The sequence below is a fragment of the Oculina patagonica genome, chromosome 6, assembly GCF_052425735.1.
Source record: "Oculina patagonica isolate OP01 chromosome 6, crgOcupat, whole genome shotgun sequence".
Taxonomy (NCBI): Eukaryota; Metazoa; Cnidaria; class Anthozoa; order Scleractinia; family Oculinidae; genus Oculina; species Oculina patagonica.
In genome coordinates, this window is record NC_135763.1 from 457,917 (window position 1) to 735,984 (window position 278,068).

The 278,068-nt window shown below is 38.5% G+C and overlaps 21 protein-coding genes, 2 long non-coding RNA genes and 5 pseudogenes across 30 annotated transcripts; 7 read left to right on the forward strand and 21 right to left on the reverse strand.

Moving 5' to 3' along the window:
* The first annotated feature begins 17,215 nt into the window (after positions 1-17,215).
* On the forward strand, positions 17,216-20,952 carry LOC144658616 (uncharacterized; annotated as a pseudogene). Its single transcript, XR_013571748.1, has 2 exons — positions 17,216-17,632; positions 20,514-20,952. The product of XR_013571748.1 is annotated as an uncharacterized LOC144658616 (transcript).
* Positions 20,953-23,211: 2,259 nt separating this feature from the next.
* On the reverse strand, positions 23,212-24,565 carry LOC144657641 (uncharacterized). Its single transcript, XR_013571590.1, has 4 exons — positions 24,443-24,565; positions 24,098-24,216; positions 23,813-23,950; positions 23,212-23,340 (listed from the first exon to the last, which is right to left on the reverse strand). It is a non-coding gene; the product is annotated as an uncharacterized LOC144657641 (long non-coding RNA).
* Positions 24,566-34,696: 10,131 nt separating this feature from the next.
* On the forward strand, positions 34,697-35,417 carry LOC144655931 (small cysteine-rich protein 1 pseudogene; annotated as a pseudogene). The gene is made up of 3 exons (XR_013571223.1): positions 34,697-34,797; positions 35,024-35,142; positions 35,290-35,417. The product of XR_013571223.1 is annotated as a small cysteine-rich protein 1 pseudogene (transcript).
* Positions 35,418-43,837: 8,420 nt separating this feature from the next.
* Positions 43,838-45,184, forward strand: LOC144656874 (small cysteine-rich protein 1-like). The gene is made up of 3 exons (XM_078517120.1): positions 43,838-43,958; positions 44,185-44,303; positions 44,451-45,184. Exons 2-3 carry the CDS (start codon positions 44,192-44,194, stop codon positions 44,579-44,581), a joined length of 243 nt encoding a protein of 80 aa, XP_078373246.1. The 5' UTR covers positions 43,838-43,958; positions 44,185-44,191; the 3' UTR covers positions 44,582-45,184.
* Positions 45,185-46,129: 945 nt separating this feature from the next.
* On the reverse strand, positions 46,130-58,801 carry LOC144658578 (uncharacterized). Of its 2 annotated transcripts, XM_078519022.1 has the most exons (14): positions 58,611-58,801; positions 58,428-58,498; positions 57,246-57,379; positions 56,382-56,497; positions 55,965-56,070; positions 55,590-55,647; positions 52,076-52,155; positions 51,765-51,829; positions 50,621-50,702; positions 49,976-50,149; positions 49,667-49,710; positions 49,368-49,627; positions 48,494-48,537; positions 46,130-47,474 (listed from the first exon to the last, which is right to left on the reverse strand). In XM_078519022.1, the coding sequence occupies exons 1-14, from the start codon at positions 58,667-58,669 to the stop codon at positions 47,391-47,393; spliced, it is 1,377 nt and encodes a 458-aa protein (XP_078375148.1). In that variant the 5' UTR covers positions 58,670-58,801; the 3' UTR covers positions 46,130-47,390. The 2 variants fall into 2 exon arrangements, with proteins under 2 accessions (XP_078375148.1, XP_078375147.1); XM_078519021.1 differs by having other exon boundaries at positions 46,140-47,474; positions 49,368-49,710; positions 58,611-58,799.
* A 147-nt stretch (positions 58,802-58,948) lies between these two features.
* Positions 58,949-71,164, forward strand: LOC144658556 (trifunctional purine biosynthetic protein adenosine-3-like). The gene is made up of 12 exons (XM_078518992.1): positions 58,949-59,542; positions 61,218-61,286; positions 61,489-61,614; positions 61,892-62,057; positions 63,905-64,098; positions 64,781-64,992; positions 65,336-65,546; positions 66,107-66,308; positions 66,752-67,111; positions 68,110-68,699; positions 69,391-69,648; positions 70,628-71,164. Exons 1-12 carry the CDS (start codon positions 59,006-59,008, stop codon positions 70,811-70,813), a joined length of 3,111 nt encoding a protein of 1,036 aa, XP_078375118.1. The 5' UTR covers positions 58,949-59,005; the 3' UTR covers positions 70,814-71,164.
* A 2,375-nt stretch (positions 71,165-73,539) lies between these two features.
* On the reverse strand, positions 73,540-77,140 carry LOC144658432 (BTB and MATH domain-containing protein 36-like). 2 transcript variants are annotated; one of them, XM_078518831.1, is made up of 4 exons: positions 76,776-77,140; positions 76,615-76,694; positions 75,030-75,293; positions 73,540-74,310 (listed from the first exon to the last, which is right to left on the reverse strand). In XM_078518831.1, exons 2-4 carry the CDS (start codon positions 76,682-76,684, stop codon positions 73,727-73,729), a joined length of 918 nt encoding a protein of 305 aa, XP_078374957.1. In that variant the 5' UTR covers positions 76,685-76,694; positions 76,776-77,140; the 3' UTR covers positions 73,540-73,726. The 2 variants fall into 2 exon arrangements, with proteins under 2 accessions (XP_078374957.1, XP_078374958.1); XM_078518832.1 differs by having other exon boundaries at positions 75,030-75,287; positions 76,615-77,140.
* A 5,029-nt stretch (positions 77,141-82,169) lies between these two features.
* On the reverse strand, positions 82,170-90,648 carry LOC144656574 (NAD(P)H oxidoreductase RTN4IP1, mitochondrial-like). The gene is made up of 8 exons (XM_078516793.1): positions 90,066-90,648; positions 87,460-87,528; positions 87,197-87,321; positions 86,588-86,636; positions 84,807-84,943; positions 84,225-84,411; positions 83,387-83,479; positions 82,170-82,754 (listed from the first exon to the last, which is right to left on the reverse strand). Exons 1-8 carry the CDS (start codon positions 90,510-90,512, stop codon positions 82,614-82,616), a joined length of 1,248 nt encoding a protein of 415 aa, XP_078372919.1. The 5' UTR covers positions 90,513-90,648; the 3' UTR covers positions 82,170-82,613.
* Positions 90,649-91,278: 630 nt separating this feature from the next.
* On the reverse strand, positions 91,279-105,330 carry LOC144658564 (zinc finger MYND domain-containing protein 11-like). The gene is made up of 11 exons (XM_078519007.1): positions 104,949-105,330; positions 101,766-101,942; positions 101,193-101,282; positions 100,724-100,816; positions 98,320-98,407; positions 97,761-97,816; positions 97,555-97,632; positions 96,515-96,574; positions 95,687-95,751; positions 95,310-95,454; positions 91,279-95,184 (listed from the first exon to the last, which is right to left on the reverse strand). The coding sequence occupies exons 1-11, from the start codon at positions 105,231-105,233 to the stop codon at positions 94,411-94,413; spliced, it is 1,911 nt and encodes a 636-aa protein (XP_078375133.1). The 5' UTR covers positions 105,234-105,330; the 3' UTR covers positions 91,279-94,410.
* Positions 105,331-106,936: 1,606 nt separating this feature from the next.
* Positions 106,937-112,263, reverse strand: LOC144658618 (akirin-2-like). Its single transcript, XM_078519078.1, has 4 exons — positions 111,801-112,263; positions 109,546-109,788; positions 107,963-108,034; positions 106,937-107,430 (listed from the first exon to the last, which is right to left on the reverse strand). The coding sequence occupies exons 1-4, from the start codon at positions 111,967-111,969 to the stop codon at positions 107,420-107,422; spliced, it is 495 nt and encodes a 164-aa protein (XP_078375204.1). The 5' UTR covers positions 111,970-112,263; the 3' UTR covers positions 106,937-107,419.
* A 1,588-nt stretch (positions 112,264-113,851) lies between these two features.
* On the reverse strand, positions 113,852-118,198 carry LOC144658585 (mitochondrial genome maintenance exonuclease 1-like). Its single transcript, XM_078519029.1, has 4 exons — positions 118,015-118,198; positions 116,926-117,261; positions 115,526-115,843; positions 113,852-114,966 (listed from the first exon to the last, which is right to left on the reverse strand). The coding sequence occupies exons 1-4, from the start codon at positions 118,105-118,107 to the stop codon at positions 114,520-114,522; spliced, it is 1,194 nt and encodes a 397-aa protein (XP_078375155.1). The 5' UTR covers positions 118,108-118,198; the 3' UTR covers positions 113,852-114,519.
* An 11-nt stretch (positions 118,199-118,209) lies between these two features.
* LOC144658615 (uncharacterized) lies at positions 118,210-123,245 on the forward strand. The gene is made up of 4 exons (XM_078519076.1): positions 118,210-118,403; positions 120,281-120,444; positions 121,156-121,237; positions 121,883-123,245. Exons 1-4 carry the CDS (start codon positions 118,233-118,235, stop codon positions 122,108-122,110), a joined length of 645 nt encoding a protein of 214 aa, XP_078375202.1. The 5' UTR covers positions 118,210-118,232; the 3' UTR covers positions 122,111-123,245.
* LOC144658594 (S-adenosylmethionine decarboxylase proenzyme-like) lies at positions 123,038-132,332 on the reverse strand. 2 transcript variants are annotated; one of them, XM_078519042.1, is made up of 13 exons: positions 132,013-132,332; positions 130,182-130,268; positions 129,429-129,555; positions 128,983-129,057; positions 128,435-128,462; positions 128,151-128,196; positions 127,348-127,410; positions 126,949-127,027; positions 126,508-126,597; positions 125,770-125,835; positions 124,974-125,048; positions 124,615-124,695; positions 123,038-124,183 (listed from the first exon to the last, which is right to left on the reverse strand). In XM_078519042.1, the coding sequence occupies exons 1-13, from the start codon at positions 132,126-132,128 to the stop codon at positions 124,037-124,039; spliced, it is 1,080 nt and encodes a 359-aa protein (XP_078375168.1). In that variant the 5' UTR covers positions 132,129-132,332; the 3' UTR covers positions 123,038-124,036. The 2 variants fall into 2 exon arrangements, with proteins under 2 accessions (XP_078375168.1, XP_078375169.1); XM_078519043.1 differs by lacking the exon at positions 125,770-125,835 and having other exon boundaries at positions 132,013-132,328.
* A 1,331-nt stretch (positions 132,333-133,663) lies between these two features.
* Positions 133,664-136,457, reverse strand: LOC144656240 (prostaglandin E2 receptor EP2 subtype-like). The gene is given in 5 exon segments (XM_078516480.1): positions 133,664-134,193; positions 134,196-134,322; positions 134,835-135,335; positions 135,677-136,241; positions 136,336-136,457. Coding segments are annotated over 4 exon segments (1,143 nt in total). The 5' UTR covers positions 135,977-136,241; positions 136,336-136,457; the 3' UTR covers positions 133,664-133,978.
* Positions 136,458-138,544: 2,087 nt separating this feature from the next.
* On the reverse strand, positions 138,545-142,493 carry LOC144656798 (monocarboxylate transporter 10-like; annotated as a pseudogene). Its single transcript, XR_013571391.1, has 3 exons — positions 142,004-142,493; positions 140,964-141,526; positions 138,545-140,012 (listed from the first exon to the last, which is right to left on the reverse strand). The product of XR_013571391.1 is annotated as a monocarboxylate transporter 10-like (transcript).
* A 2,159-nt stretch (positions 142,494-144,652) lies between these two features.
* LOC144657430 (peroxisomal membrane protein PEX16-like) lies at positions 144,653-146,807 on the reverse strand. Its single transcript, XM_078517775.1, has one exon. It carries the CDS (start codon positions 146,800-146,802, stop codon positions 145,672-145,674), a length of 1,131 nt encoding a protein of 376 aa, XP_078373901.1. The 5' UTR covers positions 146,803-146,807; the 3' UTR covers positions 144,653-145,671.
* A 6,539-nt stretch (positions 146,808-153,346) lies between these two features.
* LOC144656506 (uncharacterized) lies at positions 153,347-153,843 on the forward strand. The gene is made up of 3 exons (XR_013571314.1): positions 153,347-153,500; positions 153,588-153,687; positions 153,789-153,843. It is a non-coding gene; the product is annotated as an uncharacterized LOC144656506 (long non-coding RNA).
* Positions 153,844-167,066: 13,223 nt separating this feature from the next.
* On the reverse strand, positions 167,067-169,712 carry LOC144656507 (vitrin-like). The gene is made up of 3 exons (XM_078516727.1): positions 169,326-169,712; positions 167,988-168,147; positions 167,067-167,193 (listed from the first exon to the last, which is right to left on the reverse strand). The coding sequence occupies exons 1-3, from the start codon at positions 169,710-169,712 to the stop codon at positions 167,159-167,161; spliced, it is 582 nt and encodes a 193-aa protein (XP_078372853.1). The 3' UTR covers positions 167,067-167,158.
* A 12,207-nt stretch (positions 169,713-181,919) lies between these two features.
* Positions 181,920-184,886, reverse strand: LOC144656508 (uncharacterized). Its single transcript, XM_078516729.1, has 3 exons — positions 184,479-184,886; positions 182,647-182,988; positions 181,920-182,396 (listed from the first exon to the last, which is right to left on the reverse strand). Exons 1-3 carry the CDS (start codon positions 184,884-184,886, stop codon positions 181,920-181,922), a joined length of 1,227 nt encoding a protein of 408 aa, XP_078372855.1.
* Positions 184,887-186,184: 1,298 nt separating this feature from the next.
* Positions 186,185-189,381, reverse strand: LOC144658716 (uncharacterized; annotated as a pseudogene).
* Positions 189,382-192,428: 3,047 nt separating this feature from the next.
* Positions 192,429-196,765, reverse strand: LOC144656919 (uncharacterized). The gene is made up of 3 exons (XM_078517178.1): positions 196,436-196,765; positions 194,911-195,255; positions 192,429-193,959 (listed from the first exon to the last, which is right to left on the reverse strand). The coding sequence occupies exons 1-3, from the start codon at positions 196,763-196,765 to the stop codon at positions 193,483-193,485; spliced, it is 1,152 nt and encodes a 383-aa protein (XP_078373304.1). The 3' UTR covers positions 192,429-193,482.
* Positions 196,766-200,201: 3,436 nt separating this feature from the next.
* On the reverse strand, positions 200,202-222,053 carry LOC144658587 (uncharacterized). The gene is made up of 4 exons (XM_078519031.1): positions 222,002-222,053; positions 213,202-213,501; positions 202,229-202,564; positions 200,202-201,891 (listed from the first exon to the last, which is right to left on the reverse strand). Exons 1-4 carry the CDS (start codon positions 222,041-222,043, stop codon positions 201,400-201,402), a joined length of 1,170 nt encoding a protein of 389 aa, XP_078375157.1. The 5' UTR covers positions 222,044-222,053; the 3' UTR covers positions 200,202-201,399.
* Positions 209,094-210,215, forward strand: LOC144656228 (uncharacterized; annotated as a pseudogene).
* LOC144658586 (uncharacterized) lies at positions 221,151-244,390 on the reverse strand. The gene is made up of 3 exons (XM_078519030.1): positions 243,935-244,390; positions 239,955-240,299; positions 221,151-222,308 (listed from the first exon to the last, which is right to left on the reverse strand). The coding sequence occupies exons 1-3, from the start codon at positions 244,274-244,276 to the stop codon at positions 221,823-221,825; spliced, it is 1,173 nt and encodes a 390-aa protein (XP_078375156.1). The 5' UTR covers positions 244,277-244,390; the 3' UTR covers positions 221,151-221,822.
* Positions 244,391-246,825: 2,435 nt separating this feature from the next.
* Positions 246,826-251,028, reverse strand: LOC144658584 (uncharacterized). The gene is made up of 3 exons (XM_078519028.1): positions 250,646-251,028; positions 249,296-249,643; positions 246,826-247,836 (listed from the first exon to the last, which is right to left on the reverse strand). The coding sequence occupies exons 1-3, from the start codon at positions 250,985-250,987 to the stop codon at positions 247,330-247,332; spliced, it is 1,197 nt and encodes a 398-aa protein (XP_078375154.1). The 5' UTR covers positions 250,988-251,028; the 3' UTR covers positions 246,826-247,329.
* Positions 251,029-257,524: 6,496 nt separating this feature from the next.
* On the reverse strand, positions 257,525-260,547 carry LOC144658766 (uncharacterized). Its single transcript, XM_078519233.1, has 3 exons — positions 260,145-260,547; positions 258,546-258,890; positions 257,525-258,010 (listed from the first exon to the last, which is right to left on the reverse strand). The coding sequence occupies exons 1-3, from the start codon at positions 260,487-260,489 to the stop codon at positions 257,525-257,527; spliced, it is 1,176 nt and encodes a 391-aa protein (XP_078375359.1). The 5' UTR covers positions 260,490-260,547.
* Positions 260,548-265,088: 4,541 nt separating this feature from the next.
* Positions 265,089-269,740, reverse strand: LOC144656348 (uncharacterized). The gene is made up of 3 exons (XM_078516576.1): positions 269,332-269,740; positions 265,902-266,246; positions 265,089-265,626 (listed from the first exon to the last, which is right to left on the reverse strand). Exons 1-3 carry the CDS (start codon positions 269,659-269,661, stop codon positions 265,138-265,140), a joined length of 1,164 nt encoding a protein of 387 aa, XP_078372702.1. The 5' UTR covers positions 269,662-269,740; the 3' UTR covers positions 265,089-265,137.
* Positions 269,741-271,258: 1,518 nt separating this feature from the next.
* Positions 271,259-275,011, reverse strand: LOC144656347 (uncharacterized). Of its 2 annotated transcripts, none has more exons than XM_078516575.1 (3): positions 274,530-275,011; positions 273,199-273,534; positions 271,259-272,604 (listed from the first exon to the last, which is right to left on the reverse strand). In XM_078516575.1, the coding sequence occupies exons 1-3, from the start codon at positions 274,887-274,889 to the stop codon at positions 272,119-272,121; spliced, it is 1,182 nt and encodes a 393-aa protein (XP_078372701.1). In that variant the 5' UTR covers positions 274,890-275,011; the 3' UTR covers positions 271,259-272,118. The 2 variants fall into 2 exon arrangements, with proteins under 2 accessions (XP_078372701.1, XP_078372700.1); XM_078516574.1 differs by having other exon boundaries at positions 273,199-273,537.
* Between the last annotated feature and the right edge of the window lie 3,057 nt (positions 275,012-278,068).

A 278,068-nucleotide genomic window follows, 5' to 3' on the forward strand; every position in this document is an offset into this window, starting at 1 on the left:
TTATAAATTGAAACCATCATGTCATTAAGTAATAATGCAATCTCGACAACGTTCTAGATATTATATTATGCACACTAATACAGCTCATGCAAGCCCTGTGACTTACACAAACACAGTCGGACTGAGTGCTACTTAAGTAACTGCTTCGTGGTTTCTGCTGTACTGAACCCTGCCTTTCAAGGCAAAGCGCCCGATTTTAAGCTTCTCAAGCTTCTCAATGTTCTTGTTTTACTGGTAAATGCACATGTCCCGTGTTGGCGTTTTAGAATCGTTTTGGTGTTTTCGTGTGGACGGGTGAAAACGATTTGGAAGCGGTACGTGGACGCGAGTTTGAAAATGGAGGAAAAAAACTGTTTTCAAACGAACACTGATACGTGTGGACGGGACCTCAATTGAGGGTCTCAATGGGGTGGAAGCTTTTACGGGTTAATGGTTAAAATTTTGGCTTTGTTACTGCTAACGGTTAATTTATTCCATTACGGTTAACCAAAGTTGAAAATTAATTTCCATTATTGACAAACATATTTCGGGTTTTTGGACCATTCTGGGACGATGAAGTGATCGAGTCTGTTTTGTTTATAATTACTGACCGATTTTTTATGGTAAATATATTTTACGGCTAACGGTTAAAATTTTCCAATTTTTACGAATAACGGCTAAATTTTTGGCCGTTTTACGACTAACGATTAACCCCATTGAGACCCTCTCAATAATCCTTGTCATTTGCTAACTGTCTCTCCAGCTCTGGCCCTGTAGAAGACTAGTTGACTAGTCGAAATATCGGCCAAATAAATTGTCCAACACAAGTGTCGTCGTACTAGCCGTGCATTTAAAATTACTGTTTTATACACCTCGAGTGAGTTCTAGTACATGCATCTCCAAGTTACGTGAGATCCGACAACAATTGTGCCATAGTCTTCCTAACGTTGTGTGGCTCTCTGCATTTAATCGTCCCACATGTCTGAAAAGCTGGGGTAGCTTTGTTTTGTTGTATCAGGGGAGGGCGCAACTGATAACAATGGAAAATCAATTAACACTTAATGACTGATCCCGAGCAAAACAGTTAATTTTGTTTCCCGAGAATCTCCATGTTTTCCACGGCGGAGCTGAGGGAAAACAAAATGAACTGGTTTCCTGAGGGACCACTCGTCATTAAGTGATTTTAATGCAAATTAGCCGCGTTGTGTGCCAGTGGGCAAACATAAAATTTATGCGTACCGTTTCTGGGATAGTCGTCTCGACTAAATAGTGAAGTATCTACGCCAAAATCACATTTGAGAGCCAAGTTATGAAAAAGTGGTTTCATAGGTTAGTTTGAAATAGTTACTTGATGACTTGAACTGTTAACTACGCAAGCCGTTTTCTCTTTATAAAAGCACCACAATTGCATAAAACTTAGACTATTTTAACCGACCATATTAAAACCAAAGTATGGCTATGAAAAAATCATCAGACACAATAAGAAACCATCTAAATTTGTGGATTAAACTTGTTTGCTCCCTCAGGAATCAAATGCTCAATTTGCATTATTATGGTGGAAACAAACATGGTGGATATCGTGAATAAGGCCAATTCACAGAAAGCTACGACGACCACCCCCTCTTTTTTGGTTAGAGCTTCCCTTCCCTCCTCCCCCCCCCCCCCCCAGAAGACTACGAAGATGCGGCCCAGCGAAGCGTGTAAGCTACGTTTTCCATCCATTTCATTTTGTCTGCAAGACGATCAAACCGAAAACAAGTTTTGTAGATAACACAGAGTCGTGTTTACATTTTAAGCTTTGAACTCGTATCAAACTGGTAGACCAATAAAAGATAATGTTTATTGTAATTTCTCCTGCTAAGATCTGGTTACGCGCTTTTTTCGACGTTTTTGCTTGTTTACAAGCTGATGAGTCCTTACAAGGACGAAACAGCTGTCCATGGCTGCCACTCCACGGGTTATAGGCTGTGCGCATGCGTATAGGTCTTGGCCAGGCCGTGGAGATGTGTCGTGTGACCATTGCATTCAGTGGTTTATCGTAGAATAGGGGTTATGTGAACAAAATTTGGAACCACATATTTGTAAACTCTCAAGGGACTTTTTTAATTTCTCAAGGGACTGTTTTAATTTCTCAAGGGATTACTTTCCACTGTGGGTGATCACTTGCGATCTCGTGAAAAAAACGTGACTTGTCACATTTACAAACGTTATATAACAATTTTAAAAGTGACATGTCAGCTTTCTTATCTCAAGGCACGTGTGTCTGAAAGGCGATCTATAAAAAGCGTCGCACAAACAATGGATTGCGTAACTAAAACACGAATAAATAATCACTAGCACTTACATCGGTTTAAAAATAGGGCCCTAATGGGTCCGTGTGTTCTGCTGGCATAACGTATCAACATTGATAACTGTCTTCGGTTTTTCGGCTTACACCAAGATAATTCGTCACGCAAGTTATTATGACATTTGAAACCTTTAAAAGTCGTAACCCTTGTGCATGCAAAGCAACATGACAGCTACCGCTGCGTACGTCACAAACCACAATAAGGTATCTTTTAGCGCGTATAAATAGCAAACGTGCCAACTGAAAACAGTCCAATATTTTTTTCTGTCGGTAGCTCGTTATACATTTACTCCTACGTATACAGGATGGATCTGTGGTTATTTTTTTATTTCACGTTAGCTAACAGGCGGTGACGGTTTAGTTTTTTCACTCCACGGAAAAAAAGGCTGATCGCGTATTCGTCGTCGTGAGCGACCACTGCGTACGTCACGAGCCACAACTCTGAAAGCAGCTGAAACCCGTCGTACACACACGTACTAATATAGCGGGACAGAGAGCTCTTAGCAGGAGCCTGGGCTCCCCATTTTTACGCTCTTTTGTTACAAACTGTATTTACACGCACTTTTTTTATATCATAAACCGAGAATTTTTTTGATTTTTGTTTATTTTTATGATGTAGACTAGTTGATTGTTAAGATAGCAAATTTAACTGATAGATATACCTTTTTACTAAGTCTACAAATAGGAAAGTATCTGCTATCTATTGTTACATACTTTCTATTGTTACCGCTTTCTATTGTTACGGACTTCCATTGTTACATCTTTCTATTGTTCTAGACATTCCATTCCCTCCTTCGATAGCAATATGTTCTGCTTGGCATTATGCCATCTGGCATAATAGCAGCAGAACACAAAAATTACAAACGTCAAAAATAAACCATACCAAAAAACTCGCTCTTTTCAAAGATATTATTGAAGTTAAAACAAATGCAAGAGATGGGGGCTTCTTTTAGCTTAGGAGCGGTTAAAAATTAGGCCAAATTTGGTCGCTTCATGCAAGCGCAACTCTATTTCGTCATCAGCCTAGGTCGTTAGGGACGTGACCTCGCGTTGACAGGGAATGACAGCAATGTTGCATGAATCGGCTTTACAACATGCGATCGTATCTACGCAGTTCGAGTGGAATTTCAGTGAAAGACAGCAAAATTCTTTCGTATTTCATCTTCAAATATAATTCGAAAGCATTCACTGTATATATGGCTTTTGTTTAATCCTGGGTCTTGATATCCGACCCTCGCAGAGCCTAGACCGCCAAAACGCAGCTTGCATTTGAGTGTAATGATTTGTTTACGCCGCAATTTTTACCGAATGGTAATGAGGTTATGTTATGGGCCGCATTTTCTCACTCGAACACTCACTCACTCACTCGATTCTGATATCAAACCGCAATTAATTTATCATTAAACGAGAAACGTGCTGATGGAAAGGTCTTTTAAACGCATTCAGCACATGTCAATCAGAAACAAATTATTCTTCAACCTCGTTCCAGTGTCTCTCTCTTTCAGGGAAGTAAATTGAATTTCACAAAACAAATCGAAAGAGGATCACTTACACTTATCCTCTGGTGATAAAAGAGAAAAGAATTCGCTCAACGAAGCCTCAGAGCATAGGCTAACAATGACCCATTCACGTAAGAAAACATTCAAAGACGCGTTTTAGTAAACACAACATTCATGCTCGTTTTTGTTTCGCGTCACATCATCTTTGTGTCACGTCATCCGTTCTTCATCTTTTTGAGTCGTGCAGAAACGCGCATCTTTCTCTCAAATTTTATTCGCTGCTTAAAATAACGCTATACGTGCTGGCAGAAAAGTAAACATATTCACAAAACAAATTTACTTAATGCTTAAAAGGATCAAAGGTTACACTTAAATATTTTTGTGATGAAATAGAATTCGCGCTACGAAGCCTGAGAGCACGAACCATCAATGATGCAATTCCCATGGAAAAATAAAACATTCACAGGGAAATAAAGTGATATTGTGTTACATTATTGAACGCTTATTTGAAGAAAAAAAGCTATCAATGACCCATTCACGCAAGAAAACACTCGAAGGCAAATTAAGTGAGATTGTGACATTACTGACAGCACCTATGAACTACATATAGTTACGCTTAAACTGTTATAGAAAATTATTATTGCATGTGACGTGATTTTATAAACGTTTCAGCTCACTGGAAAAACACGAGTTGCGTAGCACGTTTCTGTTTCGTGTTACGTCACCTCGTGTCACGTCATCCGTTTTTCATCTTTTTGAGGCGAGCAGATCTCAAATTTCATCGGCTGTTCAAAAAATAACAACGCTTGTCGCTGCCTAGCCTCCCACGCAGTCGTTCTTAGGGGCGATTGTGTTACACACCATGTAACGCAATCGCGTGGAGGAGTGTAACGCGATCACCCCTAAGAACGACTGCGTGGGAGGCTAGTCGCTGCCCAGTATGTATATTATATATGTGCTGACAGAAGAGTAATTGAACACACAATTTATCGCATCTAAGACAGTAATCAAAGGGCACTTAGAGCCAGCTCATTCTTCTGCCTTTTTCGGGGGGGAGGGGGGGGGTAGGGTTTGGGAGTGGTGGTGGGTAATGAAAATGTACTGGTACAGTCCACTTAAGTCAAGTACAGTCCCCTGTAAAGTCAAAATGAGATACGCATGTGAAAAGAAATGAAATCACAATTTCACAACTTCTAAAAATGGTGCAACGTGAATCAAGTTGCCGAGCTGTTTAGACCTTAGGGACCCTAAACGTATTTTCACGTATTTTAACACGTGCTGACACAAGCGATCAAGTCCATTGAGGCAGCCGGAAGTAATTTTACATGGCCCCATTCCCCGCTACGTAAAAGTCCACAAGCAGTTATTTAAAAAAGAAATAGTATTTCGTTTACGGATCGCGGTACGATAAGCATAATAAAGATATAAATGATAAGAAGAGATGATCCTAGGTCGAGAATCAGTATTACGCGGGGAGGAATTGCGAAACAGTCAAATTTTTTGCATGCATACACATTCCTTTACCCTTCCGTGCCAGAAAACACGAGACATCCGAAGACATCCAGTCTTGTTTGCTCTTCTTAGCGCTATTATTGATGGAAAATGTACAAAGTCAACAACAACATAGACAGAAAAGCTAGAATATTTACATAACAATTAAACACGGAAAGGGCTTTCACAATATTTTTCACCAATACATCGTTTTAATCGATCTTAGAAGGATCGCAGTCGTTTGGTATTTCTATTGTGTAATTTTACTGCAAAGCTCTTCGTCTGGACAATGTGTTTACGAGCTTTCTTCTGGTTGGATAGTGTCTAAATAGTTCACATCTTCTACGAAGCTCAGATACACATGTGAAAAGAAATGAAATAAATATTTTTAACCGTTTTAAATTACTGAATTGCGTTTTGAATAACCTTTCTGTCAGCACGCATCTACCGGGCAGTGACAATCATTATTCATAGATTGAGCAGCGAATGAAATTTGAGAGAAAGATGCTCACGAACACGTCGTGTAAAACGGATGACGTGAGTCACGGGAAATGAGATGACGTGACAGAAGACAAAAACGTGCTGCTCGGATGTCGTGTTTTTATCAGTGAGCTTTATAAACGTTTATTTAGAACACGTCATAGGGCACGCGTAACTCCATAGTAAAAGTTAAAAATAAGTTCCATGAAGAAATCTTGGTGTGATATCTCTAGATTTTTACCGACCAAATTAAATGTAGATGTGGATGTAGAATCTCAACAATAGGAGAGGGGTAGCGTATTAAATTTACTTCCGGCTGCCTGGCGGAACTTCTTTCCGTGTAACAGCGCACGTTAAAATGAACCTTGATTACGTGTGTCAGCACATGATAAAATAAACCCAGAGGTTGTCAACATTTCGACTTTGTGAATAACATTTCCCTTTTTAAAAGTTCCGAAATGTGATTTGATGTTAATTTATTTGTTACACTATACAATGATTTCATTTCTTTTCACATTTGCATCTGAGCTTCACTGAAGTTATTTTTGGCGTTACCAAGGGGGCAGGGGTAGCATATAAAATTACTTCCGTTCTACAACTTCCGTCCACACATTTTTTGTACACGCAGACTTCCGTCAACATCTGTATCACTTCCGTCCACACAATTTTTGTACACGCAGACTTCCGTCAACATCTGTATCACTTCCGTCCACACAATTTTTGTACACGCAGACTTCCGTCAACATCTGTATCCCTTCTGTCCACACAGTTTTTGTACACGCACACTTCCGTCAACATCTGTATCACTTCCGTCCACACAATTTTTGTACACGCACACTTCCGTCAACATCTGTATCACTTCCGTCCACACAATTTTTGTACACGCAGACTTCCGTCAACATCTGTATCACTCTATTACTCATTCTGGAGAATGAGCTAAAAACCATATTCAAAGGTTACAATTTATTTTGGTGGTGAAAAATAGAATTTGCGCTTCGAAGCCGGAGAGCACAAAGCATCAGTGACCCATTGACACAACTCACATGAAAAAAAAAAGCATTTAAAGGCAAATGAAGTAAGACCGTTACATTCTTGAACGCTTATTTGAAAAACAAAGCGAAGGATGCCACTTCATCGAATTACCATGAGGTTGCTCGAAGAGCCTTTGATTAAAATATATGCGCAATGTTTTCTCCGACAGTAGTCGGAAATATCCATATTTTTTTCGTGCTTTTTCGTGGAGCAATCGTAACGATACGGCCTTGAACACATTGAACAGCGGTCTACCTATAACAATTCAAATATGGCGTCGCAAAAACAAAGCGTCAAACGCATATTTTGCTGTTTCATTTGCTAATTTCACTGCCGTAATCGACTGCCTCGAAAGGTCCTTGCAATTTTAAAGTATAGAATTGTCAGATCTCGGTGAAACTTGCACTGTTTATTTGTGTAATGTTAAGGAATATGTGTATAAATACCCGGCGCGGACGAGCCATTTTTGACAAAATTATATGGCTGCATTTCCTCCGCGAAGATAGGAAATTGTTAAACTAAACTACAAAGAAACTGTAATGATAAGTTCGAAGAACAATGCACAGGATAAACCTTCGACTCATACTTCATTCAAAAACGTCGATATCTCGAAGAGACTTTGATTATTTGTAGCTGCCATTTTACACGGACAGCTGATACAAGGTCTGAAACCGAGAAATCTTCTTAGGATGTCGTTGCGAAATTTTCCGACAGCAATTGTCTGCCCGTAGTGGGGACTTTTGACCGTTTCAGTTAAATTTCTTCCAAACGCTTATTGAAGCTTACTGAATTTTCTGACCATCAACAAGTACCCACCCTGTGGTGTGCATTTGAACAGAAAATCCCAGCTAGGTTCAAATGCCCTTCTTGCGCCGGTTGGCCCGAAAAATCCGCCTTTAGATATGATCTGTTAGTTGAATCTACGCTGAGTTAGGGCTGCAACAATACATTTTTTTTTCAAGATACGATACATATCTTGATGAAAGCGCCACGATACGATACAACTTTATGTGTTTTTGTGCATCGACACACAAGACTGTGTCAGCTGACAGCTAACGCACACATTTGTCCAGCCATCTTGAAAAATACGTGAACGGAAGTATGCACTGAAGCGACACGAAGCAAGGATGGAACTTTCTTGTTCCTTTGTTTAACAAATCGCTACACAAGGGCTTGGACTTGGGTAAGGAAACATAAAAGACAATTATTTCTGAATGTTTATGAAAAATATTGAAATATCGATATTCGTATTGTGACAAAGATATCGCCGTTCACCGGTGTATCGTTGCAGCACTACCGGAGTATGGATTTTTTCACATTTTTGGGAAAAAACCTTCAAAATCTTGAAATCAAGAATCGATCGAGATTTACATTCTCCCAAAGAAACGGGAGCGTTGTAACTTGAGTTCTAAAATCGCTTATCACGCGTGCATCCGGCCACGCAGGCTATGCGTGCCCCGGTTCAGACATGTGTAGCCCCCGGGGTGTAGCCACGAGAGACGCTTTACGTAGTTAATTTGACATGTCAATTTAACTTATTGTATTCCATGCTACTACTTGTTTTTTTTTTGTTTGTTTTTTTTGTCAGGCGTTTTATATTTGTGCAAAGATACACGTGCGATTTTGAGCGCGCTCTCTGGCGACGAATGCGATATTTTCCAAACATACGATGATCGCTTCACATAATTGTGCAAGCCGAAACAGAGCATACTAAACAGTTCCTTTTTCAAATTTAAACTCACCTCCATCAGGCAAGTGATTGATGGTGCGGTATATTGTTAAGCGTAACAGGAGGGTTGTATTTACTGTTCATTTGTTTTCTCTGACATGAGGCGACTGAGAGCATTGTTAACTACTCGATCCCGATAAATGGTTCTGTACTCTCAGCATTTTGCCATAGCGGCCCAACAGTTCTGGTCGGGGGCTGAAAAGGGACAATGGAATAAGAATAAGAGGATTTTTGTTGTAAAATGATGGAATAATGGTCCTGGATTTCGGGAATAACGGAAGCAGTATTTCGTTAGGAATAATCAGCGCCGACATTTCTCTGGAATCAGAAGGAAAAAGTGGAAATTTGAGAGCAGGAATAATGGAATGATGGACACTACATTATTCCTCTTCAGTCCCCGATTCAGAGTGGAACGAGACGCTGAAGGCAGAGTTTAAAAACGGAAATGGTTATGAAGCCCGGCAAAATCCTTTGTTCTACGTTTTTGCTCGCTTTTGTGGCCTAAACCGTGCACAAATCACAATAAGCTGTGTGTCCGAGCAACCCGGACGGTTACGGAATTCAACCAAAGTGCGCGAGTGCAAAACAAAACATTGTGCACGGTCGTGTACCTTCCAACATAAACCTTGGTATCTTTGTTTGTTTCTTTCTAGTTTGCCAAGCTTTATAACCACTTCCCTCTATTAACCGAACTAAGCTGCAGGTAAATAACACGGGAGTCTAGCTAGTGTTTAAATCCGCACCACTCGATCAGACGTTAAACATAGCTTCAGTGGGTCACTGACTAAGCTCAGGAAAAGATAACAAAAGTAAATAGATAAAAACAAGTTCACGTGTCACGGAATTCACCTTCAGTTTCCTCTTTAGAATATTGTTCACTCGACTGCAATTGCAAGGTAACTTTGTTTCAGTTGAATACTGAAAACCTCCGTACTTTCGAAGTTAGCCAGTTAATGCTTGAAAGCAACTGAAGTCGTTGATCGATGACGGCAAACTGAATTTCAGATTATGCAGACCATCTTATGTATTAATTGGTATGGAAATAACCCACAGACTAATATGGCTGCGGTCACATCTACAACGTAACCAAAGTTTAACTATAGTTAGTCTCAAGTTACGTGACGTAATACCTAACTATAGTTAGTGCTTTCGGTCGTCTTTGCGGTCACACCAATGCAGTTAACTACACTGAGTTAGTTCTGATTAGCTTTTGAATAACTCCGAATTTAAATTAGTTCATGACAGCCCTTGTTGTTGATCTGTGTCTAATTATTCCTTTTTTTTTTTTTTATTTTTGCACGGCATTTCGGCGTTTAAGAAAAATAAAATGAAGTAAGGATGCCAAAAGCCGAAGAATTCAAGCTTTATTTTTGCTAACAATATGTAGTTTCTTGGCATGTTTTTTAATCTTTTTTTCCTTCCCTTCACGCTTTGTTTTACATATTTACGTTCATCTCGCACGTGCGAAAAGAATTGTCGAATTCTAAGTGTTTTTTCGTTTGTAAACTTAAGACTAACCCATGAACCTTGCTTGGGTAGAACTATACTTAGTCTGTATTGTTTTGGATCAGCGAGGCGTAAATTTTCTAACTATAGTTAGGGTGAAAAGAGAAGCGGTCACATTACCGAAATAGCTAACTATAGTTAACGCCCTCTTAACTATACTGGTTAGCAGTCAAGATGTGACTGCAGCCAATATGATACAAATAATACAATTGTGGTAAGGTAATTATGTAAATGTATCAAATAAGGACAACTCTCTCTTTTTTCAGTCGCGTTTGTCCATGATAACCATGATAACAGTTCTACTCGGTTGTGGCAAAGTATTTTTTAACTCTTTAAAGTCGTTGTGCTTGTGTCATAATGTTTTTGCTGGGTTGTTTTGTTGTGTTGTTTACACTGTCTGGTGACACAAAACATCAACCTCAGGCATTTTTTGCATTTGCGTGACCCTGCCGTTATCGTTATGTCGCTTGAGTGAACTAGGCCTTCCTTGCTTTTGAAATAAAAATCATATCGAGCAGAATGAAATTCACAGATTGCAATGTTGGAAAAAGATCAAATTAAACGTCACATCCTCGTTTTCTTTCTATTAAGGGAGGGGATAGGGAGGGGGGAGAACGTGGTGGTAACCGGGACAACTCTTAATACGGGCATAATTATGCACACAACGACTTCTTTTAAAAGCATCATTTCGAGTACACAGCGATGACGTTTACACTTCAAGCCCTCAGAACAAACAAATTCTCAGACTTAAGAGACTAAAATGGCGAAAAAAACTCAGAGTTGCAAATTACAAACGATTCTTCAATTGAATGTTCTTATGTTTCTTCAGTAGCAAGCAGTTTTTACCGAAACCGGGATCTGGGTGGCGCATTTATCTGCTGAAAGATAGACGGAGGTGGAGATTCAAAGAGTCGGAAATATTTGAAGAACGCAGTGCGCAGACTAGATGACAATAGTGGCATTGTCTCGAATTTAAGTTGTGCTCTGTTTCCATATGTTCGGTCGAGTGATTTGCCATGTCTTTGTTATCAAGAGTGGAGTGAATCAATTTGACGTTCATGTGAGTTGTTTCATCCGCGCTTTTCCATATGTTCGGTCAAGTGTTAATCAGTGCCATGCCTTTGTGAATCAATTTGGCGTGCATGTGAGTTGTTTGCATCTGTGCCTTTCCATGTGTTCGGTCAAGTGATTCGCCATGTCTTTGTTATCAAGAGTGGAGTGAATCCATTTTGCGTGCATAATAAACTTTTCAACAATATTCTTGATTTGTTTCAAGGGGTGTGGTGGGCCATACACCGAACCGGGGAAGAAATGACCCCCAAATTACCGAGGAATTTGCGTTTCTAGCTGTCTAGGTAAATTATTTTGTTCAATTCTAAACCAAAGACTTCTAGAACATATTAACCCGCTGAACATCCTTCACAAATCTCAAATCGGATTTTTACCGAATAACCGAACTGCAGACCATGTTCTTACTTTGCGAACATTGATAGATAAGTACGCCAATTGTCACCATAAAAAGGTAAACGCCTGTTTTGTCGATTTCAGGAAAGCTTTCGACTCGGTATGGCACGATTGGCTCCTTTATAATGTTGGAGGAAATTTTTATAACTTAATCAAAAGCCTCTACTATAATTCTACCGGTTCTATAAGGATTGGCAATAACCAAACGTGACCTTTTCAATACGCAAGAGGTGTACGGCAAGGCTGCATTCTGAGTCCACTTCTGTTTAACCTATATATTAACGACTTGCCTTAAGTTTCTCTTTCGACAATATTCTATCTGATCCATTTTTTTTACCCAATGTACCCAAATTAAACTCTCTTTTATATGCAGATGACTTTATTATACTATCAGGACACATGGCTGCAAAATTGTCTTAATACCTTAGCTCAGTACTGTACATCGTGGATGTTACAGATCAATCCTAAGAAAACTAAAATAATGTTTTTTTCAAAAACGCGCGAAAAATATGACTGTAACTTTTATAGGTCGTGAAGTATGATCGTCCGGGTGAGAGTAGTTCTGAGAAGAACTGTTGTTGGTGACTGACGTTTCGACAACCTGAGCGGAAGTCATCTTCAGAGTCAAGGTCACTTGACTCTGAAGATGACTTCCGATCAGGTTGTCGAAACGTCAGTCACCAACAACAGTTCTTCTCAGAACTACTCTCACCCGGACGATCATACTTCACGACCTACTGATACTCCTGGGTTCAAACCATTTACTATGTAACTTTTATATTTAACAAAAAAGAAGCCTAAGCTCCAAAAGTATTTACAGCTATAAAATCTCCAATATCTCATTTGAAAAGGCACAAAATATGCTTTCTAGGAAAAATATAAACTCCTTCATGCATACTTAAAACGTTTCAAAAAAAAATTTTGAATCACAAAAAATCAGTAAAAATAAGTCACAAAATTTTGGCAAAACTGAAATAGTGCAAAAACGCTCCACTGGGTAAATTTTAAGGTCCAAGTAATCATTTTCCGTGTTCTAAGACAAAATTGCTCCCGAAAACCGGATGAAAAAATTTCAAACAGGGAATTAATTATTATTTTTTTTCCTTACGTAAACAAAAGGATCGCATTTCAGTTTCCATGGCAACGACTTATCAGAGCTCAAGTTACGTGCGGCTATCCACGTCTGCATAATCCCTTCAAAACGAGTGATTATCAAAGAAATTGAGCTTTACATTCCCAAACTCGACAAAGGACAAGTTGTTTATGATAAAGGCGAGTTTCTAAACATAAAAAACGGCGATCCGAATAGCTTTTTGTCGCATTTTGCAGAACATGTGCTTAAATCGCGAACAGACACAAACATGTGCGAAGCAAAATAAAAGATCATTAACCTCAATTTTTCGCTTCGAATTTCAAGCTAACTGTCCAAATAACTTTGTTTGAGACTTGAAAAACCTTCTGTATCAACTTCCTCCTCAAAAACCATCTTCACCGGCTTTTAAAGCTGTTTTAACTTCATTCCACTTCGACCGCCATGATGGAATTTTTAAACAAAAACGTGTCACGCTTGGAAAAATTGGTCATGTAAGGCACATTCAAGTGTCGGCCCAAAATCGCTCTGTAATTGGCTAATCATATCAGCTTCCTGTTCTCCAAATTTGGAGGAAAACGGAAGTAAGGCAAATTTTCAAGGAATTTTTCGCGCTACTGGTCCAAAAGGACCGGTAAATGGCCGTGCGTGACAAGAAAGAGAATAGACCACACTTTCTAGGGCTTTTAATACTGGCGTAATAAAGCCACGCGGGATGTTGGGAGAACACGAGAAAAGCTTGTAAATCGCGAGCCGGCAGGCGAGTGATTTACAAGCTTTTCGAGTGTTCTCCCAACATCTCAAGTGGCTTTATTACGCCAGTAAAGCCCAAGAAAGTGTGGTTTATTGCTTTTATGAAATAACTATAGGAATCGTCCTTCAAAGAAACAGGAATCTATTTTATCTAGTTCATCGAATGACGCGGTAAACCAATTACAGCGGCCGAAAGAATGATAAATCACAGGTTCAGCTCCACACACAAAATCAACAAAAACGTTTAAAAGTTCTTTTAAAGCTACGAAAGTGATAAGAAAGGAAAAGAAAAATACAAACTGTCATGGTATAAAATGTATTCAACGCTTTTAAAGTTCTTTGAGGTGGAAATCTAGCAAATTGTGGTGGGAGTCATTCACCGGGAAAGTAAAAGCACGGTAAAAGACTGCACGGAAACTTTGCAAGTTTACAAACTTCACAGACTGACGAAGGTATTGAGAATAAAGGTTAGTTCCACAAGCACTTCTTTAGAAATTTGTTCTGAATTTATTTATTCCGTATTCTTTTGTTTTCGCCGAATAACGGACTTGAGATAAAGCACTGAAAGCACGTAAAACTGAAAATATAATTTAAGCGCGTACAAGAACTTAGTGTGAGGTTCTGCCATCAAAATAATTCTAGTTCATCGCGACAAATTCGATCTGTTTTATTTCCTTTTAAATAACATTTCCGAGTTAATGTTGAATGTAACCATATCCATATTTTTCCAGTCCAGTGAAAGCGGACCTGTTTATTCTGTTACTTCTCACCCAGTCAGTGTTTGTCTCTGCGTTTTGTTTTTTTCTCTAGTGCCTTTGCTCAACTGTTGTGGGCGGGAAAACTCAATTTTGTGATCCACTCTCAGTAAATTTTCATGATCATTTACGAGAATCATAAATCCTCCGTTTTAACTATCAGATAGACCAAACGAGAATGCATTAAACTAAGTTTAATTCTTCGTCCTTATGCGTAATCGAGCGTAGTGCGGCCATGTCGGGACAGAAGCGGGACTTTACCGGTACAATAGTACATAGGTTGTAATGCGCAGTTGAAAATTTTTAAATTGATAATTGTGCAATATAAGTTAATTATTTATTATTATTATTATTATTATTATTATTATTATTATTATTATTATTATTATTATTATTATTATTATAATTAGGTTTTTGACCAATCAGAGCGCGCGTAGTATCTGAGTTATTTTATAAACTCTGATAAAACATAGGTTTTTAGCCAATCAGAGCGCGCGTAGACTCCTATCTATATTATAATGGCTAAGAAAAGATTGACACTGTTCAGAATTATACTTATCTAGTGACACAAATTTCTTCATCTGGAAATTTCACACTGTCGCTGGAACACTTGAGAGAAAAGGCTCTTCATGCTCTTTTTGCTTAAAGACGGCATGTTGACTTCAGCAGTTTAAAACCCTATCTTGCTTGCAAAATTTTGACACGATGATTTCACCCATTTTGACTTATAATAGCGAAGCCTGGGGTGTCTTTGCTAAATCAGATTTCAAGTCTTGGGACACTTCACCAATTGAAAAAAGTCACTTACAATTTTGCAAACGCTACTTACAAGTTAATAACAAGGCATCTAATATTGCATGACGGGCTGAAATTAGGCTCTTACCGATAGTGCTAGCACTTTTTTTGGCATTATTTGGCTTCGCGAGCATTTTTTTTTTTTTACATTTTATCCCAAAAAGCACTGCTAGCATTATTTTGGATTTTCGACTGACTATTTGTCTAATTTTGTGTAAAAAAGCACAATCGGACTTTATTTATGGCGTCCAAAGTTGCATTATGCCCTCATTTTAGTCAAAGGAGCCGAGGAGGCCTGGGGAATAGGTTTGATACGTCAGTGATTGCCTTCTAGAAACCCAGTCCATCACACTCGTTCCAAGATGACGTCATCCACGTTGTCATCGAGGAACAATGGAAGTCAGCCAGCCAAGGCAGAGATAGCTCGAGAGCGTATTCTGACATCAAACATTGATCGTTACATTTTATTGTTGAAAAATGTTACTGAAAATCTAAAAAAAGGAATTTTCTAAGATAAAAAAAATTGGAAAAAAGTGAGCATTTTTTTAAAAAATAGCATTATTTTAGCATTTTTTGGCAAAAAAACGAGCACTTCTTTTAACATTTAATGCTTTTTTACGAGCACTTTCGGTAAGAGCCTAGCTGAAATGGGTCGATTCCGTTTATAACCTTTGATATAAAAAACGAATTCTTAAGTACAAAAGTAGTTATCTTCAAAATAAAGATCAAAACTCCCTCGCGGTGCAATCACTGATAATGTCAATAGATCTTCTTTGTAATGGTAAAAATAGTTTCTATTCCAATCTTATAAAGTTCCTCAATTATTATGACATTTCCTTTAACTTTTATCATGACACTTTAGATGACACTAAGATAACGTACCTTGTAGATCAAATGAAAAAGAAATAGGATTTTATAATACCCCTTATAACACGAAAATTACCAAGGGAAAAGCCCTGGGAACGAGGTTGTGGTGGCGCCCACTACTCCAAAAAAGAGCAATAAATTTTAGTGATTCTTTTTCATCCGTCGCCTTGAAATTGTGCTTTACAAAAGATCATTTAAACGACAAAACAAGAGAATAGATATTCGACAAACAATTCGAACTTCCGCGAGACTTTTTATACGATCCATTTTCAATGAACTAATCTAAAACAAAAATCAGAAAAAGCAACTTAAAAATAAAGGTGAATTTGTGCTCATACAGGAGGAAAACCTCGCAAACAACCGCGCGTTAGAATCGGTATGATAACATCTCCAGCTGTTAATTTACTAGACACGCAATTCGCATGCAATTATGTAATGTTTAATAAATGAGCAGCAGTGTTTTATCAAGTTTTAAACACGAGGCGCAGCCGAGTGTTTTAGAGTTGATAAAACACGAACTGCGAATTTATTAAACGGCTTAAAAATCTTCTGATGTAGATCAACTCATTCTTGCACTAATATTTAGATTTGGGGTTATTTTGGCCTAGAAAATTAGACGTAAAGTTAAGCCGTGTCATTATCAGATATAAAGACACTCATTAAACATTAATTTCTTTTGTATTTTCTTTATGAATTATTAATGAGTTTTTTAATGCGCAGGGAAGAGCCGAGATGTTTGTATTGTTCTTGAAGAGACAATCAATCAATCAATCAAATGTATTTACCCTCGGAGCTGACGAGGGCTCACTAGGCCCCTAGCAAAACATATGCTACTGAGCGTCATAGGCCGTTTTACGGATACGGCATTTTGCCCCCTTCGCATCCTATAATGCTTATTAAAATGATTTATTCTTTTATTGTGATAATTCCGCAATTACCATAATAAAAGAAAAAATATATATTATAGGATGCGAAGGGGGCAAAGTCAATATCCGTAAAACGGCCTATGTAACCACATGCACCTTATGTTGATATTAGTTTAGAATCATCCTCAGTCATATTACTGAATTTTTTTCAGTGGCCAGGATTCACAGTGTCTCATTTCATTTATTTGTATTATGTTGATTTCTTGAACCATTTAAGAAACATTGATGCTTTATAAAATTATACCTGATTGAAGAAACGTTGTCCTTTTGAAATCTCTGTTTTGAAAACATATAAAACACGCATGGACAGAGAAAAAAAGAGGAAGTCCTGGCTTATAAAACGTCGCGAAGTTCTACACGTTTTTAATTCCTAAGTGTCAGTTTTCCATATTCTTTGTCAGTGTTAAGTACTTTAAATTGATATGCCCCTCTCTTCGTTAAAAACTTAAATAATTTAAAATAATTTATTCCACGTCATAAATAAAAAAACCTAGCTGATCACCTCAAAGTCGTTACATTTATTGGAACAAACTTTGTGAACGGTTTGATCAAGAGAAGAAAATATGCAGTCGTACAATAGAGATAACCATTTCAGCTACTTTCAGTGTTGCTGTCACCCCAGACCTACACCGCACAGTTATCTACAGACTGTACGAACCGGCTCAGTTTCAAACACAAGTGCCGATTAACGAGCCATTTAAATCGCCCTTCTCCATCGAGTCACTCCTTGGAGGCGAGCCAAGCCAAGGGTTGGTGACGTTTAGCAGCCTTCCCGCCAATAAGGACAGCCCTAGTACTGTTGCCGTTAAACTGAAATATCTAAAAGAGCGAAGACGAAGCAACAAAACATTTGTGCCATACAGCTCGCAAGAAACATCAGTGGCAAGTACTGCAACAGAACAGCAGACATCGCATCACGGTGAGTCGCATTGATCGTTTCGTTACGTTATTTTTAAGTGGCTTTCTGATACTTTTATAGATAAAACAAAAAATCACTATTATGCGCGCGGGAATAATTTTTTACAAAAATATATCTTTGGTAAAAATGTATCCAAATTTATAATTTATCCGGCAATTGTTTATGCTAGTTTTTAATTTAGTGCATCTACTCCGTGTTGGTTTAAGGCCTACAAGTGCTTTCAAAATTCCAGCACTATACATACCATCAAGAATATAAAGGTTTTTCTTAATCCTTAGAAAATGACATATTAGATATTAAATTTTTGTTAGTCGCACTCTTGACTTCACAACAAGCCCAGAATATCTTATCATCGCTGTTATTTAGGCCCATACCATTCATGTTAGATAATTACCATCATATTTTTTAGTAATGTCAGAAATTAAACAAAGTTTGCGGGATCGATATAGGATTCGCATTTGCTTCAACTGAAATTATGAGATGGGAAACAACAGGACCGATCTTCAAGGAATTATCTAGCTATAATCACTCTCCGAAAGTGGTGCGGATCAAATCCGTTCGGGCATCAGGGGACAGGCATGCCGCGAATATTTAAAATCAATTTGGTCTAGTCAGCTGAATCATAGAATATAGTCAACTGTAAAGATCACGGGTTTTTTACAGAAAATTGCTGGGTGACGCTAAAGAAGAGAGAGAAATATACCAATTGCCGCTACGTGTCTTTAATAAAACAAAACTAAGTTCAATTGTGGAATGGCTATTTGGTTGCCCCTTTCACAACGCGGTGAAAGGCGAGAAACTTAACGAAATAAAATGGTTACGCCGTTTGTAGGTAACTTGGTAGGAAAAAGTTGTCTCGTTCCAGATTCCAAAATGTCTTTAACTGCGGAACTGATACAAAGTAGCAAACAAACAACATAAAGTTGTGTAGATACAGGTAGCGTGTTATACAATCAGGCAAAATATATTGTCACTTACAGAAACGACACAAAGAGAAAGTAAATTGTGTCTTACAAGCGGGAACCTACATGTAGCTTTACAGCCTTTTGTTTTTACAACATTTTTAGTTCAAACTCAGCTTAACTACCACGAAAACAGTTTAACTTCACACACAATAAGCAAAATAATAATGTTTGATGGTGGATTGTTTTTATTCAAACAAATTTGATAATCACATCAAGGGCCGATTCGCACTAGCGAACAAGTTTAAAATGTCCTGACATTTTTGACAAAAAAATTGTCGCGACAAGTTGTCAGAGACATCGTAAAGAGAACAAAAGGTAAAAAATATAGTACAATAGCTTTGCACGTGCTACTGGCATCCCTGTACATTTTCATCAGCGCGGCCGTCTTGAGAAAACATCAAATATACCGGATCACGAGGTGATTAAAATTTCAAAACAGTTCGCACTTGAAGTGGCGTGTTCTCATGCAGTCAAAAGAATGAGTCGCCTCAAGATAACCTTTTCTTTTCTCGCCCTTACATTGGGACAAACACTTCACATACAAACATGCTTTGCCTATAACTGGATTGGAACCACGTGGCAAGGCGGCCATGTTGGTGGTCAAAACAATAAAACATTTTTTCGCAGAATTTGCATGAAAAAAGGTCATTTCCCAGCGGAGGGAAACGCTTTGTCATAGTCTAGCTTAGATCTCGATAATAACAATATATATACTTTCAAAGGCAAATTTCTATTGAGACAAAAGCGGCGAAATTTTAACTGGCAAACACCTGTTCTTGAAGAACAAATAGGTACTAGACAGTGTGTGAAATTGTACAGCATTTTCTTGAGAAAAATAATTAAATTCTTACTGAAAAGAGGCACATTTTCATTAGTGATTAGCAATGAAACGCACCGAAAAAGAGTATTTATCAAAATTATACGGGTCAATACAGAAATGTATTGCTGTTTAAATTATTCAATATTGGGAGTATTTTTTAATTATTTAACGTTATTAAAGATGACGTTTCTTTTGACCGGACAACGCGATCTGCTCCTGATTGTCAACTTGAAATTCTAAATGTTCTTTTGTTCCTCCCATCACAGGCTTACCATTCTATGTTTGTGAGGTCACAGCATGCCCATATTTAAGCTTAATATTTAAGCTTTCTAAAATCGGCTTTTACGACTCGTATTTGTAACAAAATAAAATAGAAATATTTTTGCATTGTTTAAGTTTGTTTTTATGCCGTTTTCTTGGCGATTTGTAGCGCGCGAGAGCAGTTCTAGGAGTTTAAGTTTTCGACTCGTGTATATAATACAGATATTTACACAAGGCAGGCAACTTCGACAAAGACGAATCGGATACCGCCTTTGGAATGCAGCCGAAAACACATTTTTTTCTCAACTAAGTTTCATCGGAGATCTCGCACCTCCAAAGAACAGTCTTCGAACTATAGTCTGGCCTAATTCAGTAATGCTGAACGCTAATGACCGCGAAACACTTCTTTAAAATATTCGACCGTTATTGTACTCTTATCTACTTGATAATGAACTCAAGATGAGTTCGAAACGTCGTGGCTTATTTTCGCTAATTTTTATACTTAATTGTACGTCGAAATGTTCTCTCATTAGACCTTGAAAATCATCGATATCTAGAGTTTTGCTTCATTTATCTGATAATTCTCTTCCCACCTTAACCAAAAGAACAGCTAGTGATTCGGTGTTTTGATTGCTGGGGTGCTGCAATTGCAGTTACTAGTTACATTTTTGGCGATTTCTCAGTTATCAGTAAAAATTTCAGGAACTTTCTCAGCTATCAGTTAAAAAAACGCATCATTTCTCCATCTCAGCTATAATTTAAACCCCATCCATAGCCCCTTTAAATTATGACCATTCTACAGATCTGAATTCAGTCTTTCTAATTGCTTTTCTAGATGATAAACCCGCGGATTACACTCCAAAGGAAGACGCTGGCTTTGTGTGCAATCACTTCAAGTATAAGCGACCCCGCACCATGTTCACCTTGACTCAACTGCAGAGAATGGAGCGAGAATTTGTGCGCCGCCAGTACATCAAGGGTAGTCAGCGACTGAAGTTGGCTGAGGAACTTCAGCTTAGCGAGACGCAAGTTCGAGTTTGGTTCCAAAACAGGAGGATAAAATGGCGCAAAGAGATGATTAAATGGCAGCCTTTCTATGGATATTAGGTTACGAGAAAGAGGGAAGCCAGCTTCGGACGGACGAGAATCTGTTGGAACATTTCGCATAAAGTAAAACGGCTGTTTTCATAGTGATTAATCAGTGAGCTTAGGCGTGCTAAGGTGTATCGGTAACTTTGCAAAACGTAAGGGGTTTATAGCCTTGTCTAAGGCGGCTTGACAAATAGGACTTAGTTTAGAACTCACCTTTTGCAGCACAATAAGAAAAAAATACAATAAAACATGAAAGTACTGCTTTATAGCTCCCATTTGAATGCTGATACAATAGAGTTTGATGCCTGACAAACTTAAAAGTTAGAACCACCTTGTACAGGATAATAACCCGGCAGTACTACATGCAATTACTGCTCAATAGCTTTCTATTGAATAATCACACAGAATGAAAATTGTGATTTACGTGAAATTAAAGGTGGTTAAATCGGAATTAAAGTTGGTTATCCAACTTTAAACCATCAATTAAATGTTGTGAAAGGTGGTTAAACCGACCTTTATGCTACCGCGTGTAAATGTGATTTAAAGTTGGTATAAAGGAGCATCTTTATCTGCTTTTGATTAAATTCCAATTTTACGCCAACTTTACATGATTTACATCGAAACTATATTTTCACTGGAGCTTGCGATGTGTCCTGCTAGTTTTGAAACGTGGACGGTTTAGCTGAGGATGAATATCGCCGGTTTCGGCCGCCCAAAAATGTGCAAGAAAAGTCCTTGCTTACACAGTCAAAGCATAGTGGACAAGTGAGCCGTTGAGGTTTTGAGACTGATCGAACTTGACAAACAGCGCGCGAGAAAAAATCCCTTTAAGCTTCTTTACTTGACCTGGGAAGTGTGTTCAAGGATTATGATGTTCACCGCTTGCAAAGTCTTGAAGAGAAGTTGGAGGACCTGAATGGTCTGTCTATAAAATATTGGCTTATGAATTGCACTAGCACTGTAAACGTAAATTTTAGAGTGATTCTACTTAAATAATAACCCGTGAAACAGAAGCTTGTCGGTGTTTGTGTCATTAATACTTAAATTAGGATAACCCTGCATCACAAGGGTTTGACGTTTTATCAAACTCTAGAGTTTGATATTTCATCAAACTATCGTGGAAAGGCCTCTGTCCAGTGCTTCATCGGTTTTTCAAACCACACGAACCTGACCAAATTGGCGTATCCTGATTGGCTTGTCAATTCATGAATTATTAATGAGTTTGAGAATGTAATTTATAAACCTTTTTTCCATTGTAAAACTTATGGCTTCCTTTAAAAGTGTTTTCAGCTGTGAGATCTGGAAATAAGCAATTTTGCCGAAACGAACTATTTCAGTCGCGGAATCGTTCGCACTTTAGCGGCCCGAGCTCACATAATGATTTGGCTCACTTGCCTAATTAAAACTAAGCTTACCAGCTCAAGTTGACACCTCGGAGTTTACGACAATTCGTTTCGATAGAACTTTTAAGGTAAAATTTGTGCCACTATAGCTTTCATCTGAGCGAACTATTTCTTTTATTCCCTGCAACTGGAAACACCTATTTTTCGCATATGAATTGCCTGTATTTGTGTGAAAAGCAATTAACTTTATTAGCTACTTGGTAACCCTAACACACAGATATATACGCTCTCATGCGACACGCTTGTAAGACGCTCATAGCTAAAGATCTACGCAACAAACAGTAAAACCGAAGCTCTTGGACACGTCCTCTGCATTTAAAATCTGTCTTGCTACATAGTTCTCATTTTTTAATTATCTCAGGTTGATGAGTCTCGCCAAAGCCCTGGAATTATCTTATAGTGAAAGAACAAGTAGAGCTCTTCTTTTGATAGAAAGTGTCCAAACGACTCTGTGCAGTTTTGTTAGCGACCACGAGGAGTGTTTATACCAGCTGATTTCGGGTTTGAAAGTTGCAAAATTTTTTACTCCGACCACGCAAACCGATTTTCTTATTTCTCCCAAAACAAAAGGGCTTTTGGTGGGAACAAGCTACATCAGGTTTCATTCCTACCTAACAGTTATATATGGGGGAAAAGGAAAGAAATCGATTTCTCAAATTCTGCTCGGTTTCCCTGATTTAAACTTACTCAGTCTGAAATTGCTATGCTAATGTATTTGCTCTAGCTGACGCACAAATAGCGGAAAAGTGCAGCCAGACTATTTCCCATCTAAAATGAAATGATCCCCAAAACTTTATTGAAAGAAACTGAGAAATCGTGGCATATGTTAATCTGCCTTTTCGCATTTTTATCGCATTACACATCACATCAAAAAATTTTAGCACGACTTTTACATGATGTTCTACAGCCATCGAATTTAGGCTTTTGGTCGGAAAATCAATCACCCGAGGTCCCCACTGGGTCTCTTCGATTGTCTTTTCTTTCCAATTCTCGCATATATTTTTTTCTTCTCGTATAATAAAAGGATAGAGACAAACATTTCTGGATGATTCAACCTTTATTTGTCCTAATGCTTACATTACACCCACTTTTATAATGTTTCCCTTAATTTTTAATTTTATTTCAAAACTAAGGCTGCCATCATTGCCGCCATCACTAGGGGCCCAGCTGGCGTTAACTGAAAAAGAAAAAGAAAACTTGTTATTACCCAAAGAATATTGTACTAAATTGCTACCTATCAGTGCGGAGTACCGGAGAGAAGTGAAGCGATGCCACTAGCAGCATTATTTGTTATTGGACACTATATTTTATCAGTGTTTGCGTTCATGTAATCATATACACCTTTTCTATTTTCAGTGAGAATGCCACTAACTACGCTTTTCTACTGCCACTTTTGCATTTTTGTCAGGTATGAGAAAAACATTATATTTATAATATTTAATTGAAAGTGAAAGAAAAGCCACACGGGGTTCTAATGTTTCGAACATTTAGCGAACTTGTATAGTTCTGTACGTATCTGCAATCATGTCTCCGCCTGTTATCTATTATTGTCGGCCTGAAAAATATGACGCTTTTTGATGATACTAAAAATTATACTGACGTGTCGGGGGTACAATTATGATGTGTTCGATAAATTCACTTACTCATGAGCGACGACAGCAGCATATATTTGGAGGTACTCCGCATCCGTGTTGAGGGTTGGTGTCAAACCCACAAAATCGAGTTCCACTTGGACAACGGCCATAATGACAACTCCCATGCTCATGATGACAGTTAACTGAAAACCATAATAAGATTGTTTAGCATGTTTTACAGTTAGCCATGCCCAAACGCAACATCAGATGCGATTTTATGTGAGATGAACAGAAGTCAATAAAACAATCTAAAATACTGTCAAGATTCCTCAATGTAAAATCACACTCACATGTATACCGCTTGTCCTCCTCTGACTCCTCTAGGAAATCTTGGGGTGCACCCTGCACGGTAATGGTCCCCAACATAATCACCAACAGACACAAATAAAATTTGCAATCCATAGTTTAACTGAAACAGAAAAACAGTCGGTGTGTTTATGGAATCAATAAAAGTTGTAGAGCTCTGCTATAGATTGAACGTATTGGTTTGACTTACGAAAGAAAAACAAATTGTTAAAATTCTCACGATTTCACTCTTAAGAACCTATCCCAGGCTCATTTTAGTCGGGCTTCATTCAAAGGTTTCTGTATATAACTTAAAACACCGAAGCAATTGGATCATCTGATATTCTTACCTTTTCCTTGAAACTTGGAACTTGTGACAGATCAGCGCGATGGGAAATACTTTCTTCAAGTACTGACTAACTCTGTAAGAGACGCTTACATTTATACCCTGTAGGTCTCGTATAATTTATGCATTTGCTTGAGATGGCTGTCTTTTGCAATACGTGCACGTTAAAAGCATTCCAATACGTTAATGTGGTTACATTGACTACCAAACCATTAACTGTCTGGCGTGCTTTAATTTTCTAACGTCCCTCAGGCATAGTGCGTGCTTTTTATTTTCTAACGTCCCCCAGGCATAGTGCGTATTTCAATTTTCTAACGTCCCCCAGGCATAGTGCGTATTTTAATTTCCTAACGTCCCTCAGGCATAGTGCGTGCTTTTTATTTTCTAACGTCCCCCAGGCATAGTGCGTATTTCAATTTTCTAACGTCCCCCAGGCATAGTGCGTATTTTAATTTTCTAACGTCCCCCAGGCATAGTGCGTATTTTAATTTTCTAACGTCCCCCAGGCATAGTGCGTATTTCAATTTTCTAACGTCCCCCAGGCATAGTGCGTATTTTAATTTTCTAACTTTTCTAACTTTAATTTTCATCTTGTGCAGTTATTAACACGTAATTGCTTAAGTTGATAAGTTTATTTTTGGATCGTTTCTGGCGCCACGAGTGTCTTGGAAAAGTATTTTATTAGTAATTATCAGACAGTTATCAATAAGTGGATCGTTAACAACCTCCTTAACAACTCTTTAAATTGTTTCTGAAAGGTTTCCGACATTTACACGAAAATTACTTTTGTGTGGAAACTATTTTTATCTTAAGTAGTTTTGAGCACACGTTATTGGTGTACCGAAAATGATAGTCATACAAACTGCTTTTGATCGAAATGAGCTTCTTTTAGTTCAGATGTAACAAAGCATTCAAAGGGAATCAAAAGACACCTTGTCAGATATTCTTTTTTGAAATATTCAATGCTTCTTATATTTTGAACTGGAAGTTAGCATCTCGAGTCTGTTCCTATGAAATATCCGTTGTCAAACGAGTATTACTTTTATTAACTTGAACTTGCTCCGGATTTCAAAGAACAACTTCAGGATGGTCTCTGAGGAAATATTTGCTTCAGTAGCAGACTTAAGGTTTTATAGATGTATATACTTTGATTTCCATAAAACCATACATTATATTTGCGAGGAAAGTTCTTGAGACACTGTTGCAAAATCGTTCAGAGACTGGGAATTGTCTTTTCGAGGTTTTCGTGATCGCTCGCCGCTAGTGAATTTCTCGTTCACTTTCTGCAGTTATGAAAGAAATAATAAAAATTCTTTTATCCAATTGAGTAGTGAGAAAGTTCAAAGCCATGAGGACCTTTCCCACTCTTTTTCCATTCCCATTTTAATTTTGGTTGGAATTTTAAAATGAACAATTCGACTGCCGGAAAGGAAGTGACATAAATGCGCAAGAATTGATTATATTGAAAAAATGATAAAACAGTTTTCAAAAGCTCTTGGCGTAAACATCGTCGCTGGTTATACTCGAAACAAGTCAAGAAATCGCGAGCGGAGAGATTCAAGGCTTTTAGATTAGATTCATCATTCGGTTTCTCGAAATTTGTTCCCCTCGTGACGGGAAAACGGTCATCAAACACCATATTAAACATGTGCCGATGAGCTAAGTCGCTGCTAATGAAATCAACTGCTTGAAAAATCGTTTATTACTGTTAGAGTGTAAGAAGGAGAATTCCAAAATAGCTTGAGTGAGCATTAAACCAGGACAGCTAAACACTAAAAGGAAGTTTTAGAGGATTGCACATTGAAAAGTGAATGGCCTTGCTAATCAGTCTTTATACAGTAAGAGAAGTTATAAAGGACGAAGGTCTGGATATTGATTATCCGATAAAGCCCATCAAAATGGCGGAATTGCTGTAAAAAATCCGTACGGATGCGTGGATTAAAGAACCATTTGACAGCCTTTTAATAGTGCAGCGCGCAACCTATTCTGGGGTTAAACCAAAACGAAGATCCTACAAAACTGTTCAAGGATTCAGTAATCAGATCCGGAATATCAGTTAGGAGTTAAGTCTTGTGGAAATTTCTATGTGAAGACAGATCTTCGTTTTGCTAAAAAGCATCAGTTAATACGTGATCAAGAGACTGGAGTAGTCAGATGTAGACATATTTGAATCACCTGTTGCCAGACTGAGGTTATGCAACTGAGGATATGCAACTGGTGAAAATAACTTTCTTTCTTTCTTTTTAGCGGTATAACTTTCAATCTGACTTCTATAAAATAGATCTCAAAACAGATGATTGTAACAGCCATCATTTGTTTGAAACAGTTGGCATCAAAAGCACACAAATTTTGGTTTAGAGCGAGGGCGAATCTGCCTATCTCGGCTCGAAGCAGTTTAAATTGGCCGATTTATGCCTTCAACATTACATTGTGTTGAATATATCGGTGGACTTTGAATAAAATTGCTGTGTTCTATTTTTACTAGGTTGATGATATTTGCATCGCCGGCATCATTTATAATATCTTTATAAACAACATAGGAAAACCATACATTTGATCTGAATAACTCAAAATAATGAGCGATGTTAAGGTCTGGAACCCTTGTATGATTAATATGTTAAAAAATAGCTGTTTGTAATTGTTTTGAATACGAACGTTTTGTTTTAATAAATTCATGTCGCTGATGTCCTTTTAATTGATCTCCTTTTAAAGTTTTTAAATGGCACAGTCTTATGAAGGAGATGTTTTTAAACACTGAAAACTATCCCAATTTTTTTTACCGGTACCTTGTGTTAAACACTGTAAACGATAGTGACGGCCTAAAGAAGATAAATTTCATCGTTGATCTGTTGATATTACTATTTAGTTCAGTAATTGGTCATAACAGTTTTTCAATTGTTAATAACTTTCTTAACAACTCTTTTGGAAGACGTTGTTTTTAAAAGGTTTCCGACATTTACATGTAAATTGTTTTAGCGTCAAAACTATTTTTATCCGTGTTGAGTAGTTATGAGCATGTTATTGTATAAGCTGATTTGTTTTTAAGAGGTTCCTAGCGCCTTGATAAAAGGTTAAGACAGTTATCAATAATTGGATGGTTAACAGCCTTCTTAATCACGCTTTGAATTGTTTTTGAAAGATTTCCTTCATTGACATGTAAATTGTTTTACCGTCGAAACTATTTTTATCTTAGTTATGAGCACATGTTAATTGTTCTCTTGAAAATAATGTTTTCAAAGGGCCTTTGAAATATACCTTTCCATTTCTTTTTTATTCCATGCTGTTAATATGCAGCCTTTTTCTGTTGATAGGTTTTCGTCATTAAAATGTACAATTAACTGAACGCACACAATGTAGGAAACGCTTTTAGTCTGAAGAGAGTAAAATGAAAGGCCGAGAATGGGATTCATGTGTCGTTTTCAAATTTTTTAAACTTCCACTGATCCTAATAAGCTGTTCTCAGTGTCGACTGGTTATAGATATCGATGACATGAGGTCTTCAAGGACATTTCTTTGTGGATACAGATCATCGTTCTAGAAATAAAGCGTTTTTTATTATGTGTTTCTTGATGGATGAAGCTCCCTGTGGTCCTGTTATAACAAACTTATAGAAGAGGGATTTATCAAAGCTAGTCAGATGTAAAGCTCAATTGGATCACCTATCGAGAGATGTAAAGAAATAATTAAGCTAACGATAGGGGAGGGTAAACTAGGCGGAATTCTAACAGTGATGAAATATGTTTTCATTTTATTCACAAACGAAAGATGCTGGGGCCATTTAAATTATGGAAAACATGAAAATGTCGAAACAGGTGAAGATGAAGACGGCCCAGATGAAACAGCTGCCATCAGCCACAAAGTATGATTTAGAGACGGTGAATATGTTTTTTGTAAGTCTTGAATACGCCATAAGTTGGTTCTCGCACTGTAGGGCAATAACCCCGGAGTGACTAAGCGTTAATGCGTAAATAAATGTTACAGTCCTTGTTTATGACTACCTTTAGATGATGTAGCAGTGTCGGTCTGGGAGACACCCGATCCAAATGCGTGACTACTTTTTATTTCATATTACCTTTTGTGATTCGTTTTCCGCGTTAGAATTTTACTGAAAGTTTCTCTGTCATGGAAATTCTATGTCAAGACAGATGTTTTTTTTCGCGAGAAATTTAAAGCATCAGTTAAAAGGTGATCAAGGGATTGGAGTAGTCAGATGTATATACCTGTTGTCAGAATCGAAGCGCACGTACTTATAGCGGGAGATATATATGTGACTGGTGAAAATAGTTTTTCTTTTTGGCGGTATATCTTTCAATCTGCATCAGTCTTGTCATGTTGTTCAAAAGGTCTCGAAACAGATGATTGTAAAAGCCATTATTTGTTTGAAATAACTGCCATCAAAAGCACACAAAGTTTGGTTTAGAGAGCGAAGGCGAATTTGCCTATCTCGAAGTGGTTAAATTGGCCTATTTATGCTGTGAAACGTTGTTTTCAATACATTGGTGGACCTTGAATAAAACTGCTGCCTTTTATTTTTACTAGGTTTGTGATATTTGCATCGCCGGCAACATTTATATCATCTTTATAACTAATTTAGGAAAAAGTACATTCGTTCTGAATAACTGCATGAAAATGATGAGCGCTATTATGAAATTAAGTGGGCTGGAACCCTTGTATGATTAGTATGTTTAAAAATAGCTATTTGTAATTACAGTGGAACCCCGATATAACGATATGCCAAGGGGGTAGTAAAACTATATCGTTATATCGAGGAATCGTTATATCGGGGTTCCGTCCCATACATTTTACTATTGCCGGGACATAACATATTCGGCGTTATATCGGGAATATCGTTATATCGAAGATCGTTATATCGGGGTTCCACTGTATTTTGACTAAGAACGCTTTGTTATAATAAACATTCCTGTCGCCGGTGTCTCTTTGGTTTATCTCCTTTTGAACACAGTTTTATTAAGGAGATTGTTTTCAAAGACTGAAAGCTATGCCAATTTATTTTACCGGTACCTTGTTTTAAACACTGTAAACGATACTGACGGGCTAAAGAAGATACATTTGATTGTTGATCTGTTGATATTTCTATTATGGAAGACATGACAATTCACGAATACATTTCGCCCAGGTTCTTTTTGAGATATTTAATGTTTTTCATATTTTAGAACTGGAAGGTAGCATCTCGAGCCTGTTCCTATGAAATACCTGTTGTCAAACGATATTACTTTTGAACTTGCTCCGGAATTCAAAGAACAACTTTAGGATGGTGTACAAGAAAATATTTGCTTCAATAACAAACTTAACATTTTATAGATGTATATACTTTGATTTTCTATGAAATCATACATTATATTTGGAAGGAAAGTTCTTGAGACATTGTTGCAAAATTGTTCAGAGACTGGGAATTGTCTTTCCGAGGCTTCATGATCGTTCCCCGCTAGTGAATTTCTCGTTCACTTTCCGCAGTTATGAAAGAAAATGATAAAAATGATTTTATCTAAGTGGTGAGCGAGCTTCTCCCATCACGAAACAGATAATAATAAAAACGCTTTATTTCTGGTGGTTGATCTGTATCAACAAAGAAATGTCCGTGTAGACCTCATGTCATCGATATCTATAACCAGTCGGCACTGAGAACAGCTTATTAGGATCAGTGGAGGTTTAAAAAATTTCAAAACGACACATGACACCCATTTTCGACCTCTCATTTTATTCTCTACAGACTAAAAAGCGTTTCCTAATAATAATAAAGAAATCGAAAGGTTTATTTTAAAGGCCCTTTGAAAACATTATTTTCAAGAGAACAATAACATGTGCTCATAAGTACTCAAAATAAAAATAGTTTCGATGCTAAAATAATTTTCATGTTAATGTCGGAAACCTTTCAAAAACAATTCATAGCGTGATTAAGATGGTTGTTAACCATCAAATTATTGATAACTGTCTTAAAATGATTAATAAAACCTTTAATCAAGGCGCTAATGGCGCTAGGAACCTCTTAAAAACAAATCAGCTTATACAATAATAACATGCTCATAACTACTCAACACGGATACAAATAGTTTTGACGCTAAAACAATTTACATGTAAATGTCGGAAACCTTTTAAAAACAACGTCTTCCAAAAGAGTTGTTAAGAAAGTTATTAACAATTGAAAAACTGTTATGACCAATTACTGAACTAAATAGTAATATCAACAGATCAACGATGAAATTTATCTTCTTTAGGCCGTCACTATCGTTTACAGTGTTTAACACAAGGTACCGGTAAAAAAAAATTGGGATAGTTTTCAGTGTTTAAAAACATCTCCTTCATAAGACTGTGCCATTTAAAAACTTTAAAAGGAGATCAATAAAAAGGACATCAGCGACATGAATTTATTAAAACAAAACGTTCGTAGTCAAAACAATTACAAACAGCTATTTTTTAACATATTAATCATACAAGGGCTCCAGACCTTAACATCGCTGATTATTTTGAGTTATTCAGATCAAATGTATGGTTTTCCTATGTTGTTTATAAAGATATTATAAATGATGCCGGCGATGCAAATATCATAAACCTTGTTAGCCTGCGTAGCAAGCGGCATTTTTGGGTTATAAAGCACGTACAAGCAAGCGGCGAAGCCGCGACAACGAGCGGCGCAGCCGCGAGTGGCTTATGGAGCACTCGCGGCTGCTCCGCTCGTTGTCGCGGCTTCGCCGCTTGCTTGGACGCGCTTTAAAACGCGCTTTAAAACCCCAAAATACCGCCAGCTACGCAGGCTACAACCTAGTAAAAATATATATTCAACACAATGTAATGTTGAAGGCATAAATCGGCCAATTTAAACTGCTTCGAGATAGGCAGATTCGCCCTCGCTCTAAACCAAAATTTGTGTGCTTTTGATGCCAACTGTTTCAAACAAATGATGGCTGTTACAACCATCTGTTTTGAGATCTATTTTATAGAAGTCAGATTGAAAGTTATACCGCTAAAAAGAAAGAAAGAAAGTTATTTTCACCAGTTGGATATCCTCAGTTGCATATCCTCAAATGTGTCTACATCTGACTACTCCAGTCTCTTGATCACGTATTAACTGATGCTTTTTAGCAAAACGAAGATCTGTCTTGACATAGAAATTTCCACAAGACTTAACTTCTAACTGATATTCCGGATCAGTATTACTGAATCCTTGAACAGTTTTGTAGGATCTTCGTTTTGGTTTAACCCCAGAATAAGTTGCGCGCTGCACTATTAAAAGGCTGCCAACTGGTTCTTTAATCCACGCATCCGTACGGATTTTTCACAGCAATTCCGCCATCTTGATGGGCTTTATGGGATAATCAATATCCAGACCTTCGTCCTTTATAACTTCTCTTACTGTATAAAGACTGATTAGCAAGGCCATTCACTTTTCAATGTGCAATCCTCTAAAACTTCCTTTTAGTGTTTAGTTGTCCTGGTTTAATGCTCACTCGAGCTATTTTGGAATTCTCCTTCTTTCACTCTAACAGTAATAAACGATTTTTCAAGCAGTTGATTTCATTATTATAATCGTTGTGATTAAAGTTCTTTCACAGCGACTTAGCTCATCGGCACATGTTTAATATCGTGTTTAATGACCGTTTTCCCGTCACGAGGGGAACAAATTTCGAGAAAATTAACCGAATGATGAATCTAATCTAAAAGCCTTGAATCTCGACAAATTCGTTTTCACTACTTTTCCGCTCGCGATTTCTTGACTTGTTTCGAGTATAACCAGCGACGATGTTTTCGCCAAGTGCTTTTGTAAACTGTTTTATCATTTTTTCAATATAATCAATTCTTGCGCATTTATGTCACTTCCTTTCCCGCAGTCGAATTGTTCATTTTAAAATTCCAACCAAAATTGAAATGGGAATGGAAAAAGAGTGGGAAAGGTCCTCATGGCTTTGAACTTTCTCACTACTCACTTCAAGGATAAAAGATTTTTTATTATTTCTTTCATAACTGCAGAAAGTGAACGAGAAATTCACTAGCGGCAAGCGATCACGAAAACCTCGAAAAGACAATTCCCAGTCTCTGGACGATTTTTCAACAGTGTCTAAAGAACTTTCCTCGCAAATGTTATGTATGGTTTTATGGAAAATCAAAGTATATACATCTATAAAACGTTAAGTCTGCTACTGAAGCAAATATTTCCTCAGAGACCATCCTGAAGTTGTTCTTTGAATTCCGGAGCAAGTTCAAGTTAATAGAAGTAATACTCGTTTGACAACGGATATTTCATAGGAACAGACTCGAGATGCTACCTGCCAGTTCAAAATATAAGAAGCATTGAATATTTCAAAAAAGAAACTTCATCAAAGTGTATTCGTTAATAAAAAGGAAAAAACCCTTTTAACCAGTCCGTGAATTCCGTCTAATCGAAATGTTTAAGTCTAGACCAACCCAACACATTCATCCTCCAATTCCAAGTCAATATTTATCAAAACCCTTTATTTCTAAACTGAACATCCGTGATAATGTAACGCACAGGTATCTTAAATATATCATACTGAGAACGTTAAAAGAATTCTGCCAAGTCTGATACCGTCCCCTTACCTGAGCACAAGCATTTGTTTGGCAACAGCTGACACAAATAATGGGTTTTTAAAATATCTGACTAGGTGTCTTTTGATTCCCTTTGAATGCTTTGTTACATCTGAACTAAAAGAAGTTCTTCGGCTGCCAAGTGCACGATCAACTATCAGAATGTTTATTTCTAAAAACGATGTATCAGCATAAAGAGGCCTACGCCACTGACACCTTAAATCATTGTTAAACTGAAAAGAGCTTATTAGAATAAAAGTAGATTGGCAAAATTTTTAGGGTAAAATTTCAAAACGTCACAGTTAGCCTTGCAATTTTCCTTCAAATATTTGTTACATGGCGACCATTTTTAGAACAATTCTAATAACCAAAACAAATCAACAGAGAAAGACTACATGCTAAAAACATGAAATGAAATACAAATCGAAAGAATCATCTCGATCAAAAGCAGTTTGTATGACTATTATTTTCGGTAAACCAATAACGTGTGCTCAAAACTACTTAAGATAAAAATAGTTTCGACACAAAAGTAATTTTCGTGTAAATGTCGGAAACCTTTCAGAAACAATTTAAAGAGTTGTTAAGGAGGTTGTTAACGATCCACTTATTGATAACTGTCTGATAATTACTAATAAAAAAACTTTTCTAAGACACTCGTGGCGCCAGAAACCATTCATAAATAAACTTATCAACTTAAGCAATTACGTGTTAATAACTGCACAAGATGAAAACAGTTTCCACGCTAAAATAATTTACGTGTAAATTAGGACGAAAACTTGTTAAATACAACGCATCTAAAACAAGTCGTTAAGAAAGTTATAAACAAACCAAAATTTATTGCTTAAAAATTAATAATAACTTTTTCTTTTTTTTTCAATTAATATTAACATTGCCAAAAAGAAAAAGAGCAACAGTTTTGAATTAACCGAAAAAAATATTTTCAATTACTGGTGATGATTGTAATAAAGCCGAGAGAATGGAAAAAACTTCTCAAAGATCTGTTTTAAGATGAACTGAAAATACGCACTATGCCTTGGGGAATTTAGAAAATTAAAATACGCACTATGCCTGGGGGACGTTAGAAAATAAAAAGCACGCACTATGCCTGGGCGAACGAGGAGGAAAAAAGACTAGGGGTTAGAAATTAAAATATATGCTGGGGGGTTAGAAAATTAAAATACGCACTATGCCTGGGGGACGTTAGAAAATAAAAAGCACGCACTATGCCGGGGGTACGCACTATGCCTGGGGGACGTTAGAAAATAAAAAGCACGCACTATGCCTGGGGGACGTTAGAAAATTAAAATACGCACTATGCCTGGGGGAAGTTAGAAAATTAAAATACGCACTATGCCTGGGGGACGTTAGAAAATAAAAAGCACGCACTATGCCTGGGGGACGTTAGAAAATTAAAATACGCACTATGCCTGGGGGACGTTAGAAAATAACGACTGGGGGAGTTAGAAAATTAAAATACGCACTATGCCTGGGGGAAGTTAGAAAATTAAAATACGCACTATGCCTGGGGGACGTTAGAAAATTTAAATACGCACTATGCCTGGGGGACGTTAGAAAATTAAAGCACGCCAGACAGGTAATGGTTTGGTAGTCAATGTAACCACATTAACGTATTGGAATGCACGTATTGCAAAAGACAGCCATCTCAAGCAAACGCATAAATTATACGAGACCTACACGGGGTATAAATGTAAGCGTCTCTTACAGAGTTAGTCAGTGCTTGAAGAAAGTATTTCCCATCGCGCTGATCTGTCACAAGTTCCAAGTTTCAAGGAAAAGGTAAGAATATCAAATGATCCAATTGCTTCGGTGTTTTAAGTTATATACAGAAACCTTTGAATGAAGCCCGACTAAAATGAGCCTGGGATAGGTTCTTAAGAGTGAAATCGTGAGAATTTTAACAATTTGTTTTTCTTTCGTAAGTCAAACCAATACGTTCAATCTATAGCAGAGCTCTAAACCTTTTATTGATTCCATAAACACACCGACTGTTTTTCTGTTTCAGTTAAACTATGGATTGCAAATTTTATTTGTGTCTGTTGGTGATTATGTTGGGGACCATTACCGTGCAGGGTGCACCCCAAGATTTCCTAGAGGAGTCAGAGGAGGACAAGCGGTATACAGGTGAGTGTGATTTTACATTGAGGAATCTTGACAGTATTTTAGATTGTTTTAGTGACTTCTGTTCATCTCACATAAAATCGCATCTGATGTTGCGTTTGGGCATGGCTAACTGTAAAACATGCTAAACAATCTTATTATGGTTTTCAGTTAACTGTCATCATGAGCATGGGAGTTGTCATTATGGCCATTGTCCAAGAGGAACTCGATTTTGTGGGTATGACACCAACCCTCAACACGGATGCGGAGTACCTCCAAATATGATGCTGCTGTCGTAGCTGAGTAAGTGAATTTATCGAACACATCATAATTGTACCCCCGACACGTCAGTATAATTTTCAGTATCATCAAAAAGCGGCATATTTTTCAGGCCGACAATAATGGATAACAGGCGGAGACATGATTGCAGATACGTACAGAACTATACAAGTTCGCTAAATGTTTGAAACATTATAACCCTGTGTAGCTTAGAAAATCGAGCGCCGGGGGACGAGATGCCGCCAGACAGGTAATGTCTAGCTTTTCTTTCACTTTCAATTAAATGTTATAAATATACTGTTTTTCTCATACCTGACAAAAATGCAAAAATGCAAAAGTGGCAGAAGCGTAGTTTAAGTGGCATTCTCGCTGAAAATAGAAAAGGTGTATATGATTACATGAACGCAAACACTGATAAAATATAGTGTCCAATAATAAATAATGCTGCTAGTGGCATCGCTTCACTTCTGGTCGGTACTCCGCACTGATAGGTAGCAACTTAGTACAATATTCCCTGGGTAATAACAAGTTTTCTTTTTCTTTTTCAGTCACTTACGCCAGCTGTGCCCCTAGTGATGGCGGCAATGATGACAGCCTTAGCTTTGAAGTAAAATTAAAAATTAAGGGAAACATTATAAAAGTGGGTGTAATGTAAGCATTAGGACAAATAAAGGCTGAATCATCCAGAAATGCTTGTCTCTATCCTTTTATTATACTAGAAGAAAAGATATATATGCGAGAATTGGACAGAAAAGACAATCGAAGAGACCCAGTGGGGACCTCGGGTGATCGATTTTCCGACCAAACGCGTAAATTCGGTGGCTGTAAAACATCATGTGAAAGTCGTGCTAAAATGTTTTTGATGTGTAATTTTTTTTATGTGTAATGTGATAAATATGCGAGAAGACGGATTAACGAGAAGACGGATTAACTCAGGGAGCGCGGAGGGGGGAGGGGCTGGTAGGGCTATAGCCCTACCACTTTTTTTGGTTGGGTTGATATTTTAGCTCTCTGAAAAGGATAATGTAATATAAAGCTATAGGCAAGCCTTAAAGCGGAGCTCCACATTTATTTTTAAAAAAATGACCAAATGGAAAAAATCTAAACCTTGCCCACACGGAATCTATCCAATTTGCGTTCAGAAATAAAAAACATCATGAAATTTTCTGTTATAAAATCAGGCTCAGCAATTCAGTAGAGGTTGTTAGCTTGCACCAAGGGCCTCTCTCTTTCTTCAGCGGACTTGATCTATGTAGCGCTTAGCTTCGTATTAACACAATCATTTGCTAAAGTTATTGTATTCTTGATGATGACAGCCGCAGATTCAACAGCAATCAACAGAAACAAGCAAACTGGACTTGCACAAGGAATATTATTCGCAATTATTTCGGGTCTCCTCGTAAACAATTTTTGTTTTCCACAATTTCACGGACTGTTGAGGACATCGTGGGAGAAAGAAAGTTCTCTGTCGCTCTTTTTACTCGCGGTTTCATTCAGCCTACACAGTAAATTAAACATCGCACAACAAATTTTCCCGCGTTTTCATATCATCACTTCGTTTAGATCTAACTGAAACGTCCACATCATCCAGTCGATAGAAAATAACGTCAATTGCTCGTTTTACGGTTACGAAAAATGCAACCAGAGAAAATTAAAATTGAACGAGAGAACGAGAGCCACAATTTTTTTGCGTCAATTTTGTAATTCCCTTTCTTTTCTTTAGCCACGGGCGGGAAACCTCCTCGTCCCTAGGACTAATCCGTGCCTACGTATGGGGTGGCGGCAACCCCCAAAATTTCTCGGCTCGATGGATAACCATTTGCTTACTTATGGATGCTCCGCTCGCGCGCGCCTTTGGCGCGCGTAGGAGCTTATCTATGAAATTTTACATGATAAATGGCGGAAAAGTGACCCCTAATGATTGCTTGTCTTAGCCAGCTTTTTAGCCCTACCACTTCAAAATCGTCTCCGCGGTCCCTGTAAAATAACATATCCCGCAGCTTTCTGATGTCTGGGTTTCTTTCAATAAAGTTTTGGGGAGCATTTGCCTGTCAGATGGGAAATAGTCTGACTGACTGAAGTATTTGCTTCAATAACGTCCCTTCCGGAATTCAAAGAACAACTTTAGGATGGTGTACAAGAAAATATTTGCTTCAATAACAAACTTAACATTTTATAGATGTATATACTTTGATTTTCTATAAAATCATACATTATATTTGGAAGGAAAGTTCTTGAGGCATTGTTGCAAAATTGTTCAGAGACTGGGAATTGTCTTTCCGAGGTTTCATGATCGTTCCCCGCTAGTGAATTTCTCGTTCACTTTCCGCAGCTATGAAAGAAAATGATAAAAATGATTTTATCTAAGTGGTGAGCGAGCTTCTCCCATCAAGAAACAGATAATAATAAAAACGTTTTATTCCTGGAACGTTGATCTGTATCAACAAAGAAATGTCCGTGTAGACCTCATGTCATCGATATCTATAACCAGTCGGCACTGAGAACAGCTTATTAGGATCAGTGGAAGTTTAAAAAATTTCAAAACGACACATGACACCCATTTTCGACTTCTCATTTTATTCTCTACAGACTAAAAAGCGTTTCCTAATAATAATAAAGAAATCGAAAGGTTTATTTTAAAGGCCCTTTGAAAACATTATTTACAAGAGAACAATAACATGTGCTCATAAGTACTGCTTTTAAAATATTCTAATATACTCTATCACCTCTATTTGCATTTAAACTTAACTCGATCGTTATTTTACTCATATCTACTTGATAATGAACTCAAGATGAGTTCGAAACGTCGTGGCTTATTTTCGCTTATTTTTATCGTCAATTGTATATCGAAATGTTCTCTCATTAAAGCGTTCTTAGTCAAAATAATTACAAATAGCTATTTTAAACATACTAATCATACAAGGGTTCCAGCCCACTTAATTTCATAACAGCGCTCATCATTTTCATGCAGTTATTCAGAACGAATGTACTTTTTCCTAAATTAGTTATAAAGATGATATAAATGTTGCCGGCGATGCAAATATCATAAACCTAGTAAAAATAAAAGGCAGCAGTTTTATTCAAGGTCCACCAATGTATTGAAAACAACGTTTCACAGCATAAATAGGCCAATTTAACCACTTCGAGATAGGCAAATTCGCCTTCGCTCTCTAAACCAAACTTTGTGTGCTTTTGATGGCAGTTATTTCAAACAAATAATGGCTTTTACAATCATCTGTTTCGAGACCTTTTTAACAACATGACAAGACTGATGCAGATTGAAAGATATACCACCAAAAAGAAAAAAAGAAAAACTATTTTCACCAGTCACATATATATCTCCCGCTATAAGTACGTGCGCTTCGATTCTGACAACAGGTGTATACACACTGACTACTCCAATCCCTTGATCACCTTTTAACTGATGCTTTATCGCGAAAAAAAAACATCTGTCTTGACATAGAATTTCCATGACAGAGAAAATTTCAGTAAAATTCTAACGCGGAAAACGAATCACAAAAGGTAATATGAAATAAAAAAGTAGTCACGCATTTGGATCGGGTGTCTCCCAGACCGACACTGCTACATCATCTAAAGGTAGTCATAAACAAGGACTGTAACATTTATTTACGCATTAACGCTTAGTCACTCCGGGGTTATTGCCCTACAGTGCGAGAACCAACTTATGGCGTATTCAAGACTTACAAAAAACATATTCACCGTCTCTAAATCATACTTTGTGGCTGATGGCAGCTGTTTCATCTGGGCCGTCTTCATCTTCACCTGTTTCGACATTTTCATGTTTTCCATAATTTAAATGGCCCCAGCAGCTTTCGTTTGTGAATAAAATGAAAACATATTTCATCACTGTTAGAATTCCGCCTAGTTTATCCTCTCCTATCGTTAGCTTAATTATTTCTTTGCATCTCTCGATAGTTGATCCAATTGAGCTTTACATCTGACTAGCTTTGATAAATCCCTCTTCTATAAGTTTGGTATAACAGGACCACAGGGAGCTTCATCCATCAAGAAACACATAATAAAAAACGCTTTATTTCTAGAACGATGATCTGTATCCACAAAGAAATGTCCTTGAAGACCTCATGTCATCGATATCTATAACCAGTCGACACTGAGAACAGCTTATTAGGATCAGTGGAAGTTTAAAAAATTTGAAAACGACACATGAATCCCATTCTCGGCCTTTCATTTTACTCTCTTCAAACTAAAAGCGTTTCCTACATTGTGTGCGTTCAGTTAATTGTACATTTTAATGACGAAAACCTATCAACAGAAAAAGGCTGCATATTAACAGCATGGAATAAAAAAGAAATGGAAAGGTTTATTTCAAAGGCCCTTTGAAAACATTATTTTCAAGAGAAAAATTAACATGTGCTCATAACTAAGATAAAAATAGTTTCGACGGTAAAACAATTTACATGTCAATGAAGGAAATCTATCAAAAACAATTCAAGGCTGTTAACCATCCAATTATTGATAGCTGTCTTAACCTTTTATCAAGGCGCTAGAAACCTCTTAAAAACAACTCAGCTTATAAAATAACATGCTCATAACTACTCAACACGGATAAAAATAGTTTTGACGCTAAAACAATTTACATGTAAATGTTGGAAACCTTTTAAAAACAACGTCTTCCAAAAGAGTTGTTAAGAAAGTTATTAACAATTGAAAAACTGTTATGACCAATTACTGAACTAAATAGTAATATCAACAGATCAACAATGAAATTTATCTTCTTTAGGCCGTCACTATCGTTTACAATGTTTACCACAAGGTACCGGTAAAAAAAAAATTGGGATAGTTTTCAGTGTTTAAAAACATCTCCTTCATAAGACTGTGCCGTTTAAAAGGAGATCAATAAAAAGGACATCAGCGACATGAATTTATTAAAACAAAACGTTCGTAGTTAAAACAATTACAAACAGCTATTTTTAACATCATGATTAATCATACAAGGGTTCCAGACCTTAACATCGCCGTTTATTTTTCAGATCAAATGTATGGTTTTCCTATGTTGTTTATAAAGATATTATAAATGATGCCGGCGATGCAAATATCATCAACCTAGTTAGCCTGCGTAGCTGGCGGCATTTTTGGGTTATAAATCGCGTACAAGCAAGCGGCGAAGCCGCGACAACGAGCGGCGCAGCCGCGAGTGGCTTGGGGAGCACTCGCGGCTGCTCCGCTCGTTGTCGCGGCTTCGCCGCTTGCTTGGACGCGCTTTAAAACCCCAAAATACCGCCAGCTACGCAGGCTACAACCTAGTAAAAATAAAACACAGCAATTTTATTCAAAGTCCACCGATATATTAAACACAATGTAATGTTGAAGGCATAAATCGGCCAATTTAAACTGCTTCGAGATAGGCAGATTCGCCCTCGCTCTAAACCAAAATTTGTGTGCTTTTGATGCCAACTGTTTCAAACAAATGATGGCTGTTACAACCATCTGTTTTGAGATGTATTTTATAGAAGTCAGATTGAAAGTTATACCGCTAAAAAGAAAGAAAGAAAGTTATTTTCACCAGTTGGATATCCTCAGTTGCATATCCTCAAATGTGTCTACATCTGACTACTCCAGTCTCTTGATCACGTATTAACTGATGCTTTTTAGCAAAACGAAGATCTGTCTTGACATAGAAATTTCCACAAGACTTAACTTCTAACTGATATTCCGGATCAGTATTACTGAATCCGAGAACAGTTTTGTAGGATCTTCGTTTTGGTTTAACCCCAGAATAAGTTGCGCGCTGCCGCACTATTAAAAGGCTGCCAACTGGTTCTTTAATCCACGCATCCGTACGGATTTTTCACAGCAATTCCGCCATCTTGATGGGCTTTATCGGATAATCAATATCCAGACCTTCGTCCTTTATAACTTCTCTTACTGCATAAAGACTGATTAGCAAGGCCATTCACTTTTCAATATGCAATCCTCTAAAACTTCCTTTTAGTGTTTAGTGATCCTGGTTTAATGCTCACTCAAGCTATTTTGGAATTCTCCTTCTTTCACTCTAACAGTAATAAACGATTTTTCAAGCAGTTGATTTCATTATTATAATCGTTGTGATTTAAGTTCTTTCACAGCGACTTAGCTCATCGGCACATGTTTAATATGTTGTTTAATGACCGTTTTCCCGTCACGAGGGGAACAAATTTCGAGAAACCGAATGATGAATCTAATCTAAAAGCCTTGAATCTCGACAAATTCGTTTTCACTACTTTTCCGCTCGCGATTTCTTGACTTGTTTCGAGTATAACCAGCGACGATGTTTACGCCAAGAGCTTTTGAAAACTGTTTTATCATTTTTTCAATATAATCAATTCTTGCGCATTTATTTCACTTCCTTTCCCGCAGTCGAATTGTTCATTTTAAAATTCCAACCAACTTTCTCACTACTCACTTGGATAAAAGATTTTTTATTATTTCTTTCATAACTGCAGAAAGTGAACGAGAAATTCACTAGCGGCAAGCGATCACGAAAACCTCGAAAAGACAATTCCCAGTCTCTGGACGATTTTTCAACAGTGTCTAAAGAACTTTCCTCGCAAATGTTATGTATGGTTTTATGGAAAATCAAAGTATATACATCTATAAAACGTTAAGTCTGCTACTGAAGCAAATATTTCCTCAGAGACCATCCTGAAGTTGTTCTTTCAAATCCGGACCAAGTTCAAGTTAATAGAAGTAATACTCGTTTGACAACGGATATTTCATAGGAACAGACTCGAGATGCTACCTGCCAGTTCAAAATATAAGAAGCTAGCATTGAATATTTCAAAAAAGAAACTTCATCAAAGTGTATTCGTTAATAAAAAGGAAAAAACCCTTTTAACCAGTCCGTGAATTCCGTCTAATCGAAATGTTTAAGTCTAGACCAACCCAACACATTCATCCTCCAAGTCAATATTTATCAAAACCCTTTATTTCTAAACTGAACATCCGTGATAATGTAACGCACAGGTATCTTAAATATATTATACCTGAGAACGTTAAAAGAATTCTGCCAAGTCTGATACCGTCCCCTTACCTGAGCACAAGCATTTGTTTGGCAAGCGCTGACACAAATAATGGGTTTTTAAAATATCTGACTAGGTGTCTTTTGATTCCCTTTGAATGCTTTGTTACATCTGAACTAAAAGAAGTTCTTCGGCTGCCAAGTGCACGATCAACTATCAGAATGTTTATTTCTAAAAACGATGTATCAGCATAAAGAGGCCTATGCCACTGACACCTTAAATCATTGTTAAACTGAAAAGAGCTTATTAGAATAACAGTAGCTTGGCAAAACTTTTAGGGTAAAATTTCAAAACGTCACAGTTAGCCTTGCAATTTTCCTTCAAATATTTGTTACATGGCGACCATTTTTAGAACAATTCTAATAACCAAAACAAATCAACAGAGAAAGACTACATGCTAAAAACATGAAATGAAATACAAATCGAAAGAATCATCTCGATCAAAAGCAGTTTGTATGACTATTATTTTCGGTAAACCAATAACGTGTGCTCAAAACTACTTAAGATAAAAATAGTTTCGACACAAAAGTAATTTTCGTGTAAATGTCGGAAACCTTTCAGAAACAATTTAAAGAGTTGTTAAGGAGGTTGTTAACGATCCACTTATTGATAACTGTCTCATAATTACTAATAAAAAAACTTTTCTAAGACACTCGTGGCGCCAGAAACCATTCATAAATAAACTTATCAACTTAAGCAATTACGTGTTAATAACTGCACAAGATGAAAACAGTTTCCACGCTAAAATAATTTACGTGTAAATTAGGACGAAAACTTGTTAAATACAATGCATTTAAAACAAGTCGTTAAGAAAGTTATAAATGAACCAAAATTTATTGCTTAAAAATTAATAATAACTTTTTCTTTTTTTTTTCAATTAATATTAACATTGCCAAAAGAAAAAGAGCAACAGTTTTGAATTAACCGAAAAAAATATTTTCAATTACTGGTGATGATTGTAAAAAAGCCGAGAGAATGGAAAAAACTTCTCAAAGATCTGTTTTAAGATGAACTGAAAATACGCACTATGCCTGGGGGAAGTTAGAAAATTAAAATACGCACTATGCCTGGGGAACGTTAGAAAATAAAAAGCACGCACTATGCCTGGGGGAAGTTAGAAAATTAAAATACGCACTATGCCTGGGGGACGTTAGAAAATTAAAATACGCACTATGTCTGGGGGACGTTAGAAAATTAAAATACGCACTATGCCAGGGGGAAGTTAGAAAATTAAAATACGCACTATGCCTGGGGGACGTTAGAAAATTAAAATACGCACTATGCCTGGGGGACGTTAGAAAATTAAAGCACGCCAGACAGGTAATGGTTTGGTAGTCAATGTAACCACATTAACGTATTGGAATGCACGTATTGCAAAAGACAGCCATCTCAAGCAAACGCATAAATTATACGAGACCTACAGGGTATAAATGTAAGCGTCTCTTACAGAGTTAGTCAGTGCTTGAAGAAAGTATTTCCCATCGCGCTGATCTGTCACAAGTTCCAAGTTTCAAGGAAAAGGTAAGAATATCAAATGATCCAATTGCTTCGGTGTTTTAAGTTATATACAGAAACCTTTGAATGAAGCCCGACTAAAATGAGCCTGGGATAGGTTCTTAAGAGTGAAATCGTGAGAATTTTAACAATTTGTTTTTCTTTCGTAAGTCAAACCAATACGTTCAATCTATAGCAGAGCTCTACAACTTTTATTGATTCCATAAACACACCGACTGTTTTTCTGTTGCAGTTAAACTATGGATTGCAAATTTTATTTGTGTCTGTTGGTGATTATGTTGGGGACCATTACCGTGCAGGGTGCACCCCAAGATTTCCTAGAGGAGTCAGAGGAGGACAAGCGGTATACAGGTGAGTGTGATTTTACATTGAGGAATCTTCACAGTATTTTAGATTGTTTTAGTGACTTCTGTTCATCTCACATAAAATCGCATCTGATGTTGCGTTTGGGCATGGCTAACTGTAAAACATGCTAAACAATCTTATTATGGTTTTCAGTTAACTGTCATCATGAGCATGGGAGTTGTCATTATGGCCGTTGTCCAAGTGGAACTCGATTTTGTGGGTATGACACCAACCCTCAACACGGATGCGGAGTACCTCCAAATATGTGCTGCTGTCGTCGCTGAGTAAGTGAATTTATCGAACACATCATAATTGTACCCCCGACACGTCAGTATAATTTTCAGTATCATCAAAAAGCGGCATATTTTTCAGGCCGACAATAATGGATAACAGGCGGAGACATGATTGCAGATACGTACAGAACTATACAAGTTCGCTAAATGTTTGAAACATTATAACCCTGTGTAGCTTTTCTTTCACTTTCAATTAAATGTTATAAATATACTGTTTTTCTCATACCTGACAAAAATGCAAAAGTGGCAGAAGCGTAGTTAGTGGCATTCTCGCTGAAAATAGAAAAGGTGTATATGATAATATGAACGCAAACACTGATAAAATATAGTGTCTAATAATAAATAATGCTGCTAGTGGCATCGCTTCACTTCTGTTCGGTACTCCGCACTGATAGGTAGCAACTTAGTACAATATTCCCTGGGTAATAACAAGTTTTCTTTTTCTTTTTCAGTCACTTACGCCAGCTGGGCCCCTAGTGATGGCGGCAATGATGACAGCCTTAGCTTTGAAATAAAATTAAAAATTAAGGGAAACATTATAAAAGTGGGTGTAATGTAAGCATTAGGACAAATAAAGGCTGAATCATCCAGAAATGTTTGTCTCTATCCTTTTATTATACTAGAAGAAAAGATATATATGCGAAAATTGGACAGAAAAGACAATCGAAGAGACCCAGTGGGGACCTCGGGTGATCGATTTTCCGACCAAACGCGTAAATTCGGTGGCTGTAAAACATCATGTGAAAGTCGTGCTAAAATGTTTTTGATGTGTAATTTTTTTTATGTGTAATGTGATAAATATGCGAGAAGACGGATTAAGTTAACATATGCCGCAGCTTTCTGATTTCTGGGTTCAATAAATTTTTGGGGAGCATTTGCCTGTCAGATGGGAAATAGTCTGACTGCACTTTCCCGCTATTTGTGCGTCAGCTAGAGCAAATACATTAGCATAGCAACTTCAGACTGAGTAAATTTAAACCAGGGAAAACCGAGCAGAAGTTGATAAATCGATTTCTTTCCTTTTTTCCCACATATAACTGTTATGTAGGAAAGAAATCTGATGTAGTTTGTTCCCAACAAAAGCCCTTAGTTTGGAAGAAATAAGAAAATCGGTTTTGCGTGGTCGGAGTAAAATATTTGCCAACTTTCAAACCCGAAATCAGCTATTATAAACACTCCTTGCGGTCGCTAACAAAGCCGCACAAGACATATGATCACTTTCTATCAACAGAAGAGCTCTACTTGTTCTTTCACTATAAGATAATTCCAGGGCTTTAGCGAGACTCATCAACTTGAGATAATTAAAAAATGAAGAGTACTAAGTACGTATCAAGACAGATTTTGAATTCAGAGGACGAGTCCAAGAGCTTCGGTTTCACTGTTTATTACGGTAGATCTTCAAATTTGCAAAACGGGAAATACACTGCATGAAAGTAAAAGTGGTTGTTTCTGTAGATACCGGAGCACAGTATACGTCATTGAGCTAAGCATGAATTAATTCTGTGAAAGTGCATAATTAGGGTAAATTATTATAATTGGAAATTTAAAGCCTAGGTCCACAAACTTCAGGTCCTCAAGTCCACAGGTCCACAGGTTCACAGGTTGTATTGCAAGGATAAATAAAGGCCCTGGAAACAACCCTATGCTTATTAGTTTTAATATTTTATTTAAAGTAGCTAGACAACACCTTTGTTGATTCTATAAATAAATTTAATATTGTATTTACGTATTTACATTTTAATAGTAAAGGGAAAATAATTAGACTGTATGCTTTTTTGATACTTTATGTGAACATGCTAAAACAATTACTGCCATTGCCACGTAATTTCTATTAAATGTCCGTTCTTTTCTAAAAAGCTTGCTAAAACCTAACGAATAAGTTTGTACCACGCTGACCATGGTACAGTGTCCATACATAGTGCAGTTCCAGAAAATATCCAAACCCACTACAAGAAGGATAATTGGAAATTCCAATGGGAGGTAGGAAAGATCTATCAGTTTTTAGGTAAACTATGAAGCTCAACTTGAATTTCCAGAGGGGTGTAGCGGGCGGGGGCCGGGCAGGGGGGGGGGAGGGGCAGAATCAAACCAAAAACCTTCTGTCTGATATGCATGGATATTTTCTGGAACAACACAGTTTTGATAAATTTTGATAAACTTTGTGACACTTTTATACGTGAATAGGAATCTCAAACAGGGCTCATCAGACCCACTGATGACTCTTTGTCCAGCAAGAGTCATATTGCTTGGTTTTCTCATAAACATTCAGATACATTATGTTAAGTTTCCTTCAAGAAAACTCTAAAACCTTGAACCGTTAAGCCCTAAAAGTCAGATTGACAACTAATTTCTTCTTTTATATAACAATAAAAAAATCAAACATTAAGATGATGACTTTAAGAAACTTATTACCATCAAAGAGGTTCTTTTTTATGTGTAGTCCCAGAAAATATCTATACCCACCACATGGAAGGTCATTGGAAATTCCAAGGGGGTGGGGGTGGGGGGTCTCAAAAGGCAAAATTTTTAAAGGTAAGTATGGGGGTTAACTGGAATTTCTCGAGGGGTGGGGGAATTCAAACCAAAAATCTTCCATGGAGGGGTATGGATATTTTCTGGAACAACACAATACAATTTTTTATCAAATTCTCCCAGCTAGTACTAACAAATGCTGTCCAGTAGACAGAATATGTTTTATGTTTGATAACAAGGCTTAATGATCTGATTTCATTAAGAGCTGTGTCTGTAGCTGGGAATATAATGGATCACTTTTGTTCTACTAATAATAATTATCATTTTGCTATGTTACGACATCACAATCTTCACTATTGGGCCTATTTCTTGTCCAAGGTGTCCCTCGTATAGGTGGCAGAGAGTTGGCTTCCTAGAGTAAACAAAAACAAGCATGTCGTTAGAAGTTACCCTATCAAACATATTGATCAAGACTGTAAGCAGCCAGTTTACAAGACAATATCTCAAAACTACTGCTCTTCATTACGTTTTCAGTCCCATTTTGAATTTCAGTAGAAATTTGAATAACAAGGTAGTTATCATTTACTTATTTGCTTGGGGTGTAGGTTATTTGGTTTATGCAAGCCATTTGTAAGCATTCGGTTAGTAGCAGATTAGCACAATTCACAGTCTTTCTACATGTAAACTATTGAATTAGAGAATGAGGATAACTCTCCTCAGCTTTTGATTGGATAGAAGTGAACACAAAAGAATGTGAATTCATTAAAAGCTGTCACACTTTTAGGTGTCTTTGCTGTCAAGCCTATGTTCGCCTGGTATTTTTCACATGCCATTTTTCCCACTGCTCTGCAACTGAATGCCTGGAACAGGTCACATCAGTGCAGAGTTGTAGCCCCGGGGGGGGGGGGATTCCCATATGAAACGGACGGGGATGCTCGTCGGAAATTTTGAAAAGAACCCCTAAAAGAGACCAATCTGGGTGTGGCTCAAGCCTTTCTTGACCCCTAAAAGATACCAAAAAACTAAGAATGGAGTTTATATTTGTATATTTCTTCGTGTGTAACCCTAAACGAGACCATTATGGCTAAAAATATTGGCGTTTTGGGCGTTTTTTCCCGGAACACCCTAAGCGAGACCAAAAGTCCAAAATTTACACCCCTAAGCGAGACGACGAGCATCCCAGTCACTTTCATATGCGAGTCCCCCCCCCCCCCGGGGTTGTAGCGTCAGAGGAGTAGCTGCAGTACTTCTACTTTTTTCATTTGGCAGCTCCAGTAGTCAGGTGTTGACCAGACTTGATTTACTTGATAAAACAATCCAGTAAAATTACTAGTGTAAGACGTTGCCTGGCTTGAAGTCTTATTAAACCCATTCTTGCATTTTCTATTTCACGGGTGAAAAGACACTAGTAACAGAGTTTCTTAGACATACCTCATCACGTTCTGGTATTGATGGCGATGCAAAAGCTCTGCTTCCTGAAGGAGAAGATGAAATATACATGTAAGTAAATTAAGAGAACATCTACCAAATAAACTATATAGTGGATAGGTAACATTTTTTTTTGCCGAAGTATTTTACATCCCATGGATGTTCTAGCAAGGTCTTTTGATACAGATTTTAGCAGGTAAATTTTAGCCACACCAATTATTAATCAGCATCTTACAGAGGATTTCACAAAACTTTTGATGAATGGGTTCCAAAGTTTGTTCGGAACTTTCAAAGTTATCAGGGATGTAGCTAATTTCTGTTGGCAGCTCTTTTTCTTAAGTCTTTTTTAATTTGTTTTCATGTGATATTTCAGCAGGATTTTAGTTCTCTTTCAGCCGGTGAAATTAGCTGGCAGACGGCCCTTAGCCACAACCCTGGAAGTTGGCGACGAACTTGGCAATTTGTTACTCAGTGAAGAGAATTACAAACCGATCACCAAGAGAAAAGTTGTTGTCATCTTTAAATACTTTCTCTCAGTTAATACATAACTATATAAGAGGTGTGTAGAGAACATGTATACAGCAACCCTCCAAGTTTACTTTTTTCCTTAGTGGCCATTTGGCCACCAACTTCTCAAGCTTTGGTCACCAGTGAAAAATTTTTAATTAGTCACCAAATTAAGCTGATACTTTCAATTATTCCTCTCAATTTTAGTCACCAGTCTGGCGACCTTGGTTCAAATTAAGTTGCCAACTCCAAAATTTTAGTTGCCATGGCGACTAAAATGGTCTTAACTTGGCGGGTTCTACAGTAAGGAGAATTTGTACAGTGTATTCAACAGACTGCAGAACTTTTTAATAAATGGCAAAAACAGTACCTGGCAGGCGTGGTGGTCCCAATGGCTCTAGTCTTCTTGGAGATACACCACTGCTTCCTGGAAATCCATTTAATGTACCAGGCGGAGTGTCCCATGCGTTGAGTGGAGGTAACTCATAATCATCAGCCTCCATGGGGGCTGTTTTATTTTGTCTTCTCTTTTTCTTTTTCTTCTTCTTCTTCACTTCATCAGATGTGGCATTTTCATTTATTGGTGAACCTTCATTCAGATCATTGCCACTTCCTTGTTGACCATTTTCTGTAGTTTCATCATGACTTTTTGTTCTACGTTCCATAAAGTGTGTTTCTACAGGACTAAGGTTATCAGGAGTCTCATCTTCAACCTGTTCACAAAACACAATGGAACTTACTACATGTAGCTGCACTTTATCATTACTTTCTATTAACAATATATAATAATCTATGAACTTTACTTTTTCTACAAATAGCGGACAAAGCATGTACCTGAGTTAACTGTTGCTCATAGAAAACAACAGCAAGTATCTTCCTTTTTCACATTTTCCATCTATTATTGTTATTATTTTTATATCATATCTTACTGAAAGAAACCTGGAAAATCTAGTGCATTTATTAATTATTAAAACTTACTCTTGTGTTTTCTTGTATTTCCTCATCCCCTTCATGTTTTGGTTTCTTCTTTTTCTTTTTTTTCTTTATCTTCTCTGGTACATCAGGCTCAGGACTAGTTTCTCTTTCCTTTTTCTTTTTCCTAGGTGAGGTTTGTGGTTCTGGGGTATCCCTGTCTTTCTTTTTCTTTTTATCCTAATTTCAGTGAAGCAAAAATTAAATCAGACATATAAAACTTATCCAGAGCTCAGAGAGTATACAGCTTAAACTTTGAACAAATGTCGGACATATCTTGAAGTTCATTTCAGAAAACCCTCCAAGTAAAGACCACTTTAGTTGCCATGGCGACTAAAATTTTGGAACTTGCGACTAAATTGGAACCGAAGTTGCCAAACTGGCGACTAAAATTGAGAAGAAAGAATTGAAAGCATGAGCTTAATTTTGCAACTAAAATTTTTCACTGGCAACCAAACTTGAGCAGTTGGTGGCCAAATGGCCACTAAGGAAAAAAATAAACTTGGAGGGTTGTCAGAGCTAATAATTGATAAGTCTTGTTTACTGCTGGAGTCAAGGGATAAATATCATGTAAGTAAGAACATATTAACTTTATCGAACACTGAAAATAAACCATTCTATGCTCCTGGATACCACTACATTAATTTTTACCTTGCTGACGACGACGCCGTCATCTGATTCTTCCACCTGCTGCTGTTTTGCTCTCTCTGCAGCTTCCTTTTCAGCTTTTTCCCTGGCCACAAAAAGGGATTCAAATGTTAATCAATGAAATTTAATGACATACTCAAATCAAAACTATGACTTGTGTCTTGCAGAAATTAAGTCTAATTTCACAGGTCTTGCAAAATTGTGACACTGCAACTCGCGAGTCTTGATTTCTTTTGCAAGGCTCCGAAAGTCTCAGGCTTGCTAAAAAAATGTTAGTCTCACCGTCTTCCAAAGTATCCAATTTACTATTTGCCACCCTGGACCTTACAGTCAACGCGCTTCACGCATGAATGCTCGGCGACGTAAGGTTCCAATATTCACGTGAACATTTCATGATTCAATTGATTGACATGCCTTCACCGCAAGATTGAAAGATAAAGATCACGTTTCGAATAATCAAATCATTCATTTGTAGACTATTTGTAAATTTTGCGCGGAAGCGACCAGATGAACGTCGGAAATTCTAGCAAAGATAAAGAGCAATGACCTCGCTCTTGCGTTTGTCGAACGAACAGCAGCTTTTCTAAGCAAAACGCTCAAAGAAATTAGACCGACATCGTCTCCGAAGTAGGAGAATTGTTGCCTCAAATTTTGTTTGTTCGAATGGGAATTCCAGTAAGCACCATCCAAGAGGAGAAACTGCATCTTCAAAAGTGTGTTGTAGAAGAAGAGAGCAGCACAGATTTAGTTGTCGATTCAAGTGCACAATAGCTTGGAAAAGACATTCATCGAACGAGCGCATAACTGCGTGAATGCGGCGGTGACACAGTCGCTCATTACATGTAATTTGTTCCTGGGCGAAAAAAAAAAAAAAAAACAGCACACAGCCGAAATTATTTTTAAAAAAATTATCAATTGCCATAACGTCAGATGTCTTATTTTCATTTTTACCATGGGCTTTTAAATACTTTCAATTTGATTTACAATTGTTTGATTGAAGTTTCGAAGAATGATTTCATTAACTGAAAATGAAATCGGTGAATGAAATATTTTATGAATGTTTGAAGTTGTGCGTTCATGCGTGAAGCGCGTTGACTGTAATTAATGTAAACGATGAAAGGGCGTCAGAATCTCATCACACCCTTACCTTGCTTCTCTAGCTATTCTAACTCGTTCTTTTTTACGTTCTCTCTCTTCATCCTGTGCTTTTTTCTAAGACAAGGAAGGGAAAAAAGGATCATGAATATGCAATTATCAAATTCAGCGCAGTCCCTTTTACAAAATAAAAAAAGCTACAAAAAAGTACATCAGCATTCTTTATATTATGTGACTGCAGAAAAAAATTATTGCTATGTAGCTGTAGTCTTTCTTTAGTTGTGTTAATTCCTTTTTGTTAATTAAATTATTTATAATTATCATTGGGTTTTTTTATCAGTTTAAAAAGAAAATTTTGTTCACCTGTTCTGTCATATCTTTCTCCACTCTTCTTGAAAGATTAACATGATCATTGGAAATTTCAGATAGAAGCCAACGGAAGCCTGAAGAGCACACAATGCAATTAAAGTAAAAAAGATGGTTTTGACAAATTCAAGCTTTGGGTACTTAGAAACATGTCCAGAGACAAATTATTAGAAATCTTTTCTTCCTCTGATCTGTTGATGACAAATACTCTTACATATATTATTGAATTGTTCAATGACTACATATACCTTGGAACACGGAAATCACTTCGAAGCATTGCTTCAGACAATGTGAAGACAGCTGATGACATATTACACCACGTTAGATTGCTTGCGGTTAGCATACTATTCGCGACAGTCCCTTTCACGCTCGCTAATAAGAGATGGAGATATGCGACCGCGCTTTAGTGAGTAGGAAGCAGAAATGGAAAGGGTGAGGGAGGGTGGGAAAAGAAAAAGCACGGTAGCATAGGGAGGCAAGCGCGAAAGGAATAAACAACAGGTCTCGGCCACAACAGCCAGGATTCTTACGCGAACTGGGCCGAAATGAGATGCAGGGCTCTTATTTATACTCGCTCTTGTAAGGGACTGGCGCGAATAGCGTACTATTCGCGACAGTCCCTTTCACGCTCGCTAATAAGAGATGGAGATATGCTCCCGCGCTCAGAAGTCTGCGCATTACATGGCCCAAAACCAGATGACCCAAGACATCGCCAATACTCAAACCCAAAGACCCAAAACTCAAACCAGAAAAATCCTTCCCAGCAACCCATAACTGAAGACGAAAGGCTAGCAAGACACTAACCAATCTAGCTGACAAGGTCTTAACTACTAGGTTCCAGGGGCTAAAGTTCGCTATCCACGGCCTAAGGCTGAGCACTTTTTCACACAAACAAAGCATACAACAACTGAGGCTAGACTGCCTTCCCTTGGGTGGCAGAACTTGAAGTACTGAAAATCCAGGATAAATAAGATGGCACAGGACAAAAAGATTTGGCGCTGGAAATACGCGAGAGAACCCACCCAAGGGATAGCAGCCTGAGCGTCAGTAATCCGACTAGGGCATTAGACACCCTTTCAGGCTACCATGGGAAGAAAAGGAAAAGAAAAATGGCCCGGGACAGGACGCGCAGTTATCTAAGCAAAAGTTCGCTATCCCCGGCCTAAAGCCGAGCACTTTTCCACAAAGACAAATCATAAAGCAACTGAGGACAGACTGCCTTCCCTTGGGCGGCAGAACTAGAGATACAGAAAATCCAGGATAAATGTACATGGCATAGGACAAAAATATTTGGCGCTGGAAATGCACGAGAGAACCCACCCAAGGGATGGCAGCCTGAGCGTCAGTAATCCGACTAGGGCATTAGACACCCTTTCAGGCTACCATGGGAAGAAAAGGAAAAGAAAAATGGCCTGGGACAATAGGGCAGTAAAATCGAAACGTGTAAAAACAGTGAACTTTGCTGTCAAGAAAACCCAAACAGATATGCCAAAGCAAAACATGAAAAAAAATTAAAAGATGGGCGCCTAGGGAATAGCACTACCCAAACACGAAATTTGAAAGGCAAAGTATGCATAACAAAACATCAAAAAGCAATACAGCCAAATAAAAGCACTTCACAAAACCCGTTGTTTGTGAGGCAAACAACACAAAACATAAGTTTCACCGGAAGGAACGAAACAAACCAGAGTACAAATTAAAGGGAAACTAAAGGAGTGGAAAGCACTATGCAAACCCGAAGTTTGCACGGCAAAGTACGCAACAAAAAACCTCACAGTTACAAGTACAAATAAAGCATAAAAGCGTACAATTCCACAGGGGCCAAGGAAAGCACAGCACAAAGCCGGTGTTTCCGAGGCGAAGCACGCTGACTAAACAAATTAAAGCCGTGCAAAGGCGAAGCACACTAACATAACAAATATTCGTGTGCAAAAGGAAGCACTGCACAAACCCGATGTTTGCGAGGCAAAGCACACTAACAACAAATAAACGTGTGCAAAAGGAAAGCACTGCACAAACCCGATGTTTGCGAGGCGAAGCACACCAACATAACAGATAAACGAGTGCAAACGGAAAGCACTACACAAACCCGATGTTTGCGAGGCGAAGCACACTAACATAACAAATATTCGTGTACAAAAGGAAAGCACTGCACAAACCCGATGTTTGCGAGGCGAAGCACACCAACATAACAGATAAACGTGTGCAAACGGAAAGCACTGCACAAACCCGATGTTTGCGAGGCGAAGCACACCAACATAACAGATAAACGTGTGCAAAAATGAAGGAAAGCACTGCACAAACCCGAAGTGTGCGAGGCGAAGCACACTAACAACAAATAAACGTGTGCAAAAGGAAAGCACTGCACAAACCCGATGTTTGCGAGGCGAAGCACACTAACATAACAAAATAAACGTGTGCAAATGGAAAGCACTGCACAAACCCGATGTTTGCGAGGCGAAGCACACTGACATAACAAATAAACTGAATAAACGTGTGCAAAATGTGTTGGAAGCCGACCGACGGGAAAAGCACTTCACAAACCCGGAGTTTGCTAGGCGAAGCACGCATAAAATAAACATTAACAACAGTGCAAGCGTGCAAAGTTTAAACGAGGGAACCGAGGAAAAAGCGCTACACAAACGAGAGCTAACTAGGGAACACGTGGTATTAAAAAACAAAACAAAACAAAAACAAGCCAGTATTAAAATGACAAAAACAGATAAATACACGACGCTAATTTACCAGATAGTGCCGGACTTGGGACTGGATAGCTGCAGAAGTGTAAAGGCGTCGAAGAAGAGCTTGAAAGACATTGGCCAAAACAGAGTTTAACATTTGCTTTTACAACACATCAGGTAACAGAAGCGAAGGATTCTTACGCGAACTGGGCCGAAATGAGATGCAGGGCTCTTATTTATACTCGCTCTTGTAAGGGACTGGCGCGAATAGCTCTTATAATGGGGTTGGGATTTCTATCCAAAAAAATCACGGTCCTGGCAGCTGGTCGTCGGTGGCATAGTGGGGATGAATCCCGCTTGGTAAACCGACGACCCGGGTTCGATTCTTGGTGTTAACTTTTTTTTAACTTAAAAAAAAGGTTAAGTGTGATGATTACTTCATGTATGAAAAAACAAGAAATCTCACATGGTCAGAAGCAATGCTTGGTAATGCTTTCCTTGGAACACAACAAAAATACAAAGATGGCAGCTTATGTAGAAAATAAGGATATTTCCATTATCATTGTGGTATAAATGACAAGAGAGGGGTAGAAAGCGAAACATTAATTTTTAAACTACTGTTTGTGGACATGTACATTGTAAAAGTACAGTACAGTACAGTATTTTCCCTTTTAAAAACTACTTTTTTTACAAAATGTAATTTTTTTTAAAAATCACTTTGTACATTGTACATTTTGGTGATTAATTTATTTTTTACCTTTCATATCCAGGGACGTGCAAAATCGCTATTGCAGTAACTTTGTACATTGTATAATAAATTATATTTTTACCTTTCTTTATTTGTCTGTCTACTTTATTTCCTTTACCAAGGACTGCTGTACAGCAAAACTGGCAAAGAATTAGAAAATAAGAATTTTGGTCAACTTTGTTACATGACATGTGTACTTGTACATTAACAGTAGTAGAAGATGCAGCCTCAATTTATAACTACAACTGTCAAAATCACATATGACAGACTGACTTATTTCTTTAGGCTCCTCGTGGAGCAAAGGGCGCCAACAATGCTTTGCCACCGAACTCAGCTATTTGCTGCTGCCTTCTCACATACAGTACCGGTACTGCAGTATATATATTATACTATAATAGGCAATGTTCTTAACTTTGCATAGTCCTGGTCACGTTTTATGGAATAACTTTATGCTTACCACTTGGCATGGACATTTGTATCTTTCAGTAAGTGTGTGTAGTTCAAGCTGTCTGTGTAATTCATCTTCATTTAAAGCTCCCTCGTTGTCCTGTTTATTACCAAGGCTTTAATTAAGGGAAAAAAAAGATTTTTAATTTTAATATTTTATAAATTATACAATAGTCATGTATGTCAGCAAATTATGCTACATGTACATGAATTGCACAGAATATTCAGAGATGAAAATGCCACAAAAAGAAGGAATGGAAAGGTTGTGATGTTCCAAATGACGATGGAAAAGTAGAAAAACTGACCTGAAAATTTTAGGTTAACAGGAAAAAAGTACATGCAACAGGTTGACCACTTTGGTACATGTATGTCAAAAAATGGTAAATAAACACAATTAAATGTTTACCAATCTAAACAGAATGCTTACATGAGTAAAGGTTTTCCTGCCACACGAGGTTGCATTACTGTTTCATGAAGAGCTTTCTTACATTCCTCTAGCCTGTCTGTATCACTGGCATCCACAACAAACACTATCCCAAATGACTGGAAAAATGAAACAAAACAATCAAAAGACATTAAAAGTTTGTTGATAACCCACCAAAAACGATAAAATCCCCTCATAATCCAGGAATTCCCATTCCTATGAGGCAGATGACCTGTAGCACAATTTGTCAACCTCAAGCCCAAGTCACAATTAAATGAAAGCCAACAATGAGTCACCCTGGTTGTGTGTTTCGTTTGCTAACTGTCAAACTGTCAGTTTTAATCTTGTTCTTCGAATGTTGAATTCATGTCCTTAATGTAACTTAAATTAATTACCACTTTTAGAACAGTTTGTGCTTTTGCCAGCTTAGTTTAATTTCCTACTGAGCTGTTGTTATTGAGTAGAGAATTAAAGTTGACTGTTTTCTGTTATTACACCCACTTACAGTGTTACATGCATATAGCTATCTTTCTACATCCATTTTTCAATATCATCTTTAAACGTGCTGTTTGAAATGAGCCAACCTAAACTGATGTTTACTGGTGATGGTTTCAGGCAAATGAGCCCACAAGTTCAGAAGGTCATGCTAGTGGGCTAGTGATTGACGGATTGTTTAGCACATCAAAAGATGGATGCCGATAGAAAGCCGCTATGCACGTTACAATTGAAAGCAGGTGAAAATTTAAGTTTTTGTACAGTACATACGTGATACATGCACAGCTCTAAGCTACATATACAAACTAAATTATAATTACAAAAATATTAACTTGTTTCTTTTGTAAAAATAGCTAAATGGATGATTCTAACCTCTGCATAGTAATTTTTCCAAATTGAACGAATTCTTGCTCCACCTCCGACATCAAAAAGTGTAACATTAAATCTGTACAGTGAGAAGGATGAATTTAAAAATCCAACTGTTGGAGTAATTCCATCAGTAGAATCTGTGAAAGGAAAGCAGAATTGATATAAATTCTTCAAATCTGATTGGTTATCTGCTGTTTCCCAGGTAAAAGAAGTCTACATTCGAGCCTAGTGACTCATCAGACTGGACCTTACCCCGGTTTCCTGTCCCTAGCACAGAGTGGAGTATTCCTACTCCCCCCTACTCCCCAACATTAAATCTGCTGTTACACAAAGCAACAACCTCATTACAGAGTGTGTTGGAAAGCACTGGCATTCAGCCTACCGGTATGTTACATCAGTCATGGAAAGGAATAAAAAATTAACAAGTGTAAAATTGAAGGCATGCAGGGATAGGAATACAATTGAATCCCAATAAATCAAACCCTCAAATTAGAGCTCGAACCTTTTTCAATAACAATTTCCCCTCCAGGTCTTTTTCTTACTTATTTTACCCTCAACAACTTGAATGCCCAAAAACTTGAATGAACCTTTTTTGATTTCCCTTTAAGGTTCGAGTTATGAACAGTAATGAACAGTTGTTTTTTATGCGTTTTTTGCCTAAAAACGTATTTCGATCAACACTGCCGTGGCTCGTTTCAAAACGTTTTTTTTTTTATTCCTCTTATAAGCCCTCCCGGATTTAAGCTCCTCCGCTTATAAGCCCACACAAAACCCATTACGAAGTTGTATAAGCCCAGGGCTTATAACCAGAATTTTACAGTATATGACCACCATCACTTTATCCCTGTTTAACTTACACTAGTGTATGTCAATCTATCATTTACCAAACTTCATTTAAAATTTTAATCACAGGGAAACATGTTCAAACCGTGCTCACTAAATTCGTGACTTGTCCCAAACGACCTTGAACAGTAAACTCGTCGTCAAATTTCACTCCATGGCTAGCTTACAACTGTCTAAAATTGTTTGCATGAGAATATTATGTTGTTTGAACAACATAGCTTATGAGCGTTTTTAGGTATTGTCAGTAAGTCTTATCAGGAAGAACATAGCAATCATGGCAACTACAGCTACAGCTTAATTTTTTTAATTTTACTTTTAATAATAAATTTCAATTTTACAAACCTCCCGTTAGATCAGCTACCGTTGACGTTTTTCCAGCATTATCCAATCCAACCATTAAAAGAGTAACTTTCCTGTAAACAATACAGAATAGCATATCTCAGGTTAAATCGTACGTCGAAAACGTTTCAACTAAAACTTCGACATCCAAATGTACACAGATCATACGAAACACTCTCGACCTACTTCGACGGTTCTCTTCTTCTTTTCACCCAGGTAAAACAATTTGCCATAAGACTAATCATTACTAGCAAGATATCTGCCTTCAAACTGCACCTATATAACAAGATGAACAGCAACTGAATTTATACAACACAGAATATCCATCAATTTCGACCTCATTTTGCCATTTTGTCCTTTTATCAAGAGTGATCACGTGACTATTGATTGCAGCAGTACTGTTTCCTTGACAACGGACTCGGGAGCAATACATGCACAGCGGCACACATCGCGGGCTGAGTAGGTACTTCATATATGATAATTATAATGTACCCTGATAGTGTTCAACCACGTGGTCTGCAAGAGCGCGCCATTTTGAGTCAAAAATTATTTTTATTGGGAAAAACTGACACCAACCCGCCATGGGAGACAAAGTTTTAATCATCGGCGGAGGAGGAAGAGAACATGCTATTGCGTGGAAGCTCGCTCAGTCGAATCATGTTGGAAAAATACTCGTTGCACCAGGTAACGCGGGAACTGCTTGTCTTCAGAAAACACAGAATGTTCCTTCTTCGATACTCAACCACAACAAGAACGAAAGCGTTGTCAAATACTGTGTAGACAACAAGGTAGATTTTGTTATAATTGGACCCGAAGCGCCGCTTGCAAATGGCTTGGGAGACTGTCTCAGAGAGAAAAATATTCCGTGTTTTGGACCAAGTCGCAGTGCCGCCCGGATCGAGTCCAGCAAACAATTTGCCAAAGAGTTTATGCAGCGACACAATATTCCCACGGCACGCTGGAAGGCTTTCACAGACGCAGAGGAAGCGTGTAAACATATTGAATCATCTGATTATGAAGCATTGGTGGTTAAAGCAAGTGGTTTGGCGGCCGGCAAGGGAGTTGTTGTGGCCGACTGCAAAGAAGAGGCCATCAAAGCTGTCAAAGATATGTTAGAGGTGAACCATACTCAGGGGTAGCATGAGGGAGGGGTGGGGGTAATTAGTTAATTACATGCATGTATCATAGTGGTCATTGACTGCCAAGTACCGAAAGTGGACAACATTAGTGGTTGGCCACTTGTTATGTGGCACAGGGGTTCAATCTCATCCCCAGAGGCCGGGATCCTTCTATCGAGACCTCTGGGCTATTCTGAAAGCCCGCCACAAAGGGGTATAAATCTGATTGGCTGTTGAAAAACTTGTTCGTTTCACCACAATCTCCAGTGCACATGCCCAATCAAACCGATACCAGGATTTCCTGGTTCCAGTTTTGGATTCATCAAGAGCAGTTGAGTTTCCCGACCGCTGGTCAACAGGAACGCAGGCTCTGGGAACGAGATTACACAGGGGTTGTGCACATGTGATGGTTTTCACCAACACTGTATACGACCATACAGACTGCTAAATACAATTTCTTGATTTTTAATATTGTTACAGGCAAAATCACCTTTAGATCATTTTTCAAAGTAGGTTATTTTTTATTTTTTTAACACTAGGTTTAATTGTTTTAAGGTGATTCCACTGAAATAGAAGGAGAATTAAAAATTTTCTGAAACTTGGTCCAGGTTACAATTATGTTATGAGCATTAAACAAATGAAATAAAAAATGGGGGTCACCGCGCTAGTTTTTGTGTAAAATGGATGGGCATTTTAGTAAATATACGACCCGCGAGATATATGTTAGGAACCCTTAGCTAGTAATCCAAATGGGGATTGCTATTGTTTCCAGAAAAAAAAAACATTTTGCATTAAAGAACTAGTCTAGTTCAACAAAAAGGACTTTTATCTTATATTAAAAACTATTCTTATTGTACAGGAATTAAGATAATGAAAGAAATTTAAGATTTTGCTCCGTGCGCACGTTAACGGCACTACCTAAAAACGTGTTTTTTACGGCATTAAAATTAAAATATCTCAATGTAGAATTTTAAACTTTTTTTTTTAAATCGCGATATATTGTAGACAACAGTTTGACATTTAAATTAATGCATTAAAAAATGGGGGTCACCATGCTCGTTCAAGAGAAAACGACCATTTATTTCCCCTACCGAGCTTAGCCTGAAGGGAATCTCGTAGTGTTCTGTGTGCGCGCGCTAAATGATGCGAAAACTTATGCGCAGAAAGGATGCGCAATGCAATACCGTGGAATCACCTTAACCTAGTCTATTTTTTATAAAAGGTTAATTAGTAGAAAATAAAAATGAAAACACCTCCCCTACCTCGCTGTCTCTGACCCCCTCCCCCTTCACCATCCTTACTTACCCTCCCCTACCATCTGCTATTATCTCCCCAAGAAGTATCATATATCAAATTCTTTTTTTTCCTTCCTTCTACTAAACTGCACTTCGGATTTGAACTATTCCTTGGGCCCCCGGGCATGAATCCAATCCAATCTTTTACACTAATTATAACCCTAAATTTTATCTAGATTGAAAAAAGTAACCTAGGTTGAAAAAATTAACCTGAATTTAAATTTAACCTGTAACAGTTACATTATGTAACAGCCTGTAGTAAATGCAAAGGCAGGGGGTTTACATTAATCTAAACACAATGTTGTTATTAATCTCTGCTTTTTTGCGTACATGTTTAAGTTGTTAAGTTGTACCAGTGAATAAAAATATCTGTTTCTTAGGACAAGATTTTTGGTGAGGCAGGAGCAACAATAGTAGTGGAGGAAAAAATAGAAGGAGAAGAAGTTTCTGTAAGTATTAGTTTGATTTCCCTTTGGTGATTAACATCGTTTGCAATATCTTTCAAGATGTGATAAATATCATTTACATAAATAGTTTTAGACAGCAGGTTATGGCTCAGTAGTTTTACATTTAGAATTAATCCCTCGTTTGGTACATTACCAAAGATGACTGAATTATTATATAAGGGTTTTATTTGTTGTGTGTTTTCAGGTGCTTTGTTTCACTGATGGTAAGACAGTTGCAGTTATGCCTCCTGCCCAAGATCACAAGCGTTTGTTAGACAATGATCAGGGTCCAAACACAGGAGGAATGGGTGCATATGCACCTTGCCCCCAGGTAACGGTTGTGTTTCAACATTATAGTGACTAACTGTAGTCAGTTACAGCATTAGCACACATTAATTATGGAAAATTCATTGATGGTCATACTGACACCCAGCAACATTTAATTTGTGATGAGTTCTCTTGCAAGCTGGAAATTTCTTAAGCTTGTTGGGCAAGTAAAATATATAATTATGTTTTAACTTGTTTCAAGGTAAAGTGAATCTTACTTAATTTTCTGGTGTATCAGAGGAAAGTTCTATTTATTTTTTTTCCTTTTGACCCTGAATTAGGTCCCTCAGAAGCTCAAAGAGGAAATTTCCAGAGATGTTCTCCAAAAAGCAGTAGATGGCTTGAGGGAAGAGGGTTGTCAGTTTGTAGGAGTTCTGTTTGCAGGGATGATGTTAACGACCAATGGACCCAGGGTCCTGGAGTTCAACTGTCGGTTTGGTGATCCAGGCAAGACTAAAGTTGATGAGTTTATTTTGATTTACCAGCTAAAACTACAGTGCTTTATTAAGCACAGAACTTATGATGTTTATACTCAGTTCCAAATAAGCTGTGCATCTAATAATTTAAATAATCCTCTTCATTCCTAAGTGGAACATAGGTCCTCAACTTGTGCCTATTTTTGTGCCCTTTGCCTCATTTTATGTTAAGTCCCCACAATATACTAATGTGAAAGTTTTCCAGAATTGTGGGGAAAAATTTCTGTAAGAGGAGTTTCCAAGTTTATTTGATTTCGCGCACAATTTTTTGTCCTTAAACTAGTAAAACTAATTGCAAGTCATTGTGAAGATGTAGGTTACGACCAGTCAGTGTTAATAATAGTCCTTCACTGATCAGACATGATAACTCTTTCTGAAGAATTTTGTTAATCTAACGATGAAGTGATGTGAACTGGTTACCTTAAGATAGCCATGATTAGATGTACAATCTGCATGAATGCTACTGGGCACGAAGTAGTCAGTGTTAATACATGTAGTTAGACCTTCTCTGATCAGACATGACAACTCTTTCTGGACCTGGTATGGTTTTATTCCAGTAATCAGTAAAATTACATTTGTAAAAGTACTTGTTATCACATGCTATTGTGAAATTCCCCTGATCACAAAAGTACTCTCATGTACCTCAAGCTGTCCTGCACACCCCTCCCCCCCCCCCCCACCTCCCCCACCAGCCTTCCTTCGTGGTTTTGAACTGCATAATTTAGTTGAGAATAACTGGTGCAGTCATAGTTAGTCCTAGTGCTTCACTGATCAGACATGAAAACTCTTTCTGGAGAATTTTGTTAATCTAATGATGAAGTGATGTGAACTGGTTACCTTAAGATAGCCAGGTTACATTACTAGCTTGACTAGATGTACAATCTGCAAGGATAATGCGTCACTGATAAAAGTACAGGTGTAGACTATAGGCAGTCAGTGTTAACATTTGGTCCTTCACTAGTTAGACATGATAACTCTTCCTGGAGAATTTTGTTTATCTAATGATGGAGTCATGTTAACTGGCTTCTTTAAGATAGCCAGCTTACATTACTAGCATGATTAGATGTACAATCTGCAAGAATGCTTCGTGGTTTTGAACTGCATAATTTAGTTGAAAATAACTGATGCAGTCCATTAATAGTTAGTCCTAGCGCTTCACTGATCAGACATGATAACTCTTTCTGGAGAACTTTGTTAATCTAATGATGAAGTGAAGTGAACTGGTTACCTTAAGATAGCCATGATTAGATGTACAATCTGCATGAATGCTTTTACATTACTAGCTTGATTAGATGTACAATCTGCAAGGATGCTGTTTTACTGATTAGAGTACAGATGTAGGCTATAAGCAGTCAGTGTTAATACTTAGTCTTTCACTGATTAGATGATAACTAATAATATAATAACATTAATTTAACCTCAGGTTGACCTCATGCCTAGCAAAAGTATGCTAATCTGCCGAGCCTTAACAGCAGTGTACCTTGCAGATTTTAGTCCAAAATTAATGTAGTGGTGTTGACTTTTGGGATGACCATTTTATTCATCCCTCGCAAGTTCTTGACATTGTCTCTGATGCAAACAACTCTTTCTGGAGAATTTCGTTAATCTAATGATGAAGTGATGTGAAGTGGTTACCTTTAGATAGCCAGCTTACATTACTACATGTAGCATGTTTAGACATACAATCTGCAAGCCATTTAAATTTCAAATAGAATTGCTATGTCATTCTAATTTGTCTCTAATGTGTAAGTCTATTCAAACTAGTCAGTTAATCACTAGCTGTTATATAAATTAATAGTACAATGGCTTCTTGTTTAGAGACACAAGTAATTATGCCGCTCCTAAAGAGTGATCTCTACGCAACGCTAATGGAGTGTGTCAATGGTGAGCTCAGCCTGTCTCTACCCTTGTGGCATACTGATCGGTTTGCTGTGGGTGTGGTTGCGGCAAGCGGTGGGTATCCAGGTGCCGTGAAGAAAGGGTGTGTCATTCAGGGATTGAAAGACTTGGAGGTGTGTTTTGGTTTTAAAGTTTCAAACATGGTTAGCGTTGGTTAATCAGGCTTGGAAAACTACCTACATACCATTATATAGGAGAACCCCAGTAACTCGAACTCGAAGAACTTCAACACCCCACTAACTTGAGCTAACTTCCATTTCCCTTTGATTTGAACCCACTTATCAGTCATTTTTACTTGGTTAACACGAACTCGGATAACTCAAAAAGCTCCGCTAACTTGAACTGAATTTTGTTTCCCTTGGTCAAAACTTGGGTCAAATTTACCCTGTTAATTTGAATTCTTGCAACTTGCCACGGATGCCCATTGGTTAGAGCAAGGAACAGATCACATATTTGACAGCCATTTTCCACTCTTATCATAAGAATTTAGGATTGTGTTAGAGTTTCTGACAAGATAAGTTTAATTTGCACTGTACTCTATACTGAGATGTATTAACTTGGCAAACTAAATATTCAATCCACCCCAATAACTAGAAACCCCGCTTACTTGAACTTTTTTGTTTTTCTTCAGTGTTCGAGTTACCGGGGTTCTACTGTATTTTTTAAATCTAATTATTAGCTTGAAATTTGTTTGTACATTCTTTTGTGTCAGATGTGATGTTATTAAAAGTAAATAATTGCTCATAATGTATGGTATTGTAGTTTAGCCTCACTTCTTACTTACAATTTACAAAGGATGTAGATAATGTGGAGGTGTTTCATGCTGGGACAGCTGCAATAAAGAATGGTGAAGAAACGACAGTGGTAACATCAGGTGGCAGGGTGATGGCAGTTGTTGGACTGGCACAAGAAGTTAATGATGCTCAGAAAACAGCTTATGAAAGTATTCAGAAGATTAGCTTTGACGGAATTCAGTACAGAAATGACATTGCATCCAGAGCTTGCAGGTATGTTCAGGGATTGAAAAAAGTCCCATCCAGTCATCTGGCACCAGTAGATTTTGTGGCTGCGCATGAAAAAAAATGTCAAAGCTTGCGCTATTCTCGTCTTGCGCTTTTCTCGTCTTATTAATCCATTTAGGGCATATTTTGTATTTACTTCAACATCTCATTGGTTACTAGCAAATGATGCAGTCCCCATGCAACTTTGATTCCTTTGTTTTGTTAGGCTGCAGGTTGCTTAATCGTTAGACTATGAACACGGCCTCAGTGTCTGGCAGGCTTATTTAATTGGTTGTTATGGTCAGTTCTGTAAGTGACTTGAACATTGCAATGTCATTCTCTCGAACAGACCTAAAAGCTTGACGTATTCTGATGCTGGAGTGGATATAGATGCCGGTAACTTACTGGTTAATGCCATCAAGCCATTGGCTGCGTCCACTGCTCGCAAGGGTTGTACCGCAGACCTTGGTGGGTTTGGAGGCTTCTTTGATCTCAAGGCTGCTGGATTCACAGATCCTTTGCTTGTCAGTGGTACAGATGGAGTGGGAACAAAACTCAAGGTAAGCTGGCATTAATTTTAAAGTAACACTGCGAAAGAATTAGCGCATGGTTTTCATTCAAGGGTGACAACATACACCTATACATGTCGGTGTGTATTAAAAAACCTAATAAAGTGTTCTTATCATGCATGCAAAACGATACATTATAGCGTCAAGGAGCCCAAAAGCGTGCCAAAAGTTTCTTAAGCTAGGCACACACTAGGGGACTTTTTTAGGGAACTAGTCGCAGGGACTTATCCCTTAGTGTGTACACACTAGAAAATTGGCCGATTTGTGGGACTATTGGTCCCTGCAACTAGTCCCAGAAATCAAACCAGCTTAATTTATGGGACTAGTTGCAGGGACCAAAAATGTGGTCCCTGCGACTAGAATTTTGATGCAAAAAGCGAGTACACACTAGGGGACTGGTCCTCGAAGCAAGTCCCTGCAACAAGTCGCTGCGACTAATCCACCAAAACAAACTCCCACCAAATTTTAACCACATGCATCACATTTGCGTGAAATTTACTCCATGTGAAATAAAAATTCATCAGAGTATGTGTGTGTTGTGTTGATTGCAGATTGCGCAGGATGTTGGAATGCATAGTTCAGTGGGTATTGATCTTGTTGCGATGTGTGTGAATGACATTCTTGCTCATGGCGCCGAGCCGTTATACTTCCTGGACTACTTTGCTACTGGAAGGCTGGATGTGGGTGTCGCCAAGCTGGTGATTCGTGGCATAGCACAGGGCTGTTCACAAGCTGGATGTGCTCTTTTAGGAGGTTAATATTTTAAAATAATGTTCATATGAAAGTGACTCTGAAGCAACTGTTCGCTGACTGGGCAGAATAATGCAAAGGATTTTTTCTGCTCAATCAGGAGCCAGGGCAAGCATTTGCAGAGCGATAGGAAAGGTCTGGAGAGACTTGTTTCCAAGGGGCTTCTTCTTGAAAACTTCATCGCTATGATTTACTGTCCCTGGGTCTCCAAGGATGCACCTCTCTCCACCTAGGTGTACAAATGGGTACCAGCCAATTTATGTAAGCCCATGGGCCTACATGTATTTGGGAAGGTCATTTTTTTTTTTAAAAAAAAAAAAGGTTTTTGGCACCTGAGATTGGGAGGGGAGAAGCTTATTTTTGGTAGGCCTATTTTCAAAATTTTGCAGTACTTTTTTTGGAAGATTTCCTCCTCCCATTTTAATGTTGTGGTGCTTTTATCTTAGGTGAGACAGCAGAAATGCCAGGGATGTACTCATCTGGTGAATACGACATTGCTGGATTTGCTGTTGGTGCTGTTGAGCGAAACAAAGTTCTTCCCCAAACACAGAGTATAAGTGCAGATGATGTTATCATTGGTTTAGCTTCTTCTGGCATTCATAGTAATGGTTTTAGTTTGGTGAGGAAAATCATGGACAACTCTGGATTAAGTTACAGTTCACCCAGTCCATTTAGCACAACTGAACCTGGGTTACAGTCTGTTACTAAACTGGGTGAAGCTCTTCTTACACCGACCAGGATTTATTGCAGTACTGTCCTTCCACTGATGCGCAATGGAAAGGTTAAGGCCTTTGCACATATAACAGGTTTGTTTTCTGTTCAAATTGTTAGTGAAACTCACTCAACCATTGACAATTACGTAATATTTTAATTACAGATTTTGTTCCTAATGATAATAATAATAAAAGCATTAATTTATACACAATGTACTACAATTAAATAAAATTATAAATAATGAAAGTATTTATATAGTGCCGAAATCCACTAATTGTCCATGGAGCTTTACAAAAATATTAATAAAATGATGTTAAAAAGTTAAAAACTCTAAAAATTTACAAAAAACGGATATTAACAAAATAATATACCGGTAGTATTAATTGGAACAAATCTGTAGGAACAAAATCTGTAATTAATATTATACAAAGTAGAATAAAAAAATGAGATGACTTTCTGTTGGTTTTCCACTCACTCCTCAACAAAAACACACTCACTATCTTTGCATCCTTTGCAGATGGAGAGCTAATGCTTCAAAGATGGTGGTAAAGGGGGAGGGGGGTATAGATCATGTTTCACAGAAAATAAAACAACCCTTTCACAATTCACGAAAAAAAATACAATATTAGCATTTCACGCTTCCCGGAAAATAAAAGAGAATGTTTTGGAAAATCACAGTTCACAGCTACTATGGAAATCAGGTTTCACGCTGAAAAAATAGCCATTTCACATTTCACGGGAGATAAAGAAGGGGCCGATCATGGGTCACGAAAATACCCTTTTTTACCCTATTCAAACATAAGTTTACCTTTCCAACTTCCCTGGTGAGGTGTCAACTTTATGGTGACAACTACCGGTAAGTGCACTGTCTTCCTCGCCCAAAACTAAGTTCTTTTTTGATTCATCCTCAAGCAATTGGAAGGCCATTGATGAAAAAACTATCAATGTTCAAATCTCAGCCAATTAAATATTTGAGAACATGAGAATATTACTTTTTGGAGAGGTTGTTCCCAGCAACTGATCAAATCCTGCTGTCCAAACTATTTATTGCTGTGGCATCACGGCATGATTGTTTTGTATTTCTTTTCAGGGGGAGGTCTGACTGAGAACATTCCACGTGTCCTCCCCACTGGTGTGGGTGTGTCGCTAGATGCCAGCTCGTGGGCTATGCCTCCAGTGTTTGGTTGGATATTTGGCCAGGGAAATGTTCCCACACAGGAGATGGCTAGGACATTTAACTGTGGTATCGGTGCAGTACTTATTGTAGCAAAAGACATAGCGGCCTCAGTTATGGAGCATTTCAAAGCAACTGAAGAGCAGGCATGGGTTATAGGAAAAGTCACTGAATCCACGGAAAATGACATTAGAGTGGTTGTTAGAAATCTTGAGGAAATACTTTGCAAATCTGCAGCAAAAGCAGACATCAAACAACAGGATAGCACAACCAGAGCAGTCAACGGACCTGTTAAAAGGCCAAAACTAAGCAATGGACAAACAGAACAACACAAAGGTCAAGAAATGAAAGTGGGTGTTCTTATATCGGGCTCAGGAACAAACTTACAGGCACTGATTGATCATAGCTTAAGGCAGGACAGCAGTGCTAAGATTGTACTGGTCATTTCTAATGTACCTGGAGTTCAAGGCTTGACAAGGGCTGAGATGGCTGGTATACCAACTAAAGTAAGTGTCTGACTATCTTTGAGGGATGCCGCAGTTTTTTGTTGTGCCATCTGTAGTATAACAAAACATGTAAATGTGCTAGCTTTTCATGAGATTGGGTAATAAGTTTGTTTGTTTTTTCTTAATGTACTTGTTTGCTCAGCCTGTTTCGTACCTAAGTTTTCATTTTGCCACATCCTCCAATATCTCTCGGTCGGATTAAACAGATGCAAAAAAATCGGCCCTTTTTCAGGTCAATATTTATCGTACTTTTAACCTGTACTAAGCGAATTTGATGAAGATCTGTGATAGAGATATGTTGAGACTTCTTGGCTGAAATGTTTTTTTTTATCTCTCTCGAAAATTTGTGGGGGTTGTTCAGGGCTGCAAATAACACTCGGTCATCGGACATTGGCCGACTAAAATTTGCTCATGTCCGACGAAATCCCAAGTGTGGTCGGACATGACAATTTTTTGATCGTAAATCATTTTACGGCAACAATGAATAAAATTCAACCTTTTGTTTTTGGTGATGTCCGACCACAATTTTGTTTTGTCTGACCAAGATGGTGTCTTAGTAGGACATATGTCCTTTCAAGTGAAAAAAATTATTTGCAGCCCTGGTTGTTGCATTCCAGCTCATAGGTGGCACACCAATCTCCAAATAAACTATTTAAATGATAAATGATTTTGTTTTTTCACTTTCTTTCAGGTAATTAAGCACAAGGAATTCAAGAGCCGTTTAGATTTTGATATGGCTGTGCATGCGGCATTGGAAGAGGCTGGAGTGGAGTTGGTTTGTCTGGCAGGATTTATGAGAATTGTAACAGCTGAGTTTGTTCGCAAGTGGCGTGGCCGACTGCTGAATATCCACCCTTCTTTGCTGCCATCCTTTAAGGGTATGCATGCCCACAAACTTGTGCTAGAGGCTGGTGTTTGTATATCAGGCTGCACTGTCCATTTTGTTGAGGTAAGTTTATGTGTAAATCAGGACAGAAGACCAGGCTTTTGAGTGCTAGTCTGGGGAAAGTAATGTAGGAATATTGTCAATAATAGTCGCTATATGAAAACAGCTCTACACTCTTTTTTTTTATAAGAATACAGTCTTTCCGACCCAGGCTGAATATTCTTATTTTTCTGCCGATTTTAGGCTAAAATATTCTTATGAACATTCTTAGAAAATACCGTTTCACATTTCCGTTTTAGGAAGTATTGGGTAATCAATTACAAGTGTTTGGTGTCCAGAATTGTCTCGTGTTACATTGTGCACATGAACGATTACTTTTCGTTGCAGCCTGGCCGTTTTGGCTTTAAACATAGCATTCCTCACAGAGATAAAGTGACGGAAACGATAATACAGTACCTGATTTTGTTTCAACTAAAAGCTATATTCTTTTCAAAATCTCAGCCTCGGGTTTATTCTTAAAAATTCGCAAATTTCAGCCTCGATATTATAAACTAGATTCTTATAAAATAAAAAGAGTGTCAGTCACAAATTAGCAACGACAGGAAATATTGAAGCTGAAACTTTTTTTTCACTGCCTTCTCTCCTTAAGGCCTGACACTGGCGCTACATCGTATGCAGTGGTAAATTGCATTGTGTCCAACTCTAAAAACCAAACAACATGAGCTTGTTTTCTTTTTAAACATTTCTTTTCCAAGAGCAAACACACTTCCACTTACAGTGTTGGTTACCATTATCATTTTGGTTGCCCAACTTCTAGCATCACAACTCGTTTGTGCGGTCAAAAATATTGCAGCGCTCAGCCACATTGAGTAAAAAATATTGTGTGCAATGTTATTGTGTCCCGGCCTTTAGTTTACTGTTAGATCTGACAATTTTCTTTTCTTGATGAATTTTAAATATTCTCATCACCAATCTTGTTACAATGTATGAATATTGTCATGAGAATTTAGGTTTTGATCAGTAGGTTCTGTTCGTTCAACAGGAAGAGGTTGATGCTGGAGCAATAGTGACCCAGGAAGCAGTTCCTGTGCTGAACGGAGACACAGTAGAAACACTTCAAGAACGAGTGAAATGCGCCGAACACAGAGCTTATCCACGAGCCATGGAACTACTGGCAAGCGGCCGAATAAAACTGAATGACGACAACAAAGTACAGTGGATGTGGTAGCAATGATACACTGCTTTAAAGATGACTACAGGATTGTGTGGGTGTGGTAGCCATGTACATGGACTACATTTGATCAGAAGATCTGATATAACTTAATTAAAAGCTTGAGGCGCTATAAGCTTTGCAACATCGCTAGTCTGGTTCTACATAACCTGCGATCAGGTGTTCTTTTTTCTTTTTTTTGCAGTGACTTTTCTCCCGCCGCCAAAAAAACAACGCGCCTGATCGCAGGTCAGTTTGTACATGGAAGATATACAAAGTAAAAGTTAAATAGCAATGCTGAACACTGCTTGCAGTTATAAACTGTTACTTTTGTTAGAAAACTGATATTAAAAATATATCGTTACTAAACAGGCTGTATCTTGGATTTTGTTTTACAATAAGTGTAATACCACAGCAAGTGTCTGATCCAGGGATACTCGAAAGAGGGGAGGGATGGTGGGGGCTTAAAAGAGGGTGGGCCTTTTCTCACCCCATTAAGACTGGGGCATGGCTGCTGCCCTCAAAACACCTTGAGTCAGTAGGTTGTACAAAAGATGTCAAAAACGACTAACAACAACGGGACCTTAGTAATGTAATATTTTCAAGTAAGCAAGTAAGAATATCCCCAGCTTCCCTGAATTGGCAAATGAAAGCACCTTTTAAAAATAATAAAGGATGACTGGAGTAGCCACACCCTATTACGGTCACACGCACAAAGTCAAAGTTAGGCAAGTGCGACATTTCGGGGTGGGGGTACTTGGAAAAGTTTGGATTGGGGGGCTTTGCTGGGTTCTAGGAAACCAAAAATAGCTGAAATGTGCTACCCCATCTTACATGTAATCTAACTCAGACCAGAAATGGAGAGCATGTTTTTATTTTTAAATTTTCTCCACAATACTACATTATCCGCTGTTTGTTTTCGCACATTTCAAAACTACTTGATTTAGGTTAGCGGAAAGATGTAAATTTGAATGAATGAACTCTACTTACAGTGCGACGCGCCTTACCGTGTCCACCCAACAAACTTTTTTACAAGTGTCTTCGTAATATTATTATTTGTTCAACGAACACGATTCCTTGCAAAGTTGAATACGATCAAATACATACTTTATACATTGTATTTATCAACAAAACGCAGTAAAAACGTAAGATATTACAATATGACACTTGTAAAAAAGTTTGTTGGGTGGCCACGGTAAGGCGCGTCGCACTGTAACACAAAATTCAAACAGTTAACCACTGATTTACATTGAAGCTGTGCAAATGAAGTAAAATGTTCAGTAAAATATGTACAATGTATAATAAGGTAACATATCTAGTAAGGTATCTTGCCGTTCTTCTCTTGAAAGGCAATCTCGTATCCAGAGTCTGCCAGCTCATGGTCATCGGTAGGTCGCTTACCGCTGACTGAGAAGCGGGCAAACTCTGGGCTCGAGGGGCACGAGATTGCTTGAAAGTGAGGGACGAAATCAACAAAATAAGAGGCGAAGCAGCAGGAGATTATACGGTAAGGATAAATTTTACAACAATATCTCTTGCTAACCTAACACAGCTAGTAAGCACATGGTCCCCCATGGAAAAGCCATACTGCGTAATATTTTCCAATGAAGAAGTAACGGGAACCTCTAAGGAAGGGTCGGGAACCGGGGGCAAAAGGTATAAGGGAAAGCAGGAAGTTCAGACAACACTACCCCCACCTCCTCCCCCATTGAATATATCGAGCATCTGTCGGCTGTTGAGACTGAGGCGGACAACGAACAATGTGGCCCGGGTTCGATTCCAGGACCCGGCGTCATATGTGGGTAGGCTCTTACCGAAAGTGCTCGTAAAAAAAGCATTAAATGCTAAAAGAAGTGCTCGTTTTTTGCCAAAAAAAAGGGCTCAAATAATGCTAATTTTTTTAAAAAGTGCTCGAGAGTAACATAATAATGCTCACTTTTTTCCGATTTTTTTAAACATAGAATATATTACATTTTTCAGATTTTCAGTTAAATTTTTCAACAATAAAATGTAACGATCAATGTTTGATGTCAGAGTACTAGCTATCTCTGCCTTGGCTGGCTGACTTCCATTGTTCCTCGATGACAACGTGGATGACGTCATCTTGGAACAGACCCTGGGAACGAGGTTGGGTTTCTAGAAGGCAACCACTGACGTATCAAACCTATTCCCTAGGCATCCACGGCTCCTTTGACTAAAATGAGGGCTAATGCATCTTTGGACGCCATAAATAAAGTCAGATTGTGCTTTTTAACACAAAATTAGACAAATAGTCAGTCGAAAATCCAAAATAATGCTAGCAGTGCTTTTTGGGATAAAATGTAAAAAAAAAATGCTCGCGAAGCCAAATAATGCCAAAAAAAGTGCTAGCACTTTCGGTAAGAGCCTATATGTGGGTTGACATGGTTGAGTTGGTTGTCGGTTCTTATCCGCTGCTCTGAGGTTTTTTCCGGGTTCTACGGTTTTCCTCCCTCTACAAAAGACCCAACCCTTCCAAATTCCAATTTAATTGAGAATACACAGGCTCTCAAGTTTCAAGCTTTAAATGCTACCCAAGAGAACTTGAGGCCCGAAAGGACCGAACAATAATTAACTGATACACACAACAGTAAAAAGAACCGTTCAGTGCAAACAGAACGAACAAACCAAACAAATTGGAAGTTTTTGATGTACCCCTCCCAGATATCTTGTCTTACTTTTGGGTAAGACCCCCCCCCCCCCCCATAAAGAAACGTACTGGAAAAAATCGTGACCCCCCTCAGAATCACCATGCCCCCTCTTGGCAAATTATGAACCCTCCCTAAGGAAACCAACGAACACAAGGAAAACTTAATCGCATTGACGTTACAACATGGCGGCTCCTACCATTTTTGCACGTAACTGGAAGAAAATATATCCAAAATGGCGGAAACGAAGACGAGCTGTTTTTGATCAATTTTTAAATCTACCCAAACCACGATTTTCGGCTTGTTTACCTGTGATCAACTTAAAGAATTCCTGTATTGAAGACTGCTCAGACCACCACCCAGGTGTGTTTTGCATTATTGTAGCTAGCATTTCCTTACAAATGCTACATTCTTCCAGGATGCACTCATCAATGGACGATCTAAATCTCCCCCTGCCGGTGTCGAAATGTTGAGGACACCACTTCATGGGCCATTTTGCTTCATGCCACATTTTAAGACAATGATCCACCATTCCAATAAATTCAGGATACAGCTTGTTGAGAAACTTTTCTAACCGTTCAATTCTACGAGAGAGCATCATTTCCACGGTTTCTTTGTCAAGATTTTGTTCTTTCGAAGCTTTCAGTATAGACTTAAGTTCCATTTCCCTGACTAGGTTGTAACAGCTCTCTTGTATATTTTCCAGTGTGTACAAGCTTGCTAGCCTCAGAATCTTCATGACATTCCCTTCCGTTTTCAGTTGATTCTCAAGGAACTTGACGCAGGAGTCAAAGATGACCTTTACCTGGTACTCGTCACTTAACTTCAGGAGGTGTTCCACGCTTTCCACTGGAAAGAACGAACAGTCAACAACTCGCCTTAAAGTGCAAATAAAAATGTAATACCGGGAGAGCTTATCATCTTATTGTTAAAGTGACACGAGCAAAGAGTGTCAGTTAATTTAGATTTAAAAGTGATTACAATTTTTTCATCATAGTCTGCAAGGAGCAATGTGAGAACGAAAGATCAATACAAAATTAGTCCAGAGCAATGATTAATTGGTTATAAATACTGTAAAATTCCGGTTATAAGCCCCCCTCCCCCGGTTATAGGCCCATCTACTTGAAAACAAAAAAATACATCCGATTATAAGCCCCTCGGATATAAGCCCCCTCTGCTGGATGACAGTACTGAACAAGGCTAAATGTTACTTTATTATGCGTTTTAACTTTTAAGTTAAAAAAAAACCTATTTCGATCAATCACTCCCGTGGCTCGTTTGGCACGTTTTTTTTTCCCTCCCTTATATAAGCCCCTCCGTTTATAAGCCCATCCAAAACTCGTTACGAAGTTGTATAAGCCCAGGGCTCATAACCGGATTCTATGGTATACTAATTACTACAATAAAAATCAATATTGGAACGGAGGGCTAGAACTCGAAAATCGAAATTACGCTTAACCTTCAAGTCAAGAAACGGTTGCCATGGCAACTTCAAAAACCGTGGAGAAACAGTTGACCAATCAAAATAGTCAAGAGATTTTAATTTTCTGAGTTTGCGGTATACTCACAAGTTATTTCTTGTCGCTCCACATGGATATAAAGCTGTTTAATAAAGTCCAATATTTCACTGGCATTTTTGTCAGGCAGTGGAATCTCATTGTTGGTTGCTTCTTTAAATTCAGATTTGAACATGGCCTTGAACATTGGTGAATTCATACTCAGTATCAGACGATGAACATGAAACTTCTCATTCTCCACCACAAGAATCACGTCACTATCTTCCCACGGCTCAGCAAAGCGATGATTTACTTCCTCTTCTTCCAACTCTTCATCTAATAATTATAAAGAAAAAAGCAAGTCTGTGCTTTAAAGCTGATTTCCAGTCCGTACTGCGCAGACTCGGGGTTTGTTTACGTTTTTGTTTTGAATTCGTTGAAACGTTACACTTCGGTGACAGCATACATGACGTTTTTTAGTCCGCCATTACAGTTCGTTTCGTTCAAGAGTTTCCGATGAGCTGAAACGTCGGTTTGAAATAGCGTCAAGGTTCTTCTACTCGTTATATTTGTTCTGCAAGGATATCTGGCGTTAATAATGAAGAAAAAGGTAAGTTTGTCGCGGAATTTTTAGTTTTGCTTGTAAACATTCCCTTCGTGTGGGCTCACATAAACATTGCAGCCGAGATTGCGCAGTACGGACTGGAATTCATCTTTAAGGTGAACCCAAAATTCGAAATTAGCCAATCAAAAGACTTGTCTACTAGTATTAGCTTCTACTGTCTACTGTCCTGATTTCCTCCACCTCAGAGCCGATTTCAAGTCACTGACCTGAGGATGTCGATCTCCGGATGCTAGACTTTCTAAAAGTCGTTCGCTTCTCGTTTCCGGTTTGGTGCTAGTAGACCCCGATGCTCTCGCGCTTCGCGCTCTGCGAGCTCGACCATTCTCGTCCCCATAGCCCTTTCGTTTCTCTTAGCCGGCTGAGCCTTGGCACGAGGAAACGAAGAGCTCTGGGTACACAGAATTTCCAGTCCTAATTCTAGGACTTCCGGTCTTCATGTATGCAGTCATGACGTTTCAAAAGAATGTATTAGAGAGTCGTTTGGTTTTCGACTTCCGTTTAGGAATTCTTTGTTCCAAACAGCCAATCAAAAAAATTCGAATTAATTCAAAAATTTTATGTCCCCAGAGCCCTCCGTTTTCTCGTGCCAAGCCGGCTAAGAGAAACGAAAAGGCTATGGGGACGAGAATGGAGCTCAACTTGGCAGGCAGGTCTATCCTGGTTACTTGGTAAATACCTAATTGTACCGCATGCTCCTGCTGCCTATCAGGCTCCATGAGGCTCAGCTGGTCTCGCCATGATGATTTTGGCTCGACCAAATTAGAGCATAGCTCTCTCGTGAAAGAACAGATTGCTTGTCGGACACTAACTTGACATTCTAGTTTGAATAAAGGACATGCTTGGTTTTAAAAACATTAACTTTACTTGCAATTTATTGATCAGTCCCACGATCTTTGAGTCGAAACTCGCACGATTAAGGAACAAAGACTTTCTGTATTTAAGCAAAGTGAATAATCACAAGGCTCTGTATTAACTTTCCACTCACACTGAAGTAAAGATCGCTGTATAAGTACTAAAAGTCGTAAAACTCACCAGTTATTTCCGCGTCGGTTGAATCTTCTTCGTTATTTGTTTTCTCGCTGGTGAGAGCGATACATGCCATCTTAGGGTTGCTGTTTGCAATGCAAAAGCAGTGCTTTGTTATAATAATATCACTGATCGTTGAGGATAATCGATTGCTACTATGCACTCACTCAGTGCTAGCGTCAACCACAGAAACACGAGATGGAATTGAAAGCGATCTAATTTACTGCTCTAATCTACTTTATATAAATAAACAGTCAACGTCGTAAGCTAATTCCGAGAAACTGGTCGCGATCTAGTTAAGAGTAATATGCTTTATTATATGGCTACAATAGTACGCGCGCTCTGATTGGCTGCTGAGCGGGCATTATTTTCTTGTAATGACCGGGCATTATAAAAAATTTTCTCGGCTCGGCGGTTTTTACATGTTTTTTTGAGTTGTGAGTAAAAGTTACTAGCGCAATTGCGAGAACGACAATAAATACCGACAAAATGTAACTATCTTTTCAACAACTGAAAGAAAAATATTAGCATACCGATACTTCTTTAATATGAGCGACGAAGAGAGCCACTGAGAGCAAGAGCGAGTTTCACCTCGGTGTTTTTTTAGATATTTCAGTTTAGAATAGCGCTAAAAGGCCATATAATAAATAACTTATTAACCTCGTCCGTTCGGTCATTACAGGGGAATCTCAGACCTCGGCCTTGATGTATTGACCTCGCTATCGCTCGGTCAATACATCAAGGCTTCGGTCTGAGATTCCCCTGTAATGACCTCACTCTCGGTTAATAAGTAGTATTTATTATATGACTAGCTCCGTGAGCGGTCATGATGAAACGAATCCCGTGCTCTGATTGGCTACCCGAGCGGTCAAGATGGAGCCATCTTGACCGCTCGGGATCGCCCGCTGTGTTCCCGCAAGCGAAAAAACTTTTCAGTTCTGTCGACGCTTTTAAAAAAAGCTTTTCCGTCGTAAACTTTAGCTATGGAACCATTTTCCGAAACAACACAAATATTTTCTGCCTGTTTCTAGCGAAAGACAGTCTGATTACAAAGAAATAGGTCTTCAAGCGAACGAGAACAAACTAATTAAACAACAAATGTTAACGAGTTTCGTGAATTTTATTTGCCACAACAACCAGCTATAAATACAAAAATTAAAACGCAAAGCGACTTGAAGACATGACATAGGTTTTGTTCAGCGGAAAAGGAAGAGAAGTCAGTGACATACCTGAAGAATAAAGAATTCGGCAAACTTGTCGATGTCGTTTGCGATTGTAAATCTTGATGCAGAAAGCGGACGGCACGGCGAACCAGGCACTCAGTAAGCTTTCAAAACATCTTTTCATTGAAGCCTCTAACGCTCACGTCGAATAAGGTCGGGTTGAACAATTAAATCAATGATGTAGGAAAGTTCAGGCTTTTTCCGTGAATTTATAAGTCCCAAACGCTCTCAACATCGCAATTTCAATATTCAGAATATTCAACTCGTGTCAACGTGACGGCCACCCTGCGAGCAGAGCCTCTTTTAACTTCCCTACGGTTGAGATTTGGGAAGTAGAAAGAGGCTCTGCGTGAATCGTGTCATTTCTTTGAAGTCGCCACAGCCCCAAAGTTTGAGCTGGTCAGTCCAGATTAAACCGGTTTTTGCCGCGCGGGCATTAATTTTTGGAAACACTGATGGCCAAGACGGAGCCCACAGTACGCTCTCGAAAGCACTAGAGCTGACGATTGCTCTCGCCATCTGCTACCGTTTGTGCGCGCGTGCAACTTATGGATCATTTAAGATCTCGTGTTTTTCGCAAACCAAGAAGAAATTTCACGGTTTAAATCGCACATCTCTACCATAAAGACACTAATACAACCTTAAGCGGTGCTTGACGTGTTTTTACTGAGGTAACGCAGACGCTTTTTGAAGAAAAGAACTTGTAAAACAAACACTTTGTTCAAATGAAAAAAAATGTAAATACTACGCTGTAGTCAAAAAAACTATTCCCGACGTTTCGGCAATGCTGCCTTCTTCAGGGGGACAAAACTATTACACTTTGTTCACACTGTCGTGTACGATCCGACACGCCATTCCGCGCGCGCATACTAGGATTAAGTGGTCCTCGCGCAAGCTTCGAGCAAGCTAAACGCGCAAGCATCGTCGCAAGCATCGCGTAAATCTCGCGCATGCTCAACAAAGATTTTACACGATTCTTGCAGAGCCCCTTTCTTCTCAAGTATATCAGTGGAAAAAGAAAAGGCTCTGCTCGCAGGGTGCGTGACGGCAGGTTAGCACCACTAAAGCGCCAGCAGCGAGCAAATACTCTGCAGAACGTCCAATAATCAAAAGCTGGCGGCCAGATGGAATGGACATTCTTGTTTTAAGGCTTCAAACTCAATTCGCAATTTTAGCCATTTCAATATCCTTTTGACGGTTAAAAAGAGTTGAATTTCGCTGTTGTCGCGTCGTTTTACTTCGTCTCGATTCATTCAAGAATTTGACAGTCACTCATTAAACTTTTAAACCAATGAAAGCGTGCGCCATTGAATGTGCATGCAACTGGCTTCCTTTTCAGTACTCGAAGGAAGTCATATAATAAATCCTTTATTGACCAAGCTTGTTCGGTCAAGAAGGCAGGATATTGGCCTCGTTCTTTTTTTGCGCGTTTATGAACCTCGACTTCGTCTCGGTCCATAAACGCGCAAAAAAGAACTTGGCCAATATCCTGCCATCTTGACCTCACGCTTGGTCAATAACCCATATATATATGCGTTCTGCTCCACCAATTTTGGCCGAGGGCGGCTCCTTCAATAATTTTTACTGATCGGGCGGTATGATTGGTCTAACTTCAGAGGTCATGATGGCTCCATGCGCTCTTGACCGCGCGAAGAATGGGTACGAAAGGGCGAGCTTGAACTGTGCCGGCAAATCAAAACAAACATGGCGGCTTCACGCGAGCGTGAAGTTTTCGGCGAGAAAACGCGAGACTTGCTTCCTGTCAATGAAACAACACCCGTGCTTTCCTGTGTGTATCAGATAAAAGAGTTTACAACACCCTAAAAAGGTGTTTACAACGTCCGCGGTGCTTCTGGCCGCTTTTGTAAAGTTCGTACGATCGAAAGTAAGTTAATAAAAGAGAAAATAAAGAATAGTCTCCGCGATTGTGAGATACTTCGAGCAGAATTTCAGCGATTCTGCTACATAAAGGATTAAGGTATGTCTCTAACTAACCTTTGGGTTAACAGATATTCGCACAAAAATCGACATAAACGGGGAACGCTCATCTTTACACATCAACTCGTATGGTTCGAAAGTTCGCGCATGCTCAAATAGCGATCTTGGACAATTTCTATTCTGATGACGTAATTGTTATTCGGGCGAAAATAGAAAATTTCCCCTGGTATTTACTAGAGTTTCCTTCGGTGAAATTCCTTAAAATTTGGCATAGATGTGATACCTTTTTAACTGCCCTTTTTGCCGTTTTTTTAAAAAAATTTGTAAGCCAGTTTTTTTGCTTAGTCAAAAAAACACAAAATAATCAAAAACGCAAAAACGACCTGGACAACCCCTACTTTTTTTGTTTTTAAAAGTTACTTCTCATCAGTTTCAATCCATTGGGAGAATATCAAATATTTTCACGGAAGAAAATTAAAGAAATTGAAGATCAAAGCCATAAAAACACCAAAAATAGGACTTTTTGAGTAGATGTAGCTAAAAAACAAAGGCCGTTATTTTAAAAAAGAATAATGCACATCATATTTTAGTCTGCTTTTAATATTTCGGCAGCTTTTATGTATCTAGTTTAAAAAATAACGCGAAAATGATCTCTTGATGGATATCACTTGTGCGCGCGCCGTAATATCTCAAAACCCTATGGAGCCACCTTAAGCGATGACGTTATCGCTTAATTATCGGTTCTGTTTTTCTGTTCTTCTGTTGCGATCGATTGAACAGAAATCAAGTTCAACTCGAGAAGAAATCGCCGCGTATAAAAGCAAAATACTCCAGGGAAGTTAAGAAAAGGAACGATACAAAGCATAAACGAAAGAGACAAATAATATTTAAAGAGTTCTATATTTTGATCTCTAAATTTTTTTAATAAAGAAAGGGCCAGTGTAAATTAGACACCGTTTGACCTTGTTCGCGTGTATAGTATATCGTATGCTAGTTTGTTCAATCGCTTAGATTGCTTCTTATGTCAAAGATGTAAGCTGTTAGTGTTTCGCTTACCCCCACCACTCCCGTGTATTGTTACAACATTGTTTCTTGTGCCAGTTCTCTTCATTCCGCAGTTGGATAACTTAATTTAACACACAAGTTGTCAGCTTCTTTTATCAAGTTTAGTTTTTGACTTATTTCCTGAAAGTTATTAAAGACTCCCTTGTGCAATTGTGCAGCGCGCTTGCTTCTACATGCATTGCGTGCCGTGGGAAGGAGCAGGAAGGGGGTCGGGTATCAATTTTTGAGCCCTCGAAAAGGGGTGGGTTATGAAATTTTGATCTGCACATAAGGGGTGGGTCATCTTATTTATACACTAACTTTGTTATAGTTTTAAGAAAACCCTCAGTGGTATTTATCAGTATAAATTGATAAATTTTCTTTGATGTCAGCAGTTTTAGATGTACAGTTGAATCCCGCTAACTCGAACTTTTTTCGATTCCCCATCAGGTCGTTTTCTTACTAATTTTACCCTCGATAACTCGAACTCCCGATATCTCGAACCTTTTTCGATTTCCCTTGAAGGTTCGAGTTATCGGGATTCGACTTTATTACTAGCGATTTAAGAAGGCCCAAAAATAAAAATTTCCCGGGGAAGCATGCCACAGGACCCCTCCTCCCTAGTCCCTTTAGTTCAGTGGTTTGTGATCATAACATCGGTTTTGCCCGTCTCTCTCCAGCATGCACAGATTCACTCTGAGCTTTAGGCTTTAAATTCACCAGTTTATTCTTTTCTAAAAAATATTGCAAACATTGTTTTGTATTGCACATAAATGGTACAATATACAGAGGTTGTAGTGATCTTGGATCATTGATCCTGATCCGAATCATCCCAAAGGAATGCACCCTATGCTAATACTGAAAATGTTAAAAGGCATCCAAGCTGTGCTAGCAGTTTTCTGAGTTTTAAATCAGCCAAGAATAAAATACTTTCATATACACGATAAAAAAGGGGGGAAGGGCCGTAAGGTAATGGGACTCAGCGCCACTCTGCTGGAGACTAGATTGCTTCGCACAGTTTAAGGGACGGACCATTATTTTCTTGGAGGGGGGGATGAAAAAGTTTCCTCTGCAACCTTTTTTTTTGTTAATGCACCTCTGCAAATATATTTTTTTCGAAATTCTTACTATTTTTTGTTATACATATCGTGTTTGCAAATAATTTATTTTGTCTTTCCAGGCCCTGCAAACAATTTTTTTTAATATTTTTCACCCCCCCCCCCCCCTCCAAAAAAATAATGGTCCGTCCCTAAACGAGGATTTTGTGTCATGTCCGGCTGCAACGCAGGCTATTGGAGTGGCACTGACCTTAAAACGCCCGAGAAAAATGCTAATAAACAGAAAGGGACGATATCATCATGTCCAGCATTTTTTATTGAAAAATAGCACTTTACACAGACTTTTTTCTTGCAAACCGATTGAAGCCTCAAGAAAACAAGAAATGAGAGATTCGAGACAGATTCCTAGATACACAAACACAAAATTGAAAAACTATGGCAATTTTTATGGGATAAGTTCCTGCAAAAATGTCATTTATTACATTATAACACGGTGTGATAATGTTGTAAACGACATTTTCGCACATCTTCGAGAAAGGATTCTTTCACTTTTTAGTGACCATTACACCCTGTGACACTTCGACTTGCTACAATAGGCTTCAGAACGGGTTTGTAAATATAAATCATCTTCATATTTTTTTCCTTCTGCTTGTTCGGTTTTCATTCCAAGCAGACCATGGTACTTGTTTGTCGAATAACTCCTGATAGAGAGTAACATGACAGCATCTAAGTGCAACGGCCGTCAAACTGAATGTTCCTTTTTGGCAGATTCTTCAAGAATCATACTGATTACTATTTTTCCTCTGGCATGGCCACTCTCAAGTTTAGCATAAGCTTCATTAGTCTTGGAGAAAGGAAACACTTCTTGAACTACAGGTTTTATCTGGAATTCAAAGAAAAAAAGGAGGTAAATCATACATTATGATCTAACACTCTTACTTTCTTCCCCCTGCATTCACTGTCACAGCTGCATTCAGTCACCCAGTCAGCTTCCTAACTTTATCCCCAACTCGGTTCCTCACTCAAAAGTTAGTTATATGTTATTATTTTTTAGTAGATTCTTCTAGAACCATACTGATCACTATTATATATTTCTTTGTTTTGTTTTTACCTTTGCAGATTTTGGTAACTGATTCATAAACTCATGGAACAAATTTATAAGTAATATATCAAACACAAGAGACAGTTTTCGTCAGGATATCCAAACAACGAGAATACAGTTGAAAATACAATGTGCAGTGGAGCATTTTTGACGAAATTCGAGGTGTTTGGTAAGCCGATGAAACACTGTCTCGAGTGATTGACATAAATTATCTCCTCAATCAAAACAAAAAGTAAGAAGTAAACAGAGAAATAAAATCGTAAAAATTTATGCTTATTAAGACCAGGTCTCCAAACCTCTGTTAGGGTTATGATTTTTTTTGTTTCAAACTGATGAATGATTAATGATTTTGAGAAGCACTGATCAAACAGATATCAAGATTGTCAATGCTTGACAACAGTGTTATTACATACCTTCCCAGACTGACAGAGAGATCGGATGTGATCTAGGGCTGCACCGTTAGGGCTAAAGAAACCCCACAAAACCAAACTTCCACCACACAAAGCCTGCAGACAAAAATAAAAGCAGTCATTAACAGATAACCTGGTACAGCAGTGAGCAAAACATCACAATGCTGAGGTGAAACTGTCAACTGGTATTATTTATTGTATAATAATTGGGGTGCTAAAGAGGAATAATGGAAAAAGAATAAAGAAAAATTTTGCAGTGAAATAATTAAATTATAGCCCTGGTTTTTAGGACTAATTGAAGCAATGTTTATTAGACAAGATTTAGATGTGGTGTAACATGCGGTCATTGATGTAAATTCCACTTTATATCTAGTAAGTTTCATTAATTAAATAATTAAGCTATGCTAGTGGACCCCGAGGCAGAACCCAGCAAGATTGTCTTGCAATCTATCCTGGATCATTTAGTCATTCTTTATTCAATTTGCAGTAGCATTTCCACAGAGTGGCTCTTCATCTAGTTCCAGATGGAATTGGAATATAGAAGAGTTTGTTTTTTTCAATGAGAACTAACAAGAAACTCAACCTTCTTATAATGTTGGGTATGGAAGTCAAACGGGCCACACTGATGATGATGATGATGATGATTACTATGACAACGACAACGATGATGATAACTTCATTTGAAAAGTGCCATTAGTAAAAGTAGCAGTTTCCTTCTAAGTGACAACATAGTGACTATACAATAAAAAAAATAACAACAATTGAAATCGTCTGTCAGATACACCCCTTTTTCTTTACAGCTTGAATACATAATAAGTACTATTTAAACACCGTACTATACCTCTTGAAAAGCAGTTGAAGTAAAGCTTTGTCCAGCAGACAGCAGTCCAAGACTTGCACCCAGCTTGTCAGTGTTACTAAGAACAGGCGGTGCAAGTGTTACAAACATAGAACCTTTCCATTTGGATAACAGCCTGGCATATGTCTCCCCAATATCTCCTCCAAATGGATCAAGGATAACGTCAAAACTGAAAACAAAACAAAAACAATATTAAGTCACTTTATTTAGGTGTCAATGTTCAATGTATTTAGCACTGCTGTGCTAATTGAGGACACTGTATTAGTAAATAGAGAAACAAATACTATAAATCGAACAGAAACTTGTTAAAAATCTCAGCTGGCAGGAGGCTGACCAGTTGGCTATTAACAAAGCATGCAGGATTTGAATTCGGGACCACCGAAGACAAATCCATCAAGTGGTGCGGAGGAAGATTTGAACCCGGGACCTAACCACTAGCCCATGCTGCCTCCTTAAATATCTATCTTGAAATGTACAAGCCAATGATATGGGTGAAAAAATAATGTCAAATCAATTCAATTAGAGTCTGTCTTGCTACAAAACCCAGAGATTCAAAACTCCTACCCTCCAGATGTTGCCAGTTCTTCCATTGCACTAGCAGCACTGTAATCTACCACAAGGTCTGCTCCAAGACCAGCAACAAGATCTACAGCATCAGCTGAACATGTACTCCCAACGTAAGCTCCCCAGGCCTTCAGTAACTAATGAAATGTTATAATATAAACAAGTCAACTATGCAGTTACTGTGTTTGAGCTTGCAAAGTATTCCTACTTTAACAAATTATTCCAAGCTGATAAGACTACTGCTTTGGTGTGGAAGAGTAGCTGGAGTGTCTTGATGCTCGCAGGTTGTGATTCAAGCATGCCAGATAGGTGAAGAGGGGGAGTTGGGGGGGGGGGGGGGGATTGAGAAACATAAGGAACATTAGCACTACTTTAGCTGGAAGCATTAGTATACCATACCAAAGAAACCATTAAGCCATGTTTTGTAAGATAGGGCAATGTATACTACAGGAAAAACAGAGACTGAGGTTAAACAGGGCATGTGACACTAGTATTGATCACTCCCAGGGGGTGATGCATGTTCCCCTGATCCCTTTAAATCCCAAATTCAAATTCAAGTTCAATTATTCCCAAGATTTTTCATTGGAGTTCCCATTAATATTAGTAAGAGATATCTCTTGTTCCCTCAGAAGAGTCCAAAAATATCTATTGCTTGCTGGAAATAATTATTATTGATCATCAGTGTTCCCTCGTTCCCCAAGACTGCTGGAAGAGCCTCAAAAGAAGAAATCTTTGGGTAGAAGTCATAGAGCAAGACATCTCAGAACTGTTAAAAGATCTCATTTCAATACTGTTCAAGTTTTTTTAAATTACCGGTACTAATGAGTGTTCACTATACATTTAGACTGGAGGATATGAATATAAAACTCTGCAACTTCTAGTAAAAATATTTAGTACCAGAAACAACATCAAGGATAGGTGTTATTTAATTGCTATACTATTAAGCAAAATGCCACAAAAATGTGGGGAAAAAAGAAGGGCAGGAACAGTCTGACCAGCTTTGTTTTACATGGCTCATGATTATGGCGTTACATTCAGAGAAAGATCACTATCTTAGCACAGGTCACATTATCTCTTATCCACAAGATCACTGTTAGTTAAAAATTAAAGGTCATCACAAGGTGCGAGGCAGCGAGGCATGTGATCCATTCCGGTTAGCCTAAATGCCCGGGGGGGGGGGGGGGGTTACTCCCATATGTGGCCTATATAGGTATGTGCCGCCCGATAGGGTATGGTTTTTGAGGTTCTGGGTCCTTAAATAGGGCACCATTTTTGCTCTTTTTGGCAATGTGTTTCCAGTGTGATCCTTAGATAGGGTACCTAAATTCTGTTAGCTAAAATAAACGCCCAGCTAAACGAAAAAAAGATATCTTAAAACTGAATTTTCTGTTCAGGTATTAGAAAAGCGATTTTATAAAGATTTGTGTCTTAATTGCCGTGCGCGGTTAGCCGTTATTTGGGTCGTCACGGAACCCTTCTCCTACCCTTGAATAGGGTGTCATTTTTCGGTTTTGGGCCTTAAAAAGGGTATCAATTTTCGCTTACTTTATCCTTAAATAGGGTCAGGGTTCAAGAAACTTGGCGGCACACCCCTATCCAAAATTTATGGGAGTACCCCCCCCCCCCCCTGGGCCTAAATGGCACTCTGGTTGGCCTAAATAGCACTCCAGTTAGCCTTCAGTTAGCTAAGCTTGCAGTTAGCCTTTTTATTTGGAGTAGGGATTTCTGCCTCGCACACCTTGCTGCCTCGCACATTTGTAAGACTCTTATAATAATAATACCTGGATGGCAAAGCTTCCAATCCCACCAGAACCACCTAAAACAAGAACACTGTGAAGAAAAACAAACAACAACAGGCACATGAGAACAAGGGTAAAGATCTGAAGTGCTTACCATTTAGCCACAAAAAAATACAGGAAATCTTTGATCACAAAACAAAAACTGGTACTGTCAATTCTTTCTAAGATGGACACTGTTGGGACCGGCCCCAACTGTTTGTCTTAGAGAGGTGTCCGTTAAGAAGGAGTTGACTGTCATTTCAAATTAATATGGGGATCATTTTAAGATATTGTGGAGCTGACCTCCTCATGCATGAGGTACTTCACGAGGTACTCTTTCTCCATTTGGAATGCAATGTCAAAAATTTCTTAAATACCCAGGTCTGTACATTTTTCCCACTTTCAGCCATGTTCGCGGATAACTGGGTTGGCAACTTCATTGGTAAGTGCCAAACGTCTTTTGGTTGCATGACTGAATTTGAAAAGAACCTTATCATTATTCAGAGTTACTCCAGTGAGTCAGGTTCTTTTGGCAAATGGTAAACAGTCTTGGTAAAAGCGAAAACTGAAAAAACTGTATCCTAAACAACCCTTTCTGTGTGATGTACTTACCGTTTGTCATGACAGCGATTAGGTTTAAGGCCTGCTCTACTAACAAGAGCTGTCCAAACTGTACATGCTACATATGGAAGAGATGCCGCTTCAGAATGCATCCAATTGGAAGGCTTGATAGATATCTACTGTGTGACAGTTAATAGTTATTTTAATATTCTAAAGGATTAACATGGTAAGACTACATTAAAAAAGGTGTTTTTATTTAAAGTTTTCTCATTTATTTTATGAAGGTAGCTAGAGTAAATGAATTCACAATTTACCTCATCTTGGCTTGCAGCTACAAATTCTCCATGTGTTCCTCCAGCAATTACACTTGGAGTCCCCCACACCTAAACAGGCCAGAAAAAAATTTACAAATTATTAATATTAAAGATAACAAATTACATGGTCATTGATTTGTAAGTGTTCTCCCTCCTTAGTAAGATTTCAATATACCCCCTTCCCCTGGGAGAGGGAGAACTTCCATAATTATTATGTACAAGCACAGGCAGACCACCCTATGTGTTCGTGGTTAAATTGTTCACTTAAGACGAACAATAGAAATATGTTGAAATCTATGAGAGTTACGAATAAAGCTCTGAATAAAGCTCTGAAAATTACATTTATAAATGAACCTCTTTCGAAATATTTCAATAAAGTTGAATTAAATGTTAATCTGTTCATGTGTGGTGTTTCTTTCGCGATCTGGGCCGTATTAAGCGTTTTTTTTGTATTCGCTTTTTTCACGATCCCATAATACATCTTGTTTTATTTAAATAACCCCCCAAAATTTTTGCATAAGCATTGTTTTACATTTCTCTGGGGACGATTGCACGTCACTGTAAATCCCAAGAGAAATTGAAAACAATGCTTATGCAAAAATTTTGGGGGGTAAACAAGATGTATTATGGGAACGGTGAAAACAGCGAATGTGAGTTTTGAATTATACGAGCCATTACGAGCCAGTCGAAACTGGAATACTGAGCGAGTTTCTCAGAAAGTCACGAACGTAAATAGATGGAAAACGGAAAAGCGAGCATGAATTCTTCTTTCTCGGTGCCTTCTACGAAGTGTCAAAACTCCCGTGCCGGGCCGGGTTGGGGTTTGGATGTGCAACGATCGCAAGGCGTTGATTGGCTGATTTTAAATGAGCCACATGCTTGGAATTCCTTTGGTCACGCTGTCTGCTACAGATCATGTTGAGAAACCTTCATGGAGGACTTAAGCTTCGCTTTTCTCTGGGAAAATTGGACGGAGGAAGCCCAGACTTGGCCACGATATGGAAAAACATGTATTTGATCACAGGCCGGAGAAAAAAAGGTGAGAATTTTTAAACTTTAGCGTTAATTCCCGATTGAAGTGGAGGAGGTCGCCGCTGGCGGCCGCTCAGTTGCCTACCTTGTCTCCTTTTCTCTTATTACCGACCACCGGCCGAACGTAACATACGAAAAAAACGCTTAATACGGCCCAGATCGCGAAAAAACACCACACATATATGAACAGATTAACATTTAATTCACCTTTATTGAAATATTTCGAAAGAGGTTCATTTATAAATGTAGTTTTCAGAGCTTTATTCAGAGCTTTATTCGTAACTCTCATAGATTTCAACATATTTCTATTGTTCGTCTTAAGTGAACAATTACCTGGTATTAACCACGAACACATAGGGTGGTCTGCCTGTGGTACAAGGGATGGGGGTACTTATCAGAAAATTTGAATCCCTAAAGAAAAGCAATCTGGGCATGGCATGAGCACTTTCTGACCTCTAAAAGATACCATTTTCATGCTTGATCATTTGAGACTGCCAATACAGTACAAGAGTGTTTTTAGCTCTAAACAAGTACATATATAATGGCTACAAATATGGATGTTCGGTCCTGAACAGCCTAATTGTAAGCAGAATCCATAATTTACAGCCCTTGGTGAGATACTCTGCCTCCTTTCAGTGCCAAAGTATTAAATTGACAAGGGTTTGACAGCACTTATCTGCCCATGTTGTTGACTTTCGACCATTTTAGTGCACTTTCTAAAATTTTCAGACATATAGGACTCTTTTGGCCATCCATAATTGCTCCAAGCGCAATCCCGTTCCCGTTCCCGTTCCCAGAGGCTCTAGGCTAATCCAAAACCGGAACTAGGAAATCCTGGTTCCGGTTTGATTGTGTGTGTGCACTGGAGATTGTGGTGAAACGAAAAAGTTTTCAACAGCCAATCAGATTCTGTAGTCTTTGTGGCAGGCTTTCAGATTAGCCCAGAGGTCCCGCTCTGGCAGAGACCAGAAGGATCACGGCCTCTGGGGATGAGATGGCAAGAAGGGCATTTGAAAAGAAAATCTCAGCTGGTTCAAATCCCTTCCCTGTGCCTGACCTCCTGGCCCTTTCCCCTTCCTCCAAGTTCTCTGGCTTAACACTGATAGGTGCATATGATGTGGTTTAAAAAATTTATCTTTGGTTTAAAATTTTTTACACGTCTTATTTTTCTTCTCCATTGTTTCAGATTATGTTAATAAATATGAAACAAAAAAAATCAAATTGGTTTGAAAAATTGTAAACCAAAGACAAGCTTAAATAAATTTAAAACACAACACATAGGGCCATTCCATTTTTTATCCCCCAGCCCCTTCAAGATGAAAGTTTCGAAAGTGGCTCTGAAAGTCATTTCTGAGGGGGTAGCCCTGTCGGCATTCTTTGATCTTTCAAATATTTCTGAAGGGGTTAGGAAAAAGGTGGCTTTTTTCTTAAGGGGTTATGAAAAATCGGATTATTAATGAAGGGGGGTTTAATGTCGGCACTTTGATATTTTTTTCTTAGGGGTAAATTTTGACTTACCTCATCAATAGGGGGGGGGGGGGTGGATATAAAATGGAATGCCCATATTACCTCACCTGATCCCCTTGTTTAAATCTTCTTGCCAGCCGTCCTGTTTTCACCACTTCACCTGAGAAATCCCTCCCTAAAATAAGTGGAAACTCGTTCACCTTTTCCAGCTTACGCCACAAATTTAACAGAGTTTGTCCGTAACCGCTTCTCATTCTGAAGTCAAGTGGATTAACAGATGCCGCGTGAACTCGAACTAAAATATCTGTTGCCTTTCTAAGCCTTGGCAAAGGCTGTCTGCTAAGGTTCAATACGTCGTTCGAGCCATATTCATTAATGCTCCATGCCTCCATTGAATGCGCAGTAGAAAGTGAACGTGAAAACGTTTTTGACTGAGATCTCCATAACGCTGGTTTCCAAGAACAAAATCCAGCAAGCTGCAGTGCACATTTAGAATTTAAGCTCAGACCAAAACATCTTCTGCAGGATGTCTGGTAGACACACTTGAGGAACATCTTTCGTCGTCCCCGTTAGCTAATACCGCATGTATACTGTCTTTTGTATACTGTCTTTGTAATGACGAGTATGAGAAAAGTTTGCCGCTCTAAAACTGGCGAAAACGATTCCTAACAAGCACCAACGTCCGCCATCTTTAATGTGGTTCGCTAGACACCAGTCCCTCCAGCGTGACCTTGTGGAGAGCGTTCCGGGAGGACTCGGGAAGCGAAAAATGGGACGGGGCGGGACGGGTGGTAGGAGGTAATTATTTAGGCAAGCGAGACGGGGAGCACGGGGGGGGGGGGGGGGGGGGGTGGGTATATATTGATTTACATTAGAGTGACAAAAACGTTAAACACTTTCAATGAGAAAGTAGAGAAAATAGTTGTCATTTGAAGGTTTGTTTTTGCTTACATGTAAAACAGGTCTTTAAATTTATTGAGTGACGAGTTCCCCTCGGCTTAGCCTGCAGAACTGGCAGCTTATTTTTCCCTTTTCTGCAGGCTAAGTCACCCCCCTTAAACCTCGCAAAAAAATGAACAGTCATTAAATCAGAGAAACTGAGTGCTCGCGGGCCGATTATTGCTCCTGTTTTCATAAAACACTACGACGTAGTCCTAATCCTGCAAGCACTCCATTCTCTTCCGAAACGCGAATATGTTAAGTGACGTCACAGAGACGAACCGCCGCGCCGCACCCCACCCTGACTGCTGTAAAAAGCCATTTATTAGGCACCCTAATACCCCCTTTCTGTAGGCTATAATCAATCTGTAACAAATAATGTAAATTTGTTGACTAACTTTATTTATTGCAAACAAAAACCACTCGTATGTATTACCTGCTACTTGCTGGTTTGGCAATGAATTCGTGTTACTATGATGCAAAAGAGCGGAAAACTGTACAATAAACCTATCAGAACTGGTAGCAGAAGTAACAGAGCGGGAATACGTATAACTACCAATCGGAGGCAAGTACGGGAAAAAGTGCACCGGCGACAAAACGCGGGAAAAGTCATATTTTAGAATATTTGGCCAAGTCACGAGTGTGCTTTGCGAGGGGCCTGATTGGCCGAAGAGGGCAGCAACATTGTTCTGATTGGTGTAAGCAAAACAAGCGTGTATGACGTTGAATATCGAAAGACTAAAAGATATAAAGAGCCAAGCCAAACGCGGAAGTAGCGGTTCTAACGAAACGTGCCTTCATACTACTATTAATAAATACTACTTATAAATACTAAGATTTCAAAACTAGCAATTAAGCAAACTTTTTCACTGGGTCAAGCATTATGCATAAGTTAAATTCGATTTAAAATTAATCCCTAGCAAAAAAATTATCACTTGTATCCTAAACTCCATACGTTACATGTTTTCCAAATACCCTTATTCGGCTCGATCAGAGTAACCTGAGCCCGCAATTCTCGTAAGCTCAGTAACAGACGAATATGACACGACAGCGTTCCGACAGTCCTTCGTTTTCGATCGTCAGACACGAGTCACGTCCTTGAACGCAGGCGTGGTATATTTCGCTCTGTTCTGAGTTACGGTATAACTATAGCTAATTTGAATTGACATTCTGGTGTGCAAAAACTTACAATCAATTCTTTTGATAACAAAGAATACAAATGAACAGAAAATGACATCAGAGGTTCTAAGTGATTTTCAATCTTCTACTTTTCAAGATTATTCGCATTACTTAACTAGACTTATTTTAAAAAGAAAACTTTAATTGTGGCCTAATGTTGAATCAGCAAGTCTCGAATAAGGTTGCACGCTAAGTGCGGGCCATCTGACAAGTCAATATGCCACTGTTTAATGTTGTAAGTAAAGCCATAGCAAAATTGACTAACCATAATTATCAAGAAACCCTATAATGTTAATTCAGCATCCTGTGACTAAATGAAAATACAACCTCTGATGTCCCGGACACCCGATATGTTAAAACGCTGCACATAAGCTATACAAAACCATTGACTCACATAACATGACAGCTTTTTTTTTACACTTGCTCGTTAAGTTTCCGATTACGTTCTCAACTCTTGCAACCCTTAAAGTGATGGGTGTCTATTTTTTCCTAAAAAATATCAATGCAGGTCACGCAAATAAAGTTGCTGTTCAAAAAAGGGAAAATTGATCTATCTATTTATTCTCGCAGCTGAACTGACACTGTAAAACATGTCTGTTGACCTGCAAGAAAAATTTGCTCTTAACATTGATCACGACTTAGTACTTTAACAACTGTACAATTTGGATGGATAGAAAACAAATGCTATCTAAAGCGTCAAACCTCTGATAATAACCTTAAAAATATCGCACTTGTATTGAAACTTGTATCAAAACTAGCTACGTTTACCTTAATCGTTTGCAGCCCTATTCCAGCTTGACATTAAATTTTGGCACAATTTTATAGCACAAACTGTTTGGTATATTTACACATATCTCTGCTTTCGATAGGATCATAAAAATAGATATTTTGGGTGTACAACGATTTCGTACAAAACGTAAGCTCTTGAGTTTTATCGGTTGCAAAAATGTTTAAAGGATAAACGCAGAACCCTTTCGCTCTTTTGATAAACGAGGTTGAAGCTATAATTAAATTGGAACTGAAATCCTGTGCTAAATTTCTATCGCGTTGCATGGAAACTATTTTTTAAATCGACAATTAATTCACGTCAAAACTGACACACACTTGCACCCATAGCATAACACTGCCGCCTGCCATTATGAAGGGCAGAGAATTTTATGGGCTTGCAAACAATTTATATACATTCCTAGTTAAAAAAAAAGGAAAACAAAACCTTAAAAAAAACTAAGACCTTTCTCAGCATAGGGACCATTTGTAGAAAACGTTCACCTAATTTTCTGTTTGGGTCTTCATAAGTATTGTTATTTGCAAGCTCAACTTAAACAAGTTAACCAGCCGAGAAAGTTTTCCTTGTCTGAGAAACCGAAACAGCGTACACTTGCCGATTGGAATTCTTCTGCAAAAGATGTTAAACAAAGGGAAAATCGCGAAGCTTTGCCAATGACAAGCGACATCTGTTTGTTTGAACAGCAAGGTAATGAAAAACCTAAGAAACAAACAAACAAAAACAAAGCAAAACAAAACAAAAATGTACATGTTAGCTATATGTTACACCTGGAAGTCGGAATTTATGAAGCCATTTTCCAATGACTAAAAAAATCCCAGCAAGCATAAATGAGCATCTAATTCGATAAATTAACTTTAACCTACATTTGCTACACTCTTTATGACTAACATGAACGTAAAGGCCCAAAACGACTCTAGTGCAGCCTTGATATAACGAACGAAAACCATGTCTAAACCTCTGTTCAATTAATTAGAAGCAAAACTCCGAAAAAAACCCCCACAAAACTTCACTTATTTTGACCAGTTTTCACTTTTAAAGAATATTAGAACTGCCCCCAACAAACAACAAGTCGACTTGTTCGATGTCTCGAGTATGGTGTGAGTTTTTTCCCTACGAACAGTATTCCAATAATCGTATTTTAAATGGAATTTACAGTGAGCCTATGTAAAGTTTTCTTCGCATCCGTTATTTGGTCGTCACGGTTGGGAGGCATTGCGTGACGACCGGAGACAAAGGGCCTCCACAGACTGGAGGCCCTTTGATGCCAAGCAAGTTTGTTCGTTATATCAGGGTTGCACTGAGTTTTCTCGTTATATATCCCGCCCATACATAAACATAATCAAATTAACTTCGCAACTTAAGTCAGTATGATCGGGGATCTCGGAGTACAAGATACGGAATAAACACTGTACAAACAAACTTTGTTACATCACCGTTATCACAAATATAGCGATTCATTGCAGTTCCCAGACTACCCGCGCGCATTACCATGGTAACGTCTTACGCAAATTTACTGAGACGGCAATCCCCCGAAACTGACTGTGACGTCATGAACGCGTCATAGGTCCATCTCTTTTGCAGTTACACGGGACCCTCATGCAATGGAACCTGTGTGTGCACCAGTGCGTCTTTTGACACTCCAAAGTACAATAACTTGTGTTCCAACAACACGGATAAAATGCCTCAGCCCGACAATTTGCACACCACTGTTTCTTCTTGGCCAGGCTAACTGCTTCCTGCACTGACTTCTCAGCCTCCTCTTTAGCCATCTGCAGCGCTTTTTGAGTATGTCTTTCTCTGTCCTGTTTGCATTTTTCCACCGCTTTCTTCACTGCTTCGTCAGTGATTCGTTCTCGCTCCAGCCTTTCCTTGTTCACAGCTCTCTTCACGGCCTGTTGAATGTCACGCTCTCGGTTCTTTTGCGAATCTCGCGTAACTTTCTCGATGAGTTCTTTTTTCTCTTGGCGCTCCCGTTCAAGCGCGTCCTGTAACATTTTAATAACATTGGACTGGTCTCTTGTCGTGGACAGGTCAATAGTTGCGGCACTACTGCTGCAGTTCTCAGACGTTTCCTTTTGTTCACTGACAGACTTGTCACGCAACACTCGTTGGTCTTGTTCCTCTTTCTTTCGTTTTTCTCCTTCGACCAGCTCTTTGGCGCGTTCTCGCTCACACTTCAGATCTGCCTTCAGCGAATTAATCTCCTCTTCTTGTTGAAGAACCTGTTCCTCTAACTGCTTAATCTTTTCTTTATCTTCTTCATTTAACAGCGCATCAGTCTGGGATTCTTTGTTATCGGTTTTAGGGGATGGCGCTGATTCCTGCAACAGACAGTCAAGTCAATTAAGGCTCCTGTGTTGGCTGATTTTACGTTTCACGGTACCGGCAGTGAGAAACCACGGCTCGGGAGCTCAAAAACAAAACAAAACAAAGAAGTACCAAATACCTGTGGCTTGGCATCAGGGTAAAGCAGGGCAAGCTGTCTCTGATATTCTTTCATCTCTTCATTTGCCTGGACCCATCTCTGGGAACGTTTCTTTACTTCCGGTTTGCTTGTGATTGGCATGACGTGTTTCCGGCCGACCCAGGCCCTGTGGGTAAACGTAAAACCAGACATTTCAGCATGATACGCGTGATACTACAGTTTTCTCTTGTTAAAACATGCACCCATCCTCTCCTCGACGTTTTCCTTAATTCCCCTTTCTTTCTGCTATATTAAGTCTCTATTCGAGCGAGAGCGTGATAAGGTTTTGCGTGATTCGGTATGTACGTGATATCGTACGTGCGTTATATCGTTAAAAAACGTTAAAGTCACGAATGTACCTTTGATGAGCAACTCCAAAGAATCGAACAAGAGCTTTTGTGTTATCTTCACTCCAGCTTAGCATCTGAAACAAAAGTCAAACGAATGCCTTAAATAACCACACTACACTTCCTTATTGGCTTAGATATTTCTAACTTTGTAAGGGACGGACCATTATTTTCTTGGAGGGGGGGGGGATGAAAAATTTTCCTCTGCAAACTTTTTTTTTTAGTTTATGCACCTCTGCAAACATTTTTTTTCGAAATTCTTACTATTTTTTGTTATACATATCGTGTTTGCAAACAATTTATTTTGTCTTTCCAGGCCCTGCAAACAATTTTTTTCAATATTTTTTATCCCCCCCCCCCCTCCAAAAAAATAATGGTCCGTCCCTAAGACAAGCGTTTTAGAGCTTTTTAGCTCCTTTGTATGGCACTCAGTCTAAGTTTTCTGTAAAATACAAAATCTGCTGTTCTAAACCACTGGCATGGTGGACTTGTGAAATGAAAGTATGAAAGCCCATAATTTTATATACAGCACCAACGGAATGGAACAAACATTAAAAAAAAATAAATCAAAACTATCCTTCTGATAGAAAGCATTAAAACTAGGACCTTTCCTCCATGTCAAATTAAATTTTGTTGCAATTGGTTTACCTTTTACCCTCAATTCCAGTGTTTGCAAGGCTCAAAATAATTAATTCAGAATGTTGACAATATGAAGGAACTAAAACTCCGCCTGCGTTCACACTTCACAGGACACCCACGAGGACACAGGCACACCAACAAATTAAAAAATCACACTGCAAACAAATAATACTTATAGCATGTTGTAATCAGTTAACTTACTTTAGCAGGCCATGGTGGTTCCCCTGTCATCTTTGCCCAGACAAGCTCGTGAGGAAAGTACTAAGTACAAAAAAATGCTACAATTAAACTTTCTTTTCAAAGTATGAGGATGTAATCGAATAAGAAGCGATTTTTTCAAAACATTTAACTATGAAAAACTGCAATATCACATTGGCAGCCCATGGGGACATAAGCCTCCTCAAAGATAGCCAATTTCACATTCTCCGAAAGTGCCAAAAGGAAATTTGATTTCCTCGTTTACGTAATCTTGTACATAAAGGAAAGGAATCCAAGCTTCAACACCCAGACTGACTCCATCCGTGCGAAACTTTTTGTTTTTACCTAGTATTTATACACTTTTCATCAACTTTCATTTTCACTTGATAATGACAATAGCTCAATGTCGAAACGTCGTCGTTTTTTAACAAAGTTTTCTACATATTTTATCGCAGCTTTTTATAGTTAGATGAACTAATCATAGTTAACATTATCCTGTTGTTATCTGCGGGACGCATCGAAACCAGTAGTAGATAATTTTTTTTTTTGTTGTGTGTGTGTGTGTGGGTAGAACTGGAATATCTAGCTAGGATACGAGATGAATATAAATTTTTTAATACAAGGTAGTTCACTAAATTTTTTAATACAAAGTAGTTGGGGGCAAGTGCAAAAAGCTGGCAAGCAAAAGAAAACAAGAGGGGGACACCTAAAAAGATAAGCGGTAGAAAATAATGAAACCTGAAGCCCTGAATAATGCACTTCCAGAGTTTGGATTGGCATAGCAGCCAATGGATCTTAGCCATTATACCACACACATAAAATTGCCTTACTTTAAAATTGGAAACAGCTGGCCTTATTCAGTTTTTGCATATGGTAAAAAATTTTTATTCCTGTTGTGCTTGTTGAATATGGGATGATTATAGGCAACGAGGCACTAAGCAACTCACAGGCTCACAGGTTAGATCTACCATCTTGTATCTTGTGCTGGTACAATAATAGTAATTGTTAACATACGTGTATACCATTTAAATGACAGTACTCACACATGGTTTGCAGAACCAATTTTTGGTTCGTGTATTGGACATCAAGTAACAATCAGGGCATCGGATCATTTCTTCAAGCTAAGAATTGGACGATAATAAAAACAATTAAAAATAATATTAATTTAGCAACATAATAAAACATTCTTAGTATTTAGCAACAAGTATTCCTTGTCAATAACTCAGCAAGAAATATTTTAATCACTAACCTCTCCATCACAATCCTCCATGATGGCTTCAGCAAGATCAGTCATCTCATCATCATCTGCAAGAAAATGATAAGAAAAGTCAAATTAGAAATCAAATGTTTTGTGTGGCTAGGTTGAAACTGAAAAGGGAAGTTGCCCGTCCGAAATAACGTTGCTTGAATGGAAACCAAATCAGAGGTTTTCTGACAGGTATCGGTAAATCACCTTCAAAATTAATATATTTAGCTGAGATGTAAGATCTTTAGATAAAGCAAGAAGTTATTGTGTACTTTGCTCACATTGTGCTATTTTTTGACGAATTATGCAGTTTTTGATAAATTAATTAAGCGATCCGATGCAATTTGAGATCGATTGTGCAAAACTAGTCGCCAATTTGGCGACCAATTTTCAGGACTTGGCCGCCAAAGTGAAAATTTTAGTCACATTGACGCCTGTATTAGGCGCAATTTTAAGCCTTGTGTTAGAATTTTAATACTAACAGTGATTGTGAAATAATTATTGGTCTATTGTTTGCTGATCATAAGCAAGGTTCTGTTGTTAATGTGCACACATTGAATACCTCCAAAATAAATGATTGCATTATGAAACATCCACTGTGACTCCTCTCTGAATTCTTTTGGGGACTTGTAGGTTTTCTTATCTACCAGCTGTGAAATAAAACATTGTGTCACAAAGCAACCTGATACACGAAACAGGTTTTGAAAATTAAAATGTTATTAAATAAACTATAATCAAATGTGAGGTTCAGTAACTGGACTCCAGATCAAATGATCTGAGTTCAAACGCTGGTCAGTTTCACTGTGTTCTTAGGCAACACTGCTCTTGCAATGTCTCTCTCCACCAAGGAGTGTAAATGGGGGGTGGGGGCAGCCCAGCGGGGGTACTCCGGCTTGTAAATGACGGGGATGATCGAATGGAGGCAAAATTCAGGACCCAAAAAAAATCCCTAAGTCTTCCGACATTACCCAAAAAAATCCCTGAACCAAAAATAACACCCGAAAAAAATCCCTGGTCAAATTACCCCTAAATTGCCAGGAGGTGCAATAAAATAACACAAAGAACGCTCGTTTCGCTTATTCATCATACCATAAATACGCCAAGGCCGCGCCAAGGCACTTTAGTTCGTTTTTAATACCCAAAAAATCCCCTATCTAAATCAAGATACCGTAAACACCCGCGTATAAGCCGCACCCGCAGATAAGCCGCACCCTGAGTTTAACAACTCAAATGTTGGAAAAAAAGTTTTTTGAAAGTAAATCAAAGAAAATCCAAAGTCTTGAGTCTTTAGGAAGTCTTCTTCATCGAACGTAAACTCAATGAACATTGAAACAGAAAATACTTCAGTCTTACCCACAATTTGAGCTCTTTAATAAAACGAAAACAAACTTTGACATATTATGGGTGATCTTTTTCTGGCATTTGTTGACAGGTATTTCTTCATTCAACGCAGTTTTTCCATAGATTTTTGTGTGACAACAACAAGAACTTGCGTTCGCCGAACGTTCGTAGCTTAGTAACCAGGCATTTGATTGGACGCAAAATATGGGACTAGGGCGAGAACGCAAAACAAGATGGCGATGGAGGCGTTTGGGTTTCGTGGCTATCATATTGACAAATTAAAGAGATTTGGGAGCCATCTATTGGAGATAAACTTGTTGCATAAAGAGAGTTTCGTAATCAGTTCAACAAATTTTTCATCAAAGTGCAAAATGAGAAAGAAACAATTGGCCATCTTACTCGTGAATACTCGTGGTATTTTCTCGCTCGTAAAAGTATCAATATAACTGTTAAAGTTATAGGCCATTGTCGACACTGCAAACAGTATAGGAGCTGTCAAACTTGCAAAAGCAATGACCGGTACTCTCTTGTAGTTTTATGTTATAATAATTTACATAATTTTCCATAAATTAGCATCAGTTAATGAAAATTAACGGCACCTTTTCCAAATGTCCCCGCAGATAAGCCGCACCCCCGCTTTCGAGCGAAAATGTTTGGAAAAAAGGTGCGGCTTATCTTCGGGTTTTTACGGTACCCCAAAAAATACTTGCCAAATTTTCCAACCCCAAAAAATCCCGGAATCGAAAAATTCAAACCCAAAAAAATCCTTCGATCATCCCCGTCATTAAAAAGCCAGAGTACCCCCCTGGGGGGGGGGGGAGGGGGCTTAGATAGACTGGAGTCCCTCCCAGGGGGACCCAGGGGGAGTATCAATGCTCCGAGTACAGCTTCATGTTACAGAAACCATCCTGAAGACAAGCTTGGCAGTGTGCCGGGCCACACACAGGCCCAGTGAATGCTTCACTTGGCAAAACGCAGTACAGTATGTACTACAGTGCAGGTCTGGTGTTATTCTCTATCTTAATTAACCAATCAGAAATGAAGTTCAGGGCCCAGTTGTTCGAAGGGTGGATAACGCTATCCGCCGGATAAATCGCTATCCAGTGGATAAATGCTAACAAAACAAACCACGCTATCCACTGGATAGTGATTTATCCGGTGAATAGCATTATCCACCCTTCAAACAACTGAGCCCAGGTCTCTGAAATGTGAATCTAAGATGCCTCTCTTAGGGGTTTAGAAGCCGATGCCTTTCTTCAGCAAGGCTTGAAAAAAAAGCTTGAATTCCAGCTTGCCCTAGGGACAAGCAGCTCTCAAATTTTTCTTGCCGCAGTCAGTTGCATGTTTGTCTAGCTAATACACAATTTTTTTTTATGATTCAGTCAGCTGATGACTTGCAAGTGCCTGGGCCCTTGCCCATCAGGTACCGTAAGTGAGTATGAAAAGTCACTTGCCCAGCAGGAAAATCCACTTGTCCCGGCTAAGTGAGCAGGACTTTTTTTGAGCCCTAATCTGGTGTCTATTTGCTGAAACTGAAACTTTCCTGGGAATAATCTTCCTCTAAAGGAGGAGAAATATAGATAATGACTAATCAAGGGTTGGGGCCAGCAGAAAGTGTTACACACCTTTTCTAATTTCTTAAGATCCATTGGTTTAAATATGAAGTCCTCATAATCTGGGTGTTCTTCCAGTGAAATTGGCTCCATGTATTCCTTGGCCTGAAGGAGAAGGACACTCATCTAAGTTGTTTAAAGTTTTACAGACATTTCGGTTTGCAGTATATTGCTGGCTAGAATAAAAAATTTAACAAAATCATGAAGTGAACAATTAAGTTTTGTTCTAACTATGTGCGTGAATAATGACCCTATCTTCAGGGAAATCAATTAAGCTTAATCTTTACGTTCATACTTTAAAGAAATATATACAAGCGAAAGTTGACACAGACACAGAGGTATAGAAACCCAAATGTCAGACCCAACGGGCACGCCCAACAGAACAAGCCCTGCCTTCTGGTCAAGCTGCTGAAAATAACTTAACATAACTTAATATTTTCTGTGGCTAAGGCAGCCCTGATTGTATGTATGTACAAAGTACCTTTTCTTTCATTCTTTCAAGTGTAAACTTGAGAAGTTTTACAAGTTGGTCAGGAGTCTTGTTTGACATTAGCGCAGGTAACTTCTGTGGCTATAAACACAATTAGCAATATGCTATCAGCAACAAAATAAAACGTAATTTGTAAAAGGCAATAATAATTATTAATTTCTCACAAGAACAAAAATCTTTCCTATATATAGATCTAGGTGCTTCAATGGATTATCTGACTGCCTGAAAACTAAGATCAGCTACCAGACAGATTATTCCTGTCGTATAATTTTGTCTAAAATACACAAATTTAAATTTAAACACATATTAATCTGTCTCGGACAGATATAATAATACCTGGTAATATAAATCAACTTTTAAAGGGTAAACACATGACAGTAAAAAACTGAAAAACCAGTGGCCCTCTGTATATATAATACATTTAAGAACTAAAAAATAATAGTTAAAATCTAAGAATCTAAAATTACAAATGTTAGTTAAAAATACGCTATATGACATTGGTATAAATCTACTAACTGCCTAACCAATTCTCCTGCACAAAATATAAAAAATATAACTTATTACCTGGCAAGATGGGCATTTCCATTTTCCATTAGTTACAGTACCAGAATGCGCACACTTTCTGTGAAATACGCGTGGGCAGTGATCACATGCAATAACTTCCCCTGCTTTATGACAATCCCAGCAATACCAATCATGAGTGTTTGATGTTAGCCTTTTCTTTTGTGCTTCTATTTCATCCTATTGAAGAAAAAATACAATTTTTATATAGAAGAACTGCTAAATCACCCGCAGGAAATGGGGTTTTCAAGGTGCAGGTAACTGGGAAAAAGAGGGAACAATTTGATGACATTAAACAAAAATTTTACATTTATATAAAAGGCACCAACTGGAGGAAACTACAAAGGAAGGGGTGCACACCAGGCATAAATGATACAGTGAGGAGGAAGTTTGGACCCCACACCCCCTCTACCCCCTACTTTCTTTCTACAAAATTATTTGAGGCCCTTCCATTTTATACACATTTATATACTAAGCACATTCTTTTCTTAGTTCTAAACACTGATTGAACTTAAACTGTTGAAAAACAGTGATTTTCTTAATATTAAAGGACTTTTTCGAAATGAGATTTTTTTTTTTTAAAAAATTTTTTTTTTTTTTTTTTTTTTTTTTTTTTTTTTTTTTTTTTTTTTTTTTTCTTTTTTTTTTAAAAAATTTTTTTAAATAATTTTAAAAAATGGAAAAATTTTTTTTTTTTTTTTTTTTTTTTTTTCTTTTTTTTTTTTATTAAATTTTTTTTTTTTTTTTTTTCGCCGCAGGCCTTTTTGTTTTTTTAAACAGTACTAGGGGCGGATGTGGAATAGTAAATGCGAGACTTTGCGAGACTGATATTTTTTCTGCAAGCCCGAGACCTTTTTTAGCCTTGCAAAAAAAAAATGAGACTCAGAGAAGGCGTCAAAGAAAAATTCAAGACGACAAGACCCCTTAAATTTGGTTAAAATTTTGTGAGACATTTTTTAAAGGACCATTCACCACCCCTAGTACTGTACTCTTGAGCAACACACTTTACTCTGCCAGTGCCAGTCTTATTACTCAGGAGTATAAATGGATTACTAACCGGAGTAAATTACCAGGAATTATTTCTGTCAGTAAATGGTTTGAACCAAGGAGTATCAGTAGACTAAGTTCATATCATGTGATTGCCCGGATGTGAATAGTCCTAAAAAGACTGTTTTGGCGACATGTTTCAACAACCTAAGAAGAGGAGTCAAGGAGATGAATTCTGCTCAGAATGCCAAAACATAAATCACCAAATAAAAGTCCTTTTCAGGACTTCTCTCATCTGATCGCTCACCAGAACTAATATGCCTATATGCATTACAAATTAATTATTACTAAGACAGATGACCTGACAAACGTGCAGGGAGTAACGATCAGTAACGACTAATAATTTCCCCATTAGGGAGCGTCAGAAGATCTTTTCAGTCAAGTCATTTTACATTGCAAATGCCTAAAAACATACTTGAACCTTTTAAGATAATAAACATTTCTTTTTCCCAGAAGACAGCAACACTCAAGACTTTTTTCTTACTCTATTACACAGTGCCAACGTCTCGAAAATAAATCAAACATTACATGAACAAAGTGATCATTTTATCGTGTAACGTGAAAAAAGTTCAATCATGCGGTACAGATATACCACTTGATAAATATTCAAGCCCCCCGCATTGTGTTGGCAGTAGACTTGAAGTCTGATAGGAAGTTAGGCTAAATTGGCAGTCACGGTGACGGTCTACCACAAAGAGTAGTATAGCATCTTCTACAGCAAATAGACTTAAGTTTTGTTTTTAAGGCTCCATAAGATTATTAAGGCAAAACCAAGATTAATCAGGGTGGCAGGTTAAAATCCAGCCAAACAACATTAATTTTATAATTTTAAAATCTTGAACTATTCTGAACGGGCACAAGGAAGTGCTGATTGTTGTAAAGAAGAAGTAAGTTTCATTTCTCCAATGCAAAGAAACCAGCTGAGAATTGGAAATATATCTTGTTCTTGATCACGACAATAAAAAGGTGAGAAATGTAAATGAATACGGTGCTGGTTGTTCTAAACAATACAAGTTTAACAAAGCCATTAATTGTTTCTTCATATTTTAAAATGATCAGAAAGCCAAACAAGTGCGGATTAGTGAATTTACTTAACATAACAAATGAACGTCGATCCTTTGTCAAATTTTACTCTTTCTTTTAGTAATACAAGCACTATATATTATAACACTGTAGAAATCATAAAAGGACTAGGCAAGAAGAATAATTATCTAAAATACCAATCTTTCAGTTTTGGTTTTATACATCAAACGTCTTCCGTTTCTGCTGGTTATTCAGAAGCTTAAAATATAACAAATTTATTACTAACTGTTCGATCATAAAGGAAAAATATGCAAATGAACCTAACAGCCGTAACGAATAAGCAAATTAAACCTGTGCATCCAAAATGAGCGAGCACAACACGCATTTGGCTATGTGATGTTATAAACCAAAACTGGGGAATGATTTTACCGCATATCACGCAAGCGAAACCTTCCATGTTTAGAAATGAACACGAACGCTCCTTGATTTTAGTTTAGCGATGCTTATAAAGTCATACACTTGCTAATTGAACGGCAAAAGGGTTAAGGTGACCACAAATACCAATAAATATTCATACAAAAGCTTCAATAACGTGGAATATAACAAAGCTCATCTGCATGATAGAACGGAAAGGAAAGCCGAATTCGCCGGAATCGCAAATACCAAATATCTCTTGCAACCAACTATTTTCTCGTTGGGGAGCAACTATTTACAACAACAAAAAGCTTGAATGTTACCAATACACATAAGAGCTCGATCAATGGAGTTTTTGTATTTTTTCGTGTTATGAATATTCTTGTTTTGTTAAAATCACAATTTGCATCGTCGGGTCAGGGTGAGTCGAAATCATTGAAGTGTATCTGCCTAAACAGAAATACTTCACCCTCCTAAAATAGCCATAAATACGTTCAGTTAAAGATTCTTACCATATCTTGCCTTTCCCTGTCGGCAAAATGAGTTAGAGATCGACCAAGTCGGCGAAACGCCCCCGCTTTAGTAAGCTTATAATACATAAACAATTAGAAGCCGTCTAAGAAGTCGCGGACATCACTTCCTGCGCCACTAGCGAGCGCGTGTTGTAAATCATGAAAATAATTCACAACCAAAACTACTCACATCATCTTCGCCGTCTTTCCGAAGAATCCTATAAGCGGTTTGAGGGATTCCTTTTGTACTTCCGTGACTAGAAAATGTAGTGACTTGAAGAATCAAGCCATCTTTAACCGCAAACTTTAACTGCTTCACTATCTCGGCTTTACTCCAATCAAATTCTTGTAGAACCGATCGCACAATCCTGCCTTCGTTCGGGCACTGTTTCTGAGCGGATATTTTTACGATGGCTTCCTTCAGCGCAAGAACGTAGAAAGGATCAGAGTGTCTTCTGACGGAAAACTTTGCCATCCCAAGCACACAGCCACTTTGTTTCCATACAATGTGTCATCGGGAAACACATAGGATTATGAATATTTCGCGGGCCCTCTCCCGTCAAATACGCATGCTTTTCGAAGCCTATCGAACTGCGCGAACGAATCCACGATCTCCTTCCGATGACGTAACGGAAAAACACCGGAAATTGAACTTGTGTTGTATTGAAACAGATCACGCAATTTTTAAAGGGAAACAAGATAACATCGGTCTTTTCTACGCGTTTTTCCTTTTTTCACGAAATCGAAGAAATAAGTTTATAATCTGAAATATATTTTTTGAATCTGCATTTAATTCTCAGAAACTAGAAGATAATAATATCTGCGCGAATCTTTTTTTTTTTTTTCGTTGCCGTAGAAACAAACTTCGAGTTGCCTTCAATGTGACCTTGTTTCGCAAGCGCTTCGTGAAACACGATGAATGATGACTCATTTTACTTCCTGTTCTTGGCTTTTAACACTTCCTGCCTACTGCATTGGTAAAGTGCCAGCAACAACCTACATCACACCGTAAAGTCCCGATTTGAAACCCAACGCTATACATTTTTTTTTGTGGTTTTGAGAGGTCAGTTATATGTGCTTCCATCAAACGGTAGAAAAGAATGTTATATTCAGTGATAAGTAAACCGCACTCACCATGGATTACGATACCAGACTGAGAAACGAACAACGGATACCCCGGGGTGGGTGGGGTCAAGGATGATGGGGAGGGGAAGTGATGAATTGTTTGGTAACGGCTTTAGATTTGAGAATAAAATTGATCATTGGATTCAACAGGCCAGCGTGTTTCTCTTGCTTCCGTAAAAGAATTCGACAGTGTTACTCTAATGTGTTTACAATTGAGGATGGACAGCCGATTTAACTTCCTGCTCTTTGTCATCGGCCGCTTATTTAGTTTGTGATCCAGATTTTCCGGTTCGATCATTGTCAAATTTGTGCACGTGCCTTCGTCTATAAGAAGGCAAAGCTTTGTTAACCTTCTTTCCTTTATACCGCGTAGAGTAATTTAGCAACAGAACGGCAACATTCGAAGACGGGAGAGCACGCGGAATAGACCGGAACCGACTCTATTTCGACTTCCGGTGTATTGCTACGTGCACAGGGCCCACCCGTGCACAGCATGATCAATGTAAACACACGGCCGTGTATAGCTCATTGTTTTTGGTTCAAAGCAGGGCTTTCTACATTTGCTTTGAGAAAAAAACAAAAATCACATGAGGGGTAAGGATGAATAAATTATTCCCGGAGTAAAGTATTGAAATTCATCCATTCAGACCATGCACGACGCCTTTCAATCGTTTATCAATATTATTTATATGTCAATTTCAGCAGTGCCCATTCCCCGAGCATTCAGGGGCATCTGTTGCCTAGTTTCTGTACGGCTTTTTTCCCAGGCCTTAACGGTATTACTGAAGTCACTACTCGTTATGGTGACGTATCCGGGACGAACGGCCGGGGGCCTCACTTTTTCGCTCGGACCACGTAACCCGAAACGAGTTGACCGCGACGAAAATAGAGGCCTAGGAACTAGGCAAGGGCATCTGCACACCTTTAATCCTGAGGGTGGACCATTTGAAATTTTATCACTGCTGAGTGCTCGGGTGCTGGGCATTTGCCTACTTCTGGGACAAGCTCTGGATATCTGGCCAAAACAGCTAGTAAAACAATAAAACACACACACACTGTAGAACAAATTTTATTTCCCTGTTGCTCCCTAACAGCTGATGCAATTTTATGTCAATAGACAACCAGACTAAGATTTGAGACTAAAATTTAAGATTAATAAACAAAGGAGATTTACAACTTAAACTAATCAGCTGGTCTTATTTACAAACGTATTTACATTAATAACAGTGAACACCAGAAGATTAGAGACAATAAATGGAAGAAAGAAAAATGTTGGCTAGATGGTATCATATTACATAAAGCAAAGGTTTTTCAGATTTGATATCTCATGCTACATATGTTGACTCTAATGTTATCATAAGAAGACTAGACAAGGTAAAAAAGAACGGAGGTCCTGACGATCATTTAGAAAACAGTCACTTGTTAATTGTTTATGATCAATAATGCAGCACCTCCATAAAAACCAGTGCTGGTTTGAAATGAGAAATAGTTGGAAGTGGACGATGATGATTCCTCTGAGCCAGCTCAGGAACAATTCTATGAAACATCTGAAAAAAAAAAGGCAGAAAACAAATCAATGAAACTAATATGAGTTGAGGTGAGGAAGTTGTCCAAATAATGATTAAAACTAAGCTGGAAATGATAAGGCATTGGACTGTACTATGAAAACTACACATCACTGCAATGTCCCAAACAGAAAAGACAGTTCCACACACTGTCAGGTTTACTTTGCACTTACATGCAACCAATTTCCTCGCTGACATTTTTTGAGCTCAATTACCAAATATTTAAAAGTTCTGAGTTCAATGTATGGCATTTGAAGTTGCCCCCTTTATGGAAGAATAGAAGGAATGAGTAATTTGGCAAACACTTCTACAACAGGGAGAGCATCGAAACAAATACTACTTCTATCTGTAGTCTATAAAACTGCAATTTAATTTCTGTTGAAATCCAATTTTGATGAACTGTTCTCAAAGAGAAATTTATATTAAACATCAGGCAGTCATTTGGCCATAAATTAAGAACACTATTTTGTTCTGCTTAACAGTAGGTTGTGTAGATTGTTGATTTTATGCTTACATGTTGGTGGTGTCTCATGAAATCTTCTCTGGACCTGATCATAGTTGAATTTTACAAATGCGTCATATTGTTCTAGGAAAAAACAACAAAAAAACATAATTGTAAATTATATAACTTTAATATTCTATTATACATTTTTCAAGTTATAGACAAACTAATCTAAAAAGACCCAGGAGTACATGTAAATTATTTCATGAAATTAAGTAAAGAAAATTAATACTTTTTTGTTCACAAGTGTAAGTTATGAACACAGGGCAAACTGTGTTAATATGTACAGCTCATATTTCTTTCAAACTGCAGTTGAATCCCTATAACTCGAACCTTCAAAGGAAATCTAAAAAGGTTCAAGATAAGGGGAGTTCAAGTTATCAAGGGTAAAGCTAATAAGAAAAAGACCTGGAGGGGTATCAAGAGAGGTTTGAGTTACTGAGGGTTTGGGTTATCGAGATTCAACTGTACTACAGTGTATGAGGGTTTCCAAAACTCTGTGGTGGCAAGAAAAGAAGGCTTTCTATCCCTTTTATAAAACAGAAATTATAGGCTTCTTTGTTTTCCACAGATGCAGAGTATGGTGAATGGAGTTCAACTAATCACAGTGTGCAGTATTAGAAACAAACTCGAATGTGTATGTAGGCATGGAGCATATTTTCACTGAGTTTTGTATTTATAAAGTTCATAGCATGTTGGTTATTCAGAAAAACAACAAAGATATCAAACATACATGCAGTAGTTTCATTTTATGCCTTTTAAGCTTTATCTTACTCAGCATATTTCATACTTTTGTGTATTTTAATACTACCAGAGTATTGCACATTTTTTAATGCAAATCAGGCCATCTGATTTCATTCACAGTAAGTATCCCAAAACTTTTATTGGTATATTGAACAGTGGGTTGTTATATGTGGTGGTACATTTCAATGCTCCAAACTTTTTATTTATTTATTTTTAAATTTCAGTTGATTTCAGTTTACTTTGGCCGCCCCCTTTGCGAAGTTCGTTGGGAAATTGGAAACTTTGTTAAGAAGTTGGCAATTACGTTTTGAGTTCACCAATCAAATTGCGAACTTCAATACAAAGTTCCCAACCTCGACCCGAATAAACTTCGCAAGTTTGCTAGTTGAGGAGAAACAAGACATGCTGCTCGGAAGTCATGGCGATCTGAACTCAATAATTTTAAAGGAAACAAGGTCGTGGTGGGAATATCCCAGCGACTCTTACAGCTCAAGTTGAAAAATACTTGTTTGAACAACTATACTGACATCAATAAAAACCTTACATGTCTAGTTTCTCCTCAACTACCAAACTTGGGAAGTTCAGTTGGCCGAAGTTGGGAACTTTGTATCAAAGTTCGCAACTTGATTTACAAACTTGCAACATAATTGGCAACTTCATAATGAAGTTTCCAATTTCCCAATGAGCTTTGCGAAGAGGGCAGCCAAAGTAAACTGAAATCAACTGTAAAGGACAACTGAAACTCCCATTAAAAGAAATTGAAAAGTATCAGTTCCTTTCTCAAAATACTGGAGAGAACACTGGTTTGCAGTTACAGAAACCTCTTTCATTAAGTAACCAAAGTCACGCACCTGCAAGTTTTTCTCTCAAGACCTTGTCATATTCCTCTGTTACTTGTGCTTCTCTTTCTTTTAGCATCCTTTCACAGATAAGGGTTACTTGTTTTAATGTGAAGAGGGGTTGATCTTTACGTGGAGGTGAAGATCCAGGTGAATACGAGGAGAAAGTGCTCATTTCTGGAGAGCTTGGTACTTTGAGATGCTTTCGTCTCTGTAGTCTTCTCCATTCTTGATGGATGTTGGCTGAAACTTGATCTAAAAAATAACAAAAATGTTAACATCTGCTTATAGTAGCAGTTAAATACTATCAAAATCACTAGAGTGGTAAAACCACCGTCACATGGACACTACTCATTCATCAGGAAAGCCAACAAGAAGCTTCAAGAAACTCTCTGCTGCAAAACAGCATGGAACCCTTAAACATAAAAAAAAACGCTCCTTTTCTTTAAGGTTGGATACATCTCATGAGCTTCCTGACCTTGTTGCCTTGATAGACTCATTTTTGTTTATACAAATTCTGGAAAAACAATGTTTACATGGCCATGCCATGAAGTGACCATTAAAAATCACATAATCGCCGACAAGACGCTCGCAAACACCAACTACGTGACAATATTTTTTCAATCATGCGACGAGAATTGTGCTGCTGCCAGTTCAAATTCCTAAAGGAGGTTTGCATATTTTGTCGTGTACAAACTGAAGTAAACAAAACTTGTCGCATAAAAGCTTGTCAAGATAAAATTGCTCTCGTGTAATTAGCTTTTTGCCAGGAGATGTCAAAACCTTTCTGGGAAGCAGTTTTTTAATTTTATAATGTGCAGTTCCAGAAAAAATCCATACCCATCCATGGAAGGTCATTGGAAATTTTAAGGAGGTGGGGGTTCTCAAAAGCCAAAACTTTTAAAGGAAAGTATGGAGATCAACTGGAATTTCCAGAGGTGTGGGGGATTCAAACCAAAAACCTTCCTTAGGAGGGGTACATGGATATTTTCTGGAACAACACAATCACGACATATTCAAAGTGATGGTAACACTCTGAAGTACAGTATAAATAGGTATTACAGAGAAAAAGACAAGCACATTGATTGTAATAGATAGCCAGTGATTCAACAATCGAGTTTGTTTCAATTTTACTTTCCAATTTTCAAACATTACATGTACCGTATATCACATTTATCCAACCCAAATAATGCTAGCTAAAAATATATGAGAAACAGAAGGCTCCTTTAAATGTTTTAACAATTGCTTGGACATAACACATCTTTAATTAAATAGAAAAGGGACTAATCAGCAACTGATTCATGTTGAAGATTTTCAACAGTTTTAAATATCAAGGTTTTCCATGGACGACCTTTGATGGCTTTTCCTAAACAATAAGTAGGCATTCTTTTTCTCATGAGACATACACGCTTTCTAAATTGTTAGTTAAAAATATTTCTGGCCTAATTTGCATTTCAATATGTATACAAGCAAAGGCTTTCAGCTGAAAGCAAACGGCCTTTTTGCACCATCAAACCACATGTTGTCTTTTGTCTGTAACGATCTTTTAAAGAAATATCGGAAGATGAACGCTTAAACCACGCTAGTCAAAGTCTGCTGACTTACAAAGAATGTTGTTCCTCCTACTATTTTCGTTTCAGTGATTACAAGAAATTTGTGAAATTTCTAAACGATGCTGCAACAATGTAGCAAAAAAATAGAAAAGCAATCTTGCCGGTTATCCAAGATCTATTTTCCTGGGTTTCATGCGTTTAAACTCATAAGGAAATTGGAGCCAATAAGTCGAACTCAGTAAGTTTCTCAAAAGCCCCTGAAGGAAATGTGCAACCTCACTTTTCATTATGGCGTCACTGTGACGATCTATCGATGTGGTTCTTCAATAAGTAAAATTTTCAATTTTGAAAAACGCTCAGATTAAAGAAAGAAAGACATTATTAGCCATCTACAGCTGCCTCTTATTTTAAAAGCGTTGGCAATTTTAAACAATGAAGTAGCTTGATATAAGCCAAGTCGAACGGGAGCTTGAGTCAAGAAACAAAGACTTCAAGACGAATGATTTCTCGCCCACGTATGTCTGTTCAAAAGAAACAGACGTAAGACAAACTACTGTAGTCAAAGATACTCTGCATCAGACAAAAGCTAACTCTTTTCAAAGCACAAAAAAGGATATTGTCAGAGAACTGCGTGCACTGAAAGTTAAACGAAGCTACCTACGTAGTTCAACAAAACCTAAAATTGAAGTGCTAAAATTAAAATTACACAATTACCTTGCGATAACCTTGGAGCAACACCACGAAAATGAGACTCGGTTGTGACTGAAGGAGGTGGTGTTGACGGTTTTAGAGGAATACATCTTCTTCTCTTTGGTGAAGGTTGGTGTTGAGGTGTGAGAAGAGGATCAAACTCGTAAGACCTCTTAAGAGTAGCACAAGCCATGTCGTTTACACTTGTAATTCGGCGAAAAATAAAGAAATAGACCACGTACAGGATAGATGAATAACTTGGCTCTTATTACAGCACCCAAGATTACTTCTACAGGTTCGATGCACTCAAGATGACTCGGATTTTTCTGCTAGAATCTTCTCAAAAGAACTCGATAACTAAAGATGGCGGCGATAGCAACTAAATTTGGCTGTGTTTTGAATTGTCGACAATCGACCAATCAACGTGAAGCAAATCCAAGCTCAAATGTTGCCTCGATTCCAATGTGCAAAGTGACATAACTCTGGGTAGGAGAGAGGGTCTATTTATTGTCGTCATAATCAAGTATCCCAGAAATCCTCAGTAGCGGAAGGAACGTCACAGAATCTCAGTTTAGACCCAGTTTCCACATAGTTGGTCCCCTCTACAAACTATGGTTTCCAATATCCACAATGATAAATCACCCGATTGTTTCACTTTTAATTTTCCTTTCTTTTATTACTTGCTTACCATCGATCTGTTATAAAATATATGAGTTATTGACCAAGCCTGTTTGGTCAAGTTCTTTTTTTTTTTGTGGACAGAGACGAAGTCGAGGTCCATAAACACCCCAAAAAAGAACGAGGCCAATATCCCGCCATCTTGACCGAACAAGCTTGTCATATGGGCAAATAATTTACTGATGGGCAAAAGGGACTGGATTATGAGACCGCGAGAACGAGTCCTGTTTGTGACCCTTAGCGGGAGCCTGCTTGCAGACTACGACAATAACAACAACTTTGGCCAACTTTTCGGGAAAATGGCAGGCAATCCCGAGCGGGCAGGATAGGCCATCTTGTTCGCTCGGTTTACCTCATTTTGAATCCTCGCGGAGCTAGCCTTGTAATAAAATAGATTCATAGGCGTACGAGTACGAGGCGGGGGCGAGGATGCCGAAAATTTTCGGGCAACAAGCCTAGAGAAAAAATGGAAAATAAGCCGACAAATCTCAACATTACGTTCAAAATGAATTACATCAACAGAAAAAGTATTGGAAATATACCGAACTTTGTGGTTCAAAAGTCCAAATTTCTCATTCATTTGCTTTTGTTCCCTCTCGCAAATTGCTATAATCATGTTCGAGTTTTCTGGCAAATTCTGCGTGGCCCCTCAGTTTGATTCAGTTGCAATCAGCTTGAGCCTTTGCGTGCGGTGAATCCAGCTGTGATGTTTTTGACTTAAATGTTAACTTCTCAGGGCTAGCTCAAAACTTTCAACGAAATGTCTTAACCCATGCATTCATCCCCTGAATGTTTCACACGCTTTTGTATAACTTTCAAGTGGGGGAAAAACAATATAAATTGGCTCAACCAGAATATTTTAATTTTTGTTGAACTAGAGGGAATGAATAAAAAAATTTCCGAAGAAAAAGGATTTAGCGCATTGTTGTTGTGCAGTGTCTAGTCCATCTTATATTCCTCTTTATTCGGCTTTCAACCCATGCCATTGTTTTTTTCGGACAATAAGGTCTCCACCCTCCCAGGTCCGAAGGTGCCCGTACGCCTATGAAAAGATTCCCGCTTGCAAGCCGGGTGGCATTACTGTTTTGCTGGCCACCATACATGGGCATGCATGAGGCCCTGCCAGGGTCAATTCCGACAAGCGACACGGCCCAGAAAGTAGCATTAAATAAATAGCGACAAACGACGACCCTTTTGGAAAATATTAAATTCCGACAAGGACAAGCAATTTTCCTTAAATTTAACTACTGACAACGACGGGAAGTGCGATAAAACAGCGTCATGATCACAGGACATTTTTATATTTAGACAAGGGTCGACTGGCGGAGAACGCACAGACATGTTATTATAATTATTTTCCCCCCATTTTGTGAAATTGACAAGGGCACCTCTACGCATAAATCTTTTATTGTAGCCGAATTAGCCAGCACCACGTGCTCATTTTCTGCATCACTGTTCTGGCACAAACCGTCTTAAATTAAGAATATTTGCCGTCGACCCGAAAAAAGAGAAGTCATATCAAAGTGCGTACTTTAGAATCAACTTCTTCAACGAATCAGCAACTTGAAGGATATTTAACATTACGGATTTGTAGGCGGTACTTGGAAAACTTGAACATGTTTTAATGATTCCATTATGATTTTATAATATACCCGTTTTTCAGTAAAACGTCCGACCCCAGCAATGTCAGGTTTGCTGGCATTCAAGCGGCAATTTTCCCACCAAAATAAATCACCGAGCTGGACTAAAGAGGTTTCTTTTTTCATTTGCTTCGCTTACTCACTTTTACAGCATCGCCGCTTTGCAGGAAAGAAAAACGTGAAAAACTTTTCACGTAGTAAAGTTGCTTAGAAGATTTGCTCTGACGAAGGGCAAGTAAAACAATCAGCCTTTTTTTATTTTACTGAAACAAAGGTTAACTTATCATGTTTGAGCATGTCAGGACTCGTAGTCAGTACAACGGTTTCTTTATAAAGAATTTCTTTGGTAAAAAAAAAAAATTCATTTTACAATGATAACGGATATCATGTTTAACAAATGTGTTCGAAACAGAACGTAAAAAAGGCTATTTATCTTTTCCTCTAAAACGTATACGCTGAAGAATATTCTTCCACAGTTTTTTCCAGGCTTTTGGAGATTTGACTGCTGCCAGCCAGGCATGCAAATTATAAAAGCGTTCCTTGGATGAAAGGTCTTCCTCCTCCCCCTCCAACACGTCTTCATCTTTTATGACTGTACCTAGCCGTGTCACAGGCACCCCAATGCTATTCACAGATTTTGCTTGAAGGGAGTCAGTCGCTTTTTCAAATCTGTGGCTTTCATACATTTCTTGTCCAGTTTCTTTTACTTTTTGCTCATCCTCAGTAATAGCACGTTCAGGGAACTTACTTCTGTATTGTTGAAGTCGTGTCAGCCATTCCTGCCAATACTTTTCACACAGTTCCTGTGACAGATGATGAACATCTGCCGGGTCGCCATTCTCATATGCAATAACTATCACTCCATTGCAAACCTACAAAATAATGACACAAAAAATCATTTCTGAACACAAAAGAAGCATCCACTGGGTCAAAAATCAGTTTAACAAGATACTGGTATTGCTAAGCTATGGAATTTTTTAAATATTCAATTACATTTGACTCAACTCTTTCAGTGTTCTGGGGCTGAGTGGTTAACAGGGTTCATACTCTTTAAAACTTTTGAATTTCCATAACTTTCCATGGCCTTTTCCATGACTTTCAAAGTTTTCCATGACCTAAATTTGACCATTTTTATAAGAAATTTTTAAAAATTATCTTGATTTGGGGTATGTTTTTACCTTTTTTCTCAAAATCGACCTGCTTATTTATTTTGTACCATCAATACTATTTTCCATGACTTTCCATGACCCACACTTACATTCCATGACTTTCCAGGTCTGGAAAATGAAATTCAAAAATTCCATGACTTTCCATGTTTTCCATGTTTTCCATGACCCATACGAACCCTAGGTTAAGGGTGCTTGTGTTGAGATAAACAAAGTTTCAAGATAATTTGCATCAGTATTAGAGTCAAAACAAAATGCATCAAACCTGAAATGGGTAGTTCTCATCAAAATTCACAGCACCAGCGTATGCGACAATTTGTTGAGGATATGAGTAGCAGTCCTTGAGGTTAGTTTTGTGTTTTGCAGAAGTTTTCCAGTCAATAACACTAAGCGCACCCTCATACTCTGCAATAAGGTCCAGCGTCCCTGCATATCCTAACAATGGATGCACCACGGCACTCTCAACTGCCACCACATTTGTAATGTCCTTTAACACGTGACTGACACTCTGCCAGTATCCTGAGTCACGTGCACCTTTCTCTATAAATGGCACTTCTTTGCTTTTAAAGTAGAGCTGAACACTCTGTTAAGAAAAAGGAAATGTTCTGAATTGCTTTTAGTTCAATGTAAATTCTCTTCCAGCTTTTCTTTGTTTTAGTCTCCTACTCCCTGGGGGTATAGTAGGCGCAGTGGCCTAATGTTTAGTGCACTGGACTCCAAAGTCTCCCTGTATAAAAAAAAATTGTGAGCACCCCCCCCCCTCCCCCTTCAAAGTTAGTATCATTGTCAATATTCTGTGCTAGTACTGTTGAGGCAATATTTTGCTCTTTAATAATTCAAGTATGGGTTATTCTTCCCCTTCCCAACTCGCATGGACTTTTAACAACAAACTCTTCCCTGTAGATGAAGGCATGGTAAGCTGATGACTGATGCATTTAGGGAGGGTGGCAAAAGGTTTCATATGTGTGTCACGTGAAAAGGGCAAAAATTAGCCAGTTATGCTTGAAAATAAGACAAAAATTAGGCCGTGATGTGTGAATTACATATACCGGTAGCTAGGAAAGACACATGATCCGTGAATTCTCCTGTTTTAAGTATGTGTAATTTGGTTAAAACTTTTATGTGAAACAAGATCACAATACCCCCTTTGCTAGCCTCTTTAGGAGGCCCAACTGAGTTAGCCTTGAAGTGAGACACTTTTCATATGCAGTATCACACATGTCAGTCTTACCACTCAGGTCAGACAATTTTTTTTGGTATACAAACAGTATCAGGGAAGTTTTGGGGAAAACACACAAATCCTAAGAAAACCTGCAATACCCGATTCCCTCTATAGTGCACGCCTGCAGGGAATCACGGTAGTTGTATTCATCAAACCATGCGCGAGACTCAGCAACGTGCATTGTTGCTGAGTCTCGCGCATGGTTTGATGAATACAACTACCGTGATTCCCTGCAGGCGCGCGCTATAGAGGGAATCAGCTTTTAACTGGCAACCCATACATGAGGATATAAAAGTTATGGAGATTCTTATAAGATTGTCATTAAATTCCTGACAGGTACTAAAATCTTACATACAAATTAAATGTCTTGAATGTACAATGTATTTTGATGGCATTGTATAAATTTACTATTAGTAACAGTACCCTAATATTAGCAAACTTACATGGTGAAATTGAGTTCCTCTCTTGAAAGTATTTTTTGTGTTCTTCTCAAACTGTTCCTTTCCTAACTCAGAAATCTGAGCCTTTTTCCAGTTCTTCAAAGCAAAATGTTCACTTGCAGGCTTGGTCTGACTGAGTATTGATGTTACACTGTGAAACTTGTCGAGGTAAATTCTTTCACCATATCGTTGTACTTTATTTGCACAGTGAATTGAGAGTGGAGACAGCAAGAGTGAGGACAGAGCTTTCTTGTCTAAAGTCTTGCTTTGGTTAAGAAATGGACAATAAGTCTCACTTTCAGCAACGTCTAAATGACCATCAACACTCTGTGAAATATTCTAAAACAAAAGTTATTTAGTTTAGTTTTAGCCTTCAAATAATAATTATAGCTAATTTATTTACTCATGGTTTTGTCAAGGGAGAGGGGGGGGGGGTAACCTCTCTTGCAGTCGTTTTTAGAGGCGATTGTGTCCAGGAGTGCACGGTCACCCCTAAAAACGACTGCATCTCTCCCCAGTCTCACTCTCAATTTTGACATTGGCTCCAGACCTTTTGTTCGAAGACCAAGTGCATTGGCAAAAACCATGACTGTTTTACAGTCTAACTCTCCTGGATACATCCTGAAGTTAGAAGTTTTGCTCAACCTAACCTCTTGGGGTAACTAAATAAATTCTATAAATTCAGCTATAAATTCGAAAGCGTATTCTCCCATAGAAACCTTTATAAATGAGAACCGTTGTAACACAACACCTCCATATGCTGCCGGTCAAGAGTCACGTTTTGCGTACGGTTACAAAAGAGAATTATGTTAATTATTTTAACTCCTCTAATTGTGAGCTTGGGCCGCCTGTGGTACAGCCAGATGTAGCTTGATGTATAAGTATATTTTACCCAAATTTCACCTACTATATCTATTGCTAAGAAGAAAACAATTATTAAGTCAATAAAGTCAATCCAGATTTTTTCAATATCTTCCCTTTAAGATAAATGCATCCATCAACCAATGAGGAACTGTCTACTAAAAGGACTGTCTCTACTGTAAAATTGCAAATCAAACAGAAATTGAGCTAAGTTAATATTATATATCTTACCTTTGTATTTGTTTTCAACAATAAACAACGACGATTCCAACGCAACAGCTTACCAATACAATCATAAGTTCTTTTGGTTTGAAATCGAGCCATCTAACACAGTCAAAATTGTCTATTACCGTGTTACGCTGTTTTGCTATTTTCTCCTGCGTGGTCCGCCATCTTTCTCTTTTTGAAGAAAGTTGCAAGAGACTGGGTCCAAGTAAATGTAAACAAATATGGCGGATGTGGACTACGTCTTCAAGGTTCTGGTACTTGGTGATAGTTCTGTTGGAAAATCAAGTCTTATTAAGAGATTTCACTCAAATGTTTTTGATCAAAGACTCCCCACGACTATAGGGGTTGACTTTTTCATCCACGACCTTGAAGTAGACGGGAAAAAGGTCAAGGTACTTAGCTAAATTGCTCAGTGCTAACTGCTAAGCTAACAATGATCATGCATGCATGCTTTGATTTGAATAATGACTTGATGTGCCTTAGAAAGTACGAGATACAAGGACATTTATTTGTTCTCATGCATGAAGCTCGATTATCACGATCAATTAAAACAATTCTGCAGGACTACCGGCCTTTTGCAGTGTCAGCATTCTAGTCATTCATTGATTAATTCACAGGCGGCCCAAGCTCACAAAAAAAAAAAAAAAAAAAAAAATTGCATAACTCGCTTAAAACGCCTCGGATCGGCCTGAGAACTGAGATAGCAACAGACATAACGACAGGACATTGAGGTAAGTTGATTTTATTGTCAAAATCTCATTATATTTAGCTATAAATTCGAAAGCGTATTCTCCCATACAAACCGTTGTAACACAACACCTCCATATGCTGCCGGTCGAGAGTCACGTTTCGCGTACGGTTACAAAAGACAATTATGTTAAATATTTTAACTCCTCTAATTGTGAGCTTGGGCCGCCTGTGCAGTCATATGCCAGACAATTCTGGCAAAACCGATTCCCTGCCCTCCCCTGGACTTTAGAGCAAATGCCTTGGGTTCAGGCATTTGCTTACCTTGCAGCACTTATAGCCAGCTCATTTTAGTTGGTTAGATATTATCAAACAAGACAAGAAATGTGTGCCCAACTTAAAGTTTTAAAGACATAGGGCATTTGATTAGCTTTATTTCTCTCTCTCCGCCCACCCCCTTCTCCTGAGTTCCCAAGGTTGCACTGTCTAGCTAAATGTTTTGAAAATTCTGCCAAAGCTATGACTTTGTACGTTAATTCATCTTGACCTTTGTTGTAAATAAAGGAAAAATTATTCTTGTCACAAGATCTGAAAAATTTTTAAGCGAAGCTTTCAACAGGGACCGCGGAGAGAGAGGGGCTAGGGGGGCTTTAGCCCCCCCACTTTTTTTCAGTAACAAGAAAAAATAATATATTATCTCTTGATATTATTAATTTAGTTTGTAACGGACGAAAGTAACAGCAAATACTATTACCAAAATAGACTCGCCTTCAACTTAGATACATAAAAAACAAGTAAATGCGGACAATTGTCTTTAAGGTTTTCAGTTATAATCGAAAAATGTTAGGCTACTACAGGATTATACCCTTTATAAAAAACTGGCTTTTAGAGGCGAGTGGACTTCTCGTGTAAAAAGGCGTGTTTTATCATTGGTCAGTTTCGATCCGAACAAATGGTTTAAGTTTATGCTAAAAGTAATTCATTTTCTAACAATGAAAGTGAAATTGTCTTTTCTGTTTTCATTCGTTCTGGTAACATCTAAGTTGCGGGTGCTTCAACATGGTCAGAGAGGTTCGTGTCTTGATGTAAGTCAGTGAGTAGTTATATCGAACGTTTTGTGGAGCAACGTCTCCTTATCGCAACGTTTTGTCGTTTTAAGCAATACTTTTACAAAAAAATTAAAGCGTATTTTCCGGTATCTAAGAGAAATTAAAATCCAAATTTTCCCGGAGGAGCATGCCCCCAGACCCCCCCCCCTAGTCGGCTCACGCTTCCGCGTTCGACTTTAAGCCCCCCCGCTCAAATTCTTCCTGCGCGGTCCCTGTTTCAACTGTATCACAGTCTTCATCAGCGATTAAAATGAGCTCACATTGTCACATGAATGCAAATTGGCGCTGTTTACCACCTTTTATTAAGTGATTAAACAATTTGCATTCACCTGACAATGCGAGCTCACTTTAATCGCTGGCGAAGACTGTGCAATACAGTCAAAAACTTGGCTTACAAATTTTTCAGACCTTGCGAGAAGCTATTATTATTATTTTTTCTGAGAAAGCTGTTTGTGGGATTTTGTTGTTGTCAGCTTCAACTGTGGGACACGGCTGGTGAGGAGAGATTCAGACAAAATGGTTTGACCAGTTCATATTACAGGGGTGCTCATGGTGCACTTGTGGTGTTCTCTCTGACGTCATGCAAATCATTTACAAGTGTGAAAAATCTCTGGTTAGAGGAATTTTACCGGAAGAGGTAAAGATTTTGTTGTTTATAGAAGGCAGTAAAACAGATCTTATTTTCTTTGCTTTTCTGATAATCACTAGACAGGTTATGTTTTTAAAAATAAAATATACATAACTTTTAAAAAAAATATTTGCCAGATTTTTTGCTGTTGTTGAATCCTGACATTCCTTGAATACTTCAACTTGTTAACAAACAATTGAAAATAAAAAATTGTGTTTCTCTAGGAAAGATTTTTGGTTTGCGATGGGGTATGAATTTTTTGGAGCCAGGCAAAGGCTGAACCATGTTTTGTGGCCAACCAATACTTTGATCAGGACCATTTTGAAGCAAAATTGTTGTTTGATGAGTATAGAAGTGTGATCTATGGAAATTAAATTGACGTGTTCTGTTTGCATTACATTCATTGGGTATCCTCATAATTTTTTTAATTTTTTGTTTGTGACATATTTATTAATTACAAAGATCAGCTTAGCTGAACTATAATAACTGCGGTAAGACATAGTAAAATATTAAAAAGCGATCTCTGGTTAAAAATATGATGAAAAACGAGCTTTCGACTACCAGTCTGTAGTCTTGGACAAGTAATGTCAAAGACTACAGACTGGTAGTTGAAAGCTCGTTTTTCCTCATATTTTTAACCAGAGATCGCTTTTTAATATTTTACTATAATAACTGCTTTCAGTATTATTTGACTTTTCTCAATTTTGTTACTCACATTAGTGGTTCAGATACAATTACCATTTTGGTTGGTAACAAATGTGACTTGGAAGATAAAAGAGAAGTAGATGAAGCTGATATAAGGGTAAGTATGCAAAACTAAGCCACAAACTCAAAAATCAATTGTTTATTAACTAATTCTGGCATACGCATCTTTAATCATGTTTAATATGAGAATAATAATTATTGGTGCATGGCGTGGTTTTATCAGTAGGGTATATTCCCGGGGGGGGGGTACTCCCTATAATGGCCTATACGGGGAGGCTCCGCCAGAAAGGGGTACCTTTTTCAGGCTCCAGGTATATAAAAGGGTAGGGATTTCACAAGTTTAGGTATATGAAAGGGTAGGGAAATCTGCCATAATGATATTTTAAAAGGCCTTTACATTAAATATTTCGAGCAGACGCAACTTTTGGCTGTATCGTCGTAATTTATTAAGCGCTACACAAGAAAACTTCCTATTTTAGGTTAATGTGATGTCGTGTAGGTATATGAAAGGGGTGCCTTTTGGCAATAAAAGGTATACAAAAGGGGTACCTTTTTTATCAAAATGGTATATAAAAGGGTAAGGGGTTAGATATCCGGGCGGAGCCTCCCCGTACAAAACTTTTTCGAGTACCCCCCCCCCCCCCGAGAGTATATTATACTGTCTTAATTAAGTTTATATTCATAACCATTAATCATGTTAAGAAAGGTGTTTACCACAGGCTTTTATTTGTTTTTTACCCAGGAATTTGCAGAATTAAATTCTATGTGTTGGTTAGAAACAAGTGCCAAGGACTGTACCAATGTACAAGAGGCTTTTGAAACAATGGCTTACAAACTATGCGAGAGTCATGAGCAGTATCTGTCATTTGAGTCAGAACGCAGCAGTGGCCCAGGCAGTTTTACCCTTCATGGTGCTTACGGCGTGCCAGAACAGTCTACTGGCAGCTATTGTAGTTGTAATGCAACGTGATAATTGCTAACTGTACATCATTTTCTTCAGTAAAGGCTGGTTTCTGCTAGCAGCAAGCAAAACTAAGAGTCAAAAAAGCCTCACTTGACATATGAACAAGCACAAATAATTAATAATGGTTGGTGACTTACACATACTTAAATTGCACATGCTTTAATTTATACTTTCTCCACGTCAACACTGTCATTGCTATCTTGAATGCTTACTAAAAGTATATGCTTGTGCTGTTAGTAAAAACCAGCCTTAATATTTGTTTGAATGCATAGTAAAAAATACCTTATGGAACATTACATCAACAAGTGAAACTTATTTATTGATTTTTTGATTTAATTAGTTAGTAGTCAGCAATAGTTTTGCACCAACTAGATAGGAAAGTGAAGTTTATGGGTAAATAGTTTTTTCATTTTTTTACAAAAAGCTCTCTTTGACAGACATACACTGATGAAAGTGTCTGATGACCATTTTAGATGTCCATCATAAAGAGAGTTTAGTTATGTAGTGTACAATGACAAGCCCTGGCTGCAGTGGACTAACATCTCATTTACAAGGGAGTAGAAAACTCCTAGTCACTTCATTGTCACTTAAAGCTTAGATAAGAAACTCCAGGTGTCTGTTAAGAGAGAGTTTACTGTAAACATCTGTTCTTTCATAAATTATCTAGTTGTTGGAGATTTTTTTCATTTCTACTAGAAAATGTATTAATGGATTTGTTGTGCACCCACCATGTTGGTAGACAGTGTTTTTTTGTAAACAAGCACATGGCAGCCACAACAATTGACAGGAATATTTATTGCAAAAAACATTTTTTTAATAGCATTAGATAACAATTTATCAAACTACTATCAGAAAAAAATTTAATTATGTGGACCACTCTTACAAATGACCAGTACTGGGGATTGATCAGAAATAATGACAATACTTGATGGATTAAATAAACATATCTTTATTGCTCACTGATAATATCATTTCATTTAATACAGCTAGGATGCTCAGTGAAGTAAGCTCATACAAGATGAACTCATGTACAACAAGAAATTTAAAATGGTTTTTAACTACACAGTATAGATCTCTTAAATATTGAAAGTTAACTACATTAAAAGGGAATTACATTATTGTCAGGCTTTGGTCACAACAATTGTCAATTTTTTAAATGCTTTTATCTACACGTTGTTATTCCTAATTCACCTGTTAATAATTGCAGCCATAACTAAAAAAATTGGGACCATTTTGCTTGACATCGGTACCAAACAGCACAAAATACTTCCTTGTGAGCTATTATAATGAGAATAATTTTGTCCGTTGCAATGGTCTTATGTCAGACAACAAGCAACAAACAAAATCAAAATAATGCTCTGAATGCCAGTCTCTAAATATTGGAGATTGACAGTAAGACTTTTACTATTAACACAATAAAGCTACTGCTTAATATTGTATTGACTACAAGGCTAACTACTACATGCCCCTTACACTTAAAAACTAACATAGAACAGGCACCTATAAACAGGTGCAAACTACCACAACTATATGCACTTTACAAATGACTTTCTGTATCCTAAAGCTCAATAAATTAGTCAATAACTTCGACCTCAACCAGAAACAAACCAAATATGACAAGAGCTGGTCTGAACTTGACAACAACTTAGTTGAAGCCAAATGTAAAATTATCATTATTTAGGAAAACTGAGTGTCTTAAAATATAACCATTCCCAAACTGGCAAAATTAAGTTGTTGCAAAAACTTAAAATATGTAATTCATAGTACTTCTCGTCTAAATGAACTTGTTGTGCTTTGGAAAAACATGAAACCTTCATAAAAACTATTAATAAATATATAGTCACAGATAGGTTGAACCAAACCACGAGCAATAAAACTGCAATCCATATGAATGTCAAAAAATCGTTAATGGATTTCTACACAACTCAATTGTCAGCATATCTTGTCATCTTTAATTTTCTCGTAGTGCCCGTAGGTCAGGTTGTACATCTTCATCTGTGATAACTGAAGATCATTCCGTCTGTAGCCAGCAATTGAACCCTCTTGAAAGGTCTTGTAAGAAAAACCACATGGTGCACCCTGGGTCAACACAAAACCACACTCACTGTAAGTTAATAGATCCCTCAATCCAAATGGTATTTACAAAATGCTGTAACAATGAGACTGAACTTCAAGCTAAAAATTAAATTATTTTTGTTTTAAATAATTCTCATCACAAGGTTTGACTGTATTTCACAGTTAAAAGCTTCATTTGCATAAATAGGCAGACCTCCTGACGAGAACTATTATTATTCAAATCGATCCAAAGTCAAGAATGAATGTACATTGCCCTATTTTTCTAACAGATTCCACTACTCTTGAGTAAAATTTTAAAAAATGGCAGTAAACACTCAAGGTGTACCTTCGAAAATAAATCCCGAATTCTACTCTGCAGTTTTCAGGTTATCATTCCATGTTTCTAGTAATTGTGGTTAATAACTTGTTGCACTGTTTGTAAAGTCAATACTGACCTCATTAGCAAACAAAGTCATGAGGAATCTTCCTGGCTTGAAAGCATCAAGAACTTTGCTGATTAGTTCTTTATAGCTAGTCTACAAGGAAAGACAACATTGTTTAAATAAAATTATGGTGAAAATTACTGTGTATAATAATTTTTTATCCAAGATACACCAAACAGAGCTATAACTTCCTTAAAACAAGTTCTCTACAAAGAATAAACCAACTAAGAAATTTTCTAAATTGCAGACAAAATATCTTCAATAATCCAAATACTAATACATTTTTTTTAATATTACCGTAGTTCGGATCTTTTCCACTGTCCTCATAAATTGTATTGATTAGGTTCCTAAATTTGTATCTTTTGACTTACCACTTTAACATTAGTTTCAAAACTGACATATGAACACTCTTCTTGCGGTGTTATGTGAATGCTGAAGTAACTGTCCTGTTGGAGAGATAAATTTACAAGAAGCAGTAAGTCTAGAAGCTGTGGCCTGATCATGGCTTGACTTCCCAATATTAACAATAATTATAATGATTTACTTTAAATAACAACTTTTTTGTTTTTGTTTTTTTAAATAACAACTTGAGTAGCCAGAGGTCTCTTAAATTGAGCGACTTGCTTGTTTGCAACATTGTAAATAGAGTTTACTTATTTATAAATGATTTAATCAAATTAATTCCTTTAATTTTCTAGAGAACTAGCTTTCAGTTAACCCACTGATGTCTGTGCGGGCTAAAGCTGGCCATCGCGAGCATTGGACTTTGTTCCACAAAATCATCTTTGCCCAAACAAGGCATCACATAAACCCAACTGAAAATCTACAGACGGAAAAGATCTTTCCAAATATCGGTACGCGTAAAAATGCTTAGAAATTTGAGTACAAAATTTGGAGAAAAATTTTCCTCTTCTACCCTTGGCTACTCCGTGGTGAAAATTTTCATTGATACTTTCACATGTCGAATATTTGAACTGAAAGCAAGCCCACATGTCCCAATATTTGACAGCATATACTTTGCCAGTCTCCCTCGCAGCCAGTTTTAGTGTCATCCCGCAATGTGGGGAGGAGCATTGCATGATGACACTAAAAACGGCTGCAAGGAGTCTAAAATGTTGCCTGTATAGTGACAAATATTCTACTTTAATTAAAAAAGACCCTGCTCACCCGGAGGTGTTCCGAGTCAGGGAACCACTCTGGAGTAGCGACGTTGTTGTTCTTTAAGGCCAAGATCTGTTTACATTCAGTAACAAATGTTATTGATCATGGTGTCATTTATTTTAAAAACAATTCAGGAATGTCAAGTGAATTCAGGACCTCAATTATTTAATCATATAGCTGCTAAGTACATATGATTAAGACAACCAAGAATACCAAACAGCAAAACAATTGAGAAAATTGTGGTTGTCAGACTAGAAAAAACTTTTATTTAGGGATGTGTTCCTTTAGGATAATCTGGATCAGGATCAGTGATCCAAGATCACTTGGTTTGTCGTGCATCAAAAAAACCAATGGATCCACTCTGGGCAAGGATCCATCGGCTCTTTGATGCATGATGATCCAAGTCATCTTTGATCATTGTTTCTTCTCCAGATCAGCCCAAAGGAATGAACCCTAAGCTCTGAAATTGGTGAGAAGTGCTAAAAATGTACCAGTAGCTGCCAGAAAAAATTGTCATGTAATTGGATTTTTGGTCCATGGTCACCATATCATTTGACACCCATAATAATATCATAAATAAATCAAAATTAGTCACTTAAGAAATGCTTGTCACCACTTTACCATTACACAGTCAAAGACCAAACTGAAACATTCTAGGTACTCTTTCACAATAGGGAGAACCTGAACTAATTAAAAAACCAGTCACCAGTATATGGCATGTACTTCATGTGATTAAGCACTTACATCCAGAAGTCCATTAGCTGAATAACCACAAGGATCAAACAAAGCTGCATCGATCAATGCCCCAGGAAGAAAATCACCTATGCCTGTTGCCTAGAAAAAATTAAATAAAAATAAAGAGTTTCTTTTATCAAATATAATTATGTAAATGGTCAAGTACTTACTAATTTTTCTTCAGACCTGTCAAAATATTAAAAAAACAATAATAACAATAATAATAAAAATAATATCTTTTATTTAGACACGATAAATTTACAGCATAGCTGATGTGGTCGTGCATAAGTTAACTAAAAAATAATCAAGACCATAGCTGGAAAATTCCACCGTGGGGAATAACTACAGAAGCTAATCTAGCTAGGAGGATGATATATGACATGAAAAAGAACCTTTTTTATTTTCAAAAATAAATAATAATATTGTTCACTTCTACAGGTAATTGCTTACTGTAGTCACTTCATCAGCATCAGAAAAGGCTGTTTTGTAGAACTTGTCCATAATTTCTCTATCAAGATCAAGCATCAAAATGTGTGCAGGTTAAGGATTCATAATAAGGTAAAAAGTGTTTCTTATACTTCTCTAGCAAGAGTGCTTTACACACGGAAATTGTGTTGGAATCTAAAGCTGATGAACAACTTCTTTCAGTGATTGTTTTTAACTCACTTCGTCTATCAAATACTGCAGTATTACATTGTGAAATATTTACTCAAGGAATTCTTTGAACCATGAACTTTACAGTTACGTATTCCGATAAAAGTCAGTTAACAACAATAAGCAGTACTCTTAGTAACGACATGGTTAAAAATGTTTGTTTCTATAAGTGACTTGTCTATGCTTCTAAAGGATATCTCCAATGTTTGATCTGGCTCAGTTACTCCTGGTAAAATATTGTGAAGAGTATATAGGTACCTAGAAAACAAAGTGACACATCACTGACGACATGACAAGGTGACAAATCAGTATGCTTCAAATAAATTACAAGTTTAAGTATATGAAAGGGTATGTAAATCCATCATTAAGGTTTTTAAAAGGGCCTTGAATTAAAATATTTCGAACAGACGCAATTTATGGCTGTACTATTTTAATTTATAAAGCGCAACATGAAAATGACAAGAAAACGTCCTGTTCTAAGTCTATGCCATATCTTTTAGGTATATGAAAGGGGTACCTTTTTTCAGTAAAAGGTATACGAAAGGGGTACAATTTCTGTGAAAATGGTATATAAAAGGGTAAGGGGTAAGAGCTTGGGGCGGAGCCTCCCCGTATAAAACTTTTTTGAGTGCCCCCCCCCCCCCGGGTGCCATGATGCATGTAGATAAGTATCCTAGTACCTATAATAAAACCCAAATAAAATCAAAGTTGTTTAAAAGAAAAACATAATCTGTTAAAGAAAAATGGAAAGCAACATCACAAAAATTCTCATAAAAGAATTTTGGAAAAGATGTGTGACCCTCCCCTTTTGGTGCTCACTTTCACTGATGCCCCCCCCTCCCTCTTAGGCCCCAGCCCTCTTTCTCTCTCCCCCCCCTCCCCTAAGAAAAAAAAGTACCTTACTCAATTTTTAGTTTTCTGTTAGTTCTTAATGCTAGGCATGCATTATTCGAATCAAAATCAGGACAAAGTGAGTTACTGTCTGTTGCCAAGCTTACCATGTGTCAGGACCATTCAACCGTCCAAGAGCATACCCTGCACCATCTAACACAATAAAGATGGATTTAAATTTAAATGCAAATTGAGCACTTGCTTGCTTATAGACTTGTTCAGTTAACAAACCAATCAATGCATAACTTGATATATATGCAAACCTTATTTTTATTACTCTCATTACACAACTGAAGAGATGTGATATTTAATTTAGGCTTAAGGTTATTTTCCATATCCTTACACCTTTCTAGACAGAACACAGCGACAATAAAATCAAAGAAACCCTTACCTGGAAATAACTGATCTAGCCATTGGACCTAAGAAAAAATGATAAAGATTCTAAAATCAGTTGAAAGCCGACCAAAAAACTATAATTTTATTATTGAATTGATATGCATAATACCAGTATGTTATTTTAACCTGCCATATACATTGTAAAAATAGTAAGAAATAATAATAATTATAATAAATTATAATAAAAGAAATACTGTCAATGTGTATTACATCCAAATCATTTTGAATGTTTTTTATATTTTTTTCAATTTATGGAGTAAAAATGTGAGAACTATTAATAATAAATTTAGAGAATTAAGCATATTAAACTAATTTTAAAGGAAATTCCATGTTTTGAAAAAAATGTTACTTTATCAGTTATCGTATGGCATAATGCAAACTTAGACAAAATTAAAAGTGCTATTATGACCAACAATTTCCTATAACAAATACCATCCTTCTTTATCCCGAGGACACTCATGAGCAAGGTATTTTGACAATGGTAGTCCTACAATTTATTTTTAGGAAGCTAGCTGAACTTTCTAATAAATAATTCTCACTGACCTCTTGTTGGAATGTTTGATGAGGTTCAGGCTGAAGGTTGGGTGCTTGGTAATTCATACGAGAGTAAAAGAAATCCTAGAAAGAAATGTAAACACAAAATTTGTAAAAACAAATGAATAAGTAACATTCATGTAGTACATAATTACACAATTGCAATAAAATATACAAAGAATGTAATTTTTTATTAGATGCTCCAACCAGTGATTCAACTGACAGTATTGTTATAGCTTAAAATAAATTTCAGGTTAAAATGTTTTCAAACTAATTTGAATTGCAGTTTTCTTTTGTTCTACATACCACAATCTTAAACAAAGGTAAATACTAATTGAACTAGTTTGAAATCATTTTGACTTAAAATGTGTTTTAAACTTAGTACATATGAACAATGCACCACCATTATTTTACCTTACGGTTTGTTCTTAAAGATTAAACAAATCCATCCATACCTGCACCTCCGTCAATCCACACTCGACCTTAGCCAGTTCCAACAGCGGCTTGATGCAATACAAGAGTGTTGTTTGGCCACAAGTCTTCAGGATAAGACGTTCTCGTGACACAAACATGCTGCTCTCACTGGAGAGTTAAAAATACAGTGTATTAAGTAAGTGTAGTGGCCCAACAGGCCAGAACTTATCTTGGTTTCTGTAGCATGAAGTGACTTAGAGGAGTATTTCTCAGGATTACTCCCAGCAATTAATTTGCTGGTGCCCATTCACACACCTGGGTGGAGAGAGGCACTATGAGAATAAAGTGTCTTGCCCACAAAGACAGTGCAGAGCCCCGGCCAGGGCTCAAACCCACACTACTTGATCCAGAGTCCAGCGCCGTAATCATTAGGCCACCATGCCTCCCAAAAATAGTGTTCAAAGTTGTTAACAATTTGTTAGAAAATTAAGTTGAAACAAACTGCAACTTGATTTGTCCAGGAGAATTTTCACAACAAATGATTATCCAAAATTTTGCAGTGAACATTAATACTTTTGCTCTTAGAGCCTTTGAAAACAAATTCAAATCAATATAGTACCAAACCATTACATCACATTACTGGTATGTTTTTTTTTACCCTCTGACCATACAAAACCAATTATTAATTTTAAAGTCATCTGTAAGTGAATACAAACTAAAATCTGGCTCTTTCCTGTGGAAAATTATACTGGTAAGAAATACTGCTTTTCCTGGCAATTTTTGTGACATTTTACCTGAGAAGGAATGCAATCATGTCATCATTCCTCTTTTCACTGATAATTGTACAGTTAACAAGCATTAAAAGCTCTGACCATTTCTCCCTGGAAATAAAACAATGAAAAAAATCAACAAGTGCATTTCTTAAAAAACTACATAATAATAACAAACTCACAGATAAGTCTACAATACATTTCAAGGGGTAATAGTTACATCTTGACATTTTCCTTTACAATGTGACCTTTGGTTGTGTAGCCATTTTATGTAAATATGGTTATGATGTATCTTTGTATTTTGATAACTTGAATTTATAAAAAAAGTAATGGAATGGAGACGCAAGTAGACAAGTTAAAAACTTGCGTCTCCATTAGATCGGGGCTTGCGTGCACTTGCGTTGATTGCAATCACTTGCGTTAAATTTGGTCATGATCAAATTTTCTGTACAAATTTTGACTCTTTAGCCCCCTAGGCCTCCCCCTAAGAATTTCCATTGACCTTCCTTGGGGTGGGTGTAGATATTTTCTGGAACTGCACAATACCAGATTCCAAGGGTAAAACTGAACTACAATGTAATATTTTTTTATTGTAGTTAAAGATTTACAGGGAATGAATGATATGGCAATGAACCAAGCACAATCGCATGTAGGTCCTACTAATTACGAGCGTTTTCTATTTAAAGTCAGTATTGCTTATTTCTTGTTATATCAATTCTGAGAATTTGGAATCCCCTAGTTAGTCATTTTCTTCTCTCTCATTACCTGTTAGTTTGAAAATAATGAAGATGAAATGTTCAACATGACACAAGCAAATTGGTGCAAAGAAAAATTCTGAGTCCGCAATGGGAGTCAAGCCCATGGCCTCCCAGATACCGGCTGGGCGCTCTAACCAACTGAGCTACAAGAGACTCGTGGTGAGCTGGGCTATTTACTAGGTTGATATGTGACACGCATTCTGCATACTGCTAGGATAGGCAATTAATGTCAAAATTACCAAGTGCGTACTGAGCTAAAAATTTAGCATCTTTATTATTTACTACACAGTTGATGATTTCGACATTGCTGATCCTAGCAGCATGCATGACGCATGTCATATATCAACCTGGTGAATGGCTCAGCTCACCACGAGTCTCTTGTAGCTCAGTTGGTGAGAGCGCCCAACCGCTATCTGGAGGCCATGGGTTTGATTTCTCTCCGGGACTCAGATTTTTTTTTTATTTAATACCGTGCTTAAAATTTACCATCTTTGTTATTTAATAGTTTGACAAATTATGTCTAAAAAGAAGGAGAGACAAGATATTGCTCATTTAATTTTATAACACCTGTCATACCACCCACTGACGCAAATACATGTCTTAGAATGCATAACAATGTGAAAGCTGCATTATATTGAGTTCATTTGCAGCAAAAATACAGTCCCTGTTGTCAAATTAAAAATATTACATCAGTCGCAGTGGTCACAACTGCCATTTATCAAACAATAAAAGCATCTAAACCACACCTCTGAGCTTAGGACTTGCAAGCTGTTGTAACCATGCAAACATGAAGTCTTATAAAAATATGAGGTACTTTTAAACCCAGCAAGGCAGGCATTACAACGTAGAACGAAAAAAAAAACTTTTAACATTTTTTACCACAAACCTTTCTGATTTCCTTAAGCTTACATTATGGGTTTCTGCTTACATGCAATGCAATTTCACGATTAACTAAGTACACGTATAAAGGCTTAAATTTTGTACACTAAAATCTTGGATTCTCGCATCTGTTCAGCATTGCCACAGCTGCTTGCCCAACCCAAGTAACTCATAGCAAAATAACAATCACAGAAAACACAAAACACGCTTTTGATTACCTTGGAATAGTTCTCAAATCACCGGATAATCCCGAAGCACTGTCAGCTCCCAAAACCGGTGTCCACCACACTTCCATGAGCTTTTCGGGTCCCTCGAAAAATCCCACGCTTTCCATTTCTCGAATACATGCGACAGATGACTTAGGCTATCAGGCATAAACAATTTGAAGTCTTAAAATTCGAACAAGGACGAAAGAAACACACAAAGTCCGTGACAACAACCTCTAGACAAGTTTTACAGTGAAAATTCAGTGAAGCAAACACGTGTATCCCAGACTCCTTTGGCTGAAGCTGGGCAAGGGAATAAACAACCAATCAGAGCACAGTACTTAGTCTCTTTGCAGCAGGTTGTTGGGCTCTTCAATCACGTTGCGTGACGACCCAGAAGGAGACACAGTGCTTAGATGAATGCAGAATAATCAATTCCTTTATCTCATACCGATACGGTCTTAAGGCCCGGCAAAACGAGGTAACATGTTTCCAGAAACATGCTGGGAACCTGTTTCCATAATTGTTTCCTCGTTTTGCTATGCTTACATGCCGCGCGGAAACACGAAATGTTTCTGCCCTGGAGCAGAAGCAAATTTTGGTGAATTTTGCTTCCTGGCAACAAAATTGACACTGGAAACAATGCTTCCCGTGTGGCAACGCCGGAAAACATTTGGGAAAACATGCACGCGCTACGGTTGTTTTTGGAAACGTGTTTCCTCGTTTAGCTAGGCCTTTAGTTAAGCTTACTCTTACCCATGTCCCCCCTTTAATGCCCTGGGACGGTCGCTCAAGGGCAAGGCGGGAGAAGGCTCAAGGGAGATGAGAGAGCGCTTATTGGAGACAGGGGCCAGTATAAGACTAGTATTTAGGACATTGCCTTTATTCTTTTTCCTTGTAGGGTGCTATTGGCTTTATTATTTTTCCTTTTCTAGCCTCATATTGGCTCCTGTCTCCCCCATTGTGCTAACGTCCCTTGGCTTGCACTTAACACTAAACCACTGGAATTTTTGCTGGGAACTGAAAGGGTGCATATTAAAAAACGCAAGCTGAGCATAACGGCATAAAACAAAAAAAATCAAACGGGCAAATTCTCGGAACGTGCTGTACTGAATATAAAATACAAAACAAGCAGATCAGCAGGGAAAGGAATTTAAAGGATAATTCGAAACAGTCCGCAAATCGGCCGGCGCATGATGTGTTGAAATATGACGAGCTCTTATTCAGGCCGTGGGAGGCTCGATGGCCTAATAATTAGCGCGCTGGACTCCGGATCGAACGGGCCGGGTTCGAGCCCTGCCTAGGGTCACTGTGCCTCTCTCCACACAGGTGTATAGATGAGTACCGCCGAAATAATGCTGGAGGGGTGGGGGGGGGGGGGTTGGTGGAGACCCTGCGATGGACTAGCATCCCATTTAGGGGGGAGTAGAAATATTCCTAGCCGCTTAATGCTATCGAAACCCGAAACCGGGATAAGCTCCGGCAGTATGGGTCACTTGGCTCGAGACTTCTAGGAGAAGGAACAGTTATCGGAGAGCTTTTGTGTTAGCCTTCCACGCAGTCGTTCTTAGGGGTGATCGTGTTAGGGCGCCCCTAAGAACGACTGCGTGGGAGGCTACTTTTGTGTAGGACGTACTTCTATTCTGAGGAAAGTTATTTTTGGAAGATAACGGTGAAACAGATTGTGTCATTTAGAAAACGTAAACAATATAATGAGGCAAAACAATATGAGGTACATATTCCGGCTCCTGAATGTAATGCAGTCACCATGTTAAAAATTTTACTCCTCTTTTTATCACAAAGTTGTATTATTTTATGTAAGCAGTAACTGAAAGGGTAAATAAAGGTGTCGTTATCGTTGTTGTTGTGCAACTTCGAGTATAATTTTAGATAATGTTATATAACACAAGAAGTCAGATTATGCAATTTCTTTGGGGTCAGTCAGTAAAACGTTTTTAAAATTTCATATTTCAACTTTTTAGCGTAGTACGGCAGGGTTTTCAACTCTCTCGATGTGAGACTGATCAGCTTCCATCACTGTTGTCTCTCCAAACTTTCCAAGTCCAAATCCTGACGTATTTCCTATCCGCTCTTCACCCTCTGCGCGTGAGACCTGTCTCTTAAGCTTCTTAGAAAAGCCAACATCACTGCCGAGGAATTCTGCCAGCTCAGTGATGGAGCGCTGTAAGTTTTTTTAAAGTTCTTTTTGAAAAGTACATAAGTGAATGGATCCAGGAAGAAACTGACAATAATGAGCCTTAGGGAGAGGTTGTCCAGTTTGTTGCTTGGATACGCTCGGAAAACATTACAAAAGAGACGAATCTGTAAAGGATAGTAAAGAGAATGCAAAATTACGACATGGGATTTTTACGAAATAATAAAAGGTAGACGGGATAAAGGTCGTGGTTTTATGCAATTTGAAGGAGTTCCGTTGGCTCATAAATTAGCCTGCGAATACAGCCGCCCTCGTCGCTCCCGCTACTACGTGAGGGCGGCTGTATTCGCAGGCTATCCATAAATATGACCAGAGGGCTTATTCTAACCGTGCTCATAGTAAATTTTCAATTTTCACCCTACATCAACCCCCTGACTAAGCAATTACGAAAACAACCAACCAATTCTTCCAATTCTGGAACTGCAGAGAGTTAAGGGTCCCTTCACAATGCTTGTCAATCTCGCACTCAAGTTTTCAGTTTCTTTGGGCAGGTAGAACATTTGGCTTCTCGTACTCAGATCTCGATCAGCAAAAACAAGAGTGGAATAAAAAAAATAAAATAATACTAATTATAAAAAAGTTGGATTTGGTAAAGAAAGATATGCCGACACGTCCTTACCGTGACTGGTAACCAAGTAACGAGAAAAACAATAGACACCAGGGCCACAAATTTTGCCATGCGCTCTTCTTGTCGAAAGGCAATTCTCCTCGCTCGGCGCCTGGCATTCATTTCTGACGGCAACACCGCTGACATGCGGCGTCTAATCCTTACCACAATGATAAACACAATGATATTTGATAAAGTCATGAGTGATGTGAGAAGTACACCACATGCGGCTATAGCCAGGATGTAAATTGTGTCTACGGGACTAGTGGGGAACCAATCAAACTGACAGAAAGATTTTGAGCTTTGATTGAACTGATATCGCCCGGCGCCAGCGAAGGGAAGTGCTGCCAGAACCAGACAAAATAACGTGAGAAATGCGCAAAATGTCCGTGTAAGGCAAGGAGAGGCGTGCTGTTTATAGAAGAAAGGTTTGTAAAGGGACAACACGCGATCTAAAGACATGAAGGTGACCACGCCGCCTGAAGACAACCCGAATGCTGTGGTGAAAAACGCCTGTCGAGGAAAAATAAAACAATGTTAACTTCATTCCTGACTTGAGGGCTTGTATAAAAAATCTTGCCGACTTAACAAATTAATTAATTAATTAATATGATATACGTTCCAAATAAAATTTTCAAATACAACCGCGAGTTCAAGCGAGTCCTCTGAGTAGCTCCTTGAGTATATTTTTTGTTGTTGATCAGTGTCATACAAAAACAAATAGTAGGCAGTATACAACTTACGCTGAGAGCATACGGCTCCTTCGAGAGTGCATGGAGCTAAAAAACTATCATTAAAAGACAAACTGGAAATAAAAAAATTGGAAATAATAATTCATAATTTAATTGACGGACCTGCAGGCTACATTGTGGAGAATCCGCCATCCACTCCGCGCCTTTTACAAAGCCTCGGAAAACAAGAATGGCAGTTGAAAACACTCCAATAAAATCCACCCACACTAAAGCACCTACGAAAACCCCCGGCGGATTTTTGCCGATGAAGAAGTCTCTTCCAAGAGCCAGTACAGCTAAGCTGCAGCCGATAAGAGCGCTTACAAGCAGAATGATTCCAATAATGAAGTTTGCTGCATCCTCATGTGTTTGCTCAGCTGATTCGTTAGTTGGAAGGCCTTGAGATGCGTTTGAAAAAGCCATTCGTTTTGTTGATTCTTTTTAAACCACAAATTAAAAAGCTAAGTAGTGCACTACTATACACTCTTGTGCTAGAGTTTCTTATAACTGCTGAAGGTACTTGAACGTTTTCTAAGTTGCTATTGTCTTCGTTTTCACGTGAGTTTCACTTCCTATGCGTACCGCTTGATGTTTTTTCTAGCTCTTCCTCACTCAACGAAGTTTACCGTCCATGCTCATTCTCGTGACATGTAAGTCCTTAAGGCTGTCTTCAATTTTTTTTTTTGATCTGCGTATAAATATACATATCAAGTCACGAAACAAAATTGAATAGTAGTAAACTGATAACTGATGCCAAAAAAACAATCCCAGCAAATACAGACCTTCTATAGGTAACACCACTTGTTTTGATTGTCGGGCTTGGCTTTATATACCGGCCTCGGCGGACTTATTGGAAGGCTTCATTCACACTTTAATGAAAGGTTGACGACCCAAAGGCCATGAAGGATATCTAACTTATTTTACTTTTAAAAGCAAATAAAAGTTCGGCACCTGTAAGAGCTGTTATTTCTTCATCCAATCATATCTTAGTTCCATTGTCATACAGTGATATAAGATATGATATAAGCTGATATCGGGTCTTCCGTTACGGCACAATAAAATGTTTCGCCAAATCAGCAAACAACATCTAAATACAGATCGACCGCCGCTTATATTTTCAGGGAAGGCATTTAGATGAAAAGTTGTTCTTGCAAAAAATTGTTTGAAAAGAGTTGTTTATATTGGACGTAAGCCCTTAGAAGAACAGGACCTTGCTAAAAAGAGCTTGTTATATAACCGATCGTGGTAAATTTAATACTACTATGACAGAAACAAACGGAACTCAGTTTGACTGACAGGCTTTGACAGTTCACTATCCATTATTATTTTGTGGTGAGTCAATATTTCGACTTAAAAATCGACACATGTCAGCAATAATAACATAAAACTTGTCGAATTGCATATTAAAATTATTAACTGTTACGAGAAAAAATAATCAGCTGCAATCCAGTCTTTAAATTAACTCAAAAGGGTTCCTTTTTTATGGTCTGCACTTTCATTAAATATATTTGTATAGAGGTATTCTCCATTTCAGGGTAATGGATTCGGTTAAATAATTGAAAAGGCACTTTTACGTTTTTCAAAAATCAAATGTTTTGGAAATGCAAAGTAAACAATTAAGAACACATTTAAAATAAGGTTTTGAATCCTTGATAAGAGAAAAGTTTACAAGGTTCTTTACTGAAATTTAAAAAAGCTTTTATTTATTGCTATCTTTTAGCTTTAATACAATCCCCTCAAACAAGCCACATGATAACTTTGTTCCTACAAACTGAGGCAAATTTTTAGCGTGTTTAAACTGACAGTTCACATGCAAATTCTCGTTTCAATTAGCAACTACAGCAAATTTAATTTACCCCCGTGCTCTTATTACCCTGGGTTCCAGAGGGTTTTTTTTTGCGGTGACAAAGAGCAGCGAAGCCGCGATCGTCGAGAGAGTGGCGAAACCGCGATCGATCGTGGCTTCGCCACTCTTTCGACGATCGCGGCTTCGCCGCTCTTTGTCACCGCAAAAAAAAAACAACAACCCTCTGGCACCCAGGGTATGCTCTTATTGACTATTGATAAAAAAACCCGCCATTTTGTTATCTATACTTAAAAATCTTTTCAAAATATTTTTTGTTGGAATTCAAATAGGGACACTGACTTAATTTCCGTTGGTCACTTTTAAGCTTTCGCCGTATGCTGTAAACAGTGTCGTCCGGGGATGGGGTGGGGTTTATGGGGGAGGAGGCAATCAGTAGAACACCACAAAGGTACGGATCTACTGTAGTTCAAGAATAAACGAGGAAGATTAAATAAACTTACTGATCCACAACACAGCACAGCCCTATCTCAAGTGCTCGCAACCCTTACAGTAGAATCTTGATTTCTCGAAACTCCCGAGTTCGTTTCCCTTGGATATTATTTCTTTGTAATTTTTACCCGCGATTTCTCGAAGCAATTTTTTTCCCCTGGAGGTTCGAAAAATCGGGATTATATTGTACTTCAATAAGCAAACATCAAACTCGTCCCAGACGCCTGCTTTCCTTCTGCCTGGTCAGCACCAGAAAGGCAGACCAGTCCGATGTTTTGAGTGCTCATTATTGATGAGTCTGCGCACAACGACCGGAAGTCCGTGAATCGCGTACTTTCAAATCAGACATGGCTAGAGTCCGCGTTCTTGGTGCTGACCTTGCCTAGTTCCTAGGCCTCTATTTTCGTCGCGGTCAACTCGTTTCGGGTCACGTGGGCCGTTCGTCCCGGATACGTCACCGAAACGAGTAGTGACGTCAGTAATACCGTGAAGGCCTGGGGAAAAAGCCGAACAGGAACTTGGCAAGTGCTGACCGATAGTTTATTTGAAAATGAGATCATCTTGTTGCACGACCAAGTGCAACAAGAAGCAAGTGATCAATTCGTCTATCCGCTTACCGTATTTTCTCGATTCAAAGCTGAGTCTCTAAGGTGGAGTTCAAAATAGGCCCCTCAGATATTTATTTACGGTATAATTTGAGCTGTAGGTATATTAGCAAGATTTATGTTTGTCAACTGTAATAGATAAAAACTCTTCTTAATGAAAACCGGGCTCGAATAAACTGCAGTAGTCAAATTAACACCGGGTTCACCAGGCTTTAAAGTTTGAAATAAACCCGGGAGCGTTTAATGGAGAAAATCAACAGTGTATTAAACTGTTGTCCAATGACGTAATCAAAATAACCCGAAAGAAAGAAGTACGATAGCTTAAGGTATTACTTGCAGCCCGCTAATTTTGACAATATTGCCCGTTTTTACATATGAACAGAGCAACATTTTCAATGTTCTTATGTTTTAAGTGTCATTTTTCGTTCGTTTAACTTAAATGGCAGAAAAAGGAATGAAGTGAGATCCCAGCTTACTTTCAAAAGGGTCAAACCTTAAGAGCTTCCAGTTATTACCTCTTATTACTTTGGAAGCCGTTATTTCCTTGACTTCTATACCATTCATGAATGTCAAGAAACTTATCTCACGAAACAGGACTGGTGTTCAAATAAGAGAGCAGCTGCCTTACAGAAATGGCCGTGTTAAATGACTCAATAACTTTTTCAAACGACATTGGAACCGAAAACTGACCAACGATCAAACTTTTAGCTTACGACTTGCAAACGATCAATCGGTGAACTGAAGATGTGTAACGGCCAAGATTGCTAGGATTTTGAGTGAAAACTTACAAATAAGCAAGTCTGCAGACTGAAAGCTAACAATGGCCAAAAATTCAAGAGTCTAATCGATCGGTCTCGTCATCAACATAAAGACAACTATTAAGTAGCCAAACGTTTAAATAACAACAAAAAAAATGATCTAACAAATGATGACAATTACATGGGTGATCTGCATCTTCCCACTGAGACCCTGTTTCCACATGGTTTCCCTATAAACAAGTTTCTTTTGACATAACTGCTTCCTTATTACAATCGGAACGTGTTAACAGCTGAAAAACCTCAGTTCGTTTGGAAAGCGACCGACTCTTGAACAATGGAACAATAAACAAAATACACGTGGAAACTATAGCGATTGCTCCTGCGCAGAAGAAAGCCACGTCATAACTGTTAGATGTGTCGTATATCCAGCCCGCGATCGAGGGACCAGCGGTCATAGGAAAAGCGCGGAAGCAGTACAATGAACCTAGGGCTGGCGCGAGTTTGATGTCTCCAACCAAGTCTTGAACAATTAATGGCAATGAGATCACAAAACATCCCTCCAGAAAACCGTACAGGAACGAGTAGGTTGCTAACCATTTATAATTGGTTGCTATGGGAACGAGTGTTGTTGAAACACTGATGGACAGCAGTGTTATCTGAAGTGCGGTTAGACGGTTGATTCCAGGCCGATCCATTAATTTGCCAAAAAGAGGACGTGCGGTCACTGAACCAAACGCCATAAAACTGACCAAAAATGCTGCTTTGAAGGAGTCTACACCGGAGTCTTTGGCAAGTCGAACCTGACATGTTGAAAAAAAGAACAGTATTGAAATGTTTGAGTCCAGTATAAAAGGGACAGAAAAGACGCTAAAAAGTAGACAAACACCGTAAAGAATTAATGCCACCGTCGCCACACCGCAAAAAAGTAGCACAAGTTCCAGCCAGTTGAACTTTGGACTGTGAAAAGACCTTCCCTTTGAAGGATAAGTACGCTTACTCAAGAATCCCTGGGTTCGACTGGGCACTCGCTTACTAACACTATTTATTACGATTTTTTGGAATGACAGAGAAACACCAAACGGAATGCTAGAGTGCGCAGAGGCATGTGAATGATCCAGATTTATTAAATAGTGAAACATGAATACTTGAAAGTTTGGAGACCAAATAAGAGAAAATAGGTAAAAAAGTACATTGATCTATACCGTATTTACTCGAATAAGCGCCGCCCCCGAATAAGCGCCGCCCTCGAATAAGCGCCGCATTTGGGACCAAAAAGTTAATAAGCGCCGCCCCCGAATAAGCGCCGCAGTACCGATGTGGCGCTTATTCGAGGAATTCCGTTAAACTAAAAAAACAGCACTACAAAGCAACTCTAAAGCAAACTTAGACATTTCTTTCCTTCAAAAACGATGTTTTGCAGTTCAGAGTGATTGTTTTACCGCACACCCATTAGTTTTCTATCCAGCATTCTAACGATATGTGGTTTTGTACATGTTGTGAAGGCCACGAACTTTGCCAGGACAGCTAGCGCCACTTTTCTCTTCAGCAATAGACGAATACTGACAATCAAAAGACGCTATTTTTAATCACTGTTAAAGATTACATTCTTTGAAACGTCCAAATTTTGATTAAGCGCCGCCCTCAAATAAGCGCCGCCCTCGAATAAGCGCCGCACTTGAAAGGCGAAAAATTTAATAAGCGCCGCGGCGCTTATTCGAGTAAATACGGTATCTAGTTTAAAGTCGGCTTACCAAATGGACATAAGGCACCAAGAACCCAGGCATAAACGCGCATATGGATACCACAAAAATCAGGTAGCCTTTGTTCTTGAAGATTGACCAATCAAAACTGGTTTTCTTGACGGTTTTTAAGTTGTCCAACTCAGACGGTGAAGGAATCAGTCTCAACACAAATCCACAGAACACTACTATAAGCTGTAGACCCGCTAAAACTTGAAAAGTTCTTGTCAATCCCATGTTGTTCAGAAGTTTCTGAGCAACTGGACTTAGAACAAGCGTACCAACAGGTGCTCCAAGGAATACGATCCCATTGGCTAAGCCGATTCGCGCCCGGAAAAATTCTGGAAGCAGAAACAAGGCGGAACAGTAACAAAGACAAGAACCAAATCCCCAGATTAGGCCATAAGTTAAATAAAGTGTGTAGATATTTGGTGCAAACGATGAAGAAAACATCCCAACAGCGCATGTGAATCCACCTAGCACAATGACGTTGGCGAATCCAAGCCGGTTACCAAGGACAGCGGGTACCATTCCAAACGCATCGCTTACACCAGCCGCTACAGCTGTCACCCAAGCTGAGGAGGAAAAAAGAATCGTTATGATTCAAGCTGATGTCCCGAAATGTATGTTTCAATAACTTATCAATTTAAAACTCGTATGAAATGTTGTTAATTTGGCTCATGAAAAGTTCGGCGTCTGAACCGGGCCTAGGGAGTCGACGCTGAAATTGTAGCCTGAGTTTCAGACGTCTTCCTCTGGTCGAGCGCGCTCTCTTATCGGGAACGCGCGACCAGAAGAAGACGACTGAAATACAGGCTACTGAAATTGAAATTAAATTGGTATTGGGGCGCCTAGCAGAATAGGGGCGCTTATTGACCTTCAGTTAGCAAACACACATAAAAAGCAACAAAGGGAACGTTTCGTCGGCAAGGAGGCGCTTTATATCGTAAGGAAGGCCATAAACATGATAGATCGGAAATAAACTGTATTTTAAGTTATAAGGTAGAAAAAAGAAAGAAAGAAAGAAAGGAAATAACGTTTTATTTTCTTACCAGTCTGGCTTCTATTCATCCAGTAATGCGGCGAATATTATTCCAGAGATGTTTCCTTGAGCAGCTACGATGCACTGGATTAGAAATCCAGCGCTACATACTATCCACGAATAATCTCCATCCAGGCGCGTTTTCTGTGTGAGGTTTTCAACATGATTTAAGCTTGTAATTTTGGCTTCTTTTCCATCTTCACGGTCATTTCTTTCAGCCATGTTGAATTGTTGTCGTCTCGATTGTCAGTCTTCTAGACATTAGAACCCACTAAAGGGTCGCACATTCAAGACATTCAAGCTCAAAAATGGCACGAAATGTAGTGACTGAATTCTCAAGAGATTTTTCTACAGATCACCGACCGTTTTCCGCTCCACTGGCGCGAAAAATTATGATGTTCTTCGTCCATATCACGGTACATAGTAGTTGACCTGAATATAAATTTTGTGGAGTCCTTTGTTAAGTACATGTGGTCTAGGATTGCGTGACATAATAAAATTCGATCACGCAAAGAGAACTATTTAGGTTATCTTTCTTTAACGTTTGCGAGATCTAGGTTCTTTGGAGATGAATTAAAGATGCAACGGTCATAAAGTTTTGGTTTTAAAGAGGAAAACAGTCAATCAAATGGTAATGTCAACTGGCTTGTAAACTACTATTAGGTATATCTCCTGGGGGGGGGGGGGGGCAGTTAACAGGCACTCGTCTTACCTTTTAGAAATCGCGCTTTGGTTCCATTTCAGATTTTATTATTTGCTAGAAACCTCAACAAGTAAATGCTATTAAAAATCTTTGGGGGACTCCCATAGAAAAGGGACATAAGCTGGTCAAAAATGTTTAAAAGAACCCTAGCCTTTGAAGTACCAGACAGTCCCCCTCCCCCAGGTAATTATCCCAAAGAATTATTCCAGCTTCTTTCCCACTGTTAAAATACTAGAGGGGGTCTTATTTTAGACAGGGGCTTATCAGTTTGGGTATGTAAAAAGACACGAAGTGGACTTTTTAATGTTTTAGTGCTGTTTGGCAAAACATTTTCACAAAATAGCAACAGTTAGTAAATGTTATGGATGAAAACCTTTAGAGGCATAAAGTTGCCTTCCAGACAGGGGTGGTTGGGGATGGGGGGGGGGGGGAGGGCTTAATAGATACAAAGTGTCAGAATTGATGAAAGTCAAAAATATTGTTGTTGTTTTTTTTGTGGAGTAAAACCATTTCATTCTGCAAGTGGACACCTTAAAAGAATAGTGATGTGCTCAATCACAAGAGATATTAATTTTATTATTAGATGTTATATCCAGTGACTGTTGGTTGTCACTTATGGGAGGTGTGCGGCCATATCTGGCATATGGCTATTAGCTACAACTGTATTTAAAATAAAAAAAGCGATTTTCAATTAAGTGTCATAAAACCAAAACCAAAGTAATCACTTCTGGCCAATTACAAAGGAGACAGACAATCCAGTGAACCAGTCAAAACTCAAAGCAAATACATTTTGCTGGCACCAAACGCAGGGAAATGTGCGCAAGTGAGTCACGATTGGTTTTGTTTTAACTTCCGATTGGTGAGAAAGGGAAGTTTTTTAAACCAATCATTAAGCAAAGTAATGCAAAACTAAAGCAAACACGAATTACATTCCGACACTCAAGTAAAAACCACTCTAAGTAGTAAGAGCAATCACATAATTACAAGTGAATTACAAGTCCCTAATTTATTACCTTACATAACAGCTGTTACATTACATATAATATGTTAAACAATCAAGCTAACAATAATGATATATATTGACAGCCCCTGTCAATCTGTGATTTTAAGGTAGCTAACCTAAAATTAGAATAAAACCAGTAGCAATTTCCACTGATTTATTTTACTTTTATACAGAGTCTGGCGAACATACTTTTACCTAAAGGCCATTTACCTGCATTTTGTTTGGAATACAAATGGTAGCCAGGAAGACATACTACTGCTTCAGTTTCTCTATTCTATCAATTTACCAGCAGCATATTTTATAACACATTATTTCTTAATATTTTTACACATTTATGCAACAAAATATATTTGTCAGGCAGTGAAAAACTAGTTTATCCCTATTAGTTCCCAATCAATTTTGAGCTGCTAATCTCCCCAATATACTGTGACACCCAAGATTTTTTCACCCCATTCATGGTGACTGAATAAGCCTCACATGGTACCTTTGGTTGTACATGTACCAACCACATGATGAACCTTTTTTACATCATGTTATTTGGTAGACTGTAGCTAAACTGATGAATATTGATCAAGCATTCCTCCCAAAATCACACAGACTTGCAAAGTTTTTCTCGTCCTCTTATCTTTATTATATAGAATGCAGTGCTTTAGCGAGTGGTAGCAATCGAGAAAATGGTATCCACACATGTGTGGATATGAATGGTATCCACACATGTGTGGATAGACCAATCATCTCGCAGTTTGCCACGTTCGCCGGTCGATAGTCAAAACATCTTCGGATCTCCTCGGCTCCGGCGCCGGGGGTCGCGGACCGACTTTGAATTCGGATCGGTGCCAAAAACATGTTTAGTTGTCTTATAATAAAAATTTATGTTGCTTGGATTTTTATCTTTCGTGTTTTGTGAGATATAGATTTGAACACTCGAAGATTTTCTATCTCCGCAACATGTAATATCCTCTATATCATTAATGCTATCAAAAGGGTTTTGATCATTTGAACTTTTTTAATAAAACTTTTTTGACTAACTGTTAATTAAAATCAGCTCATGAATGCTAGCCATGCTGACATTACATGTGCTAAAGTTCATAAGCGTACAAGTTTTTGCTGGGTGTCACAGTCCACAGAAAAGTTTACAGAGCCCAGAAGTTCTAAACTTTCCATAAAAACCTAGAGTTACTTCTCTTTATACACCTAATTGAAGAAACGTTGACCCGTGAAAAGCATAAACGATAAAGATGCGACCCCCAAATGTTCACTTGGAAAGCAGAAAAAGTTATCGTCTCCTGTGACAGAATTAACATAATAATAAGACAGGAATTGAGTAAATCATGCTTTCAAAGCTCTCAAAGAAAAAAATGCCTTGATTATAAATAAATTGAACATTACTAAGCTTACCAATGCTGTCTACCCAGAACCCCATTCGGTCTTATCGTTCATGGTTTGTGCTTTTCACGGGTCAACGTTTCTTCAATTGGGTATATAAATGTCACCAAATATAAGCAAGCATGTATTAGAATTTTAAGATCATTAGCATAAAGACGGAAATTAATTTGATAACACCATTTAAAGCAACATCTCCCAACTGATACATTTGTACCTAATTATAAATGTATGGAGTCCAGTAAAGGAGAATTTGGGCTTAAGGCAGATTTGCACATATTTATAACTTGTCAGCTTGATCAGTTGGCTCATTCGCACAAAATTTTTTTATCCACATACTGATTTTCATATCAAACGTGGGCCCAGTGATGCTGAAAAGTTAGCCTGTTCCAGGTGTTTGGTTAGTTGGGAAGCGCAAAAAACAGCGAGCGAAAAAAAAAAAAATAGGGGAGGGGGTTGCCTCGCCAATTTTTCACTCACGTTCCTCACGCCGCTTCCCAACTAACCAAACGCCTGAAACAGGCTACTGACAAGTTGAAGCATGAAAAACAACCTTTAAACAGTCTGTAAATCAAACCTCTGCAGAAGTCTAGGAACTCCAGTTGTAGAAATAAATCTTCTGCCAGGTTGGAAGGTAGTCGAGCAAAGGATTTAGCACAAAAGATAATCCTGGAACAGTATCGCTCATAAATTTCAGAAAACCAAGAATCCTTGTTTTGGAGTAGGTATCATAAAATGGAGACCTCAAAAGATAAAACAGAAGCAGAAGAGTTCTTCTTGACAGTTCAGATCTTTCCTCTTCATTTAAGTCACTTGAGTCACCCATAACAGCTAATGATGTAACATCAACTCCACAAGAAATCAACCAAGGTTTCCATGAGGCTTGGCCAAACATAAACATACTGGAGATGTGGAGCAGGGGTCTTGAGATGTACAGACTCTCAGCAAACAGTCTTCTGGATGAAAGTTCTGTTGGTTGAATTGCCCTTTTTGTTTTAGAGCAATCCTTTGGGAGCTTCCACGAACGCGAGGAGCCAGTTGGGGTCGCACTTAGAGACCTTACAACTCTTCCTGATCGAGCGCCTCTCCAAACTGACCCTGTGTGACCGTCGTCGGCTTGTTCGTTCTCTTCCACTGGTTCTGCTTCTTCTTGCTCTTGCCCACTTCCGGCTGTATCTTCACCTTCTTCGCGCTTTTCCAGGTTTGATCGGTCAAGGGGTGGAATGAGAGGCGTTCTCTGAATACCTGATTTATATTTGAAGAGCAGGACGAATCTCAAAGCTGCCTTTGCTATTTGCAAGATGACGACAATGATCCACTTGCCAGCTTCTCCCCACAGGCGACTCGCACCCAGCTCAATAAACACTTCTAAATATTCAACCACTGTTAGACATAACAAGATGCGGTATCGTTCGCAAGAATAAGTCACACCACAAATAAGCTTTCTTTTTCCTTCGCGAAATATGCCATCGTTTAACAGGGTAAGAAGCTGCGAGGCTGAAAACACCAGTTCAGACAAAGCTTCCGAAGCTCCGAACCGCCCAGGGAGAATGTACGACAACGCACGCAAAATCGATTCTATCTTCGAAACGGATTCCGGATTGTGTAGAACGAATTCTTGATACTTCTTCTGGAGAAGGATCGCGTGTGTTCTTCCTAGCGTCACCAATTCTTGCGATTTTTGGAGCAAATTTGAAAGAAAAACATTTCCGTCCGCCATTTTTAGTTTCGATTTTAGAGTCTCCTTCTGCGCATGACGAAAGCTTTACTCGCAAACCGTGTGGAATCCGGGAACGAATAGAGTAGTCTCTTCAGTTCGTAACCAATCTCGAGCCCAGAGTGTCTCCCGGCTCCGCGGTCCGTCAGCGGTTGGTCAGCAGTAGGGTCGCCGGTAGACACTAGTACTCTGGGAAACTGAAATGTATTGCTCTTTCTCTATTGGCCCTCGCAGAACAAAAGAAATCAACACGGAAGTCTGAAAATCTTCCCCGGAAGTAAACCAAACCGGAAACCCTGGAAAAACATTTGTTTGTTTTCCATGGTCAAATGTTCGGAAATATCAGCTTAATTTTGTAAAAACACCTAAGAAATCGTGATATGGTGCTACATAAATGAAGTATTTTCTAATTCTACCCTTCTCTTTGAACGTAAAAGATACCATGAATAAAAAACGGACTTCCTTTAAGCGTCGATGCTGAACGGAGATTTAAAACAACAAACGACGGCGTCACCAAGGACAAGGTCGATTGAAAACTCAATTTATAGTTGAATTACAAATCTCGCTAGAACTACTGTTTTCATTCAAATCTCCGTTCCAGTTGAAAAACTGAATATGACAGACAGTGCACGATTCAAAATAATAACTAATGACGCAGAATTTGAAGAAAAGCAATACGCATTACGCGTTGTTGTTTTGCTAAAGAAAAAGAATTGATCAAAAATTATAACACACGTGTGCACGTGCTGAGTCGCAAAAATGCTAATTACGCCTTTTCAATAGCGTTGACGTGTGTGCGTTATTAATATCACCGCCATTCGACGAGGAAAAATTAAAATTGTTTGCTCGAAAACATGCAACCTATCCTGAAAAGATGCGCTTTCAGCGAGAAGCCTTTCCAATATACAAAAGTCACCAAACAAAAATATGCGAAAGTCGCCAAACAATTTTTTTATGAACAGAACAATAGCTTGTACATGTCCGTGCGTTGTGCAATATGTAAATTTCTTAGCCGTCCTCTGCAAAACAACAACGGACACACGCACGCAGTCTTAACAGGCGGAATCCTGGAAGGCTAACAACACCTTTGATATGAAACAAATATAGAAGAATGCTCAAGAAAGAGACTAAAGGAAATCAAAACACCAGACGCTATTTTGTTAACTCTCTCTTTAGTTAACTCATAGTTAGTACTAACTATGGTTAACTGCAGGACGTTATTGGTTACTTTTGTTGCTTCAATAAACGCACGAGTTCCGCCGATACTGTGTTAGAAATACAGTAGTTCAACTCTCTCGATTTACTTCCGTTCTGGGAAATTTACTTCCGCTAAGAACTCCGAGCATGCGCAATAAAAACCGGAAGAACAAGGTTCTTCCTGAAATCGACCTGAAATTGATCTGATCCATTCCAGTTTCCCAGAGTTCATCCCATACCGCTGACCGACTGGATGAACTCTGGGCTCGAGATTGGTTCGTAAATTGAAAAAATTTAGCCTTTTGGCGCAAAAATATTACCCGCAATTTTTTTTAGCCACGATTTTTGAGTTTTTTTTTTCAAAAATAGCTCCTTAGTTGTCGCAGGGGATTATATAGTGTCCGGAGTGTGTATGTTTGTCACACCAACATGCAGGTTTGAGGTACTACCATTCAAATTGCAGTGTATAAGGGAGAAGTAATCTGACGCAGTTGTAACGAGCGGTTTGTTCGGAGGTTTTAGATTTGTAGGAGGCGGAATTGGCGAGTTGGGAAAAACCCTCGGCCGCGCCCGTTTTTAAAAGGTTTCAATATATAAATAGTTGCCAAAATTTTAACGGTCATACTTTTGAAAATGTATGTAGCGTAGCATACGAAACGTCAAGTTTATAAAAATGCGATTTTTCATAATGTTTATCACCGCTGTTTGTGTTATATTTTTAAAAGGTTTCAACGCTGCCCTCAGGCAGAGATTCCATGAGAAATTTTAGCTCAAAACGACATACGCTGATTCATAAAAAAGAAGCTCGCCTAGCTTAGAACTGGGCTGAAAGCTTAACCGCTAATAATATATAACTGGTTTTTGCATGAAACAGGCCTGAAAAGCACGGCACAGCCTTTGGAAAGGCCGGCCACGAGTCAGGCCAGTCACACATAAACATCCGAAATTTGCGTGAGCATAATTTAGTTGCATTGCATACGCAATATAATGTCAAATCCAAACCGCTAGATCGGGGTACGTTTTCTATGTCTGTTTATTAACTTTGACAAAATCGTCATGTCATTTATGAATTTCTCTCAGTACACTCTTTTTTTATTATAAGAATACAGTTTTTCCTACCCAGGTTGAATATTCTTATTTTTCTGCCGATTTTAGGCTGAAAATATTCTTATGAACATTCTTTGAAAATACCGTTTGATTTTCGTTTTAGCAAGTATTGGGTAATCAATTACAAGTGTTTGGTGTCCAGATCTGTATCGTGTTACATTGTACACATGTACCATTGCTTTTCGTTGCAGCCTGGCCGTTTTGGCTTTAAACAACCATTCCTCACAGATTTGTTTCAACAAAAAACTATATTCTTTTCAAAATCTCAGCCTCGGGTTTATTTTTAAAATATTCTTAAAAATTCGCAAATTTCAGCCTCGGTATTCTTATAAACTAGATTCTTATAAAATAAAAAGAGTGTAAACCCATTTACTACCAAGCCGCAGGCGAGGGTTGTATTTGAGCGAGAAAATCACAAGTCGTGATCTTTATCAAATGTAATTATACAGACACAGCCATTTTTTAAAATTCCCTTTATGAAACTACTAAAGGATAAAGATAGAAAGGAGTGAGGTGCATTTGCATTCATACTGGAATTCGAGGACAAAAAGAGACGTAAAACGAATACCGGTACATAAAGAAACCAAAGCAGCACCTGAAATACCTGTTACGGTAAATATGTGGCATTTTGCAATAATGAACAATTAATACCTTGCTGCACGTGGAAAATTTGCACATTTGATTATAATTCAAAATTAATGACGCGATTTTATTTATTCATGCGCATTTAGCCCACTTGCAATATTTTAAATTTCGCAACCGTCTTTTAATTTGCTTCAACTGAAACTTTTGAGCAAAGTTACATACAATTTGTTTACGTTTACCAACTTAGATAAACGGCTCTGCTTTTACAAGATGCTAGTAAATTGCCGATAAGAACGCCGCTTTTACGAACAATGCAAGCTCTTTGCCATGAGACTGGCACTTTGCTTGGCAGGTAAGCGAACGTTTAATTCTTTAACGGCGTAATTAATTTACACATGTAGTTTTCAGAATTGTCAGCACTTTAGCTTCTGAACTGTACCATTCCTAAGTGGTAGCCGACCAACTTTGGTGGAAAATCGGTGGAAAATAGACATATCACGCTTACTTTTTTCAGAAGATCTTTGGATACCCTTCTCAAATACAGTCGCCAAGTTAAAGTACGTGGCCACAGACAAGACAGGAAAGGCAATGTAAATGAAAATGCCCGGCTTATGGAGGTAACTTACGGGTTTCTTGGGTTACAAAAATCTGATCTTTTCTCTGAGATCATTTAAACAGCAATTATTTGATACTAGCCTGCGTAGCAAGCGCCGTATAGTTTCTAGCGCGCGTATGGCAGAAACGCGGAAGGCGCGAGAGGGTCACGCGAGGAAAAAAAATCGATTTTTCTTCGCGCGGCCTTCTCGCGATCGCGCACTCTTTTACTGAAACGCGTTAAAAACTACACAGACGCCTGCTACGCAGGCTAATTTGATACTTGAAAAAAATCCTTAAATTAGATGCTATTACTTCACGTCTCCCGGTAAATGAGTTTCGCGTACTTTGTCTTGTATTTTTTCTAACAGTATTCTACTTATCAGAACAATTGCGACAAGCCACGGCAATTAAAGGACTAAGACAAAAGTTAAATGCTTATACCAAAGTCAAAGAAAGGCAATTTGTGGAAAAATTAAAAATTTGTCGCGACTCTTTCCAATGAAAAGAAAACGGAGAGTTTAATTTGGAATGCAACAGGGATATTTGGGGCGAACTTTTCGGCGAAGTCGCCAGCTTTAAACCAAAAAAAATCTGATTTTCCCTCCATTTCACAAGAAAATTTTCAGTGTTATTTTATAAGAAAAATCGACCAAGTTTTCCATCGTCACACACTTATACACCGTGGAAATGTCACATAAACTGCCCAAAACTTGTCAGTGAAACAGCTCGCCAAACGGCTCGTGGTTCCACATGTTTTGACATCATTTGCATGGTCTATTGGTGTGTAGACCGTGGCAAAATGTGGTATTATTTGCTCGATACACGCCCCGAGGAGGGCCCGCTGCCATCAAATATAATCTGCACTGTAGAATAAAACAGCTGAGCCGTATTTAGACTGGGACTCTTCTCTACATCTATTACTTTTCTAGATCGCCTTGTTGTATTGATCTATACTCTTTATTTAAACACATTCCTAGATTCTGAGATATAATTCCCCAATCATGCGAGATAACTCCACATTCCGAGAGAGAAATCCGCAATACACAGAGAAAGAGAAAGAATTCTGCGATAAACCTCTTTCTGTTCTGGTTTAATTCCTTTTCTTTGCGCGCTTTTTTAAGTGTTAATCACAAAAATTTAGACCACGTGGGTTTAGGCTTTTATAGATTGTGCTAGCATAATTTTTGGCATAATTGGAGCTAAAAAGCATAATTTGTGAAACGAGCACTGCCACGGCATAATTAGCAATTTTTAGCACTTTTTGGAGCATAAATTCATAAAATGTAGTAAATATGGTGTACTTTCTACAGAAATAAATGAAATTTAGGTAGTTTGTTCTTGCAATGCGTGTTTTAGCTATACAATTGTGATTGTTAAGTCGTTGGAGGCATTTTACAAACGGTTTAGAGATGCGAGCAGCTAATTTGGACAGCTGACGGCCGTGATAAACTGCCATAAACACAAATAAATTTACAACAACAGTTTATTTAAAAAACTTCATAATTTGGTGTCGTTATTGCGCACCTCTATGTATAGAATCTACGTCATTTTGTGAGCATAATTTCGGAAATCAGAAGCATAATTTGGGAATTCTGGCATAATTTTTGCATAATTTGGCAAAATTTTGAGCACTGCTAGTAGCATAATATGCCACTTTTAGGAGCACACTCTATAAAAGCCTACGTGGGTTACACTAGTTTCAGTCCTTAGCTTAGTTACAACACAAGCCAAATTTTATCTTAATGCTCCATCTAGACTGTATTAAATTTTTATTTTTAGCCTATATGCAGTGCTGAATTAGTATATTCCAAAACGGATATTGTCATTGGGATACCAGTATGCTGACCATCAAGGGGTTCTCACTAAGCGCGTGTTATTTGAAAACCGCTGAAACACTAAGAATAAATAACCGCAAAATTCTTTCATGTTCTCCCAGATTTTATTAACATTCATGCTACATTTGTATTTTTGAAATCCCCAAACCCATTCCCTCAGCATATCCCATTGCTTCTGCTCCGTTTCTAGAAATCTGAATCAAGTCCTGAGCCGGATGAGCCTGAAAAGTACAAAAAACAAACAAACAAACAGTTTATCTCTTCAACAAGCCTCGGTGACAAGTCCTTTCGTGCGAACTACCATTTTTTGTCAAAAAAGCTAGGGACCATATTTAGTCCCTTCGACTTGTCTCTGGTTTGAATAAAAGGGGAATGTCCTAGAAAATTTTTCCATCAAAACTATGGCTGTCCATTTGCGTGAACTGTTCGTGCAAACAAGGTTGCATGAGGGGGTAATGGATAGCCATTCCGTCCTTCTCCCTAAATAAGCCTATAAACTAAACAATCTGCACAAACAGTGATTTAATTTTAATTAAACCGAGACAATTTTTAAATTCGTGTCAGTGACGCTACATACAGCTGCATGTACGCGTGCTTCGGCACTCCCATGTGTCAGCTTTTATGAACTGGCGTTATTAATCCTTGATTCGGGATTGATGGGAAAAAGTGGCCTGGGGACAAGGTTGTGACTTGGGTTGTCTTATCACTCTCCTCACCAGGGCCAAGATTGCATACAAGATTGTTGTGTTACCTTCACACGCGTCACGCAACACATCTGCAAGAATAGTGGAGAGAGAATGGAAATCATGAACCATAAACAGCCTCTCTTCTTTTCCTGACACAATACTCAGAAGTTTTTTTTTCTGAACTTTCTTTCCAACTCCAACTGCAAATATATCCACGGCCTTATTCTTGGAGAAAAAAGAATGGAAAGGAATGTTTGCTTCTACTACAAAGGATCCCCGTTTATTTTTACAGACTGTTACATAAAAAGAAGCACATTTTGAAGAAAATCAAACCTTCAAGTTAAACCTCAGATTACAACAGTAGCTGTTGAAGCAAATATCTCCGAGAAAAAGTGAGATAGAGAGAAAAAAATAAATGGATAAATAATAAAATAAATAAATACTAATAATAACGATGATAATAGAAAAATAAAACCATCTATAATATTACTAGACTGCTATCTACATAAGTTACAGTGACATTCATGTGCCAAAGAAGTTTGACGCATTTTATCTTAACACTCATTCAGAGACGTTATCGACCTCAAGTCCTCTGTGAGTCTGTTCCACATAGTTGCAGATGTATATCTGAACGAATGCAGTCCATATATGGGTATGTTAACGTATGGAATAACAAGCTTTCCTGATGATCCTCGTAAGTTCAGTATTTTTCATTTGACGTCTTAGTCCTCTTAATGTCATATATTCTATGATTCTGAATCTGTTTTGTACTTCGTTTTAGGCGCTCTCTCCTTACCCTGGGTGTTCAAACATATCTTACTCGAAATTTGGAGTACCTCGGGATTGTCCAGAGCAAAAGGAACTTTACGAGAAAGAAAAACGTACGAGAAAGTATCTTACTGGCCCTCCGACGCCGAAGATGTTCTTGAGAGATTACAAAAGTTTTAGATTTCTGATAAAATCAAACCTTGATGTTCCATAGGTTCAAATTTGATGAAAAACAACAACAACAACAACAAGAGAAATTTCAGTGCTAGTCTTTAATTGGGTTTCTACCTACGTAATGAGAAGAACCCAAATGCTCTTTCCTGCACGTAACACTTTACTTATCTAAATAAGAAACGTTCGAACCTTTAGTGGTTCCACAAAAGTCCCAAAGTCTTTGACTCGCGGCTGTCTTCCGTCAGTCATCAGAAACAAAACTTTTGCTGTGTTGTCTTTGTTTACTGTCTGAGTAAATAACTTCTCGTTGGCCTCCTGAAGAGCTAAGTCAATTCTAGTGCCCTTTTTCAGTCTTTCTTTTCCGAGTGTCCTGAGTGTCTCATTAACGTATTCAAGGTTTTGGTTGTCGCTGTGATCAAAGGCCAGGCGAAGTCTTGCTTTTCTGTTAAAGGTTATAAGACCAAGGCGGGCTGCACCTGACAGGTCAATATTACTAGCCAGAGCCAAGACAACCTTTATCAACTCAGTAAATTGTTGTCTTTTTAAGCTTTGAGAATCATCCAGTAAAATTGCCATATCGATAGCATTTGAGCATGGCGTCAGAGCTGTAAATTGGGAGTATACTAAGAAGTGTTTATATTCACACTACATCGAGTCAAACTATGATAAAATACCTTAAACAACCTTAACTCTGTTCGGCTTGGGCATTCGTGAGCAGGTGGGAAGAGGAAAGCGAGGAGGGAGGCAAAACTCCCCACCTATGTATCTGCAAATGTATTTTTTTTCTACCACTACCAATACCACCGCCTCCGCGATCGCCACTACTAAAGCCCCGGCTAAACGATTAAATATTTTCGTCCAACATCATATTGGAAGAGCATGTTTGACCGTTTAGCCGCCTCTCTCAGCATTGCATTTAAATGGTTTTCCATGTTTGATCTAGATCAAACATTTTCATCCAACATTTTTCTTCACGCGCAAATGTTACCCGAGGCTTAATACTTCTACTAATAATTCTACGCTACTTCTACATCGTGTTCATACTGTATCCCATTTCGTTTCACACGTGCATTCAAACTAGTGAATAGAACACATCCACGTACAATTTGAATGGATCTCTGAGTGAGTAATTGCTAAATGTTGCAGTGCTAGCCACGCACTGGGACATTCTAATCAAAGAAAAGCAGCAGCACTATTCAGCCCAATGATCAGCCACAAAGTAGACGTTCTTTCAAATGGCTTTGCCCTGAAATTTTTACTGGAAATGTAATTATTATATTTCTCAGAGATGCAAACATATAACTTACGGCAGGGTCCTAAATTGCAAGGCTCAATTTTCTCGGGTGCTCCAATGCAAGTCTTTCCTCCGTACTGTGGTGGGGGGTTCGTACAAGTTCTTGTGAATTTTTTCACTCCACATCCGCATGTTGTGCTACAGCTGTACGCCTCCCAGTCTTTGTACCCACCGTCGATTGCTGAATATGAATTGAAAAAGAAAAAAAAAAATAGTGAAGAGAAGCTCTACCTGAAGCGGTTCGACCTGTCACGCAACGCTTCTTAACACTCAAAAAAACATTGCGTGACGACCAACATAACTGCCACAAAGGAAAAGCGAAGATCAGCTGATTTGATAAAACCGTAGTATAGTCATTGCTGTGTCCGACCGTCCAAGACGGAATGTACGCATAATGAGACGATAGATACCGTTACAGAAGCGATGATTTGTGTACGTTTTGTAAAACTGAGTCAGAAACCTCAAATCATTTCTTTTATAACTGTTCCCACACTAGACAATTCTGGACAGATTTTGCATCATACTGGCACCTACTATCAAAACAGAAAATCCACCTCTCCCTAAAAGATGTTTTATTTAGAATATATACGGAAAAATGCCCTTTACTTGATCTATTAAATTACTTCATAATTATTGAAAAATTGTTCTTGTGGGACTGCAGAAGAAGTCAAACCCTTCTTAAAATCGAGGGGTTTAAAGCCAAATTTAAAATTAAGTATGAAATAGAAAGTAAAATCACAAAAAAAGAATATTTTAATAAAAAATGGATACTTAAACCTATATAATAGATATGTATTATTGTTATTATTTCAAATGTTACTATCCTTAAGGCCATCTTTGTGTGTGTAATAAGTTGAGAATTGTAATAGTGAAGTGTAATTATCATATTTATTAATTAACTTTATTTAATTTTTTTTTCATTATAATTTTTTTCCTTTTTCTAAAATGTATGTACCTTTACTGTGTAATTAATGTTCTTTTTTGTAATTGAAATAAAAAAATAAAAAAAGAAGAAAAGAGAATATCGTACAAATATCGTACAAAGAAATGCAACATGTGTTGCATGATGTTGGCGCATTTTTGCAATCAGTAAAACTTTTGAGCCAAATTAGGCCCTGTCCACATTAACCCAGGTAAATTTGAAAATGATACGCTTAATCGCATACAGCGCTTGCACAGAGCTATTGTTAAGCCTTTCGTTTTGACAGAGATCATGACTATTTGACGTCAGCTTTTTCCAAAAGTCCCGTTTTCGTCCGATTTCACCGTCCACACTTCATCACCTAGCCGGCGTTTTTAAATTTAGCCACTTTGGAAACGTTTTTTGAAAAAAAAAACCGTTTTCGGTGAGCGAAAAAGCTCATTGTCGACGGTTGGCCTATCCGGAGTAAAAAAGATGTGTTTTTAAGTTTACCTGGGTTAGCCTAACCCTAAGTCTTAACCCTCAGGCCAACACATCTTTTTTTCTGGTGATCGGTGAAGCGTGTCGCAACATGTTATTTTCGATGACACGGTTCACGCAACACAATCTCGTTCCCAAAGCCTGCGTTCCCCTTGACCAGCGGTCGGGAAACTCAACGGCTCTGGACGAATCCAAACCGGAACCAGGAAACCCTGGTTCCGGTTTCGATTGTGCGCGTGCGCCAGATATTGTGGTGAAACGAACAAGTTTTCAACAGCCAATCAGATTCAGACGCCTTTGTGGCGGCTTTTCAGAATAGCCCCGGCTCCTGACGCAGACCAGAAGGATCGCAGCCTCTGGGGACGAGATTGCGCGCAACATTGTAAGGTCTGAAAGTGTTAAATGATCATCGCTGTGAATTTCTAATTTAAGCAATTGGAATAAAGAAGCCTGAAAAAAAATTCAGGGCTTCAACGTTAAAGCCCTGAATTTTTTTTTTCAGGCTTCTTTATTCCAATTGCCTAAATTGGAAATTCACTGCGATGATCATTTATCACTTTCATATCCATCCGCAGTTCATATATGAATCATTTCATATACATTACATCATTGTAAGGTCTATACGTCAGTGCGTAATGAATGCTTATTAATGTTGGTTTCGTTATGGCTTCTGCGTAAATATCAATTCCAAATTCCCTTGCGGTATAAGTTTTATGCAATATTGCCCAACATGTTGTGATCGTTTGAAAACCCTCGGTCAAAATTGCGCAGCAATATTGGGCAATGTTGTGCCAACATGTTTGCACAGGCCTAAACGCATGACAATGTCCAACGTGGCCACACACGCCGCAACATTGAGGAGCAACCGCTCGCACGTTACACGTTGAGGACGAATGCTTACACTGCTTGAGTGAAAATAAATAAAATGAAAACGTGTAGAATCAACAATAAATAAAGGAATAAACATGTGGGCACAAAAAAGAACACTAAGGCCATCCCAATAAAATGTTTCGTTTCCCATTGCTTCGTCTCTTGTGATGGTGGGTCGGTCGGTCGGGCAAAAAAAAGAATAAACACTTGAAGGGTTTGGGTTCCAAACTATACTATGTAAGAAAGCCTGATTACAAAGTCAACTCTTTTCGTTCGTTATTCCTTATCAAATGTCTAAATAGTCTTTAATAACGTAGTGTCGATGCTTATTAAAGACAAAGACATTACATCATACCAATTGTTGTTAATAAAACAAGATCGCGTGCTTGTAAATTGAAGTACTTGCTTCTTTGACTAGTGAATCTGGAATTTACTTTTCTTTTATTTACTTTTCGAAAAAAATGGGTCGGTCGGGCGATGGGAAACGAAACATTTTATTGGGATGGCCTAAAGAAATCGGAACGACAGAACAATGTTATTACCTTGAACTATTTTGTAAACGTAATTGGTGTGTGCCACCCCGGCGCACGCCTCAGCATTGTCATCATCATGGCAGTTTTCAAAGTCCGTGTTTTTACATTGGTCGCTTTGCCCGTGCTGATATGGATCGAAATGGTCATTTGTGTCCATGCTGGTCCAGCATTCACCGTAAAATTGGATTGCGAAGAAAGCTTGACCGTTTTGGCGGGCGGCGTCTCCACAGCGGCAAACTAATCTAGAAACAAATGGTCAGTGATAGTTAATATTACTTTTATTGCTTCAAAGCTGTTGTTTGGATGTTGTGCGGTTTTCAAACGATTCAAACAGCATTTGCTTTTTATCAATAGCCTTTGATATTCAGTTTGCAAGTCAATGCAGTGGAAGATGAAGGCAAGAGAAGGGAATTTCGGGCAAATAACAGCATTAAATGATCGGCATTAAAAAATTTAAAACAATATTTTCAGGTGGCTAAAAAATCATGATGATTTGCAACTTAACTAAAATTGCCTTAATCCTTTCTTCAGCTTCTTTAATAGGTTATTTGTGAAAAGTTTTCTTATAAAATTGTATGTTCTGATTCCCAAAAAATAAGAACAGACTGGGGAAATGGATCACCAGCTACAAATGTACCATGGATTGGTCAACATTATCAGACGCTATTAGATCACCAAGATTATTAAGACCTATGCCCTGTGACATTTTTAAAAAGAAAATTAAGAACTTGTTATAGTGTAATAGCAAAATACTTTAGCTTTTTGTTGAACAAATGTTTAAAACATTATACTTGTAATTTTATCTTTTACCATTTTAACTTGATTTTTAACCTTGCAATTAATTTTATTTGAGGACGTCCCTAAAAACCACGTCATGTGACGAAAGCCTCTTCTTGAATTTTTTTTTATTTTTTTATTGGTCATTTCTTACTTGCCGAGACCTCATTAGACTTCGTCCAGGAAAGTCTGAGAAGATATTTCCATTCTGAAAGCGAAGGTGCTTTTCACACAGCCAATGGGCACGAACGATTAACAGAAATTTGTTTAAACAACCTTCCCTGACATTTTCCTTAGGGCCTGTTTACATGATTCCGGAATGACTTTCATTCCGGAACGAAACTCGTTCCGGAATGAAGTTTGTTCTGCATTTACATGACAGAGTCGACCGGTTCAACCAAAGGCATTTTCACGTGCGCGGTTTTCGCGCGAGATCAAAACAAGATGGTGCATGTTTCGCGCAAACATGTTTTTGTACCCATTAATGGCCGTATATGCAATTTTAACGAGTAATTTCACCATAGAGCTGCTTCATTGGGCTAAATAGTGAATGCTATTACGTTTTTTGCTCTGAATTCAAACTGTGGAGTCCGTATGTGGTTTCACGAGTTGTGATTTCATCTCGGAACGAAATTCGTTCTGGGTTTACATGATACCAGAATGAAATGTCATTCCAGAACGAAAGTTTCATTCCGGAATGAAAACCGGAATGAACTCATTCCGGAATGACTTTCATTCAGGAACGAGTTCATTCCATCCCCATACATTTCTCTGTATCTGTTTACATGATACCGAGACGAAAGTCAAGTCATTCCGGAATGAGTTCATTCCGGTTTTCATTCCGGAATGAAAGTTTCGTTCTGGAATGACATTTCATTCTGGTATCATGTAAACACAGAACGAATTTCGTTCCGAGATGAAGCCGAAACTCGCGAAACCGCATACGGACTCCACAATTTGAATTCAGAGCGAAAAACGTAAAAGCATTTACTGTTTAGCCCAAAGAAGCAGCTCTATGGTCAAATTACTCGTTAAAATTGCAGATGCGGCCATTAATGGGCACAAAAACATGTTTGCGCGAAACATGCGCCATCTTGTTTTGATCTCGCGCGAAAACCACGCACGTGAAAATGCCTTTGGTTGAACCGGTCGACTCTGTCATGTAAATGCAGAACGAACTTCATTCCGGAACGAAACTCGTTCCGGAATGAAAGTCATTCCGGAATCATGTAAACAGGCCCTTAGTTTGTTACATTGTTTCAATCCATTGTGATTTTAATAAATGTTTAAAAACATTTATTGTTTTATTTTACGATTTACCGCTTTACCAAAGAGCTGTTATTTAACATTATCGATATTTGTAAAAGGTTTTGGAAAGTGGAGTACAAGTAATAATTTCTAAAAGCAATGGAATTCTTTTGATTTTTGAAGAAGACCTAGAAGAAAAGAATTTTTCAAAAGTTTCACTGTTTATATACACTGAAAAGTTGTTATTATTGAAAAGTAATATATATTGCTATCTAAATTTATTGTTGTTTTTTCATTAAATTTTTTCTCTCTACAGCTTGGATGGTACAAATCAAACACTGACTTACTCTGGTAGATAGGTTTTCCACTGTTCCCAGTCAATCTTTTGACCACTGTATGTACTCTTGTACCCTTTGTCTCGATCTTGAAATAAAAGGTGTTTTAATCCCCTTCGCTCCGTTTTGTCATTGAAGCAACCAACTTTGACGTATTTTACTGAGCCATATTTCTCTGGGCAAGAGTTATCTGTAGAGAACATGAAATAGCAAGAAAACATTAAGAGCAATTTTCTTTAAAAATAATTCTTTAGTCTTTACATAAAAAGCCCAGGTCAAACGGTAACGCAAGTGGACGCAAGTAGTCGCAAGTTCAACTTGCGTACAGACTTGCATTCATGGCCTAACGGACACGCAAGTTTAGTCGCATGCAAGTGCACGCAAGTTTGCAAAAAGTCATTTAAAATTCTGCGAGGTGTAATTCAGTATGTGAAGTAAACTGCACAAAAATGCGTTGGCTTGCAATAGGTGGCTCTGAACGTTAAAAAAAATTGCGTTAACTTAACTGCAAATTTGATCTATCCAAAGTCAACGCAAGTCAACGCAAGTTGACGCAAATTTTCAACAAATGTCTACTTGCGTTGCCGTTTGGTCGGTGGCTGAAACTGGCAACCTAATTCGTAGTTATATGTTAAACACGAGAGACAGTGTTTCATCGGGATATCCAAACACCAAGGAGAGAGTTGAGAATACGACGCACAGCGGAGTATTTTTGACGAAATTCGAGGTGTTTGGATAGCCGATATTCAGAGTTTGAAGCAGCTAACGATAGCTGGCGACATTTCAAATTTCAAAGTTGGCCATACTTACAAGAACTATCCACCAAACAATCCGGCGACTGCAACAAGGGAAAGAAAAACCACCAATAGGAGCGCAGCAGCTCTCATTGTAAACCTAAGGTAGAAAAAAGGAAAATAAGTAAACAAGTTTGCATTAACAGACGATCGCAATAGTGCGAGTATCCCACAGGTAACCAAAGCGTACTATGAGAGTTTGTATGGATTTGAAATAAAGTTGAGAAAAATATCCCTTTTTACCGGTGAAAAGTTATAATGAAACTTTAAACCTTACCTGGTGTCACGTTTTTGTATTTCTAGTGCTTTAGAAAGTCATACGCGCGATACAAAAACGTGACACCAGGTAAGGTTTAAAGTTTCATTATAACTTTTCACCGGTAAAAAGAGATATTTTTCTCAACTTTTTTTCAAATCATACAAGCTTTTATAGTACATTCATACAAACTCTCATAGTACGCTTTGGTTACCTGTGAGTATCCCACACCGAAAAAACAGATAAACTGTGATATTGTTTTCGTTACCACATTTCATATCAAAATTAAACTGAATTTTAACACAAAACTCAATTTCACACTTCATACACCAGCCTGATAAGTATATCAATGAAATTAAAACCAAATAGATTAAAATATAGAATCATGTGTACCCGACGGAACGCTGTGAATTAACTCTTACAAATTTAAATTACCTGTTTGAGAATTAAGCAGACATTACCAACTGCTACTAATACGCTAGTCAATGCACGTAAAATTTAAATTAGAAATTTTTATTTCAAATTCCCATGGTAACTGGTTTTGCAATACAGTTTTCCGAGTTCTTTGTTTTCGTTTGTTCGCAGTTTGCGATAAAAAAATAAAAAAAATCAACTTCGTTTAACGAGGGTTGCACATAACGGTCTTTCGACTGACAAACCTGTGGCTCTCGGATTCCCGATCGAATTGGAATTTAAAAGTGTTGGTTTTTGTGGAGGGAGGAAAACCATAGAACCCGGAGAAAAACCCTCGGAGCAAGGACGGGAACCAACAACAAACTCAACCCACATATGTTGCCGGGTCTGAAATCGAACCCGGGCCACATTGGTGGGAGGCGATGGAGCGGGATCAAGCGGGATCAAGGTTTTGAGGGGCAAGACTCATACTGCCTCTCTTCACCCACGAGTATAAATGGATGCGACAATGTAAATGCTTGGGTAACCCTGCATGTAGGCTAGCATCCTATCCAGGGGAGAGTAGAAATATTCTTTGTCGCTTCATGCTGTGAAAACCGGAGATAATCTTCGTATAATGGACCACGAGGCTCGAACGCAGACCTTACTTTTAAAAAAAGGGGAGTTTAAAACACATTGTTTCTGTTCTTTAGCCTATTGGCAGGAATATTGTCACAACTTGCAACTTCTGAAGCTGCTGTTGATAGAGTTGTACTCTTTGCATTATGTAGTCAAGAAAAAGTTATTTAAAAACTGAGTAAATTCCAACGAAATACAACAAATGTGTAATATTTTCAGGAAAATATAAAGTTTTGGCTTTTCGGATTGAAAAACTGAGAGTCTTAATACGCATTAAAATCAATGAAGATACAAATCATACATCTGCCGCTTGATTCTCTTTCAAACTCCTGCCTTTTGCTAGTATTTACAAGCAAGAGTTGACGAAACAATCGATAAATTGCAATGTTACAGTGACGTAAAAAGAAAAGGAAAAAACTCTTTGGAGTTATGAACCGAGTGCACTTACCTGTTTATTTTCACAAAAGAACTTCAGACTTCTTGCTTCTTTTTGCTTCAACAAGTGAAAGACAAAGTGACTACTTTTGTTAAGTTCTCTCCCTTTAATATGCTTATATATTTACCTTTAAATTCACGTATCTTGTTGGGCTTAAATCACACACAACATTTAATTGCTGGAGAAGGTGGTACGATCTCACAACTTTTAGCTATTTATGTGGGAATTTGGCACGTTTCCCCACATGACGGATTTTCCACGCAAGGTTTACTCAAAATTATCTGCGACCAACCAACTGCAAAAAAAGCCCGGGGGGGGGGGTACTCCCTATAATGGCCTATACGGGGAGGCTCCGCCCGAAAGGGGTACCGTTTTCAGGCTTCAGGTATATAAAAGGGTAGGGATTTCACGAGTTTAAGTATATGAAAGGGTATGGAAATCTGTCATTTGGCTATTTAAAAGGGCCTTTAATTAAAATATTTCGAACAGACACAATTTATGGCTGCATTATTTTAATTTATTAAGCGTTACATAAAAATGACAAGAAAACGTCCTATTTTAAGTCCACGCCATGTCTCTTAGGTATATGAAAGGGGTACCTTTTATCAGTTAAAGGTATACGAAAGGGGTACAATTTCTGTCAAAAATGGTTTATAAAAGGGTAAGGGGTTAGAACTTGGGGCGGAGCTTCCCCGTATAAAACTTTTTTGAGTACTCCCCCCCCCCCTCCCCTGGAAAAAAAAGCTCCAAGGTTCGATTTAAAAGCAGCTATATGTACTTGTGCTTGCTTTATTTTTTATTTTCACGTTCAATCTTGGTGTAAATATTACAAGATAACGTACAAAGTGAACGCATCTTTCAGTAATGACAATTGTGTGGTTTTATTCAATCCAGGAACAATTACGCTGTCCGCCTTTCTGATTTATTTTCACACAATGTCTGATTTTGAAATTTGTCAACTGTTAATTAAACACTGTAACATGGGATAACGTTAATTTTTGAGTGACCTAATAGCTTTTCGTAAGCAATACTTAAATTAAGCCTGTTTAGCCTAATCTCTACCAGTTCAGAGAAGCAATTTAAAAAAAAAACATATGATGCATTTCTGAAAGCAAGGGGATATCTAACCTCTCATGTCCTTTTTCTACTCGTATTTCTATGGTATCGTTTCTATGGAGACTGAGGTCTTGCCTGAACATTTATTACACACCAAAGTTCTACAGTTATTTGTGTTCTCACCATAATTTACATGTAATTATAATTTGAAAAGGTGTTGACTACTGAACGTGATTTATTGATGAACCTTAACATATTTAATCATACGATATGATAACCTGAGTAACAATGACAATATAACACTGATAAAAAGAATTGTGTGCCAAAAGCACAGTGTTTTTTTTTTTCGTTGGTTTATTTGGTATCTGGACTTGCAATATTATCAGACCTACAATATATATTGGCATATATACTACTGCTACTGCCATAGGAAATACAGTATTTTATTCTTAACTTTCATAAAGGAGTTTACAACAAGTCAGTCAGTCAGTCAGTAAGTCAGTCAGTCAGCCAATAGCAATTACCATATCAAATAATAACATACCCTTTCTCAGAAAGAAAAGCATTCTGCATTAAGCTTGACTTAATGCAGAATTCCTTATTTAACCTTTTTGACGCTATGATCTCTCCAATTTTAACTTACAACAGCGAAATCTGTAGCCTTATGCTCCAGTTAGAGGAGCGAAGAGGATGAGTCAGTGAGAGTCAGCGAAATCTGGGGAGTATATACCAAACCTGATTTAAAGTCTTGGGATAGTTTACAGATTGAAAAAGCTCATCTCCAGTGCTGTAAACGTTACTTAGAAGTAAGCAGTAACGTATCGAATGTAGCTTGTAGAGCTGAGCTTGGAAGGTTTCCTCTTATAATAGCTATTAATCAAAAAATAATTAATTACACCTTATATCTCCACAATATATGTAAATGACTCTATTGTTAAACAAATCTTTTTAATGTCATTCGATCTTCATAACACCAGCAAAATGGTTTTTAGACTAATGTTATGAAGATGTCTGAATATTATAATTTGCCTGATTTTGATCCTACTTTTTTAACTGATGCTAAGATTAAACACTATGTATGTCTTATGCAACAAAAATATATTTTACACTGGCAACACACTATTCAAAACTCTAAGAAATTAGAATTCTATAACATTTTTAAGGACGAATATACGCCTTCCTGCTATTTAGATCTTACAAGAAAACTAAATAACAGGAAAGAATAAGTGAAACTTAGAATAGGTAATCATAAATTATTGATGGAACCTGGCAAATATGATCACAAATCGCAAGGGATAATAGACACTGCTCTACGTGTTAATCAAACCAAATTGAAGCCAAAATTCATTTTCTTTTCAAGCCACCAAAAACATTAATGAATTATGAATTATTTAATAAATACTCAACTTATAAAGTTCATTTTGAGATGCTTAACCTTACGAAAAAATCTTCTATCGAATGAAAGTAATGTAACACATACATAATTTTTTGTTCATTATATGATTATGATTGTTATAAGTTTCGCTTTAGTTAAGTTTTACGCTTTTCCAATACTGTATATTTACTTATAGTCATGCAAACAAAGCTTGTTGTTGTTGTTGTTGTACTTCACCGATGGTTCACTCTCACTTGGGTCTGATAAGGCCTGGATTGGCTACATTTTGAACATTACACTGAAGAAGGGCTCTGCCCGAAACGTCTGTAAATATTAATTTTTTGACACTTAAAAGAGCTTTTCCTCAAATTTCTTTACTATAATCCAAAGTGTCACGCATCATTGACTGTTTATTTCATTCTATTGGCTACAGATAGTTGGTTATGGACTTGTGGAAATTAATTGCTATAAAATATAAATTATTGGCGCTATAACAATTATGGTTTTGCATATGGACCTTTGAGTAAAATAGCCACCAGTAGGCCTTTCTCGATTATGCTAGTAAAACTGGCATTTAATGCTACTAGAAATTCTCGCATAAAGCCAAAAAAATGCTAAAATAATGCCTGATTTCCTTAAAAAATGCCACTTGAATTCCAAAAATGCTTTGTTTTATTTCAAACAAAACGTACAAACTCTCACATTATATGCTCATATCAACAACAGGTGATACTTAATAATTGTTTGTTTATAAAAAAAAATTAAAAAAAATTATTTACAAAAAAAATTAAAATAAAAAAAACACACACAAGTAACACAACACAAATACAACGCACAAACAGTCGAAACAGACAGAAAACAATCAAATTATGTAATCAAAATTGTGAAACTTTAGGATTATTTATCTTTCTGAGTTCTGAGTGCTGAAAATCTGGATCACAGTCATGAAAAATGACAGAAAATGCTAGCAATTCTTTTTTGAAGAAAAAACGAAAAAAAGTGCTCGTTTTCCCAAAAAATGCCGAAAAAAATGCTAGCATAATCGAGAAAGGCCTAGCCACCAGTCGGGGATTAGATGGAAAGGCTGGGATAATCTGCGACCAGCTTGCAGGTTGTTACCCTCCGGCGAAGCTTTCGCAAGCGAGCACTTCGGGAATTCGAAAAAGGGGTCGTAACTGTAGAAGTTAACGAGAATGAGCTCTTAAGCAACCACACATTGGAACCATAAAGACTGATCAACCTGAGTCTCAGGTCATATTGAACTTTTAATTCGAGCTTTTTACTTAAGAACCCGTACTATAATTCAGTGGCGGATCCATATTTTCAGGTAAGTGGGGGGCCGGTCATCCAGTCCCTGGAAAAAGAGGTGTGTGTGTGTGTGTGTGTGTGTGGGGGGGGGGGGGGGGGGGCGCTCGCGAAAATAATTGTTTATTTTTGTATCGATCTATACTCTTTATTTGAACACATTCCTAGATTCCGGAGATATGATTCCCCAATTGTACGAGATAACTCCACACTCCGAGAGAGAAATCCGCAAAACTTAGAGAAAGGGTGAGAAGTCCGCCATAGACATAGACCTCTTTCTGTTCTAGTTCAATTCATTTTCTTTGCGAGCGTTTTTTAAGTGTCATTCACGAAAATTTAGACCACGTGGGTTACACTAGTTTCAGTCCTTAGCTTAGTTACGACACAAGCCAAATGTTATCTTAATGCTCCATCTGAAATGTATTGAATTTGAGTTATAAGAATGATCACGCTAGCGTATTTGCAATACTGAATTAGTATATTCCAAAACCGATGCTGTCATTGGGTTGCCAGTATGCTAACCATCAAGGGGTTCTCACTGAGCGCGTGTTATTTGAAAACCGCTGAAACACTAAGAATAAATGACCACACAATTCTTTCATGTTCTCCCAAATTTAATCTACATGCAATCTACATTCGTATTTTTGTAATCCCCAAACCCATTCCCTCAGCATATCCCATCGCGTCTGCTCCATTTCTAGAAATCTGAATCAAGTCCTGAACCGGATGAGCCTGAAAAGTACGAAAAACAACAACAAACAAACAGAAAATCCTTGTGTTAGAAAACATGTAGTGTAGCAATACCTACGTGGGGATATTGACAGGCGGGTTTACCGACTACATGAAACTACAACACGGATCCATGAAATTTGGATTAAAATAGGGCCGTATAATTTGGTGCGATGACTTATTGTAAAGCGTTGGGTATGCCCCCCCCCCCCCCCCGCACTGCATAAAATTGAAAAATTGAGGTTCTTTGAGGTATGATTTTTGCTGCCTTTTCGACGTAAAGGTCGGTACACACCAAGGGACAAGGTCTTGCAGTTTATCTCTACAGCAAGCCTCGGGGACAACTCCTTCCGTGAGAACTACCATTTTTGTCAAAACATCTAGAAACCATATCTAGTCTCTTCGACTTGCCTCTGGTTTGAATTAAAGGGGCACGTACCCGCATGTACGCATGCTTCGGCACTCCCATGTGTCAGCTATTATTAACTGAATTTATTAATCCTAGTTTCGGGATTGATGGGAAAAGTGGCCTAGGGACAAGGTTGTGACTTGGGTAGTCTTATCAATCCCCTCACCAGGGCCAGGTTGTTCAAAAAGGGTGGATAACGCTATCCACCGGATAAATCGCTAATGATTGGATACATGTTTTAAAAAATACCACACTATCCGCCGTATAGTGATTTATGCGGTGGCAAGCGTTATCTACCCTTTGGAAAAATGCGACCAGGACGCCCTTATTCAGGATCTTCATTTGCACAAAAGAATCGGGGGTCCTGCATACAAGATTGTTGTGTTACCTTCACAAGCGTCACGCAACACATCTGCCAGGATAGTGGAGAGAGAATGGAAATCATGAACCATGAACAGCCTCTCTTTTCTTCCTGACACAATATTTAGAAGTTCGTCTTTCCGAACATCGGGTCCAATTCCAACTGCAAATATATCCACGTCCTTTTTCTAAAAAAAGGAATGGAAAGGAATGATTGCTTGTACTACAAAGGAACCCTCGTTTGTTGTTACAGACTGTTTATTGACCTCTACGTGCCTTTCGTTTGGAACTGAATCTGTTCTGTGAACCTTTTCAGGCGCACCTCTCTTTTCCTGCGTACCAACAGAGGTTTTCTTTCTCGAATACCCTGCGTAGCCGGCGTTCAAATTGGAAGGAAAATGGGACGGGAGGGTGAGAGGGTTCACGAGCGAGGCGCGAGGAGAGAGAGAGAGCTCAAACCTCCCTCCTCTATCCCCGTTGAACGCAGCCTATTTCTCACAAGGCAATACTTCGGGGTCACTCGGATTGAAAAAGAGACTTCACGAGACAGGAAAACGCGCAAAAAAGGCTCTGGCACTCAGGGCAGGCCTTTCTAGACCGTGCAATTTTTCAAGATGCTGCATGCACTTTATTTGGGAAGTTGACGATGATTTACCCTAAGTGTCTTACTTGTCCACAGACGCGGCACAGTTTCTTTAGAGATTACGAAAGTTTTAGATTTCCTGGCCAAATCAAACATTGATGTTCCCCAGGTTCAAATTTGATGAAAAACTTCACTTCACCAGAGCAGGCAAAAATTTAAGATCTCCAAAAACGGACGATCAAAACATTTCAGTAAAAACTAATCTCCCCTCCCTACGATCATCATCATCATCATCATCATCATCATCATCATCATCATCATCATTATTAAACCTATCAAAATTAAGAGTCTACCAGGGGTCGAGATGTTGCAAGGGAAAGCAAACAGTCCCGTTAATTACAGAGGAATGAAAAAAAAAAAACGATTATAGTGCCAGTCTTTAATTTTGCGCCTTCCGACGAAACGAGAAGAACCGGAATACTCTTTCCTGCACATAACAGTTTAATTATCTAGATGGAACAGTTTTCAATTGAGTGTAGTAAAGCCAAAACAAAGATAATTACTCTGGCCAATCACAAAGGACACAGACAATCCAGTGAGCCAATCAAAACTCGAAGCAAAGACATGTCGCAGACACGAAGAGCGAGAAAACGTGCGGGAGGTTTTACTTTTAATTGGGTAAAAAAAGTGGCGCGTGATTTTAAACCAATCCCTAAGCGTAGTAATGCAAAAGCAAATTGCACTCGACACTCAAGTGAAACCTGCTCGAAGACACGTTCAAACCTTTAGTGGTCCCACGAAAGACCCATATTCATTAACTTGCGGATGGGATTTTCCGTCCGTCAGCAGAACCAAAACTTTAGCTTTGTTATCTTCGTTTCCTGTTTGGGTGAATAACATGTTGTTGGCTTTCTTGAGCGCTAAGTCAATTCTAGTGTTCCACTTCCTATCACGTTTTTCTTTGTCAAGTGTCTTTTCAACGTATTCAAGGTTTTGCTTGTTGCTTTCATCAAAGGCCAGGCGAAGTCTTGCTTCACTGTTGAAGGTAATGAGACCAAGGCGGGCTGCACCTGAGAGGTCAATATTTCTGGCCAGAGCCAAGGCAAACTGCTTCAACTGTTTAAATTGTTGTTTATTTATGCTGCGAGAAGCATCCAGTAAAACTGCCATATCGATAGCATTTGAGCATGGCGTCGGAGCTGTAAATTAGAAGTACATCAAGAAACGTTTATTTTCACACTAGGACAAGTCAAACTAAAATTATTATTCTACCTGAGGAGAGAATGGAGAGGAGGTAGGCAGACAAGTCCCACCTGTGTACCTTGTGTCAATTATAACGTCGTCACTCCAAAATAACGCCATATAAATTTCAAAACGTCAACCATCTATCTTGGATTTCAAAAGTTTTCAAAATTGTAGAAGTGATGTGAAAAAAAAAATCAAAAAGTAAAAGGACGAGCAAAGAAAGAAAAAAATATACTCATGGTTTAAGAAAAAGATTTTGAAGCGAATGTGCAGTAAATAATAATTAGACACGGTGAGGATTAACGCTATAAGCTTGTGCGGCCGTGTATTCCCGATCGAATTGGAATTTGAAAGTGTTGGTTTTTGGGAGGGAGGAAAACCGGAGAATTACCCGAGAAGGACGAGAACCAACAACACACTCCTTCCACATACGACGCCGAGTTCGGGAATCGAACCCGGGCCACATTGGTGGGAGGCGAGTTATAGATTCCACGCCTCTCGTTTTTCGGGGGGGGGGGGGGGGGGGGGGGGGGAGGGGGGGCCCCCCCCCCCCCCCCCCTTCCAAAAAAAGGCGCTCTCACCACTGCGTCATCCCTGCTCCCGTTCGAACTTGCGACACTCGCGTAACTGCAAAATGTTGTACTGGAACATCCAAAACAAAGAAAGAGAACAGGAATGTTCAGCCCAATGATTAGCCAAAATAGACGTTCTTTCAAAATAAGAGTGCGATCGATTTCGAGATAACTATGCCCTGCAGGCCTCTTTAATGGAAATGTAATTATTTCACTTCTCAGCTACTAAGCATATAACTTTCGACATGGTCCTAAATTGCAAGGCTCAATTTTCTCGGGAGCTCCAATGCAAGGCTTTCCTCCGTACTGTGGTGGGGGGTTCGTACAAGTTCTGGTGAATTTTTTTACTCCACATCCGCATGTTGTACTGCAGCTTTGCGCCTCCCAGTTTGTGTAGCCACCGTCGATTGCTAAATATATACAGAAAAAAATTGTCAAGAGAAGCTCCATTTAATGTAATCCTCATCCGCTGTTCGGCTTGTTATGCAACGATACTAATACTGAAAAAAGAAACCTTGTGTGACAAATAGAACTGCTACAAAGGAGAAGCGAAGATCAGCTTGTTTGATAAAAAAAGTAGCATTGTTATTATTGTATTTTAAAGGTACGACCGTCCAAGGGAGACGTCCAAGAGAGAATGGATTCAGTTACTTTTTGTGGTGCTGCGCTCTATAGGAAAAAACAACTGTCTAAATGTACGCGCAAAATGGCGTAACCAAAAGTAGTACTAGTAATAATCATGGCGGAGTGGCCAGCTGAGTGCGTTCGAGTCAATTTTGTGTTATCCTCGCCTGATCTGCGCGCTTTACACGATTGACCTACACGCTTGGCGTGTGTCAAAATCACACATGATGAAATGGCACAACAACCGCCGAGATAACATACATACATACATATATATTTTATTGACTTTCCCACTAGAGGCTTTTCAAAGATAATGAAATAAATACAATAATAATTTAAAACTACTTAAAATTCTAAGATGATATTCATATTTAAAATTAATTTATTAAGATTAATAATTTATAAAATTTTTTTTTATTTTTTTTCTTTTTGGAGACTGAAAACAATTCGATAGATTTACAGTGTGGCACACATGCCGACGAGCTAACGCGGAAACAAACTCTTGGCAGTTTTTAACGGTTTGTAGGCGACTTTAACCTGTTGTTGTCTTAAAGATGTGACCAATCTTTTCGGAATGCCTTGAACATAAAGAAGTACCACGAAGACATTAGTTGGTATATCAGCTGGTGGTTTTGAGAGTGCCCGAGATTTTTTTTTGCCTTTTTAAATCGCGTGTAACAGCTTCGATATTTTAACTGATGAAGGCTAAGCACTAGCCGAAACGTCTTGTGAAATTAACATCGAAAAACACTCAGTGTCAAACCACAAAGAAACTATGTCATCACCTGTCATCTGGGTAAATATCGATCCCAGATTCCCTTGCGGTATAAGTTTTACGCAACACTGCCTCACATGTTGTGATCGTTTGAACACCCTCGGCCACCAACAATGTTGGGCAATGTTGGGCCAACATGTTGCGTTCGTTTGGACAGGCCTATACGCACGACAATGTCCAACGTGGCCACACGCTGCAACATTGAGGAGCAACCGATCTCGCGTTACACTGCTGAGGACGAACGCTTAAACTACTTGAGTGAAAATATATATCAGAAAAACGTGTAGAATCGACAAGGAATAAAAGAATAAACATGTGGGCACAAAAAAGAACACTAAACATAAGAACAATGTTATTACCTTGTAGCAATGTTAATGTTATTCTCTCGTTAATGTTAGTCTCTCGTAGCTCAGTTGGTTTCAGCGCCTAACCAGTATCTGGGAGGCCATGGGTTCAATTCCCGGTCGGGGACTCAGAATTTTTCTTTCTCCCATGCTCGTGTCATTGTTGAAAAATTCATTTTCATTACCTTGCACTATCTTGTAAACGTAATTGGTGTGAGCCACCCCGGAGCACGCTTCAGCATTGTCATCATCATGGCAGTTTTCAAAGTCCGTGTTTTCACATTGGTCGCTTTGCCCGTACTGATCGAAATGGTCATTTGCGTTCATGCTGGTCCAGCATTCACCGTAAAATTGGATTGCGAAGAAAGCTTGACCGTTTTGGCGGGTGGCGTCTCCACAGCGGCAAACTAATCTAGAAACAAATGGTCAGTGATAGCTGTTGTTTGGATGTTGTGCGGTTTTTAAATGATTCAAACAACATTTGTTTTTGATGAATAGCTTTTGATATTCAGTTTGCAAGTCAATGCAGTGGAAGATGAAGGCAAGAGAAAGGAATTTCGGGCTCAAGCAGCACCATCAAATGATCGACAGTTAAGAATTTTTAACAGTATTTTCTAAAACAGGGGGCTGAAAAATCATGATGATTTGCAACTTGACTAAAATAGACTTTCTCCTTTCTTTAAGAGGTTATTTGTGAAAATTTATCTTAAGTTAAAATTGTAAATAAAATTGTATGTTTTGATTGGTCATTTCCTACTTGCCGAGACCTCATTAGACTTCGTCCAGGAAAGTCTGAGAAGACATTTGCATTCTGAAAGCGAAGGTGCTTTTCACACAGCCAATGGGTATGAACGATAAATGATCTGTTTAACCAACTTTTCCTGCCCGTTCGAATCGCTTTTCGTTTACCTTAGTTTATTACATTGTTTTCAATCCATTGTGATTGAAATTTTATTGTTTTATTTTACGATTTATCGCTTTACCAACGAGCTTTAACGTCAAAAAGCGTCCGAAATAGCGAAAAAGAAGAATAAACTTTTTAAAGTTAATCGCCAACAACCCATGCCGTATACACTTAGTTGTAAAAATGTTGACCCGTGAAAAGCATGAACGATAAGACCGAATGGCATTCTGGATAGACAGCATTGGTAAGCTGAGCAATATTCCTTTTATTGATAATCAAGATATTTTCTTCTTTTGGGGCCTTAAGAGCATGATTTATGCAACCTGTCATATCATAATGTTTATTCTATCATAGTTATTTTTTCCGATTTCCCAGTAAACATTTGGGTCGCATCGTTCATGTTTATGCTTTTCACGGATCAACGTTTCTTCAATCAGTTATAGTTCAATCCATAGAAGAGCCCATAGGGAAGAGGGTCTCAATGGGATGGTGGCTTTTACGGTTAACGGTTAAAATTTGAGTTTTTTACGGCTAACGGTTAGTTTTTTTCCATTACGGTTAACAGAAGTTGAAAATTAGTTTCCATTGGTTTTGGAAGTTATAAATTAATTTCCATCATTAAAAAACATATTTTAGGTCTTAAGACCATTCTGGGACGATGAAGTAATCCATTCTGTTAAATGTTTAATTACTGGCCGATTTTTTTACGGTTAACATATTTTACGGCTAACGGTTTAAATTTTTGGCCTTTTACGGCTAACATTTAACCCCATTGAGCCCCTCAGGGAACGTTTCCGTTGATGCAGTCACCTTATTATTTCAGCCCGACCAAAAGCTCAGTCAGTCACTTTCTTATTTATAGAACCTTTTTAATTTTGCCACCCCGTTACACCAGCAGACTTTTGTGGCCCGTTAGTGACCTTATTAACGGGGTTCCACTTTATCTTTTACTCCACACTCTACAGCTGGGATGGTACAAATCAAACACTGACTTACTCTGGTAGATAGGTTTTCCACTGTTCCCAGTCAATCTTTTGACCACTGTATGTGCTCTTGTATCCTTTGTCTCGATCTTGAAATAAAAGATGCTTTAATCCCCTTCGCTCCGTTTTGTCATTGAAGCAACCAACTTTGACGTATTTTACTGAGCCATATTTCTCTGGGCAAGAGTTATCTGTAGAGAACATGAAATACCAAGAAAACATTAAGAGCAATTTTCTTTAAAACTGATTCCGTACTTATAAGGGTACGTACGGGTATAGAGCTTTTACTGTGTCTAAAACTGGCAACCTACTTGGAAGTTATATATCAAACACACATTGCCGACCCTTGGATATTAGCGACCTTCAGATTTGACTACGAGTACGAGATCGAGTACGAGTACAACTTTGGAATTTCGACACGATTGTATCCCCCAAACTATAACTCTTCCTTGTTGCTGACTAACACATAAATAAAAGTTAGGGATAAGATTGGGGAATTTAGTGATTACAGGAGGCACACGAATTTGGTTTGAAAACTCGTACTCGTACTCAATCTCGTACTCGTTTTCCAATCTGAAGGTCGCTAGTGTTTCAACCACGGGATATCCAAACACCAACAAGGGAGTTGAGAATACGACGCGCAGCGGAGTACTTTTGACGAAATTCGATGTGCTTGGATAGCCGATAAAATACTGTCTTGAGTGTTTGATGTATCTTCTCAATGGAAACAAAAATTATGGAGTAAACGGAGAAATAAAATCGCAAATTTCTATGCTAATTTAGACCGGGTATCCAAGTCTTCTTCACGGTTTTGATTTTTTTCGTTTTGACTTGATGAATTATTAATGAGTTTGAGAGGGAATTTCAATAAACCATGAAGAGACATCTCACGTGGTAAACCTTTACTCCAGCTGGAAGCTAAGTCAGATGAATCTTTACGAGATACACGATATTCAAAAGCCACAAAACGACAAAAATGACAGGAAAATATACTTGCGCTTTAGACTCCTGTGAAATATAAATGACCACTGATGTAATGTATATGAAATGATTCATATAAGAACTGCGGATGGATATGAATGTGATAAATGATCATCGCAGTGAATTTCCAATTTAAGCAATTGGAATAAAGAAGCCTGAAAAAAAAAAAAATTCAGGGCTTTCAAGCCCTGAATGTTTTTTTTTTCAGGCTTCTTTATTCCAATTGCTTAAATTGGAAATTCACTGCGATGATCATTTATCACATTCATAAATGACCACTGTTGTAAGTAACGCAGTTCGAGATTGTTACCATGGTTTCAACTGACAAAACAACTAAATGGATCTTGACACAGCTTCTTTAAAATTTAGATGCAAGACTCCGAAGAAACTCTATTTGTATTCAGAGTTTGAAACAGCCAACGATAGCTGGCGACCTTTCAAATTTCAAACTTGGTCATACTTAATGAATAAATTGTTCAACATGACACGAGCGTGGGACTCAGATTTTTCTTTGTCCCACGCTCGTGTCATGTTGAACAATTTCTTCATTATTTATCACCGAGCTTAAAATTTACCATCTTTATTATTTACTACAAACTTGATGATTTCGACATTGCTGATCCTAGCAGTATGCAGGACACGTGTCACATATCAACCTAGTAAATGGCTCAGCTCACAACGAGTCTCTCGTAGCTCAGTTGGTTAAGGTGGCTCCATAGGGTTTTGAGATATTACGGCGCGCGCACAAGTGATACCCATCAAGAGATCATTTTCGCGTTATTTTTTTAACTAGTTAAATAAAAGCTGCCGAAATATTAAAAACAAGGACTAAAATATGTTGTGCATTATTCTTTTTTAAAATAACGGCCTTTGTTTTTGAGCTACATCTACTCAAAAAGACCTATTTTTTGGTGTTTTTATGGCTTTGATCTTAAATTTCTTTAATTTTCTTCGGTGAAAATTTTTGAAATTCCCCCAACGGATTGAATCTGATGAGAAATAACTTTTAAAAACAAAAAAAGTAGGGGTTGTCCAGGTCGTTTTTGCGTTTTTGGTTATTTTGTGTTTTTTTGACTAAGCAAAAAAATTGGCTTATAAATTTTTTTAAAAAAACGGCAAAAAGGGCAGTTGAAAAGGTATAACATCTATGCCAAATTTTAAGGAATTTCACCGAAGGAAACTCTAGTAAATACAAGGGGAAAATTTCTATTTTCGCCCGAATAACAGTTACGTCATCAGAATAGAAATTGTCCAAGATCGCTATTTGAGCATGCGCGAACTTTTGAACCATACCAGTTGATGTGTAAAGACGAGCATTACCCGTTGTTGTCGGTTTTTGTGCGAATATCTGTTAACGCCAAGGTCAGTTAGAGACATACCTTAATCCTTTATATAGCAGAATCTCTGAAATTCTGCTGGAAGTATCTCACAATCGCGAAGACTATTCTTTATTTTCTCTTTTGCTTTCGATCGTACGAACTTCACAAAAGCGGCCAGAAGCACCGCGGACGTTGTAAACACCTTTTTAGGGTGTTGTAAACTATTTTATCTGCTCAACACAGGGAAGCACGGGTGTTGTTTCATTGGCAGGAAGCAAGTTTCGCGTTTTCTCGCCGAAAATTTCACGCTCGCGTGAAGCCGCCATGTTTGTTTTGATTTGCCGGCATTTCAAGCTCGCCCTTTCGTACCCATTCTTCGCGCGGTCAAGAAACCCTATGGAGCGCCCAACCGGTATCTGGGAGGCCATGGGTTCGATTCCCGTCGGGGGCTCAGATTTTTTCTTTGTCCCACGCTCGTGTCATGTAGAATAATTTCTTCATTATTTATCACCGAGCTTAAAATTTACCATCTTTATTATTTACTACAAACTTGGTCATACTTACAAGATTTATCCAACCAACAATCGACTGCAAGAATGGAAAGAAAAACCACCAAAAGGTGCACAACAGTTTTCATTATAAACCTAAGGTAGAAAGAAGAAAAATACGAAATGTTTCTGCGAATTGCCGTACTTCCTCCATGAGAGCTTCAATAATTATAGAAACGCACCACTAGTAAGGGAAGATGGGATATTTCAGGGTTTTTTGCCAAAAAAGCAACATTTTTATATAAAAAAAAGCTTGTTAGAATTCACCATTGACAAGGGAAAAGATGTTGCATTTGACATAATCGTTCAAAGGGGGCTAAATTATGGAAATACGGTAATTTTGTTAACTATGTTAACATTGTAAATGATGTCAATTGGTGCACATGACAGTTGCAAACATATGGTAACCTGAAATTCTTGTACGAAACTCCCCCAAAAGCACCGAGTAAAATGGTAAGGCTTCATCAAAAGCTGCTACCAACTTGTAGCGTTAAAGTGACTCGACATATACACAAGGTTCTCCCAGGGGTTTCAGGGAACAAGGGAAGAAAGCCATCTACTTTTTGGGAACATGGGAACAAAAAAAATAAAACTTGGAAAACCAAGAAATACTTTTAGGGAGCACGGGAACAGAAGAAATTTTTTTTTTGGAAACAAGGGAACATGGACCCTCCCCCCCCCCCCCCCCCCATGGGAGGCCCTCATACGTAGCCGCAGGCATTTTCCACAGTTACATACAGAACTTACCGTATTTTCTCGATTAAACGCCCCCGGCGTTTATTTCAAACTTGGCCCGATAGGGCCGGCGTTTATTTGAATTCAGGAGTTTTTTCAAGCCCTATGTTTCTAAGAAATAATTTTTATTCATTATTTTTGACAGCTATATAATTAGACGTTATTTTAAAAGCATATTAAACCTTTAATAATTGTTTAAGGGGTTTATTTTCAAATACAACTTGGAGACCCGGCGTTTATTCGGGGCCCGGCGTTTAATCGAGAAAATACGGTATCTCATTTCACCCTTTCGCCCTTTGAAAGCAAAATATTAAATTCAATGGAAATATTTAAAAAAAAAACGAAGTTTGAAGTGTCTGCCATCCAGCTTTTCTGGGTGCCCTCTGGCGCGATCTCGGTGAAGTTTCTATTTTGACTCAGGGTACCTTCAATGGGAATAAAAGGTACCCAAAGGGTACGTGTGTGGGATACAATGTTCACCTTTGGCTTCAACGATTTAAGTATCCATATGTCGCAAAACATTTATCCGTTTCAAGGTAACGCAACACATGACATTAATCTTAAAATGGACGCGACAGTTAGAAACGTCAGAATTAAAGCAATGCAGTAAGAACCGAAAAGAGATCGTGTAACAGTGTACTTAAGAGCAAGTTAAGAATGCCAAAAATCAGATTGTCAAGATTGTTGATGTCTAACGGACTTACAAGCCGATCGCAAAAGTGTGGGTATCCCACACAAAAACTGTGATATTGTTTTTTGTTACCACATTTCCTATCAAAATTAAACTGAATTTTAACACAAAACTTAATTTCACAATTCATACACCAGCCTGAAATTTGAACAAAATAGATTAAAATATATAATCATGTGTACCTGACGAAACGCTGTGAATTAACTTTTTCAAATTTAAATTACTTGCCTGGGAATTAAGCAGACATGATCAACTTCTACTAATACGCCACTGAATCCAATTAACGAAAATTAAAAATTAGGAATTTCTACTTCAAATTTTCCCTTAAAATTGAAAGATTTGGCTACAAAGACAATTTTCCGCGCTCTTTGTAGCCGTTTGTTAACGGTTTGCGATGTTTCCTGCACTTACTGTCCCAAGATATTTTGTGTTTAGTTAAATTGAGGCTTTTCACCGAGGGGCCTAAAGGCGATCGAGCGGGATCGAATCCTAGCCGGGGCCATTGTTTCGAAGGGCAAGACACTTTTCTCATACTGCCTCTCTTTAGCCAGGTGTATAAATGGATACCGGCAAATACCGTAAATACCATAGTTTGTTGAAGGTTACCGTAAATACCACCCTGAGTTTAACAACTCAAATTTTGGAAAAAGAAAAGTACTGCGGGTCTTTACGGTGAAATGCTGCGGGTAGCCCTGCAATGGACTATCATTCTATCCCGGGGGAGTAAAAATACTCCTAGTCGCTAACGTGCCACTAGGCTCGAACACAGAATTAACTTATATATAGAAAAGAGAAGTTTAAAACTACTACTACTTTTGTTCTCGAGCTTACAACGATTGGGGGGACTATTGTTACAACATGTAACTACTGAAGCTCCTGTTGTTAGAGTTGTACTCTTTGTACTATGTAGTCAAGAAAGAGTTATTTAAAAACTGAGTAAATTCCAACGAAATACAACAAATATGTAATATTTTCAGGAAAACAATTTTTGGCTTTTGAACGATTTGAACGATTATATTCTATTTCACCCTCTAAAGAACGTAGGAGTTGTTCGATTAATTGCAATGTTAAAACGTGAAAAAAGAAAAGACAAAAATCCCTAGAGATTAAAACCGAGTGCACTTACCCGTTCATTTCTTCCAAAAAAACTTCAGACAGTTTGCTTCCTTCAACAGGTGAAAGACAAAGTACCTACTTATTTAAAGCTCTCTCACTTTAATTTACCTATATATATATTCACATATCTTGTTGCGCTGAAATCACACACAGCATTTAATTCTGAACAAAGCAAATTAATAAAATTAAATGAAACCTTTTAATTAACAACTCACTAGAGAAAATGGTACGATCTCACAGCTTTTAAATATTCTTTTAAAAAAAGAATTTATTTATGTGGGAATTTGGCACGTTTCGCCACCTGATGGATTTTCCACGCAAGGTTTACTCAAAATTATCTGAGAGCAACCAACTGCAAAAAAAGCTTCAAATATGTGCTTACTTTATTTTTTATTTGTACAATCTTGGTGTAAATATTACAATATACCTTACAAAGTGAACGCTACTTTCAAATCTGAAAATTGTTGTTTTCCTCAATCCAAGAACAATAACGTTGTCCGCCTCAGTTTCTGATTTAAATTCACACCATAACTGATTTTTGAAATTTGTAAACTAATAATTAAACACTGTATGATGGGATAACTTTTAATATCCTATGTACAAACGTTATGAAAAGAATGAATTATTTTAAGTGACTTGATAGCTTTTCGTAAGCTATACTTTAATGTTCAAAGAAGCAATTTCAAAGAAAAATATGACACATTTCTGAAAGCGAGAGGATATCTATCCTCTCATGTGCTTGTTCTATTCGTATTTCTATGGTATGGAGACTGAGATCTTTATTAAACACCAAAGTTCGTCCATTTTCTTCAGTTGTCTGTGTTCTCACCATAAGTAATAAGCAATAATTTGAAAAGATATTGACTACCAACGTGATTTATCAAACCTTAACCTTTTTAATCATACGATATGATAAACGTGAGTAACAATGACAATATAACACGAATTATATGCCAAAAGCACAGTGTTTTTTTATTGGTATCTCGGCCTACAATATTACCAGACTTACAATATAAAATAGCATAAACTACTGCTACTGCGATGCAAGTAGCACCACTTCTTTCCCAGTTAACACTGATAACATAAGGACCTGTTTTGGCTGACTTGGAAAAATACAGGTTCTTATATGCGGGCTTTTACTGTATTATGTGTAATTAATAAAAGTTCTATTCTGTCAAAGCTTAATCATTCGATACAATACAAACAGCTAAATCTGTGCATTTACAACTTCATTCTGAGTAAAATATAACAGCAATCTGAAACTTCATTCACTGTTGCGTCGTTTCATCTTTCTATTTTTTTTTTTTTGGTCTTGTGAAAGTGCAGTTTATGTATAATAAATAAGAATCAGTTCTATAACCAAGATTGCTATTTAAGTCTCACACAGTCGACTGATTCAGGTAGTTGTATACGTAGCAATTACCGTAACAAATAACAACATAACTTTTTCAGAATGGAAACGCATACTGTACCAAGCTTGACTTACTTGACCGATGGTCCATGCACTCACACTTGCGGGTCTAATAAGGCCTGGATTAAATTTATTTCGACAAAATTAGCTACAGATACGTTGGTTATGGACTTCCGGAAATTAACTGCTACAAAATATAAATTATTGGCGCTATGGAACTTTGAGTAAAATAGCACCCAGTCGGGGGCCGGATTAGATAAAACATAATTAGAGAAGGGCTGGTATAATCTGAGACCAGCATGCAGGTTGTTATCGTCGCTAATATCAACTGGCTGCCTGGCTCCAGTCCACTAACCCCTATGGCTATTCCAGGCAGCCAATACTCTTACTTTATTTACTTTCCTCTCTGTAATAATATTTATGTAAGTTTAAGAGTGCATTACAGGTTGTTGTTGTTGCTGTCGAAACTTTCGCAAGCGAGCACCTCGGGAATTCGGTTGTAACTATCGAAATTAACGAGAATGAGCTTTCGTAAGCAATTAACCTGACACGCTGGAACAATTGAGACTGGTTGCTTAACAGAACTTTTAACATTTCTACCTGAGTCTCAGGGTGGCACCAACAGTGCAGCCGTAAATCATGACCTAGCGTCCAAAAAGTTTGATTTTAGAACCTTAATACCTTTTTATCATTTTTACCCATTTTAAATAATTAACTTTTAATTCGAGATCCTACTAAAGAACGCCCACTATTAGGCGGTTTACGGTAACGGCCATCAAGTAGTGCATGCTTTTTACATAAGTGTGTTGAAAAATGCGAATCAGAGTCTTTGCGTGGTCACTTGCGAGAGTTTAACAAATGAAAATGCCAGTTGAAGATTCCTAAGGGTGGTCGCAGTGTGGCCTGCGAACTGGCTTTCCGGGGTACTCGACCGGCGGGGCAAAACTGTAAGAGGATAGCTTTCCTTCTCGGCGCTTCGCGCTCGTTGCCTTTCCTCTCCAACTTACGACGTTCGTTGTTGAAGAAAGGTTGTGCGACGAGCCAAAAGAACGTTTGTGTAGGAGGTTAGCCACACCATGGCGCGGACAAAATCCACTGAGAAACATTATCCATTGGCGGGAAATCCTTGCTACTGTCCTCCGATCCAGAACTGAGTTGTAGAATCGGGATTGGAAGTACAGCGAAATGCAGGATTAACAGTGCCATAACCTCCAAAGTTGTCCTCGTTGCCAACTACATCGCCTTGGTTTCCATTGAATTCACAATAGCTTCTGCTACTGTCGGTATGCAAGGAGGCTATGCTTTTTAGATTCCACAGTGGTGCAGTGCATGAGACGCATTCATAACCACGGATGTTTATAATCTCGAACTGAAAGCATTGAGATATGATCGGTTCTTGGATGTTCCTTATGTCGAAATCTGCAAGCGAAGTTCGCATGTAGTCTCGGTACACAACACCGTCTGTGTCGTAGCGGCAAGTGGCTCGCCAGTGGGTGGACTGGTTCCCAAGCCATGCAAAGTGTGATGGACGGATCAAGTACGCCTGCCAGTTTGGCATCTCACCGCTAACTGCACCTGAATCAGTGTAGTCGGAAAAGACAACACCCTAGACCGGCATAAGAAAAAGAAATAGCGTTAAGTTAAAAAGCCAACATTGTTAACATTTCAACTTTGTTCGTTGTTCATTATCAATTATAGTGCATCCTTGACTTGCCAACGTTTATATTAAAGATTAAAAATCAAGATTTCGAACTAGGAGTGTAAAGTACAGCCCCAACATCACCTTATTAGATGAAGCATTTCTCTGTTACTCATCATTACCCTTTTTTAATGTCGTCCTTGTCAGCTATTTTTACCTTCATCAGGTCCTTGTTTGCAAGACTGAATGATTGAATCAAATTCCACGCGAAGCCAGGCTCTGAATCAAAATCACAGAACACTTTAAAGATTAGATTGCTGTCATCGATAACTCTGTACAATCCAGACTTGTTGACCCCAGCTGCTTTGTAGTCCTGACAACTTTTTAGCTGAATCTCGCAGTGTTTTCCAACAAACGGTGCTGGACATGAACAGTTGTACCGAACGCTCGCGGGCTCACAGATTTCATTGCAGGTTCCTCCATTGATACATGGATTGTTCTCACAGCAGCCATTGGTGCACGTGACTTCACCTACACATGGCGCCTTGCTTCTGTGAATCTGGTTGGAACGCAAAAAATAAAATCCTTTAGAGTTGTTAGAGTAGATTCAACGAAAGCCTATTTTGCGAGGAAGTCAAAGTACATGTATTATTCAAAAGTCAAGTAATAGTAATAATTATGCGTCAGCCGAGTTGGTGTTAAACATTAGACTTTCAAGAAGAAGAGCAAATTTCTCCTTGATTATGAAATGTTTAACTCTTTAGCATTCATCAGATTCAGAGCATTCACAAAAAAATTTGAAATAGCGATCATTTGACCGTTATTCTATGGGTACTCCACACGTACGGTATACGTATAATAGCTGTCTATTATCTGGCGCTCGAAGATGACTTTGGCACATATACTGGAATACTAGGACAAGCCCCAGAAGACTCATGGAAGTTGACATGACTTAATTAGGGGCTACGTCTTAGCTAGTTTGTAGTATTATGAATGGCGACTTTCTTGGATAAAGCCTATTCTAATTAGTAATTGAAAACCTTAGGATGCCCACCCATAGAAATGCCGGTAGTTGTTTACTAAAACGACTCAAAATTGAAAAAACATTTATTTTTATTTTTAGTATTTTTCTTTGCTGTTTTCCTCGTAGTTGATCGAAAAACATTTACAGTCCTGTACACATCAAATGTACACAGTAAATGGCTTGTGATGCTGACAAGACAGAATATAGAGTAAAATTCTATCAAAGTTGTCTATTATTTGGCTCTCGAAGATGATTTTGGCACAGAAACTGGAATATTAAGATAAACCCCAGAAGGTCCATGAAAGATGTCATGGCTAATTTGTATAAAAATGGCGATTATCGTGGAAAAGGCCTATTCTTATAAGTAGTGGAAAACCCAATGATGCCCACCCATAGAACTGCCGGTAATTGTTTACCAAAACGACAAAAAATTGAAAAACAATTATTTTTATTTTTAGTATTTTCTTCGTTGTTTTCCTTGTAGTTGATCGAAAACATCTACTGTCTTTTACACGTCAATGTACACAGTAAATGGCTTGCGATGCTGACAAGACAGAATAGAGTTAAATTTTATCAAAGTTGTCTATTATATTATCCGGCTCTCGAAGATGATTTTGGCACAGATACTGAAATATTAAGATAAACCCCAGAAGGCTAATGGAAGACGACACGGCTAATTAAAACGGTGACTATCGTGGATAAGGCCTATCCAGGAGCCATATGGCTCCTGGCCTATCCTAATTAATAATTGAACCACCCCCCAGGATGCCCACCCACAGAAACGCTGGTAGGTGCTTGCCAAAATAACAGAAAATTGAAAACATTTTAAAAATTAACCCACGATCTCAAATTTCTTTTGCACCAAGTAACATATAGTGCTGCGCAATTAAATAGTTTCTCTGCCACATCGATTGGTGTTCAGGTTTCGAGATTTACCTTGGTTGCTGGAAGGTGAAAAACTAAATGGACCTTTTAGAACACAAAATAAAACTAACTGATTAGAATTAACAAAATTAACTCTTTACCTCTCTCCGTAGGATGTAATAACTTGATCCTGGTGAATCCTTGAGAGAGGTTTCGTTGGTAAAATGATTTCCTTCATTTAACTCGCAGTATTTTTCTTCGTTGTTTTCCTTGTAGTTGAATGACAAACATCGACAGTCCTGTATACACCAGGTGTAGCACTGAACTGGGTTTAACGTGACAGAATTGTGAAAAACATGGCCAACAAACTCTGAGTGTTGCACGGCATCTCGGTGTACATCAAGGGAAATCTTTTCACAGCTTCCTGTGGGGCAGTCTCCTTTAACTTGCAGAAATGTAAAGAGGAATGAAACAAACTTTAAAGCAAACATGTTAGCTGCTGAACACCGCGCTAAGCAATTAACATTTATGAGTCCTAGGCTTTCACCGAGCACGTGAGTTGACCGCATGTTTTTCTGCTCCTGATAGGTGAATCCAGTTTACATGTTTGTATTCCACTGGTTATTAGAAAATAATTTAAATGTCAATCATTCAGTGTCGGAAACTTCAGGGGACTGTGCCAGGGATTTTAGCCAAAAATAAAGACAAAAGTTGTCCACCAAATTGAGTGAAATGTCGCCACTTTAAACAGTGAACGAACATCTCAATAACGCAGAAGTTACAAAAGACGCCAAATGGACAAAAAATGAAGAAGATTAAAACGTATTGCGGTTAAGCTTTTTAAGCTAAACAGTTTTCAAAGTTAATCTAGATCTCTAACTGGAACGCTCAGGTGACATATTTGTTTGCGATGAAGCCATGGTTTGTCATTTTGATCCATTGAAGTAACAGTTTGTCGCTAACATTAAGTTTATTTGTTATCAGGTTTTGGCAGAACTTAATAAAATAGACTAAACTAAGCCGTGACACAGTCCGTTTGAAGCAATTAACAATACTATTATATAGTTTTGTTCGGTGTGGTTTGTTTCCATAATCGAAAATGCTGTTATCGATACGATTCTACACTATAAGGAAAAGATTGTGCTTTGAGCCTTAATATTTTTCTCAGTTCGCGGACAATAATTGGATACCCTGATAAAGCAGGCATAGAAATCATAACTATAGAATGTGAGATTGTGCACTGTCTGATTTGTATACCGCGACGAATCCCGTGTATTTTTAAAGGAAAACAAACAAACAAAACAAACAAAACATTTTGCTCATGTTTTTCTACGGGGGACTCTAAACAATTGGGGCGTTTACTGGGTGATAAAAGGTACAGCTTTCTCCTTTTATGTTCAAGGCGAGGTGGATAATCTGGAGTTCCCTGCATGGTTCAAAAACCTCCACCCTGCCACTTAATGCATTTTGTCTCATTTGTCCCTCGATCAAGCAATGTAAAAGGCCAATTTTTCAAGTTCTTTTTCAACCTCTCACTGGTTGGTATGTGTTTTTTTTTTAATTGAAGGTGTCCTCCATTAACACATCAATGCAAGAAACATCGACACTTGTTTTTTTGTTTTGTTTTTTTATCATTATTCTGCTTTACAACACTTTCAGCAAACGAAAAGTAGGCAGAGAAATTTAGAGAAGTTGAATTGTACCCACATTTATAAACACAATGCGTCCACCCCGCTGCGCCACAAATTTTTTAAAAAAATGGATCCAGTGTCCTCTTTTCTTTGTAAAAATGAGGAGGGGGCCTTGGGTAACTGAATGAAAGTCTGTATTATTATTGATTAGAATTATGACAAACAAAAGCCTCATATCGCTTGCTTTGAAAAACATCTGTTTGAGTATCGTCTAACGACTAACAATATTCACATTATCATACAGCTGCCTGTGGATTATTTTCACGAGATGCTGTACCATATCAGGGAACACTTTCCTAAAAACATTGAAGCTGACTGTGGAGTAAGCTGTTACAACGGGGTGAAAAGAAATCAATAATTCACTCGGGAAGAATCTTCAATCAACCAACTGTAAACCAGAAAGCTCCAAGATTTATTTTTTTTAAACCACTATACAATTCAAGTCAAACATACATGTGCTTGCTTTATTTTTAATTTGCACGAATAATAATGGTGTGTAAATGTAAATTTGGGCGCAAATGTTATCAAGTCGTGTATGAGTGGTCATCTTAGCTTAAAAACAAAGGAAAGTACCGTTTCGTAATTCCCTAAAGTGGCCCGCTTGTTTACGAGAGTTTTTAATTACATACAATTTAAACGGGGTTTCACAATAGTGGTCTCACTGGCTAGAGCTGGTGGATTACAAGAGCGCTGGCAAGGAGACCGTATTTATCCAATGTTGTAGATTATGCACCAGTCAGTATGCCACGTAAACATTCGTGTTGTCCAGCCTAACCATTGCCAGGATGGACACTCCTCACTGCTGTCCTCCGATCCAGAACTGAGTTGTAGAATCGGGGTTGGAAGTACAGCGAAATGCAGGATTAACTTTGCCGTAAAGGCCAAAGTTATCTTCGCTGTTAACTACATTTCCTTGGTTTCCACTGAATTCGCAAATGTTATAGCTACTGTCGGTACACAAGGAGGTTATGCCTTTCCGATTCCATAGTGGTGCAGTGCATGAGACGCATTCATAACCCCGGATGTTTATAATCTCGAATTGATGGCATTCAGCTATGACCGGTTCCTGGATGTTCCTTATGTCGAAATCTGCAAGCGAAGTTCGCATGTAGTCTCGGTACACAACTCCGTCTGTGTCGTAGCGGCAAGTGGCTCGCCAGTGGGTGGACTGGTTCCCAAGCCATGCAAGGTATGATGGACGGATCAAGTACGCCTGCCAATTTGGCATTTCACCGCTGACTGCACCTGAATCAGTGTAGTCGGAAAAGACAACACCCTAGAACGGTATAAGAGAAAGAAATCGTATTAAATTAATAGCCAACATTTTAACATTTCAACTATGTTTGTTGCTCATTATGTGACTTGCCACCGTTTTTATTTTGAACAATAAAATTTTGACTTTCACAACATATGTAAGAAAAAATGCCGAAGAGTTGTGCTCAAACGAAAGCAAACAAAGATGGTCTACAATGCAAATCTACTCCACTTGATGATTTGCTATTGATGCCTGGCTTTTGACAGCTGTGAAACCGTAACTTCAGAGAGATTTCTCTTTATATAACCCTTGTCGATCATAATGACAATGATCGGTTCCTGTGTCAATACTGCATACCTACGAAGCTCGGATCCCTTAGCCAAAATACCACCAACAAGATTTTCAACGCCTACTACAACGACTGAGTGATAAAGTGGTCTCCGACAACGAGACCGTACGGGAGAAGGCGCAATGGACGCTTACCCAGGAGGAGAAACCAGAGAATCTGGAGGATAAGCTAAGCTGCACAACTGAAAATCTTCAGCGGAATGCCGCCATTGTGCTCACCATTCTCCTGACCATGCCACTGTCCACTATAACACCAGAGATTTCGTTTAGCACCACGGGAAGAGTCAAAACTTGCATGCAATCTATGTTGACAGAGCAAGTTTAAATATCCCTAGGTCCTACGCGCTTGCGTTCTGATATCCCTCTCACCTCTCCTTACTTATCCAATTATGGATTCCAACCGTTTTTGTAAGTAAACTGGCTAAGAATGAAGTACCAGACTCGCTATTACAAGAAGCATTACTCTCTCACTCATTAAAACATTTCTCTTATATTCTTATTACCAGCTATTTTTACCTTCATTATGTCCTTGTTTGCAAGACTGAATGATTGAATCAGATTCCACGCGAAGCCGGGCTCTGAATCGCTCTGAATCAAAATCACAGAATACTTTAAAGATTCGATTGCTGTCATCGATAACTCTGTACAATCCAGACTCGTTGACCCCAGCTGCTTTGTAGTCCTGACAACTTTTTCTCAGCTGAATCTCGCAGTGTTTTCCAACAAACGGTACCGGACACGAACAGTTGTACCGAACGCTCGCGGGCTCACAGATTTGATTGCAGGTTCCTTCATTGAGACATGGATTGTTCTCACAGCAGCCATTGGTCCACGTGACTTCATCAACACATGGCTCCTTGCTTCTGTGAATCTGGTTGAAACGCACACAATAAAATCTTTTAGAGTTTTCTGAAATAGATTCAACGAGAGCCCATTTTGTGAGGAAGTCAAATTATTATTCAAAAGCAAAGTAATAGCAACATTTATGCGTCCGTTTCTTCTTCCGTCTGTATTTCTGCCGTTATTCGAAGGCTACTCCTTCCGTCTGTAAATGCATATGAATTCCGTTTACAAATTCAGTTTATCAACTTCGGAGGGCTTATACGAAGATTTACGTCTACGATGATGCATATCGTGGATAAGGCCTATCCAAATAAATAATTGAACCACCCACAGGATGCCCACCCAAAGAAATGCTGGTAGCTGTTTACCCAAACAACAAAAAATTGAAAAGCATTTTGAAAATTAACCCGTTATCTCAAATTTGTCTTTTGCACCAAGTAACATAAAGAACTGTGCAATTTAATAGTTACTGCCACATCGATTGATTTTTTCTGGTTTCGAGATTTACCTCGGTTGCTGGCAGGTGAAAAACGAAATGGACGTTTTTGGACACAGAACGCGACTAACAGATTAGAATTTACAGAATTAACTCTTTACCTCCCTCCGTAGGGTGTAATAATTTGATCCTGGAGAATCCTTGAGAGAACTTTCGTTGGTAAACTGATTTCCTTCATTCAACTCGCAGTATTTTTCTTCGTTGTTTTCCTTGTAGTTGATCGACAAACATCGACAGTCCTGTATACACCAGGTGTAGCACTGAACTGGGTTTAACGTGACAGAATTGTGAAAAACATGGCCAACAAACTCTGAGTGTTGCACGGCATCTCGGTGTACGTCAAGAGAAATCTTTTCACAGCTTCCTGTGGGACAGTCGCCCTTAACTTGTAGAATTGTAACAAGGAATAAAAGAAGCTTTAAAGCAAACATGTTTGTTGATGCACACCGCGCTAAGTAATCAGCATTTATGACTCATTTAACCGAGCAGATGAATTAACAACATGTTTTTCTGCTTCTGATAGGTCAATCCAGGTTGAATGTTTGTATTCCATTGAATTTCAGAAAATAATTTAAATGACAATCATTCAGTTTCGGAAACTTCAGGGGACTGTGTCAGAGAGTTTATCCAAATGTAGTCAAAAGATGTCCACCAAATTGAGTGAAATGTAGCCACTTAAAACAGTGAAGTACTATTTCAAAAACGAGTGCGAGGGTTTCATCAGGTTTCCAAACGCGAGAAAACTTTTGAAACCACGAGGCCGCAGGCCGAGTGGTTTTATTGTTTTCGAGCGTTTCGAAACCTGGTGAAACCCGAAGCACGAGTTTTTGAAATTTCTTCTCCAACAAAGAAAACTAGATAATTTTTCTATGTAATTAGCAGTGCCTGTTCGGACAGGTTTGTTTTCGTTTGTTATATTTTTACAATGGAACTCGATCATGTCACAAACTTGCTAGGTTTTCCAATTGTTGGCTTTGTCAAGGCTATCTGACACCCACTTGTTAGATTTTCACAACTTCGTTGGTTGTTTGATCGAAATGAACGCTCTGCTTAGTACTTTGCTTCGCCGTGGCGAATAGATTTAGACAAGGAGAGTTTTGCACAGAAAGGGCCCGGTTCCAAAGTGTAGCCTCTGCAAAAACAAATGGGCGGCTTCATTTTTTGGAACGGCATAGAGTGGTGGACGTTGAAAGTGCTAACGTTGGAACCACGTGGCTTCTTCAAAGAAAGTAAACCTAAAGAAGAGATAGCATCGAACGAGAAAGCAGTCAATTCTCAGTAAGCCCTTTTTATTTTGTGGACTTGAATAACTGTTCGATTCACTAACAAATAAGAAATGTGTGTAAGTTTCGTAATGAAATGTTTGATGGTGAAATTTATTGTCTGCATCGGAAAAGCGATTTTTTAAACGTTGTTGTTGTGTTGCTTTATGAATATGCAGATTAAGAAACATTTTACACACGGGTTTAAAATCGTTTCCAAACACGTGTGGTTTTCAACTCGTTTTTCATTGGGTTTCTAAACTCATCCACCTGACCAGAATGGGGCGTTCTGGTAGGCTAATAACAATATGAATAATTAATGAGTTTGAGAAGGAGCATTTCAACAACGCAGAAGTTACAAAAGACGCCAAATGGACAAAAAATGAAGAAGATTAATTAAAACGTTTTGCGGTTAAGTTTTTTAGGCTTAACAAGTTAATCTAGATCTCTAACTGGAACGCCCAGGTGACATATTTGTTTGTGATGAAGCCATAGTTTTGTCATTTAGATCCATACAAGAAACAGTTCGTCGCTAACGTTAAGTTTCTTATCGAGTTTTTGGCAAAACTTAATAAATTAGACTAAACCTAACCGTGACACAGTCCGTTTGAAAAAAAAATACTATTAATTTTATTTTTTTTAATCAGTATTCTGCTTTACAACCCGCTGCGCCACAAAATTTTGAAATACTTGAATCCAGTGTTCTCTTAGCCCTCTTCGCAGACGTTCTTTGGGCTCGTCAAGCGTGACGAAAGAACGTCTGCGAAGGAGGCTAGTGTCCTCTTTCCTTTGTAAAAATGAATAGGGGGCTCTGGGTAAGTGGATGAAAGTCTGTATTATTATTGATTAGAATTATTGCAAACAAAAGCTTCATATCGCTTGCTATGAAAAACATCTGTTCGAGTATCGTCTAATGGCTAACGATATTCACATTTTCATACAGCTGCCTGTTGATTATTTCCACGAGATGCTATACCATGCCAGGAAACACTTTCAGCATTTGTTAGTTCCTAAGAACGCTGAAGTTGACTGTGGAGTAAGCTGTTAAAACAGGCGTGCAAAGAAAAGAAGACAATAAGTTACTCGAGAAGAATCTTCAGTCAACCAACTGCAAAGCAGAAAGCTCCAAGATTCATTTTTTTTAAACCACAATACAATTCAAGTCAAACATACATGTGCTTGCTTTACTTTTAATTTACACGAATAATCTCGATTACAAGATGAAGTTATAACCAAGTTGTCGGCCTTCTTCAATCCAAGAACAGTTAGGCTGTATTCTTTTCTGTAATATATCAAACAAGAGCGACACTGTTTCATCGGGATATCCAAACACCGAGAAGACGCGCAGCGGGGTATTTTTGACGAATTTCAAGGTGTTTGGATAGCCGATGAAACACTGTTTCGAGTGTTTAATATATCTTCTAAATTGAAACAAAAACTACGGAGTAAACGGAGAAATAAAATAGTAAATATCTATGTAGCTGCGTTGCAGGCGCCTATGTAGTTTTCTAGCGCGCGTATGGGAAACGCGAAAGGCGCAAGACGGCCACGCGAGGACTTCTCAACATCTCGCGCCCTTCGCAATTTTCAAAAATCTCTACAAGGTGCATGCTACGCAGGCTAATATCTATGCTTATTAAGAGCGGGTATCAAAATCTCCTTCACGGTTATGATTTTCTTTGTTTTAACTTGATGGATTTTTAATGAGTTTGAGAAGACTGATTTTGTGGGCTATTAATTAAACAACATTATCATGGGATAACCGTCCGATGATACTCTATGAACTAACTCTATCTTAAAAAAATTAATTATGATAAGCGACCTGTAAGGTTTTCCTAAGCTCTACTTAAAATAAGATTTATTATAAAGAAACAAATATTGCAAAAAGAACAATAATTTGTTAAAAACCCCAACTATTGGCTATTTACAAAGCGTGGAGGAATTGAATTCGGGACCACCGAACGCAAATCCATCAAGGAGATTGGACCCGGGGCCCTAGGCCGCGCCGCCTCCTAACTTTTCTTTAATAAATTAAAGAAGCAATTTCAAAGAAGATCATAATCAATCAATCAATCAATCAATCAATCAATCAATCAATCAATCAATCAATCAATCAATCAATCAATCAATCAATCACAATCAATCAATCAATCAATCAATCAATCAAAACTTTAAAGCTACAGAAACCTTGATAAGCAAGTGAACATCTAGCCTCTCATGTGCTTGCTCTATTAGTATTTCCATGGTCAGTTTCTATGAAGACTGAGACCTTGTTTGAGCCTTCAAAAATTGGTGCGGTGTCTGTTGTTTATATCAAACATGCATATAATTATAGAGAAATGACTGCAATAATCTAAACAAAAATAACCCTACTCTAGATAATCGTATTTTTTATGCCTTTTATACCTATTCAATATCAAGAAAATAAAACTTAATTCGTATAAAATGTAAAATAAGAACATGTTTCAAATTTTAGTTTAAAACAAGTTCTTATGTAAAGGGGATCTGAATGAAAATTCTTAGCCCGACAAGTTCTTAATTGCAAGGTTCTTATATGCTGGATTTTACTGTATGATGTGTAATAAAGTTCAAAATTAAATCTTTTCGATACCGTGAGTACGGACCGATTAGATAGGGGATTAGATACGTGGATTAGATAGAAGAACTGGGATAATCTGCGACTGGAGACAGTGCCCGACAAATGCAGACTGCAGCTCAGCAGACTCGTGTTATTATTACCATGATTATTGAGAGCTAACCGTAAAAAGGCTAACCGGAGCGTCAAAATAAAAAACGCTTTTTAGTGTCAGAAACTTTAAACGTACAAACGTTTCGGGTTTATCCCTCCTTCAGTGTGTTGAAATGCTAGTTTCGCCATCCAAAAAAAACAATAACGGTGTACGCATGCACGCCCATTAATCGAATAGTAGTGTGAAAATTTAAATTTGGGCGCAAATGTTATCAAGTAGTTTATGAGTGGTCCCTAAGCTTAAAAACAAAGGAAAGTACCGTTTCATAATTTCCAAAGGTGGCTGCGCTCGCTTACGGGAGTTTTTAATTACAGACAATTCAAACGAGGTTTCACATGCAATGGTGGTCTCACTGGCTTGATCTGGTGGCTTACGAGAGTGCTGGCAAGGAGATTGTACTTATCCAGTGTTGTAAGTTATACACCTCTCAGTATGCCACGCACACATTTGAATTGTCCAGCCATACCTTAGCGCGGACAAAATGCACTGAAAAACATTATCCACTGGCGGAAACTCCTTGCTACTGTCCTCCGATCCAGAACTGAGTTGTAGAATCGGGGTTGGAAGTACAGCGAAATGCAGGATTAGCAGTGCCATAAGCGCCAAAGTTGTCCTCGTTGTCAACTACATCGCCTTTATTTCCATTGAATTCACAAACGTTTCGGCTACTGTCGATATGCAAGGAGGCTATGCCTTTCCGATTCCATAGTGGTGCAGTGCATGAGACACATTCATAACCCCGGATGTTTATAATCTCGAATTGATAGCATTCAGCTATGATCGGTTCCTGGATGTTCATTATGTCAAAATCTGCAAGCGAAGTTCGCATGTAGTCTCGGTAGACAACTCCGTCTGTGTCGTAGCGACAAGTGGCTCGCCAGTGGGTGGACTGGTTCCCAAGCCATGCAAGGTATGATGGACGGATCAAGTACGCCTGCCAGTTTGGTATCTCACCGCTGACTGCACCTGAATCAGTGTAGTCGGAAAAGACAACACCCTAGACCGGCATAAGAAAAAGAAATCGTATTACATTAAAAAGCCAACAATTTACCATTTCAACTATGTTCGTTGCTCATTATGTGACTTGCCACCGTTTTTATTTTGAACAATAAAATAATGACTTTCACAACATATGTAAGAAAAAATGCCGAAGGGTTGTGCTCAAACGAAAGCAGACAAAGATGGTCTACAATACAAATCTACTCCACGTGTTGATTTGCTATTGATGCCTGGCTTTTGACATCTGTGTGCCCGTAACTTCAGAGAGATTTCTCTTTATATAACCCTTGTCGATCATAATGACAATGATCGGTTCCTGGGTCAATACTACATACCTACGAAGCTCGGATCACTTAGCCAAAATACCACCAACAAGATTATTCTAACACCTAACTTGAAAATGACCGCGAACGGGCGAAACGTCGTTCCAATTTTTTAGCGTTTTATTTTATTTTAAAAACAAACTACAAAAACTGTGAAAGATTTTCAACGCCTACTACAACGACTGAGTGATAAAGTGGTCTCCGACAACGAGACCGTACGGGAGAAGGCGCAATGGACGCTTACCCAGAAGGTGAAACCAGAGAATCTGGAGGATACGCTAAGCTGCACAACTGAAAATCTTCAGCGGAATGCCGCCATTGTGCTCACCATTCTCCTGACCATGCCAGTGTCCACTATAACACCAGAGATTTCGTTCAGCACCACGGGAAGAGTCAAAATCTACATGCAATCTATGCTGACAGAGCAAGTTTAAATATCCCTAGGTCCTACGCGCTTGCGTTCTGATATCCCTCTCACCTCTCCTTACTTATCCAATTATGGATTCCAACCGTTTTTGTAAGTAAACTGGCTAAGAATGAAGTACCAGACTCGCTATTACAAGAAGCATTACTCTCTCAATCATTAAAACATTTCTCTAATATTCTTATTACCAGCTATTTGTTACCTTCATTATGTCCTTGTTCGCAAGACTGAATGATTGAATCAAATTCCACGCGAAGCCTGGCTCTGAATCAAAATCACAGAATACTTTAAAGATTAGATTGCTGTCATCGATAACTCTGTACAATCCAGACTTGTTGACCCCAGCTGCTTTGTAGTCCTGACAACTTTTTCTCAGCTGAATCTCACAGTGTTTTCCAACAAACGGTACCGGACATGAACAGTTGTACCGAACGCTCGCGGGCTCACAGATTTCATTGCAGGTTCCTCCATTGAGACATGGATTGTTCTCACAGCAGCCATTGGTGCACGTGACTTCACCAACACATGGCGCCTTGCTTCTGTGAATCTGGTTGGAACGCAAAAAATAAAATCCTTTAGAGATGTTAGAAAAGATTCAACGAAAGCCCATTTTGTGAGGAAGTCAAAGTATTATTCAAAAGTCAAGTAATAGTGATAATTATGCGTCAGCAAAGTTGGTGTTAAACATTAGACTTTCAAGAAGAAGAGCAAATTTTTTCCTTGATTATGAAATGTTTTAAAACTCTTTAGCACTCATCAGATTCAGAGCATTCACAAAAAATTTTGAAATAGCGATCATTTTTACCGTTATTCTAAGGGTACTCCACACGTACGTTATACGTATAATTGCTGTCTATTATCTGGCGCTCGAAGATGACTTTGGTACATATACTGGAATACTAGGACAAGCCCCAGAAGACTCATGGAAGTCGACATGACTTAGGGGCTAAGTCTTAGCTAGTTTGTAATATTATGAATGGTGACTTTCGTGGATAAAGCCTATTCTAATTAGTAATGGACAATTCGGCTAACGTGTTTACATCGTTGTTGCCACCCAATTCAGATCATGTGATGATTCCTATTCTAATTAGTAAAACCCCTAGGATGCCCACTCATAGAAATGCCGGTAGTTGTTTACCAAAACAACAAAAAATTGAAAAACATTTACTTTTATTTTTAGTATTTTTCTTCGTTGTTTTTTGTAGTTGATCAAAATTCATCTACAGTCCTGTACACATCAAATGTACACAGTAAATGGCTTGTGATGCTGACAAGTCAGAATATAGAGTAAAATTCTATCAAAGTTGTCTATTATCTAGCTCTCGAAGATGATTTTGGCAAAGAAACTGGAATATTAATTTGGATAAGCCCCAGAAGGCCCATGAAAGATGTCATGGCTAATTTGTATAAACTGAATGGCGATTACCGTGGAAAAGGCCTATTCTAATTAATAATTGAAACCCCCCAGGATGCCCACCCATAGAAACGCTGGCAGTTGTTTGCCAAAATGACAGAAAATTGAACCTTTTTTAAAATTAACCCGCGATCTCAAATTTGTCTTTTGCACCAAGTAACATATAGTAATGCGCAATTAAATAGTTTCTGCCACATCGATTGGTGTTCAGGTTCCGAGATTTACCTTGGTTGCTGGCAGGTGAAAACTAAATGAATGTTTTAGAACACAAAACAGAACTAACTAATTAGAATTAACAGAATTAACTCTTTACCTCTCTCCGTAGGATGTAATAACTTGATCCTGGTGAATCCTTGAGAGAGGTTTCGTTGGTAAAATGATTTTCTTTATTCAACTCGCAGTATTTTTCTTCGTTGTTTTCCTTGTAGTTGAACGACAAACATCGACAGTCCTGTATACACCAGGTGTAACACTGAACTGGGTTTAACGTGACAGAATTGTGAAAAACATGGCCAACAACCTCTGAGTCTTGCACGGCATCTCGGTGTACGTCAAGAGAAATCTTTTCACAGCTTCCTGTGGGACAGTCTCCTTTAACTTGCAGAAATGTAACGAGGAATGAAAGAAACTTTAAAGCAAACATGTTGGTTGATGAACACCGCGCTAAGCAATCGACATTTATGAGTCCTACCACCGCGCAAATGACTTAACAGCATGTTGTTCTGCTCCTGATAGGTCAATCCAGATTGCATGTTTGTATCCCACTGAATTTCACAAAAATAACCTATCCAATCATTATATTAAGTGCTGAAAACTTCAGGGAACTGCGTCAGGGATTTTAGACAAATGTAGACAAACTATGTCCTCCAAATTGAATGAAATGTAAAAATAGCCACATAAAGGGGCAGTATCATGGAAATTTTGATGCATTTGTGGCCATAACGGAGCTAAAATCAGGACTAAATAGCTATGCTCATTCAAGAGACGCGCCTGGAACACCAAGGTGAAGATATTAAGTGAATCATTCAAAGAAGAGCAAAGTGTAATCAGTTTTTGATTGAAATCTCATGCCTATATAACTCATGATAATACTTATTTTGTTACTTTAGTAGACTGTTATAGTCATTTTTAACAAAGCTAGACCATTATTTTTAGGTTTTCATTGATGTAAATATTTCTTTTGACTTTTGGAACTAACTGGAAAGCCCGGGTGACATATTTGTTTGTGGTGAAGCTATGGTTTTGTCATTTAGATCCATAGAAGTAACAGTCCTTCGCTAACATTAAGTTTTCTTAGCGAGCTTTTAGAAGAACTTAATAAAATAGGTGACACAGTCCGTTTGAAGTAAACAATATATTGTTTTGTTCGGTGTTGTTTTGTACGCATATTTTATTGGAATGGTCACAAAGTCCCAGCCATTTACGCCTCCTGTCATGCGATTTTCAATTAAAGAAAATGCTGTTATCGATACGATTATACACAAAAGAAAAGATTGTGCTTTGAGTCTTAATATGTTTCTTACAGGGACCGCGCAGGAAGAATTTAAGTGGGGGGCTGAAAGTCGAACCCTGAAGTGAGTAAACTTAGGGGGGGTTCCGTTGGGGTACGGGGGCATGCTCCCCGGGGAAAACTTGGATTTCAAATGCACTTAAATACCGGAAAATGCATTTGAAATTTAAACGTTCAGCGCTTAAAAGGTTTTGGTAAAAGTATTGCTTGAAATGAGAAAAAACGTTGGGATAAAAAAACGTTGCTCCACAAAACGTTCGATAAAACTACTCACTGACCCTGACTACTCATGAACCTTTCTCGCTATGTTCCCGGGTTTGTTTAAGTACCGGCAAATGAGATGTTACCAGAAGGAATGAAAGCAGAAAAGGCAATTTCACTTTATGTTACAAAATCAATTACCTTTAGAATGGGCTTAAAAACAAACCGTATCGTCTAATAAACTTAACCCATTTGGTGGGATCGAAACTGACCAACGATGAAACAGGCCTTTTTCATGAGAAGTCCCCTTAAAAACCAAGTTTTTAATAAAGGGGATGATCCTGTAGTAGCCTAACCATTTTCCAATAATATTTGAAAACCTTGAAGACAACTGTCCGCGTTTACTTGTTTTTTTTTTTTATGTATCTATGTTGAAGGCGAGTTTATTTTGTTTGTGCTGCTGTTACTTTCGTCCTTCACAAACTAAATCAATAATATGGCTGCCAGAAACAAATATTTTCAGTAATTTTTCGCTTGTTTTCTCATTCAGTATATTTTTTCCTGGTTACTGTAAAAAAGTGTGTGTGTGTGTGTGTGGGGGGGGGGGGGCTAAAGCCCCCTAGCCCCTCCCTCTGAACGGTCCCTGTCTTAATTCGCTGACAATAATTGGAAACCCTGACAAAGCATATTATACCCTTTATTTCTGTATTTGCAATTGTAAATGTGTCCGAAAAACCATCAAATGGAAACGACTAATAAAGTTATTATTATAGAACCCATGGTAACTATAGAATATGTAATTTTGCCCTGTCTGATCAACTGGCTAATATTCATGTAAATTTTTTAATATGAGTTGTATCCCGTGACGAATCCCGTGAGGGAATATTTTAAAAGGAAAACAGAAAAAAAATCCACTTTGCTCATAAAAATTCGAATTAATAAATCGACCTCATGTTTCCATAGAATCAAACACCTTTAATGCAAATACGGGGGAACGTTTACTGGGTGGTAAAAGGTATAATTTTCTCCTTTAATGCTCGAGGCGAGCTGGCACTAGCATTTAGCCTCAATTGTCAAGAGTACAACTCCTCGATCAAGCGATGTAAAAAGCAAACATTTCAAGTTCTTTGTCACCCTCCCACTAGTTGTTATTCTTAAAATGTTTGCGTTCTGTTTGAAATGTATGGTTTCTATTTAAGGTGTCCTCCATAAACACAGCTGAGCAGTGCAAGATACATGGACAATTCAAGATAGTCTTGTTTAATTTTTTATTTTTTCATCAATATTCTGCTCTACAACACTTTCAGCAAACGAAGATTAGACAGAGAAAATGAGAGAAGTTGAAATGTGCACGCACACATTTATAAACACAATGCATCGACCACGCTGCGCCAAACAATCGTGGAAACCTTGGATTCAGTTTCCTCTTTTCTTTCTGAAAAGGAACAACGTGGCCCGGGATGTGGTTGAGGGCCTGTATTGTTATTGATTATAATTATGACAAACAAACAATTCATAGCGCTTGCTTTCAAAAACATCTGTTGGAGTATCGTCTAACGACTAACGATATTCACATTATCATACAGCTGCCTGTGGATTATTTTCAAGAGATGCTATACCATGTCAGGAAACACGTTCAGAATTTGTTTGTTCAGGCTCGAATAAACTGCAAAAGTCAAATAAACGCCGGGTCCACCAGGTCAAGTTTTTAATAAACGCCGGGGGTGTCTAATCGAGAAAATACAGTATTTACAAACGACAGTACAAGTCGCATGCTCTCACTGCCTACGACACATTTGTTGTCAAGGATTCACGGACTCAGTTTCATATTCCCTTCCATAACGTGAGAACATGGCGTGTAATCCACCATACCGAGAAAGATGGTGACTGGTATACATTTACCTATAGTTCCTAGCGCGCGAAAACGCTAAAAACGCTCATAAAAACACACAGAAAAGCTCATAAAGCTTCAAACTCCGCATGAACAATGTTGCTAGTACAAGGACGAATTTCTAGAAACGTGGCTGTGTTTGTGCGTTTTTGGCTGTGTTAGGTTCGCAAGGTATTGGTAAAGTATATTTTCCGTACGGTGGATTCTAAACCTGCCCTTTTATGACCCAAACAAAGAAACTGACAAAAAACCTTTAAACTTCGTGTTGTGAGAAAATTATCCTGTGCATAACATAAGTTCCCTACAGCACATTCGTTTCAGCCGTGCACGGAAGAAGTAAATCATCTCAACAATATTCCCCTATCTAGAATTAATGGTTTCTTATGCATCAGAAAGCGATAGAGGAAAAATTGAACTAGAAGAACAGGAGAATCTAACTAGCGAATTAATCAACCCACAAAATCCCCCCTCTCCCTCAGCTCATGAAATTTGTGCTTTGGCGCAGGACCGCAAAGCTTGGAAGCCCATGGAGTTTTGGCCGCGCTGGAACACCCATGAGCGCCTCAGCCTAGCGAGAAGAGAGACAACAACAACAACAACAATCTTTATTTCGTGCCCAGAAGAATTTTACAATAAATTAAATACATGCAAAGAGAAAAATTAACAATAAAAAAAGAGCACAGTCACTTAGAAATAGCTAAGGCTAATCGAGCTAAGTGGCTGGGCCAAGCGGAAAAAAATATTGCAATAAATTTACAGAGTATAAAAAAACGGGACACGATTTCCATTCACACACACACACAGACAGGGAACAAAAAAAAGAAAAGTGTATTTGCACACACAAAAATGAAAAATAAAGTACATCAATGTACCAGTTTGAGAAGGCTTAACTTGTTCTAATCTACCCCTTATATAGTTATATAGTACAATCTATAAACACAGGGGATAAAAGGGCAGGTTAGAATCCACCGTACGGAAAAAGATGGCGGCTCTATACTTTACCAATACCTTGCGAACTCAACACAGCCATAAGAGCGCAAACACAGCCACGTTTCTACGAAATTAGTCCTTGTACTAGCCACATTGTTCATGCGGAGTTTGAAGCGTTTAGAGCTTTTCTGTGCGTTTTTATGAGCGTTTATAGCGTTTTCGCGCGCTAGGAACTATAGGTAAATGTACCAGTCGCCATCTTTTCTGGTACGGTGGATTACACACCATGTTCTCACGTTAATTAAATATCACTCTTTTGTACGTAGTAATTTAGATATCTGAGCTACAATTATCTTGTAAGACAACTACAAAGAGAGTCAATTAAAATATGTACAAAAGTCCTTATGTATTCCACTATATAAGCTCAAAGATCGTGGCTTACTGGTGATCTGAGCTTTAAAATTAAAATTTATTTTATTATCTTCGCACTTTTTTTTTTGAAAGAATCGCAGTTCGTCAGTTATCTTTATGATGTCAAATGGGTTAAGTTGTGTTGTTTCATACAATGCGTTGTTTCTTTTAACGTCAGGATATAGCGACTCGTTACAACGGAAAACAGACACTCTTTCACCTTAAACTAACATGTTCCAATATACAAACAAATCATTTGTACTACATGTTCTCATCTTATGGACAGCCAAAAAACAAAATCCTAAAAGATCTTCTGTGTTCTGTCGACAGGAAATTACTTGCCTCCAATCCAAAACTGAGTCGTTGATTCTGGGTTTGACGCGCAGCGGAATATCGGATTTACAGTACCATAATATCCAAAGTTGTCTTCTCTATTTGCATTATCACCACTCACAGTTCCGTCGAAATCGCAACCCATCCCACTATTATCAGAACTGTCGATGTGCAAAGGGTAAGAACCTTTTCGATACCAGGTCGCTGCCGTGCAATTCGCACACTCATTTCCCCGGATGTTGACAAGCTCGTAGTTTTGACAGCTGCTCGTCACCGATGGTGTGACTCTGATGATGTCGAAGTCTTCAAATGAGGCTCGCAGGTAATCCCTATATACCGTGCCGTCTGTGTTGTATCGGCAAGTAGCTCGCCAGTGAGTCGACTGATCTCTGAGCCAAAGAAGGTAATGTCGCTTTATCAGGTACGCCTGCCAGTTTGGGGAATCACCACTGACCGCACTTGAATCAGAGTAATCGTAAAATACCACGTCTTTCTAAGGGACGAAAAAAGAAAGTTGAACAAGACTGTAACAGAGGGCAAAAATCCATGAAAGGCTTTTATCAGCTCAACTGTAAACAATGGCAATGACATACATCTTTTTGATTTTAAGGAATTACGTTCAGAAGTTTTAATCTAACTGCTGTACGTTCAAATAATTAAAACAACCGAATCTGCTCGAAGAAGATACTATAGCTTTTAACAACAATTGCAGTGCTTTTTGAGAGGTTGTAGCAAAAATAAGTTCATGTAAAAAAATTTAGTACATCCCTTAACCAGTTGCGACTCAGTTGCACGTTTTGACCCGGCCCTCTCACATCTACGACATTTACCTGGAACAGGTGCTTGTTGGACAAACTAAATGACTCTATCAAGTTCCAGACAAAACCAGGCTCTGAATCAAAATCACAGAACACTTGGAAGGTTTGATTGCTGTCATCGATAACTGCATACAATCCAGACTTGTTGACCCCAGCTGCTTTGTAGTCCTGACAACTTCTTCTCAGCTGAATCTCGCAGTGTTTTCCAACAAACGGTACCGGACATGAACAGTTGTACCGAACGCTCGCGGGCTCACAGATTTCATTGCAGGTTCCTCCATTGAGACATGGATTGTTCTCACAGCAGCCATTGGTGCACGTGACTTTACCTACACATTGCTTCCCTTCCTGAAGTGACGAGAGAGAGAGAGAGTTTTAATCGTCTTATTGTAGCAATATGATCCTCGTGGAAATCAACTTTATTGTACAGAGGGCATGTTTATACGAAGGAAAGGTGTCCCTGGTAGGAGAGTTACCCTCTCCCCGAAGCCATCTTTTGCCAAGCGTTTATATGAGTAAAGTTATCCCTGTTGACCGAGCCAAAACTTGGCCTTCTCGGTTCAAAAGACTGGCGAGAGTTTTTTTAAAACATCTAATATGGCGGCCTTCTCTAAAATCAGAACGCTAAACATCGACCAAGACCATTTTTTCGACAAATTAACCGCCGACTTTGATTTTAAGTCATCCGCCGTTTTGTTTTGGCCGCTTGTATCGTTTGCGCTTGTCCCTGGTAGGCGAGACAAAAATAATCAAACTGTTTATATGGAAAAAAGTTTTCTCGCTTCCCAGGGACACCCTACCTTCGAAGCGAGTGACCCTCCACCCAGGGTCACCCTGCTCGCGGCGCCAACTTTGTAATTTCTCATACTGTATAAACGATTCGCAGCTATTTATAAAGAAATGTATGAAAAGCTCTCTCGCCCGGGTGGCTTGGTATGGAGGGTAACCCTCCTACCAGGGACAACTTTTCTCCAGATAAACAGGCCCTTAGTTATATAGTTTACGGGGCAAGCGTGTCAAAATAAAGTCCTACCTACGTTCCTGCGTGGGTAGGACATACGTACGTAACTACTTTGAACAGAGCGAACGAGTAAGCTTAATTGCACAAGAATTGATGAAAGGAATCAGAAATATGCATCTGCCATGAGATGCAAACTACTGGAAATATTGCGGTTCTTGCTACATTAAATTACCCTCGCGTCTTTAAGTGCGACTTCCTAGAATTATCAACCACACAGCGGTACAAATGGAATGCACGTTTTCGCTCATATTTTGCCCATAGATAGGTCCTGGTGAGAAACTAAACGGACCGTAGTTAGTTTTTCCTAATACATTTTCCTTTCGTAGAAATATGTCAAGAAAGATTTCGCCCCAATTGGGCTCAAAATCCACTTCCGGTTTGACTGATTTTTTTGAAAATTTGATCGCCTCGCGCATTTTACTGCCGCTGTTTATGGATCTTTCAATAGTATTTATATTCTCTTTAGGTCTTGATTGTATGACTGAGCGAAAAATAAAACAATTCGAGATTAATTTTGAGCCTGAAATGGGGATAAAATGATAGGCAAAATTTGCAATTGGGTAGCGAGCGAAATTATGCAGTAAAACTTTGCCAATTTTTTTCTATGTGCGATAACTTAAAATAACGTGAATATACATTTTATGGGTTAAAGAGACACCCATCTGATAGGATATCGTAAAAAATCTCTGGGAAAAAGGTTTTAAGTGGCCCGCTTTGGCCTGTACTTATTACTAATTTCGCCGAAAATCTGCCGTTTTAGCGTGACAGGAATTACGTGACAAGGCTAGTAAAGCGCGAGGGAAATTATCTTTTTGAAACAAATACTTTCAAACAACCCAAGTATAGAAACGGTCATGTGCTGAACTCTTTGAAAAGGTAAAAGCAATAAGAGATTTTCCCTTTACCCGTTTTGAAATAATTGCCTGATCTTAACACGCTCTTTATCACAACATGCTAGACGGCTCGTCGGTAAGGTTTAACCTAGCGAAATTCTGTGTTAGTAGTTTTAAGCTGTTAACCCCTCGATCATTTTCAAAAACCGGTCGTATAAATAAAAAGCATTCTCAGTTCAATTATAAAACGTAACAACGAGTCAATATTGTTTGGTTTATTTCTTTACGTGATCTGAAGGGAACTAGCAAATAATTAAATTACTAGTAATACGTGACTCGCAGGGCCTCGCGAAGCTCTGGGTTGGGGAGGCGGGGGGGGGGGGGGTGGTGTTATAAATAAGGAGTGGATTATGAAGTTGAACATTGTACATATCAGGAAGATATATTTGTTAAAAATTAGTAAAGGGCATGGCCGCGACACCCTCGTTCCCAGGGTCTACTCCGCTTTGAAGATGGCGGCTCTTTCAGGTTCGTAAAGAGGTATAAAGCGTTGGGAAGCGCAGGCTATTTTCAAAATCATCGACAAATTATTGGATAGCCGCATTTTGGACATTTATTTGAGGGCATTAAAAAAAAGAAGGACGAACGGTAGGAGGATTCGAACCCTCCGCCCGCGCGCCCCTGATGGCGATGAAAGGTTTATAGCCTGAATAGGCGTTGAGGGAGTATTATGTGGAAATCAGTGTTATTTTAATCCGAAAAAAAAAACGATAAAAATGAAAGGCTCAGGATTCGAACCCACAAAAAAAGTAAGGAAAAAAAAAAACCCTAGCCGGATTCGAACCCGCGCCCTCAGGTCCGAAGATCTGATTTCAAGTTCGACGCCTTACCATTAGGCCACTAGCGCGCGGCGGCCGTGTGACGTCATTTCCGCCACACACCAAGCTCACAAATAAATAAATATATATGACCGTAAACTCCACACGAGATTTCATCCCGCCTGAGCCCTTTGAGGGACAAAATTATACACCCCGCTACGCTCGGCCTTCGGCCTCGCTTCGCGAGGAATAAGTATTTGCCGCCGGAGTGCAATGATGTTGATTTTGTTCGTTGATGCGTTGTTGTTTCTTTTTGTAACAGATTGCCGATATTTTCCCAATTATTATCCGATAAGCGAAGCAAAATATAAAGCAAAAAAATGTTGGCTAGAATTATTTACTAACAGGTATCAACACTGAAGGTATTACTGAGGACTATAAACACCTTTATGGTATAAGATCTAACAGAAAACATACAATTGCCTTATAGCTTTTTAAGTTATATTCAGAGTTCTACTTTTTTTTTGCCCGAATAGTACATTTCAGTGAACTGAAACTTCGAAAATGATTAGCGCCAGAATTCAACGCAATATTTGGATCAGTCCTAAATCGATTTTACTTGCGATAAGCAAATTGTTAAATTAAATTATCTAAGTTTGAAAACACGTCCTTATCCGACAATTCCTCACTTCAGTAAACACGACTCTTCGAACAAGATGAATGCTTGTTGTTCTTTTAAGTCATTAGTTGGTGGTCAGTGCTCCTTTGATTGCAGAGACAGAAAGCAGTCTACGGAGATCGTCCCACTTTTATCGTGCACTAAAAATGTAGCACAACACAAGTCACTCTTTCAATTCCATGATGTGGAAAGTGAAATTGAGTTAATACTTGCTCGTGCGGCGATGTTTAACACTCCACAAAATGTCGAAGTGATGACTGTTTGCCCATCACATCGCTCATCCCTTGGTCTCGGCTGGACAAGAGGAACCGAAAGATGTAGGGTCCCTCAAGATTTATCTCTACATAAAATGGTGAGAGGAAAATATCCAAAAGCCGAAAGAGGGGTAAACAAGACCTTCTCGAAGTTAATTCTCAAAAGAACGGGACATTTGGTTCCCGTTGGATCAGGTAGATATCGACTTCTCACTCGGGTTATCGCTTCTTGTCTTATACAGGCATTTCAAAATACGTCTGATAGTTTTCCTTCTGTTTGCATAAGGTATGTGCAGATCATGCAGGGAAATTTTGAGTTCAGCGTCCGAAGAAGAGAAGTTGTCAAAATTAGCCAGCTTAGCAGCAAAGAACTCGCCTCCACTTGTCGACATAGATAACAAGGAAGAAGAAGTTGTGAGTCAAATGAAAGAGTTGACATTCAGGGTAAGAAAAATGTGACAATGATAAGCCTTTACTTAAAAGAAATCCATGGCGTTTTAAGCAAGTGTAAAATTTATTTATTTCGGACAACAATGAGAAAATATATATAACAGGCATGCACAGCACCTCTTGGGGGTGGGGGGAGGGGATACTTGGGATTTCGAGTGACGGGGATGATCGAATGGGGGACACAATCAAGACCCAAAAAACCTAGGGCTTCCTTTTCTTTAAAAGTTTCAGAATTAAAGGAGTAATGGTGTAACACAAAGAAAAAATGAGACAATTCACGATTAAGCATCAGAGCATGTTAAGAGCCTGTTAACATGAAAGATTTGTTTTTAATTCAGCCCTCTTGTTATGATCTACAGTCAACTCTCGCCTTACGGACACCCCGCTATTGCGGACACTCGATATTACGGACAAAATTCAGATCCCCGCCGAAAGAGGTTTGACTGTAAATGACTCCCGCTATTACAGACTCTCGCTCGACCCCGAGGGGGGTTACTCCCTCTTATGGCATATACGGGGAGGCTTCGCCCAAAAGGGGTACCTTTTTCATGCTTCAGGTATATAAAAGGGTAGGGATTTCACAAGTTTTGGTACATGAAAGGGTAAAGACATCGGTCATTTAGGTTTTTAAAAGGGTCTTCAATTTAAATAATTATATTGAACAAACGCACCTTATAACTTTATTTTTAAAATTTATTAAAAGCCATGTAAAACTGACATCTAGAATTCCTGTTTTAGGCATATGTCATGCATGTGTTTTTCGGTATATGAAAGGGGTACCTTTTTTCAGTAAAAGGTATACAAAAGGGGCGCCTTTCCTGTCAATATGGTATATAAAAGGGTACTTTTTTGAGTAGCCCCCTTGGGATTCTCGCTATACCGAGCACTGAACGACGCCCCGAGCGTGTCCAGTAAAACGAGAGTTAACTCTACGTGGCAATTACATTTTGTAAAATGTAAATGTTGTTTTATAGTGGTCATGCACTTAGCTTCGAGATTGTCACTTTGTAAGTCTAGAAAATTTCAAACCCGAAAGTGTTCTCCCTGGGCTCAGCACAGAAATCCTTCGACAAATTTCCTAACAATGCCCCAGCAACACTTGATGTGCAGTGTTATTGTCAGCCTTCGGTATGGGTACAGCGATATACACTTACTTGAAAAAAATGAAAAATAAAAAGATATGTTTGACCTACTGACTGACTGATCGTTTGCTTGCTTGATTGATTGATTGACTTATGGATAATTTGACTGATGGCTCCAGTGTAAACATTGATCACGTGACCAATATATCGCAAAACATGCATCGAAAATTTCGTTTCACAAAAGTGTTTCAGCCGCCTCATTTTGATCGATTACTAAAGAAGGTTGAATCCCCCGCCATTTCGGTTGATTCATAGGTTTATGAATACTGGTCTTCATGTAGTTGTACGCGGCATTGCGCTTAGGGGCGTAAAATAGTAAAGTGGATTTATTAAAATTATCTCCCATTGCGTTTTTTAGGAAATCAGTACAGTAACAGACCAAAGTCATTTCACGAGTACCCCATTTACAGAGGCGAGGTCAAGCATGTTTTCACAAGCCGATACCCCTTTCGGAAGTCTGTATTTGCCTTCAGATACCGAAAGTCTTGATGACACCTGCCAAGACAGAACTCCTGTCGACAGGTCAAGATCTGCACTGAATAATTTTCTTGCGTCAAGAGACATAAGTCCTATTCGATCTTCTTTAAGGACACCCTGGGATGACGTCGGCGAAAGAACCAAACGTTACTATGTAAAGAAGGCGAGTGAGGCTGTAGCCGCCTCATTGGAAGTTATAGCTGGCAAAGATTCTGATAAATTGTGGGACAAACTGGTCTCTTCAAAGGCAATGAATCAGCATTTTCCCTCAACATCCTTAGAAACAGAAAAAGTCGATTCTGTTTTACTGGAATCTTTAGCAGAATGCTACAACAGTGCTACCCAGTGGGATACGCGTCGTCAGATATTGTCTATCATGGTTGACAAGGTCAGCTTTAAGTCTCTTCAAAGGTGGATTCCAAACCTCACACAGTATCGATTCAAGATTGCCAGACAGCACCTGCTGATCCATGGTAGAGGCTCTCCTGTTCCTAAACCTATCCAGAAGAGAATGTACGTTTCCCCGGAAATGGTTGACCACTTCATTTGTTTCATAACCAGTCAGCACATCATTCAAGATTTACCATTTGGACAGAAAAACCTTACTTTGAGTTCCGGTGAAGTGATCGCAGTACCCAATGTTATCAGGACAATGATTCCAGAACGTATAGCACAGCAATATCAAGAGTACTGCAAGGAGTCAGGCATAACCTGCTTGAGCCGAAGCTCTTTGCTTCGAATTCTTGACGTCTGTTCTGCCTCCGTGAGGAAATCCTTACAAGGTCTGGACTACATCACTGCTTCTGGCGCGAAAGCGTTTGAGGAACTTGAAATTGTGGCTGAGCGACTGGGAGAGCTTGGAATGGGTATGTCCTGGGCGAAACAAAGAAAGGAACAACTGAAATTGGCCAAGCGTTACCTGAAAAGTGACTTCACGGTAAGGACAACAAATAACCCTTAAAACATTGCAACAGCTTTGAGACTAACACGTGCTTGTTTTTATAGCGTAATTTCTCATACGATCCTCTTTGATTTTTAAAGGTACATGTTTCTGAGTCGTCGACTGTCCCAGACCATTGTAGATGTTTTGCGCTCAGTGATGCCAAATGTTCCGAATACCAGGGAGAATGTAGTCATATCCATGATGGGGTGTGTGATCGTTGCAGCCTGGTGGAGGTGAGCATTGGAGAAATAGAAGACGCCCTTAAGCTCATTGCAACAGAAAGCGAAGAAATGGACGAGTTGACCTTTAACACTGAACAAGCAAGGCGTAGCATCAGTGCCTGGAAAGCTCACCTTCTTCGTGCAGTTAACCAAGATGAGGCCAGAGTCGATGTAATGGAAATGTTAGAGGAAAATTCTGTTTTCTTGGTCCAAGATTGGGCCATGAAGTTCCTTCCCAGAAAGTATAGAGAAAGTCAAAGCGACTGGTTTGCCAAGCGGGGGATTCCTTGGCACATCACAGTGGCACTACGGCAGCGACCAAACCGACAAATCGAGACGATGGCATTCGTGCATATTTTTTAAGCTTGCGACCAGGACAGTCACTCAGTGCTTGGCATAATGGCGGATGTTCTCACAAAGTTAAAGATTGGTATGCCAAACCTTGAAACAGTATTCTACAGACAGGACAACGCGGGGTGCTATCACTGTGCTTCGACCATTGTTGGTGCTAAAGTGGTAGCAGATAAAGCCGGTGTTACCTTGAAGAGAATGGATTTTTCGGATCCACAAGGTGGCAAGGGAGCATGTGACCGAAAAGCGGCGACCATTAAATCCCACATGCAAATCTACCTCAATGAAGGCAATGACATTGAAAATGCTGCTCAAATGAAGGCTGCCATCGAGTCTTTTGGTGGAGTTCCTCCTATGTCCATGGGCTGGGCGCTCAAGAGTTCCTTTGTTGGGAAAAGGTTCAATTCCAATCAAAAAGATTACCTCATTAAGAAATTTGAGATAGGGCAAGCAACTGGAAGAAAGCTTGACCCGGCCACTGTGTCCAAAGAAATGAGGACTGCCAAAGATTCCAATGGCAATCGTCTGTTCACATTCAGCGAATTCCTGACAACGCAGCAAATCCGGGGCTTTTTTTCCAGACTGACTGCCAAACGAAGTGTTGATGTTGTGACCGAGGAAGACGAGGAAGAAGAGATCTGTGCGCGCCATGAAGAAGCGTTAAGTGAGATGCGCAGAGATGTGTCCAGTTTAGTAGCTCTTCAGCATCCCATTATGCATGACACTTATAACATCTGCGAGCTTGCCTCCAGTGGCAAACTTGCAGCTACTTTCGTGTTATCGTTTTGCGCGACATCTGCATCTTTCTAGGCATTGATGTTTCAAATGTCACGATAACCCGCAAGAAGCCTTACATCGATAAGCTTCAAGAGGTGGTGAAGTCTTGTACCTGCTACAAGTGAAAGCCTACAAAGAAGCCGCATTTTCTCCGTCCAATGTTAAAGTATTGACAAATGCGTTATCTCATCATTTAAAGAAGATCATTTTGTAACAGTATTAAGTAGAAGCTTTCTCGTTGTTTTTAAAATAGTTAAAACTATTAGCACCCTGCTCCACACTCCTTTCAGACATTTTATCTTCCACAATCTGGTTGCCTTGACCCCACCCGGCTCCAGCCTTGTTTAAAAAGTGCAAACTTTCAAGCTAAGCCCTGCTTAAAACAGGCTTAGAGCGTTGGGGGGTGGGGGGCGGGCTTTCACAATGAAATATCACCCAAATGCGACAGGAAACGCTATGTGTAGACAGCAAAAGGGGACCAAAGGGACGCCAAAGAAGCGGTGAAGAAGGTGGGCCTTTCCCTTCCTATAAGAGGGATGGGATGTGGAGTCTAGTAGGTACTGCTAAAAAAGCTATTTTTCTCCGCTTTATCAACAGCGAGGTAACATGTCTACAAATATAATGTGTTTTTAATATGAAATACTTATTGGCAGTATCTAGCGATATTGGTGCTTCCCATGTTATGATCATGATAACTTGACCCAAAAGAAACCTTACATCGATAAGCTTCAAGGGGTAATGAAGTCTGGTACCTGCTTCAAGTGAAAACCAGCAAAGTTCGTGCTTTACATACACGTAGGTTTTCGCAATATTTTAAAACTCCGCTCTGTAAGCCCTTTAAAACACCCCCCCATCCTTCCCGGCCACTGATATGCCACAAGCTCGTTGCAATAATCCCACCTACGAATTTGTAGAAAAGTTTTGCATTTAAAACAATGTTGATTTCCTTATGGAACTGAAACCGCTTTATGTGGACAGCAGGATGGGAGGTGGGCATTTGAGTCTAGTTGGCACTGATTTTAGGTGAAAGTAGAGTTGAAAATACTTGGCAATTTTCAGTGATCTATACTAGAACAGAAATATTACTAGATCTAAAAATATCCCTACAATGATCATGCATGAACGAAAGGAGTGAAAGAAGGGACATCTATAAAAGTATGCCTAGAAAGGCATACTTTGTTTCCAATATTCCCGGAATATTGTGTGCTAATCCATGTTACCTTTCATAGTTGATTCCGTGCCAAAGCTAAACGCTGTGAATTCTCTATCTAGCCAAAAGATTTGAACTGCTAGCAGATCCTTTTATAATAATTTCATATCGTTGTAAGTGACAGTTAATTTCACCATAAAAAAATTGTAACAAATTGAAGTGTGAGAAACCATTGTAAGTTGGTTAGTTACGCTATTAAATCTCCCATTTGTATTAGGTGTTTTTGAGGATTATTAAATGAAGTATAAAAGGAGCGACAAAAATTATCATTTCCCTTGTAGCAGAACGCCCTGGTCACAAACTCTGTCATGAGTGGTGCAATAGGAAGGAAAAAATCTTAACTAAGCCCTTTTGAATTCTTCTGAATTACTTTAATGAAAAGTAGACAAAGCACGTACATTTGCCTGGTTCTGAATTTCAGCTGAAGAACACTTAACAGCACAGCCACTCGCGATATTGGTATAAAACAAGTAAATTAAAGTTTCCTTTCCATTAAAATTTGGCATGTGACATCTATCCTTTTCGTGTATTTTAAAATGATTAGATTATTTAAAATACAGGAAATTGTGAAACTGTCAGCGGGTATTGTGACAAGCAGTGTCACGCAATTGTTTACATTTTTTCTGATTTACGGCAAAACTAGTGATAAACAAAGGCCAAAGCGGGCCACTAAAAACCTTTTCCCCAGAGATTTTTTTAAATATCCTATTAGATAAATGTCTAGTTAACCCATAAAAATTGTTTTTACAATATTTTAGGTTATCGCACATAGAAAAAAATGGCAGAGTTTTACTGCATAATTTCGCTCGCTACTCATTTGCAAATTTTGCCTTTGGATTTATCTCCGTTTCAGGCTAAAAATAAATCTCGATTTGTTTTATTTTTCGCTCAGTTATACACTAAATACCTAAAGACATTATAAATGTTATTGAAATATCAATAAACAGCTGCAGTATAACGCACGAGGCGATCAAACTTTCAATAAAATCAGTCAAACCGGAAGTTGATTTTGCGCCCAATTTGGGGCAAAATCTTTTTTTGCATATTTCTACGAAAGGAAGCTGTATTAGGAAAAACTAACTGCAGTCCGTTTAGTTTCTCACTAGGGCCTATCTATGGGCAAAATATGAGCGAAATCGATTTTTCCAATTTGTGCTAGCGAAAGGCGATATTAGTCGATTTTTGGAGAAAGCCGCACTAAAACGTTTTCAAAACAGGTGATTGAAAACGGATCAGACATAAAACGGCGTTGTTGAAGCAAGCTGTCGCCAACTTCGAAAACAAATGCCGCCATTTTGTGCCAAATAAACTCATCAAATATTTAGGATTCATGGGCGGGCAGAAAACGTACTTCAAGAGCTCTATAGGAAGGCGCTAAATAATTCAGAATCCATCATTTTCTTTAAGTAAACTGTGCTGATTGTTTTCTTCGGAAAAATTATTCAAAGTAATCCTGGATTCCATTATTAATTCTTAAAAAAAATCGAGAAGTCAAATGCGAAAATTACGGAAATTCAGCAAAATAAAGCTCTAAAAGAAAAATGTTTGTAACATCTTTCTGAAAATCAAGAGGTAAAATAATAACTGTTTTTATTTGTTTTTCCTTCAGACAACCTGTTAAGCTGACTTTTAATTAAAAAACACCGCGACGAATCTCGCGAAATTCATTATTTGTTAAGAACACCGTATTCGTTTTGCTACGCGTTAACTAAAGCTCCGAGTTTACAGCAGAATAAATAGAATGTCTTAAAATTTAAAATTAAATGGGAGTAAAGTCGCAACATTAATAAATTTTCAACAATTTTTCACCTTGGAACCTTCCTCTCTGCGTAGGTTATAATAACTTGATCCTGCAGAATGCTTGAGAGAGGTTTCGTTGGTCAAATGATTTCCTTCATTCAACTCGCAGTATTTTTTTTCATTGGTTTCCTTGAAGTTGATCGACAAACATCGACAGTCCTGTATACACCAGGAGTAGCACTGAACTGGGTTTAACGTGACAGAATTGTGAAAAACATGGCCAACAAACTCTGAGTCTTGCACGGCATCTCGGTGTACATCGAGGGAAATCTTTTGGCAGCTGCTTGTTACACAGTCGCCATTAACTTGCTGAAACGTAAAAAGGAATGCAAGAAACTTTGCAGCAAACATATCCGTTGATACGCACTGAGCTTCACTTCACCATCACCTGTCCCCTGGCGCCAAGTTGGCGCAAACGGCCTCCACTGAGCTTAGCAATTAATATTTATGATGTGTTTCCACGAAGCGATGAATCAGTGTCATTTGTTTCTGCTCGTGATAAGTCAATACATGTCTTAGCATCCAATCAAAATTTACTTTATTGAGAGTCCTGAAGGGGTAAAATGGGAACTGGGATTTGCCTATTTTGACTGGGATTTGCCTATTTTTTCACTGGGAAAATGGGATTTAGGTAACTGGGGCTGGGATTCGGAAACAAAAAATGGGAATGGGAAGCATGTCAGTACATGACTAAACCTGCATATTTTACGCTCTATAATATTCTTAAAGTCCGGCATAGAATAGTTAAAACGCTGAAAATTAACTCTGAAACAAAACCACTACACTGCACGAGTGTCCATCGAGTGTCGATCAATTTTCGTGTAAGTGATTAAGTTACTCAGCGGAACTGCTATGACTGAGCATGGGCACAAATGGAATATTTAAAAGAAGTGATAGTAAGTTTTGCAGGGTAGTGGTAAGTAAGGGATAAAAACTTAATAGCTTTAGTTAAAGCTACTGAAAATTTCTACCATTCTCTACAAGACAAACGAACAAATGAAAAGTAATGTTCTCAACAGCATTGGTGATAATATAACTGGCAGAACATGATTTTGGATACTCCATTCTCTGAACTATTCCTTCTGCGACCCAGGTGCGAGAAGGGACAGTCTAGGATAACTTGCATGTGCATGCTTAAAACAAACCAATGAAAAACCACAGAGACGTGTGGCGTTTCTTACATGCAACGCGTGCGCTAAGGTAAAAATAGTTCGCTAAAATGAAAAATTCAACTTCGCAACAAATTAGCGCGACATCTGCAAGAAAAATTGTCGTAACCTTTGTCTAGAGCCGTAATGAATAGATATTAAACCCACAAGTACTAAATTTTTGAATTTAACATCTGTGCGTGCGTTTCCAAAGGTACTGTCGATTATGGTTTGGTTTCTTCAGCTTCCCCTCCTCAGTTTTGTTTTTTTGGGGGGGGAGGGGGGTGGGGCTGACAGATTTCTGAGAATGCGCATGCAGGTCAATATTTCTGTACTCGCTCAACGACGCCTGTGCCTGGGTTCACCGAAGGGAGAGTTCAGGGAGTGGACTACATTCAGAACATTCAAAACAACAAATATATTACGCTTAAGCCCGGTTTTCCATGCACTGGGAATTTTACTACTGGGAATGGGATTTGGACAAAAAATAGGCTGGGAAATGGGATTTGGGCAAAATTTGGGCTGGGAAATGGGATTTTGTACCCCCCCTTCAGGACCCTCTTTATTCATGATGGTTTAGTGTTTCGTGCTTCATTGAAAATGCAGACGAAAGTCTATATTCATATGCATCACAAATCTATTTTATGCAGATTGAAAATGCATTGATAAAGTCATAGAGATCGTTTTGAGAGTTTTTTGCCTGGATGCTTCAATGAATATTTCATTACCCAAAGAGAAAAATCTTCGTCTTAAATTTTACTTGTTCGTTTTGAGTCCGGATTTTAAATTTCTCAATAAAATACGAAATCAAAAAACGGATTTTGACGCACCGAAATCAAATTTCAATTAACAACCTTAAGATGGATTTCAATTAAGGACGGTGCCTACTAATAACAAAGTATTTTTTCCCGGCCGAAGACTATGCAAGAAATGTAGATGTTACCAAGGGCTACTGAAATTCAAAAAGAAAATTGGGGGTAGCCACGCAAATTTTCGAGATAATTAGGTTTGAAATCTGGAAAAAAGTGCTGACGTGGCATTTTAAAATAAAGTAAAACTAAATACAATTTCCTTGCAAATTCCATTTGAAATTGGTTTTTCATGAACGAAATCAACATTAAATATAACAATCTTTACAATAACTAACAAATAATGTCTTCGGAACTGCGTGATCCACGTTTTTATTAACAAAATAATTGCGTTTGAGCCATTTTTGATTCTAGCAGCTGTCACTTGCACGGCCAGAAAATCGGCCTAATTTTTTTTCACTTAATGAAAAACTAAACATGTGCTCTATAGACTTACCACTTACATTTTATAAAATAAAAAGTAGGGGTCACCACGCGTTTTTAAAAGTTATACCAGTTGTTTTCAGGTTCTATGAAATCGCTTTTGGGGTCTGTTACATTTTTCCTATCCCCTCCCTAGCGAGTTGAAGATTTGCATCTCGCGCGTGCACTACGCCATTTGTCACGGTTAGCAGTTTGCGGGTAACGTTTTAGCGCTTAGCGATTTATTTTTTACTGTTAATGTGAGCCATTTTCAGTGGTAAGCGGTCAATGGTTACTGATATGTTGATTTTCCGCTGTTCCTGGCTTAGGATATGTCCATAAACTGGATTTCGTCGCAGAGAAAACTTTCTTGATTTTTAGTCGCGCGCTTGTTCGCGTAGTTGAATTCGTCATTTTGAGCGAGCAAATTAATTAAAAGCGCGCGCGCCCAGTGTGATCGATGCATTGCGTGATGCGCAGAACAAGTGCGCAGTAGCAATAGGAGGCACCGTCCTTAACAACGTTAGATTTAAAGCATAGTTATTTCTGCGTTTTGGGGGAAATCCGAAAAAGGATTTGTAAAACTGTCTTCGTGCACAGCGCTCTATGATCCGCCAACTGCGAGTGTAGTAAGAAGAGCGAGAGAGACTGGGCCCATCCCCAAGTGACATATTATGGGATCGGAAAATCCCACGTGTTGGCGAAAACCTAGCGAGAATCGAGAAGAAAACGTGTTGTTATTGTAGTTTTTGAAGTAGTTCCTGAGCGAGATTGAGTGGAGTGTAACATTTGGTGACCCCGACGTGACAAAGAAGCCATCGAAATGTCGAAAGTCGTCGAAGAGATTCAGATAGAGGTGAGGACAGCAATTTGTCAGCTTAGCGAAGCGAGTCTTCGAGAAATATGTGCGGGGCTACACATCGAAGTAAAAGAGACGGATACGGGACGTCTGGCGCTAATACAAATCCTAACGAAGTATTTAGACGCCGAGGAACTTGGAACTGAGGCATTAACGAATCTCAGAGAAGCAATTAAAGAGAAGAAACCTGCAACAAAGGACGCGAAGAGTGAACAAGAGAGGGGTGTGAAAACCGAGCAGGAGGATCAGAAGTCTGCCATCAAGTCAAGTACAAACACAGTTACGCCTAAAGAGACCACAACGACCCGCGACAGGCTGATTACCAGGATTTTGTAAAGACGTGGCAAGCAGATATGAGATGGGCATATGACCTAGCATCTAGGAAGACCCAGAACTCGTCAGCCAGAAGTAAACTGTATTACGACAAGAAGGCTTCCGCTGCAGTCCTACTTCCCGGCGACCGCGTACTTGTTAGAAACCTTTCAGAAAGGGGGGGGGGGGACCTGGAAAGCTCCGTTCACACTGGGAACAGCAAATTTACGTAGTTGAGGAACGCATATCTGATAGTCCAGTCTATCGAGTAAAGCCCGAACATGGCCGTGGGAAACAACGAGTGTTACACCGTAACTTGCTACTTCCTTGTGATGCTTTACCACTGCCTAAACCAACGAGAGCCTCATCCAAGACCACCCAACCAAAATCCAGAGTACTACCCCAGCCTGAAGATACTGGAGAGAGTTCCGATGATGAGTATGAGCTGGACACACTGTCCTCTCCAGTCACCCATGAAACAGCCTTTCCGGCGGAAGTAGACACTGCACCTATAGACCCACAGGACCACTATGATAATGAAGTTTGTGCCGATATGTCAGATGCCAGGGACCAACCTGACCCACAAGTGGATACTGATGGCTCATCAGTGCCAAATTCATCCGGTCTAGATGTGACTGATATAGCCCCTCAGGAAAGTGACAATTCAGATTCAGAGGAACACCTAGAGGGAGCTACGCGACCTAGAAGGGAGACACGACCCCCTCAGATTCTGACCTACAGCCAGATGGGGGTGCCCGAGTACCAACGTTTAAACCCAGTAGTGAACGCAATTCAATGCCCTCAGGTGATACTTCCCTACCAAGTCATGAGCAACTGGCTTGTACCTCACTGCACCCCGCACATCCCATTTGTTCCACAGCTGCAGTTTATGCCACAGCCCATATGGACAAACCAGTACTGAACACTCTTGTAGTCACAACTGATTGCTTCGAGAATTATCCATAGACAAGCAGACCTGTTGCACGCCTTCTGTGACCAAAATCACAAGCGAACTTTGTGTTGGATATTACTTCTAGTTACAAACTGGTAAAGGACAAAACCTGCGGATCATGGAACTGCCGCAATAAGTATTCAGTTTGAGACATAATGAGAACTGACGCTCCCCCTAACCTTTTCTCTGTTTTTGGTTTTGTATTTACTGTAATAATGTCGGGACGACATTTCTGTTGGAGGGGGAGTGTGTAGCAAGTAGAACGAGAGAGACTGGGCCCAGCCCCAAGTGACATATTATGGGATCGGAAAATCCCACGTGTTGGCGAAAACCTAGCGAGAATCGAGAGGAAAACGTGTTGTTATTGTAGTTTTTGAAGTAGTTCCTGAGCGAGATTGAGTGGAGTGTAACACGAGCGCGTAATACAAAATGGCGAACCAAAGAGCACTGAAGAATGCGTTACATTGCGAAAGCGAAATAAAGCTAAAAATCAGTTCCAAACGGAAACTTGAAAATTTAGCGGTTGTGGGTCAAGTTCTCTAAAATACCCAAACTTTTTAGTCATTTCGCGTTCAGTGTTGTTTTGCAGCAGACGGGAAAGAAATGTACCAAGGGTTATAACGCGCGTACAGAGCTATTCCTATTCGCCAAGAGTTGTTTCTCGGGCTGTTGCTGTTGTGGTTTGCGGATCATGGACCTCTGCAGGAGCCATAATCGGGGAAGGACACCGTAAGCGCGAGATTATTTATTTCATGTTATCTAACAAAGTAAGTACATTTTAAAATTAAAATACAGGAGACTTAAAGAAATATTTCGGAGCAGCATCAGTTAATTAGATAAGGAACTTGAATGGGGTAAAATATTTAAGAAACATGTAAAGATATTCCTAAACTACTCCATTACTCAGTATCAAAGTCCTAGCTACAACATATTAAAGCGTCGAAGAAAGAGCGGCATGATGTATACAGTCGTATTTCGGCAAATGTATGGTCTTTATTTGTCCCCTGTCGATATTTATGCTTTGTTTCTCCTTGTCGCTACGCTCTAAAACGGGTAAGTAAATTGTCTTGCGCCTCCTCGTATACGACATCTCCGAAGCGTTTTCACGCTGTTCACGAATGAAATTGTCGGAAACAAATGCTACTGCAGACATCCGAACCACTAGAATCACCCTCACTTTCATGATCACTTTCAAGGAAGTGCTCAAGGAAGGCTTGATGTAACTGAGGAGTAGAAACAGATGAAAAAATCCAATATCTGCTTCACTTGAAGAGCTAATTTTGGACGCCATTTTGTTTGTTTTTCTCCGCGCGACGTCCTCGCAAAAATCCTCGCAGCAATACGCGCGTGTGCCAAAGGGCGATGGCGCAATTTGTGCTAAAAATAGCAAAATTGTCCCACATTATGGGGACATCCCCTAATACTGGAATGACTCGCACTTACGGTCTCCGTCCCCGATTATGGCTCCTGACCGCTGCTCATAAAGACAGATTTGCAAATCCTTTTGCGGATTTCCCATCCCTAACCCCCTGCCTCCGAAAAAAGGGAAAAAAGAAAAAAAAGCAAATCCATAAAATACGTGTTTAAATTTGGACATCCAACTCGGTGAAGGATTTTGGTTCGTGTAAAAGCGTTTTTAAATTTCGTGTTACTTTACTGAGAAATCCGAACTCTGAATTTGAAAATCTAAATCCGGATTTCCTCATCGAATGCACTCTTATACTGTTTCATTTACGCCTTTTTCCCTTCAACAAGTTCTAATGTTTACTTCATTTAATCCAAAAAGTGATCATCTAAAACGAAAAAAAACAACAACAAAAAACACGCTTATTTCGATTATTTGAATCAGCGAAATTCATTGACAACAATACCGTTTTATTTCAACGTTAACAACATTCTTCATTCTGATATGACAGTGTGCTAATATGAAAGCGTGCCCATCAACACCTATAAATCCCACACTTTTTTTAAAGAGCCGTTATTTTCATAAAACAAGATTTTTCTACATTCTTCTCTGCAGAAAGGGGTTTTAGAAAACGTAATAGTGTAAGTTTTGAACGCGCATCGATAAATATCAAGAGAGGAAAAGGGCGTTCGGAGACAAGCATAAAAGCACAATTTAAAGCACAAAAAACGTCACCTACAATAGTGAAGTTTGGGGCCGGTGCCTCCCCATTTGAGCGGAAAACTCACTTACAGTTCTGTAAACGTTCAACACGCACGTTATGCCACACTTGAGACAATGTTTTATACCCAAGTCCAAACACCAAGAAGACAGTCGAAAATACGACGTAACGTACTGGGGAGTATTTTTAAAAGAAAAAGAAGCTGTTGGAAATTCGACGAAGTACTGTCCTGAGTATTTAATGTTTCTTTTTACAAGAAGTCGAAACAAGAAATATCAAACGGGAACTTTGCATCAGATATCTTGAATGATTTCTTTTACCTTTGAATTGATGAGAATTTTCCTCTCAAAGGAAGATGAATCGAAATTACACATAAACATTTTATATTAAACTTCCTTGAATGGAATTAACTGACAACTAGTACTGAAAAACATGCAAAATTTTAACTGACGCCTAACGCACAACCGACAATCGCTTGAACGGGGAGCTAACTAGATAACCAGCCGATTAATTTAGCTCCCCAGCTCGTACTTAGATATTTACCTAAAATGATATAACTTTTTCATCTGTAAAAAGCTCAAACACATATAACGTTAATGAAAACGGCCAACCTTTCTACTGACATGTGACAACAGGCTAAATCGCGTCTCAACTACATAAAAATAACTGGCAATTAAAAAGGGGCTAAAAGTTAAATGACAAATGCTGACATTTATAAGTTTCTCATCCCGATTTGACATTTAAACTACATTTCCATACGAAACTAAGGAGAGTTTCTAGTGTCTCGGCGTTTTTGTCCACGCATGTACAAGGGTCCTTAAATTTGAAATTCTATCCCAATATCAATCACTAGCTCGACTAGCTTTTCTACTTTTAAGAAAAAATGATTGAATTTTTTATGAATTGAGTCTGAATTGCCCCAACCGCACTTCCACAACCAAATTTCCAACAATTTGATAACTGAGGTTGCCTCCCATATAAGCCTGGTGGTTTTTTGGAGGTCTCCTCGCCTTACCATAAAATGTTATATTTCAGTGTTAAAATGGCTAAAAAATGATGATGATGATGATGATGATGAGGAGGATGAAATTTATTGTCGTACGTGAAAATGAAACCTTAACATGCGAACGCCCAAGCTCATCTAAAGGTGCCCTATATCTATTACATCATTTTTGAAATATAAACGTAAGTTATACACACGTAGGAATCATCAAGAGCTATCGATTGCCATCCTGCTCTCCCCCCCCCCCCCCTCTTCAAAGACCGTGTACCAACATCCGACGACAACAGTATATGACTCGATAAAGCTACACAACTTAAATATAGTTGATTGATTGAAACTGCCTTGAGGCAGGGCGGAACCAGCTTTTAAACTTTTGAAGCTGAGTCTGAAGCATGTGAGGACGTCCTCATCTGGATGGCAAAGAGCACCACAGAGAATGACATTATGCCTCGACTCCAGATTAAAAAGTGGCCAGGTCAAGGCGCCATGTGCAGACACCATTAGGAAAATCAAAGCCAATTATCAAACAACCTACTACCAGGCAATCTGTTAGAACGAGACAGCGTACCTATTTCAAGGAATGGCAATGCCCAAAGGCCCAATCCAATTATACGCTATTGATGTCAGAAATAGAATGCGGGAGATAATCAGAGCTAACACACCTAGCCGTACAACATGGTGGTCGTTTAGCAAAATAGACCCTCGGGACACCAAATTTGGTCATGAGACAGCCAGAAGAGCAGAGGCAAAGCAACGCGGACTAGCACAAAATCAATCCTCGGTTCTATATCGCAGTCAAATTACTTAAAACGTACGCGTTGCTATGAGCATCTTAACATGTGATGCGAACGCAGATACGCAGATTGTAACTAAAAGATACATTCAAGGCCCGCTATTTTCTAGACAAGTAAACAAAAAAAACTCCAACACTAGATCTTCTATGTTCTGTTGCCAAGGAATCATTTGCCTCCAATCCAGAACTGAGTCGTTGCTTCAGAGCTTGAAGTGCAACGGAATTTGGGATTTACAAAATAATAACATCCAAAGTTGTCCTCGTCTGATATGACATCGCCGGTCTGATTTCCATGGAAATCGCAACCATGGCGATAAGAACTGTCGATATGCAGAGGAAAATCACCTTTTCGATACCAGGTCGCTGCTGTGCAATTTGCACACTCATTTCCCCGGATGTTGACAAGCTCGTACTTCTGGCAGCTGCTAATCACTGATGGCGTGACTCTGACGATGTCGAAGTCTTCAAATGAGGCTCGCAGGTAATCCCTATATACCGTGCCGTCTGTGTTGTATCGGCAAGTAGCTCGCCAGTGAGTCGACTGATCTCGGAGCCAAAGGAGGTAATGCCGCTTTATCAGGTACGCCTGCCAGTTTGGGGAATCACCGCTGAACTCACTTGAATCAGAGTAATTGTAAAAGACCACGTCACCCTTGAGAAAAAAAAGAGGAAGTCGAGAAAAATGGTAAAGATTGAAAAACCTATGAAACGATTTGTGTCGGTTCAATTTATTCAAGTAACATATTTTAAAACACGTCATGTCCTAGTTGAACACTTATGTCCAGGATTGAACGCAGGTATTGTTTAGTGAGTACTTAATGTTTAACTGTGTTATTTGACATTCCCATATTACTTCATATTGGACAAAATTTGGTGTGTTTTGGTGAATTATTATTAATAAGGACACTTTGTGATGCCTGACATGAGAAACGTGCATCTCATTAGCGTTCAATCCTGGACATATCTGTAGTTGAAGTACATCTCAACTGTCTATTCATGTAATAGATTTCGTTCACGAGTTGGTTCACTGGGGCCTTTGATTACGCTACTCAAATAATTGGTAGGCACTGCTAGTTTTTTTTTTTAGATTTTTAATCGGGCGTGGCCGATTTATAGTTTACCCTTTGGTCGTCCTAGACGATAGTCTCCTGTCGGCTAAAAATGACGGGGATAGCCTGGGCCAATCGGTTTCATTTCAGTTTTGACAGTAAATCGATGTAGGAACACTGGATCGACTTTGGGCTAATCTGCAATCTGGTTCTCTTCTTTGCTTCGGCGGGAGGACAGAGAAAAAAGCTTAAGGGGTAAAGTACTAATAATCATCATTATGAAACTGTAGTTACTTTGACAAGTTAAAGCTATTTTTGTAAATAAAAGGGGTAACGTCATTCATGTCACGCAATGTTTTTGTGGGAAACTTTGAAACTAGACGCTTTGCTGGTTTCTACAAATAGCAGTGTGATCTGGCGGTACATTTTTTTGAGGCGGACTCCACTTTAAACGCACAGTTGGGCGTCAAAGTCGCCTGTCACAAAGAGTAGAATGTTTGCACAACTTGGTTTGGATATATTTTAGATTTGACTAGTGACGTTAGTAAGACACTTCTCAAGACGTCAGCAAAACATTGGCAATGTACAGTATTGGTGTGAACTTGAATGGATTTTTTACGAGATCAGTAAAGCTATCGAATGAAAAGATGACTTGAAAATGAAAACTTCGAATAATTATAATTAAATACCAATTGAATTTTAGATGAGAAATTCCGGAAGTGACATCTGTGTTCAAAATAGGAATTTTTGTACAACGTAAAGTTCCAAGACCACATGTTTTGTAAAAATCACAGACAAACATGATCAGGAAAACAAAACAGGCCAATGGGTTTTATTCACGAAAATACACCTTTCTTTATAAGAAAGAGTTTAATTTGTAAACAAGACAATGGAATCGAATTACATTTCACACGAAATTTGCATACATTTGAACTTGCAAAAAAGAAATATCTCTGCCGAGACATAATAGCGAGACCTTACATTAATAATTATTGTATTCTGATCTGAGTGTTATTTTTTATGCATTTAAAACTATTTGAAAGTGGTTCTCATCGATGAAAACAAAACGGTTTTTCATTCACTGCTTGAAAGTATTTATAGACGTGAAAACATTCGCTTAATCAAATTACATTCTGCACGAAATATTTTGTATCTATTTGTCCCGAAACTTTGAGGAAATTGAAATCTTTGTGGACAGTACTGCATAAAAGCAGTTCATAGAATTGAATAAAAAGATAAGAATCATATTGATAAAGGAAATTTTAATGCTTTATTTTGGCTCATTTTGACGAAATTCAGGATTTTCAAAGACTGCCAGTAAACGGCTGTATCTTGTCTGTCTCTAACGATTTTGCTACGGTTTCGAACGAGCTAATTTTTCAACATGATATCATGGTAGCGGGCAGAATTCGGTTCGTTCTGAATTTTTTAATACGGTATACAAGTTACAGGTCAATATACAGACCCTTTGTACAGTAAAAAACGTTTTGGGAACAAACCATTGTGAACTTATTAACCGGGCGGAGACTGGGCCGGCCGGCCCGGTTCATAAATCGCCCGGAATTTTTTCGTCGTAGTAGTAGTCTTGTCGGTAAATCGTTCCAGACCCACTCGGCCACTTTCTTGGCCAGGATTCAAACACGCGCCCTTGATGTTTACTCGGAAGTAGCTATTAAATCATTCTCCTATTTTAAATTTTATCTAATACCCTCAATTCTCTTAAGCGTGAAATAGATATTTTTGTGTTATTCAAGCGTTTGAGTACTGGTTTGCGAAACCGGTGATTTTTTTGACACGTCCAAGCAATTATTTTTTTTATTGAAAACTGCTACGTCAATCACGCAATGATTTTGCAGCAAGCTTCACGCATAACTGCTTTTAAAAAAAGGGGCTGGTAGCCAGAAAAGTTTTGAGCCGGAATACTTTGAAGATGCTCTCCATTTAATAGAAAAAATTGTGTCCATTTTCATCCGTGTACAGTTGAGCCGGCAAAGTCGCGTATCAGAGACGATTGAATGTTTGCACAGCGAAATAATCTTCTTTTTGTTCTTGATGTAAAAGCTTTTCTTACACACTTCCCAAGACTTCAGAAAACAAAACGGTAATGTATAGTTTTTCTACGAACTATGATGGAAATTTTTGAAAGGATCCGTAAAGCCAGCAAGTAAAACAAATGGACTACAAAATGAAATCCTGGTTTAGGTAATTGCATGTAATTAAATTCTACCACGGCTACAAACTTTCACGGTTTTGAAATTTTCTTTTTCTTTATCCTTTCAAAATTTTTCCTGACCCCATCTTGAATAAAAATTCATCTGAAACTTTTTTTCATGTTTCATTTATTTTTTCACGTTAAGTTGGGGTTTTCAGGCTTTTGTAACAAATAACATCTATTTATAGATTGAGGCACCGTATTTACCTTGTTTGTCTCAGTAGTTCACTCGGCCGCTTTCTTGGCCAGGATTCAAATCACGCACTTTTGATGTTTACTCAGCAGGAGCTATTTGATCACTCTCCTATTTAAAATTTTATCTAAACCCTGATTTCTGTTAAGCGAACGTGAATTATATATTTTTGTGTTATTCAAGCGTTCGACTTTTTGTACATGAAAAGCCATTACGTCAGTCACGCAATGTTTTTTTGCAGCAAGCTTCTGCTTTTGAAAACGGCTGGTAGCCAAAGAACTTTTCGGCCAGATCCCACTTTGAAGATATTTTCCATTTAGCAAGAATTGTGTCCATTTTGTCCATGCATTTTCATCCATGTACCGTTGGCCCGACAAAGTTGTCTGTCACAGACGAATTGAATGTTTGCACAACAAAAACAAGCTTATTTTAGTTCTTGATGTAAAAACTTTACTCGCACACTTTTCAAGAGCTCAGAAAACAAAATGGAAATGTAAAGTAATTATATAATAATTTCTACAAGCTAGAATGGAGTTTTTAAAAGGATCGGTAAAGCCATCGAGTGAAATAATTGACGGCAAAATGAAAACTTGCCCTTTGGCGCGAATATTTAATTAAATTTTATCACGGCATGATAATTTCACGGCTTTTTAAGTATTCAAAATTTTACAGTAATGCCATTCAAATGTTTCTTGGCCTCATCTTGAATCTTTTTTTCTTTTTTCACATTTAGTTGGGATTTTAGGATTTTAAAACGAACAGCATCTGTTACGCGTGATCTAATGCATGCCCTTTTTTAGTCTTTTTTATTTTCTTTTGTAATTTTGTTTTAAAGATTTTTGGTTATTGTTGATATTTAAATGAATAGTTTTATTCGTTTTCAAGGTTTTGAAACGAACAGCATCTATTAGATTTAAGACACACCGTGTGGTGTTATCTGCATGATACGCGTGATCTAATGCATGCTAGCCTTTTTAGTGCAGAATGCACTTTTGTGATGGTTTGGTGGGCTGTCATCTGCTAAACCCCTAACGCGCTAATGTGTAAACTTTTAATCACCAATTAATTAATTAATATCAATTAATTAATTATTCCTTGTGGAGAGGGTGGGGGTGGGGAGCACCTGACCGTACCCCTGGGTAAAACCTGGAGCACATCTACGTTACTCTCATATGAAGATCTCAAACGTATATATTTGTTTCAGAAAACCCTTTGCTCTCCTTGTGGTCCTACTCAACGTAATTTACACCAAACGCATGCGCAGATTAGTCTACGTTGTTTTCTGGAACTATCGTGAACATCGCTTCCTGCAGACTTCTTGGCGCCAAGTAAAAACCGCAAATTAATTAAATTAGATTTTGAGACTTTCACAGCGCTTTCGTAATTAGGTATGCAAAAACTTGCACCGGGATTTTCGACGTGAACACCTGATAACCAGGAAACAAATATCCTAGCTGTACTGCGTTTTAAAAAACCTGTCGAAAAATATGTTTTTTGATTAGATTTGTTTCTTTAGTTTTTGAGAATCGTCTTTCGTGCAGTCTAAACCGTAACTTAATTAAATTAAACAAATGTCATCGATGCCGCCGTAAAACAAGCAAAAAACAAAAGTTTCATGTTATCGCATTTTCAAGGAAGACAAAAGTATTTTGTTACAAACGAACAAAAGTGTCGTGTTTCGTTTGCAAAGATTAGCGTAAGGAACACCTGGGAAGGAATACAAGTAGCCTGTGAACAGTTTTTCCAAAAGTAAATTAAAGCAAATAAACACGAACATATATAAAACATCATACTTTCAATTGTTCCATATTGCATTCTGCACTTACCAAATCATCGAGATTTTTTTATTATCTTTATTTGAAATTGTGTTTTGAAGAATTTTTTTCTTGATATTTAGGTGATTTGCTTAGTTGAACCAGTAGCGAATACTGTATTTTTCTGTTTACTCCGCTCTTTTTAGCGAGAAGTTTATGTTTTTTTGTTTTTCATTCAAGGGTTCTGAGTTTCAGTCGGAACCGATCGGCGATGGAGAAATTATCTGCAATTAATCACGCAAGTTAGAACTGGCGTTTGCGTGACTGCATCCTAAAATGCAGCAGATAGGCAGGCTTTTCGATCAAAAAATCAACTTGACTTAAAGAGCTCATGTGTTTGAAAGCTTAAAAGCGTTCTAATTTTTTCTAATTTCTTTTTTTTTTTGGTATAATACAATTTTTTAAAAACAATAAAAGCGTCTTTGTTTTTAACGAATTCTTTCTAATTGTTTGTTTATTTTGCACGGAGATCATTTGTAAATGCCATTCAACTGGTTTGAGTTCATTTATTCAAGATTATGAACACACCAAACGTTTTCAACCTAATCAGTCATTTATCCAGGCATGTTGATAAAAGCAGCTGATGTGATGAAGGACATTTTGACACACTACTACAACTCACGGAAACTGAATAACTTATGCAAACCTCGGATTTGTGTGTCACAGTTACTCACCCACAAACTGCTGCTCGGCTGGCACCACCACTAAAGTGCTGAGGAGCAGGCGGTGTTGGACACGGTTCACGTGACATTTTTCGGCCAATCATTTGTCACCTTGGTGGAAGCAATGGCGGACAATTTTGTCGCCGGATTTTAGGAAGGTCTTATCTTCTTCGTGCGATTCCGGCGAGACTTTAACGTTTTTACGGACTGTTTTATTGGAGCAGGAGGAATAATACCTAGGCCAGTCATCTGTCAAGTTCTGAATTAAGGGAAGCGATTTCTCTCTCAGAACTAGTCGATTGAAATCATGCTATATGGTAAAGGGTTGTTTGGCGCAAGCGTTCGACGTCGATGAACTTTTGCTCATTTCTTGACAAACAAGGATCGGTACTGTGGATTATTTTTGCATAGAACTTAAGTTCGATAGTTGAACTTTAAGAAAAGTGCGGTGGGCCCGGGCGGGCCCCGCCGTTTTAACGGTCAAATTTGGACTTGAAGTTGGGGTTTTTTCCTTGATATGTGACTCTGTTCTTCTTCATTTCGCCGCATTTTGCGGGAGTTGATGGTGTTCATTTTGTCGATGTTCCAACAGGACAAGGGCTTAAATTGGTACTCCCGTTGGATGTATTTATATTTTAATGTTCACTTGCCATTTTTGTTTTATGTAGTGTTTATATCGTCCTTTTGTTTGGCCGATATTCGGCATGTCGGAGCGATTAACAGGCAGTTGTATAATGATCCCGCGGTCCCGCAGTCGACGAATAATTATCCTTCGCGCAACATGCTTTAGGAACGAGAAATACACATGTATTCCACTTATCCTTCGCGCAACACGCTTTAAGAACGAGAAATTTACATGTATTCCACTTATATTTTGCGCACCCGCTTAAAGAACAAGAAATATACATGTGTTCCACTTATCCTTCGCGCAACATGCTTATAAACAATGAAAAATATGCATGTACTCCACTTATCCTTCGCGCGCGCAGCACGCTTTAAGAACGATAAATACACATATGTTCCACTTATCCTTCGCGCAACACGCTCGAAGAACGAGAAATAATATGCATGTGTTCCACCTATCTATTCAAGAAGACGAATATTAAGTGTTTATTTAATCATCTTGTTTGGCCGACATACATAACTCGACATTTCTGAAAAAGAAAGCGCCAAAGATAAGTTCGATTTTAGCCCGTTTACTTCGATCACAAACGTGCCAGAATCGAATATTATTTCCAATAGTCGACGAACCGCGATGTTTCGAATCCATATATGAGTTGTTCCGCCGTAAAATGTCGCCTTTATGAATCCAGCAATACGCGTCTATGATCATATATAGGTGCTACTAGGCTGGCGAAAGATTTGATACGGATTTCCTCCGATATTTCTTTCAGCATTGGAATATCTTCGCACCGCGAGGAGATGTTAACCGATCGGCGATCAGACGATAATAAGTGCAATTGAAAATTTCTTCCGGCATGCTTTGCGAGTCGTGTCCAACACCGCCTGGCTGAGGAGGGCAGGGGAAAAGTGTGAGGAGTAGAATGTGTGATGGGAGAGAGTAGAGTCAAAGCCTGCTGCGGATGGGGGAATGGAGGGGAGTGTAAGGGGAGATTCGAAGGTGAATGGCTAAGAAAAGGGGGAAACAGGGGGAGGTGGGGAGTTGAATAAAAATCTATGCTTGATTGTATCGCGCAACCTTTGACTTTTTTTCATGGTTCTCTTTTTAGAAGCAGTTCAAAATTTTATGTTCAAAAATTTTAATTGCAAAATAATAATAATAATAATAAAACTAATTTTTTTTTTAAAATTTATAAACACTTTATTAACCAATTTCTAAAAGAATTACAATGATTTGACTATTCGAATAAGAACTTTATATATAAACATATTATTTACATAATAATAAAAACAGTGTCTTTAAAAATGTAGAAAAATAGTAAAAGCGACTTCGAGAGCAATAATAAAAGAAGAACTATATATTAAAAAAAAATATTCGATCTAAATTGCAGTACGAGAATTCTCTACTTGAAAGTCCATATCATAAATGTCAATGTTCCTGTTTCTCTTTACAGTTCTTGATCCCCTTAGGCAGATTAAGGCGGATCGGAGGATCGCAAATGAGACTTTTGATCTGATCCAAGACACCGTTGTTGCGTAATCCTCCCCTCCCCTCCCTCCCCTAATAATAATAATAATAATAATTAGTAATAATATTTATATAGCGCTATTCAGCTAATCTGCCATTATACAAAGATAAAAACTAAAATCTAAAAATACCGAGGTTATTCAGTATTCAGAACAAAATAAAAATTTGAAAGACTAAGCAGGAATTTGTCCAAGCATGGACAAACAACCACAGAATCGTGTGTTACTTAATTAAATGGTATTTTAAAAGTTTTTGCTGTACTTGCCTTATCAAGTAGTTAAACATTAACCGCCCGGTTTTAAGCTTTAAGCTTTAAGCTTCTTGTTTTCTATGTTGATCAGTAAAAATCCTTAGTACGACATGGGGTTTGTTATCAAGTTCGTTAGTACGTTACTACTGCAAGGTGTATAACCTCAGAGAATTATTATCAAGTGTGTTTTGTTTTATTAGCGGTTTATACTCTAAGGTCTTGGTATGGGAGAACAAAATTAAGGCAAATTTCTGTTAGTATCTGATTGCTTGGCACAGATTACCTTATTATAGGAATTTAACGATACATGTAATTAACGCGAATTTCAAAAATTCGCGTTAATTTCATGTACCTTAATTTACGTCATTGTTAATTAAAATCACACTATTTTCCAGCATTGTTATTTTAAGACACCTTTATTTCCGGAAAAGTTACGTTTAAAAGACATCTACTTCTCTGTCAAAGCTGCAGGAATAACAGAGGCAATAGAGAGCACAAGGACGGGATGTATTCCATTCCTGGATCCATTCATTTAATATTAGTCACTATTTGGTCTGTTTAAGTATCTTTGTTGTGAGGGTCCTCAAGGGGTAAAATGGGAACTGGGATTTGCCTATTTTGACTGGGATTTGCCTATTTTTTCACTGGGAAAATGGGATTTAGGTAACTGGGACTGGGATTCGGAAACAAAAAATGGGAATGGGAAGCATGTCAGTACATGACTAAACCTGCATATTTTACGCTCTATAATATTCTTAAAGTCCGGCATAGAATAGTTAAAACGCTGAAAATTAACTCTGAAACAAAACCACTACACTGCACGAGTGTCCATCAAGTGTCGATCAATTTTCGTGTAAGTGATTAAGTTACTCAGCGGAACTGCTATGACTGAGCATGGGCACAAATGGAATATTTAAAAGAAGTGATAGTAAGTTTTGCAGGGTAGTGGTAAGTAAGGGATAACAACTTAATAGCTTTAGTTAAAGCTACTGAAAATTTCTACCATTCTCTACAAGACAAACGAACAAATGAAAAGTAATGTTCTCAACAGCATTGGTGATAATATAACTAGCAGAACATGATTTTGGATACTCCATTCTCTGAACTATTCCTTCTGCGACCCAGGTGCGAGAAGGGACAGTCTAGGATAACTTGCATGTGCATGCTTAAAACAAACCAATGAAAAACCACAGAGACGTATGGCGTTTCTCACATGCAACGCGTGCGCTAAGGTAAAAATAGTTCGCTAAAATGAAAAATTCAACTTCGCAACAAATTAGCGCGACATCTGCAAGAAAAATTGTCGTAGCCTTTGTCTAGAGCCGTAATGAATAGATATTAAACCCACAAGTACTAAATTTTTGAATTTAACATCTGTGCGTGCGTTTCCAAAGGTACTGTCGATTATGGTTTGGTTTCTTCAGCTTCCCCTCCTCAGTTTTGTTTTTTTGGGGGGGGGGAGGGGGGTGGGGCTGACAGATTTCTGAGAATGCGCATGCAGGTCAATATTTCTGTACTCGCTCAACGACGCCTGTGCCTGGGTTCACCGAAGGGAGAGTTCAGGGAGTGGACTACATTTAGAACATTCAAAACAACAAATATATTACGCTTAAGCCCGGTTTTCCATGCACTGGGAATTTTACTACTGGGAATGGGATTTGGACAAAAAATAGGCTGGGAAATGGGATTTGGGCAAAATTTGGGCTGGGAAATGGGATTTTGTACCCCCCCCCTTCAGGACCCTCTGTTGTGTATGGTTTATTAGAATTAAACCTCAAGTTCTGTTGTTAGATGTTGTTGTTTTGTCTTTTAAATAGCGTAGGTTGCTATAAAAATTACTACGCATCAAATGCGCGTGAATTAACTGCATGTAAGCACACACCACACGATAATTCGCGTTAATTTAATGCATGTTAACTTAAATTTTCGACAATTCGCGTTAATTTCATTACGCGTACATTTTGTTCGCGTTGTTAAAATGCTTCGTTATATTCCTATAATAAGGTAGTACGATACTGAATTGGTTAGGAAATGTAAACAAACATTAAATTGAATGAGAGTAGAAAGGGAGGGACAGGTGGGGGTGAAAGGCTAAGGAGATGGAAATGGAGGGAGAATTAAAATCCATGCTTGGTTATATCACGCAACCTTTGACTTCTGTTGTTTTCTCACAAGAACAAAACTTAAGGTGGGGTTCTACCTGAATTTGAATGGAACTTTAAGAGATTTAAAGAAGGGATTGAAGAAAAGAATGGAAACACCTCCAAACAGTTGACCCCCTCGCAAGAGCACTCCGGGTTGTCAGGAGACTGTTTGGTGTCTGTCCTCCAATTTTTAACTTCAAATTCAAATTTTAAAATCACATTAAATCTCCAATATTTCTTATTTGTCTAGATTTTACTGATCCTTTGAGAAAAACTATCGCCTCTCAGACATCCCCCAAAATCGTCCAAAAATTAACAAAATACTGCAAAACAAATATATATGGGATAAGTGAAGCTTTTTTGGATTCCTTGAAACGCGGCTGAAATGGTTTTCAGTGTTTTCCAGCCCTTATACTTTGAGTCAGTACTACTATTCTTCGCCAGTTTCTATTACAGTAATGGTATGAAACAAATACCTAATCATTGGTCAATAAGTTGTGATCATTTTCTTGACAATAGTAGTTACCTGATAAGGAGTTGTATAGTGTTCCATTAAAGTATAAGGGCCCCGGGGGGGGGGGGGTACTCCCTATAATGGCCTATACGGGGAGGCTCCGCCCGAAAGGGGTACCTTTTTCAGGCTCCAGGTATATAAAAGGGTAGGGATTTCACAAATTTAGGTATATGAAAGGGTAGGGAAATCTTTCATAATGATATTTTAAAAGGCCTTTACATTAAATATTTCGAGCAGACGCAACTTTTGGATGTATCGTCTTAATTTATTAAGCGCTACATAAAAATAACTGTGGCTATAAGCCACAAAACTCGGAAAATGTATTTGGAAACAAGAATCGACCAACAAACTGACAAATAAAGATTTGCCAAAACGAATTATGCTAAACATTCTACACTTCAGTTCACTTCACTTAGCTTGATTTTCATCTAGCTGCTCATCAAGAGCAGGCCGAAAGGACAAGAGATAGAGTTCCCATCCGTTGCAAATTGTTTTCTTTCTCTTTATTTTTCCTTTTTTGATTTTTGAAGGTTAGGCAAAATATTGGAAAAATTAAGCTTGACATTAAAACAATGCTTCGGCTGGCAATTAAGCATGTTAATATTATGTAATTTAACTAGAAAAGTAAGTAATCAGAGAACAGGTCTGATTCTCTAGAGGCCTTAAAACACTTGCACGCATTGCGTGCCTATGTCTAACAGGAAACGAGTGAAGGAGGGAAGGAGTGAAATTCACTTCGCTAACTACAACTCTTTCCGAGTTAATGACAAGAAAACATCCCGTTTTAGGTAAATGTGATGTCGTGTAGATATATGAAAGGGGTGCCTTTTTGCAATAAAAGGTATACAAAAGGGGTACCTTTTCTATCAAAATGGTATATAAAAGGGTAAGGGGTTGGATCTTCGGGCGGAGCCTCCCCGTACAAAACTTTTTCGAGTACCCCCCCCCCCCCGGGTATAAGGGCTGGAAAATACTGAAATGCGCCAGCCACCTAAAGCGTTGGAAAAATTGGTCTTCGGGTAAAAACCCCGCCTTTATTAAGTATTGCGAAAAGGCTGCACTTTGCTAAGTGTTACAAATTTATGTTTTCTATAGACGTCTAGTTCAATCGTTTATTTGTATTGTGCGAAATATATTTTTATAAATTGAGACCATTATGTCATTAAGTAATAATGCAATCTTGAAAACATTCCATATTTTCATTATTAAATAGAAACACGACAAATTCAAATTTGGGAAAACAAGTCTGTCAAAATGACGTTTCCACGGTGATTTCAAGTTTCTGGCACAATAACTAATCCTACCAAATTATTGCGAGATAAATTTTAGATGAACGCGCAAAGTTTGGCAGCGTTTGGTTGAATCATAAGCGTCCAAAGTCAGCGCGGGCCTCAAAAGCTCCCCCCCCGGTCTGAATAGGTTTAAGTGACTGTTTTTCCAGTGATTTTTACTGTACTGTACCCTGCCTTTCTTTTTTTTTTTTTTTTTTTTTTTTTTTTTTTTAATATCTTTATTGCCATTTTAACATTGTACAAATGTTACAGTGTAAGAAAAAAAAAAAGAGCAGACGTAAGTTACAATTAAGTTACGTAGTTTATAAACTGTTACAATTTACATATGAAAATAAAGGTACAGGTACATAGGAAACTAAAGTAAATGAAAAAATATAAAATAAATAAACAAGGAAATAAGCTTACATAAAGTCTTTCCACTTTAATTCGAAATTGTTAATAGTTTTATTTCTAACTGCAATATGTTGTAGAGTATCCAATCTGTTTTTTAGAAAAGGAGGAAAGCCGTCAAAAGGTACATCATCGCAGTCTTGGGTCGTACAAAAGATACAATACTTAGCTACAAGTGATATGTAATTTAAAATATCTTTTGTTTGTATGGCGTTGTCATGCCAGCCGTAAAGGATATCGCGTTCTGAAAGAGTAATTGTATTTTGTTGTTTTTCGGACCACCACTTTTGAAATGCAGTCCAGAAATTAGAAATTTTTGGACATCGGTAGAGTAGATGAGGCAATGTTTGCGGCTGCGTTTTACATAAATGACAAGTTTCAGAGTCGCATAAATTCATACGAAAAAGCGAATACCTGGTAGGAAGTATATTATGGATGATTTTATATTGAAAGATTTGAAGCTTTGTTTCGATCGTAATTGCAAAAGGGAAGTTGTAAACATTTTTTAGGCTTTCTTGGGAGAAACCATACCGTAGAAGTCTTTGTTCAGCAGTTGGAGGTTGGAAGTAATGATCCGTAATAGCTGCATAAACAGAACGGGTGTTAATAATATTGCGTAAAGGGGATTCTTGCGACGCATTTTCGTTTTCAAATTGGTCTTTTGCTGCTTTGATTTCGCATCTCCAGCTTGGTGGAATTGCGTTTATTAGACCATAATAAGTTGTGAACGGGATTTTCAGCTGAAAAGTTTGTTGAAATGTGGTATGCGATAAGAAACCAAAATCATCATCAAGCAAGTCGCTAATAAAGGTAATGCCGCTTTGGTGCCATTGTTTTAAATAGATCATGTGTTTGTTTATTAAGATGTTTTTATTATTCCATATAATTTCATTTTGCCGTTTAATATTGTCTTCTGAGATAATATGTTTGTTTTCCTGCCAATGCTTTAATATCACTTGGTAAAAGGGTGGTGCATTGTTTAGATCAAGTTGCCTTGAATTGTATCTGCAGTTTAATAGGAAAGAAAGGCCGCCATGTTGCCTAAAGAAAAGTTCAATGAGAATTTTCCAGGAGGAGGAAGAGTTTTGGTGTATCCTGTTAATCCATGAGATTTTTAAAGCGGTTTCCATTACCTTAAAGTCAATCATTTTTAGGCCGCCTTTGTTTTTTTGTCCTATGACTGTAGTTTTCTTTATTTTGGGAGGTTTACCTTCCCAAATAAAATTAAAAATCATGTTGTTGATCGTGTCAGGCAAGTCCTTTGGTAAACTGAGGTTAGAGCTGTTGAAAATTAATTTGGATAAGGCTAGAGTTTTAACGATATTTATTCTGCCAATTAAAGTCAGTTTCCTATTTTTCCAAATATTCAAAACTTTTTCCATACTTCGCAACTTTTCGTCGAAGTTAAGCTTATCCGCTTTTGTGGTGTCGTAGGAAAAGAAGACGCCTAAAGCGCAGATCGGGTCGACGGGCCATTTAAAATTGAAAGGTGTATCACATCTATTTTTCCATTTGCCGAGCCACATAGCTTCGGTTTTGGTGGAATTGACTTCTAGGCCGGAGACAACCTTAAATTGGTTTAGCAGTTCGAGTAAATGGGGAACAGATTCTGTATCGCTAAGAAAGACTGTGGTGTCATCTGCATACATGGTGGTTTTTATTTCATGGTTTCTTATTGTAATTCCTTTAATAAGATCGTGATTTTTGATGGCTCTTGCGAGAAGATCAAGACCAATAACAAAAAGAAGGCCTGATATTGGACAGCCTTGTCTCACTCCACGAGTTAAAGAAAAGAAGTGAGAAGCGTGACCATTGTTGAGAATACAGCTAGAAATATTTGAATATACAGTCTTGAACCATTGTAGGAAATCGGGCCCAAAGTTAAAGAGTGTGAGAGCCTTCTCCAGGTAGTTCCACTCAATTGTGTCGAAGGCTTTCCGGAAATCGACAAAAACGGCGATGCCAGGCGAATTTTCTTTATCCAAATGGAACATCAAATCTTGGATCAATCTGATATTTTCTCCAATGTATCGCCCTTTCACATAACCGGTTTGGTCGGGATTTATTATTTTAGGTAATACCTTTTCTAAACGATTAGCCAAAACTTTAGTGAGAATCTTGTAATCAACGTTTAAAAGAGATATTGGTCTTAGGTTCTCAAGGATGGTTTTGTCTTTATTTTTTTTGGGAATAAGCGAAATTATACCTCGTCGTTGGGATATCGACAAGGAACCGTTAAGAAAAGCATAATTAAAACTTTCAACAATTAGAGATTTAAGCTCAGGCCAGAAAAATTTTAAAAATTCAGTCGACAGACCATCGGTACCCGGAGTTTTGGCTGCTGCAAATTCTTTGAGTGCTTTGAAAGCCTCATTTTCTGTAATCAAACCTTCACATAGAGCCTGTTCATGGTCCGATAAAGCTGAGATGTTGCTGGGATTAAAGAAAACGCCCTCTTCCGGTTTCTTAACATTTTCCGCGTGTTGCGAGGTATATAGCGATTTATAAAATTTACTTTGTTCTTCTAAAATGTCAAACTGGTTAGTTATGACAGAATCGTTCGGTAGCTTCAGTTTAGAGACTAACTTTCTGGAGTGGTTTCTTTTTTCAAGGTTTAAAAAATATTTGTTGTTGCGTTCTCCTTGTTCATGCCATCTTGCGCGACTCCTGATGATGGTGCCGCGAGTTTTAAGTGCCATTATTTTTTCTAGACGAGCTCGAGTAGAATTAAGTTCACAAATTATTGGCCTGTTGTTTCTATTCTTTTCGGCTTTTGTAAATAATTCGTTGATTTTCTTTTGGAGGAAAACTTCTTCATCTCGTCTTCTTCTTGCTTTGATTTTTGAAAATTTGACAGTAAAACCTCTAATTTCCATTTTGACAAGATCCCATTTTAGGCCTAAGTCTTCAACGTCTCGGTACTTTTCTATGAAGTTTGTTAAGTTTTTGCGCAAGTCAGAAACGTATTGCTTATCTTCAAGAAGGGAAGAGTTAAATTTCCAAAAGCCAGGTCCCTTTTGTTGTTTCAACTCTTCGCTTAATAGATGTAATTGTATCGCAGAATGGTCTGTATTTGGAGCGTACAAAATATCACATTTGATTGTAGTGCTACTAAGCTCTTTCGATATTAGAAAGTAATCTAGGCGACACTGGACCTTAAAAGACTTGTTTCTCCATGTAAATTGTTTTGCAGTCGGATTTAAGGAGCGCCAAATGTCACACAAACTGTAAAGGTGACATAAATTATCGATTTCTTTAATGACGGATTGTTTTTTTGAAGTAGGATTCCCTCCTTCTTTGTCACTTGGTGAAAGAGCGCAGTTAAAATCACCACCAATAATAAATTTCTCTTGCGCGAACTTGCTGAGAGATTTTTGAATCTCCTTAAAAAAGAGAACTTGTTGGTTAGTGTCGTTTGGAGCGTAAACATTGGTTAAAACGATTTGACAATCATCAAGAGTGATCTTTGTGCTAAGAAACCTTCCGTTTTTATCTCGGACTACCTCGTCAATTTGGCAATCTAATTTGGGGTTAAATAGGATCATTACTCCTCTGCTGTGATATGTTCCGTGATTAAAAAGAACTTTTCCGCCCCATTCTGTTTCCCAGATTTTAGCGGTTTCGTTGGAGCTGTACGTTTCCTGAAGAAAGATAACATCCTTATTTTGTTTGTGAAGCCACCTAAAGATGGAGCGTCTTTTTATCGATTTATTTAGCCCTCTTACATTAAGAGAGAGACATTTCAGGTTTAGTGTGAATATTCCAAAGAAAAAGTAACAATGGCATCTTTTGAAGACCAGAAAACATGATGTACCTTTGACAACATTCCTCTTGGGGATTTGTAGATAGGAAAAGTAGGTTGATTCGTCATAGTTGTTGAATGGTTATAAATTTGCAAAGGTGTAAGAAAGAAATTAGCATTTTCAGATGGTATTTGATGAATCTGGTAGAATTTGCATAAGGTGGAAGCAGTATATGATATACAAACAAAACTAAAAAGCCAAAGAACAAAAACATTGAAACAACTATTACCACGAGAAATAATTTTAAGTAAAATAAAATAGGCTCTAAAGGCCTGAACGCAAATTCGGTAATCGGTGTGCGTGTTGGTCATCAAGGAATAATATTTTATAGACAAAATCTAGCGGTGCTCCGCACAGGAAAAAAAGGTCTACTTTTTAAATAGGAACCAAACAAATAAATAAGTAGATAAGTGTTACGAAGGTTCGCTTCGTGAAAGTTAGTACTTACTCGACCGTTGTTTCGTATGTAAAGTCTGTCGCCGAAGCGTTTATATCCGGTGATTCTTCGTCATGTTCCGCGTCTTGATCTTCTTGTTCGGCGTTTAGCCAGCGGGCAGGGATGTTGAAATGAAAGTAGGCTTTTCCGTTGACAATAAGTTTGTCCCCGTTTACATGCGCTTTGTTTCTTGGATCTCTTCTCGCTCTCTTCATAGCCGGGACTAGGACATCTTTTCTCAAATCTTGGACGCGCTTCGGAAGATCTTCTCCGAGATTTACATGAGAGTTTTTGAGGTTTCGTCGTAGCTTCCAGACTTTGTCTCTGTCGGCACGGCATGTGAAGCGGGCAATTAAGGGCCTTGTTCGACCTCTGCTGCGTTTTCCTAAACGGTGAACACCGCAGAACATAACTGACTGTACTTCTGACGGATCCATTTTGAGATCTTTAATGAGAACTTGTTTAACCAACGCTTTGCAGTTTTCCTCCTGTCGCTCGGGTATTTTGTAGAATATCAAATTCCATCTGCGACTATAGATTTCTTGCTTAATTATGTCGTTGTCGTGTGCAGCTTGTTCGCGTTCGCACTCGTTAATGCGTTCGAAAACCTCTTCGTGTTCCCTCTGTGTGAATTGGAGAGACTCTCCAAGCTCTGTTGATGTGGTTTTAATATTCTTAATTTCTTCTTTGGCCAGTATTAATTCTTTCTCCAGATGAGCGATACGTGCCTCGCGGTGTTTCGCCTCCTCCTCAATTTTTGTAACTCTGGTGATGATGCGTTGAAATTCCGACACCGTCAGTTCAACAATGGCGTCGCTGTCTTCGTTGTCTTCAGTTGAGCTCACTCTGAGCCTTTTCTTCTCGCTCTTGTTTTTCTCAGTTTTTGGGTCCACTGGGTCGGGCATGCTTTAACGCAACAAGCCAGCAAATAAAATGGTCGAAAAAGTTGGTAGTTCCTTAGTTAATTTTGAAATAAAGTGCTGATTTTGCGGAGCACTTGATAAAGCGTGTGTTCAGAACCGCGGCATCACGTACCCTGCCTTTCAAGTCAAAACAGATAGCTAATTATTAAGCGCCCGATTTTAAGCTTCTCAAGCTTCTCAAGCTTCTTGTTTGTCATAATTTAGCCAATTTAGCGATTTATTTGACTTTCGGACTACTTCTGGTCATCCTAAGCTGCTACTTTGCAGGCCACAGGCATGTTTAAAAAAGTGACTTTTTCTGGCCAATGTTTGGGGAAAATTTTAAGAATTTCAATAGAAAGGAGTTATCGGATGTTAAACCCTGCCTTCTAAAAAAAAACTTCTGCACAAATCCTCTATTTTTTAGTTATATACAAGGAAGACTAGTAACAAATTAGATCCTTCTTAAATACGTTTCATTCATTTACCTGAAAAAGGTCCTTGTTTGCAAGGCTGAATGATTGAATTAAATTCCACGCGAAGCCAGGCTCTGAATGAAAATCACAGAACACTTGGAAGGTTTGATTGCTGTCGTCTGTAACTAAATACAATCCAGACTTGTTGACCCCAGCTGCTTTGTAGTCCTGACAACTTCTTCTCAGCTGAATCTCGCAGTGTTTTCCAACAAACGGTACCGGACATGAACAGTTGTACCGAACGCTCGCGGGCTCACAGATTTCATTGCAGGTTCCTCCATTGAGACATGGATTGTTCTCACAGCAGCCATTGGTGCACGTGACTTCACCAACACATGGCGAGATGCCACCGGGTTTCTAAAAAGAAAAAAACTGTTTACTTTCTTATAAGCATGCTAAACATATAATTTGCTTTGAAACATTTTGCCTTTGGTGTCGCACCTCCGCAGCCTGACCTTCGAATGAGGCCAAAAACGGCCAAACTTAAATGCGATATAAATAAGATAAATGCTTAAATTTTTCGTGCTGTTCTTAGTTTTTCTACATAATAAAATTTCACAGACTTCAATTATTTCGTTATTCACAGGTGGAAGGGGGAGGGGGGGGGGGTTGAATTTTGTCTGGGACCGACAAACATCATTTTACATGCACTTATTCTCGTCCCCAGAGCCGCTTGTCCCTTTTAGCCGGCGAGGTCTGTGCACGACAAACAAGTGACCCTGGGGACACAAGATTTGATTGGATACTGTCTGATGTTAACAAAAGGAACATCCAATCATATGAACTGTTTTGAAATTCCTTTGTAATACGAGAGTTTTAAACGGTTGAATCGATTGGTTAGATTTCAAACTCCCTTTATTAAAATCTAGCAAATCAAATAACGTGTCCCCAGAGCCACGTTTTGATGATGGTGATGAAGATGAGGACATTTAAATCATTTATATAGCGCTCTTTACATATTCTGATCAGTTTTCTTTAAGAACAAAATATGTGAGAGGTCTTGACGTAAACTAAGAATTTTAGGAAATTTACGAATTTTACGGAAATTGCGATTTTTTGCAATTATCGTCAAAAGCAAAATATCTGAGAGGTTTTGATGAAAGCTACGAAATTTACGAAAGTTACGAAAATTCTTCACGCCACACGACAGAAGGCCGTCACGTATGCTTAAAAAATGCCTCGTCCTATGAATGTGAACTGACCAATGTTTGTAGCAGAAGTAATTTCCATATGTTTTCGTTGATTTCCGGCCATCCCACCGCATGGGCACCAACATGGCGTTTCCATACTGTGCTCTCTAAATTTGTGTGGAACATTTTAATGGATAAAGCGTACATCCAAACCCATGAGTGTTGCTGTGGTTTTCCTATATCAAACTGCTGTAAATAATTTATTGGCATTTCGTAAAATTCGTATTTTCGCCCAGGGCCCTCCTTGACTCTGATTTAGATACTAATCTTGCGAATTTTTGCGAAATTTCACGATTTTTGCAAACATTTCCTAAGATGCACAGTTTTGTCGAAGGCCCTCATTGACACTTGTGCTTACTCCTCGTAAAATTCGTACAGTTGACTCCCGATAACTCGAACCTTCAAGGGAAATTGAAAATGGTTCGAGTTATCGGGAGTTCGAGTTATTAAGAGTTGAGAACAAATGACCGGAAATATGTAAAAAAAACGGCGTTCACTGTATTTGATTCATACAATGTACATTTTAATTTAGTTGCAGAGAAGTCGAGTTAAAATGGAACAAAAAAGTCATTACTGTATAAATCAGAAAGTAACATAACGTGAAACAAAACAAAGCAAAGCAGCAGGGAACTTTGCTGGGAACTTTGCAGGTTTCAAAGAGAATAAGAGTTCATGTGATTTACTTTTTCGAGAAATATAGTGTAGTCATAATACGCCCTGACGCTTCTCAACTTATCTATTACTATCGATTATCCTCAGAAAGTTTCCTAACATTGGACTTGAAAGAATCGGTATCAAAACCAAAAGTAGACTGTCCACGTTTTGTGTAATGCAATATAAAAGACAAAGAATTAATACACGTCTGCCTCAAAATACTGAATTCAATGTTTTGGGCTACAGTACACTGTTTGTTGTGACTTGTCACGTATTGACGTATTGATGGTTCGAGTTATCGAGGGTAAAATTCTATAGAAAATGACCTGAAGGGAAACGAAAATTGGTTCGAGTTAGCGGGAGGTTCGAGTTACCCAGGGTTTGAGTTACCGAGGGTAAAATTACAGTAAATGTATAACGGAAATCCAGGGGAAATCGATTTTGGTTCGAGTTAGCGCGAGGTTCGAGTTAGCGAGGGTTCGAGTTATCGGGAGTCGACTGTAGTTTCGTCGAGGGCCCTCATTGAGGCTTGAGTTCACTTCCATTGCGGTTTCGAAAAAAAATTACGATTTTTGCTAATTTCGCGATTTTCGCAAAGATTGTTGCAAAATTTTGTTTAATTCGTAACTGCGTGCATTTCTGGACATACCGTAAAGTTCCGGTTATAAGCCCTGAGCTTATACAACTTCGTAAGCGGTTTTGGGTGGGCAGTTATAAACGGAGGGGCTTTTATCTGGGAGGGCTTATAAGCGGAATAAAAAAACGTTTCAAAACAAGTCACGGCAGTGTCGATTGAAATACGTTTTTTAGTTAAAAAGTCATAAAAAGCAACATTTAGCCCTGTTCAGTACTGTCATCCAGCGGATGGAGGCTTATATCCGGAGTGGCTTATAAACGGATGTACCGTATTTTCTCGATTAAACGCCGGACCCCGGTCGATTAAAAGCCGGCCTCATTTAAACACCGGGTCAAAACTGCTAATTTTTAAATAAACGCCGGGGGCGTTTGATCGAGGTCCCGGCGTTTATTCGGGGTCCATTCGTTGCTGTTTATGAACTTGAAACTTTATATCCGTAACATTTACTTGTTCCCATGTTGTTCATATACTGTTTTGGTTCTGTTTGTCACAAATCTTGATTGCAACGTGCCGTATGCAATACTGTGACCCTTGGCAATAATCATCTTTGGAGACCCAGGGCCAGTTTGTTTGTTTGTTTGACAAACTGGCCCTAGGTATCGGGCGATGGGTAATAATAAATCAACTTGAAAAATAACAGCAAGTTTCACTTCGTTAATAAACGCCGGGCCCCGATTAAACGCCGGCTTCAAATAAACGCCGGGTCCACCAGACCAAGTTTGAAATAAACGCCGGGGGCGTTTAATTGAGAAAATACGGTATTTTTTTATCTTCAGGGGGGCTTTTAAGCGGGGGGGGGGGGGGCTTAAAACCGGAATTTTACGGTATTTCGGTGATCCAGCGAAAACCAAAGTAACAAATGAAAATTCGTGGATTCCCTTTTCCTTGTTTACTATACTGCTATACTGCAAAAAATGAGCATGCTCAAAAATACATTGTAAACCAAATAAAATTTTGTAGCGATTTTGTGAATACTTTAAGGTCCTAAATTTAGTTCTTAATTCAACTGCTCTTAAAAACAATCTAGACTTCATGCGAAGACAAGCGGAAGCCTTTTAGTTGTGAATAAACATTCGTTACCCACCAAATTTGATTAAAATATTTTAATTTCGCGATTGTTAGCATTTCTAGACATAAGTCGAAGAAGGCGATTAATAAAAGTCAAAATACGTAATTGGAAATTCTTATAACAAAGAAAAATTCATAAACGATAACATAGGGTACCCCACTAAGCTAACACTTTAAAACAAAGCTTAAATTTATTTAATTTAGACAAAATAAATAGATGGATTTTGCAAAATTTCCCCAAGTCGCAAAACAAAATTCAAAATATTAATCAGCCTTTTACACTATTGATTAGACACCGGTTTATACATTGTCCCAAGATTCTTGTTTTTATAATCACAAACCGGGTATAAAAAATTGGCCTTTCCTTCTTGCTAAGGGTGTTAAAAACCTTAGACGAAAGCAGGCTAATAAGACATTTTTACTTTCATACAAGTAAACATTACCTTTACATCATACCCCCTTCGAAGGATGTAATAACTTGATCCTGGAGAATCCTTGAGGAAGCTTTTGTTGGTAAAATGATTTCCTTCATTCAACTCGCAGTATTTTTCTTCGTTCTTTTCCTTGTAGTTGATCGACAAACATCGACAGTCCTGTATACACCAGGAGTAGCACTGAATTTGGTTTAATGTGACAGAATTGTGAAAAACATGGCCAACAAACTCTGAGTCTTGTACGACATCTCGGTGTACATCAAGGGAAATCATTTGGCAGCTTCCTGTAAGACAGTCTCCCTTAACTTGCAGAAACGTTACAAGAAATGGAAAAAGCTTTACAACAAACATGTTTGTTGATGAGCACTGCCGTCTAGGCAGTCAATGCTTATGATCTCTTTCCCACTTCTGAAACAAACGAATAATTATCAGGGTTTTTCTGCCCCGTATACGTCAAACCAAGTTTTAGTATCCAATCAAATTTTTCCTGTTCTCGGCGATAAAAGCAAACAAATTAAAGATCGATTTGAGTGCCTATGAAAGTTGATGTATAATTTTTTGATAGATGCGAAGCCTTATTAGTTTCACAATCAATTTTCATGTGCCTTTTTCTACAGTTTGGCCTTGTAAACGATTGGGCAGTTTGCGTGCGTACATTACAGAGAGAATGTTAAAAGTTAACATAATTTAACTCAGTAAACAGCTGCTTTTGCTGTCAATATCGTGTTGTCTCATTTATTTTCTTGTTTGTTTAACTTGCATCCAAAATTGTTCAACTCAAACAAGACGACCAGGATTTTTAGTTCCATTTTTAACCCTATTCAGACCGGGCTTTTTTGGATCTTTTCAGACGGGCGGGGAGGGGGGGCGGATTCGGCCCCCCTCCCTCCGTAACTTCCAGAATATTTAAGCAATCACAATGAAACTTAGAGGATATATAGTATGTCCAAAAATCTATATTTTGGTATACGTCACGTGGGATGGTGACGCCACATCACGTGACAATTACATCACGATGTAAAAACAGCCGCCATCTTTTATCCGCCATATTGGATTTCAAATTTTTTCTAAAATGCCAGAAAACCACCCAAAATTACTGCAAAGTACTCAAAATCAATAAAAATGTGCTTAAAAACCGTAAAAAAGGTGAAAATAATTGCATTAAAGTTATTTTTCATTAAGAGAAACACGAAAATTACAAAATTGGGAAAAACATGCCTGTCAAAATGCCGTAGGCATGGTGACGTGACGTTCTTGACACAACAACATATCCCACCAAATTATTCCCAGATAAATTTAAGATAAACTCGCAAAGTCTGGCAGCGTTTGGTTGAATCTTGAAAAAGTTATAAGCGTTGAAAGTCAGCGCGGGCCTCAAAAGCCCCCCCCCCCCCCCCGGTCTGAATAGGGTTAATTTGTGTTTTTGTTTCGTTTTTATTTGGAACCTATTTTGAATATGTTCCAAAACGTCAATCAATGGTTGCTGTTGAATGTGAGGTAAAAAACGTTTGATCGATTTGGTGTTGTTGACTGTGGCCGCGAAATTTTAATCCTGCTTAATTCCAACAGGCATTCATAATTTGTACCGAAGAGCAGGGTGACTTATCTACAACCTTTCTCGGACAGGTCGTCAGAAACTGTAATGAAAAATATTAAATGGGACTCAATATTTTATATTTACAAGCAGATTTTTATTTAACTGTTGAATGACACATTGATAAGAAAACGCGTAAAGTTCTGTTTATTTGGACCACAGCCAGCGCTGTCCCCGATTGGAGATTCACCCTCCGTGCAAACCAATCAGAGCTCCTCATATATTACTAGCAGCTGGTGTGAAGGAGGAAGGAGGATGGTGGGCCTGGGTGGAGGGTTACTTTAAGGTAAGGTGGCCCTTAAAGGCTTGGCAACCTTTTTTTTTATGTAAACACTTTGGTTATTTTTGCTTCGTCTACAAAGGACAAGTTGGGACATATACAACACGGGCGAAAGTGGATTTGTATCGCATTTTTAATTTGTAGAAGTACAGTAAACACCTGCCTATAAAAACCTATGATTTCGGGGTTCAGGCTGATCAAGTTCTTAAGCGGGGTTCAGGCTGATCAAGTTCTTAAGCGGGGTTCAGACTGATGAAGTTCTTAAGCGGGGTTCAGGCTGATCAAGTTCTTAAGCGGGTTCAGGCTGATCAAGTTCTTGAGCCACCTTAAATTTTCGAAATTTAAGATAGCTCAGGACCCACAAAACAGAATTTTTTAAAAATTTACCAAAAGTTGTATCTTAACCCTAGGAGGTACAAGCAAACTCACACCCCTACCATGGTACAAGAGGGGGGGGGGGGGGTTTGATGGAACCCCTCCCCGGAGTTTTCGTTCTATTAAGGCATAGCGAAATTACTGATTTTGGACTGAGAAGAAAGCCCTTAGCTTACTCTACAAGATGACATAATTTTAATTGGCTGTGACTTCATATGACGTCACGTGACCCTATTAGAGCCGTCATCTTGGATCCGCCATCTTGGATTTAAACATTTTCTTAGAAAGTCAGAATATAACGGAAATTGATACAAAATCAAGCGAATGCTTATCGAATGTAAAAATAAACAAATCTTGCACTTCTGTTTTAAAAAACTGGAAAAAATCAAGAAAAATGGTAAAAATAACGATTTTTGGCAAGACCTGCTTGTCTTTATGAAGTTGCCACGGCAACGTCAAATACCATGGACACATGGTTGACATATCAACAGAACAGTTACTGAAAGTTTCAGCATTGTAGAGTAAATCGTTTTTTCAAAATTTGGAAAAAAACCTTATGGGGGGGGGGGGTGGCATCCACCCCCCCCCCCCCTACCTTGTACGTCCGAGGGTTAACATGCCGGTCATTATTCCATCATAAAAATGATAAGATAAGATAAGATAACTTTATTTATACACGGTTTTTCCATCAGTCAATAAAGTTACTGGACTATCTTCCTATCTAACTAACTACAAAAATTTAATAACAACAAATTCAAATAACAAAAAAAAAAGAAAAATCTGCTTTTCATGGAGGCCGTGTCTAAAATTTACTTAAAAATTTAGATATTACTTTAAACTGTGCCGACTTAATTTAGATTTGAAATCGGCCAGTGAAGATGCTTGTCTAAGGTCTATAGGTAAGTCGTTCCACAACTGAGCTCCGCTGTACGAAAAGTTTTTCTTGAGATAATGAAGTTTTGAAGCCTTTGCAGTTTTTCAGGAAGGCCCTTGTTACAGCTTCCCCACACTACGTTGCAAATTGAACAATCGATGAGGAACAATGAGGGAACAATGAGGAACAATGAGGGGTCACTGAGCTCGTTTTATAAGTTATAAGCACTTGAAGCGAAAATTAAGGGTGTTTAAACAGGTCATAATGTTGCACTAGAGCTTCTATGCTCTGTGGCCGAAGAATCGCTTGCCTCCTATCCAGAACTGAGTCGTTGCTTCAGAGCTTGAAGTGCACCGAAATTTTGAATTTACTGCGAAATAATATCCGAAGTTGTCCTCACTTGATATGACATCACCGCTTTGATTTCCATCGAAAACGCAACCATGGCGATAAGAACTGTCGATATGCAGAGGGTAAGAACCTTTAAGATACCAGGTCGCTGCCGTGCAATTCGCACACTTATTTCCCCGGATGTTGACAAGCTCGTACTTTTGACAGCTGCTTGCCACCGAGGGTGTGACTCTGATGATGTCGAAGTCTTCAAATGAGGCTCGCAGGTAATCCCTATATACCGTGCCGTCTGTGTTGTATCGGCAAGTAGCTCGCCAGTGAGTCGACTGATCTCTGAGCCAAAGGAGGTAACGCCGCTTTATCAGGTACGCCTGCCAGTTTGGGGAATCACCACTGACCACACTTGAATCAATGTAATTATAAAAGACAACGTCATTCTGAGAGGGAAAAAGAGAACATCAAGAAAAGTTGGAAAAAATGCAAAACTCATGAAATGATTTTTGTCGGCACGACTCAGTTGAGAAACACATTTTTGAAAAAGTCTTGCCTTATTAATTTAACAATCGCTTGAAATTAAAGCTTGAACAAAGCTACTCTGAAAATCAATAAATCGCTTAATTGGAAACTGGCTAAATCCTGGGTAGCAACTCATTACTGGCTATTTAAAATAGCTATCTAGAGGTAAATATATTTGAGTTTACAGCACTGCCTTTCAGGAAAAAGTCTATAATTTCAGCGGTGTAATCAAAGGGTACTGTGAGCGAGCTCGTGAATGAAAAGTTAACGGTTAAAGACCTTTTGGGGAGAATATGACATATCTTTATAATTAACTAAAAACAATTTTACGAGAAACTTAAGCAAAAAATAAAACGAAATCTATTGAAAAACAGGCAGTTGAAATGTACTTGAACTAAGACGTGACTAGATTAAGCAAGAAGTTAAAATCAAATGAAATTAAAAAACTCTGTTTAAGTGGCAAGGTGTAATAGAATTAATAACACGTGAATAAAAAATAATGGGAATTTAAAACTGCTTATTAACAAATATCTAATAATTTTAAACGTGTTGAAATATAAACCGGATGGAAATTAAAATTTATGAAAATTAAAATCAAGTGCTAATTTAAGTTAAAAGTTAAAATCATCTGTTACAAGCAAATGAATACCAGAAGGATAAAGAAGATGTTAAAAAACAAAGAATAGCAATAATTACGCCACATACATTTAAAAATAAAGCTAAATCTATTTAGCAAAACCGCCGACCAGTTAGCTCAGTTGGTAGAGAGTCGGACTGTCGTGCAGAAGGTCTCGGGTTCATCTCCCCTGACCGGACCAACACTCAGGGTCTAAAAATAACTGAGTAGAACGTGCTGCCTTGGAAATGACATCTGCAAATGGTTAGACGTTCTAGTCTTCTCGGATAAGGACGATAAACCTAGGCCCTGTCTCCTGCATCTTCAGTGTTATGATCAGCAGGGGACGTCGAAGAACCCACACACTAATCGTAAAGAGTAGGGTGCGAAGTTCCCGGTGTTGTGGTCTGTTTTATTCTATGGGTTGGGTGGTGGGGTGAGATCATACACATGGACGGATAGCGGCTGCCAAAGGCGCCTGATAGGCTGATGTCCGGTCTCATTCCATAATTTTAATTGTGAAGCGCAATGAGCTGTGTAAATGCGCTTTATAAGAACCTAAATCAATCAATTTAAGAGTGATACTTTCTGCCTAAAATTTTGAAAACAAAATATTAAAGATTCCCATGTAAATTAAGGATTCATCAGATAGTAAACCCTGCCTTTTAAACTGTATTGCAAACAAATCGTCTAGTCTTCTGTTAAAGACAAGAAAGACTATTAAAATTTTATATTCTTCTTTTTAACACGTTCAAGACATTTACCTGAAAAAGGTGCTTGTTGGACAAACTAAATGACTCGATCAAATTCCAAGCAAACCCGGGCTCTGAATCAAAATCACAGAACACTTGGAAGGTTTGATTACTGTCATCTTCAATTGCATACAATCCAGACTTGTCGACCCCAGCTGCTTTATAGTCCTGACAACTTTTCATGATCAACTTAATTTCGCAGTGTTTTCCAACAAACGGTACCGGACATGAACAGTTGTACCGAACGCTCGCGGGCTCACAGATTTCATTGCAGGTTCCTCCATTGAGACATGGACTGTTCCTGCAGCAGCCATTCGTGCACGTGACTTCACCAACACATGGCCCCACTCCGCCGCCTCTCTGGTAAAGAAAAATGAACACTGCTTAATGGACATGCCAAGCTATTTGTCTAATTTCCTTATAACTTCGTTAATTCTTTTTTAAAAAAGTCCTCACATACTTCGATTATTTCGTTATCAGCAGGTGGTAGGGGAAACGACAGGGTCAGGACCGACAAAGATCATCTCACATACACCTTATCATGCAAAGCGGTTAACTTATGTTTTGATCGGCGGCGTTTTTTCACACCCGCTTTCAGTGTTACGTGCATAGCGGCTGTCTTTCTTAATTCATCTTTCGTGTGGGAAGCATCTCTCTCTTAGGGTGATTTAGGAAGATCAAGAGTAACAAAGATCGTATGGAAAGCCGTAGATTTCTTCTTCCTGGTTACTATACTGCTTTGCTGCGAAATTAGTATGCGAAAAATTACATAGTTAACCAATTAAAACATTGTAGCCAGTTTGTGAATAATTTAAGGTCCAAAATTTAGTTCCAAATTCAACTGCTCTTGAAAACAATCTAGACTTCATGCAAAGACGCGCGAAAGCCTTTTAGTTGTGGATAAACCTTCGTTACCCACCAAATTTGGTTAAAATTTTCAATTATCGCGATTGTTTACATTTCTAGACATAAGTCGAGGAAAGATATTTAAAAAAACGTCAAAAACGTTATTGGAAATTCTTATTACAAAGAAAACTCATGAACGATAACATAGGTACTCCATTAAGCTGACACTTAAAAACAAAGATTAGAAATATTTAATTAAATCAAAATAAATAAATGCATTTTGCAAACTTCTCTCAGCTCAAAACAAAATTCAAAATATCAATCATCCTTTTCGCACTACTGATTAGACACCTGTTTATACATACATTGTCCCAAGATTCTAGTTTTTATAAACAAAACCGGGTATAGAAAATGACCTACCTTTTTTGCTTAAGGGTGTTAAAAACCTTAGACGAAAGCAGGCGAATAAGATATTTTTACTTTTATAGAAGTACACTGTAAAGAACTATACATTACCTTTAAACCATACTCCCTTCGAAGGATAAAATAATTTGATCCTGGAGAATCCTTGAGAGAGGTTTTATTGGTAAAATGATTTCCTTCATTCAACTCGCAATATTTTTTGTCGTTCTCTTCTTTGTAATTGATTGACAAACATCGACAGTCCTGTATACACCAGGAGTAGCACTGAATTTGGTTTAACGTGACAGAATTGTGAAAAACATGGCCAACAAACTCTGAGTCTTGTACGGCATCTCGGTGTACATCAAGGGAAATCATTTGGCAGCTTCCTGTAAGACAGTTTCCCTTAACTTGCAGAAACGTTACAAGAAATGGGAAAAGCGTTGCAACAAACATATTTGTTGATGAGCACTGCCCTCTCGAGGAAGTCGATACTTGCGATCTCTTTACCGCATCTGAAACAAACCAATTATTATCTCTCCCCTTATACGTCAAACCAAGTTTTAGTATCCAATCAAATTTTTCCTGTTCTCGGCGATATAACCAAACAAATTAAAGATCGATTTGAGTGCCTATGAAAATTAATGTAAAATGTGCTGAATATTCCGTAGCGTGTAAAGTCCATACATAATATTTTTGTCGTTTGACAACCCTTATGATAGATGCATAGCCTTATTAGTTTGACAATTCATTTTCATGTGACATTCCACAGTTTTGCCATGTAAACAATTGGCGGTTTGCGTGCGTTCATTACAGAAAGAAGTTATAAATTAGCATGCTTTTGTAGCGTTAAGACCTGCTGCCAAGTCGCGTTGAAGTGTCTCGTTTTATCAAAACGAAATGTAACTATTTTCTTATTCGGATAACTTGCATGCAAAGTTGCCAACTCAAACTAGACGACCACGATTTTTATTTTTTTACTTTGTCTTCTATTTTGAATATGTTCCAAAACGTCAATCAATGGTTAAGCAAAATGACATCGGTGGCAAAAAATATCTCACATTAGGCTACAAAGGAAGTTCTAACTTGACGTGCAATTGGCTACAGAAAGGAAGTTCTAAATTGACGTGCAAATTTGTTGTAAAAATGCCATGCTTGCCTCGTTTTCTCGGAACAAAAATAATTTTCGAGTTTTGCTGAATAAAATGCAGCTTCTCTCCATAATTAAACATAACTTTGGGAGACACAGTGCTTCGCTTTTAAATTGGACATATTGTTGTGGGTTTTTAACCGGGTACTGTATTTTCTCGATTAAACGGCCCCGGCGGATTATTTCAAACTTAATCATTTAGACCCGGCGTTTATTTGACTCGTGCAGTTTATTCGAGCTTGGTTTTCGTAAAGGAGCGGATTTTCTTCATTGTTTTCAATTTGACAAAAATGTAACTGGCTAATATGCCTTTGGCTACGTATACCTTAAATAAATACCCGAAGGGCCTCAACTCTACCTTGGAGAGTCAGTGTTTATCCGGTACCAGGCGTTTAATCGAGAAAATACAGTATTTTCTAAATTATTTCTGTGGCTTCTGGCTATTAGCTGTCTCGCATTGCTTATGCAGAATATATGATTAAGCTTTTAAACGTCTTGGAGTCTTGAAGGTATACACTAGCGAGAAATATTCTTCTTTCTTTGCCAGATAAATATAACTTGACGTGAAAATTTGTTGTACAAAATGCCATGCCAGCCTCGTATTTCAGAACAAGAATAGCTTTTAAAATCGGCTAAAAAAGTTTATGGCTTCTATTCATGAGTATTAGGGGTTCAAGTTTAGTGGAGTTAACACTAATGACTCACTTGTCTTTCTACAAATGATTTATAATTTTCAATGAGTTTGGTAGAGGACCAAATATTGAGCCAAAAGTTAGATAACGTTTTACAGCAACGCGCCCAAATGTGTGACCACTTTTAATTTATTCACATTCTTTCGTGCAGATTTAATCCAATCAAAAGCCGTGGATAGCTTGCAGTTGACTTCTGATTGGATTAAATCTGCACGAAAGAATGTGAATAAATTAAAAGTGGTCACACATTTGGGCGCCTTGCTGTAAAAAATGTGTCAAAAGTTAGAGCCAAAAAAATGTGTCAAATTGAGTTAAAAACGTAGATAACGTTTTAAAAAATGTTTCAAATTGTAGAGTACACACAATGTTTTCGCCACTGCATTGGCGAAAACATTGTGTGTACTCTAGAATTTGCATATTGTGAAAATTACTAAACGACTGTTAGAAAATATTCTTTTGTTTTAGGGCCTCTTCACATGAGCCCGGTTTACGGGCTGTCTCAGTTACCAGGACGGATTTTGACGTCTGTTCATATGAAAAATTTTAGCCCGGTTGACAGGGATAAAATTCCAGAAACGAAGTCAAAATGGCGACACATAAAGTTGCATCTTTCGCGACTATCGTAGCTTTATTGACCCTTGTAACTTTATTAATAAAGCTAATTCGCATATTTCTGAAGTGGGAATAGATACAAGGCAAAATTAAGCCATTTTGGCTGCCCAGTTACGAAAGGGAAGCTATTTTCTCAAAAAAAGTTGCGTCCCGGCGACCGGGCTGGAGTGTTCATATGGGAAAATATTCTTCCCGGTTGCCGAGATCTCGGTTGCAGAAACCGAGATATCGGTAACCGGGCTGGCCCACCTTCTCATATGAACACATCCAAAATTTTGCAAAGAAAATAGGAGTGAGCCGAGATCTCGGTAACTGGGCCAGCCCGGTCAACCGGGATCATGTGAAGAGGCCCTTAGTTAGTCCAACTAAGCATTTTGCTTTATTATAACTCTTTCACTTTTTCGTGTGGTTAACTAAAATTTGGAAAATGCGTTGCAATATTAGTCAAATAAGTTTGCGTAAAATTAGATATCGGTGAAATGAATGAACCACATTATTTTACGCCACAGAGAGGAAGTTTTAATTAAACATATTGACAACTGACGTGCTCGCCTCGTTAAGCAAAGTATAACTTAAAATTAGAATTGAAAATATATTTTCCTCATCGAGAAATGAGGACCTTGGGAACTAGGTTGATGAGGTTGCTGACGGCCCCACCAATTACCTTCGATTTCCTTCAAATTTAGAGCACAGGAAGTCGACAGATTCAGCTAATAAGAATTACTAGGCAAGTTTCAGGGGAGACACTTAATTGTGGCCTACATGACAATTTTTCGCCTTCTCACAGTAAAAAAATGGCGGCCGCATGCTAGGGATTGCGAGTGGATTAATTTCATCCAGAAGTCACCCTAAACATATAATTTTCGATAAAGAGGGACATCCTTGTAATATTTATAGTGACGAAGGAAGCAATTTTAACAGGAACCTCAGAAGTCAGAGCGAATTATCATCGTATTTAAGCTATGCGATCGATAAATTTTCCAGCAGATGACTTTGCAAGGGCAACACAATATAAGCAAACGGTCTTGAAATGCGAGGAAATACTCTTCAGCTTGCCTATTTGAATTCTTAGCAGTTTCATGAAATATGCAAAGGGGACCCAAACGCTGTATTAGTTAAACATAATCTTAACATAAAAATGTTCTTATAGGCGTACGGGCATATTTTTTGCGAGGGGGGGGGGGGGTGAACCATTTGCCCAAAAAATTATCGCAAGTTGCCCAAATTTTTACGAAAAAGTCGAGAAGAAACGAGGGTCATGCGATGCACTAACATATTAAGCTACCATAGGCCTACATATGAAGAGAAAATATTCTCGTGCAGTTCTTGCATATGAATTTATCATATGAGCTCATAAATCACCTTAAAAGAAATAGCTGTCTGCCATTTCGACGGCCGAAGATTTCAATGATACGATCTTTTCATTGTTGACTACAGATTTGGCATATGCCCTTTCAATGTTAATAAGTGCGATGTTACTGACACGTTGTTGCCCCATGGTGCTGCGGAGGTAAGTTTTCAATCTGCGCAATGCACACAATGATCGTTCTGCAGAACACGATGTAGCAAGTATCACTGCGAGGATATGTACCACATAAGAAAACTTTGGAGACATATCAAATAGAACATTCGATCTCGTGCATTAATTGTCTCCAGTATTTCTGAAACAGTCATGTAGCTTAATCCGCGCAAACGACGAAAACTCGCGTACATTTTCTGCTCGGCTTTCAGAATCTCGCCGTCGATTTTGTAAAATTTAGCAACGCGGGAGAAGCTTTCTTTATCAGGGTCGTGTTTTACCATGACATAAATTTCCCAAAGCACAGAGTATTTCCTGGTCATTTCCGCTACAATATGTATATCAACATATGATCCCCTTCTCGCGACACTTCAATTTCGCGATTTTAAAAATATCGCGAAATTAAAGTGTCGCGAACATAAGATGACGCGAAAATTGAGTGACCATCATTGTGTCCATTATTAAAGGAAAGATGAATTTATTTGTTATAAAACGTTTAGAAAAGGAAGTTCATAATCACTGCTGGCTTCCACGTACAAGCAACGCTTCTTTGGTTCATCATACTGTCCATTCACTGGTTCTTTAAATTTAACATCTCACTAGATTCCACGTTCTTTCTGGATGTATCGATTCTCACTGACGTCTCTACTTGAAATGGTGGCCGCCGGAAATTTGCGTCCTACAGTTACAAAGATATCAACGCCTCTCGAAATAAGGAATCTTGGGTAAATCTTGTTAGTGAATCTGGTCTCACATTGTCAAGAAAATAATAACCACGCCGACTTCAGGTTAAAAAAGAAAATATCTATCTTTTCCAAAAAAAAAGAAAGCTACTTTAAAAACTGGCTTTGCCCAAATTTCTTTTGCTGCCCAAAAAATCTGAGTTGCCCAAAATTTGGGGGGGGGGGGGCTGCAGCCCCCCAGCCCCCCCGGCCCGTACGCCTATGAATGTTCTCATTTACCTGCGTTCCGGTGTCTTTTTTTGGCTTGGGGCAACCTCGTACCCAGGGCCTCTCTCCTTTTCCTCCCTTGTCGTCGCGGAGAGAGACAAGGAAGAAAATGGAGAGAGGCCCTGGGTACGAGGTTGGGTTTGGGGGCGATTTGAATCAGAGCGAAGACGAATTACGTTGCGAGTTTCAAACGTTAATCGCTCTGTCGCAATGTCAATACGACGCGCTTATGGGGCGCGTCGTATTGACATTGCGACATTGTATTATGTATAACTAATACAGAGTTTGGGTTCCCTGTGGTCTAGGTTCCTTCCCTTTGCCCCCGTCCCTTTCACATGGGAGTCCCCCTCCCCCTGGGTATATGCGTGCTTCTTCTGAAGTCATTAAATGACTGTCACCCAAGACCATCATTGTTGGATTTTTCGAATTTTTATATATTTATTTTTTCACTGAAATTATCTGAATCTTTAAAAAATTATGTTAACCAAAGTGACAGAAGGAAATCGAAACTAGCTGATCGATTAAATAGACATAGACATAGACATAGACATAGTTTATTTAACCACGAAGAGCTCAGGAGCCGTAGCTCGTTAAAACGCTCTCGTGAAATAAAAAAGGTCTAAAAATTACAAATAAAAGACCGTTAAAAGGTAAAAAGTGTATATGTACAAAATTGTGATTATGACATTAATAAATAGAAATCTATATAAATATAATTCTAGTTAAAAGGTAATTACAATTTCAATTAAAAAGGTATCTAAAATTATAATAAAAAGTTCATTAAAAAATTACTCACTTAATACTCACTTTATTTACATTGTTTAATACACGTCAGTAGTTCTGAGATGAAACCAAGTTCAAACTTGAATCATGCAATACATGTAAGAGATAAAAAGTATTTACATCAGTCGTGGCCCAAACAGTACAAGTTTTAATTATACGCATGACGTGACAGTTCACTTTGTATTTTGTAAGTGGAATGTTAAATGTTGAATGTTGCTCAACAACTGGACTTGTTCTTACACGAGAAACGAAGGTGTGTCCCTTTCTTTGCCGCCTTCCATAACCCGTGAAGGTGATGGTTAGAGTTTTCTAGCTGCCCTCTCTTCACTCAAGTTAAAAGTAATGTGTGTTCCAATCCACTGGATTAATAATAATTAAAAAACAAGCTATAAGAACCTTCCCAGTATCATTTTCAAAAGTCTTCAAGCTCTATGAACACAGGGATTATCTTTAATATTTATTTTAGTTAACCTTGAGTGAGGCACTCTAGTTCAGACAAATCCGCCGTTCCTGAGGTTCAATTATTCCAAGTTGTGGCTGTATCTTGCAGTACAGCAATTGGGTGGTTACGTTAGCTAATATAACATAACAATAATCAATTTATTTAAGTGTCGGTGTATAAATACAAGAGGCTAACCAGTTGCCTATTTACAAAATGTGGAACAGTTGAATTCCATACCACCGAATACAAGTTTATCTAGTGGCAGGGAGGAGGATTTGAACCCAGGACCTCCAGCGCCCTAACAAGAAGGTCACGTTCGCCTCCATGTAGACCTTATTTATTCCACTGTGTAAGTCCAAAGATCGAGTCTTTCTGGTAATCTTAGTTGGAAATGTTTCGCATATGGTGGAATCATCTTCGCACTTTAAAAGCCTCCCTTAAGTAGTGTTGAGCATTTACAACTCTGGATATCGCGATTCGTTACGGACAACGTCCTTATCCCCCTAAACTAACACGTTCTCATATAAAGTTATCGTCCTTTTAAATACGGAAATTAATTAATGCCCAAATCCCTCTATGGCGCGCGCCTGCAGGGAATCATGGTAGTTGTATTCAGCGTTGCTAAGTCTCCAGCATGGTTTGATAAATACAACTACCATGATTCCCTGCAGGCGCGCGTCATAGATAAATCGGGCATTGTACGCTGTGCTGACTTTTGTCAAGATCACTGAAAGTCTCAATTAAGATTCCTTCCTGATAACACAAGTTTACTCAGGTTGTCAGGAGAGAAAAGTTACGTTCAAACAGCAAGTTAATCACTCTCGAGTTAATCACTCGCAAGTTAATTACTCGCCTCCAATCCAAAACTGAGTAGTTGCTTCTGAGCTTGAAGTGCAACGGAACTTTGGATTAACCAGAAGATAAAGTCCAAAGTTGTCCTCGCTATATATGACATCACCGGTCTGATTTCCGTCGAAATCGCAAAGATCTTGAAAACAGCTGTCGATGTGGAAAGGCGCAGAATCTTTCATGTACCAAGTTCGCACCGTGCAATTAACACACTCGTTTCCCCGGATGTTGGCTAGTTCGTACTTTTGACAGCTGTCTTTCACCGAGGGTATCTCTGTGATGATGTCGAAGTCTTCAAATGAGGCTCGCAGGTAATCCCTATATACCGTGCCGTCTGTGTTGTATCGGCAAGTAGCTCGCCAGTGAGTCGACTGATCTCGGAGCCAAAGGAGGTAATGCCGCTTTATCAGGTACGCCTGCCAGTTTGGAGAATCACCGCTGACCGCACTTGAATCAGAGTAATCGTAAAAGACAAAGTCAACCTGAAAGACAAAGAGAAAAAGTCGTCGAAAACTTTAACAGAGTATAAAATGTTTCGAGAAATGAGACGATCTAGGTAGAAAAGGGCACATTCTTATCTTGTTGTTCGAAGATTTTATTTTATATTTAAATATTTCTCCTTTTTCAAGCCACATACTTACAAAGAAAGAAAATTGCCTTTGAATGTATTCTTATATAATAGAAAAATTGTTAGATAAATCTTCCGAAAAACTTATACGTAATACCCTATCCATAACAAAGTTATTAAAAGGTTTGTCACTGACTTAAAAAGCTTAACGTTGCATAACAACGTTAAAAACTAAAACAATTGTTTTAGTTTTTAACGTTTTTAACGTTGTTATACAACGTTAAGCTTTTAAGTCAGTGACAAACCTTTTAATAACTTTGTTATGCCTATCCCTGACTGCAATTTTAGCATATTTCGATTAATTAGCCTATCCATAGGTTTGAGACTGTTTCATACCTCGTTTCTACCCTTCTTGTTTAATAACAGATAATATTCTAAAACACATTTACCTGGAAAAGGTCTTTGTTGGACAAACTGAATGACTGAATCAAGTTCCACGCGAAGCCAGGCTCTGAATCAAAATCACAGAACACTTGGAAGGTTTGATTGCTGTCATCGATAACTGCATACAATCCAGACTTGTTGACCCCAGCTGCTTTGTAGTCCTGACAACTTTTTCTCAGCTGAATCTCGCAGTGTTTTCCTACAAACGGTACAGGACATGAACAGTTGTACCGAACGCTCGCGGGCTCACAGATTTCATTGCAGGTTCCTCCATTGAGACATGGATTGTTCTCACAGCAGCCATTGGTGCACGTGACTTCATCAACACATGACGCGATGCCGGTGCGTTTCTGCTAAGGAGAAAAAATATAAAAATTTTACTTCCTGTTAATCATGCTGAAATTATTTGGCATTGTTCCCCAAATTTTCCTCTGTTAATTTTTCTTTGTGAATTGACTTCCCTGATAATAGTAATAATAGTTTGGGCAAAAGCAGTAATTTTCGTGCTATTCTCGGGTATTTTCCGAAAACGTAGGCACCGATATACATTGATTTTCATGTAGAAATACCAATCATCCCTGTGATGTGCATCCAATTCATTCCCCATGATGGCCAAAGCTTGCAAGATATGTCCAGAATTGAGTGCCAATGAGATGCACCCTCTCTGTGGAATAGACATCATAAAGGGTCCACATTGACCGACGTTCACCAGAACACACATAATTTTGCCAAATATGAAGTAATTTGAAAATGCCAAATAACTCAGAAAAATATGAAGTACTATTTAGCAATACTTGTGTTCAATTCTGGACATAAAGAAATTGCCTGAAAGGTCATCAAAACCACAAATGAACGAATAACGCCAAAAAGGAAGCGTCAAGCTGTTCTATGCGTATACCGCCAAAGAAAAAAGAAAAGACTTGCCTCAAATAGTTAGTTTTTTAGAAGTGGCTGCAATCTCTCTCCGGGTAACAGCCACAAATAAACATCTGTAGCGTTAATTGACGATTTTGGAAATTCAAGTAGTCAAAGGGTTAAATATCCGTGTAAGTATGTCAAATAAAACAAATAAAAACATCTGAGTAATTTACTTTCCTTAATTTGTTTTTCTTCGCAATCCTAAATTTGTTTTGTGATGATTGTTTTTGAGGAAATTTGTAGTATGCCAGCTGTAGACACTGCGTTTTTTCTCACAACAAAATGCTTCAAACAATAAGCTACAAAAACCGAGGCAGTTTTAATAACTGCGATTGTTACCATTTCTACGCTAAATACGTAATTGGAAATTTCTATAACAAAGCGATCTTAAAAGCAATAACAAAGGATACGCTGAAACTATTAAAAGTTTATTTGTGATGACTCAAATATGGCTTTGGAAACTTCTGCATATTCAGAAAAAATGTGTTTGCGGAATAACACCTGGTCAAATTAAATTCGACAAATTTAAACTGCGTTTTCCGTTATTGTATTAACAACGTTGTCTTTATTTCACATATCCCTTTAAATTATACCTTTACCAAACACAAACCTTTTGGCTAAGGCTGTTAAAAAAAGTGAAATATATTTTATTTAAGACAAGAAAGCCGAAAATAATAATTTTTTACCTTTGCTTGGTATTTCCTTCGCCGAAGGATGTAATAACGTGATCCTGGTGAATTCTTGAGCGAGCTTTTGTTGGTGAAATGATTTCCTTCATTCAACTCGCAGTATTTTTCTTCGTTGGTTTCCTTGTAGTTGATCGACAAACATCGACAGTCCTGTATACACCAAGTGTAGCACTGAACTGGGTTTAACGTGACAGAATTGTGAAAAACATGGCCAACAAACTCTGAGTCTTGCACGGCATCCCCATTCACATCAAAAGAAATCTTTTCACAGCTTCCTGTTAGACAGTCGCCCTTAACTTGCAGAAACGTGACAACAAATGAAAAAAACTTTGCAACAAACATATCTCTTGATGAGCCAGGCAATCAATACTTTTACCCGTCGAAGACTGTACGTAGAACAAATAGTCGAAAGCTCATAGTTTTTAAAAAGTTTTTTTTTTTTTTGCCAGAGAACGTTTCAATTCCTACTATATTTGATCTGTTCCCCCGAAGCAGATGTGAATTATGTATAATATGCACTTCGTTTCTTCTTAGCTTTTGAAAGGTCACTCCAGATGCTAATATCCAATCAAATGTTTCCTTATCCTCTGCGTTACTAAGCAACCAATGTTATTAAGGCAGCTATGTCACGATATTTTAAGTCATATTTCTAATTCAATTCTGGAATTAACATCAGAAGGTCTTGGATATCACTGTTTGTAGCTGTGTGGATTTCACATCATGGCTGTTGCACAGTTACATGTTTGGCTTCTGAAAGTAAACGTTGCACCTGCCTTGCATAGTATGATCTTGTTACCAATTTACTTTGTTACGGTGAAAACATCAATTTGCACTGTTGCTTTTTATTAATAATTAAGGATTTTGATTACTTCACAACAACATTTTCCCTCAAAAGCCGAATTTAGAGGAAGGATGTCGGTGATGCAGAATGTAAAAACTTGTAACTCTGTCAAATATTGCCGATTTTCTTTAAACCCTAAATTTATGTTAAACAACTAACATGAAACCGGTTTGGTTAATTTAGCCTTCAGCCTCTGTATAAATTATTTTTTATACCTTAGTTTTATTATACACAATTTATCTTGTTTGATGTTTGCCTTGTTTACTTAGTTGTTTATGAATGACAATAAAAATTGAATTGATAAAGAGAATCGAATTTTTTAGAAACAAATTAAAAATAAAATTTGCTGAAAATTTACATTTAGATGGTTCTTTTCCTTTTCTTTTCTGTTTATTCAGCGTCTTTCATTTGTATTCAATTTACATTGAATTATATATTTCTATGAATTTTTGCAATTCCATACATTGCCGCCAACACCATGTTCATATATAACTTTATTTCTTGTTTGTTTTGATTTATTTTTCTCTGTATCCATACTTGTGGGTGCATGTTTATTTCGTATAAACCTTTTTTCTTCAATTTTTCAGATCAGTCACCCAGCAAGATTAAATTGTAATAGTTATCTTGTGTAGAATTTTACCAACTACCGGTACCGTCTTGTTATTCTGGTATTAGAGCAGTTTTCAATTGAGTGTCGTAAAACCAAAACCAAAGTAATCACTCGAGCCAATCATAAAGAACACAGACATTCCAGTAAACCAATCAAAACTCGAAGCAAATACATGTAGCCGGCCCGAAGCGCGGGAAAACGTGCGCGAGCGCGGTTTTACTTCTGATTAGCTGAAAAAATAGCGCGAGTCTTTTAACCCTTTAACCCCCAAATTTTCCTCAAAAAACGCGTTTTTTTTTTAGCCGCTAAACCGAAATTTTGGTGCTATGGTCTGGAATTTACCTCAACTTTGCTAAAGAAGCACTTTTTTACACTTCAGCAACATTTTCATAAAGATTCTGTTTAAAAATGTACAATATTTTACTTTGGTGCATGCGCATAAGCCATTTTTTTTTTTTTTTTTGCTGAACCGTTCCAAATTTTTTTTTTGCCCCTTTTGCTTCCTTTTTTTCGCTTTCTTATTCTCGTTGCTTTCTACTCTTCATATCCTATCTTTTGGCCAAAAAGGTTTTGACATTATCAATGGAAAACCCTGAAAAGGGGACCTTGACCAATTACAGGTGTACTGGCCTGTTTCGCAACGATTTTGCACCAAAAATGGATTTTGTTTTTCTTTGATTAGCTCTGTCAAAATGCAACTGATATTCAAAATGAACAGTCCTGTAGAAAGGTCGATTCAAGCTCTATCAGATTCTTATCACGAAATTCCACTGACGTGCTAATTAATGACGTCACAAGTGAATCAATGACTGCACCTCCAAATAGCGCCTTCATCTTCAACTATAGAATGCGCGTTTAGGAGAGTGAAAGGGTTAAACCAATCAAAAAGCGTAGTAATGCAAAACCAAAGCAAACGCGAATTACTTTCGACACTCAAGTGAAAACCGCTCTATAGCATTGTTGTTGTGTAAACTGAGGTAAATAAACGTATGTGTGACTGAACTGAATCGTCGTTCCGAGCCTTGACGTTTTTGCCAAAAATGCTCCAAGAATGCAAGTAATAGCATTTTAAAGAACCAATATATTTTATATTAGTTGGGGGTCTCGTTTAGGCCTGTCCGATTGTGCTCGTAAAATACTGGAAAGTTGCTCACTGGGATGCTAAAAAAGTTGCTAAAAAGTGCTCCAAACTCCAAGAAGTTGCTTTCAAAGGAAAATTCCCCAAATATATAATAATTTCCCTTTGGAGGTAAGATTTCTAAGCATTTTCATTCAATTTAACTGCAACAGAAATATCTAAATACATTTTATAGCCAAAATTTGTTGAGTTACAAAAATTTGTTTTACAAAGAACAATCGTGAAGATACCGATGACGTCATGTTTCCTGACGAGTTTTTAATGCAGAATAAACCGAAAGTTGAAACATCTTTTGAACTTCATCGGAAATCGTCGGCAAATTTCATTACACTTCGGGAAAGTTCGAAAAATGCTTGGAAATGCGTGTATGGCCTTCGAACAACACTCGGACAATCTTAGTAAATCTTTGGTCTAGAAATTGCAAAAAAATTCTCGAAATTGCGAAAAGGAGCTCGAAAGATGAAAAGTTGCCGAGCACAATCTTGACAGTCCTAGTCTCGTTCTACAACTGGTATGGCCCTCTGTTTTTAAAGTTCCCGGATATGCCATTGTTTTCAGACTTCAATAGTTCTTAGGATTCATTGTTGTTGTTTGTTGTTGCTGATCAACAACTTCACGTACTTTAACATTATTATATATCTATATCGTCAGTAAATTGATGTTAATTCCAAAATGTAATAAGGAGAAGAAACTGGTCGACAGATTAAATGCTTACTTTATTTTCCTTGTTTGATAAATGTAACTATCCTATCAGTAGTGCTGAGATCTTAAATCTTAACGTTGATCGGAAGTAATACATGTAACAGATAATACGTATTTACAAACGTGCCCTTTTATCACCCAAACAAGAAACTGACAAATAACTTTAAACTATGTGTTGTGGAAAAATATATAACATAAGTTCCTAACAGCACATTCTTTGCAGCCGTGCATGGAAGAAGTAAACATCTCAACAATATTCTCCTATCTCGTATTAATGGCTTCTTATCGGAAAGATATAGAAGAAAAAGTTTAACTTAATTTGATCAACCGCCACCTAACAAGGGAACCCCTGAAGAAGTGAATTGATCAACACACAAAATCCCCCTCTCGAGCTCCCTCATGAAATTCGATCAAATTCGTGCACTGGCGCAGGACTGCAAAGATTGAAAGCGTATGGAGGTCGACTGTTGGCCGCGCTGGGAACACCCATGAGCGTCTTATAGCCGAGCGAGTAGAGAGAAGGCCTAACTTGTTCTAATCTGCCACTTTCGGTGCCATCTTGGTGCCAAGATGACACCGAAAGTGGCATCGTTTCGGCGTCATCTTGGTACCAACGAAACGTTGTTCCGTTTTTTCGCTAATCGTATTATTGTTAACTATATAATTATTGTGCAATCTATAAACACAGGGTTTTAATATAATTCACTGAGTGAGACATTTTAGATCACAGACAATGCAAATACCACTCTCTTGTACGTAGGAATTCAGATACCTGAGCCTGCTACAAAAAAAGAAATCTTCCAAGACAATCATAAAGAGAGTCAATCGAAAAAGGTGCAAGAGTCCTTATGTATTCCACTACATAAGCTCAAAGATCGTGGCTTACTGGTGATCTTAGCAATTTAAAATTAAGGTTTTCATTGTCTTCGCACTTTTCTTTGAAAAAATTGCAGTTCTTTAGTTATCTTCATAATGCCAAATGGGTCAAGTTATTTCATACAATACGTTGTTTCTTTTAACGTCAGGATAAAGCGACTCGTTAATACGGACAACAGACATTTCTTTCTACCCTAAACTGATATGCATTCATAAAAAACTAAACTCGCCAATACAGACACAAATCAGTCGCATGTTGTGCTATCAGTTGTCTTCAAAATCAGTGAAAGTCTCAATTTAGATTCTTCCCTGCCGCTATTCATAGTAATTATTTGGCAGGCAATATCGCAATATCATTTGTAGTTTGGCTGGGGAGAAAGTTGAACATAACTGTTGAAACAGAACTTTAAACAGTGGTCTTCGTCAGTAAGATAGAGATCGGACGCTTACTTTGGTACTGTGGAGAAGATTATAGGCTTCAAACGCGTACAGTGAAAATCATAAAACCGTGAACACTTCTATTCAGTATTGAGCTTGGATTTGAAAATCGTTGCAGAAAACCATCCAATGATAGCTCAAAATAGTGGAAAATGTTAAAACATGGACAGTGATGGAGTCAAAAGTTTTTTTTTGTACAGTTTGACAACTAGTTTCTCTAATTTTTCTTTTTAAATATAATTGAAGTGTTTACGGTTTTCGTATTTTCACTGTAAGCTTCACAAAAAATCAAAACGTAGAAAAAAATGCAGAAAACTTTATGTTCTGTCATCGTACGGACAGCCTTAAGGTCATAACAGATCTTCTGGGTTTTGTCGTCAGGAAATTACTTGCCTCCAATCCAATACTGAGTCGTTGATTCTAGGTTTGACGTGCAGCGGAATATCGGATTTTCAGTACCATAATATCCAAAGTTGTCCTCTCTATTTGCATTATCACCACTCAGAGTTCCGTCGAAATCGCAACCCATTCCACTATTATCAGAACTGTCGATGTGCAGATGGTAAGAACCTTTTCGATACCAGGTCGCTGCCGTGCAATCGACGCATTCATTTCCCCGGATGTTGACAAGTTCGTACTTTCGGCAAGTGCTTGACACCGAGGGTGTGACTGTGATTATGTCGAAGTCTTCAAATGAGGCTCGCAGGTAATCCCTATATACCGTGCCGTCTGTGTTGTATCGGCAAGTAGCTCGCCAGTGAGTTGACTGATCTCGGAGCCAAAGAAGGTAATGCCGCTTTATCAAGTACGCCTGCCAATTTGGGGAATCACCGCTGACCGCACTTGAATCAGAGTAATCGTAAAAGACCGCACTCTAAGGGAAAAAAAGAGAATAGCTTTAGTCAGCTCAGCTGTGAACTTTGCCGATGCCATGCAGCGTTTTGTTTTTAAAAAAAGTTCAGAAGTTTTGATTAAACTATTGAAGTAATTAAAACAACCGAATCTGCTTGGGAAAGGATACTACAGCTTAACAACCATTGCAATGCTTTTTGATCCCTTAACCAGTTGCACGTTTTGTTAAGTTATGTAGCAGGATACTGCAAGATGCCCAGCCCATTCACCAGACCCTTTCGCGCTTACGAAATTTACCTTGAAAAGGTCTTTGTTGGACAAACTAACTGACTCGAACAAATTCCACGCGAACCCGGGCTCTGAATCAAAATCACAGAATACTTTGAAGATTCGATTGCTGTCATCGATAACTCTGTACAATCCAGACTTGTTGACGCCAGCTGCTTTGTAGTCCTGACAACTTTTTCTCAGCTGAATCTCGCAGTGTTTTCCAAGAAAAGGCAATGAACATGAACAGTTGTACCGAACGCTCGCGGGCTCACAGATTTCATTGCAGGTTCCTCCATTGAGACATGGATTGTTCTCACAGCAGCCATTGGTGCACGTGACTTCACCAACACATGGCGCCTTGCTTCTGTGAATCTAGTAAAGAAAAGGTTGATTTTGTTAAAGTAAGATATATGACAGGCACTGTCTAGTTTGACACCTCCTCCTCGATCCTCTTTCCAATCAAAAACGGTAACTCTAGTAGCGCCGCCTCGACACTTTCCACGTACACTACCTACCTTTCCCACGAATAAAGTGTCAGGATCGTGTCACAAATAGGGATTTTCTGAAACAGGCAGGCATCTGCAGCAAATACGCCAAACCCAGCCACATGCCCCTACAATGGCTTGGCGACGTTACTAAAATGGAGAATGGAAGAATCCCCGAAAAGATGTGCTGTACAGAGAGGTTGTCGGCGGATCATAGACCCCCTTGAACACCCTGCGGTACTGCGTTTCAAAAATGTCTGCATGCGCAGCTTGAAGGCTGACGACATCAAGTCTAATAACCTGCGAAACCACGGCGGCAGAGCGCAACAACCGCATGAAGACAGATAATCAAAACTGGTGAGCAATGAAACCAGACAAGGGGGCCAGAAGAGTCTCAGAATAGCCGTTGGAAATGAGGAGAGAGTGACGACAAGGGAAGAAAACAGCACCTTGACCACCAGATCCTGCTTTCACCTGCAGCTAATGTAACAAGGCCAACTGCCGATGTAACATTGGGCTGTACTGCCACAACCGGCACTGCAGCTTTACAACCGACTGATCATCGAGGCAGTACTCTATCCACTGTCTATTGTCCGTTTGAGAAGACAAAATCCAACAAAAGCAACATGACAACTTTAAAGCTCCCCGCACAAAAAGAATAGATCAGAATACTTCAGCGCTTTAGGATAGACTCAAAAAAAGACTTCGCCTATTTTGCGAGGAACTCAGAATATTTTCAGGAAAGTAAGATCACTGATTGTGCATTCGCGAACAGTTCTTGCATATCCTTGATTTACCTAATATAGACAATATAGGCTTAATTTAAGGAATGAGTAGACTTCTGTTAAAATTAAAAACTTTAAGCTTTCGGGATTCATAATTTCTACAGCAGGGCCGTAACTAGCAAGAGGCAAGACGAGGCATTTGCCTCGTCTATATTTTTACCGAAAATAAAAAACAAAATATGTTTTGTTGGGAAAATAATCCCCAGTTGAACAAGATTGATTTTTCTTTAAAAATGCCTCAAGAAAAATGTATCTGAAAGAGATTCAGAGCTTCTAGATTTCAAAATTTTCCTAAGGGTCTGCCCCCATAACCCCCTAGCAAGATCTTGCCTCGTCTATGCCGAAGGTCTGGTTACGGCCCTGTACAGACGAGACTCATAACATTCTTTTTGGAAGTCACAAGTGCCGACATGCAGTTGGGATGTGCTTCGCTTGGCTCCGCTTTGAAAGAGCCTTTCCTTCTTTTCTTTATAATCGAGCAGGGTGTTTTTTTACTGTGCTACATGTCAGAAGGACACCTTCTGTCCGGCCAGACTTCAAAAAGGACTTGAAAAGTCTTGAACAAGAAAATAAGCAGTACAATTCAAAATGCTAATAAGAAGGTGATGATTCTAGAAAAGTCATCTATGTCCGCTAAAAATATGAAGAACTAAATCATCAGGACACGTCTTAAAAGGTTGATGAAATTAAAAAAAAAATAAACGGTGTCTTTAAAAATTTCCAAAAAAAAAAAAAAGAAGGAAAATTGAGAGCTTAAAAAAAATTAGGTTTGTAGTCCAAACAACAAGAGCAGGATATCGGCAATGTGAACGAATCCCTTCACTTTCAGTTACCATTGAGGAATATTACCCAAACATTTTAATTAGAGTGTTATTGAGAATAACGTGTTTCCTTAAGATCACAGCGTCGAAAGATAAGTTCCATGACATTTGGCATAGATTTGAAGCATTTTCATCAAAGCAGTGTTTGTTTCCCAGTTCATTTACTACTGTTTTATTGTGCAAAAAATACGCTTTGAAACGTTTTAGTTGTGATTCTGATTCGAAAGCACTTAAACATGCAGAATTTTCTTATGAGCAGATGATTGTGTAAAGTTACGTTTCATTGTTTCCAAGGTTTTTCTTGTATACACTGTTGTATAGTTGTCATGGCGATATCATCGATTTCACTGAAAATGCATCATTGCAAACTTCAATCCAAAACAAATACGAGTGTAAATTAACTTTAATTTTACGTCGATCCGAGTATGGAAAGTCTACCAAAAAGCCCACTGAATAAGTCATGTATGGTTCCCCAAACACTGTTTAATCTGAAAATTACACAATATAATTCTTCACCTTGACATTTTGCTCAAGAAAAGTTGGTTGTGCGATTGTGAGCCGACGTTCCTTGACAGTAGTAGGGATCTCGCAATCAATAAGAAAATTTAATTAGCCGCACCAACAAAATTTATAACGAAGGCATTTACAATATGGAAAATTTTATGCTTTTAATTTACGTCTGTTGTCAAAAGTTGACATCTTTCATAAATAATAAACAGTATTTCGCATTATGGAGTCCACACTCCCGTTATATAGCGGAAAAAAGTTCTTCAAAGTGGTCTACATACCATTATACTTGATAAACGTTTAGTTGTCAAATATATTATTGCAAAAGAAACGATATTTAAGTAAAATCGCCTTATATTCCATGCTTTTTAATAGAAATTTCCCTGTTGTTTTTCGTGCGCTAAACCTTAAAACGTCCCTTAACTGAGTTGCTCGTTAATTACGAATTTGGGCATTGCTGAAATAAGTCCTCGTAAACTATATAACCAACTATCTTATGAAGAGAGATTGGGAGGAAATTGGTTATAGCTGTTGATGTAATTATCCTAGTTAAAACATAAACTGCGGGCATTAATCAAGCAATTCTAGTAATTAAAAGCCCCTACGGTGGCACTTCTTTATACCTAAAAAGTAATTTTAATTTCTCATGCGTCAAGGAAAGTTTCGATATTAAAAAACTAAACAACTAAAAATAGTGGGTCTGGTTATAACATCGGATTTTTGCAACAGTCCTGGCAGAGTTTACTTGAAGTCAAGAACAAATTTAAGACCGAAGTACTTTCACAGTGTTTTTATTATTATTATTTTTTGTCCTTTTTTGGTATAAAATATAAATAGCAGAATAAAATTTACTCTTTACCTCCCTCCGTAGGATGTAATATCTTGATCCTGGTGAATGCTTGAGAGAGCTTTCGTTGGTAAAATGATTTCCTTCATTTAACTCGCAGTATTTCTCTTCGTTGTTTTCCTTGTAGTTGAATGACAAACATCGACAGTCCTGTATACACCAGGTGTAGCACTGAACTGGGTTTAACGTGACAGAATTGTGAAAAACATAGCCAGCAAACTCTGAGTCTTGCACGACATCTCGGTGCACATCAAGGGAGATCTTCTCGCAGCTTCCTGTTAGACAGATTCCCTTGACCCGCAGAATTGTGAAGAGAATTGAAAGACACTTTATAGAAAACATTTTAGATGATTGAACCGCAGCGCGCTAAGATATCAGCATTATGCATGACTTTTTGCACAAAGCAGATTACGCAATCAATAGGGGCGAGGATGATGAGTGAGTCGGTGAGCTTTGTCTCCTGATAGATAAATTTTCACGTCAGAGCTCAATTGAACTTTTCTTATACTCAGCAAGAAAACGTAACAAACATCAAGAGCTTGGAAAAATTAATATAAACAATGTTGATTTGTTCGGTGTTGTCAAGCCGTTGTTATGTACTTATTGTGTTAGAATGGCCCCTCACGTCACCTGTCATTTGTGTTGCATTGCAATGAAGTCTGTTATTGATGTGATTATACTTTAAACGAAGAATTGCGCCTTTAGCCTTAGAACATTTTCACATATCATGATGAGTGATAACATAGGTACTGTACTAAGCTTTATGCAAAGGCCCTGTTCCTTTACTCGGTGAAAAATTTCCTTACCTCGCCGCAAAATTGGTTAAATAACAAATATTCCCGATTGTTTACATTTTAAAGATAAGTGGAGGTATCGATTACAGAAATGTCAAATCTCCCATAATAAAAAGTGGAAAACATTACAACATACAAAATTCATAAGCGATAACAATGTCATCCTGCTTTGCTAAAGCTAAAATTAACTGCAATCAATGTGTTTATATCACGAGCATGGATAAAAGAATCATGCCAGTGTGCGAAGGTAATGAGTTGGACTCCCACTTGGGGAATCAGAATTATTTTCTTTGTCCCGTACGTAGTCGTACCAAACTCAATATAGTTGCAAACAATTAAGTATAATTGTTTGATAGCTTCCTGTAAGACAGCCTCCTTTGTTCCGCAGAATTGTAATGAGAAATGAAGAAACATTGCAAACAACACATTTCGTTTGCTGATACTGAATGGGTGAAGCCAGGTGATATCTCGTTAGATTTAGCAATATCGTGGCAGAAATAAATTTGAAACAGTTAGAAATTTTGGACAGTTAGACCGTTTCGCCTCAACCTTAGTTATTTTAAAAATATGTGGAAAATTAAATCAATCCATCAATCGTTTTTATATGTACGGCGTAGGAGAAGCTGGTGAGCGCGTTAATCGCAAAAAAATGTGTAGCTATGGATTGAAAGAATATAGGAAGGATTCTTCAAAGTAAATTTGCTCAAGTATGACAGCCTAGCTGCTGGTATCTGATTGGCTGCTGACGGAGGGTTGTGTCAGGGGCCAACAAGCACTTCGGTAGTCCAAGTGACAAACGAGGTTGTAAGAAAATTACGAGCCCAAACTGACGGTTTCTAAACAGTGTCATTTTTTTCCTTTTCCACTAGGCGTTCTTTGCGCTGGTCCTAACTAACCGGACGCCTGGAAGAGGCTCATGTGACTTGCAAAATGAACTATTTGCTATCATACCTTCCCTCTTACATGTGAATCTAGTGGCCTAAAAGGCCCTTGCTTGAAAACGGGGAAAAGGACTTTAACGATTTGCACAAGACCCCAAACTTTTCTTTGATTGACGGTGCCAGGATTCTCCTAAGAATAGTCTCTTTTGTCAAAAACTTCAATCTTTATTTGCCCTTTTAGATCTAAGTTCTAAGTTGCAACTCAGAAACAGCCCCAATATTACCTTACAATTCAACTTATAATTATTATATATAACTGGCCACAAAATATCCACAATTATAAATGGCAGACGGTCAAACTGTTGCCGGCTGGCACCTAACAATCAATTGACATTTGCACTGACAAGAGCAAAATGATGCAAAATTGAATTGATATCTCACAAATGCAAAACATTTTAAATGAAATCTGACGAAAACTCGATAGTTTAACATACAACTAACAAATTACTAAAAATATAAGTTTAACAACTGCAAAATGTACAAGCAGCCAATGTCGACTAAAGCATCATACACACGACCAAGTGACATCTGAGTGACATCTCACATTTTAACTGCCATTTGATAAATGGCCCGAAATGTTAACTGATATGCAAATCGTTTCGCTTTTGTCTTCCTTAGTAATAAATGACAAACGTTTAAAATGTTAATTGAAAAGTGATTTTTCAGGATACTGCCCTTTCCTGACCTTCAAAAATGTCGTGAGAAAAGAAAATTATGTGCATATAGTTTATGTGTGGATAAATGAAAATCTTAGCAATTAGCAACTCAAGGACTTTACTCTAAGCGTCTTTTCAGCTTTGGATCAGTGTCGGATGAAGTATGAAAAGAGAAAGCCAAAACTTATCAACCTTTTGTTTATGTAGGTGGATGTATTTGCATCTGAGCCTCTTCATGAATCATTAGTGTTATGTACATACCATGAAGTGAGAGGAGAGGTTCGACTTTAATTTCAGCGGTTTCAAACAAAATGCTAGTTCAAGAAAGAGTATATTCTATTATCGTTTTTCGGTAGACAAGTGCGGGACTTAATATTAACTGATATTATGTCCTCTACTGACACAATATTACTGGCCTCCAATCCAGAACTGAGTCGTTGCTTCTAAGCTTGAAGTGCAACGGAATTTGGGATTTACAGTACCATAATATCCAAAGTTGTCTTCGCTAGTTATGACATCACCAGTCTGATTTCCATTGAAATCGCAAACACCTTGAAAAAAGCTGTCGATGTGCAAAGGGTAAAAACCTTTTCGATACCAAGTCGCTGCCGTGCAATTTGTACACTCATTTCCCCGGATGTTGACAAGTTCGTATTTTTGACAGCTGCTAATCACTGAGGGTATGACTCTGATGATGTCGAAGTCTTCAATTGAGGCTCGCAGGTAATCCCTATATACCGTGCCGTCTGTGTTGTATCGGCAAGTAGCTCGCCAGTGAGTCGACTGATCTCGGAGCCAAAGGAGGTTATGTCGTTTTATCAGATACGCCTGCCAGTTTGGGGAATCACCGCTGACCGCACTTGAATCAGAGTAGTTGTAAAATACCACGTCTTTCTATAAAGAGACAAAAAAGAGAAATTCGAACAAGACTGAAAAGGGGACAAAACTCGGTTAACTATCGCACAGTTAAACACATTTTGTTAGCAATAACAGATGCCTTACGAGTCTAGTATTATCATAGGCGTACGGGCAATTTTTTTGCCATGGGGGGGGGGGGGGGGGGGGAGGAGGGGGTGTACCATTTGCCCAAAACTTATTTCGCAGGTCGAAAAGAAACGAGTGTCACGCGATGCACTAACATAGACCTACATATGATTTTATCATTTGAGCTTATAAAACACAATTTCGGCGGCCGAAGATATCAACGATACGATCCATGTGATTTACATTACACCCCCTCCCCCCTGGCCCGTACACCTATGAGTGTTATAACCTTGTTTCTTTTATACAATTCAGCACTTAAAATTTCAAAGGTAAGAAAATTATAAAAAGAGGTTTAAATAGAATGTGGCTTCTTTCCTGTTTATAAGGTTGATTATCAAACAAATTAATTCAAAAGCAAAGAAAAATGTAGTCTCCTTCGCAGTCGCTATTTGGAATGAAAATGAGAAGAACACACAAAATAATATTTCCTTTATCCATATTTACCTGGAAAAGGTGCTTGTTGGACAAACTAAATGACTCAATCAAATTCCAGACAAACCCAGGCTCTGAATCAAAATCACAAAATACTTGGAAGGTTTGATTGCTGTCATTTTCAATTGCATACAATCCAGACTTGTTGACCCCAGCTGCTTTGTAGTCCTGACAACTTTTTCTCAGCTGAATCTCGCAGTGTTTGCCATCAAACGGTACCGGACATGAACAGTTGTACCGAACGCTCGCGGGCTCACAGATTTCATTGCAGGTTCCTCCATTGAGACATGGATTGTTCTCACAGCAGCCATTGGTGCACGTGACTTCCGCTATACATGACGTCACTGTCTGCTGCAACGGAAATTAAACAGAGCAAACTTATAAAATATGCATGGACGCGAGCTTTACTTAGCAACAGTGTGGTAGCAACAGGGTGGTTCCTTTTACTTCACTTACAACTTTTTTTCTTAAGCTTTTCCGCGGGATTACTCGGATCTCAGCTTATAGAATATATTTTTGTAATAAACATTGAAACGTTTCCAGTCTTGCACTTTCTCAACACTCATTGCACGAAGAACACGACCAAAACGATTACTCGATTAAGGTCATTGCCCTGAAATAGAACTGAACACAATTTTTTTACTAAACTTCGCCTACTGGTTTATTACTTTAAAGGAACTTAAATTATGAAATAAAAAAGGGGGGTCACCAGATTCGTTTTGGAGCAGTAAGACCTTGTATATTCCATATAATTCCTTTAAAATTCCTCTGCGAATACCAGCAAAGTACACGTTTTTAGCGATAATTTATTTTTCAAACACAAGAATTGATCTGTTTTCATTTTACAGAAAGAATTTGTTCGCTACACCCAAAATATGAGAAAAAATTGATAGGTCACCAGACTCGTTTACGAGAAAGCGACAATTTACTTCTCTCGCGGACTAAGCCACATAGAAAAAAAAACCGCCATTTTGTTTATGTGCGCGCGCTCGCGCTTATTACGCGTAAAATTCTGCGCAGTAAGGATGCGCAATGCAATACAGGGCAATGACCTTAAATGTTTCATTGCAAATTGAAAATAAAATGAATACGTATGGTCTCTGAATAAACGATTTTTTTTTTCAAAGTTCCAGAAGAATAGTCTTGGGTTTTTTATATTTTTTGGAAACATTGTTATTAAGAAGCTATGCTGTCATTGCTAGTATGAAAGACTGTCAATAAATAAACAACGAAAAGCAGCTTTAAATTAAGAGAAGGAAAAAATAATTGGAATGTGTAATATAACAAGGTGGAATAGAATAAAAAAAGTGGTGGAAAAGAAAGCTATTTGTGTCGAACTTTACCTGTCGGTGGTATTCCCTGCGAAGGATGTAATAACTTGATCCTGGAGAATTCTTGAGAGAGGTTTCGTTGGTAAAATGATTTCCTTCATTTAACTCGCAGTATTTGTCTTCGTTGTTTTCTTTGTAGTTGAACGACAAACATCGACAGTCCTGTATACACCAGGTGTAGCACTGAACTGGGTTTAACGTGACAGAATTGTGAAAAACATGGCCAACAAACTCTGAGTCTTGCACGGCATCCCCATACACGTCAAGAGGGTATTTTGGACATGTTCCTTTGTGGCAGTGGGTCTTTGCTTCAATAAATTTCCAGCGAAGGTGAACAGTAAGAAAATGAACCAGGAACGTAGCGACAATCATCTTTTATATTTCCCCACAGATCGGCTTGTCCTTTTCACCTCGAGTTCAACTGGATCTGTATTGCTCTGTGAAACCTTCTGCATAGAGAGCATATAAATGAACAAAGTTCACCTGTTTTATTTTTATTTGTTTTGTCACCTGCTGTTGATTTCGAAATGTTAGTGGCTTAAATTGTAGCTTATTAGGCAACTAAGTTATTATTTTTTAACAACGGCTTATTAGCGCTTTTAAAGCCTTTTTAAGAAGCTCGACAAATTGCTGTTTTAAATACCTAACGGTGTCTCCTAACGTGAAAAAAGTAAATGAAAACCAGGCACATAAAATAGTTGTAGTAAAACTCTTTCTAATTATACATTGTCAATCTAGCCAATTTCATTTGCTTTTAGCGTTCTCTTGTCGCCATTTGTCTAATGCAAAACTAATATAAAGTTAAAGTGGCAGTGGGTCTTTGTTTAAATAAAATTCCAGCAAAGTTGAACAGTACGAAAATGAACAAGAAACGTAGCGACAATCATTCTTTATATTAAGGCGCAGCTCAGCTTGTCCTTTTCACCTCGAGTTCAACTGGATCTGTATAGAGAGCATATAAATGAACGCAGTTCACCTGTTTTTGATTTTTATTTGTTTTGTCACCTGCTGTTCATTCGGCATTGTTAGTGGCTTAAATTGTAGCTTATTAGGCAACTAAGTTATTATTTTTTTTAACAAGGCCTTAAAGGCGCTTTAGAAAGCTCGAAAAAATTGCTGTAAATATTTAATGGAATTTCTTAACGTGGGAAAAAGTAAATGAAAACCAGGCAGAAAATATTTTCAGCGTAACTCTTTTTAATTATACATTATTAGCCTAGCCAATTCCATTTGCTTTCACTTTTCCCTTGATATAAAGTGGCAGTGGGTCTTTGTTTTAATAAGTTTCCAGAGAAGTTGACATCAAAAAAATTAATTAAAAAATAACAACAATCAATTAGCTTGTCCTATTTATTTATGAGAGCATATATAGATACCACTGCATGGAATCCACCTGCTTCATTTATATATTTGTCTTGTAACCTGCTGTTCGTTCAGCATTGTTACTAGCTTACTGCCACTCACTAATACAAACGTTATAGCAAGTTGTAGCTTATTAGGCAGCTAAAGGTGGCTCGACTGGATTTTTTTAGGGGTAACACCGCTCAAGATTGAGAGTTCAGTATGTTACCATTAACAATGCTATCGAAAAACGATCACCACAGCTGGATAAGATAAAGATGAGAATTTGTCATGACTAGTGTTATGATATCGGCTTTGCCAATATCGTCGTCGTCCCCAGTTCTAGTTGCAGCATAACCTCTTTATATAAAGTGATGGATCTGATCTGGTTCATTCACCATTTGCCATTGTAACCAGTTACAAGAATGTCACCTCAGGGCCAGCCTTACCCAGACATTTGCCATAGACGAAGCAAGATCTTGCTTCTAGGGAGTTCTTGAATATATGAAACTCTTTCTTCGACATTTTGTATAAGGTATTTCTTGTTGAGAAAAATCAATCTTGTCCAACTTGGGATTATTTTCCCAGCAAAACATATTTTGTGTTTAATTTTGGGTTAAAATCTAGCGGGTAGTGCCTCGTCTTGCCTCTTACAATTGCTAGTTACAGCCCTGCACTTGTTGTTAATTTGGCATTAAGATTGTTGGTGCCTTAAGCTTCTTTGCCAATAAATAAGTTATATCATGTAAATAGCTTTTTACGAAACTTAATGTGCTTTTGTGCCACGGGCACGGGAGAAATGATGATTGATGAACAGATCACAGAAAACGAGACGAGCCCAAACGAAAGGGAGGAGGAGAGGTGGGGACCCCTCCCCCCGCAACATTTCCTCAAGGACCTGAGGATGACACGTAGGCGCGGAAGCGAGGGAGGAGACGGCAAGGGGGGGAGTCGGACCAGCAGGGGGGGGAACGAGTGGGAGAGGAAGGTCGCAAGGAGGAAAGCGACATCACCAGTCAGGTCCACCGGCACCTGACAAAAGCATGTGTGCCAGGCCGGACGCCACCCAAAAATGTTCGTCCCGCCCGACCGACCCACGATCAGATCACACAAGAGAGGGCCACCGATCGAGGCGATGTGAGTCACCGACGGGCGCGGCACCGAGCACCAGCGAGAGGACATCGCGCCGCCGAACCAGCCAGTGCACGCGACGACCACCAGAGGGGAAGGCCAGTGAACGGGACAGCGAAGAAGGGCGAACCATCACCCACGGACACCAGTGCGGCCGCCGCCCAGTACACACCAAGACGGAAGGAGCGTCCCAGGGGGAGGACAGAAGAGAGAACCGGGCACGAGCGCCGCAAAAAGACAGGGCGACGGACCGGGGACCCACGCCCACGCCGAGAGAGGGACGGAAGAGCGGCAGGGAGGCGGAAGAGGGGAGGGGGAGAGGGCGAACGAGGGGGGGGGCCCAGTCGGCCCGCCACCGAGACGGGCCCCGGAGCGGGAGGCCGAGGGACGACCGACGGGACGGGGAGACAGAGGAAGGAGGGAGGGAGAGCAAGCGGGCCGGGGACCGGGGGGGGGAGGGGGCCCCGACCCCCCACCAGCGACCGCCCAGAAGGGGGACAAGCGACGACGACTGCAGAGAGAAGAACCCGCCCCGGGGGGGGGGGGGGAGAGGGAGGCCCGGAGAGGGAAGGGGGGAGGAAAGACAGAGAAGGGGGAGGAGGGCGCAGGACGGGGAGACACACGACACAGAGAAAAGCCACGGAAGGACACGAGGAGGGACGAGGCGAGGACAGAGAGGAGGGCAGGGGCGGGCGCAGGGGGGCATGAGGGCGGGAAGGAAAGAGAGGAAGAGGACAGAGCGGACAAGCACGAGAGGGGCAACCAAAGAGAGAGGAAGAGGGAAAGAGGAGAGCGAGAGAGAGAGGACCAACCGGCAACAGACCACCAGAGAAGGGAAGAAAAGAGGCCGAGGAAAAAAAGAAAAGAGAGAGAAGAAGCACGAACGAGAACACGCGAAGAAGGAGCAGAGGGACGACAAGAAGGGCAAGGACGCGGCGCACAGAAACGAGCCAGAAAGACGAGCGGAACAAAGAAAGAGAAAGCAGAAGCACAAAAGACGGGAAGCACCACGGCGAGAAGAGACACCGACACGGCACACCACCAACCACAGGCCAGGAAAAGAGAAAACAAGGCAGACG

Coding starts and splice junctions, on each gene's coding strand:
- LOC144656874 (XM_078517120.1), top strand. CDS start 44,192: ATGGATTGCAAATTTTATTTGTGTCTGTTGGTGATTATGTTGGGGACC. Junction 44,304..44,450: donor GGAGGACAAGCGGTATACAG/GTGAGTGTGATT, acceptor TATGGTTTTCAG/TTAACTGTCATCATGAGCAT.
- LOC144658578 (XM_078519021.1), bottom strand. CDS start 58,669: ATGATTAGTCTTATGGCAAATTGTTTTACCTGGGTGAAAAGAAGAAGA. Junction 52,156..55,589: donor AGACAGACAAATAAAGAAAG/GTAAAAATATAA, acceptor TGTGCTCTTCAG/GCTTCCGTTGGCTTCTATCT. Junction 50,150..50,620: donor ACGGCGTCGTCGTCAGCAAG/GTAAAAATTAAT, acceptor CACTGAAATTAG/GATAAAAAGAAAAAGAAAGA.
- LOC144658556 (XM_078518992.1), top strand. CDS start 59,006: ATGGGAGACAAAGTTTTAATCATCGGCGGAGGAGGAAGAGAACATGCT. Junction 61,615..61,891: donor CATATGCACCTTGCCCCCAG/GTAACGGTTGTG, acceptor ACCCTGAATTAG/GTCCCTCAGAAGCTCAAAGA. Junction 64,993..65,335: donor ATTGCATCCAGAGCTTGCAG/GTATGTTCAGGG, acceptor TCTCTCGAACAG/ACCTAAAAGCTTGACGTATT.
- LOC144658432 (XM_078518831.1), bottom strand. CDS start 76,684: ATGGCATGTATCGCTCTCACCAGCGAGAAAACAAATAACGAAGAAGAT. Junction 75,294..76,614: donor AACCGACGCGGAAATAACTG/GTGAGTTTTACG, acceptor TATAATTATTAG/ATGAAGAGTTGGAAGAAGAG. Junction 74,311..75,029: donor GGAGCGACAAGAAATAACTT/GTGAGTATACCG, acceptor CGTTCTTTCCAG/TGGAAAGCGTGGAACACCTC.
- LOC144656574 (XM_078516793.1), bottom strand. CDS start 90,512: ATGTTCCTCAAGTGTGTCTACCAGACATCCTGCAGAAGATGTTTTGGT. Junction 86,637..87,196: donor AATCGCTGTCATGACAAACG/GTAAGTACATCA, acceptor TTTTCTTCACAG/TGTTCTTGTTTTAGGTGGTT. Junction 83,480..84,224: donor CTTCAACTGCTTTTCAAGAG/GTATAGTACGGT, acceptor TTTTGTCTGCAG/GCTTTGTGTGGTGGAAGTTT.
- LOC144658564 (XM_078519007.1), bottom strand. CDS start 105,233: ATGGCAAAGTTTTCCGTCAGAAGACACTCTGATCCTTTCTACGTTCTT. Junction 97,817..98,319: donor TGCAATCATTTATTTTGGAG/GTATTCAATGTG, acceptor ATTTTCTTGCAG/ATGATGATGAGATGACTGAT. Junction 96,575..97,554: donor ATTGGTTCTGCAAACCATGT/GTGAGTACTGTC, acceptor TTTTGTACTTAG/TACTTTCCTCACGAGCTTGT.
- LOC144658618 (XM_078519078.1), bottom strand. CDS start 111,969: ATGGCTTGTGCTACTCTTAAGAGGTCTTACGAGTTTGATCCTCTTCTC. Junction 109,789..111,800: donor TGCTCCAAGGTTATCGCAAG/GTAATTGTGTAA, acceptor GTTATTTTTTAG/ATCAAGTTTCAGCCAACATC. Junction 108,035..109,545: donor CTTGAGAGAAAAACTTGCAG/GTGCGTGACTTT, acceptor GTTTTTTCCTAG/AACAATATGACGCATTTGTA.
- LOC144658585 (XM_078519029.1), bottom strand. CDS start 118,107: ATGGCTCGATTTCAAACCAAAAGAACTTATGATTGTATTGGTAAGCTG. Junction 117,262..118,014: donor TGTTGAAAACAAATACAAAG/GTAAGATATATA, acceptor CTTTTGTTTTAG/AATATTTCACAGAGTGTTGA. Junction 115,844..116,925: donor GAGGAACTCAATTTCACCAT/GTAAGTTTGCTA, acceptor TTTTCTTAACAG/AGTGTTCAGCTCTACTTTAA.
- LOC144658615 (XM_078519076.1), top strand. CDS start 118,233: ATGGCGGATGTGGACTACGTCTTCAAGGTTCTGGTACTTGGTGATAGT. Junction 118,404..120,280: donor TAGACGGGAAAAAGGTCAAG/GTACTTAGCTAA, acceptor TGTTGTTGTCAG/CTTCAACTGTGGGACACGGC. Junction 121,238..121,882: donor TAGATGAAGCTGATATAAGG/GTAAGTATGCAA, acceptor TTTTTTACCCAG/GAATTTGCAGAATTAAATTC.
- LOC144658594 (XM_078519042.1), bottom strand. CDS start 132,128: ATGGAAAGCGTGGGATTTTTCGAGGGACCCGAAAAGCTCATGGAAGTG. Junction 129,556..130,181: donor ATGATTGCATTCCTTCTCAG/GTAAAATGTCAC, acceptor TTAACTCTCCAG/TGAGAGCAGCATGTTTGTGT. Junction 126,598..126,948: donor ATGCTGATGAAGTGACTACA/GTAAGCAATTAC, acceptor AATTTTTTCTAG/GCAACAGGCATAGGTGATTT.
- LOC144657430 (XM_078517775.1), bottom strand. CDS start 146,802: ATGGCGGACGGAAATGTTTTTCTTTCAAATTTGCTCCAAAAATCGCAA.
- LOC144656507 (XM_078516727.1), bottom strand. CDS start 169,712: ATGGCAGTTTTACTGGATGCTTCTCGCAGCATAAATAAACAACAATTT. Junction 168,148..169,325: donor CTTTCGTGGGACCACTAAAG/GTTTGAACGTGT, acceptor TCCTTTTTTTAG/AAAAAGGACGTGGATATATT. Junction 167,194..167,987: donor GTTGCGTGACGCTTGTGAAG/GTAACACAACAA, acceptor CGTACTTTTCAG/GCTCATCCGGTTCAGGACTT.
- LOC144656508 (XM_078516729.1), bottom strand. CDS start 184,886: ATGCGGTCAACTCACGTGCTCGGTGAAAGCCTAGGACTCATAAATGTT. Junction 182,989..184,478: donor ATTACATCCTACGGAGAGAG/GTAAAGAGTTAA, acceptor CGTTCCAACCAG/ATTCACAGAAGCAAGGCGCC. Junction 182,397..182,646: donor CAAACAAGGACCTGATGAAG/GTAAAAATAGCT, acceptor ATGCCGGTCTAG/GGTGTTGTCTTTTCCGACTA.
- LOC144656919 (XM_078517178.1), bottom strand. CDS start 196,765: ATGTTTGCTTTAAAGTTTCTTTCATTCCTCGTTACATTTCTGCAAGTT. Junction 195,256..196,435: donor ATTACATCCTACGGAGAGAG/GTAAAGAGTTAA, acceptor CGTTCCAACCAG/ATTCACAGAAGCAAGGCGCC. Junction 193,960..194,910: donor CGAACAAGGACATAATGAAG/GTAACAAATAGC, acceptor ATGCCGGTCTAG/GGTGTTGTCTTTTCCGACTA.
- LOC144658587 (XM_078519031.1), bottom strand. CDS start 222,043: ATGAGTGTGCAAATTGCACAGCAGCGACCTGGTATCGAAAAG. Junction 213,502..222,001: donor AGCGACCTGGTATCGAAAAG/GTGATTTTCCTC, acceptor TTTACGTTTCAG/CAAGTTAATGGCGACTGTGT. Junction 201,892..202,228: donor CCAACAAGCACCTGTTCCAG/GTAAATGTCGTA, acceptor TTCGTCCCTTAG/AAAGACGTGGTATTTTACGA.
- LOC144658586 (XM_078519030.1), bottom strand. CDS start 244,276: ATGTTTGTTGTAAAGCTTTTTCCATTTCTTGTAACGTTTCTGCAAGTT. Junction 240,300..243,934: donor GAAGGGGGTATGATGTAAAG/GTAATGTTTACT, acceptor TTTTCTTTTTAG/AAACCCGGTGGCATCTCGCC. Junction 222,309..239,954: donor CAAACAAGGACCTTTTTCAG/GTAAATGAATGA, acceptor TTTTTTCTCAAG/GGTGACGTGGTCTTTTACAA.
- LOC144658584 (XM_078519028.1), bottom strand. CDS start 250,987: ATGTTTGTTGCAACGCTTTTCCCATTTCTTGTAACGTTTCTGCAAGTT. Junction 249,644..250,645: donor GAAGGGAGTATGGTTTAAAG/GTAATGTATAGT, acceptor TTTCTTTACCAG/AGAGGCGGCGGAGTGGGGCC. Junction 247,837..249,295: donor CCAACAAGCACCTTTTTCAG/GTAAATGTCTTG, acceptor TTTCCCTCTCAG/AATGACGTTGTCTTTTATAA.
- LOC144658766 (XM_078519233.1), bottom strand. CDS start 260,489: ATGTTTGTTGCAAAGTTTTTTTCATTTGTTGTCACGTTTCTGCAAGTT. Junction 258,891..260,144: donor GAAGGAAATACCAAGCAAAG/GTAAAAAATTAT, acceptor TCTCCTTAGCAG/AAACGCACCGGCATCGCGTC. Junction 258,011..258,545: donor CCAACAAAGACCTTTTCCAG/GTAAATGTGTTT, acceptor TTTGTCTTTCAG/GTTGACTTTGTCTTTTACGA.
- LOC144656348 (XM_078516576.1), bottom strand. CDS start 269,661: ATGTTTTCTATAAAGTGTCTTTCAATTCTCTTCACAATTCTGCGGGTC. Junction 266,247..269,331: donor ATTACATCCTACGGAGGGAG/GTAAAGAGTAAA, acceptor TTTCTTTACTAG/ATTCACAGAAGCAAGGCGCC. Junction 265,627..265,901: donor CCAACAAAGACCTTTTCAAG/GTAAATTTCGTA, acceptor TTTTTCCCTTAG/AGTGCGGTCTTTTACGATTA.
- LOC144656347 (XM_078516574.1), bottom strand. CDS start 274,889: ATGATTGTCGCTACGTTCCTGGTTCATTTTCTTACTGTTCACCTTCGC. Junction 273,538..274,529: donor GCAGGGAATACCACCGACAG/GTAAAGTTCGAC, acceptor TTTCCGTTGCAG/CAGACAGTGACGTCATGTAT. Junction 272,605..273,198: donor CCAACAAGCACCTTTTCCAG/GTAAATATGGAT, acceptor GTCTCTTTATAG/AAAGACGTGGTATTTTACAA.